The sequence below is a fragment of the Anomalospiza imberbis genome, chromosome 18 (genome assembly GCF_031753505.1).
Source record: "Anomalospiza imberbis isolate Cuckoo-Finch-1a 21T00152 chromosome 18, ASM3175350v1, whole genome shotgun sequence".
Taxonomy (NCBI): domain Eukaryota; kingdom Metazoa; phylum Chordata; class Aves; order Passeriformes; family Viduidae; genus Anomalospiza; species Anomalospiza imberbis.
In genome coordinates, this window is record NC_089698.1 from 439291 (window position 1) to 674438 (window position 235148).

General features: G+C 47.3%; 4 protein-coding genes across 7 annotated transcripts; 2 read left to right on the top strand and 2 right to left on the bottom strand.

The window, feature by feature from the left end:
* Nucleotides 1-8233: 8233 nt before the first annotated feature.
* RAN (RAN, member RAS oncogene family) lies at nt 8234-12611 on the bottom strand. Its single transcript, XM_068208325.1, has 7 exons — nt 12506-12611; nt 11747-11789; nt 10803-10887; nt 10584-10709; nt 9454-9641; nt 8771-8941; nt 8234-8670 (listed from the first exon to the last, which is right to left on the bottom strand). The coding sequence occupies exons 2-7, from the start codon at nt 11780-11782 to the stop codon at nt 8626-8628; spliced, it is 651 nt and encodes a 216-aa protein (XP_068064426.1). The 5' UTR covers nt 11783-11789; nt 12506-12611; the 3' UTR covers nt 8234-8625.
* A 3859-nt stretch (nt 12612-16470) lies between these two features.
* On the top strand, nt 16471-32947 carry STX2 (syntaxin 2). 3 transcript variants are annotated; one of them, XM_068208335.1, is made up of 11 exons: nt 16471-16567; nt 22717-22788; nt 23281-23380; nt 24679-24753; nt 25154-25227; nt 25843-25951; nt 26672-26745; nt 26849-26986; nt 28342-28452; nt 29504-29564; nt 30868-32947. In XM_068208335.1, the coding sequence occupies exons 1-11, from the start codon at nt 16538-16540 to the stop codon at nt 31020-31022; spliced, it is 999 nt and encodes a 332-aa protein (XP_068064436.1). In that variant the 5' UTR covers nt 16471-16537; the 3' UTR covers nt 31023-32947. The 3 variants fall into 3 exon arrangements, with proteins under 3 accessions (XP_068064436.1, XP_068064434.1, XP_068064435.1); XM_068208333.1 differs by having other exon boundaries at nt 29504-29631; nt 30868-30984; XM_068208334.1 differs by lacking the exon at nt 29504-29564.
* A 16840-nt stretch (nt 32948-49787) lies between these two features.
* On the top strand, nt 49788-154549 carry RIMBP2 (RIMS binding protein 2). 2 transcript variants are annotated; one of them, XM_068208328.1, is made up of 23 exons: nt 71086-71212; nt 73329-73470; nt 110684-110802; nt 114512-114616; nt 118311-118361; nt 122701-122905; nt 129385-129536; nt 131893-131969; nt 132773-132882; nt 133301-134107; nt 136010-136161; nt 136472-136933; nt 138555-138698; nt 139770-139928; nt 142258-142680; nt 143461-143742; nt 145388-145505; nt 146221-146405; nt 147925-148093; nt 148991-149097; nt 150022-150093; nt 150528-150662; nt 153032-154549. In XM_068208328.1, the coding sequence occupies exons 4-23, from the start codon at nt 114515-114517 to the stop codon at nt 153221-153223; spliced, it is 4104 nt and encodes a 1367-aa protein (XP_068064429.1). In that variant the 5' UTR covers nt 71086-71212; nt 73329-73470; nt 110684-110802; nt 114512-114514; the 3' UTR covers nt 153224-154549. The 2 variants fall into 2 exon arrangements, with proteins under 2 accessions (XP_068064428.1, XP_068064429.1); XM_068208327.1 differs by lacking the exons at nt 71086-71212; nt 142258-142680; nt 143461-143742 and adding an exon at nt 49788-49835.
* Nucleotides 154550-155881: 1332 nt separating this feature from the next.
* On the bottom strand, nt 155882-180244 carry PIWIL1 (piwi like RNA-mediated gene silencing 1). Its single transcript, XM_068209252.1, has 22 exons — nt 180140-180244; nt 179739-179885; nt 168945-169190; nt 167545-167704; nt 167125-167250; nt 166535-166749; nt 165331-165452; nt 164654-164734; nt 163945-164142; nt 163485-163596; nt 162485-162602; nt 161735-161852; nt 161469-161583; nt 160876-161063; nt 160286-160358; nt 159758-159958; nt 159553-159656; nt 158995-159065; nt 158312-158465; nt 157369-157494; nt 156781-156928; nt 155882-156115 (listed from the first exon to the last, which is right to left on the bottom strand). The coding sequence occupies exons 1-22, from the start codon at nt 180242-180244 to the stop codon at nt 155999-156001; spliced, it is 3045 nt and encodes a 1014-aa protein (XP_068065353.1). The 3' UTR covers nt 155882-155998.
* Between the last annotated feature and the right edge of the window lie 54904 nt (nt 180245-235148).

The window sequence follows — 235148 nt, forward strand, 5'->3', positions numbered from 1 at the left end:
CTCTGGCCAGGCTGTTTCTCTGTCAGTAACAGGCATTGTCACGCAGTGATTACAGCTGATAGATCAGCACACATCCACTTACATTTTCCTGCAAACTTCTCCGGTAATGGACATCCCAGCTAAGTACTTGTGGAAGGGATTTTATTTAATTCCCTTCCACAAATCACCCCACAGCTGTGTAAACTCATTCATCTGTCCTGTGCTCCAGGGAGCTGTTCAGATGTACACGGGTGCAATTTGGTTAGATTTGCACTTTAAAAAATCGTTTGCCAGCTGCCTCACCTTCCAGGAGACTGAAGAATGTTTCTTTCTCCTTTTCCTTGATGTGTTACAATCAAACCACGGCAATGGGTGATACTAATGGGCCAGCCACGGGAGATTCACTTGGGATGCACCACTGGAGCCCCCTGGCTCCGGAGAAGAGCAGGAAAACAAAAACCTCACTTAAAGTCACAATGTTTTTGCTCTAAAAAAAGCGCAAAATTTGATTCTTTAAAATATTATTGCCATATTGATCTGCATGTAGGGGATGGGGATGAGTCAGAAAAGGCTGAATTGTGCTTTTCCTTAAGGTTTCCAGCACACGAGTTATGTTTTCCTGTGGGAAGTGCTTCTAAACCTACAAAGAACTGTGGAAGTGCTGAAAAAACCCTCAGAGGCAGCAGGAATTGAGGCTTTACAGTTCTCACCTGCACAACACGCTCTGAAACGCCAGCTAAATACCCTCTGAACACCCACAGCACCTTCCGAAACACCCTCAATACCCCCTGAACACCCACAACACCCTAAATACCCCCTGAACACCCACAGCACCTTCCAAAACACCCTAAATACCCTCTGAACACCCACAGCACCCTAAATACCCCCTGAACACCCACAGCACCTTCCAAAACACCCTAAATACCCTCTGAACACCCACAGCACCTTCCAAAACACCCTAAATACCCTCTGAACACCCACAGCACCTTCCAAAACACCCTCAATACCCCCTGAACACCCACAGCACCTTCCAAAACACCCTAAATACCTTCTGAATATCCACAACACCCTAAATACCCTCTGAACACCCACAACACCCTAAATACCTTCTGAACACCCACAGCACTTCCAAAACACCCTCAATACCCCCTGAACACCCACAACACCTTCCAAAACACCCTAAATACCCTCTGAACACCCACAGCACCCTAAATACCTTCTGAACACCCATAGCACCTTCCAAAACACCCTCAATACCCCCTGAACACCCACAACACCTTCCAAAACACCCTCAATACCCCCTGAACACCCACAACACCCTAAATACCTTCTGAACACCCATAGCACCTTCCAAAACACCCTAAATACCCTCTAAATGCCCACAACACCCTCCAAAATCCCCTAAATACCCTCCAAAATCCCCTAACAGAGGGCATTGAAGGCCACTGCACAGCTCCACCCCCCCCAGGACAGATCAAGCCATTAACGGTGTTTTGATCAAGCAATTAACGATGTTTTGGTCAAATTGTAATTAACAATGCTTTGGTCAGGCTCCTCAGCCCGTGGAGCACGCCCAGGAGAGCATCACATGAAATCTTCTTTGAGCTGACAGCGCTGGGAAGGACAAACTGAGCAGTTCAGAGTGGAGAAAGAGAAAACAAACACAAACCCTGGAGTTAACGAGGCCAACGCTATCATGGAAAAATATTTTTCTAATTAAGAATATGAGAAGTTGCTGGTCGATGCCAGAAAACAAAATACAGCGTTTTGGCAAAGAAATCCAGGCCTAATCAAGTGAAAATGCTTTTATTGTGCAAGATATGTAATATTAAGCTGATTTTATATATATATATATATATATATATATATATATATATATATATTCTTTATGAAAACATTAAAGCACTGATGATTCAAAGACCAATTAAGCAGGTAGAGAAAACCATACAATAAATTATATGTTTAAAGTTTCCCTAAATGAGGTCCCAGTTCCTAACAGAGTTATTGGACTAGCCCTTTTATTGTCTGTTTTCTGTTCATTGGACTTTTTTTGCATCTTGATAGAGCCTTGAATATCTGACTCCATGTGCTGAAAAAAACATTAGATTTTTGCTAAGTGGTTTAGGATTTTGTGCCAATCTCAAAGATTTAATTTAATAAAATCTTTGATTATCTGAGCCTTAATGTCAAGCTTAACTAAAATTGGATAATTGTAAAAATAAAATATTTTACAAATCCTTTTTTTATGTGATTAAGCCAAATCCTTTTTGCCAGAAGCCCCTGTCTGTAACTAGGCATATTCTGGGGCCATTCAGGTAGTCAGATCTTCTTAATTACACAAATACTAAAATAATAACATTTATAATATTGCATGATAATGATGAATAATCCCTAAACCACGATAAATGTTGCCTCTAGGATTTGTGCCAGCTTTTCTCTTGCAGCTTTACAGATTTGCCTCTTGCTCTTCGGGGTGGAAGCAGCTCCAGGAAGGTTTCGGTGCCTGCTTTGTGCAGAGCTCAGAGCGCACCAGGAGAAGGCAGCAGCCACTGGAAATGACTTCCCAGCAGGAACAGCTGAGCTTCCCACAGACACTCACACCGAGCACTCCTCATCCTCTGGGACACGACAGTGCTGCTTTGGAGTTTCCTGCCTCAGCTCTAGGTGGCAAAAGCAATGAGAGGCTGGGGACAGGACTCAGAGAGCTGCCTGGAGAGCTGGCAGAGGCTCCCACATCTACACTCCTACTGAAGAGTCATCAAATCTGAAATGCAGCTCATTAACTAATTTAAAGGCATGGAAACTGAGCTCCAGAACAAGTCACACAGTTCCAGGTGCTGAGTCCTGGCTCCTGGGCCAGCACTTTCACCAAAGGCAGCACAGATTCTCCTCCCTGAGCTCTCTGAGCCCCTGGGGCTCCTCCTGGTTTGACCCTCACTCTGCTGCAGTGCTTCCTAATCTGAATAATCACCCACATCTGTCGGCTGGAACAGTCATCCCAAAGATCCTAAAATCACAAGACACACCCTGGAATCATGGAACTGCCTAAAACCATATTTTCAAAACAACACATGAAAGGGAGAAAAAACCCATTTGTATCTGCCATTGTTCTTCATGCACACCGCAGGAAAGTAAACTGGAATAAAATCAACCATTCAAAATGTGATTTTGACTATGAAAATGCATATGATATGGAGATCAAAGAAATCCCCCTTTCTTTTTCTAGAGGATTTGTCAATCTCTCAATGATTTTCATAGGCTCCTTAGAGAAATGTCATTTTAGATGTCATTGCAGCTAGAGATGACTGATGCAACCTGATTCATTTCCCTTTTAATTAGTTAGAAATTCTGATTTTTCAAGAGATTGTTTCCCTTCTGGGGTCTAAGACTTTTTTAGCATATGCAAAGTCAGCTGGGATGAAGGCCAGGAGATGGAAACAGCAAGGAATATCCAGCACATCAATCTGTAGAGTTAAATATGGGAGAAACAGTTCTGTGGGCAGGCCAGTTCCTGTGGAAATGGCATTACAAAACTCAGCATGTCAGATTTGCAACAGCCAGGGATATATGCCATGTATTTAGGAGTAGGATTTTTTGCTCAGAGAGAATAAAATTATTAATCCTCTGCTAGTAGTCAACCACTAGGAGCCACTATCCCCTCCACAGATGGCAATTAAAATACAAGTAAGCCTGGAAAGCGTGATGAACGAAAGCAGATGGCATTGTTTTCTCCACAATTAATATCTGCTGTGTTTTGCTGAAGCTGCCAGGCCAGCACAGCTCTCAGGCACGAGTGCACAGGTCAGAGGCTCAAAGGGCACTGGCAAAACTCAGCTCAGCTGAAAGAATCCCAAACCTGGCTACAGGAAGATGCTTTTCCCGGGCTGAAAGCCTTTCAAAGTGTGACACACAACATCCTATGTGCCAAAATCATATTCATCTCTCACCTGCTACTCAAGGTCCCCGCTGTTTTTAAGGCTAGCAGAGAAAACCATCGCAGAGCTGCTCTTCCAGCTTCAGAGCTGAGGCTCTGTGAGGAGGAGCACCGTTCTCCCCTCTGCACATCTCCTTTGGCAAACAGGAACCATGATGCTCGGGACCCCAGTCCTCCCAGCTTTCTGTTCATTTTGCTACTCCCAGCAAAACTTCACTGCAGGATCACCCCATGAGTGCCAGGACAGAACTGTGCTAGCTTTGGCCATTGCACGTTCCTCAACTCATGTTTTTGGTAACATCAGCTGATCAGCACGTAATGGATGACTTTTTCCCCAGGTGAAGCTATACTTTAGCTCAATGTCAGTTATCAATGTGTTGGCTGTCTTCCTGCAATAAGTTCTGATTTTAACAGCTCTCCAAGAGAAATGTGATGAGCTGTGGGACAGGTGATGGTGTGCTTTGCTATGCTTTGCTGTGCTAACACTATTAGGATGAAGAAATCCACTGGCAGTGCTTGGTCTGGGTGCGTTTCACGCTTCTGGCAGATTTCACCTGTAGAAATGTAAAAAATCAAGGTAGAAATGTAAAAATCAATGTAAAAATCAATGTAGCAATGTAAAAATCAAGGCAGAAATGTACAAGTCAAGGCAGAAATGTACAAGTCAAGGCAGAAATGTAAAAATCGAGGCAGAAATGTACAAGTCAAGGCAGGAATGTAAAAATCAATGTAGCAATGTAAAAATCAAGATAGAAATGTACAAGTCAAGGCAGCAATGTAAAAATCAAGGTAGAAATGTAACAATCAAGGCAGCAATGTAAAAATCAATGTAGCAATGTAAAAATCAAGGCAGAAATGTAAAAATCAAGGCAGAAATGTACAAATCAAGGCAGAAATGTAAAAATCAAGGCAGAAATGTAACAATCAAGGCAGAAATGTACAAATCAAGGCAGAAATGTACAAATCAAGGCGGAAATGTACCAATCAAGGCAGAAATGTACAAATCAAGGCAGAAATGTACAAATCAAGGCAGAAATGTACAAATCAAGGCAGAAATGTACAAATCAGGGCAGAAATGTAACAATCAAGGCAGAAATGTACAAATCAAGGCAGAAATGTACAAATCAAGGCAGAAATGTAACAATCAAGGCAGAAATGTACAAATCAAGGCAGAAATTTAACAATCAAGGCAGAAATTTAACAATCAAGGCAGAAATGTAAAAATCAAGGCAGAAATGTAACAATCAAGGCAGAAATGTAACAATCAATGTAGAAATGTAAAAATCAAGGCAGAAATATTAAAATCAAGGCAGAAATGTAAAAATCAAGGCAGCAATGTACAAATCAAGGCAGAAATGTACAAATCAAGGCAGAAATGTAAAAATCAAGGCAGAAATGTAAAAATCAAGGCAGAAATGTACAAATCAAGGCAGAAATGTACAAATCAAGGCGGAAATTTAACAATCAAGGCAGAAATTTAACAATCAAGGCAGAAATCCATTTCAAAGGGACCGAGAGCCGCTGGGCGGGCGGCGGCCGCCACCGCGTGGCCGAAATAGGAACTGCAGCGGGGTCGGGGGCAGCGGGTCGGAACGGCCCAAAACGACCCGGAACCGGCCCAAAACCGGCCCCAAAGGACCCGGAACCGGCCCAAAACGACCCGGAACCGGCCCAAAACCGGCCCCAAAGCACCTGGAACCGGCCCAAAACGACCCGGAACCGGCCCAAAACCGGCCCGAAACGGACCCAAAACGGCCCAGAACCGGCCCGGTACAGCCCAAAGTCGGCTCGGAACGGCCCAGAACCGGCCCAAAATGGCCCAGAACCGGCCCAAAACGGCTCGGAACGGACCCAAAACGGCCCAGAACCGGCCCGGTACAGCCCAAAGTCGGCTCGGAACGGCCCAGAACCGGCCCAAAACGGCTCGGAACCACGCGAGGCCGGCCCGTCCGCTGGGACCAGCCCGCCTGCTGCAGCGGGAGCTCGGTCCAGCCCGGAACGGCCCCGTCTGCGCGGAGGGTCGCAGTTCTGCGGTGCCGCCCGCTCTCCTCGCCGAGGGAATGCCGCAGCTCCATCAGAGCTCGGCGAGCCAGGAACTGCTCGCCGCTGTCTGAGCCTGGCAGAACCTGCGGGTGACCTGTCCCACACAGTTCTTCCACACGTGAACTTGGCAGAATGCTCATTTGCTGTAGCCTGAAATAAGTTTTATACCTAGACCTCAACTTAGGTGTTCAAATAAAACAAGATCTCCAGTACCAATAATAAAAATACCAGATCCAGATTCAAAAGACAGTGAACAATGCCAAAATGTGCAGATTCCTTGTTAATTATGACCCACCTTTTAATTTATAAATGCAACAAAACTCTCCGGGCTTGAGCTCTTTCCCTAAAACCTGCCCAGAGAACCCACTCCTAGACCCAGAAATATTTTTTTTTTTTTTTATGCTGTAATCCATTGAAAGTCTGACAGGAAAATTAACCTTTGTATTCTCAGTCTAAACAAAACACACAGTGCTCCCCCTCTGGTACTACTTTTGAAAGCCACCAAGATAGAAAAAAGCCATCAGTAAGTTACCTTTGGTTTTGTGTAGTGGCAAGTTTATAGAGCAGGAGCAACAGGCATTATTGTCACTGCTGGGAAATCAGACTGGAACAGACTCTCCACTAGAAAATCTTTACTTGACTGAATAGGGCAAGATCTTTTCTCTAAACCCAGGTAGTGAAAACTTCCTTAGCATGATTGTAGATAAGGAACTTGAACTGAGCACTCTGCACGGGCATTTGAGGCTACCCACATTATTTAAAATCAAGTTTTAACAAGGACTAAACGTAAGAAATGCTGCAAGGGGGCTTTACTCCACTCCCAAAACACTGCCAATGAAGGCACTGCTTTACAGCAGGAGCCCGGGAGATGCATGGAGATCAGAGCAGAGCTCCCAGGGTGGAGCAGTGTTCCAGCAGCAGCAGCACACCAGGGACAGGCCCTGCCAGGCAGGTGAGCTGTGACAGGACACCACTGACAGCCGTGAGCCCACACAAACCCAGCCCAGCGCTGCTGCTGCTTCTTCTCCAGGTGTGCACAAGTGTTCCACGCTGCGTCTGGGCAGCTGATTCCAGCAGTGAGAGCTTGCAGGCACAAAAGCCACCATCCCACACCTAGCACAGCAGCAAAGCTGTTGCAGCAGGAGTTAGCAACCTACAGGCAAAAGCCCACAAGTGAGAGCAGGATTATGCAGCAAGAGTCAATGAAACATTAAGTTTGTCCCTCTGCAAACACCAAGAGTACATCCCTCATTTTCATCCAGGAGCTTCAAGTCTTAAACACTTCTGAGTAGCCAAAAACCCCAACCCCCAAGAATTTCCAAAATGAACTAAAAAATGACTCCTTTACAGCAATGTTGCACAATAACAATCCAATTTTTGCTACCAGGCAGCAAAAGTTGAATATTGACGTAATTCATGTACACAAACATGCAAGTTAAAAGGAATAAATGAAATGCTCCACTTTATTAAGAAACCAAAAATACAAAAACTGAAGAGTTTGAGACTTCATGTACTCAAAACACTACTGAAAAAAAATCCTAAACTTAAGTTTTGCTTACTAGCAGTACTAATATTGACCAAGATTCATCTCTACAAGGTAGTGTTAAAAGTTGACATTTTCCACCATTTGTGCTGTAATAAGCCAGTTTCAAATTAAGAACTTGGTGCAGTTACAGTAAAATCTATATGTTTCAATCACTGTGGCTCCAGCTAACATAGCACTGGGAAGGCAAGAGCATTTTAGCTCAAACCACGGTTGTTTTCTGGTCAGTGAATGTGAAGATGCTTAGAATTGGTTTAACCAGCTATAGCTCTACTGCTGTTCCATGCAAAGACACAGCTGAAGTCAGCTCACAGGCCTGGATGCCATTTGCTTCTGGCTGCTAAAAACAGAGCTGAGGGTACCTGTGGTGTCAGTGAGGAGCTGGGACTGCACGGAACTGCAGCACGTGCAGGCAGACCTGCAGGCTGTGCTCTGCTCCCTGCAGCACCAGCATTCCCCTCTGCTGGGAACACTCCTCCAGCCACAGCCCTGCTCACTGCTGCAGCTCTGCCTGGCTCTTCAGCTTGCCTCACATGCCTCAGTTCTGCCAGCCAACAAGAAAGGACAGGGTAACTGTTAGCTCTGAATTAGCAAGAGAGCTTAATATGAGAAGCAGGAAGGGAAACAGAATGAGAAATGCAGTAGTAGACAATCAAGTATGACCCTCAAATGAAGAACAGAAGACACTTTGAACAATTTTCCTAACAATGCATGAAAGTTCACTTGCTTGGAGATACTTGAAATACAACTTTATTACCTAAACAAAAGAATGGGAATGACAGAAACAAGATTTTCCACTTAACACGCTGATGTGACTGCAGCAGTCTTATATTTGAAACTCAAAAGGGGAAGTAATTGCAGTCCAAAAAACAGCTAAATATGCAGGTCCAAAATATGAAGTTTTTTTTGTTTGTTTTTTTTTTTTTGGTTTTTTTTTCATTTTGTTTTGTTTTTTTAAACTGCCACATTCACTCTCCGAAGCCCATTCATCTCTTTCAGCATCCCAAAGATTAAGCACATGTTCTGTTCAGCTAGATAATAAAGTGGCAAACACGCTGCATCACCGACATCACAGGACAGTTGCCTATAAAACTAGACTTCTGACGCTGGGCTCCAGCTTCATCCCTCACAGGTCATCATCTTCATCTGGCAGTGCAGTGGTCTGAGCAATCTGCAACAAAGGAAGTCACGCTTCAGAACTGTTCTTGAGCTGTTTGTGCCCTTGGGTGTGATACCAGGCAGCCGTTTCCCCCTGTGCCCCTGCCACTGACCTGTAAGTCTTGCTCATACTGTGCTGCCAGTGCTGGGTCCATAACAACTTCAGGAGGTGCAAGCGCAGGCATGGCAACAAACTCCAAGTTGGGATCTCCAATTAGCTTCCTAGCAAGCCACAGGAAAGGCTTCTCAAAGTTGTAGTTACTCTTAGCTGAAATGTCATAATACTGAAAAAAGCAAATATTAGACATTATTTTAAAAACCCTCTAATATTTAGAGCATATAAGGATTAACACAATCAACTCTTTTACTTTTTTTTGATTACATGGCTTTTGTTTCCATATTCATAAGCAGCTATGATTTATGTGTCTAGAAACAAACAGTTTCAGGCAGAAACTATTGACTGAAAGGTTATCAAATCTCATCAAGGACAGAACTTTCAGGAGGCAACAGTGCACATACGTTTCTCCTGTGACGTGACGTACTCTAGTCCCAGTCCTGTCACGGGATGAGATTCTGAGCAGTCACAGCCACGGGTTCTTTAAGAACTTAGCACAGCTTCTGCTCCAGGCCAGTGATGATCATCCTTAACATCATCACCTCCCCCTCCCCTGAATTCTGGTGGGAAGAGCCAACAGATGTGAGGCTGCCTATAGTGACAGAGGCTGAGCACCCAGTTCAGCATCTGAAGCCCAGCTGCACTCAGAAGACAAAACCAACTGGATTCCTCCTGACTTACCTGGAGATTCTTCTTCCTATGGAACACAATGGATTTTGCCTTGACTTTTCTGTCCTTAATATCCACTTTGTTGCCACACAACACTATGGGGATATTTTCACATACTCGTACCAGATCTCTATGCCAATTGGGTACATTCTTGTAAGTAACTCTTGATGTTACATCAAACATGATGATGGCACACTGAGCTGCAAGAGAAGCAAAGTCAAGTTACACCAGGTGTAACCACTTGCTTACAACACGGGATGGAGAAGAGGAACGCAGAGATATCCCACGTTAGGGTTAAGCATCTGCATTAACTTCTCCCTCTCAGCATCGCGGTTGTGACAGCTGCTGTTCTGTTAACAAGGCCAGTGCAGGAGTCCACAGCACCTGGCCCATGGCTGAGTCACCTCACACCTGTGCTGCCCATATCAGAACAGCTGCTTTTACTGGTTCAGCTCTGTCACTGAGGAACATGGCATTGCACCATATACAAGACTATGGAAGCCACGAGGATTTACCCAAATACCTGGCAGAATCAGTTAACACCTATTTAATTCATCTCAGACATGCTAATAAGGCTCAAAGGTAGGCTGAGAGCCTGTGGTCCACATCTCAGGATGCCCTTGTGCAGAGGGGTTTCTCAAGGAACTCAAGAATACTTGTCAAGAATAAGATCCACTAAAGATATGCAGGTGAGTGAAGCAGCACGGGACAGATGTCTGCCACGCAGAAGTAAGGAACACTGCACGTTTTCAGAAACACACACTCTGGCACGAAGGGGTCCAACTTCCTCGTGGTATTGACAATGTTGAGTTTCTGTGTTCCAAGGCCTTGCCTGAGCACAGCAGCACAGACAGAAATCTGCACTTGGTGAAGCACACGTTTTCACCCCTTAACACCAAGTGCTGCCAGTGGTACCTGCTCATTCCATTACTACCAAAGCCCACAGGAACACCCTGAAACACAACCGTACCATGTTCCCACGTTGTCTGGCCAAGGACATTATCCTCTCTACATAACAGTTTGAGGAGTTCTACACCGGCTCACCACTGCAGCCACACTGACAGCTTCCAGCAGGGCCAGCATGACCAGAATGAATGACTGAGCTCTAAGAGGTACAGAACTGTCCCCACCACAAATCTTACCTTGGATATAGTAGCCATCACGCAGGCCACCAAACTTCTCCTGGCCAGCTGTGTCCCATACATTAAATTTAATAGGGCCTCTGTTAGTATGGAACACCAGAGGATGAACTTCAACACCCAGTGTTGCTAGGGAAATAACAAAAAGCAGTGCATTTAGCAAGTCACAGATTGTACTTCCATTTGTAAGATACTGGAGCTCAAGTGTTTCTTCAGACATACCTACATACTTCTTTTCAAATTCACCAGTCAAGTGACGCTTTACAAATGTTGTTTTGCCAGTGCCACCATCACCAACCAGAACGAGCTGAGGACAGAGAAAGGAAAAGAGTCAGAGCAATACATTTTGGGACATTTATCAGTCATTCCAGCACAGACACTATTCATTACTACGAAGAGCTTAGTTCCTACAGGGTGCTGTAAACAAAAGGCAGAAATCCCCATGAAGCAGCTCCCTGACCTGGGAACCAATCTGTTAAGCCCACCCATCCTGCTGTAACTCTGGTCAGTCTTATCCAGTCCTTCTAGGTAAGAACTGCATTGCTCTGTGAATATGGTTCTATTAAGCTACTGCAAGAGACTGAATGAAGAATGTTTAGGGCTTTTAACCTGAATGTGACCAGATTTCAAGTGGAAATTATCAAAACATGCACTGGAGAAACCCATTGTTACCTTACAATTAAAAAACCCACCAAGATTTACAGCATGAGCTGAAATACGCTAGCCAAGAATTGAAGGAAACACAAGTAACAACCTTCAAGAAAGACTCTTCAGAACTTCTGGCTGTTAAGATAACAAAAACCACCACTAACCCACCAGCCACTCAAAACACCAGAAAATTCTCTTCTGAAACATTTGAACAATTAGCACATAACAGAAAGCAGGCTACTCTAATTCACTCTGAGCAGCTTCAGTTCTTAAATTTAAAAATAATTCTGTAGGCAAAAATTCATTAAGATCTATGAGACTAAACTGCAGATAAAATAAATGACACAGTTCAATAGACTCTTTTTGTGTAATTAGTATGCAAAACACTTCATTAATGGAATACCAGCACTTCGAAACCAAACCCACCATCCACGTAGGCACTCGAGAGTCACTCGTGCTACTTTTCGAGCGAAGAGGGGGGAAAACCCGCCAAGCCCAGCTGCGAAGCACTGCCTTACCTTAAACTGCACTTGGGGCTCTCCTTGGGCGGCCATGCTGTGTCTGCGGGGGAAATGGCAGCGTGAGAGCGCGCCGAGCGCGGGGAGCGGCCCGCCGGAAGGGGCCGTCTGCAGCTCCGGGCGCGCTCGGGCCCAGCCGGGGCAGGCGGCGCCTCCCGCCCGCGTGCGGCGGCACCGCGCGCGGCAATGGCGGCGGCGCCTCCGCCCGCCCCCGGCCCCCCGCGCCCGGCGGGCCCCGCCGCCGCGCCGAGGCCGGCCCCGGCTCCGCTCCCGATCCGCCCAGAACCGGCATCCCGCGGCTCAACGGGAGCGGCTGCCCGATCGAGAGAGGCCGCGGCGAGCCCCGCGGAGCTCCCGAGCGGGGTCCGCCCCGGCCGGGCCTCCCCGCGCCGCGGGCCGGGCGCGCTCCGCGCCATGAGCCACCATGACTGAGCAGCGCCGCCTCCCCCCGGCTCGGGCCGCGGGAGCCCCGCTCGCTGCTCCTCTCAACGCACCCGCCCTTTCACCGCGGACGGAGACGCGCACGGCCCCGGCCCTTCCACCGCCCCGCTCGCGGGGGCGAAAAACCGCCACGCGCCTGGGCTCCCGCAGCCGCAACGCTCCCTCAGGCGCAGCCTCCCGCCGCCCAGCCCAGCCGAGCCGAGCCGCGAGCTAACGGCGACCGCCGCCCCCGCCGGTGGCGCTTTCCAGAGCGGCCACGCGTGCCCCGATGGCGGCGGGGCGCGGGGAGCCGAGCCCGGGCCGGTACCGGGCCCGTACCTCTGCCGAGGCTCTCCCGCTCCTCGCTCCGTGCCGGGCGCAGGGAAAATGGCGGAAGCGCCGTTCAAATGCCCGGACGGCGACGCCGCGCGGCCGCGGAGGGGGCGGGGCCGCGCGTCACGTGGTGAGCGGCGCGCGGGAGGCGGCGGGAGGCGGGGCAGGGCCGCGGCCATGAGGGAGGACACGGCACCGGGCACGGCACCGGGCACCGCGGGCACGGGGCACCGGGCACGGCACCGGGCACGGTACCGGGCACCGCGGGCACGGGGCACCGGACATGGCACCGGGCACAGCGGGCACAGGGCACGGCACCGGACACAGCGGGCACCAGGCACGGCACCGGACATGGCACCGGGCACAGCGGGCACCGGGCACCAGGCACGGCTCCAGACATAGCACCGGGCACTGAGCATGTCACCGGGCACTGGGCACGGCCCCGGGCACCGCGGGCACGGCGCACCGGGCACGGCACCGGACATGGCACCGGGCACCAGGCACGGCTCCAGACATAGCACCGGGCACTGAGCATGGCACCGGGCACCGGGCACCAGACACGGCACCGGGCACAGCGGGCACTGGGCACAGCACCGGGCACGGGGCACCAGGCACGGCCCCGTGAGGCCAGCCGGCCAGAACGTCCGCCCAGCACGGCCTCCCAAACCGCATGGCAGCGGCACACGCTCGTCAGCACCTGGGGGTGGTGGCTCCATCAGCCCGCTGGGCATCCTCTCCCAGTGCCCGCGCAGCGGAAAAGCCTTCCCAGGTCCCTAGCCCGAGCGTGGCCTTGAGGCCCGCTCCTCTGGTGGCCTCGCTGCAGGCACGGCAGGAAGCGCGGGCCGCAGCTCCCGGAGCCCTGCGGCCAGGGGGCTGAGGGGAGCAGGAGGCGCCCCCTGAGCCTGCTCAGCTCCCTCCAAGGACGCGCTTCCCACTCCTCTCGTGGCCTCGCTGGCCTTGCTGGGCACATCCAGCACCTCCACCGGTGGCCCTGGTACCGCGAGGGGCTGGCACTGACCGCAGCGCTCGGCGCTGTCCCGGTGGCCGGTGGTCACCGGGCAGCCCGGCGCTGGGCAGCCCTGCGGCAGGAGCAGCCCTCGGCGGCGTGGCAGCTGCGGTCACTCCCGAGCTGTCCTGCTGTGGGTGGCACGGCCGCTGTGCCCGCTGTGCCTCCCTGCCGCATCCGTAAAATCCCGTGAGATGCTGTCAGCTGGTGATGCTCGCTCCGCAGACAGAGTGGAAAAAAGGCACGTAGTCGGTTAGAAAAGCTGTTCGGCTGCCTCCGGTGTGGTTTAATAAAGAGGCGTTTACAGCAGGAGGGTTTAATTGAACAGCTCTCAGGTACGATGGGCTGTGGCCAAAGGGGCTTTCCTTCAATGTGCCTCACAACTGTGATTTTCCATTCTTCACACAAACCGACCTGCATTCCCTAGAGTGCAGTCATGAAAGCAAAACTTGTTTTATAAGCAAAACTTGCATTTAGAATAGTTCTCCAAGATCTCAAAACTCTGTCCAAACATCAGTGAAAAAAAGTTGTTTGAAAGCTGACTTTCGAAGAATGTAAAAGTTTTGCATGTGTCTATAAATACCAAGTTCATGGGTTTGCTCTGATTTCTAAGGCCTCTGGTATTTTTTTTTTAATCCAGCATACTTAAATTACTTTTATTATCTTTGTTGCTGTCCCCATAATCTAGAATAAATAAATTACACGTTTTTACATATATCTCAATGAATGGAATTGACAAGGAAAGTATTTCATGGCAGCTGATATATACAAATGTAGTTTATTTCTTGTTAACTTCCTCCGACATAAACACAAAAAATACACAAAGCTTTACAAGAGTAGCTGGCATGTGCTGTAATTTTTGCTTATTTGATAGTGTAATGCCAATCCAAACGTTGCGTGAGATTTCCTTGGGAAAATCACTGGCACGCTGAATTTGCCTTCCCTTTTTGAGATGTTGGGTTTGTGTGGTTTTTTGCATTTTTGCTGAGCGCCTCTAGGTGTCAGGATTAATTATTTTTTCAGAACACGCAACTCATCTTTTATTTTTCTCAGTACAATGCTATCCTGGTAAAACCCTTATGAATTCCACCACTCCTTCTGACAAACAGGAACGTGTTTATAAACAGGAGGCCATAAAGCCACATCAGTGGAGTTTGGCAGTTTTAACAAATATAAACACGGGGGAAAAGCAATCTGTGTATATAGCACTCACTGTGCTTTAGTTATTTCTTAATATTGTAACGAAATTATCAGTGAACTACTTTTCCCCTGCAAGCTATCAAGCACTTTAATTTGGAATAATTAAAAATTCCATTATCATAGCATTTGAGCTCCTGGCAAACACTTATTTCATTGTTAAAAAGATAAATTGCCATGTGGAATCTAGTTTTTAGCATCTGTTTTATCAGGATGTATAATTAAGCGTTCAGTTCAGAGGATGCACAAAACATCTGCTCCAGATAACCCCATTCAGCAAAGGCACCAAAACACTTCAGCAGTGTTAGATCACTGCCTAAAAGATTAGAGTAGGTGACATCCGTAGGTAATCAGCAGAATAATTACTTTCAAAAGGCCTTTACGCTTCCTGTATCTTAACTTGTGAACAAACTCAGCAAGTCTGGCACGGGTAAACTACAAAACAAAGGCAGCAGGTACAAAGCTGAGGGCGGTATAAAGGGCACTGCCTTCCACAGTCCGTGAGTGCTCTGCCCTACAAACTCTCAGGCCTTTCACACAAGCCTGTACCACTAAAAAATAACCGCACCACACCTTTTTACAACAGCTCTCATGCAATCTCCCACAATCGAGTTACGATTCCTAGTGGGATGGGAATTCCCTGGTGCGCACCGCAGCTCTCGCGCCCCGGGGATTTCTCTGCGAGCGCCCCTCGCACATTCCCAGAACCCCCGAAGCCCTGGGGATGGAAGGCGACCATCCGCCCCACCCGCCCGGCCAAGGCAGGGCCACCTGCCGCAGGTGACACAGGGCCGGCTCCAGCCGGGCTCTGGAGGTGACCGCAACGGTGCCGCACGGGCCGTGCCGCACCGCCCGCCCGCTGTGCCCGTTCCACCGTGCCCATTCCGCGCCCGCTGTGCCCGTTCCACCGTGCCCATTCCGCGCCCGCTGAGCCCGTTCCACCGTGCCCATTCCGCGCCCGCTGTGCCCGTTCCACCGTGCCCATTCCGCGCCCGCTGTGCCCGTTCCGCGGGGCCGGACTGCCTGCCATGCCCGTTCCCCGTTCTCCGTGCCCGCTCCCCGTTCTCCGTGCCTGCTCCCCGTTCGCCGTGCCCGCTCCCCGTTCTCCGGGCCCGCTCCCCGTTCCCCGTGCCCGCTCCCCGTTCCCCGGGCCCGCTCCCCGTTCTCCGTGTCCGGTGCCCGCTCCCCGTTCCCCGTGCCCGCTCCCCGTTCTCCGTTCCCCGTGCCCGCTCCCCGTTCCCCGGGCCCGCTCCCCGTTCCCCGCTCCCCGTTCCCCGGGCCCGCTCCCCGTTCCCCGGGCCCGCTCCCCGTTCCCCGCTCCCCGTTCTCCGGGCCCGCTCCCCGTTCTCCGTGCCCGGTGCCCGCTCCCCGTTCCCCGGGCCCGCTCCCCGTTCCCCGTGCCCGCTCCCCGTTCCCCGGGCCCGCTCCCCGTTCTCCGTTCCCCGGGCCCGCTCCCCGTTCCCCGTGCCCGGTGCCCGCTCCCCGTGCCCGGTGCCCGCTCCCCGTTCTCCGTTCCCCGGGCCCGCTCCCCGTTCCCCGTGCCCGGTGCCCGCTCCCCGTTCTCCGTTCCCCGGGCCCGCTCCCCGTTCCCCGTGCCCGGTGCCCGCTCCCCGTTCTCCGTTCCCCGGGCCCGCTCCCCGTTCCCCGTGCCCGGTGCCCGCTCCCCGTTCTCCGTTCCCCGGGCCCGCTCCCCTGTCGCCGCGCCCTCACGTCACGGCGCCGGGCGGGGCCGCGGGCCCGGGCCGCGCGTGCGCGGTCGGCGGTCGGCGGTCGGCGGTCGGCGGGCGGGCCCCGCGGAAGCAGCGCGGAGGGCGGCGGGCAGCGGCGCCGCCGGGATGAAGGACCGGCTGGCCGACCTGGCGGAGGTGCGGCGCGGGCGCGGGGCTCTGAGGGAGCGGGCGGGGGGGCGGGATCGCGGCAGGGCCGCTGCCGAGCGCCGGCGGGCCCCGCTGCCGCCGGGCTCCCCCGGGATCGCCGGGGCCGCGGCAGCGCAGTGCCGCCCTCCGCGGAGTCTCCAGCGCGCCGTGCTCCGCTTCTCCCTGGGCGCTGCCGAATTGCGCTGAATTCCGCCGGTAATGCCGAGCCGAGCCGAGCCGCCCGGGCTGTGGCGGTGGGTTTGTCCGCCCGGCAGCTCTTGGGCTGTGGTGCGGCAGGAAAGCGCTCTGCGAGCCTTGTTTTCCGCGTGGTTACAAAATGGTAGCTGCCTCTGTTTATACGCGCTTTTCCTTTCCCTTACTTGTGCTTTGGAAACAGTATCCTAAAAAAGAAGGGAGAGTCTGGGGACAGGCACCATCAGTCTGTCTGCAACAGGATATGGCTTGGGTAAAATAAAAGGATATTTGGTTTTTTTTTGTTTTAGGATTGTTTTTGTTTTTTTCCTGAAAAGAAATGGAAATGGAGAGCACACAGGAGTTCCTGTGATAGTTCCAGGACTCCACATATGTGTAGCAGTTGGGCTGTGTTGAGCTGCATTCAGGTCTGGGGCTCTTTCATCTTCTGGGTCATAAAATACATTTTGGAAGCTCTATCTCTAATGATGGAATTACCAGTCTCTCTGTCTTCCTCTCTGAAAGGATGAATAGGTATTGGAAAGTGTTTAGGATTATTAAATTACAGTTTCTCTACCAGGAATCATGTTTTGGAGTCATGCCAAAAAACCAGTGTCATTTCTTTCAGGCACAGTTATTTCCTTTCCCTGTTTCTAAACATGTCCAGGTTGTGGGAACACGTGCCAGATTTCTGTGCTGGTGCACGCTTCCCAGATAGAGGAAGCAACCAGTGGTGATCCAAATTGGCTTTACAGTTCTATACCCGCAGACTTCATCCCGTTCTGTGTTTCTGTAAATGGAAGAAACCAATTCCACACCCTGCCACACCCCCCATTGACAGGGTTAAAAGTGTTTAATGCAGCTGAACAGAGGAATTTTTGAGCCAGCTTTAGTATTTGACATCTGAAAACATTACTGCAGTTTAAATATGTATCGGCCGGTATTGCTGAAGTGCTTAGAATGTTCATCAATATGGTTTTTACTGCCTGTAGAATTAATAAGCAGCTTAGAGACTTAAAAATTTTCTTCTAATGAAGAAAATATTTAAACATGAAATGCAGGTAAAAGTTACTGAAGATCTAGTCTATGTTTTATCAGTTAGAAGTGTGTGTAGTTGAGCTGAAGTTTTGTAAAGTTGCATATCCAAGGGAGGTGAATATTCCCATTTCCACGGGCAGCTCAATTAAGTAGCAGCTTCCATCTTACACCTTTATCTGAAATACCAAAGATATAATGATTTTGTGAAAGGGTTTTCCTTTCACAGACTCAGTGCTTTGAGCAGAGATGTTTGACATGTGGATGAGAGGCTCTCAAAAGGAATAGCGAATTTGAAGAAATAATGTGTTAACACTTGTTTGCCTATTTTCCAAAGTTTTTAGGTTTATTCATGTAGTTTCATTGTATTGCATTTGGCTAAATCATTGAGAGTAGAGCACAGACACTGTGGTTTTCAAACAGGCCTAGGCCTGCTAAGTCTTCAGAAATAACTACACCGTGCCTCTTTCCCTTAACATTCAGGTTTCACTGTTTCCTTTGGTCACAGCTCCCCTCTCAGTTCCCTCCAGCCCCCCAGAACCTCAGTGGTACTCAAGGAGTCCAAAAGATCCCTGGCTGCAGTGGCCTGTGTTAGCTGAGCACACCATTGCCTTCAGCAGGAATGTTCATTTCCTCTCCTCATTGTGTCTTCCTGCATTTCACTGGGCAGCAGGCAAAATATTTTGTTGTTAGTTTTTCCTAGATCATCGTAAAGAGGAGGGAGAAATGCTGCCTATCAGTATTTGTGGTTCATTAACAAATTAACAGAACTGTCAGATACTTCTGTTAATACTCTATGTTTAGGCTGTTAAACGGTTGTGGAGAAAGAAGTGGTTGATGACATGCAGGTTTATATAGCCTTCAGATAATGCTGCTTCCTCTTGTTTTCTTAGCTCGAAGAAGTTGTGTAAAGTGTGTACTTTTTGAGAAGACAGCAACTATAATTGTATTTGTTCAGCTTTAGGGGGTTATTTTAATGTCCTTTCTAAATTAATCTAAGCAGGCCCAAATGAACTTCTTTAAGCTGTTTGAATTGTCTTTTAATACAATTAATGGGACAACTGAGCAAATCCCAAACTGGTTTGAGTTATTTTGAGCACAAATAAGTGTATGATTAAAAGGTTCTCTGATCCAATATGCTGTTTTCAAGCGGTGGTTTATAGAAGGTGTTTAGGGAAGAAGAAGATGAGTAGTATGTAGCTATGATTGCAGGATGTGCTCCCAGCCTTCAGTGGTTTGCTGTTCACAGATACAAGTCCATCTGAAGTGGCTCTAAAAGAGCTGTACAACCCATGTTCAGCTGACTTCAGGTATTACGAACAAATGGCCTTTTAAAGGTCTGGTAATAAAACTTATTCATACTTTCTTTTTGTTGTTCTGTCATTTCAGAAGAAGGTTAGAGGTAAACCTCTGCTCAGGCAGTGTACTGGTTTGGATCTCAGGTTTGGGGTGCATTGTCCACATGGCTCCAAAATTTCCCCCTTGTGACATGCTGAAGTGGATGCAGACCTGTCTGCTGGAATCCATTTTTCATGCTTGATAGGTGAATCACTTAAAATACTGGATTTTTATATTTATTTACTCATGAGTGTTAACGAAGATCTGTTACATGTAAAGTTTGAAAAAATGAGTAGTACATAGCAATCTACAAGTTCATATTTGACTGCAGCTTTTTTTAAGCAAGGACCTGTAACTCGAACAGAACTGCACTGATTTTTTTCTAAACACTTTCTTGGCCAGCCACTCAGTGCCCCCAGAGCTGTTTAGGAGCAGGTGAAAAGCCACAGTCACAGAGGTTAGAATTGTTAGAGCTGGGTGGTAGAACGAGGAAACAAGCTCAAAGTGGGGTTTTGCAGCAGGAGGAAAACACGGCTGTTGTTTTGGCCTGAGCCGGGCTGTGACGTGAGGCTTTGCTGAGGATGAGCAGTGTGCCCTCTGTGCCCTGGCAGTGTGGGGTGGTTTACTGGGGCTTGCACAGCACTGCAGCACTGCTGCTGAAGGCGGCAGCGTTAATGATTCACCTGCCCCAGCTGCTCAGCTCTCCCTGGTCCTCTGCAAGCCCTCCTTGGCTGCTGGGATGCAGAAGGGTTTCTGGACACTGGGATGCTGTGGGGAGGGGCTGTAACTCTCTGTAAGGTACTCCTGGGGGCTGATTCCCCAGGAGGATGGTCAGCTGGGATCCTTGGAGCCTGCCACTGGAGTGCACGTGATCTGTACTGAGAAACAGCTAACCTTGAATGGAATTTCAAGGGCAAGTAATAGTCACGTTTTTCAGTCAAAAGCTGTTTCCAGTTGCAAAGGTCAGTAATTACGAAGAGATCTCCAGCCTGAGTTATTTCTGCAGTTCTGTAAGGTAGTGGAAGTGACAGAAGCTTCATAAACCGTCAGGCTAGCTTCTGCTTGGAGCTGAGAAATGACATTGTGAGAATTTCTGTAGTTTAACCCTGCTGGCAGCGAGAGCAGCACACGGCTGCCCTGGTGGGATGGGGCAGAATTCCAGAAGTGAGAAAACTCATGGATTGAGAATAAAGGCAGTTTAACTGCTAAAGCAAAAGCTGCACACAAGCAAAGCAGGAAAAGGAATTCCTTCCTACTTCCAGTGGGCAGGCAGGGGTCTGCAGGAAAGCAGAGCTGTCACACGTAACAGTGGCTTGGGAGGACAGAATGCCTGAACACTAAGGGTGCCCCCTTCCTTCCTGCTTCAGCTTCTTGCACTGAGCATAATGCCATGTGGTCTGCAATGTCCCTTGGGTCACCTGGGGACTGCTGCTCCCATCTGTGCCCCCAGCCCTCTTGGAGGGGAGCAGAAAAGCAGAAAAAATATTGCCTCTGTGGGTCTATAACTGAAACATCCCTGTGTCATCAGCCCTGCTCCACACAAATCCCAAACACAGCCCATGCCAGCTGCTGTCCCAGCCACAGCAGCACAAACCCCTGATGGGGCTGGGTGTATTTTATAGTCTCTGAATGTTTATGGAGCTGTGTGTCCCAGACTTTGAGTCCCAAGGTCAAGGTATGAGCTGCAAACAGACTTTATTAGATTGCTCTTGGCATTGACGTGAAATTTTTTATCGGCTTTTTGTGATACTGCTTGTGCTGGGGAGGTGAAGTCCAGGGAGAGCAATGTGTTTCTGCTAAACTCTGATAATCAAAGTGAATTCTTGGTCAGTTGTGTGCTTGTCAAAAGAGGCATGAGAGCACATCAGTTGAAGAGAGTTAGCAAATGAGCTGTATTTTAGGTAAGAGATGATTTAAGAATACAGAGAGCAGAGTTTACAAACTTCTCAGGTGTCTCAAGTGCTGATGACTGAGGTAGGCTGTCCATAAATCCCTGAACAAATTGATCTGTCAGTGGTATCATTGCAACCAAGCAGGACAGTGGAATACACATGGCACAGGCTGTGGGCTGGGGAGTCATGGTCAGCTGCCTCCCAGCTGAGCATCTCCAGACAGATTTCTGAGTCACACTTCTGTCTTTCATTCATTTAGGATTCACTCAGGTGTTACATGTTTTACTAAAACCTGATCAAACTAAAAGCAGGCATTCTGAATGCCTTAGTAGATGGCATTTTCATTATTGTTAGTTCAAATAGCTAAATATACAATGCAGTTATGAGCAAGCAGAAAAATTATCCTTTACTCAGTAAATATAAACAGAAGGTGTTCTTTTGCATAGATAATGAAATTTTATGTCTTTAAAATGTAGCTCCTTCTTAAATATTAATTTACAGCTTGTGGCTTTGTAGCAGTGCAGTCTTGGGAATAGTAAAGTTGTGGGTGACTTCCTTGGGGCACAGAGTTCCTCCCTTATTTGTGTTAAGCAAGGCTGTTAATTGATGGCAATCTGTAAGGGCAGATAATTTGAGTTCTAGCGTTATCTCCCCAAAATGAGTGACTTATCAAGTCCTCAGTGGCAGCCAGCACTGGGTGGTTGGTCCAGGAGGGCAGTGGCATCTCCGTTCCTGTATTTCTCCTGGGGCATCTTTGTTTCCCCTGAGCACAAAACCCAGATGGTTTCTGCCCCACCCCAGGGCTTTATGCATTCATTCCCTGAGTTTGCAGGAGAGGAACTGGCACCAAGTCTGTAACTTCTCCCTGAAGGTGTGGGCACTCCTAGATTTTTTTAATTGACTGTAACTTCTTTATAAGATAATAACAGCATTTGACACTGAATTAAATTGCAGAATTGTCATGCAAACAATGTATCTCACGTAATTTAAGAAAACCATAACTAAACTTCTTGGCTAATAGGATCAGAGGTTAGGAGCGAAAGTGGGTGTTAGAAGATCAGATGGCCTTGTAAGAAAAGAAAGGTGTCTTGGAATGAAAATCCCTTCATTACAATTATCTCGTAGTTTGTTTTTTCTCACAGCTAACCTGCTGACTGTATGTTAAGGGTAATATTTTGTTCTACTGCACATCAAGCAGCCTGTGCTCCACGGAGGGAATGAAAGAAGACAGGCTTGAACTCTTTCCCTGCTGTGGTGCCTGTTAATCGTGTCTTTTCCGTGAGCGAACCTGAGGCTGGGAGGTGTGCCTGGGCAATGTGCTGGGCGTGTGCCCCGGGGCTGTGGCAGAGCCCTGGCTCTACCAGCCATGTAAAAATGTATTTCTGGTTCAGTGCAGGCTGGCTGGGGCTGCCCTGCTGCGGGGTGGCAGCAGCTGGGCACGGGTTTGTGCTGGCTGCCAGGGCTGCTGGCCCTGGGACACCACGGGCTCCCAGCACCCGGTCCCTGCTCTGGGAGCCACTCGCTGCTGTGGCCCCTCTGCTTGTTTGTTTTCAGATTACAGCCCTCAGAAAGGGAAACCTTCCCTGGCTTTCGGGCTGTTGGTGGGAATGTGCGTGCTGTGCAGTGTGGCAGGAGTTTGAGTTTCTTCAGAACAGCGTCCTGGGGTCGATGTCACAGATCTGTGTCTGTTGTCTTTTACAGTACAAGGGAAACGAAGATGGGGAGACAGTTATCATCGAAAAAGACCACTTCATGGATGACTTTTTCCAACAGGTAAAGTTACAGTTTTCACCATGGATTTTCACCACTGTTCCTCTCTCTCTGTGCTTTTTCATTTCAGTAATGAAGTTTAACATTTCATCTACACATCCTCCCCAGTATGGTTAGTAATTGTATGCCAAAACAAATGTTGGTAATGCTTTATTCGTTTATTTCAGGGTATTTCCTGTGTTTATTCCAGAGAAATGTTTTTAATTCCCTGTCAATAAGAAATTTGCTAATAAAATTTTAGAATAGTTGTTTATTAGTAATATTAACACTTATGCTTTTGGCCATTCAGAATATGTTTGCTATTACCAATACCGTGTTTTAGTTTAAAAAAATAATTACAGACTGTTTAAGTGTTGACATTTCTGCTGGGATTTCTTTCTGTGCTACTTACAGATGAAATACTTTGGGTTTTAGTAGCAGGGTTTTTTTGTTTTTCAAAAAATATTGGCCCTAAATTATTCTAATGTCTTCTTTGCCATATTTCTCTTCCTCTAGGTTGAGGAAATACGAAATAACATAGCAAAAATAGCACAAAATGTGGAAGAAGTGAAGAAGCAGCACAGCATTATCCTGTCAGCACCAAATCCTGAAGGAAGTGAGTAATAATTTTTAAGATGCCATGTAAGTGTGGCTAGATATTCTGAAATACTGTTTATTTTAGCTGTTCATAGGAATAGAACTTCAGATGTTCAGAATGCAAAATGTAACACTAAGTAAACATTTTCATTTTTATATTGAATTAATACTTTCATTTGGGGTTTTTTTGACCTTTTTTAAGTCTCAGTTGAAAAAATGTGTGTTCAGAATATTTCTTGCATCATCCAAACCTTTCCTAGACCAAAACTCAGTTTAATATGGGTTTTTTCTTCAGAAGCAGAGAGGTTACTTGCATTTCTTCTAATTTGTGAAAACGTTGAAGTTGTCAGCTGAAGCTTGTACTGTCAGGTCTTCTCTTTATCCCTCAGTGGGGCCAGGGTCCTGTGTGGCACCAGAGCCAGCTGCTGCTGCAGTACTTCCATGTGGAGCCCTATTTTTAGAGGCTTCACCCCGAAGCTGGAGGTGCAGTTGTGCTTTCCCAGCACAGAGCTGGGAAGTTCAGGGACCTTGCCCAGAGCCGTGGTCCCGTCCCCGTTCCCAGCCCTTGCTGGCTCCAGGCATGTCTGTGCTCCTGGGCAGGGCTCAGAGAAAAGGGAACAGAAGATGCTGAGGTATTTTTTGTCTGAATGTTGCAACGCTGGCTTACCATTTGTCTTGTGACTTCATCTCGTTGGTGGAAACTGAACTTGGGCTGTTATTTTATCCTGTCGCCCATTTTCCTTGGTGTGTGTTTGTGTTCCTACAGCTGTTTTTGCAGGCTGCGTTTTCAGTGAATCTCAGGTTTAACCAGGGCTCATCTGAGTGTTTCAGCGGCAGCACCTGTGAGCAGTGTGTGTTCTTGGGGATGTGCAGAGCTCCCCATGAAGCCCTCGGGATGTCCCAGGTGGTGCCTGGCACAGACATGTCAGTGAGAGTTAAAGCAGTGCACACCTGGTACACAGCAATGCAGAAGAGGGGAGATGAATCTGTGGTTTCACCTGCACTTACAACTCAGGGGCATTTAACTTTTGACCACCAAATTAACATTACCCTGAAAGTGTTAACAAAACTGTTTGTCACCTGGTTTAGTTGAAGATTTGGTAATAATAACATATCCCAGGTGTAAGCCTGTAATAAGAAGCAAGCACCTGTTGGTTGCTGTTATAAAAATGGTATTTAAAGTACTTGGGAGGATAACAAACTTCAACTCTACATAGTTGTACTGAATTAAATTCTGAGATTACAAGGTAGATTCGTAGACTCTTGCTGACTTACTGTAATCAATCATTAATGGTTTAAAAAATATTTTTTTTAAAGGAACAAAGGAAGAACTTGAAGAACTAAATGAGGAAATCAAGAAGATTGCTAATAAAATTCGGGCCAGGTTAAAGGGTAAGTTGCGAGGACAAGTAAAACTCATTGCTTTCAGAAATAACCTAGAAAATGACAATGCAAATTAATTCATCCGTATAGAAATGTCTTCTGCAACTGAAGTGCTTTTTGGGGAGATGATATTTTGGACTTTAACTGCAAAATGACCCCTTTTGAAATTTTTCCAGTGTAATAGACAGTAGTGTGAATCTGTTAAGAGTATGATTGAAGCAGTTACTGTGTTTAAAGATCTCTACCAATTATCCAAACTACTTAAAAATTTTACTTGGATATGCCACCCCTCTCCCCTGAAATGTTACACATGTCTCTGGGGAATGTGTACCTTTAAAAAGTAATAATAATATTTACAAAGTAATTGAGCTGTCAAATAACTGACTCTGTACTCTTGTCTTGTTCTCAGCTATTGAGCAGAGCTTTGATCAGGGTGAAAATGCTAATCGGACATCAGTGGACCTCAGGATCAGAAAAACACAGGTAGGATCCCTTCAGCTTAAAGAAAACCAGTGGGTTTTCTGGAGAATGAGTTGAACTGTTCTGAGCTCACTTCAGAGCTCCTGTGGGGCTCTGTTGGGCTGCAAGTGCCACTGTGAGCTGTTGTGCAGAGCTGCTGCTGTATGACAGAAATGGCCCTGGCTAACACCCTTCTCTGTCCCTCTCTGTCCCTGCTGTCCCTCCCTGGTGCCCTTGTCCCCGTGTCTGTCCCACTCTGACACCCCTGTCCCCCTGTCTGTCCCTGCTGTCCCTCTCTGGTGCCCCTGTCCCCATGTCTGTCCCACTCTGACACCCCTGTCCCCCTGTCTGTCCCTGCTGTCCCTCCCTGGTGCCCCTTGTCCCCATGTCTGTCCCTCCCTGATGTCCCTGTCCCCCTGTCTGTCCCTGCTGTCCCTCCCTGGTACCCCTTGTCCCCGTGTCTGTCCCACTCTGACACCCCTGTCCCCCTGTCTGTCCCTGCTGTCCCTCCCTGGTGCCCCTTGTCCCCATGTCTGTCCCTCCCTGATGTCCCTGTCTGTCCCTGCTGTCCCTCTCTGTCCCTGTCTGTCCCTGCTGCCCCTCCCCGTGCCCCTGTCCCCCTGTCTGTCCCTCACCCAGCACTCGGTGCTGGCACACAAGTTTGTGGAGGTGATGACGGAGTACAACGAGACGCAGACGCTGTTCCGGGAGCGCAGCAAGGGCCGCATCCAGAGGCAGCTGGAGATCAGTGAGTGACCCCAGTGTGCTCCTGAAGCACACCAGTTATTTGTTTAGTGCCTCCCTTGTTCCTTTTCCATTAATGTACAAAGCATCAGAGGTCTTGGACAGCATCTCAGAGGGTGTGAGAGAAAATAAACAATTTTACTGCACAGCACAAACTCCGTGATATTACTCTTTTTAGAACAGCTGTAAAGAAAAGAGAGAAAACTCAATAATTTCCTTTAGATTGAAAATTATTAAAGAAATTATCTTCCTCCTTTGCTTCATTTACTTTCAATGTTGCAGCTTTAAATGAGGCATCAAGAAAAGCTGCATTCTGAAACAGCAAGTGTTATTAAAAGCCATTCCAAAATTAACATGCCTAACAGGATAACAGCTCTTTTTATGTGGTCCCATTTTTGTCTACAAGGACACTTCATCTGGCATAAAATCAGTGCTGCTGTTACATGTGCTTTAATCATTTGTTGACTGACTCACATATGACTTACCTCCAATTCATTATTAGGAGCATTTGGAAAGGTTCCTGACTTTACTTTGAAGTACAGTATCTACCTTGGAAGGTGTCTGAAAAGCACCTAAAATTAGTCCTTTGTTCAATGTGCTCTATAGAAGTGAATATATACATTGCTGAAACAGGGAAACTGGCAAATTACAAGAAAATTTTGCTTTTTGTATGCTTCTCAAATTTGTCATTAGCCTCTCATGCTGATTGTTGTTTTTATCCTAGCTGGAAAGACCACCACTGATGAGGAGCTGGAAGAAATGTTAGAGAGTGGTAATCCTTCCATTTTCACTTCTGATGTATGTATTTCTGGGCCAGTTAAGTCTCCTCCCTTCTGCTGCCCCTGTCCTTTCCGGGGGTGCTGGCACTCACGTGTCCCTGTCCCTTTCCACTGTCCCCAAGATCATTTCAGACTCCCAGATAACCAGGCAGGCCCTGAACGAGATCGAGTCCCGCCACAAGGACATCATGAAGCTGGAGTCCAGCATTCGGGAGCTGCACGAGATGTTCATGGACATGGCAATGTTTGTGGAGACTCAGGTACATGGCCTGCTCAAACATTCATGGCATGGGGCTTTTCCTCACTCTTCCCCTTGGCAATGTGCAGAAGCAGTTGAATATATTCAGATAGTGCAGCTTTAGTGACTCTGGACTGTGATTAGAACATATGGAAATGAATCACTGGAGGTTCCTTGTTTTGTTGTGGACAATTTGACTATCTCAATGTCCCTATGCTTTCAATAACTGACCACAGACTTGCCTTCCAGTCAGTATAGTTAATATTTTCTTCAATATGATTAATTGCAATATGCTGGAGCATCTTTGGGCATATTTAAGTAAGAAAAACTATCTCGTGGAACATTGTTTATTCCCTGGGGATTTTGGATTCTCAGCCTCAGTGGAATAACAGGTGTGTCAGCAAGGCTGTGTGCACCTTGCACTTCATGCAGAAGTGCAATTCTGTGTTCACCAGCATGGATGTAAAGGGCTTGACAAGTCCTTCAAGTCATCTCTTATATTCATAAGCTTTGTCTTGACATGTACATAAATCTGTTCTATTTTTAGTCTTTAAATCAATTATCCAACAAAAGTATTTTTAACCTTGATCTTAAAATGGTTTGACTTCTGCAGGAAAGTGAAAAGAAATAGTGTTAGAAACTTGCCTGAAAAGCAAGTTAGAGCAACTTGCCTTTTTTTTGTAATTGGGTTTTGTTCTAGAAGTCCTTTGTTGCTTTGATATTAAATATACAGCCAGGAGAAATTGGTAGCAGGTTTCTTTTGAATTACACACGAACAGAAGTTACTTGTGCATCATTTTGTAATGCTTTGCTGTTTACTGCTGCTGATTATTTCTTCTGATGGACAGAGACACAGGTAACAGACTTACTGTCATTTTTCACCAATCCTCCATTTCATTGCCAAATGCCATTCCTCGTAATCAATTTGAATTTGTCATGCATTGACATCCTGATCCCTGAGCTCTGAGGAGCTGACGTGTGTGTACTCCCTAGACACTGCAGAAGCTGGTGTGGAGGTGGGGAATGTCCTGTCCCCCTTCAGACTCACCAGGGGTTGCTGATCCCAGTGTGTCGCTCAGCTGTGGCTGCTAAAACGTCCCTCCACACAAGGGATGTTTGCAGGTGCTCAGTTCTTGCTCCTGCACAAGGAGAAACTCATGCCCTGCTCATGAACATTCCTTGTTTGGTCACAACTGGGAACCCTTGCTTCTCATTCCCTTTTTCCTTCACATGCCAGAGCAGAAAAAATGTCATCCCCAGTATGTGCATCACTGACTCGGGAATGTTCTTGCTGTTCTAGAGCCTTCCTTTTAGATTCATTAAACAAAGATCCATGCATTCCAGTAATGTGGTTTTCCTTCCAAATTTCGTTTTAAGGGTGAAATGATCAACAACATAGAAAAGAACGTGATGAATGCGACAGATTACGTGGAACATGCAAAGGAAGAGACAAAAAAGGCAGTTAAATATCAAAGCAAAGCACGCAGGGTATGTTGTCTTTCTGTGATTGTGCTAGGCAGCATTTTAGTTTAGCACAGCAACATTTCCAATGTGAATTACTTTGCTGTAGTTAATATTGAAAAATTGTAATACCAGTAGGGGACAGACCCTTCTTGGACTGTGAGAACAGATCAGCACTTCATGCACAGCTAAGGGTGTGTTCACAGTTTTCCACTCAGAGCTGCCATTACAGAGTGTAAAAAGCCCAAAAGAAGAATTAATGTATTATTCCAGTGGATAAATTCCCATCTTTTTCTTATCAGATTTCACAATAACTTAAGTTATTCAGATCCCAAACAACCTTAAAAGTTTTCAGCTGTTGATCACAAATGAACTTACCTGAATTTAAAGCTATAAAATCTGTTTGCTAGCAGAAAAAATAAAAGTGCTTTTGCTATATAGGCTTATTTTTTTTTTTTTAATCTACTTTGATTTTTAGTTTTACAGATAAATTAGGGGGATCTTCCCTCTGGAAGGGTTGTGGCATTGTGCCATGACACTGAATTTGTGGAGGACTTGAGTTCAAAGAATGTTCTGGCACTTTCCAGGGCACTTGTTTTGTTTCAGTATCTTTCTTCCCATCAGACACCAGATAATATATTCTGATATCAGACTACTAAGTAGTTTATTTTTACATTCCAATTTCCCCTTTTGATGTGCTGTGCAATTGGGTGAGGCTTGCTATGGTGAGCTGGATTTGAGGGAATAATTCATTTTCTCTATAGAGATCTCCACAGAGATAACACCCCTGATCCCTTATAAAAGATCTTTTCAGAAGTGTTCAGGGAGCTCACTTAATGTGCATGTTAATGGTGCTTATATCATCTCTGATAACTGTAGAGGCATTAATCCCATGAGTTTACCTGTTTAAAAATGTTAATTCTTACATTTGCAAGATTATACAGATAAATTTATCTCGATTTAAGAACACAGGAGGATTTAATAAAAGTGCTTGTGGATCTAAAACCTGCTTGAAAATTTGAGCATAAATGCTAGTGTTAATGTGCTTAATATTTACAATACCTTGTTTTTTTGACAGAAAATGGTGATAATAATCATTGTGTCAGTGGTGTTGATTGCCATAGTAGCTCTAATAATTGGTTTGTCTGTGGGTATTCGGTGATGCTTGGATAACCTCAGCATGCATGGTTTCCTGCCACTGTGGCAGTAAGTAACTAATCAACTAATTTGGCTCTTGTTTTCTCTGTCTTCTTCTGTCCCTTCATATCTGTCCAGTGCCCTGGTGGCCCTGCTCTCGTTTTCCCTGCAGGACCTGTGGCAGGTCCTGGCTGTGATGATGTGGGCATGCACGGTGACCCTGCTGGGGACCTGCCCAGGGCACCCAGGGCAGGAGGTGGCAGCCAGCAGCCCAGGGCTGGCTCCCAGCTCTTGCAATTGTTGTTTTTGTGCTGAAAGTTCACATCAGCAAACAATATGGAATACTAAGTGCACCTGGGACTTTATCCAGTGGGGGTTTCTGTGGTTTTGAGTAGAGTTTTTTAAAAAGTAGATGTCTGCAGCCATGAAGTGGGCTATTATGGCTTGGAGAACATCTTCAAAACTGTTTCTTCATGCTAGACTAAACGAAAGTGGGACGTAACAGTGTGTTTAGGACATGAGATTGCTCTCAGTGCTCACGTTTTTGCTGTAGTGAAGTGCCATTTCTTGTCCAGGTAGTGCTTACCAGGCTGGGTAGGCAGGTCACTGCTCTGGGTCCAGCAGAAATGCAGCTGTCAGCATGCAGAGTCTCTAAGCTGCACACAGAGCACCACGAGCAGGTGCCAGTTCAGACAGCTCCTCAGAAATTCACATTTCTGTACTAACCCTCTTTTAACATCAAGTTTGTGTTCTGGGGTTGGAGATTCTTCTCAGCTCTGGTTTGTGGGCAGGGGGCAGAATTCTCTGTCATTCCCTGCAGTCAGAAATACCTGACCCAGAGTCACACCTTGATGCATTTACCCAGAAACATCTCTCCTTTTTTAACCCCTGCAGCTCCTCTGAGCTGTTGCCTGCACAGTGTTTTTATGACCTTCTGGTGAATTCCACTCAGGGTGCAGCTGTAAAGGTTTGAGCAGGCTGCAGATATTTATCCAAGGAGGGTGGCAGTGAGCAGTTACTCAGAGTTGACCTGCATCTGTTCCTAATGATGTTTACAGAAGTTGGGCATGAGTAATAACCAGTATTCTGTAAAGGAAAATAGAGAAATGCTGCACAGATGGCTCTGCCTTGTGACTCTGGTTACATGTGTGTTAGAAGCAGGAAATCATAGCAGTGATTACTCCTTAGGAAGAAAATCCCAGCACTCAACCTGGGTGTCAGTCTTGCTGTGGCGCTGAATATATTGAAACAATTCTGTCTCTGACAAAGTATTTCAGTCTTAACTTTTTTCTCTTTTCCCTGCAGAAATTGATGTTCATAATAATATGTGTAACTGTATTGCTTCTGATACTTGGAATTATCCTAGCAACAACTCTGTCCTAGCAAGCACATTCCAAGAGTTACCACCCTTCAGGAACTCCAGAACATCTTCAGGAAAACCAAACCTTTTCCACAGATGATGCCTTACACTTTCCCACCATGATGACCTGACACTAATGGTTAAAAATGAAAGCAAAATCACTCTTAATGTTTACTCATGAATGAAGATCAGAATGTATTAGGGTGTGTATGGATTTTACATCATAAACTAGACATTTGTGAGACTGAAACTTGGTTTTGAACTAAGGTAACTTAGGGTTTTTTCACATCTCAGTGTTACAGTTGAAGTAGGGAGTTCAGAGACTATTGAGTTTTGAGTATTTGGCTTTTTTCCCTATTGCTAACCTAACTCTAATCATGACTTTAAGTACCTTGCCAGTGCTGCCTTTGTTAGCACTCTTGTGAATATTTTTATGAGATGTAGCTTTGTGTTTAAGTGTATTCATTATTTAGTCACCTTAACCTATTTAAACTTTATGCTTTTTCTCCAACAAGTGCTAAAATATTTCATCCTGAAAAGACTACTCCTTTAACTGCCTAGTGCATTACACTTGAGAAGAAAAATGAAAAAAATAAGTTTTTTTACATTTGCCAGTTTTTTTTATTTTTTCTGTCAAGGTTAATTGCTTTAAGTACTTCCTTCATGGTTAAGAAAAAGTTAGTTGCAACATTTCTGGTAAAAGCACACAGCTCTGAAATGCTGAATTTGCACCTGAGCAGGTAATTTTACAAGTAGTTCTTGTGCACAGAAACTCATGGATCAGTTTGGCCTTACTGCTTATATGAATATGACAAAAATGACTTTATAAAGCCAAATCAAGTTTTCTTGTTCTGGAGTTTGCTAATGTTGATGTATGAATATAGCACATGGGGATGAACTCCCCCCGGAGAGTCTGAAACCTAATACAAACTAAGACACTGATTTGTTATGAAATCTGTGTGGCTATAACATGGATGAAGTGTTTTGGTGTACACATGCCTGTTGTAGTGCCAGCTTGCACCACTTGAAAGCTTCAGAGAATTCAAATGTACCCAAATAATTGCGTTTAATGTTACAGGTTATTTTTGTATTTTTGTGTGTAAAATATTTGTAACTTGGGTTTGTGACTCCTCGTTGTTTAAGCATATCCATGTAGATATGTAGATATATTTACACTCTAAGAGAAGTAGAGGAGAGGATAATTTGTGCCTTTTTAAACACAGTCTAAAACTATGCTCATCGATGTTTTCAGATATTCAGCTCTCACATTGACTGCAGTAACTCAGTCCTACAAGTTTAGAATCCTTAAACTTAGGTTTTGTTGGAAGTGTCTGAGATCAAAGTTACTCAGTAAGTGAGAATTCAGACTTCATAAAATTGAGCAAAGTTTACAGTTTCTGTTGTATGTATGAATATTCCTGCTTTGCTGTCCAGGTATACTGTGAATATGCTGGAGCTATTCAGATGTCAAACATGTTTAAAAAAGAAAACAAATACTGTAGTTATTATTATTATTATTGGTCTCTTTGCAAGTCAGCCATAAAGAAGTCGCTTGAAAAATTCGGCTTCAATGATGAACAAATTTCTTTTACCTCTGAGTCCAGAATGCTCACTGATGTTTGTGAGGAAGTTTACATGCAAAGCAAGGAAGGATTGGTTGCCTTAATGCTCATTGTAGGTAAATATATTTTATTCTGTAGTTTTCTAGATTTTTATCAGTAAATATTATTTATACAGATATGCAAATTCGATGGGGAAAGAAATCACTCCTGCTGTTTACCAGCTGGTTATGTAAACTGACCCTCCAAGTCCTGTCATGTTGAATATTTTCCTCTGTAATGCAGTAATCTGCCCATCAAGACCAGAAATTTGAATAGGCTACTCCACAGTTTTTACTTCTTGTTGAACAGCTGCCTCAATGTGTTTGTTTTAAAGCAAAACAGACCTTTTCACATGAACCTCTTTGTTTGGAGGTTGGAGGGGAGTAAATCTCTAACCTATGCACTAATAAACTCATCCAGCGAGTCTGCTGTGTCTGCTTTGTGTCCCTGTGGCTCCTGGGAACGTTCCAGGAGGTGTCTGAACGAGGCTGATGGGGTTTTGCACTGGCTTACATCAAACACAGGGTAAGGTGGCATCTTTCCTGCAACTTTTTACCAAAAAAAGGCATAGAGATAATTATGAAGAAAACAATGGAATATATTAATTTTAGCTGTGCCCACGGGTGAGATTTTTAGAGAAGTGTCGAGGTAAGAAACCCCAAGGTTGCATTGAGTGAGTGCTCTCTTGATACAGAAATCATTTGTGACAGCTCCTGGAACAGCCTGACAGCGGTGAGGGTTTGAGATTGAATACCAAAGCACTTAGGAAATGGCCAGTTAATGACTCCATGTCACTGAGAACACAGGGAATGTGTTCCACAGCTGCTCTTACAAAGTCCAGGGTGACCAGAGTGCTCGGATGGTTTAAATGTGCAGGTGTCTGCTGCCAAACCTGGGCAGGAATGGACTCAGCAGAGTCAGCTAAAGCTGCTGCTCTGCCTCAGTGCTGCCTCTGCTGTGTCGTGTAAAACACAGCAGAGTTTCAGGCAAAGCAGGGTTTGTTTGTTTATAAAGCACCACGTGAGTTTTGATGAATAGAAGCCTGATAAAAATGGGGAGACAAAGGGAAAGGGGGGAGCTGCTGCCCGTGAGGAAGGATGCTTTTCTTTAAAAAAATCACATCCTTCAAACTAAAAGTAGTGCTTAGTGTTGCTTTGAGAGCACAGCTTGGATGTGGGGTTTGTTCCGGGTTGTGCTGGAGGGTGGTTGGGCTGTGAATTTAAAACCAGGGTTACAGAGTGTTAAATTTGAGGTGATGTGTTCACGGGGCTCGGATGGCACGTCTGAAAATAGCCCTGGCACCTCTGGAAGTAGCCCTGGCACCTCTGGAAGTTGCCCTGGCAGCAGCCTGGCACCGTGCAGGGCAGCGGGGCTGGGCTCTGCTGTTTCCCGGTGCCTCCTGCAGCTCTGGAGCTCTGCTGAGCCTGGCAGTGAAGAGAGCCCCTGAGAAGCACTTGCAGCTGTGTTCTGGGGAGCAGAGGTACTTGTGGAATAAAGGTTTTTACAAAGGGAAATACATGGAAATGGTAAGTACTGACAAAATCGTGGTTTTTATGGGCTGAGGAACGTGGCTGCCTTGGCATTTCATCCATTTTGCTGCAAATAGGGGAAAGAAGGATTTCAGTGTTCGGGGGTAAATAGTTCCTAGAAAATTGGTAAGTGATGATGCAAATAGCTACCAGGAGTAGCACTAAGCAGGAAGAAGACCATGATTATTCTGCATACAAATTGATATTTACTGTGTCCCTCCTTCTGAGAGACTGTGACTCTTGGTTGGGTCAGGCTGTGCCAGTTGATAGTAAATGGAGCTGGGCTACATTAAACTGAGTTTAAGGTACTCAGCTGACGTGAGACAGTGTGCCTGGGCAGAGCTGCTGTTCCTGCAGCAGCTCACCCTTTCATGTGGGGTTTGCAGGGGCAAATTCGACATGTATTTGACAAGGTGATTTGGTTAGTATTGCACAAAACTCTTCTGTACTTGAAGGGTTTTTATGTTTTTGAGTCTTGCATAACCCTCAGCAGCATTTCTGCCATCAGGGGAGTCTGTTGAAGTTTTATGCAGTTGTTTTCTTGATCTCAGTCAGCATTTCCCCCTGCAAAGGTTTCAGAGGTTTTCCAGCAGCATTTCCCACACAGCTCCAGGAGTTTGGCCACAGTGCAGGTGATGTGCATTGCCCAGAACGTGGCTTGGCAGGTTGGCTCTTTCAGTCCCTGATCCAAGCCAGGCTGCTGGGCAGGAGGGGAGCTGGCCCTTAAAAGCATGGCTGGACTCTGCTTTTAATTTATTTTGGGGTTTTATATTGAGACAGTGGAAAACAAAGCCTTTGACTGCTGGCAGTGGGGCAGACAAAGCCATTTCATCCAGAGTTCCCTCTCAGCTGTGTGCACTCCATGCTGCACATTTCACTGGGATGGGAAGGCTCTCAGAAAACACAATTCATTCTAATTGTGTTCTTCCAGGCCTTTCCTGGGATTTCTGAGTTAAGCACAGCTACCAATCTGGACCTGAGTCTAGGGAAAAGCTCTGAGATCTGAAGTGTGTTTAGTGAGAGCAATTAAGCTCCAGTCCCCTCTGCAACATCAGCTGAGAGCTTGGCAGAAATCTCAGTGCTGCCAGCTCAGCCCTGGGCTCAACGAGCTCTGTCACACAGGGGCTTCGGGGGGCTCTGGGGACCCTTGGGACAGGTCCTTGGGCAGTTTTGTGTCACATGGGGAGTTTGGGATGGTTTGGGGCAGGTCCTTGGCAGCCTTGCTGGGAGCACAGCAGCACTGCTGGTGATCCCACTGACTCCGAGAGCCATCCCACTGACTCCCAGAGCCATCCCACTGACTCCCAGAGCCATCCCACTGACTCCCAGAGCGATCCCACTGACTCCCAGAGCCATCCCACTGACTCCCAGAGCCATCCCCATGACTCCCAGAGTGATCCCACTGACTCCCAGGGCCTGGGAAGGGCAGCCCCAGCCCCAAACATCCTCAGGGGCTCTGCTGGCAGGGCTGGCTGCTCCCACCGAGAGCTGCAGAATGAGAGGAGTTGAAATCCCAAGGAGAAAAACCTGGAATTTGCAGCTAATATTGTAGGACCTTTGACATGTGCTAAACCCCAAATCATCACCGTACTACTAGAGTATTTTTATAAAAAAATACCATAAAAGCATAACACAAACAGCAAAGAAACCCAAAACACACAGACACACAAAGGATTCATTTTCACAGAAGGTGTCAGTTCTCTCCAGGCGTTTGGTGGCTGCTGAGCTCCTTTTGACAATTTCAGTCATCACCTTTGTGCGGATTAATTCCCCTCTGAGAGTTTCAAACTCCGCTGATTTTTCCTGCTGTGCCTGTTCCATCCCAGGGTTGGGTGGTTGCTGACTGCAGTTACTCTTTTCCCCCTTGCTACTTAATTTCTTTAATGAACTTCTGGTGAAGGCCATTTAAACTCCCCCGGCTGGCAAGGCTCAGCCTCGTGCGGTGCTCCAGATCGACTTGGGGCCTGACAGGAAAACATTTGTCACTTTTTTGTGCTATTCCTTTGATTTCTGGCAGTAGTGACAGAATGTTGTTACAAAAAGATATTTTTCCAAATGCAGACATTCTCTTAGGAGCCACCTAATTGTGGGGCTTGGATTCTCTGCCCATTTCTTACCTTGCCCCGGGTTTCCTTTTGTTTAGGCTCTGGCTTTTAGGGATGTCGTTTCTTTTGATGCTGAATCTGCTCCGTGGTGTTTTAGTGAAGGGAAGGGCAGGGTGTGGGCTACTGGAGAGGGCCAGTCGCCCTGGCAAGGATTGATCCTGGCTCTGCACGCTGCTGCCAGCCAGCTCGAGCTGGGCAAACAGAGCTGCAAGCAAGGGAGCCTGGCTGCAGCAGCCAGCAGGCTGAAGGGAGGAATACACACATTAAAAAATCCCAACAAACTGCTTATAACTGTCTGAAAAGCTGCAAAAAACCCATTTCAAAACATCCTGGGTTTGAATCAGTTAGTACAAGCACACACTGCGTTCCCAGCTCACATGCTTGCTCTGCTTTTGATTTTCCCTTTAGGCAATTTATTCAGAGAAGAGTTAGTGGGTAGAATCTCAGAGGAGAATAAAAGCCAGTGTTTTGAGAACTAATGAAGTAATTATCTAAAGCATTATTTACAATGATTATTTAGAAGATAATGAGACCCTTTAATTGTGTTTGTTCTGCATAGCTAGCCGTTCAATAATTCAGGGTGTTGCCATACAATTTTCTCTATGTTTACTTTGCACATTTTTTTGTTTAGGAAAATGTCACATTTTTGTGCTGTGTGTAAAGCTCAAATCTGGGCATTGTCTGTCACATGAAAATCACATCCTCACCTCGGCTGGAGCAGGGGCTTTTGGGCTCAGGCTTCTGCAGGGTGATGTGGGACAGGAGAAATGAGGGGCGGAATGAAGCTGACCTGTTAAAGGCTGCTCTGGCTTTATTCCTATAAAGGCACCACTGGAATATTTCCATCCATTCATTACTCCACTGATGTTCCTGTCAGCAGTTCTCTCACTGGAGCTGAAGCTTGACTTGCAGTTTATTTTCATTTTGGGAGCTGTGATGGGGATGTTTCAAATGTGAGGTTTTTTAAAAGAGCTCATTTGTGTAAGGGAAATTCAGAGCATCATTAACAATTCAGTAGCTCATAAAAATTCCACTGCATCTGTGAACGGGCTGCTAAAATAAACAATTCTACTTAAGCACATGGTTAGCAGTGCCCAAGGAGTGGAGGCTGCCTGGGGAGAGGCATCTTCTGCGAGCTCTCTCCTGCAGCAGGGGGTGAGGATGGTCAGAAATCACTGAGGGACACCTCAGAGGGCTGCGGGCTGCCAGCTTCTGCCCAGCCAGGCTGGCTGGTTATTCAGAGACAAATCAGCTCCCCCAGGGATCTCCCAGTGACCCCAAGAGCTGCTGCAGGGGAGGCTGATCCCCTCCTCACCTCCTGTTCCTCTGGGGCAAGCAGCACGTGGAGGAGAACGTCTTTATTTTACTGGAGTCTCTTTAAAATGTGTAACCTAGGACCCTTCTGGAGAGTCATAACAGTTAAAAGTTCCAAAGGCTTATTAAGCAATGCAGTGTTAGCTTTCACGTGGCTGCTATGCAAAAACTCCTGAAAGAAATGCATTTAAATGGTGAGCCTACAATTAATTATGAATAAAGTGAGATTCTGAAATACCTGCACAAGTACAAATGAGCTGCTTCAGTTCAGAAATCCCAGTCAGCATCTCCAAAGCTTAGGGGTGAGAGCCAGGAGGAAAGGAAAGGAAAGGAAAGGAAAGGAAAGGAAAGGAAAGGAAAGGAAAGGAAAGGAAAGGAAAGGAAAGGAAAGGAAAGGAAAGGAAAGGAAAGGAAAGGAAAGGAAAGGAAAGGAAAGGAAAGGAAAGGAAAGGAAAGGAAAGGAAAGGAAAGGGAAAGGGAATGGGAAAATCCCAACACTGTGCCTGCCACCTTGGAGCTGTGGCTCGTGGAATGGGCAGGCTCACTCTGTTAAAGGTCAGAAGTGCCAGAAGGCAGCTCAGGCTCTCTCCAGGGGTGAAATGCTCCCAGCCCCTTTCCCTCTGCTGCAGAAGAAGGCTCTCAGTCCCACTGTGGATCGTGGCGGTTCTGTGCTGGAGCCCCCAAGGCAAATCAACCACTTTCAGAGGTGGATGAGCCCTTGACTAGAGAGCAAGAGGAGCACAAGGTGCTGAGTAACCATTCCCAACCCAGGGCAGACCAGAATGTGGCTGAAAACTTGCCTGGGCTTTTCTTCTGAAGGGGTCGAGTTATAGGCAACAATTTTAAATAAGCATTTGAAAAACCTTACCACGTGGAGGAACTCTTCATGGCCTCGTCAATAAAATGCTTTGCGGTGCAGGATATGCCTCTGGCACGCAAAACACTTCATTAAATCCCCAAGTGCTGGGGTTTGGTGGGGAGCTGGAAAGGTGGAGGTGCTTTGTGGAACAGAAAATGTGGCCAACAAGCACAATCAGAATGCAGCCACTCGTGAGCCCAGGTCAGGAGCTCCTCACAGCTCCTCTGGCTGCAGACTGGAGTGTTTGGGTCAGGCTGCAATCACAGTGCCAATTCTCTCACCCACGGGTCACTTTGGGTGTCCTGGTGACTCTGAACTGGGCTGCAGATGCAGTTTTTGGAAGCCAGAGAGATGTCTATCCCCACAACAAATAATCCACAGTAAGGATTTGCTTTAGTGTTTGTGTCTCTCTCCTGGCTTTCCCACGGGGCTTGCCTGGCCTGTCTTTATCTTCCCCACATCTGACATCACCATTTGTGGGGAACTGATGTTACTGTCCCAGTGCAAACATTCCAAACATCCATTGGTACAAATAATTGCAGCTCCTTTTCATGTCCCCACATTAGAACCAGTCCCTGCCTGCTGAGCTGCCCACCAAGTGCTGCACTGCTTTTAAATAAATTAATTTGCATGTGTGGAAGGGCACATTTAGACTACTCCTACAACACAGAGCTATTTCTCACACATATTTACACAGTTCCTCAATAGCCACTGATGGCAGGATTTAAAAAGGTTCACCTAAAATTAGGTTCAGAACCACTCTAGGAACCACAGCAAGCGTGCACAGTGGGTTTTCCAAGTGCTCACCAGAGAGAAGGGCACGTGTGCCATGGAGAGCTGCCAGCTGGGGGGCTGGGGGGAATTTTGGGGTACAGGAATCCTGCCCTGCTCCCATCCAGCCCGAGGTCACCCCTGTCTGCCAGGACAGCCTGGGAGAGCTCTGCCCAGGCCCAGGGCTGACAGCTGGGCACACTTGTGCTCCCTTGGCTTCGAAACTATTTATAGATAGATTTTGTCAGAGTTCCCATTTTTACAGTTCCCCCTAATGGGTTTTTGGGCATGGTTTTCCTTCCAATATGAGGCAAATAAAACCATGGAACAAACCAGTCTTAGAAACAAAACACAAACTCACAGGACAATAACATTCAGCAAGTGTTGACATGTATTTTTAATCACAGCTAATATATTTGGTTTTCTAATCCCTAAAATAACAGAAATTACTATAAACTTCAGGCAAGATTGAAGAGAAGAAAGGCAAAATCTCTGTTGCCCTGCAATCCAGCTGGGTTCACAAATCCACACTAGAGCTGGGTTTAGATTCCATATCTGCTTTCTGTGTTTTGCCTCCTCAAAGCTGGTTCATTGCTAAGGCAAGCATGTGCTGAGCAGGGTGACTCAGACCTGTGGGCCAGGATGCTTTTCTTGGGTTTCCACCGAGCATTCTTTTCATCCTACACAGATATAAATAAGTGTCCCTGCTGACTTCCCTTCCATTTATACTAGAAAAGTGAATGTGGCATTATTTTAATTACATTAAAACCTCTTTTCTGTGCTTGAAGGGGAGCTGTTTCATTAACATCTGGTGTAACCTTAGAAGTTCTGTTCTCACACCCTGGCACCCACAGTGCCACAACACAGAGCAGTAATGCACAGGAGAAAAAGAAAAGCTGAACTGAATTGCTGTAAATGATCATAATTGGATAATTCTGAGATCTGACTAGAGAAAAGAACAAACTCCAGACTTCCTTTTCCAAAGAGACCTCCTTGCTTGGTACTGCAGGGTTCACCTTCCCTCAGACACGAGATCCACACTCAGATGGGACTGAACACCCCGTCCTGCTGGCCAAGCAGAGCCAGCCTGACTCACCAGCAAGAGAGGAGATGAAAATAAGGGTGGTGGTGCTTGGAAAAAAGAGATCTCACTCTCTGTTTACCCTGTGGGAGCGGTCTTGGTTACACAAGATTAAATGTTATGTAAAGTGAAAGAGCAGCTGCTTTGCAGTGCCTGCAGCCAGCAGCAGCGAGGGGCAGGGGCAGCTCACAGAGCAGCTTCTGCAGCATCCCTGGGCCAGGAGAGGCACCAGCCCTGGGCCAGGAGAGGGGAGGGGGACCAGCCCTGCTGAGCATCCCCGGGCCAGGAGAGGGACCAGCCCTGCTGAGTGTCCCTGAGCCAGGAGAGAGGGACCAGCCCTGCTGAGTGTCCCTGGGCCAGGAGAGAGGGACCAGCCCTGCTCGGTGTCCCTGGGCCAGGAGAGAGGGACCAGCCCTGCTGAGCATCCCTGGGCCAGGAGAGGCACCAGCCCTGGGCCAGGAGAGAGGGACCAGCCCTGCTGAGCATCCCCGGGCCAGGAGAGGGACCAGCCCTGCTGAGCATCCCTGGGCCACGAGAGAGGGACCAGCCCTGCTGAGCATCCCTGGGCCAGGAGAGGGACCAGCCCTGCTGAGTGTCCCTGGGCCAGGAGAGAAGGGACCAGCCCTGCTGAGTGTCCCTGGGCCAGGAGAGAGGGACCAGCCCTGCTGGAGGAGAGGGCCGAGCTGCCCTGGCCGAGCTGCCCTGGTGCTGTGAGCCAGCTGCCCATGTGCTCTGGCATGTTTATTTGGGTTTGTACCTTCTGGCAGGCAAGGCTGGCTTGCACTGACTGTACAGGCTGTAACACTGACGTGATTTACCAATATCTCCACATTTAAAGAGGAACCAATGCTAGAATGTTTGTCCCACTTAGGGCAGCACTGGCTGCTCCCTCTGCACCCTGTGCTGGTCCCTGGGGAGCAGCAGAGGAGCAAAGGGCTCTCCCTGTGAGCTGCAGGAGTGCCCCCGTGGCTGAGCAGCCTGTGCCACCCCCATGCCACCCCTGTGCCATCCCTGTGCCACTGACACCCTGCTGCTCTGCCCACCCTCCAAATTCCCAGTGGGAATTCCTCCCGGGGCTGACCAGGACACAAACCACGTGCAAGGACTGAATTGCTCCTGATGATGCCACCAGCCCCTGGGGCTGCAGGGCTGTCCCCTCCCGTCCCCTCCTCACCCCACAGCGAGCACTGCCAGGCCAGGAGGGCAGCAGGGGCTGAGTTCTGCCCTGCCCTGCCTGGTGCCACCTCTCACCTGTGCCAGGAGCTCCCCGGGGCTGCACGGTGACAAACAAAGTGATTTCAGACCAGCAGCATCACTGAGACCTTCCCGGTCTGTTCTGAAGGATTTTAATCGGCTGTTGATTAATTTTGTGCCACAGTCCAGAGAGGGCAACAAGAAAGCAAAACAAACATCTGGAAAGTCTCCACGCTGCAGAGCTGAGGCCAGCAGCAAAGAGAAGAGCAGCTCGGTAAATATTGAGAAGAGCAAGGTGAGTGTTCCACGCTCCAAAGTTTCCAGAGCTTCCCTGCCAGGGGCTGAGACACCTCTTGTGGCACGGGCACCGTGCAGAGGTGAGGAACACTCTGCACCCTGCCCAGCGCAGGGCACACGGGGTGACCTCGGGTTTGCCTTCCCTGGTATCTCTGGTTCGTTTCATGGTCCAGCACAAATTACAAATTAATTACACAAATTACAAGTAACGCTTTGCAGTTTTAGGAGTTATGTTGTGAATGTTAACCAGTAACAGGACTATCCCATTATGACTTTTCTTCTTTACTCTTCTAATTTTCTAATTGGAGTTTTTACTGCTTGTATTGTAAGACAGCTAATTTAAAATATTGGCCAATTTCAAATGATCCCCCCAAAAAAAAAAAAAAAAAAATTAGATGCTGATGTTAAATGCCTTTTGTGATGATTCTGGAGTATTTGTCTGCACGTGTGGCTTGTGTGAGAGGGGGATCAACTTCTTTCCAAAACCCCTTGAGCTGAGGCTGGCACGGAAGAAGGAGCAGTGAGGACAGCCCCAGGATGCCCTGGAGATGGAGGCACAGCCCCATTTGCCTGCAGAGAAACTGATTTTCCAGTGACATTGGGGCGCCTCAGTGAAAGGCAGCTTCACCTGATGTCTGCTGATTCATCTTTTCTGTTCACTAATGGATCCACTCTCCAGAGCTCTCAGTGCTTCTCCCCTCGGTAGATACAAACATGATAAGAAATGCTTTAAAAAAATCAATAAACACTTAAGTGTTTGGCAACTCTCAGGATTTTACTGGGTCATTTACTCAACAGTTTAATGCCTAATAGAAGAAACTCACCAGTTAAACATTCATCTGCAGATTTAGCAGATATAACACAACTCAGGTTGGTTCTGCTCCTCTGACTCTTCATTCACACCAAAATCAGTTGTTCCCTTGCACAGAACCGTGCTGATGGATGTGCCTGAGGCAGGAGCAGCCTGTGGGGATCTGCCAAATTCCAGCTTGGGGCAGAAGCTTCTGTCACTGAAAATTCAGAGGCTTTCTTGCTTTAGAGATGCCGAGTCAGTGTGAGGTGGGGCAGTGGCACAGCTGCGCCTTGCTCACCTTAGGGAGCCCTCCCTGGGCAGGGCAGGGCTGGGCTGAGCTGAGCTGGGCTGAGCTGAGCTGAGCTGGGCTGGGCTGAGCTGGGCTGGGCTGAGCTGAGCTGGGCTGAGCTGGGCTGAGCTGGACTGGGCTGGGCTGGGCTGGAGCACACAGAACATCCCAGCACGGGTGGCCGGGATGGGGCTGGAGCACACAGAACATCCCAGCACGGGTGGCCGGGATGGGGCTGGAGCACACAGAACATCCCAGCACGGGTGGCCGGGATGGGGCTGGAGCACACAGAACATCCCAGCACGGGTGGCCGGGATGGAGCTGGAGCACACAGAACATCCCAGCACACGTGGCCGGGATGGGGCTGGAGCACACAGAACATCCCAGCACGGGTGGCCGGGATGGAGCTGGAGCACACAGAACATCCCAGCACACGTGGCCGGGATGGGGCTGGAGCACACAGAACATCCCAGCACGGGCGGCCCGGACGGGCCCGGTATCCCTGGGCAGATCCCGAAGGCAGGAATGGGATGGACGCAGTGCCCGGTGCCGGGACGGGTTCCAGCCGATCCCCGGGCAGGCACAGCCGAGCCCTCGGTGCCCAGGAAAGGGCAGGACCTGCCCAGAGGGAAGGAGAACGGAAGGAAACGGCCCTGGAGCCCCGGGTGCGGACAGGGGGCAGAGAGCCCCGGGCAGCCCAGCCCCGGAGGAGAAGCGAGAGCAGCGGGAGGAAGGAGGGGAAAGGAAGGAAAGGAAGGAGTGAGGAGAGAGGTCCAGCCCGGCAAAGGGCTGCGAGAAAGCGCTGCTTTGATTTTTGCCTGTTTCTCCCTGCCCACACCCACCCGAACTGGCCAGGAGCGATTTCCCCGAGCCACGGAGCACGGAAAGGATTGTCCCGGGTGGCCCTGAGCCGGGGCTCGCCCGCTGCTGAGCCCAGAGCTTCCCCAGCTTCGGGCTCGGCACGGATCGGCTCCGAACGGATCGGCTCCGAACGGGCCGCGGGCAGGCACGGATCGGCTCGGCACGGATCGGTTCCGATTGAACAGCAGGATCGGCACGGATCGGCTCGGCACGGATCGGCTCCGAACGGGCCGCGGGCAGGCACGGAGCGGTTCGGCACGGATCGGCTCCGGTTGAACAGCAGGATCGGCACGGATCGGTTCGGCACGGATCGGCTCCGGTTGAACAGCAGGATCGGCACGGATCGGTTCGGCACGGATCGGCTCCGAAACGGCCGCGGGCAGGCACGGATCGGCTCGGCACGGATCGGCTCCGGTTGAACAGCAGGATCGGCACGGATCGGTTCGGCACGGATCGGTTCTGGTTGAACAGCGGGCTCGGCACGGATCGGTTCGGCACGGATCGGTTCTGGTTGAACAGCAGGATCGGCACGGATCGGTTCGGCACGGATCGGTTCTGGTTGAACAGCAGGATCGGTTCGGCACGGATCGGTTCCGATTGAACAGCAGGATCGGCACGGATCGGCTCGGCACGGATCGGCTCCGGTTGAACAGCAGGATCGGCACGGATCGGTTCGGCACGGATCGGCTCCGGTTGAACAGCAGGATCGGCACGGATCGGTTCGGCACGGATCGGTTCTGGTTGAACAGCAGGATCGGTTCGGCACGGATCGGTTCCGATTGAACAGCAGGATCGGCACGGATCGGCTCGGCACGGATCGGCTCCGGTTGAACAGCAGGATCGGCACGGATCGGTTCGGCACGGATCGGCTCCGGTTGAACAGCAGGATCGGCACGGATCGGTTCGGCACGGATCGGTTCTGGCTGAACAGCGGGCTCGGCACGGATCGGTTCGGCACGGATCGGTTCTGGCTGAACAGCAGGATCGGCACGGATCGGCTCGGCACGGATCGGTTCGGCACGGATCGGCTCCGAGGGCAGGCGCGGGAGCAGCAGCGCTCGGTTGCCATCCAGTGGCAAATGCATCGGTGTCCCCAGAGCCACCGAGCGTGGCTGGCTGGGCTCGCTGAGGGGAGAGGAAAGGGAAAGGATAAAGAAATTGTCTACTTTTCATTTCTTTGTGTTATCCCTATCTCTTTACCTGTGATTGATCAGGCAAGATTGTCTCTTATTCACTTACAGCTTGAATGAAATGTCTGAGGAAGAAAACTTTCAAATAAAACATGCTATGATTTTTGAAAGTATTTGAATTAAATTCTTTCCCTCAGACAAAGCTTTAGCAAGAATGACATGAAAAATGTATTTTCTCCTTACCAGGCTGTCAACCCTTCATCTTCATTGACACAGTCATCCAATAACACTGCTGTCATCCCAAAAACAATCACCAGAACGCTGCCTCCACAGCAGAAAATGCACTTTGTCAATGTTAAGTCTCAACATCTGCAAAATAGCAGCAAACAATCCAAAAGCATAAAAGATCTGGAGATCCAACTGCTGCAAGGGGAGCGTGAAGAGCTCCAAAATCAGCTGGGATGCCGGAGGGTAGGTAAAAATCCAGTTCTAGTCTTGATATCAAACTGTGCTGGTAAACAGTTACAGTGAAAATAGTTTATTGATAGGTGAGTTAAACCCAAAATATTTATCTGTCAATTTTTCATTCAAACAGATAATTTACACAACATTTAATACCAATAAGCTATCCTGTGTGGAGGAGAGTTTGGGTCTGAATCCGCAACACTTCTGGTTTAGACTGGAGACTTCCACTGAAGATGTGACCTGGTACTTTGCAGTACTCTGTGCCATTCCTGTACTTGTGTTTCTGCCCCAACATCAAACTCTCCTTGGCATTGTCTTGCACTGATTTTGTGCCCTGCCAGCAGCACCTCTGAGCCCTCTGCACCGATGCAAACCCTGCGGGAGGAATAACTTCAGTTCCCAGAGGGCCCGGCTCGTGTCCCACCTCCCTGGGCTGGACCAGCAGCCAGAGGAGCTCCCTGAGCTCTGGGGCAGCAGGTGCTGCTGGCAGAGACTGGGCTAGACACACAGTGACTGCAGCAATGCAGCTCCTGCTGCAGCAGAGACTGCTCTGGGGCAGGGATCACTGGGCTGGGCACACAGTGACTGCAGCAATGCAGCTCCTGCTGCAGCAGAGACTGCTCTGGGGCAGGGATCACTGGGTTAGACACACAGTGACTGCAGCAATGCAGCTCCTGCTGCAGCAGAGACTGCTCTGGGGCAGGGATCCCTGGGTTGGGCACACAGTGACTGCAGCAATGCAGCTCCTGCTGCAGCAGAGACTGCTCTGGGGCAGGGATCACTGGGTTGGGCACACAGTGACTGCAGCAATGCAGCTCCTGCTGCAGCAGAGACTGCTCTGGGGCAGGGATCCCTGGGCTGGGCACACAGTGACTGCAGCAATGCAGCTCCTGCTGCAGCAGAGACTGCTCTGGGGCAGGGATCCCTGGGTTGGGCACACAGTGACTGCAGCAATGCAGCTCCTGCTGCAGCAGAGACTGCTCTGGGGCAGGGATCCCTGGGTTGGGCACACAGTGACTGCAGCAATGCAGCTCCTGCTGCAGCAGAGACTGCTCTGGGGCAGGGATCACTGGGTTGGGCACACAGTGACTGCAGCAATGCAGCTCCTGCTGCAGCAGAGACTGCTTTGGGGCAGGGATCACTGGGTTGGGCACACAGTGACTGCAGCAATGCAGCTCCTGCTGCAGCAGAGACTGCTCTGGGGCAGGGATCACTGGGTTGGGCACACAGTGACTGCAGCAATGCAGCTCCTGCTGCAGCAGAGGGGGCCAAGCCCTGCTCAGGCAGAGACTCCTGTGACATCCCCGCGTCACTGTCACCCTGAGTGTGGCAGGAGAGCCGTGCAGGCTCCCCGTGCTGCAGGAGGGGCACACGGAGCAGCTGCTGGGACAGTGCCAGCAGGAGCTGCTGAGGCTGCAGGGACAGCTCTCCTCCATCCCTGGGCAGGGCCTGGCAGCAGCACAGGTGAGCTCCTCCGGTGGCTTTTCATTCCAAACTTCACCATTTGTTTATTGAAACAACACCCTGCAGGACTGGCTGTTCATCCTGAGGGGAGGAAAACCCAGCTCTTAATGTAATTGTTTCATGCTCATGGAAAGAACATGAAATTCATTATAGCCTGTGAAAAGTGTCATGGTTAAAATGGTATTTCATAGAGCCCTTATCTACAGAAAGATGTCTTTTTTTCTCCCTCCCTATCCAAAGAGTGTCTGTCAGAAGGGAGGGTCATTCCTTGGGGATTCTTATCCTGGGGAATTCCATGGCACACAGAGCTGTAGTTCGCTTTCTTCTCTCAGCAAAACTGTTCTATATGATATGTATATTCTCACATGCCAGTAGTCATCAACAGCACAACTGCAGCCAGGAAAAATTATTATCAAGCTATACACTTAATGCTGGTATTTGGCCACACAAACTACCATAATAATAATAATAATAATAATAATAATAATAATATGTTTATGATAATAAATCCTAACATCTTACAGTTCCAGTAAAATGTCAGTTCTCATCTGCTGTGGCATAACAAGTTGCATATGTCAAATTTTTATGACTCAAATTGCTAAACATGTTCTTGAGATAAAGAATATGTTTTAAAACCTTCATAGCAGTGAGTCTGTACTGGTAGTTTTAAAAACTACTTGCTATTTTACTTTCAGAATGACTTAATCAAATTTATTCATATAATTTTGCATATTTTAAGAAGGAGGTTTTCAGAAAGTTTATGATAATTTACATCTTTTATCCATGTATGTACCCCCACACTCCCCCTCTCCCCCCGTGCAGATATTAATGTTTTGTTTGTACAAATGCACACAAAGGAACAGCCACCTTCCTCCAGTCTCCAGCCTGGGCAAGCCAGATCTCCAAAACGTGCCAGCTGGAATGTTCTGGTGCTGCTCACGTCACGAGCTGCAGCTCTGTGCTGGTGCTGGAGCACAGTGTGCTCAGGGCTGATACAGTCAGGGGAACATTTCAGTTTGAGGCTTCCATGTGGCTCAGCTGAAGGGGAAACTCTGACTAGCCAAAATTAGACTGAAAAAAAAAAAAAAAAAGCCATTTATGCCACAAAGTGGTTACAAAAGTAAGAGTGCCTTGCCTGATGATCAGAGCCGTAATCTAATCTGGGAATGAACATATGAACCTGGCTAGGAACAGCTTTTCCCTCAGAAAATGCCAGAGTTTCGTTGTTCCTGCTGCAGTCATGAGCGATCTCAGGGAAGGTCATTTGGGGCTGAGATTTGCACAACAGAGGGGTATTGGGGACCTTATTTTTAGATTTTGGACTTCTCATTCAGAAAATTCTAGTCTTTCTAGATGGTGCCAGTGCAGATCTTCAGGGAAGAAAGCACAGATTGTCTGCAAACCTTCTCCTCATCTGTTCTTGCAATATCACGTCCCCAGGGCTCAGAAATGGGTGTTTCATTCATACAGTGAGGGACAGGTTTCCCAGCAGCAGCCAGTGGCTTCGCAGGTCACACTGTGACCACACTGTGATTTAATCCCCAGCCTCTGAGGAGAAATGTGCTACATGCAAGTGGGAGTAGTGGTTCTGGGAGCTTTGGGGGCTCAAACAGACGGATGGCTGGGAGCTGCTGCACCCAGAAATCCAGACAAGGCCAGCTGGGAGAGACTCCCCAGCTGCTCAGTAAACATCAGGGGCTCACACTGAGCGTGAACTGGAAATCCAGATGACACAAAACTTGAGAGAGAGATCATCTGAGAAATCCCCCTTCCATGGCTCCTAATTCCTTCCAGAGAAGCATCAGGTGCTGGCAGTTCCTGGAGAGCAGGGTACTCCCCATGCACTTCAACGTCAGAAGGAACCATGAGGCTTGAGGGGAAATCTGCCTTCTTTCATTAATGCCAAACTTTCCCCAAAACTCTCCTGCTCTTCCTCGTTACGTCTGTGGGTAAAACCATGGGAGGAAGGCTGGTATGCGAAAAAGAATTGTAGGAAAGACATTATTGAATTGAGGGATGTATTTCTCTAGATACTTTAGCAGAATTCAATAAAATAGTGCCTTGAGAATGCAATAATTCCTTCCCCTGTAAAATACTAAAAGGAAAATACAGAAATACCACTCAATATAATTCAGATGTTTTCTTGATAATTTAACCTTCATCAGCCTGGGGAATTCAATTATGTTGTAGTGAATGCACTCCCAGCGTGATCAGATTCTGTCACTCGGATCATCTCTGCTCAGGAGAAACTAGGAGCAAAAAACAATGAGAAAACGACTGAAGCTGGGTCTCTAAAATTTAATTTATTGAAAATCTTTCCCTGTATCCCCTTACAGCGTCTCCCTCTGCCTGCTGGGGAGATGGCGTTGCACCTTAGGAGTTTTGTGGGAATGCGTTGCCCCCAGTTTGCTCGGGAAGAGGAGCGGCAGAACGCTTGGGATGCTCCAGGTAATCTGCCTTAATTCCCCTCCGCATCGGCGCTCCTGCGCCTTCATTGGGCAGGCCGGGCGGCGGAAAAAAAAACCTGCGGCTCGCATTTACAGTTCATTGGTTCGTGCCAGTAGGCCACAGCTGACCTCGCGAGCAGATCCTGCGCTAGCGCAGCCCGCAGAACCGCGGCTCTGCCCGCAGCCGCTCCCCGCGCCCCTCGGGCGGCGCATCCGCGGGGCCCGGGCCATGTGAGCGGCCGCGGGCTCCGGGAAAGCCATCTTGGGCGGCTGCGAGCGCCTCATAGGCTCACGGGCGGCCGTGCACGGCGATGATGCTCGCTCGGCTCCCCGCCTGCCCGCCCGCTCCGCGCCCGTGAAGCGCCGGCACCGAGCGCCGCCGGAGCTGCGGCTGCGGCCGGCCCCGCTCCGCTCCGACCGCCGACCCCCGGAGCTGCTGCCGACCCCCGGAGCTGCTGCCGACCCCCGGAGCTCCTGCCCGGCCCCGGAGCTGCTGCCGACCCCCGGAGCTGCTGCCGACCCCCGGAGCTCCTGCCCGGCCCCGGAGCTGCTGCCGGCCCCGCTCCGCTCCGACCCCCGAGCCGCGGCTCCTGCCGGCCCCCGGAGCTGCTGCCCACAGCCGAGCTGCGGCTGCTGCCGGCCCCGCTCCGCTCCTCTCCGCTCCTCTCCGCTCCCGCATGAGCCCGCTCGCCCCCGGCACCGCCTGAGCGCAGGTACGCGGGGATCGCTCCCTGGGAGCCGCCGGGGCTGCTCCGCGCTTGCGGGGCCGCAGGGGATGGGGAAGGGGATGGGGATGGATGCGTGTGCGGGGGGAAGAGTCCCTTTCCGGCGCCGGTAACTCTCATCGCAGGCAGGCAAACTTTATTATTCTGCAGCAATTCGGTGATGCCCTTCACTGCATCTTCCCTTCTAGGTGCTGCTCTGAATAATAAAATGTGCATCGTGCACGAGCACTAGGTAAAGGGATTAAACTCTTGCTAGATTATTCCATCCTCCCTCCGACTGATGTTTAATCTGATGTCATTTCCCAGTCGCTTTTAGGGTTTCCAATAAAATAAAAGCCATTTTGGCAGGTTTGATGGCTGTATTTCTGTTCCGTGTTGGTGTCTGTGGGCAAAGTTGGTGGTGGCAGTGGCTGTGGCTGTCACTGCCCCCAGCCCCAGGCATGGTGCATCTCCTCAGAATGTGTTTGCTTTGCAAATGTGGATTGTCGTGTCACGGCAAAGTCATCACCGGCTGCTCCTCCACGCAGCCACTGCCCGTGCAAATACGTGGCATTTGTCTGGCATCTAAAGCTGAATCAGACCAATTGCCAGTAAATTCCTCATCCTTTTTTCACCGAACGGCGAGGTTTGCAGACAGATACAGACAGACACATGGACACTAGATAGCAGGACTGGGGGATGTGTGTTCTGCAGACGATCACGTAGAACAGAATAATGACATTTATGACTGCAAATTCCCATAAACACCAGTGAATTAGCACGTAGCAGTATGCTGTGCTCAGTGTTCCGGGGGTACTGCAGGGTTTTTATTAACCTCTCCTCCGAACTGGCCATTGCTGGCGGTGCTGGGCACGGGGGTGTGTCTTTCCCAGAGTGATGTGATGGTCGACATTACAGCTGTACATGGGCTTCGTGCAGTTGTGGCTGAGGAGAATCTCAGTGCACATTAAAGCTTCGGGTTTGGTTTTTTAAGCTACTGCTGCCAGGTTTTTTAGTGGTAAAACACTGCCTGGGCTGTTTTGTCCAGGGCAGGTAGTGATGCAGGGTTTGTATACAAAATAACTCAGCAGAATAACTTATTAGTGAGTCTTGAATCTGCATCTGGTAAATAGAGAGCCTGCTTCTTAAGGGATTGTATATATTTTGAAGAAATACCTGAATTCAAATGCACTGATTGTAACATTTAGAATTGCACCAATTATTCTGTGACAGGGGAAGAATACCATGATTGTTATCATCCAAATAAAAATAAGGACTATTGCTTGGCAAGACAGAAGAGCTGCCTTAACAAAACAGCATGAAATACTGAAACACAGACCAAACAGTAGAGGGGAAGATACAGCATCCCCATAAAGCCAATATGATAAAAAATAGCAGTATATGGCACTGATGTGAAAGTTGCTGTAGTCACTTCGTATTTTGGCATTTTTGATCGGGAGGTGTTGCATTTTTATTAGAGGAGGGCTTTCAAGTCTGCCCAGCTGACAAATGAAGAAGGTAATTCAGATCAAATATTACAGATGTCAGCCAGGACTCGCCACTGTAGGCAGCCTTTGAAACACATTTGTGCTACTTCTAGTACCTTAAAGGAGTTTGGGGGTTTTTTAGGTGCCTCTTTGTTGTTCCTTTTTACCTGATGGTCCTGGTCAGTGGCTTTGTGCAGACTGTTTTCTTTTAAAAAGGAAAAAGACCGACTCTAAATGAAACCAGCCAAGTGGCCATGCTGTCTGCAGGCTGGAGAGCAGCTCTGATTTTCCCTGCTTACATACCTGAATGGGTTCCAGCTGCTAAAATACAGCATGACTGCATGCTAGAGGCAGTGAACAGAGGGGCTCTGCTATTACATCCAACTTGATATATTTGCCTCTACCTGGTGCACCTTTTGGAGACAGGCAGCATGTTGAAATTTCTAGAATTAAAACCAAGTTACAGCTCTAAAACAGCACGTGGGTTTTAGGGGTAGGAAAAGTGAGGTGGAACAAAATATGGGGCAGGGCAGTGCCACAGATTTCTGCATGAAAATGGTCTGAATAGCTGCTAAATACTGCTGTAGCTAACTGACAGCTGCAAGCTCAGAAACCTGAAGCATCTCTCTGTAGATGTGACCAGCCCCATAGCTGTACAAAGCATGGATGTACTTGTGCATCTGCCCAGACTGTACAGGTGTGTCTCTGGTTTAGGTACGTGTTAGGTGTGCACGCACCCGTGTGTGTGACCACTGCCCTTTGCAGAGCTGTGTGATACTGAGCCTTAAATCAATATTCCAGCACAACAGTGTTCTTTTTACAAAACTCTGAACCTCTCTGGGCTGCCACAAGAGAAATGAGAAGCCTGTCATCACTGATAATTAACGTCCTCGGGTGTAAGGGGGGGTTCTTTTTCGTGTGTCCAGTGCCCCACCACAGATCAAAATTAAATATCCAAAACCACACTGACTTTGCTCTGTAATGAGAAAGCAGTTGGTCATGTCCTGTCCTTTCAATATTCATGTTGAATGAAGCATGGTTTGACAGTCAAGGCTGTTTGTCATTTCACTGAAACTGTTTCAGGCCCGCATCACTGCTACGAAATATGTCACACCAGCTGAAATATCTGTTAGTCACGACTTTTTTCCCGGGACTTATTTTTGGGTTATTATTCAGCAAAAGGTTCTGACTAAACTGGAATTTTGTGTAAATCCTTTGTTTGCCCCTCTCATAGCCTGTATATCCTATTCTGATCGAATGTCAACCTGTGTAGATGCCAATTCCTCTCTGGTGTTTGGAAAGTCTCTCTGTGCATAGGAGCAAGGAACTGAAATCTGCTTCAGATTTTCTGGAAAACACCTGGTGCCAGTGGTGATTACCTGTCTGACTGTTGATGTTCTGTGTAAGATGCCTGTCCAGCACAGATGAGGATTGTCACCGAGTGCTGCTGACAGCAGCATTTCCTCTGTTAGAACAGCATTTGCTGTTAGAATTGACAAATATATCCCAATATCATGAATAAAAAATAGAACTGGAGTGTAGCCAAAGCACTGGGAAAATGCAGCTTCTCCCAGACAAGGTGCCACGAGGCCAGTTTGTGCTCAGTGGTGGAGAAGAGAGCTCCTGCCAGGCTCTGGGCAGGGGCAGGGGTGCCCTGGCCCTGCAGCAGCTGGGGACTGCAGCTTGAGAGAGCACTGAGGTTTCTCTGCACCCATCCTGGTAAATGGTGTGTGTTCATCCTGTAAATGGTGACTGTAAAGCCACCCGTGGCTGGGATTTTGGTGAGGAGATAAGAGCGGTCCAAAGGCTCGTGGCTCCACACTTCGGCTCGTGCTCGTGGTCAGGAAACAAGAGTGGGGCTTCCAGCTCTGCCACAGGTTCTGTGAATGGCCCTGAGCAAAGCATTTAGCATCTCCTGGGCTCTGTTATCTTTCTGTAAATGGGAATAATAATGAAGTCTTTCCACTACATTCTATTTGTTTTATCTGCTTCGGAAATGAGATTTTCAGACCAAATACTGTTTTCTCCATCAGGATACTGAACCCAACAGAGGCTTCTAGATGCTACTTATAAATCACTTGACAGCCTGCATTGTGTGTTGCTGATCTATAGGAAATGTTGCTGAGTGCCAGAAGAATTTGAATTTGTTCTGGGGTTTCAGGAATAGCATTTGATTAGCTAAATTCTCTGTTGTGCTGGTGGGCATGTCCAGGTGGGAGTGGAGAGCCTCATCCCCTGCTGGTGACTGTGGTTTGGTACAAACATTTACAGTGCAGGTGTCAGGACAGGGGGAATGGGATGGGGAGGGGGTTTGTTTTTTAAAAAATATGTAATTGTCATAAAGTTTTCTGTTTTCTGCTGCACACAGGCTGGGTTTCTAGAGCAGCAGGGATTGCTGTGCCCAGTGCTGGCTGATCAGCAGCAGTGCAGGCTGTTCCTGTGAACAGGCAAGAGGAAGGCACTGAGAAAATAACAGCACGGCACAGATTCTCTTCCCTGCTCTCATCTCAGGACAATTAGAAACCCTTTTCCAGTTTTCCTTTAGGGATCATCCTGCAGCCAGCCCCTCTTCCTCAAGGCTGGATGTGAACACGGCAAGCTGGTGGGCAGCCATCATATGCACCCCTTTCCTTCCATGCTCCACCTCCCCTAGAACTAGACTGATTATTTTTCTTTCACTGAGGAGCACAAATCATTTTTACAGACATCCTCATCAAGTTTTTACACTGGATGTGTGATGGAAAAATTACAATTATACCCCCTCTTGCCACCTGTGAAAGGAAAATAGGCCTTTCTTGAAGCAGATTACTTGTTTAGGGTTGGCTTAGAAATATACAAAATCAAGGCTAAATTCCCCAAGAATAGGGAATTTATTCTGTGACTTTACCTTTTCAACTCCTGCTGAATATTTCTGTACCTCCTTCTTAGAGAGCTGGAAAAATGCTCTTTGTTACTCCAGTATGGAATGCCATGGTGCCTTTTTGGTGTGGGAAGTGCAGTGAGGGCCCTGCCCCTCTCACTGAGAGTGTTCTCTGGTGTTAATCAGCCAGGACTCGTACAGATCTGTGCCAGCCACAGCCAGAGAGGGGCACAGCACAGAGTCCCTGGGCGTGGGCTGGGGCTGGGCGCTGGCTGGAGATGGCTGGAGCTGGGATAGGGTTAGGGTTAGGGTTAGGGTTAGGGTTAGGGTTAGGGTTAGGGTTAGGGTTAGGGTTAGGGAGCTGCTGGAGCTCAGATTCAGGGCAGGAAGCTCTCAGCTGTCACAGTGACCAGCACTACAGGGCTGGCTCTGGCCCCTGTGCCCTGCATTTCCCTGCTCTGTGGCACTCGCAGTTCCCCCTCCTGGTAAAGTCTGACTTTCTGTTCTCCCCACCTCCCTGCCCCCAGTCCTGCACATAGTTTAGAACCTCAGGAATATTCCCTGCCAGCTCCAGCAGTGTATTCCTTGCCCTCTCTCTTGTTTACTGCTTGCTAATTAAATTTTGTAGGTGGCAGTTTGAAATCTTAGTGGGACATGTCATGTGACTGCTAATGCTCTGCAGATCTCTATTACATAACCTTTAAGTAGTTTGGGAAAATGTGCTTGTGTCATACTGGGCCTGACATAAGGCTCTGTCTGAAGCCAACGGCCTGATCAGGTTTTTTATGTAGGATGACTGCAGAAATCTTGTGGATGGTTTGTTCTGGCACAAGATTTGTGCCCTCGGCTGTCAGGTCAATTGTCTTCCCTGGCGGAGACGCTTCGCAGTCGGCTCTGTCTGCCTTCCCTGCAGGGCAGAGCAGGCAGGGCTCGGATTTCAACACTGGCACGCCAGGCAGAGATCGAATAAATGCTAAATGCAGGATGCTCGGGGCCCTTCTGCCTTCCTGAGAGCTTTGCTCATCCCAGTTCTGAAGTGCAAACCCAGGAACCCTCTCAGCTTGTCCCCCCACCCCTTCACCTCCCCCAGATCTTAATTGGGCCCTGGTGCTTTCTGCAGAATGAAAACGTGAATCAATACAGGTTTAAAAAATGCTGCGTAGGGACGATCAATTTTTAATGCTGGGTAATTCATTAGGTTCTGGTTTGCTAAAGGAGCACTTTGTAAATGGCAGCAACGTGTCCACTCACAGAGTAAGAGCTCTTCCTCCTTCCTCCAGGCCAGAACCATCTCCTGGTCACACTTCACACACAGTCCCACACTCTTGGTGCCTAAAACATCCCTATACACCCCTATACATCATCCCGATACATCCCTATAATCTCTATGCATCCCTATACACTCTTATACACCCTTATACATCATCCCTATACATCCCTATACATCATCTTTATACACCCTTATACATCATTTTTACACACCCTTATACATCATCTTTATACATCCCTACACATCCTTCTCCACTGTCCAGTGCAGCTTAAGCGCTCCATGGATGGACCAGCCTGGGCCCTGAAGGAAATAAGTCTCATTTTGGTTTCCTGGCCAGGGTGTGGCCTTGGGGGCTGAGTCCTGTCTGTGAGTTTTGTCTGTCTGTGGCTCTGATCGTGCTCTCTGATAAACCACGGGGCATCTTCTGCCTCACTTTCTTTACCTGCTGGGAAGGCTCCGTGGCAGTGAGCTGCTGTGGCCTTGCAGTGAAAGTTGTAATGAGTCAGGAGGGAGAACTGGATGAAATTCTGGGTGATAAGACAGAGGGCAGCTGGGAGAAGGCTGGTGCATCGTGTCACACCAGTGCCACAGCTCTGGTGGCTCCAGTGAACCTCAGCCTCACTCCTGCAGGGGTGGGAGCTCCAGCTTTTCCTCAGAGTTCCACAAGATCACATTTCTCGTGCAGCTGGAGTGAAGCAGCCCTGCTCAGTGACTCTGGATATTGATCCCAGCTGTCCCATGCAAGTGAGAGTTTTGCCACCCTGGATATTGGTAGTTATCAGAAACCCCAAACCTTGTGCTCAGCTTGCATCCTAACTTCCCTCTTGAAAAATGTCTGTTTGATTTCTGCAAACACTGCTACAAGGAAATGAAGTGTATAAAGCTTCAAGCTGCTGATATTTTTGTAACATAATGATAAAAATGTTGTAAATACGCAATTTTTTCTTGTCTTAGAATAAGACAGAACAATTTAGAGCACAGAACAAGAAAGGAAGGCAGGCTGCCCACGGTGGTGAGAGCTGAAAGAGCGAAGCAGTGAGTGAGGCCATGAACTGCTGACCCCACTGGTGTGCCACCCTGCAGTCTGTGGGGCTCAGGTGGTGCCAGGGATTCCCTGTGGGAGAACTGCTCTGGGCAGAGAGCAGCCCTGAGAGCACAGTGTTTGTGTCCTGGCCATAAACACAGGGCACGTTCCATTGGCCACGGGTCCAGTGCTGCCACAACACGTGTGTGACCCGGTGTAGGGATGTTCCCCCTGCTGACGAGTAAACCAGTTCCCCTTTGTGTCCTTACAAAGGAAAAAAGCCCAGAAGGTTCTCTCCTCAAGTTGGTTAAAAGACACCTCTCAGGGCCTTGGAGACTTCACCTCAAACTTAAGGATAGCTAATTGGACAGGAGCCAAAAAGTCCCGCCTAAGCATTCACTAGAAAACAAGAGAACAAAAGAGTTAATTGCTTTTGTGAAGTGTTTTAGCAGGAGCAAGAACCTCTTACCCTGGCTTGGTTTTTCTCTGTAAAGAGCTTTTTTATTTTGCCTTTTATTAAACCTTTTTTGTTTCCAACACTGTCACAGGAGCCATCCTGCTCCTTTATGCCACCTGAGGTAGCTGAGCTATCAAGGGTGTGATGTTCGTCTATGAGAGCCTGTAAGCCCAGGCTCGAATAGGTAAAACAACCCTGGAGGTGGCACTGGGCAGCGGGGCACTCCCTGGTGCTCTGCAGAGCTCCAGCCCAGGCACTGGGCACGGCAGAGGATGCTGAGGAAAACCCTCTCCTTCCTCCCTGCCCACCCCTGACCCCTCTCAGACGAGCTCCTTCCCCTCCCTCGCCCCACTGTGCTTTGTGTAACTAAAACTTAGGCATGTAGAAAACGACCAGAACATGTAGTCAAGGCGCGCTGTTGATTTTTTAGTATCACTTTATTGAATAGCATTTAAGGGCCATGCTGCTGTTGAGAAGGATGTTTTCTCACTCTCATTTGCTGTAACCAAGTAACAGGAAATCTTCCTTAGTGCAGCTGGGTTATGCACTGGAACGTGTGGATGGCACTGGCTGTAGGCAGTTGGAAATTATTGTTTGAAAGAAGGTCTTTTACACCAGTAAGGGTGTCTGGGTAAAGTATCCACGTGCCATGGTGTTCTCTTTGAGGTTTTACCAGCCTAGTTTGCCCACTTCAGCTCTGTGTGCTTTCTTAGAAGTTAGATCAGATCCTGTAGGATTTCTCAGGCCACTGAAAGAGGAAGGAAGAACTGGAGAGGCTTAAAAAACACCCAGTGAGAAGGTGGAGTGGAAAACAAAGAATTAAAAGGTAGCGCCTGTTTATTTTCCATGTGTGTACAGGGATTCTACTGTTCTGTGTCTGGACTTGCTTCTTAAAATAATTTGGTAAATGTGAGTTCAGAAGTGCTCTTCGTTAAATACTGGTGAGTTTTACTAACTGGTTTTACTAATTCCTTGTCTTTGTCCTCAGTAATACATCACAATTTAGTTTTTGACAAGCTTGTCATTTGTGGACTACTCACAAGTAAGCAAAAAGGGACTGTCCTTGACATCACATTGCCTTGGGGGTAAAAATGAGATTTTGTTTGTGGTGTGTAACAATTGCCAAGAGAACAGAATTTTCATAGCAATCGTAGCTGTTAGAAAAATGCAGATTTGAGGCAAGTAGCACTATTTATTTTTTGTTCTCTGCAACATTCATTAAAAGCATAATTGCTAGCATTAACTAGGCAGAATAATGCATGCCTGTGAGCTGCAGTGCTTTTAAAGGTCCATGGCATTCCTACTATCAGAATTTCTAATTTATTGGAATAATTTCAGGGCTGAAATGGGTTTCTTTCATAATGGGTGGGTGCGATGTATCTTATTCAGAGCCGTGGTAAATCCCCTCTTGTGCACGAGTCCCACTGCTGCAATCCAGTACGGGTGTGCGTGGGAAAAATGCAGCTGGGTTTTCATGCTTCCATCTAACCTGCTCTAGGGATGAAGCCCCACAGGAATGTTCAGCTATCACTATCCATCATTGTTGGATTGATAATACACCACTATTGCATAAATAATAAAACCAGCAAGTAAATACTTCAGGGGAAATATTGCAAAATCCCGCTCTGTGTCTCTGAAAATGACCAGGCCTGTTTGGAAGGGCAGGAGAGAGGGGTGAGAAACAAGCCCCATTATTTCCATCATCAATAATTAAAACCATTTACAAAGAGTGTGGAATTCTTAAAACACATCTTAAAGCTCTGGTTTTTTGAGTCAGTGTAGGATTTGTGCTCAGGAAGGATGGGTTGGAACTGGAACAAGCCAGAAGAAAGGGCTGTGTGAATAAACCAGGAATTTGGGGAGCTTATGTTATGAAACACTAAAAGAGCTTACTCTTTGTTGTCTAATAGTGACAAAATGACAAGGTAGGTCTGATTTCATCACTAATGCTGACTCAGGCTCAGACTTAGTGCTGAGTGCTCCAGGTCAGACACCCAGAGCTTGCCAAGACAATGGAGGTGTTCAGAAATGCCAAAAGCTGCTCATCTCTGGTGTAGCTTTTCCACAGCATCTGTGTGGCTGAGCTTTAACCCAGCTTTAGTTTAACCTTGTCTAAGTGCTTCCTGGGCTTGTTCTCTGTCTGAACTCAGTAATTCTCAATGAACCATTGCTCCAAGTGCTACATGAATGTTCTTTATGTGAAAAAGCCCTTTTTACTTTTGCAGTCTTTACATGGTGCCTCTGGTACTTTTCTCAGTGTGACTGAATATTTTTCAGTTCAGACTTCCTAACTAAAAGCTCTGTCTGCTCTGGAAGCCCAAGGTTTCTCCTAATCTCTCACTTCCATAATATTTGTGAATAGTTCTGCTATTCATTTTTACGTTTTTCCCAGAAGGGTTCTTGGGAAAAGCAGAATTTTATTTTGAATTGTTATTGCCATGGGGCCAAATACATTGGGTTATTACTTGTGCTGTCTCAAGAATACCTGCTCAGTCCCTCACTCATGTGCTTCAGGTGGAATGTTAGTATCAGAGACTCCATTTTTCTCCATAAAGATAGAGCAGGAAGTCATGCTAACAAATGGGTACATTTGGGGTGAGCTCCCCCTGTCGAAGATGTGCATTTTGCCGTTATTTTGTATTCTTTTAGCTCAGCACTTGTTACCTGGCCTGGGGATGGACGGTGGGCTCCTGCTGCCTGCCCAGTCTCAGCCTGCAGGAGCTTTCAGAGCGGCTCTGCTGCAGCCCCCTGGAGATCCCAAGCACACACAAAGCAGGCTTGCTTGTTTTCCTAGCCACGGAGCTGTGTTGTTTCTGTGTGTTTGTCTGCAGGCAGTGCTCTTTGATCCCCTGGGGTTCAGTGGATTCCTCCTCGGGAGGGGAAGGGAGTGTGCAGGCACAGTCCGGAGCTGCTGCTGGCCCCTGGCTCTCTCTGGGCAGGGCTGTTGGAATGCAGAGGCAGCAGTTTGCCTTTTGCCAGCACAGGGTGAATGGTTAACAAGTGTTAAATGCTCTAAAGAAGCAGTGATGGCATTATTCCATTCATGCATTGCTTTATGTTCCATGGATTCATATGATGCACTTCGCCTTTCATCTTGGGATTTCAAAGTCCTTACAGACATTAATTAACAAAGTCTTAGTGCACATCTCCTAGGTAAGAAGGATTATTATCCCCATTTTGTTCAGGAGGGCACAGAATTTCACCAAATTTCTGCCACGAGTCAATGGCAGAGCTGGGAACCCAACCTGGCTGTGCTGCACCGCACAGCTCTGCTCCCGAGTACCCTCACCAGGAGATGTGTGGGCTTCTGCGCAATGCACATGGAACAGGTTCAGTCATTTCCTGCTGCATAAATTAAAAATAAATGAGCAACCAAAACCGAAAAAATCCAGCAGTTGTATACCGGCAGTGAAGGGATGAAAGAACATTTTGGGAAGAGGACACCAACACTTTGAGTGCTGTAAGAGGTGGGGCTGCTCCCTGCAGGAAGGTGTGTGCCTGCTCACTTTGCACACCCTCCTCTCATCCCCTGTCTGGGTACAGGGGAGGCAAAGTCAAGGCTCAGGGCTGGCAGGGAGCTGCTCCTGCTGCAGAAAAGCCAAGTGCATTTGTTCCTGTTGCTGCAGGAGGCATTGGCTGGGGCTGCCTCAGATTTATTGGGGAAACATCGTGGCTGTGACACCTTGCTAAAAACTCTCCCTCTGTGCTGCCAGCAAACATTATGCCTGTTATCCAAAAGTGAAAATATTCTTATTTGTGTGTTACATAACAGGATTCACTCCCTCCCCATCCTTACTTGGTAATTTGTTTGTAAGACAGACTTGGGATTTTGTGCAGCCCAGTCTGAGCACTTGGGGTGGACTTGACCTGAAGATTTCTGGTCTCACCTATTCCTCTCTGGTTATAAATCATTGCTGATGATTTATTCTCTGAATCTGGATAGTACAGGTGAATGCTTTTGATCTTAAGGTCTTCAAACTATAATTTCTGGGGATGTTTTGACTGGGATCTGAGTTTTGCAGACCTGTGATGATGGGTGATGGAGAGAAATGTTAGATCTGCTGCAACCACCTTAAAAATAAAGAAAAACTTTTTTGTTCAGCTGAGAGGGAATTCTCCTGGTCCTAAAAATCCTGCTGAGAATCAAGAGGTTGCTGGAGGTTTCTAAGGAATGGTTCCTTCAGAGAAAATCAGGCCAGGGTTTGCCTTTTTTTTTTTTTCCTAGGGTTTAGAAGAGAAAGTGTATTTAAAGACATCCATTCTCTTCCTACATGAACAGTGGCTTGAATTTAGCATGCTGTCTGCTCTGGAAGTTTATTAATGTAATCACTCATCTGCAGATAGTTAAAACACTGAAGGAATCAGGCTGGCAGGGAGCCGAATCACGGTGCAAAACCAAGCCACACCACAGCAACATTAACCTTTCCCGCTTGGAGCTCTCTCAGCTTCCCTCCAGTGTGCTTATCTAAGCTTGCCAGCAGAATATGCAAGGTAGAGACTTTCAGGAGATGTGGTGGTGTGGGGTTTTCTGGTTTGTGTTCAGCTGGAAGGATGAATTCCAATGTTTGTGCTAACAGCTTTCCTGCAGAGCTGCTCTGGAGCGTGCCTGGTTTGCTGGGTGGGAGGTGAGAGTGGAGGGTCAGGGTGAAGGTGGGACTCTGCTCTGTGGAGTCCTGGAACCAGAGGATCCTTTGGGCTGGAAATAGCTCCAGGGCAGTTGTGTACAGCCTCTGACCCATCACCCCTCTGTGTGTTCTCCTTCTCCTGGCAGGGAGAGGCAGTGCAGGGCTTGGGAACCCCGTGACAGGACAGCTCAGCACAGCCTGCCCCAGCAGAACCTGCCCAAACTGGGCTCCAGCTCAGCAGAACCTGCCCAAACTGGGCTCCAGCTCAGCAGAACCTGCCCCAAACTGGGCTCCAGCTCAGCAGAACCTGCCCAAACTGGGCTCCAGCTCAGCAGAACCTGCCCAAACTGGGCTCCAGCTCAGCAGAACCTGCCCCAAACTGGGCTCCAGCTCAGCAGAACTTGCCCTAAACGAGGCTCCAGCTCAGCAGAACCTGTCCATTACCTTGATGAAGACACCTTCTCATCCATTTTAGCATATTTGAAGGCATCATTTAAATGCTACTCCAGTGCTTGCACCAGTAGTTAGAAATACAAGATTCTGTGTGAGGGAGGGAGAGATAAAGCAAAAAAGTGTTTTCTAGAAAAGTTTTTAGATCAATTGAAGTTAGAGTTTAAGTTTGTGGAGCTCAGTCAGTCCAGAATGCTTTGCACAGATGTGTATGAACAACTTATACTGGCAGTGATAAAGAGGTAAGATATCCAGGAGAAACAGAATTTAGTTATAAGGAAAAAGCTTCAAGGAATCTTCAAAGTAACCACATTCCTTAAAAGATGGAAAGCCGGAAATTGCAATGAATCTAACTTTCATTAAGTGGATCAAAGGGGAAGATGGATGTGACTTGCATATCATCAATTCCAGCCTTTTGCTGGTACAGGATGCAGATGGAGGCTGGAGAAAAAGAAAATCCTTTAACTAATCTTCATATCACTTAATAGGAAAGTCAAAGTAAATTGATTCTCACTTCCTGGGCTAAATTCTGGACCTGTGATGATACAGTTATTTAACTTGCCTTTGTTCAAAGAGCTCCCCTGGAGAAGGGCAAGTGGCAGCAGCAATTCCAGGCACAGCTCCTCATGGGATGAAGGTGCAAGCACAGGTGTGTGGGCTCCAGTGAACTTTAAATGAGAAAAGCAAGGGGAAAGTCAAGGGAAACTTGCTGTGAGGCTGGCCAGAAAGGGGCAGGTTTAGCACCATCACAGGAACCATGAGGAATGACTAATGCCCAGGCAGTTATAACTTACAGAAATCTGATGGAGAAAGAAAGCTTTCTATTTTTAGTACCTGTCTTACAGTGGATATAAATGACACCTTACAGTGCCCATTTCTTCAGTGGGTGACAGAGGGCCCAGACAGCTCGAGTGTAGCTGTTCATACACTTCTAATGATAAACAAAATAATCCCATGAAGATTTATATTTTCGATTTTGTATAATAAATGGACTAATTTTTAATTATGAACATCTTTAATCTCAGTAAGAGGAGTACATGCTGAAAAATGTTTGATGCTAATAAAATGTTGATGCATCATTTGTAATTTCCAGATAGATGATCCCAAACTCTTACTCCCTGAAGAAAGCTGTGATTTTTATACTGAGGGGTGGCCTGGATGTGAAGAGTCAAGGGCAGCGTGGACACAGCTCTGCCTGGTTTATCTCGGTCTGGTTCATCTCCACAGGCTGAGCCTGTCCTCTGATGAGCCCATTAGTGCCTGCCAGGCTGCCAGACTCCTCGCCTGGAGAGCCAAAGCTGTGACTGCAGGGTTTTGGAAGGCAGGGGCAGGCCTGCAGGGCTCAGGTGCCCGTGCTGCAGGGCTGCTCTGCCTGCTCATGCTTTTGGCTGCCTGTGCAGGCACGGATCCAGCAGGGCTTGTGGCAGAGGCTGGCACTGGGAAGAAAAAATGCTCTCTCTCTGCAGGTCCCATTCTGTTCTGGCAGATCCATTTGAACTTGGTTGTGAGATCATTCATAATGATCAGCAGAGCCCTGATGGCTGCTGATGGAGTCAGAGAAACAGTTCTGCTGTTTGCACGGAATTGCTCCAAGGCTGCCCTGGGACAGGGAGCAGAAATCCCGGGCTGTGCAAGACAGGCTCAAGATGCTGTTTGCCTCGTGAGGGGTGGCTCGGTTTTTGCCAAAATGATGCTTTTGCTGCTGCCAGAACGGGGAAGTCAAAGCGGGCTGGTTTGGCTATTGAGAGATAGCAGCTGCTATCAGATGAGTTCTGGCTTCACTTTGGCTTTCAGATTTCTTCACAGAGACGAATCTTCAGCTCTTGTCCTGTTGTTTATGTCAGAGGCAGTCAGACATTTTCCTGACTGTCATTTTCGCATAAAAAGCCACCTCAAATCCTTTTTAAAGGATTTACATTTTATGTCGATAATACTTAGGGCTTAAAGGCCTGATTCTCCTTAGACTTGTGGTAGTATCACTGTGGGATAATTCCAGTGAGAAATATATTAGTTACATGTGTGAAATGAAAGAAGAACCGGTCTGGCTGATCTATTTACATAAAAATCAACAGCCCCATGGAAAAGATAGGTGTTATGTTTGCCAGTGTGGAGCTCCTGCAGGGCGATACAGTGGCTTGTTCACACGAGTGGCTAAAAGCTGAGGTACAAAAGCTTTGCTGAATGGGGCTGCAGCTGTGGCAGCTTTGTCACGGGGACATCCTGTGCACTTCTATGGAGCCTGAATGGGAAGTCTGTGTCAATAAGAGATGATGTGAATTTTACTGTTGACAGGAGTATTCTAGAAGATTCAACATGAACGGAGATCTGGTGTTCACTAAGAGTCCTTTCCCTAGCCAGGAGGTTTATGCAGGTTTGAGCTGGGGGTCAATGCAAAGCTTCCTTGCAGTCTGTGCAGAATGGCTCTGTGCACACCAAGCACAGGGGGGATTTCTTACCCCACTTTTCCAGGACACAGAAGGTGTCAATATTTGCAGCATGAATAAAATGGAGGTGTCAGCCAGTCTTATGCTCAATAACCTTTTTCTAATTTGTAAATGAGGTAAATTATTTGATACTTATACTTTATGGAAGAAATACTCAGTAGTATGGGCATGTCTCTTGCCTCTTAGCTTATCCTTGTAAGTTTTATATCAGAGTGTTAAAGAGTAATAAACAAAGCAATTATTGCATCTAGACAGCCAGATTTGTGTTTTTCCCAAGAATCAGACTTCTTGCTCTGGCCACAGGATTTGTTGGCATGTTCTGTGATACTCTGCTTTTTGAGACTTACAGCTAGAAGTGGTTTTTAGATTAACACAGCAACATGAGTCATTTGCATCACAGCTTCCTGCCCAGAAGGCACCAAAGTTGCTTTGAATTTATGACAAAAACTTTGACAGCAGACTCTCACTTTGAGTTTGGGATAGATTTCTGCAGATAGGTGTTTAACTAAATAAATTCAGAGCAATTTGGCACAGCAGCTAAAAATATGGGAACCCTCAAGACTGCAGTGCTTTGGAGAATTGGTGTCAGCTGCAGCAAGAGGCATGATGAAAATCAGAATGACTGAGAAGTGTTTAAACCAAAAGGGCAGGCCAGTGTGATACTGAGTGCATAGAGGAGGAGAATTAGGGGCAGAATATGAGAAGTGAGAAGAGGCTTTTGCAAGCAGGAGTTTGCTCAGCACAGCTCCCACCAAAACTGGGTTTTGTGAAGAGTTCCATTGATGGAGGAAGGGTTTGTGTGCCAAGGAGGTTACACAGGGTCTGCTTCAAAGAGAGGGAGCACAGAGCCATGGTGACCTTAGGTGGAAAAAGTGTGGAAAAGTAGTTTAATAGTTTATAGTTAATATAATTTCTATTATATATATATATATATAAGGTTAATAGTACATAGTTAATATATTGTTAATATAGTTGCTGAAGATTTTATTGTTCAAATTTAAAGAAGAAAAAAAAAGCCCAGTCCTTAGCTGATTTTTGAAGGAAATAGTTCACTTTGCTACATATTTCACTTACCAAATCAAAGTAAATAATACTTTTTCTGCAGTGTTTTCCATTGGTTGGTGTGAGCATTTTATTGCTTATCAGGGCTTTTTTCTTGTCAGCTGTCTGCATTCATTTTATCATTCTGGTGATGCAGGCTCTGGATGTTTCTGTTCCAGGGCTGGGATTGCATGCCTGGACAGCCTCCAGTTCTGCCCATTGTTCTTTCTTACTTTGAGCTGCAAGTGACAAGTGAGCTCTAATTTTAAAATTTATTTATTAAAAAATCAAATCAACAATCTTCCCATTGACAATCAAGATCACCATTTACCCAAAGCTAGATCTGTATAATCAGCCACAAGCCAAACTCTGCATTTTCAGTAGTGTTTCCTCTTTGCTGTCGTGGTGGGAATTGTTCAGTCTGGCTAATACTGGAAGGAAGTTTGAACAGAGATACAAGGAATTTTTTGTCTGGTGACAAACACATCTGACTCATCTATTCTTGATCCTATGAAAGAGCTGTCAGCCACCAGGGTAGCTTCACTGGCAGCCCAAACGAGTGGGGGAAGCAGGATTATTAAAGGCAGCAACCTTCCACAGCCAGGCCAGGAAATGTGACAGTGTCTGCGTTTCAGGCTAGAGATTTGTGTCCATCACCAGAGCTCGGGTTCAGAAGGAAGAAGGGTTTTTATTTTAGCTGAAATCAACAGGTTTGAGTTGCCACAAGCTCGGGAAGTCCAGGCCACTCCTCTGCCCCCAGCTGTCACTGAGCTCTTTCGTGGTGGTGACTGTCCTGCCCATCATCATTGCATGGCCAGCACGGAGATAAAATTCAGGAACAGCCCCTTGAACAGAACAGTGAGGAGTGTGGTTGGCAGGTTCCTGCTAACCCAGAGTCCCAGGGAGCACAGACATCGGTCTGTCTGTCTGTCTGTCCCCTTCCAGGACACCTCTCCTTCCATGTGGCTCTGCCCAAGGAGCCGTGAGGGCTCCCTTCAGCAGGGCAGAGCTGGTGAAAGTCTGGAGCACTGAGATCTCAGTGCACCGAGTCTGGAGCACTGAGTTCTGTGAGTCTGGAGCACTGAGTTCTGTGAGTTTGAAACACCGAGTTTTTTGAGTCTGGAACACTCAGTTCTGTGAGCTGTGAGTCTGGAACACCGAGTTTTGTGAGTTTGAAACACCGAGTTTTGGTGAAGGTTTTGCAGCTGAAGGTTCAGTGTGGACATGCTCTGAATGGATGCTCCAGCCAGGAACCTGACAGGGCAATCTTTAAATGCTCCACAGCCCCCAAACTGAAACTGAGCAGGAAAATGGATGCTCAGACCAGCCTGGGGTTTGCAGCTGCCCAGAGGCACAGCTGGCAGCCATGGGTGTGGGAATGTGAGGAACGTGATAGAGGATCCTTTTAAAAACACCCAAATCATTCAGAGTGAAACCCCACTGGCATGACCCATTGTCCTACAGTTTGATACCCTGCTTGCCTGCAGTCTGAAATGTATTCAGAGAGCTGACAGAAAGCCCTGTGCAACTCCACCAGGTGTCATCAGTGGAGTATTTTGGGATGTTGCCTTGTCTAACCAATGAGAATGTTTTGTTATATGCTTCTAAAAATTATTTAACAAGAAGTTGTGAATCTTTTTTTGGAGCCCACTTTCCATTTTCCAATGGCATCTTGCTTTCAAAACTTCAATATCGTGGGATCATTAGGTAGGGACCCTGCAGATAGTTATCCTTTCTGGAAAGCCAAATATTCTTTCTCTTCAGATGGTTCAGAAGAATTCCTATCAATCTCACTGTGTCTGTTTTTGATAGAGTTCAGATTTTATTTATCTTTAATTGCTTCCCTTTGAAGCCTCCAGGCTGTTGCAAGACAGCTCTTTGCGCGTTTTTCTCTCAGCATATGACCTCACCTGTGTGCATTTGCCGTGCTGCCCCTTGGCTGCTGTGCTTTGCAGAGCCTCATTCTGAGCAGCTCTGGGCTGGGGCTGCCTGTGCCTGAAGGGAATTTCCTAAGTGGCCAAAAGGGGAACATTCCCCGTGTGTGAAGAGCACGTCTGGGCTTGGAGGGAGCACAGGTGAAGGATGCAGAGTGGACCATTGGTATTATCTGGGGATTGTGTAGGAAGAATTGGCTGGGAAATCTCTGAGCCTTCCTGTGGTGCCGAACAGAATAACTCGAACAGAAACCTCAATAAACTGGGTATCAAACTACAGGGAGAAGTATAAATTTAGGTTAATTAAAGGCACTAAAATCAGGCAGGAAGATTATGTAGCAAGAACCCTTAATCTGCTGGGAGGGGGCTCTGTTGCTGATGGCAAGCCCAGTTCAGAGATCAGCAGGGGCTGAACATCTTTGTTTGCTCTCCTTCCTTGGATGTCTGTGCAGCTGCTTCTCCTCCTTTGTTTATTTCATTACAAATATTCATAAAAATGAAACACGTTTCCATGTACTGCCTGTGGTCCTCATTTGGAACCACTTTTTTCATCAGTTTCCAGTGGCTGGTGAGGTCTGAATTTCTCTCCTGTGTCTGTCCCATAACAGACCCCAAAGTAAAAGGCTTTAGGACACTGCCTGGTGTGTCTGGATTCATAAATTACTAAAATTACTGGTTAGTGCTCCTTTCCTTCACCTGAACTTTCCTTTGGTGGAATGTCTCCCATGTCATGAATATTTTCAGTTTCCACTTCTGTGCATACAGAGCTCTCAACCTGCAATTACAGCTCTCCCTTATAAATATTTAAATGGCAGCTCAGCTTTCAGACAGAGTGCAGCAGTGACAAAGATCAAGCTTTCTGACCTTTTGTTAATTTGCTCAGTGAAATAGGATTCCCATGGTCTCATTTTTTGTATTTAAGAGAAGAAATTTGCATACAGAGAGGGTGTTGGCTTTTCTCATTTTTGTTGCTAATTTCCTTTTGGTACATTTGTTCTAGTAGATCTCAAATAAAAACGTCACTATACTGAATAGTTTTATCAGTTATGCATGAGAATATGAAAGATAGAATTGAAGAAAAAACCACTTGGGATCTTTATCAGGAATTGATAAGAAACTTTTTTACCATAGTGGAAAAAAATGAGCAAAAAAAGCAAAAGTAGAAATGTGTCTATAGCAATGGAGAAACTTGTTATCCCACACTGCACTGGAAAGAAATGCAAACTGTTTATGATAATAGTGGAGAGAGAAGCTGGAAAATCCCAATTATTGCTTTGGAAATGAAATTATCTATTCTGGAAAATACAGCACCTGCAGACCTCCAGAAACTGAACTGACAGAAGACTAAACAATGAAGTGTGTCAATGTAATCACAGATCCACTGGATTTTCAGGAACTGCAAAATGAAAATTGTCTCATGGTTTTGTAAACCTTAGCTTAAAAATGTGGGTTTCTTTGTATTTGTTATGAGCTTGTTGTGCATTTTTCAAAGGAAGGAATGCTTGCAGTTCCTGGAGCAGAGGCTGGGGTCAGCCAAATCCTGGGAAAGCTCTGGTGCTGGCCCTATAGTTTTGTTAGCTGCTCTTTGTTTCTTATTTTATATGCAACCATACATGAATGGACATAGCTATAAAGTTGATTAAAGAAGGGACTTAATTAAGGGTTGTAATTAAACCAGTGGAGGAAATTACAATGGATTTGAAAATTCAGAATGAGCCTGTGTGATGTAAAGGCTGATGGTGTTGAGGCAGTAATCTGTATGAAATAATTGATTCTGTAGCCATTACTCTTTTCTAATGAGATTAAGGACGAGGTGGCACGATTTTGCTAATTAATTTGGTTTGTGACTTTGAAATGTGATGTAATGGGATGAAACTGGCGATTGTTTAACACACCAAGAAGCTCTCAAATTGGAAGACAAATATCATCAAAGTAATTCCATGTTCTCAGCTGTAACAGGGCTGGGGATAATATTTGACTTAACTGAGACATCAAACCCACATCCTGCAGGGTCCAGCCCCAGCGTGGAGAGATTCCAGGACAGGGCTCCTCCAGCTGCCTTTTATCTTTGCGTGGGGGCTCCAGGAGAGCTGCTGTGGGCAAATCCTGCCCGGGAGCCTGTGGAGGTCTGAGATCTGCAGCATTTTCTGTGCTCTGGCTGCTGCGTGGTGTCATTTCCCTTGTCTGAATCTCTGCCACATTTTCCTGCCCACAGTGCAGGTGATGGCTTTGTAGGATCTTTAACCTAAAAAATCATCAGTGCTCCTAATCCAAGGCTCATCTTATTGTTACCTGCTTACACTTAATAGAGAGTAATAAATTGTAATAAATTAATTATGGACAGTAAATAAAAGATTGGTTAGTATCTGTATTGAATAAGTCTCTGCACACACCCACACAGTGCAGAGCTGCACAAGTACTGCACATTGTAATATTGCTGATTATTTCACTAATACTGAATATTTATACTGTGATAGAGGCAAAAGGAAAAAGACATGTTAAAAGCAGAGGTAGGTCAGGAAAATCCTTTCAATTTAAGAGGAAAGATTGAAATGTGTTTTGTGCAGGATTTATAGAAGTATCTTACATTAGAAGCTCAACGTTTAAGCATTGCTTCAGTGGAGTGGTAACTTGCAGTTGTTGGCATTTTGCCTTCCATGTTGAATGTTGCTGTCCTCTGCAGCCTGGCTGCTGGTGCTGTGATCACCAGGCATTCCTCATGTGCAATCTGGTACCAAAGACAACTGCTGAGTTATTTCTAATGTACAGTTAGAGATCATACAGATAAGACAGTGACAGCATCTTTCAAATGACTGTTAAATGTTAAAAACAAACTGTGAGTGTGACCTGCCAGGGACTTGGCTCCTCCAGGCTTGGCTGTGCAGCTCATGTCCCACAGAGCTGAGCCCAGAGCCCAGCAGGAGCAGCAGCCTGCCTCTCCAGCTCCTGGCAGGGATTTTCCTAGAAAGGCTTGTCAGTTCTTCAGCAAACTCTGCTGGCCTGTGTGTGCTGCAGCAGCAGTCTCTGGGAAGGGTCAGCTCCTCCTGCTGCTCCTGTCACCTGAGACTTTCCCCAGGGAAAGCCCTGGCAGGGTTATAATCATAAGGTTATGGCTCTGACAGGAATTTACCTGCATTTATAGACACTGCAGGCACCAGAGCTGGACCTTTGTGAAACATTTCCCGTTTCTGTAGGGAACTCTTGATCTTTTATACTCAGAGAGCCCTAAGGGAAGGCTGGAATTCCGCAGGAATGGTAATAACTCTTTACAAAACAACACTTTGACTGCAGGTCCTGTGCTGGAAGGCCAAGCTGCAGCTGTGGACTTGCATTTTGAAGGCCCGTGCCCATCAAGCATCCCAGTGGCCACTGACACAATCCTTGCACCAACACCCCCATGGTGTGGCTGTGCTTGGCTGCATTTGTCTGTCTGTCAGAAATGATGCCACATCTCCAAACCGAGCGAGGCTGACTTGCACTGCACGAAGTGACTCCTCAGAATAGATCTTTCCCAGCAAAGGCTGTGTCACAGAGCTCTTTAGCAGCCAGCCTGCACCTCGGTGAGTCACCAGACAGGTTCCAGGAGGATTGAATTACGATCCTGTGCAGCTGGCAGAGGCAGCCCTGGTTCTGCTCAGGAAAGTCATGAATTATGAAAGCTGTGAGCTGCAGGCCCCAGCCCAGCAGGTGTGGGAGGATGCATCCCTTCCCAAGCGATTTCCCCTGTCCCACCAGCACAGCCTTGGTGCTGGCATCGCAGTTAGATTTGTGCTGATGAAGACACCAAACATTATGTAAGTAAAGGCCTTTAAAACTAGATGGCAACGTGGGGGAAGGGTGGAAGTATCTGTCATTAACTCTGTGCAATCTGTTAGACTGCAGCCTCTGGTATTTAGCTCGTGCACACGCATGCAATTCATATGCCTTGCCACTCCGTGTGTGGAGGGACGCCATCCAAAGGTATTTTTAGAATTCCATTCCAGGGAAGAAATAAAGTCTTTGGAAGAACTGATTCATGCTTCTCATCCCCTCTTCTGTTCCATTTTGGGTTTTAGCACAACACAGAGGGTGTTGTGCTGTCCTTGTGTAGCAACCAGGGTGATGGATCTGAAGTTCAGCAGGTGATGGGGATTAACTGGGCAGGGGAGGAAGGTCTGTGACCCTCTGTGCTCCTGGCTGGACAGTCCTGAGCTTCCCTGGGTACCAGAGCAGGGGGAATTCTGAGGAGGGCACTTGGACACCTTTGGCACAGCCATGGGGCATTTCCTTGGCTCGGGGGAGGCACAGAGATGTTTGTGTGCAGAGGAGGAGAGGTGGGAGCTGCTGCCCCGATGGTTTTCAGCAGAGAGGACGGGATCCCAATGGTTTCTGCAGAGAGGACAGGATCCCCAATGGTTTCTGCAGAGAGGACAGGATCCCAAATGGTTTCTGCAGAGAGGACAGGATCTCCAGTGGTTTCTGCAGAGAGGACAGGTTCCAGGTGTTGAGTGCTGGTGGAAGGGAGTTATTGCTGTGTCTGAATTCCCTCCCACCCCTCAGTGCAGCTGAAATGAAAACATCTCTGCAAAGCTGGGGGCTCACCAGAATTTTATTTACTGAGCTCCATCAGCAGACCTTTCTACTCAGTTTATTTTCTAGTTAGTGAACTGCAGCCCAAATCAAACATTATGGAAAGGTGCCTAACTGCTTCAGAGCCCTAGCTACAACACAATTTATTTCCAAAACTGCTCTTCCAGTAGCTCAAAAGACTTTGCACTTGGTTACTCTGACCTGAATCTTGCAAAATGAGGGAAGTGAGGAGAGAACATATGGTTCAGAGGTGTGAAGACTCAGTGGAAAAGTGAGGGCCCAGCAAAAGCCCTCACAGAAATCAACTGCAAAGGTCCCTCTGTTTTGAAGAAACTTTCCCCCTTGTTCTTGTGTTTCCTGAGGAAGCAGCTTCCAATGCTGCAGGTGGCATTGGAATGGGTCGGCTTGGTGTGAGGAAGGACAGAAGGACGTCACTGCATCTTCTCTGGGGCTTCTCTGAGCTGTCACCAGCTGGGATCTGAGCCAGACCCTGATCTGGGATCAGGGCTTTACCTGGGGGAGTGTCCCCATGGCTGGGATTGCATCTCCCTCAATGGCCCGTGGTCTCCACTGAGTCATTTCCAAATGGTGTTTGATTGCTAGCCAGAACAAAAAATGCTTAGCAGAGAATTAAGTGGATTTGAACTATCCCAAGGTGAGGATCCCCCCAGTTTTCTCAGAAACACATGGACTTCAAAAGAAATTGGCATGAAAATGTAGTGCATTTGAGGGGGTTGTTCCCAAACCTTTCTGAAAAGGAATTTGAGAATGTTGTCTTCACTCATTCCATCCAAAAAGGTTTGAAATACCAAATTTAAAGATCCCTTTTAAGCTAAGGAGTACTGTGAGTTGGGTGGGTGAGACAGCAAAAACCCTCCAGGATTTCTAATGGTGCCTTCTATTAACCTTTGCTGGAAATTTGTTGTTAATATAAAGAGAGATTCTGGCAAACTTGCAGACTGCAATGATAAATATTGCACAGAATTTCTGCTTCATTCTATGTCCCTACATTTCTTAGAGAAGATATCGAGACTGAATTTTTTCATTTGCCCTGTGAAATTATTTTCTTTCAGTGTACCAGTGATGACACCATTTAAGGCTTATTTTGGAGTTTTTTGCTGGACTTCAGTCTTGCTGCCTGCCATGACAAAAATGTTTATTCAGCAAGGCTGAATTTATTAATTTAGATTGGCTTTTGTTATATGTAATGGATAATTAACCATCACTTTCCTGCAACTTTTGGGGGCACATGAGGTGAAGCCCACTGTGTAGTGGGAAGAGCAAGTGCAAAAGCAGCTGTAACAAACTGGCCACTGACTTGTTTTCTTTTATCCTGCACAGTTTGGAAATGATCCATCATGCCTGCAGCCTACAACTTCACAGAAAATATTTGATCAGAGCTGGTTTATAGAAGAGACACAGGTTTCCAAGTCTCATGTCACCACCTTAGATCCAAAGCCTCATCCCTGGCAGCTCTTGGTAAGTCCTGGCTTTGTTTTCAGTGTTTTGTGGCAGCTGCTGCATTTGAAGAGAAGTTTTATTTTGCAGTGCAGGCTGCTGCTTTGGCTTGGTTGTGGGTTTTGTTTGCTGCTTTGGCTTGGCTGTGTATTGTAAATGCAGGTGAGCCCAGTGGGAAGAAATGCTGATGTGTGACTCCAGCTCAGAGGCTGAATTATTTCTTTATTATAACTATGCTATAATACATTAATATACTATTTACAGGAGATACTAAACTACAAACCTGCTTTTCTAACTCCCATATCTAACTCCTCACAACTGGTGCCCCTCTCTGAGAGTGCAGCCACAGGTGGGCTGGATTGGCCATCAGCTCAAACAATCCTCACCAGAATCCAACCAAGCAATCACCCCAGGTAAACAATTCTCCAAACACATTCCACATGGGAAAACAATGGACAGAAATAGAAATTGTTTTCTCTTTCTTCTCTCTGTGCTCCTCTATGAAAAATCCTGAGAGAGAGAAGAATGTGCCTGCCAGAGTTGTGGGTTTTGTCTGCATGTGCACAGCTTCAGGGGTTTGGAGCTTTTGGGAGGGTTTAACTGCACCCTCCTCAAATGCACTCTGCTCCGATTTCCTGAGCTGCTGCACAACCATGGCAGGACTGACATTAACCACTCCTGTGTGCTTGTGATGCAGCCCAAGCCTGAAATGAGGATGTAAAGGCCAAGAACGTGACATAAATAATTCCAGTGCTGAGTTCTGGGTGCATGAATAACAAGTGCAGGGTCCTGGGCACAACCTGTGGCCCTGACAGCACATCCCAGTCTGGTTTGGGGCATCCATCCTGACACTCGACTCTGAATGGCAGCAGATGTTTTCTGGGTGCATTTCTGTGTCTTTGCACATGCTCTGATTTTCAGGCACTTTTTGAATTTAGAGAAGAAACTTCTAGAAGGCTTGGTCAGTTAGCTGGTTCCCATCTCCTGGTGCTGAGTTATGGGATGTAGTTCATATATCACCTTTGATCTTCAAAGCACTTTGCCACCAGTAGCTAACAGAATAATTTAAAGAAATTTCATTTTAAAATACCATTTTTAAACCTTGTGTTCTCCCTATTCTTCTTTGTACCTCGCTGAACTGAAAGTAAAGGCTTAAAGCTTTGCTTTAAGATCCTGATGTTTGAAGCTTGAGGTTCTAAATTTGGTGCTGGATTTATCCATTTGAAGGATATGAGTTTGATTGCATCAGAAGTAATTATATTTAATATGACAAGAGAAAAGTGCATAAATGTGATATTTTGAACGGCTGTTAATGCCTTCTTTGCATCTCTTCTTCTGAAAAGAATAATTACATAGCAGTGATGTGAACTGAATGCTAGGGTCTGGTGAAAGGCATTTCTGGTGAAAAGAGTGGAGTCAATCTTTTCCTGTTGTGTCAGATTTCCCTCAGCAGGACGCCTTTGGGAAGGAGGGGGCTGTTTGCAGACCCAGACCCAGCTCCCTTACAGAAACCCACCTGGGGCAAACCTGGAGCTTGTACAACTTTCCATTTCTAGTGGTATTTCCTAGATCAGCTTTTACCTGTGCAAATGCAGAATTCTATTTGGAGTTTATTGATACAGTGCCAGCATAATAAAAGCTTTTCTTAGCTGCAGGCTATGGAGGAAACTTCCATCAAAAATAGATCTTAATGGGGTTTTTAAAAGCTTTTTTTTTTCCTAATCATGTTTCAAGCAGGTCATTACATTCCTGAATGAGTAGAAGCAGGAAAGGATATTTAAAGGCCCAAACAATGAGACATGTCCAGTGTAAGACTGGGTTAAATTAGCAGCCATGAAAGCAGGCTGACCTTTCTTCTTCCCCCCAGAACACAATATTCTCACTGCCACTGGTTAAAAAGGTTGCTGACTCGAAATTGCCCTTGGAATAAAGACACTCCTAGTGCCACATCCCTCTGGTGTGGCTGCAGGGCAGGGGCACGAGGACAAGGGCACAGGGGGCAGAGCAGGAGGCTCTGCTGCAGCCTGGGCCCTGCAGAGGGGTCACAGCCCCCCGGGCAGGGGCACCTGGGGGTGACACTGTGGCACTGGGACATCCTGGGGGTGACACTGTGGCACTGGGACATCCGGGGGGTCACTGCCACCCTGGGGCACCCTCAGGGCTCCGAGCAGCCCCAGGAGCTGGGGCTGGGGCAGGGACAGGAGCAGGAGCTGGGGCTGGGACAGGAGCAGGAGCTGGGGCTGGGACAGGAGCAGGAGCTGGGGCTGGGGCTGGGACAGGAGCAGGAGCTGGGGCTGGGACAGGAGCAGGAGCTGGGGCTGGGACAGGAGCAGGAGCTGGGGCTGGGACAGGAGCTGGAGCTGGGGCTGGGACAGGAGCAGGAGCTGGGGCTGGGACAGGAGCAGGAGCTGGGGCTGGGACAGGGACAGGAGCTGGGGCTGGGACAGGAGCAGGAGCTGGGGCTGGGACAGGAGCTGGAGCTGGAGCTGGGGCAGGGACAGGAGCAGGAGCTGGGGCTGGGACAGGAGCAGGAGCTGGGGCTGGGACAGGAGCAGGAGCTGGGGCTGGGGCTGGGACAGGAGCTGGAGCTGGGGCTGGGACAGGAGCAGGAGCTGGGGCTGGGGCTGGGGCTGGGACAGGAGCAGGAGCTGGGGCTGGGACAGGAGCAGGAGCTGGGGCTGGGACAGGAGCAGGAGCTGGGGCTGGGACAGGAGCAGGAGCTGGAGCTGGGGCTGGGACAGGAGCTGGAGCTGGGGCTGGGACAGGAGCAGGAGCTGGAGCTGGGGCTGGGACAGGAGCTGGAGCTGGGGCTGGGACAGGAGCAGGAGCTGGGGCTGGGACAGGAGCAGGAGCTGGGGCTGGGGCAGGGACAGGAGCAGGAGCTGGGGCTGGGACAGGAGCTGGAGCTGGGGCTGGGACAGGAGCAGGAGCTGGGGCTGGGGCTGGGGCTGGGACAGGAGCAGGAGCTGGGGCTGGGACAGGAGCAGGAGCTGGGGCTGGGACAGGAGCAGGAGCTGGGGCTGGGACAGGAGCAGGAGCTGGGGCTGGGGCAGGGACAGGAGCAGGAGCTGGGGCTGGGACAGGAGCTGGAGCTGGGGCTGGGACAGGAGCAGGAGCTGGGGCTGGGGCTGGGGCTGGGACAGGAGCAGGAGCTGGGGCTGGGACAGGAGCAGGAGCTGGGGCTGGGACAGGAGCAGGAGCTGGGGCTGGGACAGGAGCAGGAGCTGGGGCTGGGACAGGAGCAGGAGCTGGGGCTGGGACAGGAGCAGGAGCTGGGGCTGGGGCTGGGACAGGAGCAGGAGCTGGGGCTGGGACAGGAGCAGGAGCTGGGGCAGGGACAGGAGCAGGAGCTGGGGCAGGGACAGGAGCAGGAGCAGGAGCTGGGGCTGGGACGCAGCAGCCTGGCTTGCCCCGTGCACTCCTGCCCTGCACGGCTCTGGAATGAGCAGGCTCCGCACTCCTCGGGTCTCAGGTGTGCAGGGTGATGGCTCCTGGTAGCCCTGCTGCGGGACAGTTGTTCAGCTCTGGGCCTGCTGCTGACCCCTCGTGCACAGGACGCCTTCCAGCTGTGCAGCGGCTCACGCTGCAAACTGGGCTTGGGGCGTGTGGCTCGGGGTTTGAGACACCCCAAATTGACCCAGGGTGGCTGAGGAGCCTGAGCAGAGCCTGAGCAGACCGACAGCACCAAGGGCACGCCGAGCTCTGCTCCGTGCCAGGCGCGGGCCAAAGGAGCCAGCTCATACCTGAGGCGGGCGAGGGCAGACTCAGGACTGGAGCACAGGTTCCCTGAGGCCCAGGCAGTGCTTTCAGTGGGTTTTATTCTCTGTCCTTTGGACACATCTGACCAACAGGAGCCAGCAACTCGGTCAGGGCCTCTGCTCCCTTCAGTCAGGCACTTCTGCACGTGGAATCTGAGCTGGGATTCCAGCTCAGAGACAGTTCATGTGCTTTTTCACATCCTGGCTGTGTGTTGGTGGACGCAGTCTGTATTTTCGTGGCCCTCACCACCCGGTGTTGTGCTGAGTGCTCTCTGGAAGGCTCCATCTGCATTAGCCAGGCTTATCTGTTCTCTCTCTCCTAAATGGAATGTCTGTTGCCGCAGCCCCAGCTTCCCTCCAAACTGCCTCATCAAGTTAATGCCTGTATGAGACAGGAAGGCTGGGGGATCTCAGTGTGTTATCAGTTACTGCAAAGCAAAAGGCAAAGTGATTTATTACTCCATTTTTCTGAAACACATGATAAGATTAACGTTTTGGCTTATACTTTTTCCTGCCCTAATTACATTTGTCTCTTGTTCAATCATCTTCAAGACAAAATAGTATGTCTGAGGAGAGAATGTGATTTAATTAACTTTTTTCCTAATGAATCAGACTGCAGAATCTTTCAAGGCTTCTTGTCCAGTACAGTGGTTGGAGGCAAAGTATTCAGGTGATACTGAAAAATGTAAATCTTAAACCCCATACAAAACCCCCTAGGACCAGTGGTGTTGCTGCTGAATTCAGAGGTGCATTATGGGACAGGTTTCTACTTTGGCTTGAGACTTAATTTACAAATTATTTAGGGGACTGCTTGGCTCCTTTTCACAGGATGCATGGGGACTTAGATTTTACTTTCAAACAATGATTACACCAAACCCAGGTGAGCAAAATGCTGGGGAATATCAAAGCTTTCTGCAGTGGGAGCAGTTGTAACACCTCTGTTCTTCACTGGCTCCTGCTCAGGTCCAGAGCTGTCTCTGGCTGTGCTGAGGCTTTCAGAAAATAAATTCTGATTTTTGTGAAGCTGGGCTTTATATTATGAGACAACTGATTCTTCAGCTTCTGGCTGTTTTCCCATTCTTGAACTGGAGTGAGTCCCTTAATGCGTTTCTAAGGCGTTTTAAGCAGCCTTCACAAGGCTGGAGACTGCATTCACTGCTCTGACAAACAGAGGGGCAGAGCAATCCCTGTTCTCTTAAAGCTGGTGATCTGGAACCAGGAGGCTCTGCAGTGCATTTCTAAACACCTGCAAGTCCCTTTGACAGGATTAGAGTTCATTTTTCTTCCCCGTGGGCCAAGTCCTGGTTAGTGGCACTGCAGGCAGCAGGGCTGAGTGGTGCAGGCACAAACAGCCTTGTCTGGGTGGATAATCAGGGCTGGGGTTCATTAACATTCGGTTAATGTTCTCTGACAGCAGGTGAGTGCAGTGGTCCTTGTTTGGACAAACTCCTCTCTGTGTCCTGGAGAATCATCCTGTTCTGATGATTAGATCTGCAGCAAGAACACTGCTCAAAGACACCAGACTTGCTTTTCACTGTCTAAAAACCACCAGAAGTGTTGGATCAGAACTTGTAAATGGAGTTTGTACACTCTGTGCAGCACTTTGTAAAGTCAGCACAGCTGGGAGAAGGATATTTTAAATGAAATCCCTCTCTGGATATGGATATTAGGGGCTGTGATGAGCCCGTGGCTTGGTGATGTACATCAGAGATAAATGGTGTGCTGGGGAAAAGCATATTGGTTGTCAAAAAGATGTTTAAAACTGTATTTGTGAGCTGTCCCTTTTTATCAAATACAGCCAGCAAATCTGAGACGTGTGAACAGGAGCACTGGTGTGTGTTGATGTTCACAAATTGCTGTCCCATCCTCTGCTGAGCACTCATGCATGTTTTATACCTGCGTCTCTGTCTGGGGATCTCAGCACAGATTCCAAATGCAGGAGGCGCTTTACTGACAAATGCTGGGCTAAAATAAACCAAAATAAAGTCCTTCTGTGAAGGGTTTAAAGATGACAAGGTAAGTCATGCAGAATGCTGGTGTTTAGGTAGAAGTAACTGCACAGCTACAAATGCCTGTCCCAGAATTTTTAATTCTTACGGTAAATTAAGCTGACATGGAAATGGAAAGTACCACATTTCTCAGTGTTGTCCTTCAGCACCTCCCTTGCAGCTCAGAGCATTTGCTGTGTGTCAGGAAATGGAATTGACAGTGAGAAAGTTCCTGGCACTGTGGTGAGGGTGGAGTCTGGGAGTCAGACAGGAGCAGGCACTAAAGGCAGAGGAACTCCTGCTCCTCTGTTTTAATAGTTTGGAGGTTACATCTCTGATCCGGAGAGGCAGTTGTCATCCTGCCCTCCAAACCCAGCATTTTTTAATTGGTCAAAATGGAGTGTGGGAAGCTGTAAGTGCCTTCAGACCCCTGGAGATGCTCGGTGCTCAGCCAGGCATGCTGTGGAGCGTGTGTGGAAGTGGAGCAGAATTCCAGTTATTTCACACTGTAAGGAACGGGGACCAGCCATTCCCAGGGCTGGGCTGCAGGCACTTTGATCAGCTCTGGGTTGATCAGCACTTGGGATGCTCTCCCCTGCTCCTCCCTTGTGCTCACAGCTGTCTGTGAGGGACCTGCATTGCTTGTGCAGAAATCCTGGGGTTTTGTGTTTGAAGGAAAGTTGTCTCCAAGGTCCAACGGTGGTGAGATCTCATTGTGGATCTCATTGAAACCTCCTCCAAAGTGGCTGCACTGGTTCGTTTTTCCCTTTTCATAAAGGTAATAGTTTCAGACCCTTTCAGACCTTTCACCTGAGAGGCAGTGGGTGGAGCAGGGGAAGGAGTCGTGCTCAGCACAGCAAGGAGATAATGAGCTACACAAATAATTAGCAACACATTTTAAAGATATGCTTATATAGAGCCAGAAGGATCTTGGCTTGAGTTCTCAAAGACGTATCTGAGACTACTCACTTCAGCAAGGCAAACAGAATTTAGCTCTTGCTCTGTGTGGAATTCAGAATCCAGAAAATGTGAGATGCAGTCCCAGAGGAACAGGATGTGACACACGTTGAGACCACTCGTGAGCATATTTTGAAACTCCCTGGTTCCTCCAGCAGCAGATGACATGTTTTGTGTAGTTGCCATGAAGATTTGCAGGTCATTTCTGACAGGTAAAATTCCAGAATCAAAGGGGCACAGGCACCTTGCCCTGGAGAGAAAAGGAGTGCAAACTCTTCAGATATTCTGCTGTAACATTTCAGTTAATAGAAGATAAAATGCAATTCTAGACCTAACCAACATCTGCACGGATAACTGGAAGATGCATTTTAATGGGCTTTGATCTTTTGCAGAAACCCAGGATAATATTATTGATGAAATGTTACCAGCTAAGTGAAGAGGTGTGCAGCTGGATATCTGCTAGGATGGGGATGAGCCCTTCTCCATCTGTGAGCTGAGGGCAGGCAGGACTCACCTGCCCGTGGCAGGAAGGTGTCTGAGGAGGGTGCTGGGCTCCCAGCTGGCACTGCACAGCAAAACCCTCCCAGTTTTTGCTTGTGCTGTGGTTTTGTGCCACATGACTGAGCCTTGTGCCTCTCTTTGCAGTATTCTGGCTGAGTTACTTTGGTCACTTTAGAATCCTGTGCTCTTACTTGTTTATTTATGTCAATGCTAGCAAATTCTCCTCTAATTGCTGACTTATTTGTGTGTCATTAAGAAATGGTCTTCATTCCTTAAATTGTAGTTTATTTTTGCAGGTGAGGTGTTAACAGTGCTTCAGCAGCTCCCCAGGCCTTGTCTCTCAGAGGTGACACTGTCTGCTGCGCACTCTGGGTGCATGAGCAAAGCTCACAATAAGATTTTTCTGCTATCTTGATCAGGCTGCCAATTAAAAATACCAATTTTCAGTAGTGATAGAAAGGGAGAGCTGTGTACCTCTGGCTTGGGCATTTTGTCCTTATCCCTGCACATGCTGCAGAGAGCATCTCGTTCCTGTGGGGCTCCCTGGAGAAGAGAGGCAGCCCCTCCACCTGAGTGCTCATCAGATGGAGCCCTGAGGTGCCAGGGGTGCGTGCTGCTGGCTGAGCCGTCCTGGGCAGAGCCCAGCCCACCAAGGCATTGCTGTCTCTCACTGCTTCCCTGCTACTGAAAACAAGAAACAAGGCCAAGGAGCTGAGCAGGCAGGGCCAGACTGTGGCTCAGAGATGTGAGCTGTGAGTGTTGTTGGTTTTAGTTTTCCTCTCGGGGATTTAAGGGGAGATGCTCTGGAGGGAAGCTGAGCTACTGCCCTGCCAGTGTCTTGTTTTCCTTGTGGATTATCAGGGAACTCCAATCTGGTTCCTTCCATCAGCACTGAGCCACTTTCTAAAGAAAGCCAGTGCATGTGATCATCAAAAGCAGTTCCATTTCTAAAACACTGTGGCAATTTGGCTCAGACAGCAGGAAGGAAGACCAGTATGTATTAAAAGGTTGTTGAGTGTGGAAATAGTGGAATATATAAACCTGGCAATAAAATCTGCACATGGCTGTCACTGTATAGAGTGTGCATACCTGCTGGCACTGTCAATTGTGCTCCTTTCACCTGGCCTGTCTGTGGTGAGCGCACATCAGCACAGACACCAGGGTCCAAAGAAACAGTGATTAGCATATTTGAAACTTTCCTGCACTGACTGCTTAAATACATTTGCATTAATAGAAGGATGAGACCTACTTCATGATGTTCTGTGCATGACAAAAGCTAAAAATAGTTCTATTAGAACTTTGGCTGCAGCTCTGCTAAATTTTAGCAGTTTGGGGGGAAGGAAAGCACTTTTGAAAGGTTATAATTAATGAGTTATGTGTTGTTGGGTTTTTTCCTTAAGTATACCAAAATAACATGAAGAAATTGGGACAAGCATGCTTTTTATGTGCCTTGGCATTTCGAGGGTTGCAGCCTGGCTTCCCACTTGAGATGGGGGTGGCTTTGCTGATGCCTGCTCCCAACAGCTCACCCTGGGCAGGAATCCAGGGAAATGGAAGGATGATTGCACAGGAGAAGGATTCTGTTCTGAAAGCACAAAGTGAAGAACTGAGCCTAGCACTGCCTGGTGCTGAAAGGAATCCAGCACGGAGTAACTTCATGTGAGAGAGTATAAGTTGTGTTTAAATAGCTTAAAAATTTAGATGAATGTCCAGAAAAAGCTGAGGTTTGAAAGCACCCAGTTTCCTGTTGTGATGGGATTAAAAAAAAAAAAAAAAACAAAAAAAAACAAACAAACAAACAAAAAAACCCCACACTTCCCCCGTGGCTATAGAGCACCCATGGAACCCTGGGCGTGCTGAGGAGGAGGAGGAGGAGCCCAGGCTGCTGTGAGTGAACACTTGACTGCCCCTGGAGCTGGGATGTGCACAGTGACTTTTTAGGAGTGCTAGCTGCATTGAGCGCTGCTTGGTGTGAGAAACGGGAGCTTGAAAAGCAGTTTTTGAGCTGCAGTTTGAGATGGGCTGCTGTGACTCTGGAGGTGTCAGAGGGGCAGGGAGGTGATCACCAGGAGCTGCAACAGCTGGATCCAGCAGCGCTGTCCTGCCACCTCACCTGGCTATCCTGCCACTTCACCTGGCCATCCCTGCCACCTCACCTGGCCGTCCTGCCACCTCACCTGGCCATCCTGTCACCTCACCTGGCCATCCTGTCACCTCACCTGGCCATCCTGCCACCTCACCTGGCCATCCCTGCCACCTCACCTGGCAGTCCTGCCACCTCACCTGGCCATCCCTGCCACCTCACCTGGCCGTCCTGCCACCTCACCTGGCTATCCTGCCACTTCACCTGGCCGTCCCTGCCACCTCACCTGGCCATCCTGCCACCTCACCTGGCTGTCCTGCCACCTCACCTGGCCGTCCCTGCCACCTCACCTGGCCGTCCCTGCCACCTCACCTGGCTGTCCTGCCACCTCACCTGGCAGTCCTGCCACCTCACCTGGCTGTCCCTGCCACCTCACCTGGCCATCCTACCACCTCACCTGGCAGTCCTGCCACCTCACCTGGCCATCCCTGCCACCTCACCTGGCTGTCCCTACCACCTCACCTGGCCGTCCCTGCCACCTTCGGGTGAGCCCAGCCCCTGCACTGGGGTGACACAGGGAATGTGTCACCTGTGAAAGAGATCTTTAGAGCACTTCTGTGCGTGACCATTCTGCTTGTCTCATGGAACACCCCCTAACTTGTTTAGATGCTGAAGAGTTTAACAATTACCTTCTCAGCCAGTTTTGGGGGGGAAGGAAAGGGAGCAGCTCTCAGTGTTGAAAAAGGGAGTTTGGAGGTACTGGTGGTTTTGTGCCAGATGGGATTTAAATTTCCCTGGTTGGCAGAATGGAGGCATCAGGATGATTCATGGTCTTAGCAGGGAAAAAGCAGTGCAATATAAAGGGAAGCTGCTGTGATGGTGTGGTCTTCAAAGCACTTGGAGGAGTTCTCACCAGGGTATTCTGACAACCAATGATAATTTGCAGAGACTTTGTTTGGAGTATTTCAGCCCAGCTAAATACCCCATGTGAGAAGCTTATTCATATTTTTGAAAGGCTGGAGCCTCCGAAACCATTAAAATCTGGCTTTGAAAGCTCAAGAGACCAGTTTTGATACCCTTATTTCTGGCATGACATTTTCTATTTCAGCACTTAGGCTGTTACTATTCTATCAGTTGGCTTCTAGGAGAAAACGTGGACTGATTTGATTTTTAAAGGTAATCAAGATCTTTTAAATTTCAAAACTTTCCCAATCAGAAGGCTTAGTTCATAGCTGATTTTATCTCAGCTGTGGTGTCAAAGTTTTCCTCTCTATTTCCCTCCTCAGCTACTGTAGAAGGAGCTCTGTGTACTGCCCACAGTGGGGACAGCTCTGAATTCAGCCAAAAGAAGCATTTCTGTGCTAAAACCCTTTGTCCTCTTTTATGAGCAGTTTTCTCTATTTGCACAGTGATTTATAGGACAGGGGAGAGTGTCTGACACAAAGCCTGCCCTGGTCTGCTGGGCTGCAGCTCTGCTGGGAGCCTGAGCTCGCCAGAGGCAGCTCCTGGTCATGGAGAGGTGTGGCAGACCCATTCTTCTCTCTCTCAGGATTTTTCACAGAGGAGCACAGAGAGAAGAAAGAGAAAACAATTTCTATTTCTGCTCCTTGTTTTTCCCACGTGGAATGTGTTTGGAGAATTGTTTACCTGGGGTGATTGCCTGGTTGGATTCTGGTGAGGATTGTTTGAGCTGATGGCCAATCCAACCCACCTGTGGCTGGGCTCTCAGAGAGGGGCACGAGTTGTAAGGAGTTAGATATGGCAGTTAGAACAAGTAGGTTTGTAGTTTTAGTATCTCCTGTAAATGGTATATTAATGTATTATAGCATAGTTCTAATAAAGAAATCATTCAGCCTCTGAGCTGGAGTCACACATCAGCATTTCCTCCCACTGGGCTCACCTGCATTTACAATAGAGAGGCTCTGCTTTTCTGCCTGAGCTGTGCATCCCGAGCAGCTCCTGACCCAGGCTCTGCTTTGCTGCCTGAGCTGTGCATCCCGAGCAGCTCCTGACCCAGGCTCTGCTTTGCTGCCTGAGCTGTGCATCCCGAGCAGCTCCTGACCCAGGCTCTGCTTTGCTGCCTGAGCTGTGCATCCTGACCCTGCCTGACTGCAGCAGCTCTGGGGCAGCTCAGGCTCCAGAGCTCCTGACCAATTTCACAGCAAACTCGATTAAGCTGTTAAATTGCAGATCACTCCTGACAGTAAATTAATTCTTAATCCAAGTCCTATTCTGCACTACATCAGGAGGCTTTTGCCAGGAGGCCAGTGGCTTGAAAATGGGTAATTAAATTCTGCTGTAAATACATTTTTATCCTCTCTTCTGCTTGCAGGAGCTGGCAAACAAGCATGAGCCATTAATTAATACCTGTAATTTGGTTTAGTTGGAATAAGCCCTGCTCCTGTTAGATTCTGAAATGTAAACCAAGGTTGTGAAGTTGGGAGTAAGTAAAAGATAAAGACTGACCAAAATGTATTCACAAGAGAATCTGTTCCTACTTTTCTCTGTAAAAATCTTGTGTCATTTGCAAATTTGGAAATAGTTTGATCTGAAGTCAATGTAGAAAATTTTTTTAAAAGCCCTAAATATAAGAAAAGTAACAATAATGATAAGATGTATTCTGGGCATTTTTCATTCATGTAATTAATCTCTTATGATCCAACTTTACAGCTTCAGCAGTTAATTTTGGCAGATTGATCATGTCCTGTTGAGATGGAGCTGTGAATTTGTTGTCACCTGAGGTTTTCATTGTTTGCATTTGGAGCAGGAAGTGTTGGTTGCAGTTTGCTTCTGAAGGGTCAGAATGAAACTCAAACCTGGTTTGCTTATTCTCCAGCCACAGTTCCGAACCAAAGTCAGTTTTCCCATCTTTCTTTCATATTTTTTCCATTTCCTTGAGGACCAGAGCGTTTGACAGTTGTGAGTCTGGCTCCTTTTTAAGGCTAAATGCTGCTAATTCCATTAAAGACAGAAGCAAGCGTCTCTGTGTTATTTGCCTGTGCAGAATAGTTCCTGGTGCCTTCAGCACTCAGAGATATTTCCAGCTCTGCAAACTCTCTGAGTCTTCCACAGGGAGCCTGACCTTCCTTTCACATGCTGTAAATCACACACAGGTAATACTGGGTAGCTTTGAAGTCCACACTCTGAGATTTGTTGCTTTGCTTTCCAACGTTATTAAAAATGTATCTGTGACTCCAGCTGAGACGCTTTGTCATTTCGAGGGCAATGTAAATGTTAATAATTAAAGGCAATTAAAAAGAGTGTTAAAAGTCATGTAATTTTTACAGGCTGGCTGACTGACAGCTGTCTCCTGGATTTGCTGTAGTTCCCAATGGTTGGACAGGGGGGACACGGGACACAAACCCCTGCCCACGCCAGGCCAGCTGCCTCCTCTCTCCTCTCTCCTCTCTCCTCTCCTTGTTGCAGGGTATTTCTCTTCCAGCTCTCAGGGCAGCTGGGCTTTTCCTCCAGAGAAGGAATTCTCTCTCACACGGGGAAGGGCTGGGAGTGCTCTGAGCAGTCTGCCTGCCTTTCCTCGTGCCCCTGCCCTGCTGTGTGCCACGGAAATTCTGCTTCTCTGCCTGCAGTGGAAGCAGGGCCAGCCCCAGAGCAGGAGAGCAGGAGAGACAACGGGAGAACGGGGTGAATCAATGCCTGACCTCGGCAGTCATCTGCAGGGAACTGCAATTCCTGTGTTTCTCCTTGGCAGATAGCTGAGGGGGAAAAATCTACTTTTGCACAGCATCACCAATACAGAACATTACTGTGAGTTTTTCCCACCCCATTTCCCTTTGCTGCTGTATCAGTAGGAGGGATTTGGAGGCCTTTTGGGCTTTTTGACTTCAATTTTGGACTTAAATTTCAGTTCTATTTCTCAGATTCTAGCGCTGTGAGAGCATTTTCTCGTCACACGAGGCAATTTAGATTGACAGATGAGCTGGGCCATACCCTGTGCAAGATCCCAACTATTCAGATTCTGGAAATAATTTCCCTGAAATAGGACTGCAAGATCTCAACTATTCAGATTCTAGAAATAATTTCCCTGAAATAGGACTGCAAGATCTCAACTATTCAGATTCTGGAAATAATTTCCCTGAAATAGGACTGTGTCCTTATCTATGAAATGAAGAAGGCTGCACTCCTCCCATGTAGCAGCATTTTTAGCACATTACCATATAATTAATTTTAAAACCAAGACAACCCCTCGAGTGTGAGTGGGAAATCTCTACCTTTGAGGGGAGGTAACACCATATTTAGTAACCTGGAAAGAATAGGCAGGGAGGCACTGTGAAATCTGTGTTAAAGCATGTTTAAGTAGCTGAGCTCCGTGGGGTTTCTGCAGCATGTGCTAAATTAGAAATTTTACCTGAAGTTATAGGGAGTGAAGCCCTTTTCCCTCAGGCCAATCACAACCATTTGAAGCCACTCAGGACTTTAATCCTGTCTTGGATGGTGCACAGCAAAGGCATCCATGCTTCAGCCCATGAAGTGGTTTTGGGCTGAAGTTCCTCTCACAGAAAGCACAGATTTGGAAATGTCACATTTTTCTGTGAATTCTTGTCAGAAGGAGGAGTTAGAGCAAAAAAGAAAAAAATTCAAAAAGGTGTTTAGTCACTGAAATTGGCAATGTATTTAGTGAAATTTGCTGATGTTTGAGTCCAGTGCCAGATTTGATTTGCAGATTCAGATTTAGACACTTGTAATTGATTTAAAGTAAGAGATGCACAGTGGTCAATACTGAAGTATGAGGATGGCTTTGAAGAAAAGCAGAAGTTTTTTCAAATTTTTATTTTGGGAAAATTGAAAATAACTCTTTCCGCTTGAATAGTAATTGAAAGGATATTTTGAGTTGTCTGAACATGTATTTAAGGGGCTTCATTTTTCTTGTGTATTGCAAAAAGCAAACCTGATTTTTGGGAGCCCTCTGTTCATGGATACGTGGTTCAAAAGGTAAATTTATGGAAAAGGAAAAAGCTCCACAGTTCCAAAGTGCTGGTGAAATAAGAAGCTCCAGAAGCCCTGTAATGACGTGCCCGTGGTCATTTCCAAGGCCAAGTTGCCAGCTAAGTGTGATCTGTGCCTCACGAGGAGTCCTCTGGGCTGCTGCTGATTTCTCCACCTGGTTTCCATCCGCCACGTCCTTCTCCAAACCTGGTGTGCCCAGAGCACCTGTGGGGCAGGAGGAGGCCAGGAGTGCAGGCAGCAGCTGCAGGTTCTGCTGCAGGTTCTGCTGCAGGCTCTGCTGCAGGTTCTCCTGCAGCTGTGCAGGGCTGGGGTCCCCCAGCAGCAGCTGCAGGTTCTGGTGCAGGTTCTGCTGCAGCTGTGCAGGGCTGGGGTCCCCCAGCAGCAGCTGCAGGTTCTGGTGCAGGTTCTGCTGCAGCTGTGCAGGGCTGGGGTCCCCCAGCAGCAGCTGCAGGTTCTGGTGCAGGTTCTGGTGCAGGTTCTCCTGCAGCTGTGCAGGGCTGGGGTCCCCCAGCAGCAGCTGCAGGTTCTGGTGCAGGTTCTGCTGCAGCAGCAGGCCCTGCAGGGCAGCAGCCTGGCCAGGGCAGGGGCTCAGCCCTGCTGGGTGGGAGGCACAGACAGGAATTCCCAGCGCGTGCAGCGGGGCTGCGCTCCAAGGGTGCCTGGGAGCAAACAGTGCTCGGGCTCTTTCCAGTTGCAAACATCCAGAATAAAGGCAGGATGGTTATTTCTGCCAGCCAACAACAGCTTTAATATTCTTCTTTCCCATTTTCTTCCCCCACAATTCCTGTTTTGAATCCTTTCTTCAGAATATGGCAATAAAAGAGTCTCAAGCAGGTTTGATTCAAGTGACATTAATGTCTCCCACCCTGTAAAAGCCTCTTCTGGCTCCTAAGCAGGCTGAAAAATCAGAGCCCGGGTCGAGCTGTTAGAACACACGCAGAGATCTGTGAGGAAATATTACCCTTCCTCCCAGACTGCAAAAGCACAGAGAGGAATAACGACAAAAGCTGTTGCTGAACAAAACAGATTATTTTTAGCAGGCTGTTCTCTCAGCTCACCCAGGAGCAGAGGGAAGCTGCTGTGTGCCCCTGGAGCTGCCTGTCACTGTGTGGGGTAGCCCAGGCTGGGAACGAAGCTCTTCCAGAGCAACAGGAAAATCCCCCATTCCTCCTATACTGTCTGTTCTTTTGGAGAGCTGCTGATTAAAACCAGTGAAATTTAGGTCACTTAATGTACCTTTCTTCACAGCTTTGGAAATGGTCACTGCTGTGTTACACCAGTGTACCAGCACTGGCGTCTTTGCTCATGTAGTTGAAAATGTGAGGGATTTTGTAGCATACGGAATTTGGGAGTTTGGACCATGTTTTAAAGGCAACCTCTCTTTTGCTTAGTCTTCAAAAACCCATCAGCATCCTCTAGAAGTTTAGAATACAGGGGGTTTTGAAGATTGTTGAGATTCTCGTGCTGAGGATGCAGATGAAGTTCCATGTTAAAAATGCCAAGAGCAAGGGTGGACGTTTCCCTCTTTCCCTCAGGACTGAGCTCCTGTGTGGTGTCACTTGTGGGCTCCCATGCAGTGCCACAATTCTGCAGCAGAAAGCAGAAAAACAGAGCTCTAATGCCCCAGAAATTGGTTATCAGATCCCAGGCTGCCGGGGGTGACTGAGAGCAATGGGGAGCCTTCAAGCTGTGCACTAAAACCTCCTGGGAGCTCCGTGATGTACCTTGGCCTGCTGGCAAGACAGGAATTTATCCAGAATTTGGCTGAGAATCTGCCTCAGTGCCAGGTTTGCCCACGGAAGGCTGTGCTTTGAGCCAGAGCAGGGTTCTCAGGGATGGAGGCGTGCAGTGGGTCTGAGGCAGGGTTTGCTGCCCCTGCTCTCAGAACCACTCCCTGCAGATCCTGGCATCTCCATCCCCTGTGCTGCCCCTCAAACGCCTTGTGTGGGTGAGAGCTTCCTTTTGTGGTTATTTATCCTGAGCAAAGCAAAGTTTCTTACTCTGTTATTCTTCCCCTCTCTCCCTTTGTTTTAGGATTAATTTCAGTCAGGTGAGATTACAGTCATCCCCCAAAACTGAGGGAGAAAAGAAGTGATTGGCTTAATGTGGTAGGAAGTTTTAGGTGGTTACTAATGACCCAATTAAAGATCTTATCTTTTCAGGATTTACTCTTTGTAGGGGACTGGGGTTAATCCAGATGAATGATGCTCAAATGGTCCTTAGGTAGATCCCAATATCAAAACTTTCTTGTACAGTTTCAGGAAACTCAGATGCTCAAAACTAAAAAAAAAAAAAAAAACCAACAAACCCAACCCAGAAGTCCCAAGCTCCAGAAGCCTAGCAGAGCCCAGGCTGGAATGGTCTCTGCAGTTGTAGTATGTTCTTTTATCGCAGAACGTTCCTGTCTGCAGGCAGCCCCATCCCTCCCAGCAGTGGCAGGAGCTGGAAGTCCAAGGCTTTGCAGGCTGTTGTGTTCCCGTGGCTTTGGGCTGCTGGCACACCCTGCTCCTCTGTCAGGAGATGAATTCTGAAAACACTGAGCACTGAAGCCAAGTGCTCACTTTCAGTTTTACAGGAATAATCTGATTTTCAAACGGAGAAAAAGAGAATGATTCAGAGGAAGGGATCTGGGGGAATCTGCCAAGTTAGTGGCCAGAAGTTTGAGTGTGCTGAGTGAGTTCTACTTTCTGTTCCCTACCAAAACCTGTGCAAAAAGGGAATTGTTTGGCAAATGAGATCAGCTGCATGTATTTTCTGGGCTGCTAACTCCAGACACTCAGCTGAAGCAGAGGTGTAATCATATCTTGTATTTATCTGTGCCATCTGTGAACTCCCTGGCACACAATTACTGTGCATTGTGGGTCCTATTTTCAAGTGTTCTATGATTGTTTGGTAATGCTCAGATTGCCATTGGCCATGACCTGAAATCCATTCAGTTAAACAAAAAACCAAACAAATAGACAAAAAAACCCCAAAAACCCAAACCAAAACAACAACAACAACAAAAGTAGAGTTCTACAAAGCCGTGATTTGTGGTATTTCGTAGTTCTGTAGTAATCTTATTTAAATGAATGTGGATTCATGACAAGCAGAAGAAATCAAAGAGATTTTTGATAGATGCTTTTCATGCCCTTGATGCTTTTGTGTGGCAGGGTTTGCCCCAGCTTAGGAGATCAGATTTTCTGTGTGGAGTGACACGGGCAGTGATCCCCTGCCGTGTCTGAGGTCTGAGCACAGAGCAAGGCTCCTCCAGAGAGTGGGAACGTGCCTGTTGTGCCACGGGGTGATCATCACAGCGGATGGGCACCCCTGTAGAGCACAGTGAGTTTCTATCTGCAGTGGCTGTGTCCTGCCTGGGGCCAGCAGGGATGGGAGGAGCTGGGGGCCCGCACTGGGAACAGGACTGAAAGTCTTCTCCTTCCCCCAGCCAGCAGAATTCAGAGGGGACGAGGCTCTCATGGAGCCTCAGGGAGCACAGCCTCTGGTCTCTATTTTGTCTCTGATTCCCATTCACACACTGGTCTGTGCAACTTCACCCTGCTTTCCCCTTGATTCTTTTTGAGCACTGACAAAAATTCACGGCAAGTTTGGTCTCCGGGATTTTTGGTTTGCCCTTTTCTCCCCTGTCAGGATTGGTGCCGAGTTTGAAGAGCTGTGAAATCACAGTTGAAATGTGGGACGTGTCTAGCGCTGAATTTTTAATTCAGAAGTAATTCATGGAGTATCAGAGCTGTGTGAGGCTCAGACCTGTGTGAGGTGAGTGCCTGCAGGGCATGGCTGGTGCTTGCTCAAAGCAGGGATGGTCCCAGTTATCAGGCTGGGGATTTGGCAGTGGTTTGGAACCCGCGTTGTGGCAGCAAACTGTTCTGTTGCCAGCTTGTTTGCTTGGCTCGTCCCTCCAGCCCCTTTCAGGTTTTAGAAGCTGGGAATTCAGTCCGCTGAAATTCCTGGAATCAAAGCCTTGGTGCTCCCAAGATCCAGGCTGGCAAGGAACTGCTCTAGGGCAGCAGTGGCAGGCAGAGTGTATCTGAAACTAGAGCCTTTCCTTCCTTTCATTTGCACAAAGGAGTTCGAAATGTCAGCTTTCTGTTCAGGATTCTAATAAAACCACAACTGGGGGAGTCAGAATCCACAAAAAGAAATATTACACAAGAGAATGGAGTGGTTTCATTTGCCAAGCACTTTGTAAGTATGTATTGGATGACATCTGAGCACTGCTGTTGTTATTTGGATTGTGTTGTGAAACAGCCAGGAAACAGAAAACAGCAACAATGGAATTGCACAGCTTCATTTTTCCAAAGGTTTAGAGCTTGTGTCACTGAAGGCTGAATTGGTGTTTAAAATGAGGACTTGCCTAGAGGAAATTATTTTTTTAGTGTACGTTTCACTGGACAGCAAAGCAATTACTTCCTAAATTTAGAAATTATTCTCTACTACATCGTAGCAGGATTAGACAAGTTTTGGCATTTGAGCAACTTCCAACACACATTTTGCACATAAGAAGAAATAATGCCATTTGACAATGCGGCAGAGAGGAAATGTTCAGAACTGGGATTTGTTCCCAGGCTGTCGGGGGAGCAGGACAGGGATTTCCATGGATTTCCATGGCAGAGCTGAGGGCTGCCGCACTCAGTGTCCATCCCTGCCCGGCACTGGGGCCCCCTGGGAGCCTCAGGGACCGCTGCTCTGCATTCCCCCGGGTGGCTCGGCCAGCAGGAGCAGACTGAGCTGGGGGGACAGCTAACTCCAGTCCAAAGGAAGAGTAAAGGGAGGGTAACTCCTTTGGTAATGATGTGCTTCGAGCCCATTTAGGGCAGCACCGACACCGAGTCATGCTGAATTGTGCTGAGAGCAGTAAAGAAAAGGCTCAGGTTCTGAGCTTCTGAACTTCTGAGCCCGGCAGAAGCTCGAAAGGTGCTGGCAGGGAGTTCCATTTCTCTGGGCAAGGCCAGCATCCCCTGGGCGCTGGGGCGCAGTGCTTGAGGCTCCCCAGCCAGCAGCAGTTCCCCGCTGCGCAGGGCTGGAAGGGAATCCGAGCTGGAAGAAGTGCAGTCAACGAGCATCCCTGGCTGCTGCCTTCTCGGCAGAAAATAAAGGAGGGAGGGAGCAGGGATTCTCCAGCCTTACAGGGCAGTGAGAGCTGTAACTCAGCACTTCTCCCTTGTAGCTCCATCTCACTGCACTTCCCCTTCTTTAAACCACCCTGAGGCTGGATATGTTTTCTCCTGACTCCTTTTCTGCTTCGTGAGGAGCTTCACAGGTCTGTTAAGCAGAACTAACTTTGCATAGCTGCATGAAATCTGAAATGCCCAAGTGAAAGAAATGGATTAAGCAGATAATCTCCCATCATACTTCAAACAATTTGAAGCATAGGGCTTTAAACAGCGATAATTTTATATGGAGAATATTTTTTTTAAACAGGAGGTTATATTCATGACATAGCACCAATAAGTAATAATTTTCTTTTCTTAAAAGAATTTCAGAGCACTTGAAAACTGTAGAAGAATGGATTTACCTGTAGGTTTGTCCATGAAGAAAAGAATTTATTATACATCTATTTCAAATTAATTATACTGATTTATTTCTAGTTATTCTGTCTATTCTCCCCCATTTGCTGGCATTATTTGTGACAGGAGGAAATATGTGAGGACTTTGTGTCTCCTGCCACAGGCTGGATGTAGTGCTGTAAAGGGGAAGCAGAAGGGAAAATAAATTATCTTTTGTTTAATTATCACTTTTGACCTCCACAAGTTGTTCCAGAGTAAATCTTTTCTTTGAGAATTGGCTAAAAATAGACAGGAAGAATAGTCCTCTGAACTGCGATAAGTATTATCATCAGAAATCAATCTTAGAAATAATTTCCACAATTAAATGTAGCGTAAATTGAAGGAGAAGAAAATGCGATTAAATCAGGCATGGGGGAGAAAGCCTGTAACAACTTTTCTGTAGAATTCAATTTAGTGTTAATTTGCTGGGAGCTTAGAAAATAGAACAACAGCAAGCCCCTAATGGAGGGAAAGGATGGCTAATGAGGGACAAGCAGATTCAGGAGAGAATCAAATCCCTCTCACTGCTGCTGTGGTGAAGGAGAAATTCAGCACACTGACAGCAGATGTGCACACTGACAGCAGATGTGGCAGATGTGCACACTGACAGCAGATGTGACAGATGTGCACACTGACAGCAGATGTGCACACTGACAGCAGATGTGGCAGATGTGCACACTGACAGCAGATGTGGCAGATGTGCACACTGACAGCAGGTTTGGCAGATGTGCACACTGACAGCAGATGTGGCAGATTTGCACACTGACAGCAGATGTGCACACTGACAGCAGATGTGGCAGATGTGCACACTGACAGCAGGTTTGGCAGATGTGCACACTGACAGCAGATGTGCACACTGACAGCAGATGTGGCAGATGTGCACACTGACAGCAGGTTTGGCAGATGTGCACACTGACAGAAGGTTTGGCAGATTTGCACACTGACAGCAGATGTGCACACTGACAGCAGGTTTGGCGCAGCAGGAGCTGTCCATGAGTGCAGGAATGCAGGCTCAGCAAGGGCAGCCCCCCCAGCTGCAGGGCTCTGGGTTCTGTGCTGGGAAGTGCTTTCAGAGCTTGGGCTCCTGGCAGAGTGATTTTGGGAACACAGAGCTGGGTTTGGTGCTACAGGCAGTGGGAATGCTTTGGGTAGCAGTCCTGGAACTCAGTATTCTGCATTGGGGTATTTATGAGAAATACCAATCTTCTCTGTGCTGTTTTGCCTGTTTCAGAACAGAGGTTTTGTCACTGGGACAGAGCAGGGCATCTGACCCCTGCCACCTCAGTGTGCCTGGGAATCTCTTCTTCTGCAGCCAGGAGTCATTCTTCAGCAGATAGCTGGGAAAAAGAATCAATGATATGAAATTTATGTTCTAGAAAACTTCATAAATGTGCAGCCATCTGGGGCTATCTTTAACTCTTGCTTTCATCCCTTCTTTTGCTGATAGCTGCATCAGGGAGATTCGGGGATACTCAGTTTCATTTCAGTGTTGGGCTGGGGAGATTTCATCTCCGTCTCCAGAGGAGAAGAGTTTGGAATAATTTCTTTGGATCCCTCCACTCCCAGCCCCTTCAGATGCACACAGACCTATTGTCAGATTATTTTTCCTGAGGTTCTCTGATAGCCATCATATGAACACATAATTCAGTGATTTCTTCATGTGCCTAGAGATGCTGCCTAATTGCAAAATCTTTATTTGTAATGGGAGATAAACTGATACTCCCCTTTGATTAACCTTCTCTCTCAGCCCACTGCAAATCAAAAGCATCACTTAAATTCGTTATCTGTTAATTTTTAACCCAAACTAATTCTTTTTGCTTTGTTAAAACTAATTAGTTTGCTTGAGGACTGAAGATCTCTCAGCATTCCTTGGAACAAATAAATACATCATGAGAAAACATAAGCAAAAACTGAAAATGAGTTTAATAGGAATAGAACATATATGTTAATGAAACTGATAATAGGTACAAATATAGTTGATAGTATCTGGACTCAAGTGTCTGAAGTGCTGGAAAATTTTTGTGTAGTTTAAAAACCTTCTCCAAGGTTTTGTTTTGCATAGAGAATTACAATTACCTTGTGAGAGATCCATGTCTTTCTTCATGAATAGATTTCCACCATGGGTTTTGTTTTAACTGATGAGTTGGGAGAGTTCAGAAATGGTGCTGATATTGTTGGTGCCTGGCTCAGGAGGTTGCCATACAAAGATGACACATGAGGCTTATTTTAATCAAGTACAGTCTTTTTTGTTCAGTTCTGATAAGCAGCAATTTGAAATAGAGAATATAAGAGATTCTTTATGCTTGGTGTTTTTCAGTGTTCCTTTCTTTTTCTTTTTTCCTCTCCTCACAGCCTTTCCTGAGAGCTTCCAGAGCTTTACATTTACAGCTGCCTCAACAATTGATTTTTATGAAATGAAAAAATTGAAAATGACGAGGCCTAAAGCTAAATATTATTAGCATGGGGATGATTTTTTGTGACCTCAGTTGTGCAGGAGAAATGTTCAGCATTTAACTTTGTGGGGTGCTGTAGTCCAGCAGCAGTTAATCCCTTACACTGCCCCACAGTTTTCAGACACCTCCCTGAGTGGGGCTGTTGTCGCTGTCCACAGCTGTTGGTTGGGTTTGGGGTTTATTTCTGCTTCATTTGTTTTTCAGTCAGTTCACAGACCAAGGGTGCTTTGCACCATTATTCCTCCCCTTTCCTTGCCTCTCCTTGAGCACAGTTACTGCTGCCCAGCTGGTGTTTGTGCAGAAATGGGCTCTGTGCAATCAGCAGACCCTTCCTGCTTGCTTGCCCTAATGGCCTTCAGACTCAGGGCTGGTCCTTTGTATTTGAAATAGAAAACTTTGGTAAACATCAGGAAATGTAAGGCTCTGTACGTCTTTCCTCAAAAGAACATGCAGGGAAAGCACTGGTCCAAAGCACTTTGCTTTGCTCATAAATTTGTTCAGTGTTTCTGTGTACCACCTTAGCTTAGCAGATGGAAAATGGATTGTGCAGTCTCACTTGAAGGCTGTAATATTATCTGTTCTGAAAACAGAATTTTTGGAGCATGAAGATCTGTTTTTTAATGATGCTTCTGGCACCTAATCCTTAAAATTATTCAGCATATTTTTCTCGTGTCTGTCTTGAAATGAAAAATTATCTTCTGTTTTCAAGTCACTTATAACTTCTAAAAATTGGGCTTAACTTTTCAGAGGGATTTCCAAACTTATGCAATATATTTATATAGGTTTCTGCCTAATAAAATTACTCTGAGACAGCTGAATAATTACTGATGTCACCAGATTTCACACGAGGGTTTTTAACATTTGCATCTCTACGTTTCTTGCTAAAAAAATCTTCCAATCTTTGGAAAAAACACGAAGCTTTTTGAGCTGTGGTTGATGTTATGCTTAGGTTCAGTACATTTTCATCCTTTTTTAGTGCCACAAGACTGAATTTTTCACCTGCTGGGGCATGATGTTACCATGACAACAGCTGATCTTGTTCGCTGCTCTGTGCTCTTTGTGCATGGCAAGAAGGAAAAGCTTTTTGAGAGACGTTTGCGAAAGCCAATCTGACTAATTGCAGTGAAGGGATCAGCAAAACAGACCAAGAAATGGCTCCCTCCCTTTCCAGAGGGGCAATAAATGTCTGCTGTGGGGAGCAGCACGAGCCTGCTGACAGATGGATGAGAGCTGGAGAGGCTGGGCTGGGCTGGGCTGGGCTGGGCTGGGCTGGGATGAGCTGAGTTGAGCTGAGTTGGGCTGGGCTGAGCTGGGATGGGCTGGGATGAGCTGAGTTGGGCTGGGCTGGGCTGAGCTGGGATGGGCTGAACTGGTATGGGCTGGGCTGAGCTGGGCTGAACTGGTATGGGCTGGGCTGAACTGGTATGGGCTGGGCTGAGCTGGGCTGAACTGGTATGGGCTGGGCTGAGCTGGGCTGATCTGATCTGGGGGAGCAGAGAGGGACCCTGGCTCAGGGGAACCCTCGGACATCCCCAGCTCCCAGGGCTGCTCTCCCTGCTTTAGGGGAGCACAGACTGATCCAGGCTCAGGGAGAGCTGCAGGTGACCTTTGGGGACATCCCCAGCTCCCAGGGCTGCTCTCCCTGCTTTAGGGGAGCACAGACTGATCCAGGCTCAGGAGGAGCTGCAGGTGACCTTTGGGGACATCCCCAGCTCCCAGGGCTGCTCTCCCTGCTTTAGGGGAGCACAGACTGATCCAGGCTCAGGGGGAGCTGCAGGTGACCTTTGGGGACATCCCCAGCTCCCAGGGCTGCTCATCCGTGCCCTGCCCTTGCCCGCTGCCCAGCAGATGGAAACCCCAGTGCTCTGCAGGTGACTGGCCACAGGGTGCTCCTGCTACAGCCTGGCCCTGGCGAGCTCTGCAGTTGATCAGAACGATTTTGTTGGTGTTTTCCAGCTGGTGATTTTCGTTTGTTCTGCCACTAGAGAGATTGGAGCAAGTGGAGAATGTGGGTGAGAAGTTTCTCATGAGTTATCTCCAGGTGTGAGGGGAAGTTCCTGCATGTGCAGGAGCCACTAAAACCACACTCTCCATTCAAATGATTTTAAAATACTTGGCATAATATTTGGTTTGACCTACAGAACTGAATTAGACCTTTAGCTCATCCTTTGGGCTCAAGGTAAAAAAAAACATTTCCTACCAATTGGAGCTGTGAAACACAAGCTGTGTAGGATGGTGGTAAGATCAAAAGAAAATACTTGTTCAGGGGACATTAGGGAATATCCCCTTCAGACCGTGCCAGCCTCACACCAGCCTGCAAAAGGAGTTAATGTTTAAGCCCACAGTGTGGCCTCTGTGCCCTTCCACAAGAGCAGGGACGTTGTTCATTCCTTTCTCCCTTAGCAGTGGGTAATTCTTCTTTCCCTTGGGTATAATTTGTCCCTGAAGGAGTAGGACTATGCCATGGTAAAGGAGAATTAGACCCTCTGTATTTCAGATACACCGATTATTTTAATGTGCTGAGAAGTGAGTGTGAAAACAATTGAAAGGAAAGCCCCTGAAGAAATGCTGATTTTGCCTCAGCCCACAAATGCAATTGATTAACTTTGTAGAACGACTCCTCCTTCAGCCACGAAGGTGTAGAGTCCAAAGGCAATGTCTTGAGGAGAACTTGCATATTTGGTGCTTCATGGCAAATTGCTGCAGCTGGAATGGCTGCTGGTATTTATCCCTGTGTGGATGCTGCCATAAAACCACTGCACCTGGATATAGCTGAAGTTATCTCTTCACCCATTTTCATTTTTTAAAGAGTTGAGAGGCTCCTGCCATGTCTATACTGTGTGCCGCAGGCGCGGCAAAATTAGATGGACAAGTGAAGAAACTGAAAAGATAGAGAAGTGAAGAACAGGTGAAGAGAAGAAAGTGAAGTGAAAGGAGGTGAAGAGGGTAAGGCAGAGGCTGCGAGGAGCAGCTCTGAGCGCTGGCCCTGCTCTGACCGTGGTTCCATGCGATCCCAAAGAGGGAAGCTCACGAGGCTGGGGTGGCTCTGGGGCTCCACTGGCCCTGGTGGAGGCAGTGCTCCAGGGGAACGGCCGGGAGTCCAGTGAAGCCAGCTGGGCGTGCAAGGCGTCCTCAGGGTTTTGTCGGAGGGAAAAGCAGCAGCGAGGAGGAATTGTTTGTGTTTCCTCCCCAAGAAGCAATTGTTTGTGTTTGTTTCCTCCCCAGGATCTGCTCCCAGCTGTGCTGCCAGGACACTGGTGGTTTCCAAGGCCAAGAAACTGCTGCAGTTCCTGTGTCCCCTTTTTAGCAGTGCTTTTTAAGAAGTGCTATTTTTATGTGGTGCTTCTTATGCTAAATTCAGCCTACTGATTAGAGGGGTAAAGCTGCATTTGTTTTCCTTTGTTAGAACAGAGTATAATTTGCATGGAAAAGTTCCTATTTTTAAAACAAAGCAAATCCAATTGTGATTTTATTTAAGATGCAAGCATTTCTGAGTAGCTCTTCCTTTACCTTAAGAGTGGTAGTGGAAAACACTCATGTCTGTTAGTGTCTCTGTAGGAATTCATTAGTTTTTAAGTGTGAACATCAGAAAATGTCCAACTACTTTCCTGTGCTACTTGCTAACATGTGCTTCACCATGGCAGTTGAGAGGAAGGCTCAAATGGAAGTAGTAAAACACCTGAAAAAAGTAAGACTATCTTGTTTGTTTATTTTTTGTTGTATGTAATCGTTTTCCATAAAATGTAATTTATTCTAAGTGCTGCCTTCTGGCTGTGGGAGCTGGTGCCTGTGGCAGGCAGTGCTGCTCAGATCTGTCCCTGTCCTGGGACGGGAAGGGGACAGATGTCGGAGCCCAGCACATCCCTCTGGCTGCCCTGGCTGGCTCCAGACCCTGGCAGGGGGCTCGGAGACCTTGGCACCAAGTCAAAAACACCTGTGGCTTCCATTTTAGCCTGTAAAAAAAGCTATCAATTTTGTATGAGGAATTACAAGTCACAGAGGTTTTAATAGTGTGATATTTAAACTGACACAGGGTGGAAAGGTGGAGTTTTAGAAGTTTTAAATAGGGTTCAAGAGAGTACAAGGTAGAAGAATTTGAGCGTGTCCTAGACTTCTTCTCCTTTGTCTTGTCCTCCATATCTTAGTGTGATAGTAGCACTTTTCTATTAGTTTAGAGATTCACAGTCTAACATAGATGTCAAAAATTTGTAAAAAAATTGTAAACATAGGCACGTAATTTTAAGTATATAAGGTGGGAGCCGCCCAAAGCTCAAGAGCAGGTGGCCATGGCTTCCTTACTAACCAGAACTCAGCAAGTCAGAAAAAAAAAAATGTTTAGATAAGAAAAAATAAACAACCTTAAAAGCACAATCAGAAACATTCCAAACTCCTTCTTTAGCTGCATCAAACTAAAGAAACAAAGACTCTTTACAGTCTCTCGGGGTCACCCAAACCATCAAAACCCCGAGAGAAATCAACAGACACTCAGCACCCTCTGTCCCCCCTCTGTCGTGCCGCTGTGCACCCAGCAGGGTCGGACCCGGGGCGGGTGGCACAGCCTGGGCACTGCAGCAGCTCCTGGGATCCATTTCTGCTGCCTGGCCCAGGTTCCTCCCTGCCCTGCTCTGTCCTTGCTGGGCACAGCTGTGCAGGGCAGGCTGGGCTGTTCTGTGCAGGGCAGATGGCAGAGCTGGGCTCAGCAGGGCTTTAGAGCAGGTTTTGTACAGGCTGTGCCCCAGTCCCGCTCTGTGGCCACGGGAGGTTCTCCAGTTCTGCTGCTGGGGGTGAGTCAGCTTTGCCTTACAAATCCAGCTCTTGGAAGAAGTGAGAAATGAACTGGAGGTGGTGAGCCTGACCTCTGAAGTGAGTCATTTACAGGGCCAAAATACAGCAGAAAAGATCACGATTCTTAACTCTGTTTTTACGTACCTGCAGCCTGCAGGTTTTCCCTTTGCTCCTGGATGAATTCTATCCATGCATCATCCAAACCCAGAGCTACCACGGGGGATTGGAATCACAGTGCTCCAGCGCAGCCCTCCCAGGTTACTGGCAGCAGGAATTCTCAAAGAAAAAGAGCTGCAAATAAACGAATTGTGTACAAGATTTTTAAAACAAAAATAATTGATGGATGAGCAAACTAGCACACAGGGCAACAGATGCCTTTCTCCAGGCAATGCAGAACCTTGTTACCCAGGCAGTGGTGTCAGATTGTATTAAATCTACCAAAGCCATCCTCCTACTGGGAATTTTTTAGTCAGTCCTCACATCCAAAGGAGAATTTTTACTTTTGCTCTGTTCCAAGCACACATTTGTGCCTTCATTTCTGCACTTTCAAAGATGCAACCTATATATGAGGTAATGCTATTTGCTTTTAGTGTCTCTCATATTTAATTTTTCACAGCTGTTTCTTTATGAATTGTCTCATGCCCTGTGAAGTATGTGCTGATGTGTGAACCTTTAAATCTCTGCAGGGCTCTGGCACCCCCAAAAACCAACACTGTTGGTGTACATTTGGGAGGGCTGTCAATTTTCTGATGGGGTTTGCTCTTCAGATTCTGGAAAGATCATCCTGAGTGTTTTCTTAGCTCAAAATGCCTCTCTGAGCTGGGAGTGCCTGAAGCATTCCTTGCATCCAGCAGGAAATACCCCTGCTGAATGGAATTCTGTCTGACGTGCTCAAGACACTGCAGATTCTTTTTGCAAATGATGCTGCATGGCTGAGGTGTCAGCACGTGTGATAAATGTAATTATGGGTTATGCTTCTTGTGGTGAACTTGGTGAAAAAGCTTCAGCAGGGGAAATGCAAGCTCTGTGCAAGTTCTGCCTCTATCCATTAGCAAAAGTTCGGGGTTGGTTTGTTCTGTAGATTTGTTTGCTGATGCTGATCTGTGAGAGTACTCCCAGGGTTTTTTTCTGGGGGGAAATGAAATTGTTCTACAAGCACCTTCTATGGCTTATTTTCTTATACTTAATTTTCCACATTCTGTAAAATTTTTCGATTCATGCAAGACTAGTAATTAGATTGCTTCAAGCCCTTGATTTATTATTTTTTTTTAAGTGAGCATTGTGTAGCAACATCATGAGAAAGGGGGTGCCAGACTGTGCAGCTCACCTTTGAAACCCAGTGCCAAGCCTCTGAAGCTCTTTGGGAAGCATGCGGTACTGTTTCCTTTGCACTTGCACTTTAGTCTGCTCAGTTTGGCCAGCATTTGCCTTTATCCTGTCCTGGACCCAGTGACTTGATGAAGTGTCCTGTGGGAGCCCAGCACATCCCTCTGGCTGCCCTGGCTGTCTCCAGACCCTGGCAGGGGCTCGGGGACCTTGGCACAAAGTCAAAAACACCTGTGGCTTCAATTCTAGCCCTTGGGAAAAGCTGACAACTCTGTGTGAGGAATTACAGGCCACAGGGGTTTGAGTAGTGTGGTAGGTGAATTGACACAGGGTGGAAAAGTAGAATTTTGGGGTTTTTAGAATGGGGTTCAGTGGTACAAGATGGAGGGATTTGGGCGTGTCCTGACCTTCTTCTCCTTCTCCTTGCCCTCCATGTCTTGGTGTGATGGCGACACTTTTCTATGGGTTTAAGGTAGAGACACGCTGTCTAACACAGATTATAGATATTGGTAATAAATTGTAAAAATACACACGTAGTTTTGAGTACATAATGTGGGAACCACCCAAGGCTCAAGGCAGACTGCCATGGCTTCTGTACTGGACGGACCTCGGTGGGTCAGAGAGAGAATGTTGTAGATAAGAGAAGAATAAACAACCTGGAGAACGCGATCCGAAGCATTCCAGACTCCTTCTTTGGCTGCACGGGCTGGGAAGCAAAGACTCTTCACGATCTCAGGGTCAGCCCAGCACTGGAACCCCAAGACATGGCCAGCGTAGTGTGCACTCTGCCTGTCTCTGTGAGCAGCTGCAGAGCTTGGTTTGCACAGGTGAGCTGGCAGCCTCAGCTGCCTGCAGGGAGGTGCTGCTGCTCAGGCACAATTGCATTGTCAGAATTGTTCTGTGCAGTGAGCAAATGAGGAGAGGGGGCACCACGGAGAAAAAGGACAAAACTCTTACGACATTTGTATTAAGAAGTCAAAAGCTATTTCCATAAAAGCCAGGAAGGATGAGGGGAGAGTGTGTGGTAATGCTTTCCACAGGTTTGTTTTTCGAACTGCTACTGCTTTATTGCCAAGAAGTTTGACAGTCTCCATCATGCCAGGCTCCAGAATGAGCTGTGAAATCCCACAGAATTTCCTCTCAGGGGCAGGCAATAACAGAGAGGTGCCTGTCTGCATGTCCCCATCAGAATTTAGGAGAGTTACTAAACCGGGAGTGGGGAAGGCAGGAGTGGAGAATCCCTGGCACTCACAGGAGGGCTGGAGGCAAGCAGAACCCCCAGGCAGGTGCCAGCACGTCCCTAAGTTGGTACCAGCACCCCAGGCAGATGCCAGCAGGGCTGGTGGCTGCCCCGTGTGTTTGCTGACCTCTTCCTCTGTTGATGTGGAGGTTCTGCGTGGAGCTGGCAGTGTGAGAGCTCGAGGGAGAAGTGTTGCCCTGCTGCTGATGCACTCACACACTGGTGCTGGCTGCCAAGCACAGGAGAGAAGATGGGAAAATGCTCTGTGTATTTGATCACCAGGAAGAGAAGCCACCGTGAGCAGGGAGATGGTGTTGTCAGAAGGCTTCTGTCCCTCGGAGAATGTGCTGGAAGCTTCAAAGCTTTTCCAGGATGCCCACAGCTCACATTGCTAGTGATGCTCTGTGCTGTGGGATATCCCTGTGCCCACTTTGGGTCAGCTGGCATGGCCATGCTCCCTCCCAGGTTCCTGGGCACCTCCTCGCTGGCAGAGCTTGGGAAAGTGGAAATTCTTTGGTTTAGAGAAAGCAGTGCTTAGTAACAGCTCAAACATCAGCGTGTCCTCATCTTTGTTCTCATCCTAAACCCAAAACACTGTCCCACCTATTGAGAAGCAAACTGAGTCTCTGCAGGACATTACAGGACTTCAAATCTCCTTTTTGCTACTTGCTGGCTTCTGTCTGTGTAGTTCTTAGGCTTGAAGTTGTCCAGTAATCCCTGGTACTGTTTCAGGTGATTCTTCATCTTGATGGATTCAGCTGGGATGGGGAGCACAGGTGAGCTTTATCCTGGCTCATGAGAAAGGATGCTGAGAGAAATTGCCACTGTGATGAGCAGAGGTGTAAGGGGAAAAAAATAGGCTTATAAAGAAGGGCCAAGGAACAGTCATTGCCCTAGCTGTATTCAAAACCATGAGAAAATGTATTTTCCTTGGGTGGGACAGAGTGTGTTCTCTCTCCTAAACTGTTTTGCTCTCTGCAGAATTTAAGCAGGGGGTGAAAGTTGCTGGCCTAACCTTCCATCAATTACCCCTCTCCTTGCACCTCCTCACCCCTCCCTTTCTGCTCAATTCCTTTTAATACCACTATGAAAGCCTGGTAAGCCATTATTGCTCGTTCCCTTGGTAGCCAGCTGAGCAGTATTGATTTGTAGAATTGCACATGGATCCCTTAAAGCCAGAGTCAGGTTGCCAAAGCCTGCAGTGTCAGGGTCCCAGAGCAGGCAGGGCCCATGTGAGGGGCAGAGCAGAGACCCCAGGGCACACAAACCCCACCCGTGGCTTTTAATGTTCACTAGGACACAACTATTTATTGCATCCCCAGGAGCTGCTCTGAGCAGCTCCTTGTTATCATGAAATTATTTACTGATTTAATTTGCACCTTTGAGAATACAATGTGAGCTCAGAGACTCTTCTGCTTTCAGAAGTGCCTGGCACCTCACAACTGGCAACTTGCATCAGGAATTGAATTCAAGATAAAGCCTCCAACAGCTGCCTTTGGGAGCTTGTGCAAAAACAAAACAGTCACAAGTGTCAGAGGATGCTGCTGGCTTTTCCTGAGCTCCATCTATTTTGATTTGAGTGACCTGATAAAGCATTTCCACCCTGCTAGTTTGACCTTTGGCTGTATATTTGAATTTTATTTACTGTTCTTTTTTTTCCAGCTCACGTTGCTGTCTAAATACATAAAAATGCATTCCTGAGGCTGCAGTTAAGACCTTGATCTTTAAGCACAGGTTCCTCACCTTTGAGTGCCTGCATTTCTGACTTGCCTGTCACTGCAAGACAGAGATGCTCTACCCAGGCTCTGAGTGTTTGAATTAGATGTGGCTATTGCTCATATTAGAAAGAAATATGCATTAGAAGTAAGGTGGAGTGTGTGAATATGAAAGTGTGTACATGAGTGTACATTCCAGTTGTTGGCTCTTGCCCTCAGAATGCCTTCTGGACACCTATAGTAAAAACGTGGTGAGCCTGGCTCAGGGCAGAAATGATGGTGTCTGCTGCAGATCAGAAGGCTGAAGGATAGATTATTAAACTACACTATATCACATTAATATACTATTTAAAGAGATGCTGTACTATTGTACACACTGACTGCTTACTCACCTCTCTAACTCACTCAAACCCGTGACTCTGCTGAGAGCCCGAGCCACAGCTGGGTCCCACTGGTCACTGACCCCAAACAACCTTCACCAGGATCCAGCCCAGCCACCACTGCAGGTGAACAATCTCCACACCACATTCCACATGGGGAGAACAAAGGGGCAGAGGGAAAGATTGTTTTCTCTTCTTCTCTCTGTGCTTCTCCTGAGAGACAGAATCGTGTCCCTCTGTCCGGAGAATGTAAGTGCCACAGGAGACCTGCATTGCTGTGTTCTCTGGGAGCTGAGTCTCTCTCCTCCCAGCTCTGGGTGAGGTGAGGCAGCCACGTGTGAGCTCTTTATTACCTCCCAGGGAGATTTTTATTATTATTTTGGCAGGCACCAGGCCTCTGAAGCCAGGTTGTCTCTCTTTGCTTGCACATCTTTAACCAGATCATCCGCTGAAAACATGGGGGTTTATGGCAGAGCTGCCTGGAACTGCAAATTGATCTGGTGCTTCTGCACCTCATATTGCTCTTACCAGTTCGTTAATAGCAAATAATGCCAAAGCACAGCTTCCTCAGGCACCTGCTGGGCTGGGCTGTGCTGGGGCCAAGGCTGTGACACGTTTGTTTCTGTTGCAGGAGGAGCAGCTGAAGGATGCTGTGCAGGAGAAGAACTGCCTGAGCCTGCAGCATGCCAGCGTGTGCCCCCGAGCAGTGCAGCATGGCCAGGTAACACACAGCTGCTGCCCCAGGTGTGCCCTGCTGCCCCAGGTGTGCCCTGCTGCCCCAGGTGTGCCCAGGTGTGCCCTGTTGTCTACAGATGTGCCCTGCTGCCCCAGCTGTGCCCTGCTGTCTTGGGTGTGCCCTGCTGTCCCCAGGTATGCCCAGCTGTGCCAGGTGTGCCCTGATGCCCCAGGTGTGCCCTGCAGTCCCCAGCTGCCCCAGGTGTCCCCAGGCACAGTGTGGCCGCTGGGAGCTGGGAGCAGCTGGCCACTGGGAACGGCTGGCCCTGGGCAGGCGTGGGCACTGCTGGGCTCCCCGGGCACGGGGTGAGTGGCTCCCCGGGCACGGGGTGAGTGGCTCCCTGGGCATGGGGTGAGTGGCTCCCCGGGCACGGGGTGAGTGGCTCCCCGGGCACAGGGTGAGTGGCTCCCCGGGCACGGGGTGAGTGGCTCCCCGGGCACAGGGTGAGTGGCTCCCTGGGCATGGGGTGAGTGGCTCCCCGGGCACGGGGTGAGTGGCTCCCCGGGCACGGGGTGAGCGGCTCCCCGGGCAGTGCCCTCAGCAGAGCTCAGGGCTGGCTCCGTGTTTGGCTGCATTTTGTGTGCAGCCCCTGGTGTGGGAGCAGAGCTGGCGTTTCCTGCTGCTGACGATGGGAATTGGTTTTGTGTAAAAAGGCAGAGTTTTGGCTCTTTGTGATAGGAGGCAGCCGTGTGTATCACTGTGTCACTGAAATTCATTCATCCATCTGCCTACCAATTTCTCCCTTTCCTAGTGTGTTCTCTTTACTGTTCTTTACACATCACCTTTGGTCTTTACCTCACGAGGCACATAAAGTCTCACTTGGGCAAGTTTATATTCTAGCTGACACACAATAATGTGCATCATTAATGCCGTGAAGGCTCAGTCCTCTGGTGACACTAAAAACGTGAGTCCTCTGACCATCAGCAAGTGCACAACTGACATGGCTGACAATGCTTTATTATTGGTAATGTTTGTCTTGAGGAAAGACAAGCACTGGGAAAGTCTACTAAAACCAGTTTAAGATACAGAGGTCAGCACTGGTCACATTAGCCACTAAGTCAGAAATAGCATTCCCTCTTACTGTTGTAATGTCAGGATTTATCGTGCTGTGGGCACTTGTTTCTTCACATCTATTAAATACTGTGAAAGGCACAGAGCAGAAATTCTGGGTGCTTGCACTGCTGATCTCATACAGAAGCCTCAGTACAACCAGAAGCTCGTTATGAGAGTGCTGTCTGACCTGTAACAAATTTAACAATATGTAATCCTAGTCATGTACCCTGGATGTTAACAAACCTTTTGTTTCCCCCCTTGCATGAGAGATTTTCTGAGGTTTTTACCCCTCGCACAGAGGCTGAGGATAGGTTGTGCAGTTTAGATTGCATTTTATTGTTCAGAATGTGTGAAACTCTGCAGCTTTGGATGTGGAGGTTAGAGCAGAATTCTGACAGAGTTAGGGCTCAGCCCTGAAGGGGAAAACCTGCCTAAATTAATTTATTCTTTTTCACCCTTGAGAGCTGGCCTGAAAAACAGGCCAACTTCATCCAAGCAAATGGGGCTGGAGGAGAGTTTGTGAATTGTGAATTGTGGATTGTGTTTGTGAAGGTGACACAGCCTCTGCTCATTCTGCACCAGGTGCTGGCTGAAAGGTGGCTCTGGGAGGGAGTGGCTGTGGGGCTGGCTGCTCCGAGCCCACCACACACAGCTGAAATTGCACCTGCCTCTGGTGGGTCTGGTGCTCTGCTAAGGGAATCAAAATCCTGTCCAGGAGTGGAGAGCTGTGGGAAGGGTCTGTGTCCTGGGGCATGCGCTGGGCTCTGGCTGGTGTCCATCCCAGTACAAACCAGCCAGTGCTCCGGTGGGAGAGCCCAGCAGGCACTCTGCCTTCAGAGCGTGTTTCCAGCACCCCAGAGCGTCCCCAGGGTGCTTCCAGGGGTGTTCCTGAGCAGGGCCACCTGTGGCAGGAGCTGGCAGAAAGGGCTGTGCTGGGCGACCAGGCTGAGGGAGCTTCTCAGCAAGAACACGAGCTGCTGGCTCCTGGGGATGGGTTTTGGGAGCTGCAGCTTCCTGGGGATGGATTTCAGGAGCTGCTGGCTCCTGGGGATGGATTTCAGGAGGAAAACCTCTGTTTTCAGTGTCCTGGAAGCCGAGGGCCTTTCACAGAACCCTGGCCCTCAGACTGACTCAAAGGAGGGCACAGTTAGCGAGTGTGAAGATACAGGATGCAAAACAAATTGGTTGATGAGTTGAGCAGAGCAGCATCACAGATCAAAATGTTCCTGTTTCTGTCATGAAGTCAGGGCTGTTTCTGATGCGCTCGATTTGGGTCAGCTGCTTTTGCCACTGGGAACATTGATGTTTTGATATGTTCCATGAGTGATTCAAGTTCATGTATATCCCATATGCTCTTAGGCAGCCTGCTTGGAGGGACCACTGAAGTCACATTTAAGAACAAATGTTGTCTAAAAGAGAAAAAGGAAATGATAGTCTCATCAAGCTATATGATGCCATCTGGGTTACGAAAATGTGGGTATCACAGCATTCCATGTAATACATGATCTCCAGAGGAGGAAGTCCTGGTGACAATATCCTGCAGAAATATTAAAATATATCAGTGTTTCTGGAAGTAACAACAGTAATTATCAGAAGGAGATTGGTAGATTTGGTTCTGTTCTTTCCAGTACTGAAAATCAAAACCTTGTTCAAGAGCTGATCTGCCAGAAGAGAAAGTAGAGGAATTATCAGAGTCATTGGTGTGCTCCTGAGCTTTGACCAAAGGCATGATGGGATCCTAAATGAAAGATCCTGAGATGTGAAATACCTGCAGTTCTACCTGTCTCTAATCCATCTCTTTCCAAAATTCCATCAGCAGCCTGGTAAGAGCTGTTTGTTCTGAGAGCCCCTTCCCTGCCAGCAGGGAGAAGCTCAGAGCAGAAGGGAACCCTGCTCCCTTGCTCCCAAAAATATTCAGAATATGACAGCTAGTGAGCTGCAGAAAAACTTCTTTCCAGAGGTGGTCATGGGATGAGTTGTTTTGGAGACAGGGAAATCTAAAGTCTGACAAAAACAACCTCTTCTTGGAACTTGTTCAAAGTATTGTACTTCATTAATCCCAAGGAAATGAGCTGAGAATCCCAGACAAGAAGAGGATTGCATCACTGATCCTGATACCCCTCTGTTTCCTTTTTCCACCCCGTTATTCCTCAGCAATATCCACTGACTGGTCTGAGCAATGCAATGCAATATGAAGGATGCAGGAGTTGATAGATTCTGAAAATCCATTGTTTAATAGTTTTCTTTGTCATAAAGAACTGAGAGGAAGGGAAAAGCAAAATCCGTGCAAAGAAAAAAAATCCTGAGGTTGACAATAATTGCATCAGTTCTTGTGGAAAATATGTTTTGTTCCCTTTTCCTCTCTTTTTTTCTAGTCCACTGCACTCCAAAGAGCCCTTCTGCAGGGCTGAGTGCAAGGGCTGGCTGCGACCATTTAGATTGTTTGGTCCATGGCAAAATTTGCAAGTTAACAAACTGCAGCCCGAAGGCAAAAAGGAGGCTGAATCAGCTTCCAAAACATTGCATTAGAAAACGGCAAACAAAAAACTAAAAAACAAACCCCAAACCAAACAAACAAAACCAAAACCAACCAAACACAAACAAACAAAAAACCCCAGTAATTACATTGGGAAGGGGAAGGAACGTGTCAGTGCCTGGAGTGGAGCCAGCCCCAGTGAAAGCTGAGCCCTGGGCTGGACCCTGCCAGTGCTGCAGCTCCAGGGGAAATCAGGTGCTGCTCACCAGAAATGTTCCTGCCGCCTCACCTGCTGCAAACTGCAGAAAAGTGGCAATGTATATGAAAATAATACTCGGGATTTTTTACCTGGGCGTTTATTCCTGCTTGATTTTTTTCTTCATGTAAAAGATGCAGTTTCTGGTATGATCCAAGCTGTAATAATCCTGTTATGCATCAATACAGATCTCAAACTCATAGAGTGATCAGGGCTAAGAAATCAAATTTTCAGCTGATCTGAATTAAAGAAAGAACTTTTCTCTGGCAGGCTAAAGTAATTCAATGTATTTTCTTGTTTTCTGTGTCTGTTTATGAAGCAGTCACTGTCAATGATGATTCACAAAATCCTGTATAAAAAGACTTGATCCTACTGACCTGGTTAAATAGGACCAAATGAATTAAATCATAAAACAAATGTTATGAGTATCTGATCCTTTAAATATCTCCTGTATAGAAATGTTTTAGGGGAGAGCAAGGGGTTTATTGCAGAAGAATACTGATTTTTGAATTGCAGGTACACTGATTTCAAGTGTTAACACAGGCTGATCATGTGTATTTGAGTTTATTCTGAAGTCAGTTTACACTTAAAAGAGTCCAGAAGAAATGCAAATTTCAGTTTTATTAAATAAATATATATATAAGAGAGATGTCTGCCTCTTTGCATAGCACACCCATCTCTGAGGCCCCTGAGATGCAGAGAATTTAGAAATGTTTTGATTGTCATTCATTCTGTGCATGATAGAGTGTATTTGTTTGAATTTACATGACTTATGCATAGCTGCAGTTTGGTTGCCAGACTGCAGTCCCTGCTGAGAGAAAATGTTCTGTGTGTACGAGACAGGCACAGCTTCCTCAGTCAGCATTCTCCTCTGAGGTTCTGTGCTTTTTCCCAGTTTCCTCTCTTCCTTTCTTCACTTTAACGTGCAGAGGTATTTGTGTCGGGTGTGGTTTTGCCTGCGTTCACTGCAGTTTGGGCAATAACCCAAACAATTATTTTTTTTTTATTTTTCCTAGGTAGAACCAGACTATGACCATCTTCGAGAAACCCTTCTCAGAGTGACCCAAGAACGAGATTTGGCTGTGAGGGGAAAACACCAGCTCCAAGCCAAGCTGGAGAACTTAGAGCAGGTCCTAAAGGTGTGTATGCATCCCAAATCCCATCAGTCCAGCCCCTCCCCTGCTCCCCCGTGGTTCCTGATGCTCGGCCAGGGGGGCACTGCAAACCTGGGCACTGTGCCCCTCTCAGCTCACATCAGGGCTGTGCAATGAGAGCACCAGGCTCTGACAGGGGTCTCAAACCAGCACAGAGGCACTCAGAGACTTTATCTGGCACTTTATAGGCACTTGCATGTACCTTGCACTGTACAGTTATTTAAGTCAAAATGAGAAAGAGAGGATGAGAGCAGGAACAAACTGCCCAGATATGTAACTTCAGAGAGCTGTGTCTGCCACTCCAACTGGCTGCAAAATATTGCTGTGGCCTTTACATTCTGTACCTCTCACTGTTCTGCTTAAGAACGTCTTCAAAAATTTTCCTTCACTGAAACCAAAGTTCTCTGGTGGACACAGAGATCCTGGCTTTTCGTGTCCAGAGCTTTTCTCCCCTGAGCAGAGCCCTTGTGAGCTGGCAGAGCACCTTGAGGCCCTACAGCTCCTTTCTAGCACTAAGCCATGCCCAAGAGATGCAGCTCCTGGTGCATTTTGTGCGTGTCCTCATATGCTCGGCAAGTCAGTAGTTTGGGAAAATGGCTTGCAGCTTTCCAGCCATGGCAGAAAAGCTTTGAGAAATATTTAGCCTGGTTTCCCTGTCTGCAAAGCAGTTCCGCTTGTCTTTTGAGAAATTCAGGATCTATCAGCAAAGCACGAAAGGGAAGATGGAGAAGTGCTGAATTGGCTGCTTCTGCAAGCGTTGGCAGCGCCTGTGCTGTGGAGGGCCCTGATTTCCTGACGTGTGCAGGCAGTTCCTTCACTCCGTGCTGCTGCTCACCCAGCTGCCAGCACAGCTGCAGGGCTGTGATGAGAGCTCTGGGGCTGGACCTGCCCCTGGTGCAGCCCTGCTGTGAGCTCTGCCCTGCACCCAGGGCTGGGCTCTGGGGCCCTGTGCCTCTGTCCTGGCGCCAGCCCTGCTCCTCTGGGGCTGTGCTGTCCCTGCCCTGGTGGGGATGGGGCTCCTCCTGCAGCTGCAGCTGCAGCCAGGCTGGGCTGGGCTGCCAAACCCACGCAGGGCAAACAGAGCCACTGCTGCGGGCTCTTCGGTGCTCTTCCAGCAGCACTTGGCACCCCCAGCTCTCTCCAGAGTTTGAAAGAAAGCTGATAAATGCAGGATGTGCCCTGTTCCTTCTCTGCTGCACAGCAGGACTCGTGCCTTTGCCCCACTGACCCAGGGTGAGTTCTGCACACTCTCTGGAGCACAGAGCTTTATCTGACAACTGCCTTGAGCTGGGGAGTCCCTGCTGTATGTTTTCTATGCTCTTTTAGCTGTGGGTTTCCCTTCTGGTGCTGGAACAGCACTATTAGGAGCTCTGGAAAGGGTGCAAGAGGGAAGTGCAGATTTAATAGATTCTGAAAATCCATTGTTTAATAGTTTTCATTGTCATAAAGAACTGAGAGGAAGGGAAAAGCAAAATCTGTGCACAGAAAAAAAAATCCTGAGGTTGACAATAACTGCATCGGTTCTTGTGGAAAATATGATTTGTTCCCTCTTCCTCTCTTTGCTTACACATTTTTTACACTTTAGGAAGTTCAAAGCTAGAAATGCTCTGTAGTAGCTTGTGTAAAATCGCAAGAGCTCAACAGTGTCAAAATATGTTGTACCAGATCTGATCCTAAATCTTGACAGAGTGAAATGAGAGGTTTTTTTCCTGATAATTTAAATCATGAGGAAGACTGGTTGGTAAAATGGGTGATGTTCATTCAGATGTGATGAGAATCAGAGCCATTCTTCTTGGTCATTATAAAATTCTGAGAACAGACATTCCCCATGAACTTTCGTACAGCGTGCAGTGCAGAAATACCTACAGGCAAACATCAAACCCTCCCAACGCTCCTAGAAAACAAGCCATAACTGAGGGTGAAAACTTACAAAGTGGGAAATGTTGTTGTTTATAATCAAACAAAAAGTGAATAAATCCCTGGCTGTCCCTCTGTGCTGTGGGTAATGTGCAGCAGGTAATAACTGCTCATTACAGGTTAGAAGTGTGCTTGATTAAATTCTCTCTCGTAGACAATAAGAGATGTTTTGAGCTGTTCTTGTCCATTTTCTCCATGCATTTGTTTTCCCAAGTGCTGGTTTCTAGCAGGTTTGTGTGTAATAACTCTGTGCTGCAGATAAGGCATTGTGCCTCTGCTCTGAGACTATTATGGGAATCGTATGTAATTTGGAAAATAAAAATCTTTAATACCAGGTTCACCAGGGAAGAGATCAGAATCTAGAAAGAGATCTTTCTTAACTCCCATTTATTGTGAGGGTGTTTGAAAGTTACAATGATGCTGGGGAGTAATATTAACCTGTAATGAAAAAGATTTCTATCTGCAAAGGGGGTCTTGCCACTGTGCAGCTTGTGCTCTTCCCAGGAACCTTCCTCATATTGCTTTGAGTCATTAGCATCAAACACACTTTAGAAGCTGTCTGTGAGTTCTGCGTAGTCCCTTTGGTCCAAACCCACCTGTGCTGGTTCACTTCTGTCTCATTTTCTGTGGATAATAGGCAGAGATCAGCAAAGGTAAGCTGTTACTTCTGGGTCACCATTTGCAAAACAAATCACAGCAGCATATCCTACATAAAGGGGCACTTGGGGAATTGGCAAGGTAATTTTTATCCAGGCTTTATTTTGTCAGCAAAATGCTCCCCAAGAACGTGTGCCTGCTGGGTGGAATGGCTCCTGCTCACCTGTGCACCCTGGCAGGGTCACAGCCTGGGTCCTGGCAGGGTCACAGCCTGGGTCCTGGGCAGGGTCACAGCCTGGGTCCTGGGCAGGGTCACACCTTGGATCCTGGCAGGGTCACACCTTGGATCCTGGCAGGGTCACAGCCTGGGTCCTGGGCAGGGTCACAGCCTGGGTCCTGGGCAGGGTCACAGCCTGGGTCCTGGCAGGGTCACAGCCTGGGTCCTGGGCAGGGTCACAGCCTGGGTCCTGGCAGGGTCACAGCCTGGGTCCTGGCAGGGTCACAGCCTGGGTCTTGGCAGGGTCACAGCCTGGGTCCTGGCAGGGTCACAGCCTGGGTCCTGGCAGGGTCACAGCCTGGGTCTTGGCAGGGTCACTGCCTGGGTCCTGGCAGGGTCACAGCCTGGGTCCTGGCAGGGTCACAGCCTGGGTCCTGGGCAGGGTCACAGCCTGGGTCCTGGGCAGGGTCACAGCCTGGGTCCTGGCAGGGTCACAGCCTGGGTCCTGGCAGGGTCACAGCCTGGGTCCTGGGCAGGGTCACACCTTGGATCCTGGCAGGGTCACAGCCTGGGTCCTGGCAGGGTCACAGCCTGGGTCCTGGCAGGGGCTGATGTCCAAGTGCCTGAGTTACCTTTGGCTGAAGCCCTGACCAAACTCAAACCTCCCTGGTTTCCCTCCTGCCTCGCAGGGATGCCAGGCAGGTTCCTCTGGGGGGAACAGAGCGTCCCTGGCTGTGTGGCTCATGTGGCTGCAGCTGGATTGTCCCAGTGCCTGACAGTTCTCCTTCTCCTTCTCCTTCTCCTTCTCCTTCTCCTTCTCCTTCTCCTTCTCCTTCTCCTTCTCCTTCTCCTTCTCCTTCTCCTTCTCCTTCTCCTTCTCCTTCTCCTTCTCCTTCTCCTTCTCCTTCTCCTTCTCCTTCTCCTTCTCCTTCTCCTTCTCCTTCTCCTTCTCTCCCTGCACAGCACATGCGAGAGGCTGCGGAGCGGCGGCAACAGCTGGAGCTGGAGCATGAGCAAGCCTTGGCTGTCCTCAACGCCAAACAGCAGGAGATCGAGCTGCTGCAGAAGGTGTGTGGGGACTGGGACAGGCAGGGGCAGGGACTGGGACAGGGACAGGATGGGGACAGACAGGGACAGGCAGGAGATCGAGCTGCTGCAGAAGCTGCGTGGGGACGGGGACAGGGCAGGGACAGGGACAGACAGGGACAGAGACAGGCAGGTGGGACCACGGGCTGCAGGGACAGAGGAACTCGGTGGGATGCCCTGGACTGAAGGAATTCCCAGGCAGCTCCCCGCTGGACCCTGCCCTGGAGGTTGCAGGGCGCTGCGCTGCACTGGAGCAGGCGGCTGCTGCCTGTGCTGCAGGGCTGATAAATGCTCCTGAAACCTGACCCACTGTGCCCCAGCTCTCCTGCTCCCCAGCTGGGATAGGAGTGGCACAGTCTCATGGATTTCCTTTGCATTTCCACTGCTTCCCGCCCTGTTTGGCTTGGTAAGACTTGTGCATTTCTTGAGTGTCACAAAGGAATCCAATCTTAATTTCCTGACGCTCAGAATCCGAGGTCTCTACCATCTCCAGCGTGCTGTTAACATTCTCACTGACACATCCATGCTTGGTAGAATTTCTTTGGCCTCCTCTTCCAGACATGAAATTCTTGCTACCTTTCTCCAGTAAATTAGGAAACAGAAAGTCTTGTCAGGGTACTGACACATCACAGTTGATCTTCCTTTTCAAGAATGTGTCACGTTTGTGTGGCAAGGGTTTGGTGTCCAGCCAGCATCAGCCCACCACAGAAACTGAACAGTTGCTTCAACACCTCACTTCCAAGGTCATTCTCTAATTCACAAATCACTTCAAGCCTTTTTTTTTTTTTCACCCTGCAATTTCTCAGTATTCATTACAATACAAAAACCATGGGGTTGAGTTTCAGTTTTGCCAAAGTCACTTCAGCTGCAATTGTCTCAGGGCTAATGTTGATTTTTCCAATTGCTGGACTAGATTAAAACACAGGAATAATGCTGCTAATGATAATTTGGTAGAGAATTGGCATGGAGGGACCTTCCCAGCAGAATAAAAGATGTATCAATATAGTTGCTTGAAATAGAATGCTGTAGTTGACCAAATGAAATCTTCCAGTTAATTTTCTTTTAGTCTTTCTCAATAAGTGTACTTAGGCACGCTGCAAAATGCCATGTCTAGTTATATTCAGCTGTTATTATTAGAACTGCCTCATAAATTTTGGGCTTAAATTTCCTGGCAAAGGAAAGAAATCAAAGCAAATCAAAGAAATACAGCATTTCTTGCTAATTTTTTACATTCTTCTAATAAATCCTCCTTTGGGCTGGCAGCAGGAGGCAAATCTGTGTGCTCCTTTTTCTGCAGCCCCTGTGCTGAGCTGCAGTGACAGGTACTGGGCACAGCCCAGGGTGGATTTGGTGTTTCACCCAGTGCAACAAGCTCAGCAGATAAATATTTTAAATAAATCTGCTATCTAAGGAGCTATAACACATCACTGCCAGCTTTAACAGGAGCTGCTGGCTCACATTTCATCCAGAGCTGGCTTCCCAATGGACCCAGTAGGTGTGTGTTAAATTCTTTCTCCCCTTTAGTTTTTTTTACTGGAGTCATCTTTACTTGAAGAAGTATTTCCAAAGGGAGGTAGGAAGTCTGGGCAGTGACAGGATGGCATTCACAGCACACCCTGGTACCTTGTAAAGGGCTGGTGAACCACCAAACTGGGCACTTCAGAGCAGAGCCAGTCCCTGCTACAGCCCCTTGCCTTTGCTGTCACGTTCTGAATGGAAATAAGAGTTTATTCTCTTTTTAATACATGCACAGGCTGATCAGATTTCTCAGCCTAGAAGAACACAATATTCCATCAAGGTTCTGTGCTGATGGGGACTCAGCCTTTTTCTTTGAGAAAACCTTAATACAAGGCAGTTTGATGTTCAGCAGAGATAACTATTGATGCAGGTTCTGCCATCATTTACCAGAGCTCAGGCTCTGGGGGTTTTTATTAAACGTGTCCTGATGGGTGGCTCCAGGCTCTGTTAGCTGCTGGCACGTGTTTGCTGTACATCCTCAGCCAGGGCTACTGCTGGGCTACTGCAGAGATGGGGCTGTGCTGCAGGGCTGGGGGCTCTGCCACCCCCAGGCAGGGCAGGGCAGGGCAGGGGGCTGTGGGCTTGGGGCTGTGGGTTTGGGCTTTTGCATTTGGGGCTGTGGGTTTGAGTCTGTGGGCTTGGGGCTGTGGGTTTGGGCTTTTGCATTTGGGTCTGTGGGTTTGGGCTTTTGCATTTGGGGTTGTGGGTTTGGGTCTGTGGATTTGGGTCTGTGGGTTTGGCTCTGTGGGTTTGGGTCTGTGGAGTTGGGTCTGTGGGTTTGGGGCTGTGGGTTTGGGGCTGTGGGTTTGGTTTTGTGGATTTGAGTCTGTGGGTTTGGTTTTGTGGATTTGAATCTGTGGGTTTGGGTCTGTGGGTTTGGGTCTGTGGGTTTGGGTCTGTGGATTTGGTCTGTGGGTTTGAGTCTGTGGGTTTGGGGCTGTGATTTTGGTCTGTGGGTTTGGGGCTGTGGTTTTGGTCTGTGGTTTTGGTCTGTGGTTTTGGGTTTGTGGATTTGGGCTGTGGATTTGGGCTGTGGATTTGGGCTGTGGATTTGGTCTGTGGTTTTGGGTTTGTGGATTTGGGCTGTGGATTTGGGCTGTGGATTTGGGCTGTGGTTTGGGTCTGTGGTTTTGGATTTGTGGATTTGGGCTGTGGATTTGGTCTGTGGTTTTGGGTTTGTGGATTTGGGCTGTGGATTTGGTCTGTGGTTTTGGGTTTGTGGATTTGGGCTGTGGATTTGGGTCTGTGGATTTGGTGCTGACTTTATGACCTGACCCAGGTCCCACTGAAGGATTAGGGCAGCCCTGAGCCATGGAGTTAAACAGAGCTGCACCCGTGCCCATGCTGGGATGTGTGGCACATGAAATTAGTCTGTGGGGTGTTGTCCTCCGCTAAACAGGAGGGTTCATGACTTTTGTCTGGTGAGGAATGTGCAGAATGAACAGTGGTTAACAAGATTTCTGCTTATCTTGGGCTAGCTTCAATGAAGGAGACAGTGAAAACGTAAATAGAAATAAAATGAAGATAACTCAAAGTTACTGAGTGCTATTTATTTGGTTTTAAGGTTTAGACTTTTCCCAACCAAAATTTGGTAAATAATGAATAAAAGTGAATAAAAGACACTTTACTGCCCTTATTTATTATCTCTTTTTGTCTTTAACTCATCTGATTGGACCTAAAATGTTGCTCTGCTCTTTAAACAGCCAGTCTTGTGGTTGCCTTTTTTGTGAGCTGTTTATTTTGGTGATAGATCCTGTTGCTTCATTAAAAGAATGAGCTTAATTTTTGTGCTGCTTTCTCCCAGCTGCTCTGGGAGGTTCCTGCACCACCAGCCCGGCAATGTGCACAACAAACTGCATTTCAGTTGGAATTTGGGGGGCTCCAGGGAGGGCTGGGAGCTGATGCTGCAGCGTGGTGAGCGTGCTCGTGCTGGTCCAGCACAGCAGCCCTGCTCTGAAGCCTCGCTGAGATCCAGCCTCCCAAAATAAACATTTATTCCCAGGCTGGGAGTGCCGGAGCAGAGCTGGCACAGCCACCCCTGCTGGATGGGAGCTCTGGGTTTGTGTGCTGGGAGCAGATTGTATGTGGCATGACGAATTAATTTGCCTTCTTCCTCCTTTTCCCTCTTTTTCCCTTTTTCCTTTTCCACAAAAACAAGGCTCAGGTTGAAGCTAAGAAGGAGCATGAAGGAGCAGTTCAGTTGCTAGAGGTAAGATCCTCTGGGTTCCCTCGGCTTTTTCAGGTCCCTTCTGAACAGGAGCATTTGCAGTATCACCACTTGTCAGCATTGCAAGGAAAATGTAGGCAAATGGGGTTTTTTCCTCTTCTGATATAATCGCATCCTTTAAGATTTATAATTCAGTTAGGAGGGCATTAGGCTGAGCTGTTGGAAGTGATGTATGTTTCTCTTTTGGTACCTTTTTTTTGTAAAATACTATTAAAGGGAGTGATTAATGATGAGAGTTTTGATTTATTAGGCTGGAAATACTGCAGCAAATGCCATGGGTTCCTAATTAAATACTGTCTAATTAAATACTGTCTAAACATAAAGCAACATGTCAAAGAAGCAGAAACTGTAAACCTAATGAAAGAATTCAAAAACCTTCAAAGGGTGTGCTGGAAAGAGAACACTTCATTTTTCATTTTTCTGCCTGAGGAAAAGGCATTAAATGGTTTTGTTAAAGTATATATCCTAAAGAACGTGCAAAAATATGATAGCTAATAGCAAGTCAGTATTTCATTTAGAAACCTGCTTTTATCTAAGGGTAATTTCCAGTCTTTTTACCTTCCCACAGTATTTCTAGAGGTACTTGCTGGCCATGCCTCGGTGAAAGGTGGATTTTTCCTGGTGCATTGATCAACTTTAGAAAGAAATAAATTAAAGCATTTGTTTATTATTACCTATAAAAGTTAATGTTCCCACAGAGTTTTTTACTCATAGGCTTTCATTAGCATCATATATATAAAGTTTGTTTTAGCTTCCAGACTGTAAGCTGAAGTTATTATTTAATACCTGGTGGAAGGTATATGACACAGGAAAACAGAAACAAGACACACAAGAGATTATTTACCCCCCTCAAGCTGAGCACAATTCTTATTTAGCTGATTTGTCTGCAGCCTCTGATTCGCAGAGATTTCCAAAGCTTTTGCTTTTTATTGCCACAAGCACATTTATTTTTTAGCATTTTATTTGGTGTGCCTTTTGCCGTTTCAGATCAGCAGCAGTGTTGATTGCTATAGTGTTGTTTGTGTTGGTGCATGTTTTTACACGTGTAGCTGTTCTAAGAGACTGCTGTGAAATGTAAAAAAAATGATTCAAAACTGTTTTTATTTCTTTGTTTATTTCACATCTCTTTGTTTACTGTGTCTTGTTTGGGATTTGTTGCTTTGCACTTCACTCAGAACACCCTGGACAGCATGCAGGTATTTTAGGGCATAAATTCTCCTTTCCCTGTCCTGAATCCTGCACTTCTCCCTTGAAAACAAGTCCCAGAGCCCTGCCTCCCCCTGCATGGGATGCGTGCTAGAACCATTGCTATGCAAGCATGCTTTGCATTTATTGGCCTAATACCAAACCATCCGAATCAGGAAACTTCTTCTACAAGAAATGAATCCTGGTGTGGTTGAACGAGAACTTGGGTCCTGGTTTCCAGAGTCAGTTCCTCACAAGCATGCCCAGTAGGAATGGTTTGGTGGTTTCCTCAAGGCTGTAACTTTCTGACTGTGGATTTTGTCTGAATTCAGACTGCTCCTTTGCTAACGCAGAGACTGTTTGATGTGATATTTGCACCTGAGGCTGCTCTGAGCTGCCCAGTGAAAGCCACGGCTGCTCTGTAAGCAGTGGGGCTGTGAGATGACATCTGCACAGCAGAACGTGCTAATTACTGCTCTGAATTCAGACCTGCCCACCTGGAAAGCTGCTTCTCCCCTCACCTGTCCTGTGTGCACAGTCTGTCTGTGATGGGTGGGCTCTGCTTCACTTCCCATCCCTGGAGCTGCTTGAATTTCAGCAGCAGCGCCCGGGGCTGTGTGAGGAGCTGGGCAGTGCCAGTGGCAGACATTCAGTCTGCTCTGAGCAGGAAAGCCTCATCTCCAGCCCCTGAGCACAGCTCCAGCTCCAGGGAGATCTGGGACACCCCTGTGCCAGCCTGCTCAGGACAGGCTCAGTGGCAGGGACCATGGCACGGGGGGAAACCCCACAATTCTGAGCCTGTGAGCACAGATTAAATGGCAGGGACCATGGCACGGGGGGAAAACCCACAATTCTGAGCCTGTGAGCACAGATTAAATGGCAGGGACCATGGCACGGGGTAAAAACCCACAATTCTGAGCCTGTGAGCCCAGATTAAATGGCAGGGACCATGGCACAGGGTAAAAACCCACAATTCTGAGCCTGTGAGCCCAGATTAAATGGCAGGGACCATGGCACGGGGGGAAAACCCACAATTCTGAGCCTGTGAGCACAGATTAAATGGCAGGGACCATGGCACGGGGTAAAAACCCACAATTCTGAGCCTGTGAGCCTGTCTTGCTCTGCAGGGTCAGACCCGAATTTGTGGATTTTCTGCAGTGAGGTGAGGCTGGCTGGCTGACAACAAAGCCCATGCCAGGAGTCAAGGAGCAGGGATGAGCATGCGGATGCCTCCTGGTGGCTCCATCGTGGCCCTCATGGCAAATTTTCTTTATAAAGTGCCAGCTTCGTGCTCACTTCCAACTCACACCCCTACTAAAAATACAGCAGTAAAGGCATTTTTCTTCCAGACTTCCTACTGTCATGAGAGAACTTGAAATCTCTGCATGCTCAGAAGACAAGGCATTTGCTGCAATACAAATAATATCTAAGATATTAAGTAATGCTTTTTCAAAAATACTTTAAAGGCAGCCTTAGCTTCCTGTTGAGGTCTGGATTGTGATGCTTTTATTTTTTATTTTGGGCTAGAGTTTCCATTAGTGCTTGTGGAAAGGTCAGTAATATTCTTAGAGAGTTGAATGGCTCATCCTTAAGCTTTCCATTGGAAAGTGAGAACCAAATAACCCAGTTTTCTTCTTTGTTTGCCTAATGTCCTTTTGAAACTGCATAGATGCCATTTTCATGCAGCAAATTAACAAGTAGCAAAGTCTGACATTTCATTTGCTCAAAACCACAGCAAAAAAATGAAAGAAAAAACCCCGAGCATTTCGTGCTTGTGTAAAACTCCCACAATGTCTGATTCTTGGTGTTCTTCCTTTCATAATCAATCAGATGGATGCCCTGAGACTTCTTTTGCAGAAATAAATTAATCTGTGTGCTATGAATGCAAGGAAAATATATCTTTAAAATTCACTCTACCTTTAGAAAAGTATTTGTTACAAGAAAAGGAGCAAACAGTGCCACCTTGTATATTGTATTTGGATTTTTGGGTTCTTCTGGGTACTGTAAGCATTTTCCTTCAGCTAGGATCTTTTTATAGGTGGTATGTAATACGTGTTGTTTTCTTGATATATAAAATGTAACAGTTTTTCTTACACGAACAGGGAATGTTTTTTTCCTTTAAAAAAAAAACAAAGCTCTTAGTTCAGTTGAATGAATTTATTTGCTATCCAGACTTCCTTTGTTAGTACAGCTGCTCACCTAAGCACAAGAGGGGTTTTTAATGAAGGAAGGTGATGTTTGCTCACCATAAAGCACCAGCCTGGGATACATTATTATAGCTTTAATTTAGCTGGTCCAGTGAACGTGCAGATTTGGATAAAAGGGGTTTCATGCTGTAGTGTCTTCACTACTCTTTAGGTGTTTGGAGTCAAAGCTGAGAAAGCCCAGAGCTCCCCGTGCCCTTTGTCTCTGCTGGCAGCCAGGGAACGTGTCTGACACCCCCCCATCACACCAGAAATTCATCATTCATCCCGTGTAGGCAGATTCACAACACAACCTTCTCTTTTAGGTTCTGTTTTGTTAAAGCCTGATGCCTCAACATCCAAGCAAAACTGTTATGTTTTGGTAATTCTCCAGGCTTACAAGAGCCCCTTCTTGGCTGGTGCCTGGAGCACCTCTGTGTGCTTTGGCTTTACGGCGAGCAGCATCGTTCTTAAGGGCAGTTCAGCCAGTGGCTGGGCCCAAATCCTGCAGGAGTCACTGGGGATTTTCTTGTTCTTGTGGGGTTTTAATACACCGACGTTAATGTAGCAGTTTAGGGGCTTCAACTTAACCTCAGAGATGCACCTGCCTCCTAGAGAGGCCGGGACAGCACCCAGAGCCGACGTTCAGGTGTGCGAAGGAGTCGCAGCCCTGCAGGATCTCCCTGCAGGTGTTCTGGGCAGCGATTTCTTTAGCGCTGCCAGAGTACAGGATGAGGGGTTTCCCCTCGGAAGGCGGTGGGGAAAGCAGGAATGCCCTCGGTGGGACAGGGCTGCCCGCGGGTCGCGTTCCGAGCGCGGGGGAGGTTCGGAGGGAGGCCGGGGGCTGTCCATCCCAGATGCCGTGTCTGTCCATCCCGAATGCCGTGTCTGTCCTGGCTCCCTGGCCCCAGGAGCCGGCCAGCTGCCGTGTCTCATGCCGTGCTGTGCTGCAGGCCAAGGTGCGGGAGCTGGAGGAGAAATGCCGGACGCAGAGCGAGCAGTTTAACCTGCTGTCGCGGGAGCTGGAGCGGTTCCGGCAGCAGGCGGGCAAGATCGACCTCCTGAGCGGCACCTCCCTGGCAGCCCCGGGGCTCCCCGGGCCCCCCGGGAAATCCCTGGCCCAGCTGATGAACGGGATAGCCACCTCCATAGGCAAAGGTAAGGGGCAGCAGGGCTGCCGCCCGCTGCCAGGCTGTGATGGGCAAAGGGAGCGCAGAGCCCTGGCTCGGTCTGGGGTCACCTTCACCCTGCAGAGCATCCCTGTACCTCCTCTGAGCCCCTTCCAGTTTCAGCTGGGCGCTGCTGTTGGTGCCTTCAGTTTGAGCTCTCATCTTTTCCAGACTCTGCACTGCATTGGTGTGTGGCTCTGAACTCCATATAAAGTGTCAGCAGTTCTCAGGCACACAGAACAATCCTTTTCCAGCCCCAGAACCAAGGACACTGCTGCAGCTTCAGCCCAAAAAGTGTAAAACAACAGGGAATGGAGGAGAGCAGTCTGGGAGGATGGGACTGCACAACCTGGAGTTGTGATTGGACAATTAACCCAAATAATATATTGAAATGGAGCAAAAAATAATATATAATGCATAGAAATGGACCAAAACTTACAAAAGTGTGAAAACTCGTGACATGCCATCCAGCTTGGGTGGAGCCACAGCTGGGCTCTTGTGCTGCCCAAGGTGCATCCTTTGAGGCCCTTCAATAAATCCCTACTTTATTCCTGTAACTGTCCAGCCTCTGTTCCAGGGAGCCTCTCCAGGCATCACTGCAAGCAAAATTCTCTTAATTGTTGTTGAGTGTAGTGGTAAGAAACCTGTTCAGAGTTAAAATTGCCTATTCTTCATGTGAAAATGTGCCTGTCTGCATGTCCAGGCTTTGTTGGAAACCCTCCCCTGTCCCAGGGACAGGAGCAGGTCTGTTCTCTTGTTAGAGGAGGAGTTAATGGGGAAAGAAAGCACAGAGACCCCACACACTGCATTGGCCATTACATAGAAAAACCATTTAAACAGACCTGGGTAGAAAATGGGGAAACTGAATGGAGTATTTTGAGAGACATCAAAATGGCTTGGGCTCAGTTTCTTTTGTGCAACGGAAATTATGCACTTCTCCATAAAAGTTTGAAAGTAAAACTTTTCAAAAAGCAAAAAATAGTCTCAAGAGAAATGGAGAACATAAAGTAATTTTAAAAATATATATATATCTGTATTGATGTTCTTACACTACAGTCAACAGTGTGTGTTTATCCAAGATCTGTGCTGCACTTTCACCGGGTCATCTCCTGCTGCCAGAGGCAACGGCTCTCCAAGTGCAGAGCTTTGTAAACGATCCATTATTCATAGGAAAATGACAAAGCTCGAGGCAAGAGGTTACCTGAGGACACTTAAAAACAGCTTCCATGTCAATCACATGCTGGATTGTGTGTTATTCCATGTAAATCACAGGTCAGATTGTGTGTTATTCCATGTGGATCACAGGTTAAATTGTGTGTTATTCCATGTGGGTCACAGGTTAAATTGTGTGTTATTCCATGTGGATCACAGGTTAAATTGTGTGTTATTCCATGTGAATCACAGGTTAAATTGTGTTATTCCATGTGAATCACACGTTAGATTGTGTGTTATTCCATGTGAATCACACACTGGATTATGTGTTATTCCACGTGGATCACAGGTTAAATTGTGTGTTATTCCATGTGAATCACAGGTTAGATTGTGTTATTCCATGTGAATCATGTTAGATTTTGTGTTATTCCATGTGAATCCCGTGTTAGATTGTGTGTTATCCCATGTGAGGAGTGTGATCAGCATCACCCAGGCTGGATCACTTCAATTGCCCTGCAAAGAAACAGTTGTCAGGTCACTCTCATTACTTACAAATTCCCCCAAGTCGTTTGGAAATAAGTTAAAAAGGAACAGGAAAAGTTAAATGGTCTTGCTTTTTTTTCCTAAGCTAGTAGAGAAGCTCTGATGCCCAGGGGCCAGGAGATCAGAAGTGACTTCCCTGCTGCTGCAGACGAGCAGTTACTGTCAGAGGAGGGTGCTGAGCTCGATGTGATGCCAGGGCAGGGGCAGCTGAGGTGACATCCCTGTGTCACTGCAGCCCTGGCTCTGAGCTGTGTGTAGGAGCGACGGTGGGTCGGGCAGAGACAAGAGATCTCTGAAGTCAGGTTTTGGAACTTGTGTTTATTGCAAAGGGCGTGGGTGCAGGACCCTGCTGAGAGCTGCCAGCTGCAGCTCGGAGCAAGTCTGAAAGAGAGACCCCAAAGAGAGACCTGAAAGAGCTAGAGAGACCCCAAAGAGCAGGAGAGAGGAAGTTCCCATTACAATCCATAAACCTTCTTCTGTGCTGAATATTCTAATTTTCACTAACCAATCCAGTACAAGATACAAATCCTATAGCATTACATACGGCCTATGAGAATCATGACATTACCATTTTGTGTTACATTTTAAACCCTAAAAACTACTCTTTGGACCCCTTCTGCCAAGCTGGTAGGGTCTGCTCTGCCCCTTGGAGCTGTCTGCAAGCAGAGGGTGTTGTTTCATCAAAAGGGGATTGCCTTCAGCCAGCCCTACCATTGTTTTCCAGTTGTTCAGTAACCAAGGCTTGGTGTCTCAAAGCTTGCTTTCATTTAAATCTCGCTTACAGTTTCCATATTCTCAAAATCTTTTGCCAGGCAATCATATTTATAAGGCTTTCCTTTTTCATCTTCCCCAACATCTGTGTGCCTGGGCTTCCTGAGCAGGGCTGGGGCTGCTGGCCACGCTCTGTGCTGCCCTCAGGGGATATTAAAGGCACTAATGGAGAATCCCCAAGGCATTTCCTGATAGACACAAGGATTTAGTAGAAATTTCCTAAATACCAACAGCAGCAGCTCCTCATGTCTCTAAGGACTGGACTCTCAAAGCAACAATTAATTTAAAAGGAAAGGTAATTAGGTATTGGACTGTCCTTTAGGCAGAAGTGAAGGTCCAGCCTGTGTCACTGTGATTGATTTAATGAAAAATGAAAATCAGCTGAACATCTTTTAGGTACTCAGTCAAACTCTCCAAGCTAATTTATACTTATGCTAATGGAAAAACCTTTTTAAAAACTTCAAAACGTGCCAAACTGAAATCTCCCCAGTAACCCTTGAGTGAAACCACAGCAGCCACAGCCAGGTCTGCACCCAGGACATTTAAGGGCCTTCCTCTCTGAGCCTTTCTCAAAACCTATTGATTTTTGTGGGACTTGGAATTCAGGGCCTGCAGCACTTGTGTCCAAACAACAGAAGTGCTTGGACAACATTGATCCTCAGAGTGACTGCACTGATGACAATAAAGTCGTGTTTGAGCCAGTGGGCAGGATTTCTAATTACTGAAATCAGCCCTCTCTCTAGAATGATGGTGGAGTACAGCAAGTTCTTCAAACCAGAAGTGTAATTATTTTTATTATGTGTGAGGAAGAAAGAACACAAGAGGGAACACAGGGAGGCTTTCAAAGCAAAGCAAATGATGGAAATGAGATCAGTTTATGGCCAGCTGCTTTGCCTTAATTGGTGATGTTTGAATGGATCAGGAAAGGAAATAAACCTAGCCAGGATGGATTACAGCATAAAAAGTTCACTTTAAACCTACAATAATGTCTCAATCAGATATAGAAGCCTTAAGATTTATTATTCATCAGTTAAAAGGCTCATTTAAATGGTCCTTCTAGATGATTTAGGTAGTCCATATGGAATCAGCAATTGCAATAAATAAAATGGAGAGTCTAATTGCCATGCAAGTATGGACAGATTTAATTCCCCTGAAACATTTAAATTAGATATGGTGCTCTTCCTTTTTCCTTGATAGGGTGTTCTTCAGACTTCATGAACAAATAGTTGTCAGTCAGGAAAATAAAGGCCATTTTAAGCATATATAGATTTAAAAAGACTTCACTGACAAAATTCCTGTGGCTTTTTAGGATTTTTCTCTGGTATTTAAAGGAAAAGAAAAAGGCATTTCTAGATGCTGCTGTGTGTTCTTATGAGCTGACCTCTTGTATATTTTCTTTTTAACTCTGTTTTTTTTTTTTTTCTAGAGGGGAAATATAAAAGGAAAGGTGTTTTACTGGAATTTTTGTTTGTTTGTTTGTTTGTTTGCTTGTTTTCTTTTCTGTAGGTTTCCAGTTAACAAGCTTTAAACCAGTCTGCAGATCTGATTCCTCCTCATTCTGCTGCTCAAGCCCAGGGCCCTCAGTGTAATTGCCTTGGATGGATGAGAGAGCCAGGTTTAATCAGTTGCTTTTTTTGGAGGCAAACTTAGGTCAGTTTTGAATGCAGCCTTTTTCTTGTACGGCTGTGTTGCCAAGCTGCAGGAGCAGAAATCCTCTGCAGGAGGGAGCAGGAGGTCCCAGATACTCAGGAGGAATGTGCGTCCTGCACTCTGAATCTCAGTTTTGGTTTGGTTTTTTTGTTTTGCAGAGGCATTACTGGATGATGCTTGTGTTTATTTTTCAGTCCAGCTGTGGCTCTACATAGGTGGAACCACCTGAGTTTACATAGAATATTTGTCTCATAACCTTTTTAAAAGGCTCCTCTGCAGAACACACAGGAGCTCACTGCTGAAGTTGTTTGATGGGGCACATTTCTGCCACAAAGATCTGTTCTTCCCTCTTGCTGTTGGATATTCAGGGCCTCTGCTGGGCAGGGAGGTGTGTGCGTGGAGTTATCAGCACTAATTGTTGAAATCAGCCCTTTGGCAATAACGATGGTGGAGTACAGCAGGCTCTTCACAGCAGAGGTGTGATCATCTGGGGCCAGAGATGTGCCCGGGCCATCCTGCAGTCACAGCCACCACACACCTTTCTCTCCTGTGTGTTAAGGACTCAGGGTAAATTTTATGTACCTTATTTTCCAAGTGAAAAACACAAGACAGGCCCATATCTTCCAGCATCTTGATATTCCTGGAGTTCCTGATAATGTGTGTTCCTGTGCTGGTTATTGTCCTGTATGGATGCAGAGCAAGGGCTGCATTGCCCCAGAACCTTCCTCCACATTCTGTACCTAGTGCCAGTGATTTGAAAACAAAGCCTGGAGAATGCAGGAGGTCTGAGACCAACCAGAGGCTTCCTTTGAATGAATAATCACAGTTGGCCCAATTATTTATAGCTTGGCACTGGCAGGCGGAGATGGCAAACACATTAACAGCAAACAGAAGGAGCAAAATTGGCTAAAGGTTCCTGAATGGGGAGCACTTCTCTGTTATAGATGTGCAAAAGGTTCCAAGAATAAAAAATGTGCCCTTTCCCAGCCTGGGGATTGCTCTAAGTGGGGCTGGTTGTAATTAATCTTTTGTGTGGTGAGCTGTATATTTCCCCGCTGTCAATGTGCTGAAGCTGGCCTGCTGTAAATTACAGTGATGCAGAGAAAATTAATCATATTGGACTAATGAGCACACCAGAAACCCTCTGATGGTATTCTTGGAGCTTTTTCTCCTCTGCAGTGAGTACAAAGAGGTTCCTCTGACAATTCCTGGTGACCTGGACTGGGAATCTTGAAATTCAGTAGCAAAACGTTGCTGACCAGACTTCTGGCAGAACAGGAGAGGAAATGCTGAACCTACACATATTCAGGGGCTGAAAAATGAGAGCACCGGCTCATTATGTTGATGAGAGGCAGAATGCATTCTGCACATCTGAATGTGTCAGCAGCAGCTCGCTGTGCTCCACTGCAGCTCCTGCTCTGCTGCAGGTAAAATCCAGCTCCGTTTGCAATTCCTGCTTTGGGGACCAAACCAACAGTGAAAGGGAAAATGTACACGTGGCTTTTACCAGCTTTGTTAGTCTCTCTTGCAGCCTGGACCACGCTGTTCTTGTCTCACCTCTGGTTTTCACCTGAGTCAGGAGGAGAGAACAGCGTTCAGCCTCTCGTGAGGCTACTCATTGTGCAGAGTAATCTCTCTTTTCCTTTCTTCTAAACTCTTTTTAAAAAGCACAGTAAAAATACTCCAGGAGGATTTTTGGAGATTTTTCCTTTTGCACAGTCTGAGTTTCCATGTTTTAGAAACTGGAGGGATAGCCCTGGGATCAAATTAATGTGGTTTAGTGCTGGTGTCAGTGAGGACCTCCTTGGAAATACAAGGCAGGTGCTCCTGGCTCTTCCTGCCTGCCAAAAGTCAAACAACTTCATTGCAAAATGAATATCCTGCCAACTGCATCATTAGCATTCCAGTCTCTTTTTTAGAACACAAATGTATGACTTGCTTCTGACTTCCAGATTATGACAGAGTCCCCAGAAGGAATGCAGGCTCCAGCAGCAGCTCTGCAGTGCCAGGTGTGTTACACAGCGTGGCTCACAGCTTCCCCACACACACCCGGGGGCTCAGGACAAAGGTGGATTCTTTTCACTGGGGGAAACTCTACCTTGGAGTTCTTTGAATGAAAATGCCTTCACTTTCTGCCTGTAACTTCTGTCATGTTTTGTTACATGTTGTTGGCTTGAGCAATTTACCAAAGTCTGGCAGGCTGAGCTATGTCCATGCTCTGCAGCCTACCCACCACAGCCTTCTTCTTGAAAGGCTTCTGACAGGAGAGGACAGTAACCTTCTGCTGGGTAGTGGCAGTGTTTGTGCTTGGGAGCCATTCCTGACCCTCGTGTGTGCTCTGTTCACTGCCAGGTCATGAAAGCCCTTCTGGAAGTCGCTGTGTGATCTCAGAGTTTATCCGACCCCTTCAGATATCTGGAGACAAACCAGAACAACTGTCTGTCAAACCCACGTTCCTGTCCAAGTCAAGATCTGGTACCCCAAGATGCAGATTTGATTCAGACGTGAGTCTTCTTCAATTTTTTACTGAAAAAGTGATTTGGGGCTGAGGCTCCTCTGCTCCAGCAGGCAGTTGCAGGTTGATCTACCTGCTTTTAAAAAGTCAAGACATGAATGTTCTCATTTTCTGAGGCAACTTGGGAACATGATCAGTGGGAATTTAAGTGACATTTTCAAAGGAGCTGCAGCTGATGTCCCAGTTACACGGGATGAAAATCAGCTGTGTGAGGAACTGGAGCTTCTCTGAAGATCTCAGTGCTGCACACAGAGCGTGTCTGGGTGAGGGGCACAGCAGCATTTCTGCTCTGGGGCAGGGCTGTGGCAGGCAGGTGTGGCAGAGCTGTGTTCCAGAGGGGGGGACTGCAGCAGCCTGGGCAGAGCAGCAGGAGCTCCGTGCCTGCCCCAGGACGCTGGCACAGAAAATGCTTGGGTCATTTTGCAGGACTCGCTCTCTGCCTGGCTGCTGTGCTGTGTGACCCTTCCCCTGCAGCAGGGCAGGCACCACCTGCTCACAGCCCCCCCAGCTTCTCCCAAGGGATTCTGAGCCTGGAAAATGGGAGTGAAATTGCAGGATGCTGTCACTAAAGTAACTCAGCTCCACATTTTGTAGTCAGTCATGCTTTTGAAGGGTTCTGTTCCTCCTTCCTTGGGAAGCTTTTCTGCTTTTCATTGGAATTCCAGTAGAAATCCAATGGGAAGCTCAGAAGAATTGTTCAAAGTTGGTTTTTTAATATTTAGGACAAATATTAAATATAAAAACTGCGTAGAACAAATCTTGGAAACTCTGTGGAAGGGTATTATTTTCTATTAAATACCCTGGTTTATATGGGCAGATAGCCATGAGGAAATGATCTTCAGATTTTACCCCTCATTTCAGGAAATCCCTTTCCTAATCTTTACAGGAGTAAATAAGTTGCAAGTGCGTGCATATTTTCTATCTATGTTATATTAATTGATATGAAAATGTGAAAGTTGATGGAATCAAAATGTTTCTAAATGGATCAAAAGCCTGAGGGCATTCCACAAAATACTGGATTCTTGTAGAGTGGGAATTCCATGGGCATATCTGAGGATTATCCAGAGGAAATATTTGTGTATATTTGTGTAGCAGCATTATTGAAAATTGGAAACATTAACTGCTCTTTGAAGAGGCCACAGAAAAAGCAGCTTGGCAAGGAGACTTAGGGAAGCAGAACTAACAGCAAGGAACAGGAGAAGCAAACGTCAAATTTAATTCCCCTTTTCTATTACTTTTGAGCTATCTCTCACTGAGGATGTCAAGCCCTCTTTTGCAGAACTGTGTGTTTTGTGCCTTCTAGAGTGTAATTATGTGATACACTCTTACATTATGCAAGCTCACAGAAATTCAGCTCCATTCCTCTTTAGAGACACCCGGACCCAAAGGAGGGTGTATGAATAAAATCTAAAAAATGAAACATAACGCGGGGTAGTCTGAAATCAATCAGTCAGTCAATCAGTCAATCAATCAGTGATACTCTGGCAGAGCAGTGTGTGCTGGGCTAAACCACCCTCAGGAGTCAATTCAGAGGAAAAGGGACTTCACTGAGAATTTTCCTGGTGTGCTCTTGGCAGGGACTGGTTTAGACCTGGCAGCTGCAGTTCAGGGTTCACTCTGTCTAGGTTGTAAAATTTTGCTCAGTTTTTGGACAGTTTATTGTATTTGATCCCACTGTTAACCCAGCATTCTACCTTAATTAAAGTTTTCTCAAGTTCAGGCAAAAAGTTGGTCATTTTTTCTGAAATGGCTCACAGCAGACTGTACAATGAGTGGAGGGAGGTTCATCCCTCACTTTAAAACCACTACTAGCTCAAAGCACAGCTGAAATTACTGTTTTACTAGTGAGAGACCTCGTGCAGAGCTAAAACAGGCAGAGTCTGTGTTGATTCAACACCACAATTAAATCTCCAGGTTTTGTAGACCAGATTTGTAATTGAATAAACGTGTGGCTTTGCAGGATTGAATTAAATGTGATGTGAAATTCAGAGTAAAATATGTTATTTCCTTCAGGCAGTGGAAAGGATGGCGTTCAAGAGATGCTGATGCTGTGGATTGGGTTGGGTTGGATGGGATTGGATTGGCAAGGAGTATGTTTTGTGTGATACTCGTGGTTTCCAGGTGTTTGGAGGTTGACACTTGCACCAGTTCTAAACTCAGCATTTGTTTTAAGTGCTGAGGCACTGGATTCTGCCCTTCTAAGTAAAATTAACCAGTTGTGCTCCATGTTAAAATTTAATTATTTTTTCCTTGATATTGTGTGTTCACTGATTCATGTCACCTGTCAGGAAAACTGTTCATTCTTCTGTTTTTGTAATCACATTTTTTTTCTCCCTCCCCCACAGATGGATAATGATCAGAATTCCAATACCTCAAAGCAGAGATATTCTGGGAAAGTCCATCTTTGCATTGCCCGTTATAGGTAAAGCACCCATCTGGTTACAGCCATCACACACAGCTGTAATATTCAACATCAGGTTTGGCTCCACTTCATTCCTGCACTGAATTATTACAAGGAAAGAATGTTCTGGAGGGCCTGTGCCGTTTGCACTGGCTGCAGAGCAGTGCCTGTCCATGTGCCCAAGCTGGCAGAGGGAGCTGAGCTCTCCCACCCCCCTGCATTCCTGTCCTCCAGTGTCTAAATCAGATTAAATGGGTACCTCCTGCTCCAGAGAGGAGGTCTCAGTCTGTTCTTTTCAATTACTTCTTCAAGCAAGAGAATATTTGAAGTCCATCACTGCTTTGCACATTAAAATTTTAGGCATGAAGGACTGTCATGATAAAAATTTCAGTGGCTAACAGTTTCTTTCAGGATGGATATAGATTTAAGTGCTTTCTAAGTCCTTTTTGTCTCTCAGTAGCTTCTCTTAGATGTAGCTTACTGTTTTTGTCTTCTTTTACCTTGCCTCTGTAGAAGTTTCATGAACTTGTATAAAGGGAACATAAGATTGAATACAGCAGCTGGAAAAGACCCCCACAACTGAGTTTGCTTTAATTGATTCTAAAAAATAAAGACAGTTTTGGCCAGTGTTTTTCAAGAGCCCTAAGTGAGCAGTGTCTAAGTAAATGCTGCAGGAAAGGACGTGGGTTTAGGGGCAGAGGAACCTCACAGGCACAGACTGACCCGGGTGTCTCAGAAGGGATGCAAAGACACTGCCCAGGGAAATTGCCCTCCGTGGAGCTGCAGCCCCTCTCCTGAGCAGCACTCTGCCTGTCCCCCCACAGCTACAACCCCTTCGATGGACCAAACGAGAACCCAGAGGCGGAGCTCCCTCTCACGGCAGGAAAGTACCTTTATGTGTACGGAGACATGGACGAGGATGGCTTCTATGAAGGTATTTTTTATTTAATCCGTGAATTCATGCTAATTCATGCAGATTGAAATCAGCTCGTCTGTCAAAGACGCTCAAAACTCTTTCCTTTGTCTGCTCCTAAATCGGTTGCTAAATTTAGCTTTATCATCGTGGTGTTAATTAAAAGAGTTTCTGCACCAGCAAAGCCGCTCCTTGCAGGCAGAGCTAATTATAAAAGATTTTATAGTGTCAGCTTTTCCTACTGGCAAGATTTAAGTTGACAAAAAAGCTTACTGGCAGTTCTGGTATTTCCCTTAATAAGCCTTTATGTTCCCAAGTTGGGGATGTTTTTTATTGCTTTCGCTCATCTCTCTCCCCTTATCTTGTCCACTCTCGAGGCACTGCCATGGACGAGGAATTCCCCTTCAGGGGTTTTAATGGCATTGCTCTTTCTCTGCAGGAGAGCTGCTGGATGGACAGAGAGGGCTCGTCCCTTCCAACTTTGTGGATTTTGTTCAGGACAACGAGGCGCGTCTGTCGAGCGCGCTGAGCAGCGAGCAGGACCAGAACTTCCTCAACCGCTCGGGCCCTCCTCTGGAAGGAGAGCTGGAGATCAGCCCCCCGAGCCACATCGACTCCGGCGTGGTCAGCAACGGCGCAGGGACCCTGGACGTCAACATCGACGAGATTGGAGAAGACATTGTGCCTTATCCTAGAAAAATCACCCTTATCAAACAACTAGCCAAAAGTGTCATTGTGGGCTGGGAGCCACCGGTGGTGCCGCCCGGCTGGGGAACCGTCAGCAGCTACAACGTCCTGGTGGACAAGGAGGTCAGGATGAACATAGCCCTGGGCAGCAGGACGAAAGCTCTGATAGAAAAGCTCAACACCTCCACCTGCACGTACCGGATATCCATCCAGAGCATCACCAACAAGGGCAACTCCGACGAGCTGCAGTGTACCTTGCTGGTGGGCAAGGACGTCATCGTCGCCCCCTCCAACCTCCGCGTGGACAACATAACCCAGATTTCTGCTGAGCTGTCCTGGCTCCCTACAAACAGTAATTACAGTCATGTCATCTTCCTGAACGAGGAGGAATTTGACATTGTCAAGGCTGCTAGCTACAAGTACCATTTTTTTAATTTGAAGCCCAATATGGCCTACAAGGTGAAGGTCATGGCAAAGCCCCACCAGATGCCCTGGCAGCTTCCCTTGGAACAGCGAGAAAAAAAGGAAGCCTTTGTGGAATTTTCTACATTGCCAGCAGGTTTGATATTTTCCTCCCTACCCCAAAACTCTTCAGTTAAATTTCTCTGAAAATACCAGATAAAATACTTTAACCCACACAGCGTTTAGGGAATGTAAGTGCATTTTGGTTGTGACGGTGCAATCAACTTCATTGTACAATTTGAATTTGTAAAGTCAACAGATTCATTGTGTTTGGAAAGTCTGAGGTTTTTCCCCACTTGGCTTTTACATGAGGAGTGCTGGTAAGTGTTGTCAGCCATTCGCCATGATTCAAGACCATTGAAGCAGTGCTGAAAACTAGAGCAGAAATAAGGTAGTGAATTGGCCAAGCACTTCCCATGCTGAATCCCCTCTAGCTGTGAAGTCTGCTGAGCAATGCAGAGCTGCTCTCTGCTGAGGAGCTGAGGTGCAGTGAAGCCTCAGCTTTTGGAGCCAGAGCTCCCAGAATCTTCCCCACTGCTTTGTTCCACTGGGAGCACTTCTAGAGACACAAGCCAACTTTCCACTGTTGTGTAGACAAAACAAAATAGCAGCTGTTGATGTGGTTAGAGGCTGATGCCTGGTTTCAGAGTCATTGGAGCAAAGGAAAAGGATGAATTCAGAGTCAGTGATGGGAGTTACCATCATAGAGTGTCATGCAATTGAACTCATCTTCATTCATCAAATGGAATTGCTCACGTAAAAACAGAAGTGTTTCTCTTTTGGGCACTCAGATCTAAAAATAGAAATAAGTACAGGATCAGGACCAATGGGGCTGCTGCAGTATTTGGAGCTAATTTATGTAGAAAACCCCATGAGGAGCAAAGTGTAGCAGAATTCCAAAACAAACATTTATGCTGATGACCAAGACCATGGAAAATCATCAGGAATAATTTCCCATTTGATGATGGGAGGAAACAGGAACCATGCTGAGCCTCGGGCGTTGCAGTTTGTTAAACCTATCTCTGCACAGCCTGTGAAGGTCGAGACAGACACCCTGGGGATTGCTTCATTGTGGGAGAATGACAGGAAGGTGACTTCTCCTGCAGGAGCAGATTAATGTCATTGTCATTGGTGAGATGCTGGGTTAGACCAGATGCATTCTTCCTTGTAAGCTGAGCAGCCTTGCTGAATTGGGAGTGCTGGCTGTCAATAAAATAGGATGACCAGGAAAGCTGAAATTCAATCCTGAACCAAAATCTCTCTTGGCCAAGAATAGTATAAGGTCAATTTGCATACTCTGAACTTGCAAGATAAAAATACTTCATAGATGCAGGGATGGCGTGAGCAAAACCTTCCTGTTGTGCCTGTCCTCAACATGACCATGATTTCGTTTCCATATCCACTAGAGGACAAAATTCAGTGGCAGCAAACCAGTGAAATGCACTGGCGGTTTGCCAGTGGTCTGGTGTGATATTTGCACACGTATCAAGCGCAGCTGAAGTGTTTGTAGCCTTTTTGGTAGATGAAGAGGATCTGGCTGTGTTTAGTTCGCTGGGAGAAGCAATCTCACAGCAGCCAGGTCTTGTTCTGCTCTGCAGAGATGGCTGCAGCCCAGCCCTGCTTCTGACACGCTTTAGCAGCAGCCTCTGCTGAGGGTTTGCTGGTTAAATTAACACAACAGGATGCTTGAAAAATTTATGAACTAATAATCTCTGTGATATTTTTTCTTTGGCTTTCTGGCCAAAGTAGAGCTATTTATAGCAGGGTAATGCCTTTTAATTAAGGAGGTATGTGGTGTGCTGTTACACTAACACACTGTAAATGCCTTAGGAGGTTACTGGGTGTGTTTTTTGATTCAGTGCAGAGGAAGGACCGTGGGCCCAGCTGTGCTTTATTCAGTTGGTGGAAAATGTTGCAGTTGCAGCCTGCAGCCCGCGCTGTACCTCAGCCCACTGCTCCTGGTCCGAGGCTCCAGAGTGACCGCTCCCATCTCTCTTAGGTCCTCCAGCTCCACCTCAGGACGTGTCTGTCCGGGCGGGGCCCACGCCAGGGACAGTGCAGGTGTCCTGGAAGCCCCCGGCTCTGTCGGCGACGGGGACGTCCCACGGTGCCAGCGTCACGGGTTACGGTGTCTATGCCAAAGGGCAGCGGGTGAGTCCCCTCCTGCCACCCTCTGCTGGAGCTCCAGCTGGCAGGGACGGCTGGCACGGCCCTGCAGGGGCTCCTTAGCTGCAGGTGGAGCCTGTCCTGTGTTTGGGCGTAACCTGCTCCTTTCTAGGAGCCCTTTTGGCCAGAGGGGCTGGAGGGGCGAAGGCCAAGCTGGTGTGAGGGGCAGCCCTGGCGGGGAGCCCACGCCGTGCTGGCAGCAGCTCGCTCTGAGGCGGCCGAGGGCTGTGCCCCAGTGGGCCGAGGGGAGGCCAGCAGGTGGCTGGGTGCTCACAGGTGGCTTCTGTGCCCGCAGGTGGCCGAGGTGACGTTCCCAGCAGCAGAGGGCACGCCGGTGGAGCTGCTGCGGCTGCGCGGCCTGGACGCCCGGGAGGTGACGGTGCGGACGCTCTCTGCACAGGGCGAGTCCGTGGACTCTCCTCTTGCTGCCATTCCATCTGACCTCCTGGTGCCTCCAACCCCTCACCCCAGAACTGCTCCCAAATCTAAGCCATTAGCAAGTGCCGGAGCCCCAGAAACCAAAGAAGAGCACCTAGGCCCACATTTGAAAAGGGATGAGTCGTGGGAGCAGACTCGTTCGGTGTCCCCTGTCCACGGACACATGCTGGAGCCACCCAGCTTCCACGGCCCACTCCAGGGCAGGAGGTCTCCATCCCCCAACAGGATCCTGCCCCAGCCCCAAGGCACTCCAGTCCCCAACACCGTCGCAAAAGCCATGGCAAGAGAAGCTGCACAAAGAGTGGCAGAGAGCAACAGGGTAAAGGCAAACTCCTTCCCAGGGCTTTTTTGGGCTGGTCTGTTCACTGTGACACTTGCCATTGAAGATTGTTCCCCGTGTGCTTCAGGGAGCGGGTAATCTTTCCTAAGCTCTGAAGATCCATAGCTTGAGAAGCGGAGTGCTGAAATTCTGGGCTGATAAAGCCCTCCTGTGTCCGCTGTCGTGGATCCACAGGAAATTTTGCACATTTGTCCTTCTCAGTGCTGCCTGTTCACACACATTTGCAGCTGTTTTTCACTCCAGCTCCTCCTGGAGCTGCCAGCAGTGTTGCTGCCCAAGGCCACCCCTGGTTTGGGACCACCATGACCCATGGCTGCTGCACTGACTCAGATCTTTGCCAGTTGATTTAAATCCCACATTTGGGGCTCTGGGGTCTGCAGCTGATGTGGATGCATCCTGACAACGTGCTGTGGGTTTTCCACACAAATATGCAATATTTAAATACTCCCAGTGCCCTGGGCAGTTCCTTTCTCATCACAAGCTGCTCACAACTGTCTGTAACTTCTTGCAAGCTGAGGTGTCACTTATTCCATAGATTTTCTTGGTGCTTCATCTGGCAGTCATCAGTTATGTCCAGTTTTTAGTCTCCCATTGTATCTCCAAAATAACTGCATTAATTTTGACAGTTCACACATGACTTAACAGCCCCAGCGTATTGACTGTTCCTGTTTTGGGATGCATTTGATACAGTGGGTAAATCGAACCAGCTTTTGAGAACCTGAATAACTCTGAATCAATAAGGTCTGATAAATACATATGTATGCATCTGTATCTATCTTCCTTTTGTTTAAAAATAAGACTGGAATGTAATAGAGGGAGAAAAGGCGATTGGTTTCTTTGGCCCCATGAGGTGAAAGTGGATTTAAGAACCATAGAGGGAAAGAGAACAGAAATACTTTTTCTGGTTTGGAAAATTGCTGACATAACCTGTGCTCTGAACCACGTTTATTACATTAGTTTAAGTGACGCTTGAAATGTTTTATTCAGGAATGTGGACAGAAGTTTATAGACAAATTAATTCTAAATTAAATCAAATCCTGCCAGGGATATTTGTCATGTTTAGTCCCCTGTGGTGTGAATTCTTCACTCATGGTAAGTGCTGCAGAAGGAGCTGTGTGCCTGCCCCTGCTTCTCGGTGGCTGCTGGGCACTGTCACCAGAGCCAGCAGGAATTGCTGAGGCCAAGAGGCTCCTCAGAGCACAGCAAGAGCCCACAGCCTCCTTCTGGGGCTTTTTGTGTATTGAGGTCACAAATGCTGTTGTGGCTTGATCATCCACTACCTCTGCCAAGGGGAAAGGAGTGTCTTTGCTGGCAGCCTCTGACTGCAGAATACTGAGAATTTTGATAAGTGGCACAGGGAGGAGAGCTGGCAGCTCATCTGATAAGCACATAGAATCAGGTAATTGTTTAAGAGTGAGGGTAATAAAACAGGCAAGAACTTCTTGAAAAGCTCCTCAAAGGTTCCAGCCAGGGGGAACTAACAGTGCTTTAAACCATGAGAACATTTAAATGTTGCATGCTTGAGTCTTTGTATTTGCATTTGTGTCCCTGGGTGCAGGGGCAGTGTCCCTCACAGCTCCTGGCTTTGTTGCTTCCCCAGATGGAGAGGAGGAGCGTTTTCAGCGAGAGGAGCAGCGCGGCCCCATACTCGGACGAGGAGGAGGATGGCTACGACTCCCCCAAGGTCAAGCGAAGGGGAGCCTCGGTTGATGATTTCCTGAAAGAGTCGGAGCTTGGAAAGCAAGTGAGTAGCCTGGCTTTGTTGTTGTAGCAGGTGCTCAGCAGGAGCCAGGTGTTTTCTGGAGCCCAGCTCTGTCAGGTCACTCTGAGGGCTCTGGCTGTGCTGGTGACACAGGCTGTGACACAGGTGACTCAAATCGTGACACAGGCTGTGACACAGGTGGCACAGGTGAGGCTGAGCCGTGGGCAGGGATGCTCCTGGTCCTGGGGCCTGGCCCTGTCCCTGTGCTTGGCACAGGGATTTCCTGGGCATCCTCCCTTCCAGCAGCCCCAGGCACTGGAAACTGAAAGCATGAAGATGGCAAAGAATATAGAAAATGTGACTGGACTGTCCTGTTTGTGCTCTGGGCCTTTTCTGTGTGAGGAGTCACTGCTGCATGTGAGAGCCTGCTCATGAGTGGGAAGGATTGCTGTGTGCCCTAAGGGCATCACCTGTAACCTAACAGCCCAATGACAGCAAACAAGCATGGTGTAGGATTGGCTCCAAGGAATAGAAAGATGCTGGCAGAAGAATTTTGGACAACTGTGCAGCTTTTAGTCTGATCCCACTGAAAACAAATATTAAATAATTTATTTCAAGAGAGATGTAAATTCTAGAAAAGAGATGGATTTTAGTCCAAGACTTGACTTCCTGTGTTGAAGGTCCACAATGGTGATAATATGCTGCAAGAATTAAAAGCTGATCACTTTTAAATTATAATGTGATGTAACAAACAGCTGCAAAGAACAGATGATATGTGAATTATCCTAAGGCTTTTACAATTTGGTCAGCAAGTCCATTGATGCATGAAGGATCTCTTTAATAAGGGGAATTTAATCAAGACTAAAACTAGATTTGGTGCTGTGAAAGGAGATATTCTTTATTATATCACCTGGGATTGAGACTGGATTTCTTGAATTACGATCATAAATGGGCAGAACAGAACAGAATTTCCGCGTGACATGTCCAGCAGAGCAGAGGCCAGCCCGGTGATGTAAGTCCCTGCGGCTCCTCGTGCTGTTCCAGCCCAGAAGATGGCCAGGTCAGGCAGGATTAGCAGCTTTAGCAGTGAGATTTCTGCTGTCCTTCTCTCAGGCTCACTACTGCCTGGGGGATGAGTACCACACGGAGAGCAGCCGTGGCTCGGACCTGTCGGACATCCTGGAGGAGGATGAGGAGGAGCTCTACTCAGAGATGCAGCTGGAGGAGGGCGGCCGGCGGCGCCTGAGCCTCACCTCGCACGGCGCGCTCAAGGTGAGGGCTCGGGCACCCAGGTGGGTGCTGCCTCCAGGGCTTCCTTCAGCCACCCCGAGGGCCTGCAGGCATTACAGCTCACTGTGTGCTAGGGAACTAGAACTGGGCTACTTTAATGCATCTGTTACCTGGTTGGGTTTCACTGTTTGACATAAACTTTTAACTAATGGACTTTTCCTATATGTGATTGTTGCACTTGCAGTTTCTGTTCTGCATCTGGGGACCTTCCCCTGTCTCTGTGAAGATATACTGCAAGTGCTACCCCAAAAAAATGAGTTGTTTCTGAGCAAGATTTGTAAAAACTTATAAAACAACTTATGTTTTTCCTGTCTGAGTGATTTGTCCGTGTACCCAGTGCTAGTCCCATACCTTCCACAGGCTTCAAGTGTTCCTGTAAGGAAGGGAGTTGTTTCAGCTTTGTTTGATCAGAGCTTTGTCAGAACTCCTTGTGCTCTGAATTTTAGGGAATCACCAGAGAGAGTAGGAAATATGTTCCAGAAATAATGCTTTAATACAGGAATATTCATCAAGAAAGAAAATTCAGTGCAACAACTAAAGCATATGCAGAACACTAAACACACCCAATACTGAATATATATTTGCCATATTATATTTGTACTTGTAAATTGTATTTGCTTCTTTATGTGTGCAGTAATTATACAAACTGTGTTTTCTTAGAAAGCACAAGCCCACAGATTTACTTTTTCTCCAGTAGATTGTTACTCAACTAAAATCAGTACTATTTTGTCATGCATACAAGAATTCTGACCATTCTTATGACTGCTTTTATGTGCTGTAAATTCAGTTTATTCTGATACTCTCTGCAGTGAGACAGGTACTTTTTCAAAAGAAGAAATTGCCAGTGTTTGTATTACTGCACCAACATGAAGGGTGAAACCAAAATCCTTCTGCGTGCTCATTGTATCCCCTTCCCCTGGGAAAGAAGAATAATCCCCAGACTTCTTGTTTTTTATGCATCAGAAGGTGTATTTACTTCTTGGATTTAAATTAGTATTACCAGTGTTGATAGTGAGAAAGTTCCAGAGCCTTAACTGGCATAGGAAATAGTTTTTAACCTGCTAAGGTTTGCAGGCTTCTCTTGATGCAGTTCATGCTTACTGATCTTTTATCCACTTCTGTGGCACTTTATCTCAAGTTTCACAGGTGTTACACACATTTTAAAAACAAAGGAAAATAGGCGAAACAGTCTAAAGTAATTTAGAAAGTTCCCTCTGCCTGTAAGGGGACAACGTCCAAACAGCAGCTAAGTTTAGCATGCTCGGAGGGAGATGCTGCTGATCTCCAGGAGGATCTGTCGTTATTTTTGGGGGCTGTTGAGCCCAGAGGTGCCCCTGACCCGGGCACTAGGCACAAGGAGAGATGGTCTCCGATGCAGAACCAATAATCCTGGAGTCAGAGCCAGCATCTCCTGCCCTGTGCTCCCTTCCCTCTTCCAGAGCCCAGCCAAGGCACTCCCAGGGTTCCGTGTCAGACCAGCCTGTGGTTTGTGGAAATGGAATAGGAAAATTGTTAAATGTATCTGGCATGTCCAGAATGCTTGTTTTACCCAGGCTGGGATAATTTTTACCTGCTTCTGGCACAAACAGACTTTTACTTCTGCTCATAGGTTGATTTTCAAGCACTGGTTTTATGAAGCAAGTACAAAATCATGATGAGAGATTTGATGACAGTGCAGAGCAAGTGACATCAGAGAGCAGCCTGTGTCCCAGGGGACTTTTCCTGGAAGCCAAGCTTTAAAAATGGTGCAGGTTTTTTAGACTTTTGGAAAGGAAACCAGAACTTCTTTAATGATGGCTGTGGAATAACTCTCCTCTGACAGGAGACTGAAGATATTTACTACATATATGGGAAGCTTTAAGAGATGCAAAGCAAGCAAGCTTGCTAGGGCAGAGCTGTCATTCTCAGATATGGATTCTGGTTACAAAGAAAATCAGATGACAGTTTGGCATGGGGCAAGGAAGGAGTGTTAGTGCCATTCTCATCCACCATGCTGGAGCCTGTATGTGGCTTTCATTACTCCGTTTCAAATGCATGAGTTTATTCTTGTTAAGAGCATCACTCTGTTGTTTGTACTGACCTCTCATGTTGTACCTGGCACCCAGCAACTTCTTAATCACGTCTTTATTTTTCACAGATCCTCATTCAAAGCATGACATCCTTTTCATAATATAAGCTGCATGTCTTATGTTTGCCATTGCTCTAAAACTAATTCTGTCTTTATTTTTCTTTTCTCCCTTTTCCCTCCCATTTTATTTTTGTCACACACTCTTTGTTCCCTGTCTGGTTTTTAACATTACATGCTCTTAAGGAGTACGATAAGAATAAGACCACTGAAGCCACTTTTTTGGAACAGCCTGGCTTTCCCCAGCAGACACACCACAGTAAAAGGCTTTTCAGTATTCCAGAAGTGGCTGAAGAGGACGGTGAATACTCTGAACTGCTGTACAAGCAGGGTTTAGGTATGCCCTATAAAAAGAGCCCCAGAGTAGCTAGAGGCCCTAGAGCTCGCAGGCCCTGCAATCAAGAGCAGCAGCACAGCCCCCGGTACCCGGCCAAGCCCAGGGCGGTGCCGGGGCTGGAGGAGCTCGCCCCGGACGAGCGAGGATGCAAAGCCCGGCAGTCCCTGTCCCGCAGCCCCGACAGCGGGCTGGACTGCGGCAGCGAGGAGGAGGAGCCCCGGCACGGCGGCAGAGCCCAGTGGGGCAGCGATGAAGAGCAGTCCTGGTTCGGTGTCAGACACACGAGGGGCAGTGAGGAAGAGGAGCACCGGCACGGTGTCAGAGCCCAGCGGGGCAGCCATGGAGAGGAGTCCTGGCACGGCGTCAGACACACGAGGGGCAGTGAGGAAGAGGAGTCCTGGCACAGTGTCCGAGCCCAAAGGGGCAGCGATGAAGAGTTTCAGCACAGTTTCAGACACAGGAGTGGCAGTGAGGAAGAGCGGGCCCGGCTCGGTTTCAGACACAGGAGTGGCAGTGAGGAAGAGGAGCCCCGGCGCGGTTTCAGACACAGGAGTGGCAGTGAGGAAGAGGAGCCCCGGCTCGGTGTCAGACACACGAGGGGCAGTGAGGGAGAGGAGCCCCGGCGCGGTGTCAGACACACGAGGGGCAGTGAGGAAGAGGAGCCCCGGCTCGGTGTCAGACACACGAGGGGCAGTGAGGAAGAGGAGCCCCGGCGCGGTGTCCGAGCCCAGCGGGGCGGTGAGGAAGAGGAGCCCCGGCGCGGTGTCCGAGCCCAGCGGGGCGGTGAGGAAGAGGAGCCCCGGCGCGGTGTCAGACACAGGAGTGGCGGTGAGGAAGAGGAGCCCCGGCGCGGTGTCAGAGCCCAAAGGGGCAGTGATGAAGAGCGGGCCCGGCTCGGTGTCAGACACAGGAGTGGCAGTGAGGAAGAGGAGCCCCGGTTCGGTGTCAGACACAGGAGTGGCAGTGAGGAAGAGGAGCCCCGGCGCGGTGTCAGAGCCCAGCGGGGCGGTGAGGAAGAGGAGCCCCGGCGCGGTGTCCGAGCCCAGCAGGAGCCAGAGCCCTGTCCCTGCCGGAGGGGCCCGCGGCCGCTGCTGGCCCGCAGGAGGACGCTGACCCGGCAGAGCAGCATCGAGGAGGATTTCGGGGAGCTGGCAGCCCTCGCGGAGGCCGGGCCCGGCTGCGGGAGGCGGCCGGAGGCTCCGCGGGGCCGCAGCGCCGATCGTTCGGCTAACCAAGAGCTGCAGGGGGGCTGGAAGAGCGACCCCAAACCTGCTGACTCTAGGGCAGCTGCTGTCCTTGCAAAGCCATCCCACAGAGATGCAGAAGACTCTCTGGTGTGTGAAGTATCTTCCTTCTAACATCTGCTTGCCAAATCAGTCTGTTTTCTTTATTCTTTATATTTTTTCTTCTTTTTTTTTTTCCTTCTTTTTTTTTTCCAAATTGATTTTTAAAGTCTGTCCTTTGGACCCATCTGCTACATTTTCCCCCCATGTTTTTTTCTCCCCCATTCATGTTGGTTTATTACTCTGCATTTTCATTTATGGTCCTCTTTTGTGTCATGATAAAATCAGATTAATTTGCTTTGCAATGATTTTCCCCCCAGACAAATTACAATGATGGCTGCTTTTATTAAAGGACAACTGAATCTAAATTTTAATTAAGGGTTAGCTGAACTATAATTTTTCCAAAAGATTGCTTTTCTTTATTTTGCCCATTTGAATGTTGCAAAAAAAAAAAAAAAAAAAAAAAAAAAAAAAAAAAAAAAGCTGCATTCTTAACTGGAGAAATGTTTCATCCATTTTTTTTTTATTATTGTCAAGGAATTCATTTCATCGTGTTGTTTTTATCCATCTCATTCCCAGAATTTTCAGGATATGCTCTTTATCATGGAACATCTCAAGACAAGAATCAAGATTCTCCCTCAGTGTGATAGTGACCCAGATTTGTGGAGTCACAGCTTCATCATTTTCATTTTCTGCCTTATCTCTGCACTGTCACCACGCTGCGTCCTTGTTAGACCATCTCCTCTTGCCTTTGAAGTTGCAGACTGCATCTCTGCAGGAGAATGCAGGCACAGAGCTGCTTCCAAGGGGAGCCCAGGGCCATTCACATCTGCCAGGGATGCTCTGCACGACCTTGCCTGTTTGCACTTCTGTCCAGTAATGTCCAGAGGAGCCTCCAGGCGTGAGGGACGCACCCCAGAGACCAGAGCCAGTTCTGTACCTCTGCCTGCAGCACCCCAGGGTGCAGAGCCCCTTCTGGCGCGTTCCACACGAGAGCAGAGGTCAGCTGCTGCTCCTGGAGCCTCCCAGCTCAGGCTGGAATGAGCCCTGCCATCCTCCCAGCACCAGTGGTGACCCGGCTGTGCCAATGCCAGTGACTGCAGGAGAAGCTCTGGAGAGCTGGCCCAGCCTGCAGCACGGCCCCCAGGCAGCAGCGCGTGCTGCGCAGAGCCAGCTGTGCCCAGATGGAGCCTGCAGCCCTCCTGCGCTGCCCTCACCCCGCAGGCCCTGCCAGAGGCCAGCTAGGACCAGAGCCCGGGGCCACGAGGACTGCCCGGGCTCCCTGCTGCACGGGAGGGACCTCCAGAGCTGGGACTGCCCGCTGTGCCCTGCCCTGCCCTGCACAGCTCTCAGCCTGCCCGTGCCACTCTTCAGGACACTCAAACGCCACCTTAGCCGCAACAACAAAGGCAAAAGAATATTTCCAAAATTATTCTTTTCTTTTCTTTTTGTTCTGATGTGTGACTGCTGGTTTACAAAGCTCTGCCATAAATCAGGGAACCATTTTTTTTTCTTTTGCAGGTTTGCCAGGCAGCAGTGCTCACTTTTCAGCTAACCTTTCAGTTAAAAACTAAGTTTAGTTGCCTTTAGAGCTTATGCTTCCAATTGTGATTGACCTGATTAATGTCCAGCTGTGTAACCACGATGTTGCCATGCATGGAACTGACAACCCTGTTTTTCTGTTGTTGTTTTTTAGCTTTTAGGTAACCCAGCCTCTGCAGGACGGCCTGACAGGGTGGAGCATGCAGGGCGAAGGTCCTCCCATGGCAGTGCAGTGCCACAAAGGTCTCGGCCCCTGTTGGTCCCTTCCATTGGTTAGTTGGACAGATCCGTGCATTCCTGTTCTTTGCAGCCTCAGAGTTGGGAAGGAAATCCTTAAAAACGAGCAGCAGACTTGTCTGGAGGCAGGCTGCTCCTGGTTTGAAGGGGGTGAAATGGGCTGCTGACAGCTCTGCTGAAATGAGAGTGCTGGGGCTTCCCAGGGCCGTGAGTCAGCAGTCATGGCACTGCTGGGAGCCTTTTCATTCCCTTTAGTGGCTGTTGAGATTGTTTAAGCTTGCTTAAGCTTAGGTACACTGGATCTCACCTCAGAGGAAATCTGCTGGCAGGTTACTTCATGGTCAGAGAAATCAGTGTGGCCGTCCAGGCATCCATCCAGCCATGCATCCTGCCTTTCATCACCCATCATTTTGTGTTCACTTGCCATTCTCTTGACTAGTTTTTTCATTAATTCATGGCAAACTCTTGCAAACCTAACAAAAATGGCTTTCCTACGTGAGCTGTGCAAATGTCAGTCTGGTACAGGAAATCAGCCCAACTTCCAGTGCAGGTTTTATAAGCTTTTTTTTTTAAATAGCAACTTGCTAAAAAAAAAAAACCAAAAAAATCCTCCAAGCTTTATGGGACATGCAGTGAGGTTTGGGGTTTTTTTCACTGAAATGCCAATCATGTTTCAAATATTAACTGGGAGACTTAGATGATGAGGCCAACTTGTGTTACTGATTGTTATTTTCTGAATTTGCTTCACAGACGGCTACGGTGGTCACGACCATCTTTCTCCAGACATTTATGAGGAATCTGAAACAGATCCTGGCACAGAAGATCTCTCTACTCGAATATTTGTTGCACTTTTTGACTACGATCCACTGACGATGTCCCCAAACCCGGATGCTGCAGAGGAGGAGCTGCCGTTTAAGGAAGGACAGATCATCAAGGTGAGGTCTGAAACCAAAGGAAACAATGACACTTTTACAAACAGGCTCTCCTTTGTGCTCTGGGGGAAAGCTGCCTGTGTGGTCAGAATCCAGGGGCTTTTCCTTCAGAGGTTCAGCCTGTAAGTCTCACCGGACCTGGCAATTAATATCTAGTGCTAATAGCTTAAAAATAATCACAAAATGGGCAAAAATCTCGGAGTTGCTGTAGATAGTTAGGGCCAGTCTGTGTTAAAGATTTAGGTTAAGCCCAGAATTGTGACTCTGAAGCTCCCTATGTCCATTGCCACAAACCCTGCAGGAAGAACTGCTTCAGAGAGGATCTTTGCTGCACAGGAACCCCAGAAGTGCGGTGTTGTACCGAACCAGAGCTGCTGCGTTTTCTAGATGCTGAGCTCTCCTAGCGAGGGCACACTTCAGATGAATTCAAGCCCTAAACCGGGTGTGTCTGCTGCCTTTCCTGACGGTTTGGTGTGAAACACCACGGCTGCCCTGCCAAGGCGCAGGCGGGCAGGGCTGGGGCAGGGCTGGGGCTGGGCTGGGGCAGGGCTGGGGCAGGGCTGGGGCAGGGCTGGGGCTGGGCTGGGGCAGCTGGGCTCTGTCCGGGTGTGCAGCTCCCTCCAGCCCGGCTGCCCTCCCCCGTGGCATTCCCTCAGCCCCTGCTGTGCCCGGGAAGCAGCAGGCTCTGCTGTGCCGGCAGCAGCAGGGAGTGCTCCTGCTGCAGCCTGGGCTGCTCTGCTGGCCACCACAGGGCAGGAGCAGCAGCTGCTGCCAGCCCAGGGCAATTGGGCTTTCGGGGTGATCTGGAACAGGACCCAGAAAAATACCCAGTCCTTAGGACATCACCCATTTCAGAGATTAAATGGTAATTAGAACTGTTAAAATGCTGACTGCCTTCCACTGTGTTGGGCTGGGTCCTAACACAAATGTCTGCGCCTAACTCACAGTCTTTGTGCTGTTACCTCACATGTTAAGTGGTTTATGCCAAAGAAAAAGAACTTTAAGAGTTGAGTTTATTTTTCTCTGGAAGGACGTGCATTTCATTCAGGGTTTTTTAATATATTAAGTCAAGTTTTTAAATTAAATCAAAAGACAATAGCAGAGCTTAAGTACATTGTGTATGAAATAAGCATTTTTGATCACATAAAATTGTTTGAATCATAATAATATTTTGGCACAATTTTGCAAATGTTTCATTTTTAATATAGTGCCATAATAATTCCATAAACATCAAGTAAACATCTGGCTCAGCATAACAAGAAACTGATCGCTTTTAGTGTACTTTTTTGTCCCTTTCACTGACAAAAAAAAAAAAGTCCAAATTCTGCTTATGTATCTGAAGTCACAATTCAAATAAATATAACAATTCCAGTTTTATAACCCAAGTCAGAGAGGTCCAAAATTAATATAATTCCACATCTAAACCACAGTTTTCGTCTATGCTTTAGTAACCCTTAGCCTGCACTGAGGTTCCTAAATGCTAAAGCCTTTTTGACCAATATTATCTTTGATTGAATATCAGGTTTATGGGGACAAAGATGCTGATGGATTTTACCGTGGAGAAACCTGTGCAAGAGTTGGCCTTATCCCATGTAATATGGTCTCTGAGATACAAGCAGATGATGAAGAGATGATGGATCAGCTCCTTAAACAAGGTTTCCTTCCTTTGAACACTCCAATTGAGAAAATCGGTAAGGGAAAATACAGGCTTCACTCTCTTGGGTCTCTTAGCTTGGCTGCCTCCACTTTACCTCTTGTTTTTGTGCAGATGCATCTACATTTTGCAGTCATTTACTGCCCCAGGGGATACATTCTGTGTCAGTGTCTGGATGACATTATACAACTAATATTTAATCTTGGTGGTAGCATTTGCTGCAGATGGGGACCTGCAGCTTCACCACTCCACTTGTTGCTTTCTTTTCTGATTAAAAAAAAAAAAAAAGTGGGTTTTGTGTCCTGAAATATTTCTGGGCACAGAACACAGTCCCTGATCTGTGGGGCCTGCTGTGCACAGTGAGCTGAGGATTCTGTGCCTCAGAACAGAGGGAGCCAGAGCCCTGTCAGTCACTGCTGGGGAGCCGTGCGTGGCTGCCCACCCTCTGCCTGTGTTGGTGTGGCCACTGTGGCTTTCACCTGTGCCACAGCACTGCCCAAACTGCTCCTGCTCGCATGGAGGAGGCTCTGAGCAGCAGCTGCAGCAGGGCTGTGCTTCAGCAGGAGCTGCAGTACCAATGACTGCAGTAATTTAGCAGTAACTGCAGTACCAATAACTGCAGTAATTTTAGCAGTAACTGCAGTTAATTTTAGCAGTAACTGCAGTAATTTTAGCAGTAACCCCAGTGCCTTTAGCAGTAACTGCAGTACCAATAACTGCAGTAATTTTAGCAGTAACTGCAGTTAATTTTAGCAGTAACTGCAGTAATTTTAGCAGTAACCCCAGTGCCTTTAGCAGTAACTGCAGTACCAATAACTGCAGTAATTTTAGCAGTAACTGCAGTTAATTTTAGCAGTAACTGCAGTAATTTTAGCAGTAACCCCAGTGCCTTTAGCAGTAACTCTCTCTCCTTGCCTTGCTGCCCCGGCCGGAGCAGAGCGCGGCCGGCGCGGTGGCCGGCAGCAGCCGCTGACCACCCGGAGGATGGTGGCCCTCTATGACTACGACCCCAGGGAGAGCTCCCCTAACGTGGACGTGGAGGTAGGGGCAGAGCTGAGCCCGTGGGGCTGGGGCTGGGGGCACCCTGGGGGCACAGAACCTGGGAGCTTCCTCAGCCATCCTTTAAAACGTTGTTTGGTTTTGTTTTTAACTGGTCAATTGTAGAAGACTCTGGAATTTTTTAAAGGAGAAATGGAATTTTGAAATACGTGGGACTTGGTGCTTTAAAACACAGCCTGGGTTGTTTTCTGCTTCTTATTGAACCAAATCTTTTTCTAAATTATGGTGTTTCAAAGTAGTTTGGCCAACAAATCAAATAAATTGTGCTGATGTATTGCAAAGATTTTGTTTGTTCCCTCTCCCATGACCACAGGAAATTAAACATAATTTAAAAGCCCCGCCCTAATTACATTTAAGCCGCAGACAATTAAAAGAGGCCAGTGCACTGTGTGCTGATGAGAGTGGAGCTGCCCATTGTGAAGGTTTTGCTGAAGAGAATCCAGGACAGCAGGAACGTTGTGCCTCAGGGTTTGGGCTGGATGATGTCCAGAGGTGCCTCGCAGCCCTGAGCAGCTCCTTGAGCTCTTCTGCACCTCAGTGCTGGCACTCACACAGTACAGGGCTGAGCATGTCCCACCCCTGAGCTGTTCCCCCTCCACCAGGATGGATTTAGGGGCCCTTGGAAGCTGCAGTTCAAAGCTTGTGCAGGTTCTTCAAGGCCCGAATGTGTCGGCTGTTGGTCACAGGGAGCCCTGTGGGTGTCCACGTGCCTGGACAGGGGCCAGGCTAGTGAGCTCAGGAAAAAACCCCAAGGGAAAAAACAAGAGGTTTGGCTCTCAAAGATCAATTTGGTTTCACCAGTGTCTTAACATGAAGGAATGGGGAGAAATCTGAATGGATTCCCCATTGATAAAGAAAAGGCTGAGCTTTGCCTAAGAGCTGCCTGTCCCTGTTCCTTCCCTGCAGGCCGAGCTGACGTTCTGCACTGGGGACATCATCACTGTCTTTGGTGAGATCGATGAAGATGGATTTTACTATGTAAGTTGGGTCTGCTGGCTCACCCCAAACTGCTCCCAGCTTCACCAGCTACCAAACACCAGCCTGGGGAGGGGATGTGGAATTGTGTGAGCTCTCAGTGTCCCCAGGGACCTCAGATGGGAATTTCCTCTTCCTCGCCAGCCTTGAAATAGGCAAAAAGGAGTGATAAAGTACTGGAATTGGTGATAAAGGGTGATAAAGTTCTGGAATGGCTGCCCGGGGAGGTGGTGGAGTCACCATCCCTGGATGGGTTTAAAAAAAGCCTGGATGTGGCACTGGGTGCCAGGGTTGAGTTGAGGTGTTGGGGCTGGGATGGACTCGATGATCTTGGAGGTCTCTTCCAACCCAGTGATTCTGTGAAAAATAGGTCCCTGCCCCCTTGGGAATAAATGTGGTGAGATGAAAGCACTCACCGAGCCTGCCTCTGCTCACAGGGAGAGCTCAATGGACAGAAGGGGCTGGTTCCTTCCAACTTCCTCGAAGAAGTGCCTGACGATGTTGAAGTCTTTCTCTCCGACGCTCCCTCGCGCTATGCCCATGACACGCCCATGAGATCCAAGGCAAAAAGGGTAAGCAACCCACTAAGAAACACTTGAATTTTCATTTTCCATTTCATTCTGTCTCATGTATAATTTAGACATTACCTTTAACATTACGTTTAAATTCATTTGCCCATTTAAAATTATCTTTCAAATATATAAAATAAAACATGAGGGAAAATGACTTTAGCCTTCGCTAGCTCGTTACATTTGTAAATGGAGAAACTAAATTGACTGTTTGATTGCAGTCATTGCAGTACCGTCCTTCATAACCTGAGCTTAAGCAGCCCTTTCCTGGCCATAGTTATTTCTCAAAGCTTCTAAATTGCTCTTTCTAAAAAAGTTCTTGTGCACAAAAGACTGGTACCAGTGTTCCTCTAAATACAAACTGTAACTGCAGCTGATGGACTGACAGTGGTCATCTCTTAATCCTTACAACTTCCTGTTCCAACTGGCGTTAATTAATTGCTCAGAGACTTCTCTTTCATGAAAGAATTAACCATGTTTAGAGTATCTCATTTTTGGTTTTGTTTCATCACTGCAATACTTTTATATATTATATATTTTATATATATTTTTATTTCTTTGCTCATCTGCTTGGAAACAGAAGAAGAGTGTTCATTTCACACCTTAATAAGGCAATGTAGCCTTCACGTAAGTGAGCAACTGAAGATACCAATAGAGATTTCAATTAAAGCTACCTGGCTATCTAATGCAAGTCTTGAAACTTAATTGTGGGGGAAAAGAAAAGAAATATGTCTCCAAACCCCTTGGCCACAGAAGAACAGGCTGTATGCCTTTGCTGTACCTAGTCAAGGCCACTCCTTTCTTGGGAGATAAATCCTTTAAAACAGGAACCCTGTGAAATCGATCGGGCCTCCCTTTACGAAGGTCAGCGTTTGGAACATATTTCTTCCCGAGCTCAGTGTTTATGTTTACATAGAGAGGAGAGTTTGATGTCTAACTACCCTACAAACAAAGCTGCATATTGCATTGCTAGCCAAGCTGGGATGTAAAGATTCCAAGCTCCTGTGTCAAGAGAAAAGCACAACAGCTGCAGCCCTTGCAGAACCAGCAGCGAGCTGGCACGGACGGTAGTTTACAAGGGGATAGTTGGTTCTGAAACTCACTACACTCAAACACAGCTACTTAAATTGTCTGCCTTAAAATGTCTTTTCCACAATCGATTATACCCCAGTTTGCCTAAGACCAACTATTCAACACTTCTGAAACAAATCCCTCCCTCTGGTACAATTTACTCGGATTTTCCTAGCGAGCGTACATTTGCAATATTAGCAACTGTTTGGTTTACCAATGCAATAAGAGTCTGACCTGAAACATGCAGCTCACTGAATGAATGCATTAGACTCGATATCTGGTATCTTCAGGTGTACGTTGGGGTGCTTTACCAAGTTGTTTTGGTTTGGTTTCTTTTTTTTGGTTTTGTTTTTTTTTTTTTCATTAGAATTAGACCTTGATTTAAAATCAAAGTAGGCTTGAAGCCCCTTTGCTTAACTCACTGTTGCAAAACAAGCCAGTAAACTGCTGATGTTTTAACTTGAACTACAAGCTAGCAGGCCTCCCTACAGCATGGATTATACTACGAAAATATCATCTTAATTGATAGTAACCATTTTGCCAGCTGGGCACTGTAGTTAGGATAGGCTGAGTATATGTAATGTTAGCATTTTCATCCAAGTGCTTTTGATGACTGAAAAAAAAAAAGCTGTTCAAAATATTTAGGAATGCTGTCATCTAACAACCTCATAGCTGCAGCATACACATCAAGCACTCAGGGCCTTTAAGCTTTCTTTGATTGCAATTAAGGTTCATTTTAGCTTTTTCTTTTTCCTTTTTTTTTAAGCCAGTGTGCCATCTTCTCTAATCTGTACATAAAGTTTGCTAGCCAATTTTAAAGAAAAGGCATTTAAAGGACATTAAAAAGTAAGTGATCATGTAGCATTTTAAGTAATTTCTTCTGAAAAGAGTTTGGCTTCTATAGATTGCTAATCTGTAGTAATTAACATATTTATTTTTCTTAAATCTATAGCTGAAAGTATCCCTCTCCATTTTAGTACTATCAGAGTACTGAAATGAAATACCAAAGCCAGTTTTGCGGCTTTTGTGGCCAGAATTCTGGCAAAGCAAGTGTATCCAACTTATCCTTTAAAAAGGTATAACCAAAACAGGGCTTTATTGGTGGGTTTTCTATTTCTATTTTTTTTCTCTAAATTGATGTATTTTCCATAAGCCCACGCAGTATTTTAAGCCAGAGAGAAGAAAGAAACCAGCCCTTTTGTTTAAGTGGGTAATGGGAGAAGTGATGTTACCAAGTTTCTTGCTGCTGACGGCTTTGAAGCTTTCAAAGATTGAATAAATGATAACAATGTACCTACTAGGTTCCTCCTGAGAATACAGGTACACCCCGGAGAGCACCATCCCCCACAGTTCATCTCCATTCCGGGTCACCTCCGTCACCTGTGATGGGCTCTGGTAGTCCCGGGAGAGGCAGGGATATGGCCTCGAAAAAGAAAAAGGGGCTGCTTTCCAAAGGCAAGAAACTGCTGAAAAAGCTTGGTGCAGTGAAATGAGTCATGTGCTCCTGGACAACTTGTAAAGCTTCCAGTCTGTGTACTTTTTTTTTTTTTAAGTCAAAACTAGGGCTTTCATGACTATGCAGTACTTTACCAGACCTTTGCATTTTTGACATCAACAGAATCATGCCAATTGCTTAATCAAAACAGCAAGAAAAAAGGGAAATGGATTTATTGTTGCAAAAACATTTTTTAAAAAGTCAAAAAAAAAAAAAAAAAAAAAAAAAAAGTTGTGGGATTAAGACCGGAAGAACATGGTTTTATTTGAAGTCATCTCAACACCTGCAACTCCATTGGAAAAATGTCAGCCTTTAGCCTCCTTTAACCATGAGTGGGGGGAGAAAACTCTCTTCACTGATGGCTAGTTCAGAGATCACCCCACTGTATCCAGTCATTAACAAAAATGGTCTTGAAACTCCTAGTTAAATCAGCCTTGATGTTTGCCTTATTAATGCACAATGATTTGTACTGTCTAATAAATATGCAGCGTATCCTTTGTATGTACTGTGTATTCAGCTGTCTCCATCCTCCCTCCTCCATGTAATTCCAGATGAATACTGTTACTGACCCCATCCATGTCTGGTAACTCCTGGGAGTGTGGAAGTGCTGTGCTAAACGCTTTTCAGTTTTTGCTCCCCCAGTAAACACCAAAACCTTGTGCTGGTTTGTCATCCTCACTGCCCTGGGACCAGGCAGTGTAAGTTACTCAGAACCTCAGCCCGTTTCAACCCTCCAACCTCCAGTTCTGGGGTTCCTGCATCCCTGTTCTAAGCTACTGGGGAAAAACCAACTCCACACCAAAACCCCTTTTTACTCCCCGTTTTTTCCCCTGTGGAGGTTCAGTCCTAGGTTAAAAGGCATTTTCATACTGCTGCTGTCAGGTTGAGGCTCAAGTCCATCTACAGTGCAAGGACAAACTGGGTTACAGCCACAGCCCCACGGGGCTGCTCCAGGCTCTAATCAAATCACAACTGCAACATTGGCATATCACAAAAAACAATCCCACACACTGATGGCAGTCATTGGCTGTTACTATTTTGTAATTCTTGTCCATTTGTAAATTGTTTTTACTGTTTATACATACTTTTCAGACTGCCTTTCTTTTTGTAATTTACGGAAGGTTTATAAATGAATGATCAAAGCTTCCCCATTGTGTCTTCAGATAACAATGTAAATTACTGTAAAATACTGTGTGCTAGATTATAACATTTAATTAAAGAAAATACCTGGCCTACATTTGTGGTAAAGTACTGTGTGGGTGTGTGCATGTGTACAATCGTTGTGTATTATATTTTATATAAATAAATAATTTGATATTTTGTAGAGTGCAGTATGTTTCATCAATCCACTGTGTCAGCCGCTGGCTTCTTGTGTCAGCCTTTTTTCAGAACTGTCCATGGCCGCTGAAGCTTACTGCAGAATAAAGAAAGGCTCCTCTGTCTGCACGACTGCAGGAGCTTCCCAGAGGTGCAACAGGGTTGCAAAGTTACTCCAGCAATTGTCCCATCTGTGCCCAAAGCCCAGTGGTGAAGTATAAAATACACAGAACAGGCTCAAACGGGCAAGGATTACAGCAACAACTTTATTTAAATCTCACAAAGAAAAGCAACAAGGTTCACAACAAGGTGGTTAAGAAAACCAGCACTAATCTGAATTTCTCCATGTGTGGTAGTTTGACAGTGCTACTGTCAAACTGTCAAAAATCTGAAATCAACCTCCATCCCCACAGCTGCTGTTCGTTTCACAAAATGGGCTGCACAACAGTGCCCAATGAAACCTCGGACATGAACAAACCAGGGCTGCTTCCCACTGCTTGGAGCTACAAAACCAAAGCCCCCAGGCCTGGCAGTGCACTGGTAGTCGCTGATGGAAATGGCATTTCTCAGTGAAGGCCTGTGTGAAGCAGGACCAGCCCAGCAGTTCAGCTCCTCTCAGGGCTGAACGTGCAGCTGTCCCCAGCCCTCTCCTCCCGCCTGGCAGTGACCCTGGAGTTACAGACAAAGCAGCAGCACAGCCCCAGGCCAGTCCCTGTCCCCCACGGCTGCTGCAGCAGCACAGGCTCAGCCCAAGCCCTCACTGCTGTGGGGAGGCCTCTGCAGCAGCTGAGCCACGGGGTGCAGCTGGCACACACGGCACTGCCCCCAGCTGAGCCAGCCCCTCACTCCCCTCTGCTCCCTCGGCAGCACCAGAGTTTGTGCTTGGTTTGCAAATCCCTCACAAGGAACTCTTAAAAACCCTTCCAAGGTTCTGCATCGCTGTCCAGCCTTCAAACAAAGCCCTGGTAACCAAGAGCATCTGGTCACCCCCTCTTACGGTATGACACAGTTCAGGAGGCAAATTTGGCCCTCATTTTAACCAACAAAACAAGGAATCAACAATACTGAAGCATTTTGAAAATTAGAAGGGTAAGTACTAGCTGGAAGAGTTTGGATTCTGGTCTGCATAACTCTTATCTCCCATGCAAGAAGTCATTCTGTGTAAGACTTCTCAAAATAAGAACAACCACTAAACTTTTGGGAAGAATCAGAGAAAAACTTTAGTAAATAAGTATCAAAAATCATAAAAAATTGTGTAGTTATTCTAGCAAGCAGACACCTGTTCAAAATGCAAATCTCAAGCTTTTCCTTGGTACAATGAAAATAAAATAAATTCCACAACTGCACATATCCTGTGCACGTCTCTCACGAAAAACCAAAACTAAACCAAAAGCCCAGACAATTCGACATTCCCTAGAAAGGATCTACTCTCTTGTGTTTGGCTGGTAGCTCAGCTTCAAAGGTAGTACAGTCTGTCTGAAAGCATCAGGTTTGGCTCTCTGTGAATACTCTGACCCACAAGGAAAGCCAATTTATGAGCATACTGGCAAGGAGCAGGTACTCTGATAATACCCTGCAGAAAGGGGAAAAAAGAAAAAGGTAATATAAATAAGCATGCAGTCACTGTAACAAAGACCCCTGGAGCTCTGAAGTCTGCATACCTGTAAAATTTGTGTTCCCTGTTGTTTATGCTGATTTGTGAAAATAACTTTACATACACCCAACACAACAGAAGAACAGATGCAAAAAACCCCAAACTTCCCAACTCCAGTGCCCTCCTGACACCTCTTGCACAGGTTTGCATTCAGTGCTGGGCCTTGCAGAAGGTGGGACACGGGCTCAGTGGTGTCTGTTATTTCTGGCTGCTCAAGTGACACAGCTGAAGCACACCTCAGGCACGAGGAGCTGGGAGTGTGCTGAGCTGGGTGTGCAGCACAGGCCTCGAGGCACATGCAGCAACACAGTTCCACCTCCACATACAGGAGTGGATACTTCTGCAGGCAAGAAATTATTTCAATTTTGCTTCTGACACAGAATTTGGGAACAATGCTCACAACAAGTACCTGCTAGGGAGAATACAGATTGCTGTAATCTTCAGAGAGATCAGGTAACTACAAACCACGCAGTCCTCAAACCGCTCTAGGTGCCGAGGCATCCTTGCAGCTTTCTGGAGCTGCAGGGTGTCTCAAGGCTGCCTGCTCTGCCCAGATGCAGGCTGTCCCTGCAGGGAGCACTCACCGACCAGTTGTAGTACATGTGGCACAGCTTGTAGGTGAGGCGCTGCACGTGGTCGGGTTTCAGCTGGCTGGTGTCGTAGACGACGTTGTAGTGCGTGGGCGCAACGCAGCCGTTCTTCACCATCTGGCTCACGATGAAGAAATCGTACCTGCCACAGGGAAAGCACACCCACCACGCTGTTACAGGAGGGGCTGTGTGCCTTGGGAAAATGCGAGTCCCCATCTGTTTGTTTGTTTTCTCAGAGTCACTTTATGCTTATGAGTAAACCCCAGAAGGATGCCTAGGCTCTGGCCACTAAAGCTTCCTCTGTGTCTGGCAGGAAGGAGACCTGGAGGAACGTGAATAATCTTATTTCATGGACCAGGTCCTGAGACCATAACAACCTTAACTACCTGTTCTATCCCATTTTCCTCCTGAAAACCACCCTGCACATGCACTTAGCTTACACTGCTCATTTTCTCCAGCCCCTGAGCCACAGAAGTGCGGGAAGTATTTTTACACTTGGCCCTACAGTCCCTGCACTGTTGGATGTATTTCCTTTCTGACCAGGCTGCTGGCAGGAGCAGTGTCACCTCAGCAGGAACTCACCACTCTGGTCTGGTCACCACCATGTCAACAACAGTCCCAGGGGGTGGGTTTTTGAGTCCTCCACCAATCTCTGCAAAGAACCTGGCACCCACTCGTTTCTTCACCACAATCACAGTGAGTCTTGGGCTAAAAGAAAGGAAAAGGGAAAAAACGGTACTCTCCTAGAAAACTGCACTAGGAGTATTTCAGGAGCAGATCTGCTGGAGCTCCAGGGCATTCATTTCACATCTAAGTCTTTACTGATTCAGATTAAGTAAGACATTGTTCACAATTTTAGATTTTTAGTTGAGGTACAACATTCACATTATTTTTCACCAATCCAACTTTAACTTCACGGAGAAGAAAATGGATCAAAAAGGGATCTTCTAAATAAAAACTGGATTTCTAATCTCTACCCCATTGTTTCCTATACAAAACACTGTGTCTTAACAGTATTTTTGGTAAAGCCATTAACAAAGCTAAACAGAAGAACTGAGCATTTCAATTGCTCTGCTTGCCTGTAGTGTAAGGAAATATTTTTATTTTTCAGAGCAGATTAAGTCACTGCAGTTGATGAGTTTCAAAGCAGAAAGCTGAAAATGTAAGTGACTGGACAACTTCCTTTAAGAAGTGGAAAGAAAAAAAATGGCCTTAGCAGAGACATAACAGTCAGGCTATGACCAACCAGCGGGGCAAAAGTAAGTTATCACATCCATCACGAATGCCCAAAGCGTGGATGTGCCCACATGTGTGGCAGTCATGTGGTGCACGTACTAAGAATTTTCCTATTGTATTACAAGTACCTGAAATCATGTAAATAATCATCAGAAAAGCAGTTATCTGAGCTCAGGTCAGACAATCAGCTTGGATGGAAAGACAACAGTCTTCATCCATAGCCTGTTTTGTATCCCAGTGTTTATTTCTCTGGCAGTGTAAAGAAGAGGGTTGGTAGAAAGAGATTTACCTGTAGTCAGTACCAATACTCTTCAAGCAATCCAGAAATTGAGGCACTTCATAATTAACCAAAGTGTTGAGCTGTCCATCTCCAACACCATCACGATACACAAAAATACGAGAGGGCAAACACTTATTCCATTTAGACCAGTTCCTCAGAGCAGCTTAAAAAACCAAGAGAAAATGCAATTAGTTGTAATGACAATTCATTCCAAAAGAAAAATGGATTTTTATTCCTAGAAAAACAGCAGTAAGTTGGAAAACTAAGGTCCTCAATCCTACACTAACCCGGTGAAATGGGTCAGCATCATGCTACACAAACATACCTGCAAGGAAGAGCTCTGGTTTGCCTGTGCACCCACAAACAGAAAGCACCCAAGGACACACCTGCTCTGCTGGCCTCTCTCATAGCAGGAGCTGTCCTCTTTGAAATCAGACTCCCTTAAAGCATTCTTGGAAGTGCATGGCTCAGTAGTTTTTAATTATTACAAAGGAATGTGGGAATCAGTGAAAGATTTACACAAGACACTATTCATTTTCAGCAATATTTACAACAGAATGTTTAATCTGTTGTTATCCAAGTGCAGGTTGGTAAAGCCTCCCCTCAGGGCAGCAGGAGAGGAGGGTTTTGAGGAAGCTGAATTGTCAGTTCTTAGATCTGGCCGCACAAGAGCAGAACTTTCCTTCCCTTACTTTGCAAGCAGGTTTTGATTCCATCCACAAGTTCCTGCCCACGACTCTGAACAATGCAGCGGGAGAACCACCTGTGAAGATCAAAATGAAAGAGGCCTTCAAAGCATTTCCCAGGCTTACTGGAACGAAGTTATTTTTAAAATGCCCATGACCACTTAGTCTTTAGGGGTGTTGTGGGTCAGAGCAGCCAAGGAAGAGCTGGGGTTCTATGAGAATATTCCCCCTGTGGTTGAAGTGCCGTAGCATGACTTAAAATTCTTCTCAACCAAGAAAAGCCTTTCACCCTAGTCAAAAGGGGAAAGACCCTGTCACCCTGATGCTCTCTATTCATCCCAGCCATGTCTCCACCACTTGACCCCTCTCTCAAGCAATGTGGGACAAGGCCACTCCTTCAAGGGATGCAGTGGGAAAAATTCACAATACATTTCCTATTAACCACTAGAGCAAACTAATTTAGAATTTTCTTGATGGACCACCACATTGAGGCTGTTCTTCAGTCCAAGGAAAGGTCATTTTTACCGTTTTGGGGGTTTTTTACCTTTGGCACTCTGATCTCACCGTGTGACTGTTTGATTCAGGCTGGCAACAAAGCCCGCGATCGACTGCTTCCCAGAGACGGTGTCATGGTAACAATCAATGCCCACAATCATCACCTGCTTCAGCTGCAAAGCAATCACACACAGCACGACCATGCTGCATACAGGCCTTGCTTTTTAAATCAAGCCTCATAAAGAGGAGTAACCATTTGTCAGAAAACACTTACGGGGATCTCAACACTCCAGAGTTCTCCGCCCATTTTGCAGTTCATTTGCAAGGCAATTTTTGTGGCTACAGTCATGATAGTCTGCGGTTTACTCAAAGTGCGAGCCAGCACACACTGGCTGGGGATGGGGCACTCTGTACACAGGTATTTCTTGATGGCATCGTATTTATCCTTCCGGGAACTAGACAAGATACAGACTACCTTTGAAGAAAAAAGAATCTCTGTAAGAAGCTGCATTCTCAGAGTTATACAGCACTTAAGAGTTTTTCAGGAAAAACTTCTTATGCTCAAGGGAAATATTCAAATGTTCATAGTGAAAGAAAGAACTGCAAAGCGTCAGTGTCTGTACTTCAGAACCAAAGGCTCTTAGCCAGAAGGATACCCATGGTCAGTGTCAGGTTTGCACAGGAGGATTAGCAGGTACGTAGTGGACTCTCAGGAACCCAGAGTTGCATTTCTGAGAGCAAATCCCACTAAACACCAGTTACAGAGATAAACAGGATTTGAATTACAGATTCAAATACATACTATGTTTATGTCAGGGGTAACCCTTTGCTGTAAAACCCTTAAATATGCTTCTGTTCTGTCATCTACTTCAATCCTGAAAAGAAAGAGAGAAAATGTTTACAGAAAAAGAACAACTAACAGCTATTGAAACTTCAGCAAAAGCATAAAAGCTCACTACACATCAATAGTGTATGAAATGTCACATTTCCACCTATTAACAAACCACTTTCACACATCTGAAGATTAAAAGGAATCACCTCCAAACACAATGAAATTCAAAATTAAAGGCAAGTATTGGCACTCAAGGGAGGATCTTTGCAAGAAGAGATCAGAATCAGAATACATCCTATGTCAGCAGAAAATACTCCTTAGAGAAGGGTTTGCTCAATGACTGTCTGTCTGATACCTTAGTTTTGGCATATGAAAAGCTCTCAGAAATAAATGAGTAAGGAAATTCATTCACAAGAGAAAACGGAACCATCTGCATACTGAAAGCAACTTTGCTGTATTAAAAATCTCCCAGACACTGGTTGTGTGACGCACGACACCCTCCCCTCACGGAACAGCCTAAGATGGTGACGATTTTTCCTCAGCTTAGTGAGGACACTCACATGCTTGGCCTGTTCATGTGGATGCCCATGGACGGGGTGACCTTGAAGAGGCTCTGCAGCAGGGTGTTGGCCGCGTCGTAGTTGCGACGGGTGTAGATGAGCAGCCAGGTGTCCATGGGCACCGAGCGGATCAGGGGCACGCCGCGCGTCTCCTTGGTCCAGTCGGCGAACTGAGGGTTGTAATCGAACTGCAGAGCAAAGAGCTGGAGTCTGACAACCACCTCTGACTTAATTCACATCTCCACTGTCCACATGGGCCACCCTACCTGTGACTGAACACACACTGCCTGTGTGCTAGCTACCCAACTGAAATCATTTGTGGCTTTTCACCTGAAAGCCTTGGTACCTTTTCAATAGCTGGAAACGAGTGAGAAACATCTCTGCTGTCCTAGACTGCGTACCTGACCAGAAGCACTGTTCTGCAAGGACAACCCTATGTGATAGAGTCTGCAAGTCTTCTGCTTGGACAAAGACTTGTGTGTAACATTTTCACTCTTTATCCTTTATAAACCAAAAAGTACTATTTCCTTCCTTAAGAACTTGTTTCATCAGTGAGGCACCCAGAAGATTTTAGAAGTTGATTTATTATTTACCATGGCTCCTGACTGAAAGATCTTTTCTCCTTGAACAACTCTTCCTGTAAAGGACACTGGTTTATAATCAAAGCTTAAACCCCAGTTTCGGAGCTCCTTCTGAACGTTGTCATCTCTGTTTAAAAACAAGATTTGAATTAAAAACGTGAGAAATTTGTTCCTGCAGACTTTTTTAAAACCAGTAAGATTTCGGAAGTTTCGCTTGAGAAGTTTGTTATACGCATCTTTCATGAGACAGAAATAGAGAGGACAATGAGGTGCCATACTTTTGGATGTAGCTCAGAAGCCTCCCAAGCTCACGCTGCCTCTGCTCAGGTGGCAGCCGCGTGTGGATGGCCAAGTCTTTCATCATATTGAAATCGCTGCGCATCTTGTCCGTCAGTCCTGCCAACAGCAAAGCCTTTTCTGAGTCCAAGTTAAGATGAAGGACTATGAAAATTAAACTTGCAGCTCGTGCAGATTAGTGATTCATGTCCTGCAGACACAGGAAGTGGTGGCAGTAGTAGCCAAAGTTTTCAGTTACTTCCTGTACATACATCCCCATTGGCATAGAAAAAAAAATCCTGGGTTTTTGCACTTGAGAGGAAACCACACAAGGCACTGCAGCTCTTCAGTTCCATTTTCAAATCAAAACAAACAGTGCTGAGATGTTCAGATACTGCTAGTGCAAAGTGAGTATCTCAGAGCAAAACATGTATTTATGTATCTTATGAAATGATCATCAATTTCTAATAAATTGCTCTTTTTCAACAGAAGTTCTACCACCGAAACTCTCTACAAGATCTCAGAGTGCTGATGTTGAACACCATAGCTAAACACCATCCAACAACAAACCCCATCAAACTTTCCAGTCCCATTTAAATAGCCAATCTTTTAGCTACAAAATGTGTTCCTGAACTCACATTTATACAAACAAAACAGTTTTCCTGAACTCTGCAAAAGCTGCTGCCAGAATACCTCTTTCAGTAGGCATTATGGTTTGATAGATGCTTTGATATGGAAAAATACTACAGTACCTGTTAGGGAGCACAGCTCTGGAATCAGAGCCACAGATCCTTGTATGTTCCCTCTCTTCCTCTTCATCTGACTGATCAGGACAGGCTGCATCCAATCACTGATTTCTATGTTATATTGCTGTATCAGAAACACAGACTGCATGTTAATTTACTCATAACAAACATTATTATTTCTGAATAATATTGCTCACTTTGGAAAACAAGCATTGTTCCTAAAACAAGCAAAGCCAAAAGCAACTAGCAACCTTTTTTAATTAGCACATCTCAGAAGAACTGGTTTTGTCAGAAAAGGCAAAGCAGAGAAGCACTATTCTCTCAACTGATGCCATCAAACTACTGATGTGTAAGAGACAACAGAAACACAGCCTGTGCCTTGCTTGAGGCATTATCATCTGGGGTATCTAACTCAATACTGGGATGCTCCTTCCAGTTCAGCAATGGACAAAGTTCCTGCCCCACAGAGCAATTTAATTTAAGAAATCACAAGGATCAAACACGATTGCCAAGTGAAGTTTCTGAAATTTAACCTTCCCATAACCTTAAGTTCCATCCTGTTTCCACTGGAGCTGGTATGCATGAAGACCTGACAATTACAGTGGGAGGCCTCAGTGGTCAAGCTCTGACAGACACACTCAATGCAGAGGTGCTTTGGCTCTCCCAGCCTCAGTTCTGCACGCTGTGACAATGTATCTGTATTCCTCCCTCATTACCTGTCCCTGCTTCCACCTTCCCAAAGCTTCCTTTCTGAGCTTTCCCAAGAGCTCCTTGCTCATCCACGCAGCCCTCCTAGCCTTTCTGCCTGACCAACTACTCCCTGGGACGGACTACTCCCACCAAACCGTGCTGTGCAGGTTAGTTACTGATCTCAGATTACAGTGTCCTTTAAACAAAATTCTGTTTAAAATACTATCAACTACAAATCCATGCATCCTAAGTAAACCTGTAACAATGACTGAACATTCCAAGTTAAACCATAAAACACACGGTTAAATTTTCATACCTTTTTGTAGTAGTCCAAAAAGCTCATCTCAGAACCATCTGATTTTCTAAAGGTACTCTTTGGATTGTTATCCCAGTCGATGTCATCAATTCTGTACGTTCTGTTATTGTACCTACATAAATGTTTCATCACTTTTTATTTAAATCTTAACTCAAAAAAGAAATACACTGGGATGACAAAGTTACTGTCAGTACTCATGCAAGCTGGAAGTTTTGCTCCTTACAGAAGTAATAACTTCAAGTTTTCAACTGTAATAGACTCTCAATTCTACCACAAGCTGAACTGTAATAAAATCAAAGAAAACCAATGTGTACTTCCTGCTTTTGCAAATGCTGTCACCTTGATCAGTTTGCTAGCTTGACAATGACAGCACTTTCAGCCTTTCTGATGCTCTATTGCCTACTTCAGGACATGGAGTATAAAGAGCTCTCTAAGACAACAGAAGTCCAAGAAGACTTACTTTGTGAGAACAATTAAACCAATCAGCTCTTTAGCACAGGCGTCTCTGAATCTCTCCTCTCCAACCTGGGAGTGAAGGCTGTGCATAGTGTCCAGCACTGTCTCCCCACGGAGAACCTTATGGCTCACGTCTGCACACAGCATGATGTTCTCCTCATACTGCAGGATGGAACTTGTGAAGCCCAGCCACACCATCAGCCTGGCCAAAGAGAACACACAAAATCTTAGTGTGCTTTAGAGCATCTTTATTCTCACCCCTTATTCCTGCCCACTTTCACAGCCACCAGAGAGCAGTGATGGCACAATGAAGCCATTATCCAAACATAAACAAGCTCTTGAAGGTTAACAAAATCAAAAATATTTTACAGCTAGCTGTCTTAGTCAGGTAAGAAATCCATTTCATGCTATTAAGTATCTCACAGACAATGTGTAGGTATTCAGGACACTTTCAGAAGCTAAAGAGCAGCAGTTTATCCAGCAGGACACTGCCCAGTTCCTTCCTTCAGCCAGGCTGTACAGGTTAGATTAACTGCAGGGTGTGCACCACAGCCACACGATGGGACCCCAGCAAACTCAGGCCTACCAGCTTGTACAGCACGCCCAGGGCAGCCAGGAGGGCAACCAGGCACCCCGCAGGGATCAAGAACAGCCCTGACAGCCAGCAGCACTTGCCCCAGCACCCCTCTGAAAGCCAAGGCTTTCTGCCTAACCTGTGGTTAGGGATGCTGACTGGATCACTGGGGTTGTAATAATTACGTCCAATCTGCTGCAAATTCAGCATCTTCAAAAGCCTAAAAATAGAAAAATGGATGTTGTTTAGCATTATTACTATTATCAGCATCACATCACGCATGGTCCGGTCCCTATGCACAAACTCATTGTTCATCTGGCTACCTAAAATATGAACTTCCCATTAAACTCAATTTATAAAGGTCATGGACACTTATTAACAATCATCAGGTGAGAAGTTCACATCCAACTCCACCCTTCACCCACCAGCTGAAGGTAGCAGTCCAAAGAGGCTACGTCTCAGGTGAACCACACAGGCCAGGTACCAAGGTTAAGAGGAAAGACTACAGTCACAAAGAAGGAAATGGCCAGCTCAATGTCCTGCTCTGTTATTTGCTTTAAGAGGCAAACCCACACACACAAAGGAGGGTAGGGTGTTCCAACTGCCTAAAACAGCATGAACTCCTTTCACACTGACATGGCCCAGAAAACTGCATGCATTGCCAGATGTGGTTGGCCCCACAGTAACAGTAGCCAGAATGGTTTAAAATTTTACATTTATAATACTTATTTGTTGTAGCCTATTCCTCGGAATGGAAAAACTTACTCAGATATTTTTAGAGTAACTTTTTATAAAGACATAACTTGTACAGCAAACCTTCTAAAAATGATGTTGTAAAACTGCAGGCAAGTAGGTGAAGTGGGTGGCAACTCATTAGTGAGTGTGACTGTTATCTTCACATCCTCCCCGTTTCGAGTCCTACTGAACAGTTCAGTAACCTGAGAAAGCAAAATGAGGTTAACAAAACCACAGCAAACAGGGCTGTCTCTGGATTTTGCTCCAGTAATATCAAACTTAGCCATTTTTATTCTAAGCAATAATTCAAGACTAACTGAAATGTGGATTCCATCTCCCACTAGGACTGTAAACTACAACCTGAAAGACTCTGCTCATCAGGGTGAAGACAACTCAGGGGTAGAATGGGGCTAGCCCCAGAGCAGCTGAACTCGAGATGAAGGCAGGGACATCACTTACCTATTACCATGACAGGAAAAAGGCTCAGCTTGAGGAAATAAACTTAACATATTGCCAACTAATATATATTTAATTACTGATTCAGATACTGGGAAACAAAAAGATGATGACTGGCACACACAGGGAAAACTTCTTCCCTGCTCCCTTTTCCAAACTCAGCTTCACTCCAGACTCCTCTGGCCCCTCTGTGAACAGCACTGGTCACACCCAGTCCCTCCAGTAAAGCAAGGAGTGGCACAAGACACAGAGGGCAGGGATTACCACCAGTACAGAGGTGTTTTCCCCCTTTCCCTCTTTGTGCTCCTTTCTTCTCAGATTTTTCTTTGCTCTGCATTTTTTCCCTGCTTTTTAAATACACAGAGGTGCCAACAACTTTGCTGATGGGCTTGGCTTTAGCCTGTGATGGGTCCATTCTGAAGCTGGCTGGCAATGACTGTGTGCAACATGAGCTCCTTCCTATAGGAGCACCCTGACTCCTCCAGCTACCAAAACCTTGCCACATACACCCAACTCATCCACCCTTTCAATTCTGTGGGGTGTTAAAATACAGAAGGAATGAAAAGATGTAAGTACAAAGGAAACTAAAAGGAAAATACTGTCTGTACTATCACTTCTGTGCAGAGGATGATTCTAGCCTGCAGAAATTAAGCATTAGAACCAGAAGTTTATTACCAAATTGATCTGCACAAATTAGCTTATACTGATATATTCAATCCAACTAAACACTGCTTGTGGGACATCAATTCCCTAACTTCACCTAGCTAGCACGAAACAAGAATAAAATGCAAGTCATGATAAAAACTAAACCGGCATTCTCCTGCCGTACCTTGTTCTCGAGTTTCTTTGGCAGGAACAGTACTGACCCATCAAAGGCGTGGGTCTTGCCAATGGTCTCCTCGTGCTGGAAGAGCAGAGCCGAGCGCAGGCGCCGCGCCTCCATCTCGGGGCTGTAGCCAACATGGTACTGGTACAGAGCCCACTGCGGGCGCGACGTCAGCCGGAAGTGGTTGGTGGTCAGCTTTATCATTTTTCCTGAAATACCTGAAACAGTGGAAGCAAATGTGGTAACAGTTACAGACTGTTGCCACTTTACAGTCATTCCACAGCGCTGAGACATCTCTTTAAGCTATGCAGCCGGACAAAGATTAGAGGTCAGTGGTGTTCCTCATCTGTTCCAACCCCGCTCACTGTTATCAGACACTCATCCGCCCTCTGGAGCGTTCTGTAAAGCCTTCAGCTGCCAGGACAACTCTCCATGTTCCTCTTCAGGTACCAGCAACAACTTCTTATCTTTTCCTAACACACTCTAAAGATTTTTTTTTTACTTGGCTCTTTAGAGGAAACGAAGAGCAGAAATAAAGGAAATTATTTTTCATTTCCAATTGCTTATATGTCTGGAGTCTAATTTAAACATACCGGTTTTGGATTCTTGAACGTGCACCATGGCTTGCCGAGTGTTTACCCCAAGGTCATGGAAGTCTCTGCGACGTCCACCCCTATCTCTTAAAGACAAATCCTGGAGTCCTGAGGAAACCTGTAACCCTGTTGTTTAAAATTCAAGAATCACAATCAAATAATATATAATGTATACACTATCATTTATTAACAAATAAAAATATATAACACAATTAAATCTTGAAAGGCATTAAGACAAATTTAAGAGTCATCACAAAATGTTAAAGTTTCAGCTTTTGCTGCGTAGCAAACAATTTCCAAATCTTAGTAACAAATCTCATTTTGAAAAGAAAAAAAGACAAATGCAGTCTAAGGGATGCCTTAATCGTATTCTCCTCAAAAGGCGCTCTTGTGGACAGTGGATTTCCCAGCCTTTCTGACCTTCTGGCCTCCTCTCCTGCAGGGGGGTCTCGCAGCCGCGCAGGCGCCCATGGCCCCCAGGCTCTTCTGCCTGTGCCGGAGGAGCGTGGAACTGCTGGAGCTGCTGGGGCTGCTGCCGGCCGCGCAGCGGGCCGGGCGCGCCCTGCTGCACCTGCCACTGCTGGGAACAAACAGCCGCTTCAGCAGAGCGCTCACGAGGAGAGAACAGCCACGCACTCCAGAGCAAGAGCTGGGTACGCGCAAACCCCTTCTCCCCTACAGCAGAGTTACTGTTCCACACCTGAAACTCAAAATCACTGGAGCGTGGAAATGTTTAAAGTTAATATTCATTTAACTAATAGCTCATGCAAATCCCTTCTTTCTAAGCTCTAACTAAAATTTATAGACTTCTCATTTTCTACAGTCCCTCTGATACCTCAAGTAACTGACCAGTTATTCTATAAAAACGTCTCTTGCAATTTTAGTGTCTAGGGAATAAGTAGCATTAAAAAGTGTCATGGCTGGAAGAACAGCAACCTTATGCCACGAACAATCCCACAATTCAGAGTTTCATGTTACTGGTAACTTAGTAAAATACCCTTAATAAACAGAGCTATAATATATAGCTCTGTATAGTCTCTGGGTTTACCCAGCAGAATATATGCATACACACATAAAACATGTAACACATCTGCCTGATATTAAATTAGGAAGTAGGTGAGGCATGAATCTCAAATCCTGGCTGCACTCATTAAGAAGAAAACCAACTTACAGGTGCATCTCCTGCAGCAGGTGCCTGTCTGGGAGGTCTTCCTCTAGCTCTGGCTCTTCCAGTCATCTTCTAAAACAAGCAACCTACAGCATTAGTGTTCTATCTTCTCCTTCCCACCCTCATCCCAGTAAATATACGAGCAGCACCAGAGCGTTTGCCCTGCTTTAATTTCAGCTGGCTCAGCAGAACACAGCCATCCCTGCAGAATTCGCTGCTCGGGCATCTCCACAGTGACAGAGCCGCAGGGGGAGCGTGGGCAAGGCCCTTCAGTCAGATTCGCAGGGACTGGCACAGGCCGCCACAAAGCTGAAGCCGCTGAGTCAATCAGAGCGGAGAGCACGGCAGGACCTGCGGCCCCGCCGGGCGGAACCCAGGGCCTTCCCACGCTGCCCTCAGGCCTCACTGGAGGCTCGGCTCAGCCCGGTGCGTTGGCTTACAGCAGGAGCAGAGCTCGCTTCTCCGGAGCACGGGCCAGCGCCGCGGCCTGCCCATTCCCGCCCAGCCCTGCCCATCCTCTGCACTCACAGCCCCGGCCCGGCTTCCCTGCCCGCCTCGAGCCGCTCGTGGGGCCAAAATCCCCACCCAGAGCCGCACCCGGCCTCGGCCTTTCCTCCGCCACCCTGGGCCCGCGCGGGGACACTGCTCCTACCCGCGAGCAGGCAGACAGACAGACGGACGGACGGACGGACGGACGGACAGCCGCGCCCTCAGCGCTCAGCCCGCACGCACGCGACAGCGCGGCGAGGCGGGAAGCGCTCGCGGCGCCGATTGGCTGCCGAGCGCTGCCGGAGAGTGCCGAAGGGAGCCGAAGGGAGCCGAAGGGAGCCGAAGGGAGCCGAAGGGCGGTGCTTGCCCCGCCCACACGGGCACCGCCACTTGGGGCATCAGGCCGGGCCTGCACCGGGATAGCGGGATGAACCGGGATAGCGGGAATGAGCCGGGATAGCGGGATGAGCCGGGATAGCGGGATGAACCGGGATAGCGGGGATGAGCCGGGATAGCGGGGATGAGCCGGGATAGCGGGAATGAACCGGGATAGCGGGGATGAGCCGGGATAGCGGGGATGAGCCGGGATAGCGGGGATGAACCGGGATAGCGGGAATGAGCCGGGATAGCGGGGATGAGCCGGGATAGCGGGAATGAACCGGGATAGCGGGATGAACCGGGATAGCGGGGATGAGCCGGGATAGCGGGGATGAGCCGGGATAGCGGGATGAGCCGGGATAGCGGGAATGAACCGGGATAGCGGGGATGAGCCGGGATAGCGGGAATGAACCGGGATAGCGGGATGAACCGGGATAGCGGGAATGAACCGGGATAGCGGGATGAACCGGGATAGCGGGGATGAGTCGGGATAGCGGGGATGAACCGGGATAGCGGGGATGAGCCGGGATAGCGGGGATGAGCCGGGATAGCGGGGTTGAACCGGGATAGCGGGAATGAACCGGGAGAGCGGGGATGAGCCGGGATAGCGGGGATGAACCGGGATAGCGGGGATGAACCGGGATAGCGGGGATGAGCCGGGATAGCGGGATGAGCCGGGATAGCGGGGATGAGCCGGGATAGCGGGGATGAACCGGGATAGCGGGGATGAGCCGGGATAGCGGGATGAGCCGGGATAGCGGGGATGAGCCGGGATAGCGGGATGAGCCGGGATAGCGGGGATGAGCCGGGATAGCGGGGATGAACCGGGAGAGCGGGATGAACCGGGATAGCGGGGATGAGCCGGGATAGCGGGATGAGCCGGGATAGCGGGAATGAGCCGGGAGAGCGGGATGAGCCGGGAGAGCGGGGATGAGCCGGGGCTCCCCCGGCCCTGGGGCGCTGTACCGGGGGCGGCCCCGGGGTAGCCCCCGCTGCAGGGCGGCCCCGGGTGTCCCGGGCAGGAGCTCAGGAGAGCGGTGCCGCTAGGAGCGGCCACCCCTGTCCCGGTGCTGGGAAGGCACATTTCAGCTCAGATCCCTGTCCCGGTGCTGGGAAGGCACATTTCAGCTCAGATCCCTGTCCCGGTGCTCGGAAGGCACATTTCAGCTCAGATCCCTGTCCTGGCAGTGGCTGGGAAGGCACATTTCAGCTCAGATCCCTGTCCTGGCACTGGGAAGGCACATTTCAGCTCAGATCCCTGTCCGGTGCTGGGAAGGCACATTTCAGCTCAGATCCCTGTCCGGTGCTGGGAAGGCACATTTCAGCTCAGATCCCTGTCCCGGTGCTGCGAAGGCACATTTCAGCTCAGATCCCTGTCCCGGTGCTCGGAAGGCACATTTCAGCTCAGATCCCTGTCCTGGCAGTGGCTGGGAAGGCACATTTCAGCTCAGATCCCTGTCCCGGTGCTGGGAAGGCACATTTCAGCTCAGATCCCTGTCCCGGTGCTCGGAAGGCACATTTCAGCTCAGATCCCTGTCCTGGCAGTGGCTGGGAAGGCACATTTCAGCTCAGATCCCTGTCCTGGCACTGGGAAGGCACATTTCAGCTCAGATCCCTGTCCGGTGCTGGGAAGGCACATTTCAGCTCAGATCCCTGTCCCGGTGCTGCGAAGGCACATTTCAGCTCAGATCCCTGTCCTGGCACTGGGAAGGCACATTTCAGCTCAGATCCCTGTCCCGGCACTGGGAAGGCACATTTCAGCTCAGATCCCTGTCCCGGTGCTGGGAAGGCACATTTCAGCTCAGATCCCTGTCCTGGCACTGGGAAGGCACATTTCAGCTCAGATCCCTGTCCGGTGCTGGGAAGGCACATTTCAGCTCAGATCCCTGTCCCGGTGCTGGGAAGGCACATTTCAGCTCAGATCCCTGTCCCGGTGCTCGGAAGGCACATTTCAGCTCAGATCCCTGTCCTGGCAGTGGCTGGGAAGGCACATTTCAGCTCAGATCCCTGTCCTGGCACTGGGAAGGCACATTTCAGCTCAGATCCCTGTCCTGGCACTGGGAAGGCACATTTCAGCTCAGATCCCTGTCCCGGTGCTGCGAAGGCACATTTCAGCTCAGATCCCTGTCCTGGCACTGGGAAGGCACATTTCAGCTCAGATCCCTGTCCGGTGCTGGGAAGGCACATTTCAGCTCAGATCCCTGTCCCGGTGCTGGGAAGGCACATTTCAGCTCAGATCCCTGTCCTGGCACTGGGAAGGCACATTTCAGCTCAGATCCCTGTCCTGGCAGTGGCTGGGAAGGCACATTTCAGCTCAGATCCCTGTCCCGGTGCTCGGAAGGCACATTTCAGCTCAGATCCCTGTCCCGGTGCTGGGAAGGCACATTTCAGCTCAGATCCCTGTCCTGGCACTGGGAAGGCACATTTCAGCTCAGATCCCTGTCCTGGCACTGGGAAGGCACATTTCAGCTCAGATCCCTGTCCTGGCACTGGGAAGGCACATTTCAGCTCAGATCACCTGTCCGGTGCTGGGAATTTCTGGTGACATGTTCCCTGGTGAACATTCCAGCTCACCGGGAGGTGGAGCAGTCCAACAAGAAATGGAACCTGCGCTGCCGGCAAGGGCGGCTCGCTCGGCCCTGTCAGAGCCAGGCTGTGCTGCCCTGCGCTTCAGACACTCCAGCAGCTCCCAGAAACTCAGCTCAGCTTCTGGCAGCCCTGAGTTTCTTTCTGGGGATAGTATCTGTAGTTACCAAATGAATGCATTTTGGGAAATTTAAAATCAATCGGATACGGTACATGGAAAGCCGTTGATGCATTTAAAGTATTTTAAAGTGCTTCCAATTAATGCACGTAACTTGCTTGTGTTTAATGCTGTCTGTCTCACAGCAATAAAATAAATATCACTCCTTAGAAATTGTGGCTTTTTAATTGACTAATCAAACTGACATGGAACCATGAAACAATGAAACACAACCCCGACCATAAGATCTGTTAAAACACATTTTTACTTTGACTTTATTCAATGATAAAAGTAAGCATCACCTCTTCCTGCTGGCCGTGGAGCTGAGCGTGGTGCAAGCTGTCAGCAGGAGTGATGTGACACAGCCTGCTGCAGCATCAGCCGTCCAAACCCCCTGAGTGACCCTCCTGCCCAGGGGAACATTCTCCAGCAGACCAGCAGTCACACAGAGGGGAAAAGCTCCTTTTTCTGGGTGCTGAGGCTGACCCAATTGCCCTGGCTCTGACAGAGAACCATAACTTGCATTTTGGGCGTCACAACAGAACCAGAACGCCTTAGACTTGGGGGAAGCGGTCCGAAGTGGGAATTAACTCTCCAGCAAGCTTCTCCATGAAAAGCAGGATGTGTAGATGGCACCAGGGCTCACATGCACCATTTCTGTTTGCAAGTGTGCCTTTGCTCAAAGGTTAAATGGCCATGATGTGTGTGGAGACACTGACTTCAGGGGACGAGAGAGAAACTCCCTAATTAATAAATACCTTTGTGAAAGACCACTCTGGCCTTGTGAGGTCATTTACAATTTTTGAGGTACCTGCAGTGAACAAGGTTCCTTTTCCTTGTTCTCTGCTATTCCAGGCAGAAGTGGGTGACACTGTTGATGTTAATACTGAAATAATAGGAATGTCTCTTTTTTGTTTCATTTATATTGTCAGTCTGTCCTCAAAGCCAGTTTTCTTGTGCTTACTATGTCAACACAGCAACCCACTTGGGAAGCCAGATTCTCTTTCAGAAGTTAAAAAGCAGACCTTTCAAACTATGGAAGTGTGGATGTTGCAGCTTAAAGGCAGCTGAAGTACTTTTAGCATGTGATTTCCATTATTCACATATAAATCTGGATAAATATTTAACAAACTCAATGCATACACTTAGATGTGGCATGTTCAGTGCTTTTAAGAGCAGTGGTTACTCCTTGCTACGGGTTCTTCACCCACAGTGGCAACTTTTATTGTCTGTAGCCTGCAGAACTCTCCAGTAGGTCAGAGGTTTAAAGCTGCAGAAACACAATATGCAGATTTTTTTGGCTCAGCAGTATTTTAAGATAAACAGAATATAAAGATGTTGTCAAAGTCATTTGCGTTATGTAAATCATGAGAAAGCAGAATGTGTGTGTTGGAAAGAGTTATGTTTGTTTATTCATCTAAAATATCTGCCTGCTTAATGGTTTTTTTAATGCCAAATTCCTTACATTTCACTGCAGAACTTAATTACCTTCAGAAGGGAGTTGTTAAAGGTACTTAATCAGGCTGGCTACCTACAGCAATTCCTTATTAAAATGAAAATAAACATCAACAATAAGCACTCTAATTTTTATACGTGGGCTGTCAGACAGTTAATTAGTACTTAGTGAAAGACAGGTTCCAGTTTGGTTCGCAGTCTTTCAGACCTGCTTTTTTTAAACAATTCAATCCGGTTAAAACTGGCTGTGCAGGTGGCCTCAGAGGATTGTCATAGTCAGAGGGAATGTGGAAAAGGCAGCAGGTCCATCGTGTCCTTAGCCCAGGCTGGTTCACAGAAACACCAAGACAAACAAGGTTTGGAAGGTGGTAACTGTTTGCATTTCATTTTTTGTGTTGCCAAAACCCCTCCCAAACCGGACTTCAACACACCAGAATATCACATATGAATTTCTTTCTCCAGCTCTTTGGCGTGGACTCTGCTTTGATGTTTGCTGTGCCCGTGATGCAATTGTTTTTGCCTTCTGTCTCCTGTTGCTACAATGAGCCATTTCCCATCCATGTCATCTCCAAAGGGGAAAGGACCGCATGGAAACAGAACAAAGAACACAGAACAAAAGAAAATCAGGGATTTTTCCAAAGGCCCATTTGATGTACAAGTATAAACAGGAAAAAGATGCCTGAGGAGGTAGGAGGCAGGAACTGTACCAGCAGACAGCTGCGTGGTGAGCAGCACTTTGGGATCCTGAATGGCAAATAAATAAGAAACTCCAGTGCACACAGTGAGAAAAACACTCCACTGCCTTCAGTGTAATGTTTGAGTGTATTACAAATGCCTCACAATGAAGGCTGAGATCTTACCTTCGTGTATTTCTTGCAGCACCGTGACCAGGTATCACCAGCTCTCTCAGTCCTAACCCCAGAAAAAGCACCATCTCAAGACAGAAGAGTAAAACCCATTATTTGCTGTGCTGAAGCAAGAGGAAACAAGGAATCCTCCAGAACAGAAATGAGTAATTTGCATGCATGGCTAGGTTCTTAGAAGCCCAACGTGGTGCACCTGAATCTCATTAAATATTTATTAAGAAATTTTCTAATGGGAATTTCTCAGATAGGAGCATTGGAATTCATGTTCCTGTGGTAGGTATTAACTAGTTGTGAGTCTGGAGCACAGTGTTTACATTTTTAACTATTTTTTTTTTCCTAAAGAGAGGCAAAGTTTTAAAGACTATGTGGTATCTGAAATACTACCATGAGCTAACAGCCTTGCTTCTTCCCAGTGCAAGTTTTGAGTGCCACATTTCATTTCCTCTAACGAAGCTTGGGCTAGAGGAACCAATGTGCCTGCCCTGGCTGGAGTGCGGGGACAGACAAGACAGTATTTACATCCCAAAGCAGAAAGAAAAAGGCATGTGACAGAAAAGAGAAAAAATTGCCACTAAGGAGATATTACACAACTGCATAACAAATGTCATGGAAGTACTGTCTCTCAAGAAGAGGGAAAATAAAGGTTTAAAACTTTGTCATTCCCTGCTATATTAAAAATTCAGATTAGGCCTAGCTGACATTTATTTTGTGTGCAAATCCTGCGTGAAGTGAGCAAGAAGTGATTTGGCAAAAGTTCTCAATAAGAGCTGTATTAGATGGAGAGGTCACCTTATACAGACAGGAACAAGGCCTCCAGAAGTTAATGCTGTAATTAGATTTGTAAACCATGTTCAATAAATAATATTAAATTCTGTAAGGTGTGTATTCTCTAAGGTATCCTTTATTACCTATATTTTTAACTAGCAAGGGGAGATGGAGAGCTGGTGTATGGAGTATGATAGAATGGAAAATTGTTTTGATTCAGGTATTATACAGTAAAGTGGGAGTGTTTCAGGAGAGAGTCTAACAAGAATTCTCAAGTGCGGATAGATTGATTTCAGCTCATTTAGCAACCCAGTTAGATTTAATTGTCTTTTTATTGCTGTGAACATTCCTGAATTATGCAGAGAATTTGGGTTATGTGATTTAATGTTGGATTTAAAAAATGTCACAGCTTAACTTTCTTTAAAATAGTGTAGAACTTTGTTCACAGTCAACAAAGTTCATTATTTTTTTGTTCAAAGCCCAGCTGCAGGCCTGTAGCACTTCTCATAAATATCAGGAAGTACCCGAAGCCACAGTCAGGATTAAAGAGTTGATCTGAACCTTAGATCTCAGCTTTAAAGCTGTAATGTACAGTGAATTAGGTTTCATGGTAAAGGAAATGGTAATTGCTGAAGTATGTTTTTGTAAGTTGCAAAATCATTTTTGAAATGCTTTCATGGAAAGCTCTGTCAGCGCCACGCGTGAGAACGAGCGGCCAGGTGGCACGGAGGCTGTGACGGCACGGTGCTGGGGACACTGACAGGGCACAGCTTTGTGCTCAGACCCACAGCCACACCCAGAGGGAGCCTGAGCAAGGGCATCCACAGCCTCAGCATTCCCAGCCCTTCTTCTGGAAGATGGGTCAGGTTCTGACAAGCACACACCCATGACAACCAAGAGCACGAATCCAGCAGTGATATCCTGAGTTACAAAAGGCAGAGGGAATTCCTCAGGCTAGTAGTAAGTGTTAGAAAAAGCACTTTGCTGCTGGCTCCTGGAGTGTGGGGTGTGGGGCTGAGAAGGTGGAAGAGCTCAGCTCAGTCAGACACGTTTCTGCACGCTCTGTACACCTGGTTACCTGCCCCAGCCAAACCACACACCCTCTGCTCCCTTTCCAGAGCAGCTCATTTAATCTGAACATTTCACTGCACCAAGGCAACTGCTCTTGTATTTAGGAAGAAAATAAAATCCCAACACTTGGTGCTCCCTGACCTTTTCCAGAGGAATTTGCACTTGAACCTGTACTTCTTCCACCGTGGCCGAATTTACTCACGTCCTGCTGCTCCATTCACAAGGGATGCAGAGACAGTTCAATTCCTGAGACAGACAGACTGTTGTACTCCTGCAAACCTGGTATTCTGGGGTACTCGTGCAGCAGGTACAAGGTTACACTTCACAGAGCAGCTGCTGAGTGGGGAGCAGGCAGAGGTGCTGCTACCTGCAGCCTGCACAAGCAGAGACACTGTGTGCTGTCACAGTGCACAGTCTGTCCCAGGCTGCCTGTAAAGGCAGAGGGGTTTAGTTCAGGTACCTGTGAATTCCCTGCTACAGTGATACCAAAACAGGGGTGGACATTTAATTCTCTACAGACCCACCCTCAGTTCTGTGGGATTCCAGACTGATGGATGCTCTGAGATCCTGGCCAGCAGCTGTTGACTTTCTCTGAGGGTTAGTTGCTTTCAGAGACTTCACTGCAGTGAAGTGTCAAGGACATTTAAAAGTTCCTGATTTCTCCCTCCTATTTCCAAATATGAAGTCACATCTGTCATCTGAACTGAGTACCAAGCTGATGCTGGAACCTTCTGCTCAGGTGCTCTCTGTTCTGGAAGATGCCTCATTTCAAATGCACTGAACCTTTTGATTACAGATTTCCTCAGGTACTCCAAGTTATTCTTCTGTACATTTCCAGCACAAAAACTGTCTTGACAAAACTCCTCAGGTTCTTTGCACCAGAGGCTGCTTAGGAGTCAGAAAGTCTCTCCAAGCTGGATGGATGTGGTCTGTGGGTACATCCAGCACAATATGGGCAAGCTATGGAAAACCCCATAAGGAGACAGAGTGAGCAGGAATGAGTGGCAGCCAGAATAAGCTGTAGTCAGTCAGAAGTTAAAATATTTGCCTACTGGTAAGCAAGGTTTTGTATGCTCTCAAATTTAGCCTAAGCAAAAGGTACGTGGGCTACATGAATTATTCCAATAGGGGCAGTCTGATCTCAGCTATTGCTCATCTTGGACATCTTTTGAGTATGCAGTGCCTTATTTGCATGAATGGCTTGTGAACTGAATGCACAGTGAGTCCAGCCAAGAAATCAGCAAGCGGGAGAGGAGAGGGGCCGTGAGCATCAGCTCTGCCTTTGAAAAATCTGCACGCCTTGGATGATCAAAAAGGATGGACACCGCTGTTTGAAGACAAGAGCTGCAGGGCATTCACTTGAGAGAGGGTTCAAGTGGAGTCCAAGTGGATGACAGTCAGCTCTTGAAGCCCTGAAGAAGGGCAGGAAATCATTTTGAGAGTGGTGGCAGCAGGACTGGAGCCTCGTGCAGCCCCTGGCCGGAGCCGGTGCTGCTCTGCAGAGCCTCCCTGGCAGCGCCAGCCTGGATCCATCCAGGAATGGGATGGGGACACAGGGCTTCCAGCCCTGCAAGGTGTGAGGCTGGCCAGTCTGGGACTCCTCCTGAGTCCCACTGACTGTGCAGGGGAGCTCAGCCCAGCACCCAGCCATCCTCATTGCGCCGAGACCCTAAACTGGGGCACAAAGTCTGTGGTACTTGGTTAGTTTCTACTGCAGCTCTGAACTGCTGCAACTGGGTCTTTCTGTGGCAGCCAGAGCTGCAGGACCCTCTCTGGGATCACCTGGAAGCTCTGTGACCAGCTCTGGAGGGTGCTGGGAATGCACAAATCCCTCCCCCCAGCAGGGAGAGCACGGACAGTTTTGGCAGGAGTTGTGTACAGACAGGCAGTGCTCAGCTCCCAGGCGTGGGTCAGAAATGCCCACTGCATTCAGACTCCCGAGCTGCAGACCAGATGGGCGATGTTAAACTGTTCACTCTCTGGGACCCATGAACAAAATTGCACTGGAAAAAGCCACAGACACAGATGAAATTCCATTTTTCCTTTCTCCTTCACCCCGTGAGGGGGCTGGCTGGGCCGTTGCTTTTGGAGCAGAGGTTACCTGGATGCTCCCTGGGCAATCCAACCTGTCGCTGTTTTCCCAGAGCTCTTTCGGCAGGTTCATTTTGATGGCTGTACTGCCACTGCCTGTTCCATTCTAGCCTGAACAAATGCTAATGCTCTCTCTGGTTGAGGAGATGTATAGATGAAGGCAGATGCAATGTCTTTCTGTGACAAAGGGCCTGCCCAGTGTTTTTGGAAGCAGACAAGAAATAAGACATGTCACATTTCAGCCAAATAAAAAAATGCAAGTAGGGCATTAGTCCAACACTTTTGGATTGTGCATTTCAAAGTTTGCACCCAGTGGGTGGGGCAAAAATAAATCAGGGCCTCCTATAGTGAAAATGCATTTAGGATTCAAGCATCTGAAATGTGACCTTATCTCCTGCTCCCCGGGATTGTCAGCTGCCTCAGGGGTCATCTGATATACACCTCCTTTTCTCACTTCTGAGAATTTTTAGCTTGGAGTGTGTTTGAAAACACTTCAGAAAAAGGGTGGAAAACACAGAGTGCCTGCTTTGAAATACACTCCTTTGTTAAATTCCTTTCCCAAGGGTAAAGAGACTCTCAAACACCTGAGGGCAACAAATGACTCTATTCAGACCTCTCACAAATGACCTAATAAACTCCCAGAGGGTTACAATAGCTGATTTGTCATCATTTCTTGTCAGCTATTTATAGCATCAATGTAAATTGAAGCAAAGCAATAAATACCTGAGTTATTTTCTTTATTTTGAACATTCTTAAAAGCCCAAATGGTGCTTTACAATTTTAAACCTCCAATAATTAATTTTGCAATTGAGTTTAAATCTTTCTCACACATTTTATGTTGTGTTCAAGTTTGTGTTTGCTTACATGCAGAACATCTGTCACCTTTTCACTTGCTTCCCTTGGAATATTTGTCAGTGGATACTGACTTTAACAATTCTGTTTTGTTTAACTTCTAAATGTCAAATGCCTGATGGCCCATGTTACAAACGATCCTGCTGAATGGGTTTGCACATGGACTTCTGTGAGAAAGGGTGGTGGTCATGGTGGTGAAGATCCTGGTGAAAGTAACAGTAATGTCAAGGTGCAATAACTGCATTTTATTTAAAATCTGTTCCGGCCTGGATTCTGAGCCGTGCTGCCACCCTGGTGGGCGTGCTATCAGATACATTGAATATTTCTCCTCTCAAGCAGAGGATGTGCCTGGCTGCTCTGGCAGGGACTGAGGTGGGCAGAGCCCATCTGGAGGAGTCTGGCACCAGTGGCTTCACCGCTGTCCCCAGGGCTGGGTGGGCACAGCTTCTGGAGAGTGCGGGTGCCTGGGCACAGCTCAGGGACACCCCGAGGGCTCCTGGGGCTCTCTCTGGAGTCCCCTGTGCTGCGGCTCGTTTGCTCAGCCCCTCCCAGCTCCCGGCTGAGCTGGCCCCAGGGAATCCCAGCGCAGGGACATTCCGGGGCAGTGCCGGGACATTCCCCGGCTCTGCGGTGAGGGCTGCAGCCTGTGGTGCAGCACTCTCTGCAGGCTGTGTCCTCCCATCTCCTGGCACACCCTCTGCAGGGTGCTCTGACCCAGCGCTGCTGCCATCCCCACCTGCTCCGGGCTCCCGTGCTGGGCACAGCCTCCGGCCCTGCCTGCAGAGCCACCAGCCCCGTACTGGTTCCACTGGTCCCCAGACACAGTCATGGGTGTCAGCCCATGGATGTATTTAAATTCCTGTGCTTGTCGCATGCATTCCTCCTGGGAAAAGGAAGAAAGGCAGAATTCACACGAGGCTCTTCTGGCTGACACTCAGTGCTGCTGCGCTCTGTGGCAGACACAAAACTGAGAGGAGTAAGGAGGCACTGGGGGCTCTCTGAGGAAACATTCCTGTGCTCCAGACAAATTTCTGAGAGATTTAGGCACCTCAGTCCTCAACTTCAGGCTGCATAATTTCTTTAGCATTTGTCCAGACCCAAAACCATTCTTTGACCACTGAGTTTCCAGATGCTCACAGGTCTGTGCTGACAGAGGTGGTCGTGCAGCTGCACACAGCTGTCAGAGCCCTCTGGAATCAGGACCTGCAGGGAGCACCCAAGCGCCAGCTCCTGGAGGAGCATGCGGGTACACACCACGAGCCCTGAGCTTGGCACAGGGCGAAGTGTTTTAAAACACCACCTCTTTTACGTGCAGTGGTGTCATGGGGAGACAGCTCAGTCAGGAGGTAGAGGCTCAAAACCAAAAACTGAGGTGACAAAGAGAGAAAATGTATCATTAATTTGCATTCTGAAGGAAGAGGGAGCTGTGGGTGCCACGTGGGTGTAAAGAAGTTCTTGTTTTCAGAGTCTGCTTAGTGCTGTTCTGTGTCTTTTACTCCCACTAACCTCCTTGTAAGGAGATTAAAGATGTCCCAAAGGAGAAGTACAGTTCACTAGAAGTACCAAAGCAGATAAAGCTCTTTTTCAGAACTTTCAGGGATGGCAGAAGGAAATAAAAAATACAGTTCAGCTCATGGCAGCTGTTAATTTTAAGAAGGATTGGTGATTGTAAGCATTGCACCAAACCATCCTGTGCCTTAGTAAGAGTGAAGATTGTCACCCAGTCTCTGCTGACTAAAATCTAGGAGTTTGATCCAGACCAGCTATCTGTGTTCCATCAATGGGAACAGGACACACCATCAGTACAGGACATTCTTTTCCTGTGGAAGTATTGATGTGGATGGCCACATTCTGCAGGTGCTGGTTTCTTTCCATCAGCAACAGATTCTTCAAAACTAATCATCAAAGTTCGTGCCTGCTTTAGATGGGCAGAGGTAAGACAGTCGTTCTGCCCTTCTGGAGATGTGACAATTTCCATGTTCCAGGAGGGAGGGTTGCCTTTGGCATCTCCCTGGAGACGAAGAGGCACAGGGAAATGTGCCACTCACCCGTGTCTGGGCAAGCTCTTCACGGGCACTGGGACTCCTGCATCCACAGTGGCTCACGGCACTGGGAGAACCCAAGATTGCAGGAGCTCCTCTTTGGTGAGCTCAGAGGGCACAAAACGCGGCTACACTTCAGGCACACAAAACTGCATGCTATTTACTTTTGTTCTGCACAAGGACAACTCTTTTCACTGGTTCCGAGGCATCATCACAGAAGGCATGATGACTAACAGCACCCAATTATCACAAACAGGCACAGTAGCTAAGGCCAAGTAGCAGTTTTGTAAAAGTGTGCTCAGAGCTCGCTTAGACTCGGTGTTCCAAGAGCTGAGAGCGACCATGATAAAAGTTACTGAAATACTGCTAATACAGACACAGCCTGACGTCCTCTACCGCTCTGCTAACTGAATAAAGGCTAAACACAACACCAGTGAGAGCGAGGGGAAAAGGAACAGAGGAGATGCCATAATACGGCCACGATGCTAAAGCCGAGCGCCTGCCCAGGTCCCAGTTTACGTATTGGAATGATCTTTGCCTCGAACAAGGCTGGAAGCAGACAGACACGTGCTAAGTGCGGCCGGGAGCCCTCGGGAGGGCTTAGAGGTGACCTGGCGTTGTGCACGCTCAGGTAAGCCCTTCATGCGGGACAAGGAGCAGGGAAGGAGAAAAAATTCAAAAAAAAGAAACACCTTTGTGAAAAGGAGAAAAAGGCCCTGCGAAGAAGCAGAGCTGAGCCCCTCGGTGCCAGCGGGAGAGAGGCAGGTCCCCCCTGCCGGGGAGGCTGATGAATAATCCGCAGGGCTCAAGCTGAGCCCCGCGCTCCGAGCGGCTGGTATCCCACACGAACACTAATCAACCAGTATGAAACATCCATTTTAAACGCAAATGAGGGGGGCTTTTCAAAGGAGACCCAGCGAGGGGAGGGAGGGGGAGTTCAAAGCTCAAAATGGTTCTTTCTTTCTTTCTTTCTCTCTCTTTTTTTTTTTTTTTTTTTTTTCTCCTCCTAAAGAAGACAGAAATATGGTTGGTTATTATCTAAGTTATTGCTACAAAGAATTTTGAAATTAAAAGATAAGCTTTCAGAGGAAGCTCAGTAATTTTCATAAAGAAGGACTTAAAACAGATGTGCCCTCTTTAATCGGGGTGTGCTTGAAAAAATATAAATGCATTTTTAACATAGCAGGGGAAAAATCATATGGTTACACATTTGTCTCCTGGGCAAAAATAATTTTAGAAAAAAGTCTCTGTGCATTAAGTATCTTACAAATAGCCACCACTGGAATTTTCTTATCTAGCAAAAACTCGGGTGATTGATCAGTTAGTGTTTAGAAAACAGAAAAATATCTTGCCTTGTTTCGTCTTTTTTCCTCCTTTTTTTTTTTTCCCACAGTGCTTTTTTCTTAATTGTATAAACACTAAAGTGAATTAACTGCTTCACTAGGGTCAATACATGGCTGTTAATAAAACCCAAGAATTTACTGATTTAGTGATTGCCTTTCTTTTCAGTTAATTTATTAAATATAATTTCTATATCCAATAGAATGCCATGCCAGGACACCAACCCCTCATTCCAGGGATACCAACTCATCATTCCCATGGACACCAACCCCTCATTCCCCATGGGATCCCAACCCTTCATTCCAGGGACACCAACCCCTCATTCCCATGGGATCCCAACCCCTCATTCCCATGGGATCCCAACCCCTCATTCCCAGGATCCCAACCCTTCATTCCAGGGACACCAACTCCTCATTCCCCATGGGATCCCAACCCCTCATTCCCATGGGATCCCAACCCCTCATTCCCAGGACACCAACCCCTCATTCCCCATGGGATCCCAACCCTTTATTCCAGGGACACCAACCCCTCATTCCCATGGGATCCCAACCCCTCATTCCCAGGACACCAACCCCTCATTCCCCATGGGATCCCAACCCCTCATTCCAGGGACACCAACCCCTCATTCCAGGGACACCAACCCCTCATTCCCATGGGATCCCAACCCCTCATTCCCATGGGATCCCAACCCCTCATTCCCAGGACACCAACCCCTCATTCCCATGGGATCCCAACCCCTCATTCCAGGGACACCAACCCCTCATTCCCATGGGATCCCAACCCCTCATTCCCATGGGATCCCAACCCCTCATTCCCATGGGATCCCAACCCTTCATTCCAGGGACACCAACCCCTCATTCCAGGGACACCAACCCCTCATTCCCATGGGATCCCAACCCCTCATTCCCAGGACACCAACCCCTCATTCCCATGGGATCCCAACCCCTCATTCCAGGACTCCAGCCCCTCATTCCCAGGACACCCACCCCTTTTCCCTTCAGCAGGAAATCTCTCTGCCAGAGCAGCTTCTCCAGCAGGTGCTGAGCTGCTGCTGCTCCCTGGCCCTGCAGGAACAGCTGAGTCGGGGTGGGAAGGTTCTCCAGCCCCAGGAGAAAGGTTTTGCCCTTTGCAGCTTCAGAGGAGCCTGACGAGGGGGGCAGGATGGTGGAACACCTTTCCAACACAGATGAGGCACAAATGGCTGGTTTGTTTTCCTTTAGCAAACACAAACCAGAGCCTGGGTATGCTCCCAACCACCTTGCAGGTGACTTTTTCCATTTTTCTCTTGCTTTTTGGCAAGCTGCTAAACTTTTTTTTACTGGGTTGCTGCTGCAAATGTCTTACTGTGGTGGCTGGGAGCCACAGAGGTCCTCTTCCCATGGGGCTTCTTTCTGATTCCACGGATGGGGGAGCAAAAGGCAAGGCCCACTCACAGCTGGGAGGAAGGTCTGCTCCTCCTTATTTTGTATGAATAGAAATTCTTGCAGTCAAATCCATGCATTTAAAAGTGCAGTCACATAGGCTGAGATATTATTTTGCTGTGCACAGCTATGGCCTGAAACCTGATCCTGCAAATCTGAGGGCTGTAAATATGCCGTGGATTTTGAAGGGAGTTGTCTGGTTGTGAGGAATGTGGTCCTTCCATTACCAGTTATGTCAGCTGACAGCTGGACTCACAACTCAGTCACAGAACAATAAACCAGCACCTAATTATTAGAGGGAGTCAGGCACACAGGGAGACCTGCTTTGACATTTGCCCATTTATGACTTAAATATTATGGCTCTCCAGCAGCAGGAGACATAAAAAACACCTATTATCCAGTTTTCCTTTTGTATAAGCAAAATAATGTTCTTGATACACACTACAGCTCTTCTAATGAAAGAGTCACAGGAAATAAATTTGCTGAAGAAAAATGAGATGCCAAATGCAAATGTTTCTGTCTGTAGCACGCAGAAATCATGAGACTTGAGGTGAGTGTAGCCTCAAGAACTGCATTCATTTCTCTGAGAACATGAATATTTCGGTTTGGAATTCTTACTTGAATTTAATAGCAGCAGAGTTTTAGTATAAAAGCAATGTGAAGTTGCTTCTCCTGTATTCCAAGCCCATTTTCCAGGCTGAGTGATGACTCCTAATCTCTGCAGTAGCACTTCATGTGTTTACACAAACCCAGCTGCTGCCCACAAGTTGTGTGTGGATCATAAACTCCAGCTTCTTCTTGTCCCACATTAGAGCTCATTCATGAGCAGTAGCCCAAGAACGGACCCACATAAAACTCCTGAACATAAATAGCAGGTAGTTGACTGTGGTCACCTGTTGTAGATGTCGGCGAACCCAATGGGAAGAATGATGATGTCTGACTTATTTCAGAAGGCTGAATGATTTCTTTATTATAATTATGCTATGATACATTAATATACTATATAAAAGAGGATACTAAAAACTACATGCTACTCTCTCTAACTATCATATCTAACTCTCCTCACAACTCGTGACCCTGTTCTCCAGAGTCCAGACACAGGTGGATCCGATTGGCCATCAGGCCCAAACAATCCACTGTGATCCAACCAGGCATTCGCTCCAGGTAAACAATCTCCAAACACATTCCACAAGAGAAAAACAAGGAGCAGAAATAGAAACTGTTTTCTCTTTCACTTCTCTCTGTGCACCTTTATAAAAATCCTGAGAGAGAGAGAAATGTGCTTGCCACAGTCACCTTTGGGTAAGCCAGGCAAAGAGGGGACACTGAGTGCCCACAAATGGGCTCTTGGCACTTCTCAGCCCCCTGGTTCTCTGCCCTGGCTGCAGCTCCCTAAGTTCTATCCCTCCTCAATAATAAAACATGTAAATGCTTTGAGATTACGATAAGTGCAAAATCAGATTTTTTTTGTTTTCTTTTTGATTCAGGAGCCCTTCAGGTGGTTCTTTGAGCTTTACACAGTATTTCAGTGCACACCTTGCCTTGCTGCTGGAGTCCTGGGGCTCCATCAGTTACCTTAGAGTGGCTCACACTGAATGTAAATACAACTGAACACGAGCCACAGCTGAGCACAGGAACCTGCAGGAGCTGCAGTTACTGCTGTGCCTCCCTAGTAAGAATTGCAGTGAGGCATTTGGATTATTTCAGTTACACATCTCTCACACAAATGTCTCTTCCTGTACAGACAGGAATTTACTACAGCTTTGCCCTTGCAGCCCATTGCAATATTTCCTTTCTGCACTTCTGGAAAAAAAGGGCCAGTCTCACTTGCCATACTCCCAGGGGATGACTCCTGAGTCAGAAAGTGGAACAGCATTTGGGCCAAAATCCAACGTACTTCAAAATAATCTGCTCTTATTGCTGTACCTGTCAAATATCTTTGCAATTCTTTTAATCAAAAAATATTTTGGCTTCTTCAGCTTCATCAAAAGTTAATCCTATAATAGGACAACAGTCATTTAAAATTAAGAAAATATTAGTTACACGGAAGCCATAATTAACACCAGTCCTTGATGTTATAAAAGCTGTACACCATTTTTAAGATATAATTGATACCCACGATGATTTCTTCAATCTATGCACAGATTTTGCTAAATCTTTTAAACACTTTACATTTTTCTTTTTAGGGAACAGATCACCAGAGTGGAGGGATTTCTGCGGGTTAGATTACACATATTTTATGGTCAACTTCATTTCAAGCCCTATTATGCAGCATAGTCAATGTCTCTTGATTCTGTTTATGCAGTGGCTGGAGTTGATATGAGCTGTAAGTTCTGAAGTGCCATTGATTGCCTCCACACAACAATAGTCTGGTACTTGGATGTCCTACATTTGCAAAATAAATCAGCTCATTTCAGCTGTATTTGGGTCCCAGTCAGTGCAGTATTTGTAACGTTAGCATTTTTGATCTGTCATATCAGTTGTAAGAGAAAACAAGGATGAAATCTCCTTCATGATTTGCTTTTAAAACATAATTGATTTGTACAGCCAAGTGCATTAATCATGGTTGGTTACTTAATAGAAGTTTCAGATTTGTGAAGTACTTTTTGAAGTGAGTGTTACCCCCGTGTTTTCCTTAGGAATGATTATTTACAGCCAGGCTGCATGGGGCTACCAAAGCAGTGGGGTTTTTTCCTGAAGCTAGAGAGAAGTGGGTCAGCTGGGCTCTTGATTTCTGCAGCATCTGTCTGACATGCAGTCCCTGGAGAGCCCAAGTCAGATCACAACTTCCAGTTCTTACAGAAAGGGTTGCTTACACCGAGTATTTTGCAATATCTCTGCACATGAGCACGTCCTTTGGCATTTTACCTTTACACAAATGACGCCACTGTACAATCTTAGTTCAGGCAGAGAAAAAGTAGTTTCTTATTTTTTGTATTTCAGCACTCAAGGAGGACCTCCTGCTCCTGAATCCAGGCTCCTCTTTTCCCCTTGCTGACTGCATTGGAGATGTCCCTGCTTCTGTGGTCCTCACTCCTTTCCCAGAGGGAAAAGTCTCTCTTGGGCTGGGATTTAGCTGCAGAGAGGAAGTATGAACTGAAGGAACTAAGGAAAGGAATGGCAGCTTCATTTTAGTTGGATAAAAGGCTGAGACATACCTATCTCTCACATCAAGCAGAGATTAAACAGAAAGGCAACATGAAATAGGGATGAAATAATTTTTTACAGAGTGCTCTCTCAGCATAAAGGAATTTAGAGGAAATGATGTCTGTAGGATGCCATGGAACAGTGGCAGAGCTGTGCAGCTGTGGCAGAAGAAAAGCAGTGGTGGGTTCAGAGGAAGTTTTGGGGGTACACAGCCTGAGTGGAAACAGCCTTTGCTTGATTTGAAAAACCTGATGGGCTCATGCTCAGATTTCACAAACTCCTTCACGAGAAGATAAACTTTGTATTCAGAGAAAAAACTCTCAGAGGTTCAGTGAGGAGATACCCGGAGTGCTTTTCCTCAGGTTTTTTCCTCCCCACAGTTTCTGGTGGTCTGGGCAGAGCTGTGGCCCCGGGGCAGCGGGGAGAGGTGACAGCAGTGCCCTGCACCCCGGAGGGCTCCTCCCCGCTTGCCTTGCTCTGCAGCCGAGGAAATCCTCCCCGCTTTGGCTCGCAGCGCTGCGCAGCAAGCGCTGGAGTCGCCAGAGTGGTGGCCAAAGCCGTGCGGGCTGATCAGTGTGCTGAGGATCTGCAGCACTGGGGAGGGCAGGACAGCTCTGCAACATTATCAGCCTCAGCTCTCTGCCCAATATCGGACTCATCTGCTACTTAGAAATCCATTTCCATCTCTTGCATCGATATTAATTTTATCCAAGCAAACACAACTCACTCAACAAGCTTATAAACATGGGTAAGGATGATGATAATTTCCAAAAACATGCTTTTATTGCCGATTTTCCAAGACCTGGGTCCCCTAGTGCCAAAAACGTGCACTGCTGTGTGCCTGTGGCCCTGATGCTTTATGTATGAGAAGGTAATGGATTGTGCTTCTAAAAGGAAAAACGGGAACAATATTAAATTATTCTCCCAATTAATTAAAAGCATAACTATTAAAGGAACAACTAGATTGAGGATCTAGATTGTGTGAGAAGGAAAGTTGCCAATGTTGTGCGTGAGCTCTCCTCGGCTCAGGCTGGGATCCTCGCTGAGCAGCGCTGCTGCTGCCCTGGAACCTGTGCCAGGTTACAGCAATAACTGCAAGCCCCCAGGAGCCCAGCTCAGAAATTTTTGTATGTTCTCAGGAGACAAAGATGAGTGATCATCAAAGGCAGAGGAACACAGCATGACTGTCATAAGCCTGAAGTTACAACTTAGACATGCAATAGAAAATATCACTGGTACCTCTCCAGTGCATAGCCTGTAGTAATTAAAAACTTGATCCCTGCTGTTTTATCATCTCATTAGCAATGGGGGCACAAGACTTTTATCCTTGTTTGTCAGGAATCAAACATACCAGAGGAACTCTGATTATAAATTGATGAAAGTAAAGTTAAACTTTTAAATAAGAGCAGTTTCAGTTCACAATGTTTGAAAGCTGATTAAAGAGGTCTCATTTTAGTATAAAATAATAGCTAAGTCCAGTACAGACAGCAGAGGTCAGTGCTGGGAATAGGACGTGCAAGGGCATTTGGCACTGGAATTCACACTTGTAAACTGTACTGGGTGAGAAGTATTGATACAACAGGCTTGAAACTTGTGAAGAATTTTAACTCTTCAAGCATTTCACAAAGCTCAGGCTTGTGCCAGTTTCCCCTGCACAGAGTTCCTGGGCAGAAGGTGCTGATCCTGAGCCAGTGAGTGCAGTGCTGGTGTGTTCCTGTGTGTGACAAACTCTGTTAGAGCAGTGCTGGTGTGTTCCTGTGTGTGATAAACTCTGTTAGAGCAGTGCTGGTGTGTTCCTGTGTGTGATAAACTCTGTTAGAGCAGTGCTGGTGTGTTCCTGTGTGTGATAAACTCTGTTAGAGCAGTGCTGGTGTGTTCCTGTGTGTGACAAACTCTGTTAGAGCAGTGCTGGTGTGTTCCTGTGTGTGACAAACTCTGTTAGAGCAGTGCTGGTGTGTTCCTGTGTGTGATAAACTCTGTTAGAGCAGTGCTGGTGTGTTCCTGTGTGTGATAAACTCTGTTAGAGCAGTGCTGGTGTGTTCCTGTGTGTGACAAACTCTGTTAGAGCAGTGCTGGTGTGTTCCTGTGTGTGATAAACTCTGTTAGAGCAGTGCTGGTGTGTTCCTGTGTGTGATAAACTCTGTTAGAGCAGTGCTGGTGTGTTCCTGTGTGTGACAAACTCTGTTAGAGCAGTGCTGGTGTGTTCCTGTGTGTGACAAGCTCTGTTAGAGAAGTGCTGGTGTGTTCCTGTGTGTCATAAACTCTGTTAGAGCAGTGCTGGTGTGTTCCTGTGTGTGATAAACTCTGTTAGAGCAGTGCTGGTGTGTTCCTGTGTGTGATAAACTCTGTTAGAGCAGTGCTGGTGTGTTCCAGTGTGTGACAAACTCTGTTAGAGCAGTGCTGGTGTGCTCCTGTGTGTGATAAACTCTGTTAGAGCAGTGCTGGTGTGTTCCTGTCGGTGATAAACTCTGTTAGAGCAGTGCTGGTGTGTTCCTGTGTGTGACAAACTCTGTTAGAGCAGTGCTGGTGTGTTCCTGTCGGTGATAAACTCTGTTAGAGCAGTGCTGGTGTGTTCATGTGTGTGACAAACTCTGTTAGAGCAGTGCTGGTGTGTTCCTGTGTGTGACAAACTCTGTTAGAGCAGTGCTGGTGTGTTCCTGTGTGTGATAAACTCTGTTAGAGCAGTGCTGGTGTGTTCCTGTGTGTGATAAACTCTGTTAGAGCAGTGCTGGTGTGTTCCTGTGTGTGACAAACTCTGTTAGAGCAGTGCTGGTGTGTTCCTGTCGGTGATAAACTCTGTTAGAGCAGTGCTGGTGTGTTCCTGTGTGTGACAAACTCTGTTAGAGCAGTGCTGGTGTGTTCCTGTGTGTGACAAACTCTGTTAGAGCAGTGCTGGTGTGTTCCTGTGTGTGATAAACTCTGTTAGAGCAGTGCTGGTGTGTTCCTGTGTGTGACAAACTCTGTTAGAGCAGTGCTGGTGTGTTCCTGTGTGTGACAAACTCTGTTAGAGCAGTGCTGGTGTGTTCCTGTGTGTGACAAACTCTGTTAGAGCAGTGCTGGTGTGTTCCTGTGTGTGATAAACTCTGTTAGAGCAGTGCTGGTGTGTTCCTGTGTGTGACAAACTCTGTTAGAGCAGTGCTGGTGTGTTCCTGTGTGTCATAAACTCTGTTAGAGCAGTGCTGGTGTGTTCATGTGTGTGACAAACTCTGTTAGAGCAGTGCTGGTGTGTTCCTGTGTGTGACAAACTCTGTTAGAGCAGTGCTGGTGTGTTCCTGTGTGTGATAAACTCTGTTAGAGCAGTGCTGGTGTGTTCCTGTGTGTGACAAACTCTGTTAGAGCAGTGCTGGTGTGTTCCTGTCGGTGATAAACTCTGTTAGAGCTGCAGCAGTGTTGCCTTTCCTCACACACACTGCCAGCAACCTGCTCAGCATTTGTTTCAACCCCGCAGGGTTCTGGTGTAATTGAAAGCCTCCTGAAATCAGTGCAGAAGATCCTAGTTGGGTTTGAACCAGTTCCTTTAAGGAGAATTCTTCAAGTTGCTCCACCATGGCTCAGTGTTTTCAGAAATATTGTCACTTTATTGCATTTTAATGAATTCCTGACCTGAGCAGTGCCCAGCATTGAACTGGGCAGAGGCAAATTTGGTGGGAGAGGACTGACGGTAACATTCTTTTATTTCATTTGATACCATCTGAAATCACATTTTCCCCCCCTTTTTTCTCCCATGAATCTCTGTTTCTCCTTCCCTTTCTTCTTCTTCTTAAGATCTGTGCCTCTGCTGTCGGAGGTCTAACAGGGGAACGCATCTGAGCCACTGTGCTGATTTTATTAACAAGTTCTCTATCCCAGTGAAAAATCTGGACCTGTGTCTTTTCATACTGAGTAGGAAGCCACCCTTGATGTTGTGGGTCATTATAAGGAAGGATACCATTCATTATTTCAGAGCAATGGTGAATCAAAAGTAAAGAATCTGAATAATTTTTTCTTTCAGCCTGGCAAAAGACAGGTCCTTTAAGCCAAGAAGACTAATCAAGAACTCAAGGACTTTTTTCAAGTGTAAAAGGCAAGCAATGAGAAACAAAGCAGAAACGATGATACAGTAACTCATTATTTCACTGTGACTACTACATGAGCAATAAAGTTATCAGATCCAGCAGCATTCATTATGTCTGAGCAAATGATCCATCAAAGACAGAAGAGAGTTACATGTTGAACCAGCTTCTTTAACAGAAAATTGCATCTTTAAAATATTGTTTTCACAGCAGATAAGTGAGATGGTGACTTAAACAATCTCTCAGGAGCGTAAAAACTCAGACTTATTCCAAATGAAAAATAAAGACCTAGCTAGACAATTTTCTGTAAAGTTACAATGAAGGATTTCTTTTTCAAGATGGAAAAAATATACTTTAAATTTTGACCACTTAATTAAATTGAAATCAATCTAACAGAAAAGTGACAGAGGGAAATCTATTTCAGAACTGAGGAAAATTGACTTATTGAAGTCATTGTCACCATGCAAACTGTGCAGGCAAGAAGTTCGTGGGACTCCATGAAGAAACAGATAGTTCACTAAAAGTTTTGTGAAATCCTGATAGTTCTGGGTTTATTTTTTTGAATTGCAGTTTTTGAAGGGATGTGAAGCTTTCTACTTCAGGGCATAGCTCAGGCCCCAAGTGCTGTGGCTTGGGCAGAAGTCTCTGCCCCAGGCAGGTTACCCTGGGCTGGGAGCTGCAGCATTCCTTTCTCTTCCCACCAGCAGCTGCTCGCAGCCCTCTTGGGACAGATGGGGCGGCTCCAGCAGCAGCCTGGGAGTGTGGAATTCTGACTCTGCCTCTAAATGAAAGCAGAGCTCGGCAAGGGACAGCTTTGTGAGCACTGGGCTGTTCGTGCTGTGGAGGGATGTTTAGTGAGAGCTCTGCAGCCCCCAAATGGACAAACAAGAGGAAACATACTGCAGAAAAAAGAAAGCATTTACACGGATTCCTGCAAACACAGCCACAGTGTGCAGAACAGAACTGGTGCTTTAGCTGCTGAACAAAGATGAGGCAAATGCTGCTTGCTCCGAGATTTGGAATGTTGAGAGTTTCCCCCCAGGCTGCCCATACGAGATCCCACAGAGATCCTGCCCTGGCAGTGCCCAGATTCTATGGGCACAGAAGCTAAGGATGCTCCAAGCCCCTGCTTGGACTGCTGAGCCCTCCCTAAAACTCAGGGACTGATGAGCCTTCCTAAAACCCAGGGACTGATGAGCCTTCCTAAAACCCAGGGACTGCTGAGCCTCCCTAAAACTCAGGGACTGCTGAGCCCTCCCTAAAACCCAGGGACTGATGAGCCCTCCCTAAAACCCAGGGACTGCTGAGCCTTTCCTAAAACCCAGGGACTGCTGAGCCCTCCCTAAAACCCATGCCCTGCTGAGCCTTTCCTAAAACCCAGGGACTGCTGAGCCTCCCTAAAACTCAGGGACTGCTGAGCCCTCCCTAAAACTCAGGGACTGATGAGCCTTCCTAAAACTCAGGGACTGATGAGCCTTCCTAAAACCCAGGGACTGCTGAGACTCCCTAAATCCCATGCCCTGCTGAGCCCTCCCTAAAACTCAGGGACTGCTGAGCCCTCCCTAAAACCCAGGGACTGCTGAGCCCTCCCTAAAACCCAGGGACTGATGAGCCCTCCCTAAAACCCAGGGACTGATGAGCCCTCCCTAAAACCCAGGGACTGCTGAGCCCTCCCTAAAACCCAGGGACTGATGAGCCTCCCTAAAACCCATGCCCTGCTGAGCCTCCCATGGATGGCTTTCCAGGAGGATTGCTCCCAAAGTTGTTTTTCTCTTTCACTACCCAACAAGTGGTCCAGATTAAGGCTTGAGTGCTTCCTGCAAATATGGAATGCCTGCAAAAATAAAACACATCTTAAACAGGGTGAGGACTGGGTCAAGTCTATCTGCTGTCACAACTGTTTGAGCTGAGCAGAGTGTAGAACAAAGTCTGGAGGACAGATCTCTCTCTATAAACAAACTATAAACATTGTCACAGAGAAACTGAAGAAGTCTCTTAAAATCATATATGTACCAGCAACATATAAATCAGGCCTACCAGCTAGCAAGTAAAACAAATGCTATTATTACCTTTTATTTTCTTTTTTTGGCACTGCTATTATTTAAAATATGTCTCTTTCTTCTGAGATGAAGAGAAACACTTCATTCCCAGGCACAGAAGGAGAATTTCAGAGATAAATATGTTTCTGACTCACCCAAATCAAATCTGACCCTGTGGTTGAAGTTGATGATAAAAAAATGAAAAAAAAAAAAGAAAAAAGAAAGTAAAAGAAAACTGCTCCCCTTCTCTATAAGCGGAAAAGAAACTTCAGCAGAGATAGTGTAAGAAAGGAAAGCAAGATTGCTCACCCCTGACTGCCTCTTTTGGGATCTTATCATTAATAGGACATTTAACAGGCAGCTGTCTCAAGCTGAACCTGCCATTCCCCTCCTGAAAAGCCTTTTTGCTTCGCCAAGCTTAAACCCCTTCTTTTCAAGATAAACATTCCACAAAGTGAAGCATGAATTCAGTGAGAGTCACAGGGATGCAGCCAGACCAGAGATGACGCTGAAATCCTCCTGGCCAAGGGCTGGTCCCGGGGCCCCTGGAGCCAGCTGGGTGCTGCAGGTCCCTCTGCCAGGGAAGCTTGCTGACAAAACTCAGAATGAATTCCCTGCTGATGGCATTGGACAAACCCCGTGTCCAGGACGGACACCCAGGGCACGTTCTTGTTCCTGCAGGCCTGCTCAGGTTCTGGCAGAGACACTGCTGGAGAATTTGTTCCCTGTCCTGTCCAACTGGGAGCTCCACCAGAAAGTCTGAGAGATGGAGCAAATTCATTTTTCAGGGCAGGAACTCCTTTTGTTATGTAGGAGCCATTCCACCTGAGACAGATGCAGTTCACACAGCTGCCCAAATGGAATCATTGCATTTTGGATTGCTTGCATTAGTTGCCATTATTTATCACACACACAGAGGAACACATTAGAAGAAAATGATTTGGGTTGAACTCAGGCACTTAAAAACAAGAAAATGCCAGGAGTTGGGATGCTGGTGGAGCAGCATTAGCTTCCTGCTGTTATTATACATTATGGCAGAGTTTTTAATTACATAACTGCATTTTTTTTCCAGAGAAGCCAGGCTGCTCTCAGTGGTTCAGGGCCTCCCTGTATCTCCCGTGTTCCTCCCACTTCATGGACACCTCTGACAGGCTTTGAGACAGGATTATTCCTTCCCTGAAGGACCTTCCTGCAGCACTTATCACTAAAGCACTTACTCTAAACTCACAGCTCACATTTTCAGGCTCTGTGAAGACAAATAACAGCATTATTGCCACTTTGTTTGCCAGAATTTTTCTGATCCTTCATCTTAGTCCCAGAGATGACTGAAGCAGTTGGCAGAGATCACACATTTCAGGACAGACACAGTTTGGCAGAACTATGAGCAACTGAAAGGTGGCTCATGATAGGAGGCACTGGGCAACCTGCCTTGCCAACAGTGCAACTGCTCCATTTGCTGTTTTGTCAGGAAACGTGTGCTTCCTCTTGAAAAACACCCAAAAAGGATAATGGTCATGCCCTTTCCTCCTGCCCCAGAAATGCATGGACTAGCTCAGACAAATAAAATACATAGCTTATTAGAAGTCAGGGGGACTTTATCCATCACAGCAACAGTATAATAGACTTCTCCTGAAAAGGGTTTTAAAGGAGGAATTTAAGACATCTGTCATATTTGGCATATGCAGGAATGTACATACACCTTATGCAAACACTGGTGGATTACATGTGAATTTTGTGATGAATGTTGAATGTGGCCCAGAGGGAAGAGTTGGGAGAGATAATGGATAGAAGCATGACAGGGAGATGTTGGGCGAAGTACACTTTGGGGAATGTAGCCAAATTTATTTGCAGTTGTTATGCCTGATGTAAGAATAAAAAAACTTCCCAGGGACAAATGGGATATATCTGTTTTATTTGGTAATACGGATTGGAAAGGGCAGATCCAGTAGTGCTGCCTTAGGGGACTAAATGACAACGGATCAAATGAAACAGATACTTCCAATTACCCTGTGTTTGTACAGTTTGCATTTTAAAAATACCTGCTCCTTTTAGATGCACTGAATATTTCCCTAATAAAATTCTCAGCTGGTGCTTTCTGATAGCCAGGACAGGGAGAGCAGATGGCAGGACCTGGAGCCCTGCTGGAGGCAGCACCAGAGGCACTGCTGGGAAGGGCTGGGGCTGGGAGGGCTCCCCCGCAGCCCCTGCAACTTCTGCAGCACAGAACCCTACAGCCCCTGCAGCCCTGCAGCCCTGGCTGTTTGTGGCTCCGTGTGCCAGGGCTGCCGTCCCCGGGCCGGGCAGGGCCTCGGGGGGCTCTGCTCCCCAGGGCAGCCGGGCCCCGCAGCCCCACACCTGCTCCAGGAGGGTCTCACCTGCGCTGAGTCCAGCCCGGCTCACACAGCTCTGGCTCTGCTGCGGCTGCTCCCCTGCATGTGGGAAGGCTCCTTGGACTCTGTTGGACTCTGCCTACAACGAGTCACGCTGAGGCCTGAGGAGCTGAGGTGGTCCAACCCAAGGAATTGAGGTCTCCAACCCAAGGAATTAAGGAGCTGAAAGCCAAGGAACTGAAGTACTCCAGTCTGTGACATTCACATTCTCTGGACAGAGAGAAACAATTCCATCTCTCAGGTTTCTTGGAGAAGCACAGAGAGAAGAAGAGAAAACAATCTTTCCCTCTGCCCCTTTGTTCTCCCCATGTGGAATGTGGTGTGGAGATTGTTCACCTGCAGTGGTGGCTGGGTTGGATCCTGGTGAAGGTTGTTTGGGGTCAGTGACCAGTGGGACCCAGCTGTGGCTCGGGCTCTCAGCAGAGTCACGGGTGTGAGTTAGTTAGAGAGGTGAGTAAGCAGTCAGTGTGTACAATAGTACAGCATCTCTTTAAATAGTATATTAATGTGATATAGTGTAGTTTAATAATCAATCCTTCAGCCTTCTGATCTGAGCAGACACCATCATTTCTGCCCTGAGTCGGGGGTGCCCTTTTTTATTATAGCAACCCGAGGAATTGAGGTGCTCCAGCCCAAGGAATTGAGGTGCTCCAGCCCGAGGAATTGCTCCACTTGGCATGGCCATGCCTGCATTTCCTCCCTCTGCCCTTGAGGGACAAGGCTGGAGCTGTCCGTGTGATGGGCCCTGAGCTCGCTCCTTCTCTGCAAAGGCAGGGAAACCCAGGCAGCGCGTTCTGCCTGTGCCACACACACCCGAGCAGGGATTTGCAGGGCTGCACCGCCGAGCTCTCAGCACATCATCAGCCATGCCAGGCACCTCCTGCGCCCTGCCCGCTCCTCGCTGGTGCCCTCTGCCAGGCAGGGCAGCCGCAGCCTGCAGCTCACAGCGCGCACAAACCCCTGCACAAAGAGACCTGACCACAAAAAGATGGCACTCAGCAGCAGCTGGCTTTGTTTGCAATGCACACAATCTCCGGGGCTGGGAGGAATGGAAATGGAGCAGCAATAGTGCGGGGCAGCAGGTGAGGGACTTTGTGGCTTATGGGGGATCTATTACTTCTCTTGGGATGCATAAAGTCCATATTTCACCAGAGCTACTGCTGGTCCAAGCGCTCTGGCACACAGGGAAAGCAGTGATTTGTATCTGAGCTGAAAGCACAGAGCAAACAGGAGCAGTGTTACAGACTTCAACCCTCGTGCAGAGACTGAAACAATTTTTTGAGCAGCTTTAATATGTCTGAAAATTGACATATTACTGGTAGCAGCACAAAAGGCCCCCTCTTTCAATAGCTGTTCCTCAGCAATCAGTGTCCAACCCTTAATGTTTTCTTTTGTTGAAAAAAAAATCAGAAAAACTAAAATAAACCACAATCTGGTTCTGTGCCAACAATATTAACCAGCTTCTTTTAGAGCCTTTGAAGTTAGCAGGGGGCATCCAATCTTGTGGAGCAAGTAAAGAATGATACTTTAAGCGATTCCTTTTCATCCCTTTAACTTAATGAAAGATTAATAGCCTTGTTATTTTTGTTTCTGTTTTATTTTTATATTCGGGGAGGGGGGAGAATTTTTGGCACTTGTTGAAACTGAAATGTTGCCTATAATGATTTTATGGATCAGTGAAGCACTGAGTTGTTTGGGTGTTGGGTTTTTCCCCCCTGTCTGTGAATCCTGTTTAACAATGCAAGGCACAAACAAAGTTACGTACTGTAAGTTCAAAAAAATAGCCATGCATTTACTTTTGGAAGCAGGAGGAAGAAGGTGGAAGGAAGCTTTTGGACCTAAAAGAAAAAGTAGTGAGGGGGGGGCTTAGCAAATCTTTTCAGTCAAAGAGCTGTGGATTAGTTATAAAAATGTAATCCACTTCCTAGCTGAAGAAAGCAGCTTTATGTCGCTGCTGGCTGTGCAGATACAATGTGGGGTTTAGAACCACCCTTTTTTTATATGTTTCCAACCAGAGCCAACAAGGCAGCATTTCTGCCTTGCCGTCACCATTCAGGGTGCAGGAGATATTTTCTTTTATTTTCTCTTTCTGTTTTCATTGCATGTCCCTTTTGGGGACAGCAGGGCTCACAAATGCCTCCTAAAAATGCGATGGCAGCCATCTGTTCCCTCTGCTCCTGTTTCCCTGGTTTTATGCACTGTGTACTTCTGTGGTACCAGGTGAGCCACGTGGTGAGCTCGCGGGGCGCTGGGATATTGTGGGACCTGCAAGAGTTTCCTTTGGCCAGCTGAGGACCTGGCCAGGCACATCCCTGAGCCTGCTCAGCATCAAAAGTGGAAGTGCAGTTGCAATTTTTGGTGTTATAGCTCAGATTTTGATTTTGATTATGGGGAGGATGAATCTAATGAGGATCATGACAATTGAGAATAATAATAATAATAATAATAATAATAATAATAATAATAATAATGCTCTGAATAAAGCTATTATAACCACCACATACTGTATGGTTTATAACTTCGGATCCCTCTACACACAATAAGCCCAGGGCAGAGTGTGCATTTTCACTACAGCTTCAGCAAACCAGAAGAAGAAAAAGAATATGTATTTTTACTTTCATTTTATGAAAGCAAGGTCATTGGTGTTTCACCACCAGGGCTGAGGCAGATTTACCTTGAGTGCACCTTTACCATTACATATACATATATATATACACACACACACACACATATATATATACACACAAACACACATATATAAAATATAAATCATAGCCATAGCAGTATAGTATATAAATACTAATGATATATTAAATATATATTGACTATATTCAATAAATTACTCTCTCAGAGTCATACAGAGCTTGGTGAGAAAGCCAGAATCCTGTTCCAGATTTCTCATCTCCATAACCAGAATTTTATCCATTTATCCAGCATAAAGTTTCAGAATTTCACATTGCAGTTAATGAGATCCCTGCAGCACCTTGGAGCCAGCATTTACAACATTCCTGAATTTTTGGCGATCTGCTTTTCTCCAGATTTTCGGTGTAACCTCACACTAAATTTTGCACCTGATGCCCACTTTAATCCTGGAGGGGCCCACCTGGCAGCCCCGGGTGGCAGTGCCAGCCCCCTCCTGACACAGAGCCCTCTGACAGCAGAGCCTGACACACTTCACAAGTTGTCTTCATCAGAATTCAGAGGCAAGATGGTCCCAAAGTAGGGAATAAAACACATGACTGCTCTTGATAACTCGTCTGTTTCAAATGAGAAATCACAGTAGCGTAATGCTGTAAAAATTAGACAGAATTTTTCTGCTATTATACCAAACAGCCTGCTTAATAAATGGGTAATGAAAAAGAATAATTTATTACAGCTTGTGAATTTTGACAGTTCTAAAAAGATGTTCTTAGAGTTTCCCCAAAGGGAGAAGAAGAATGTTTCTTCCTTAACACACTGGCGTTAGATGTAATTTCTCTGTCTGTAGAATTTTGCTCCTGCCTGGTAGAAGGGATTAGATTTTTTTCTTACATCATAACCTATTTTAAGCAATTATAATCTATGGGTAATAAATCATTTTCATTCACCTCTCATGGGGAGAGAAAAGATGTGAGAAAGCGTTCTGGAGTTTTAATTTATATCAATGTTTGCATTACTATTAAATGAATTAAATGGCTTCTACAAGTGTTCTCTCATAGATCTGCAATAAATTATGGAGCATCTCAACCTAAGTCATTTAATTGTCTCTTTTACCAGCTTTTTGTTTTGTTTTGTTAATTTTTCAGCTGGGTAGCACAAACAGTTAGAGAACACACTGCAGAGCTCTGAGGACTCCTGGGCATTGCAATGTAGGACACAACTTCCCTCCCTGCAAGCACAGCCCGCTCCCTGGAGCTGCAGGATCTGCAGAGCCCCCAGGGGCACAGGAGCCCTGCAAGCTCTGACCCGGTGTGAGCCCTTCCCAGAGACCCTTCCTGAGAGGAAACAGCAGCCCTGCAAAGGGAGCTGCGCTTTCTCACCCACCGTTCAGTCCTACCTTGTCTTCTGGCAGCATGGCGTAATTATTATGGTGGGAGAAGTTTTAAATGGCAACAGAGAAGAACGAAATTAGTCAGTCTAAACATGTGAAGGCAGAGCTGGGGCAAAACGTACGTTAATGGGAATAAATATTTGGATTTATGTTCCACGCTTTCTTGTTTAGAAGGCTTTAGATGGAACCCTGAGAGGCATCCACAACCACGACTGCAAGCTCTGTAACAATGCTTGCTCCATGCCAGCCAGAATTTAGGGTTGCATTCAGTTTTCAATCATTACTTGTATAGAACCTAAATGTAAAAATGCTATCACAATAGTAAGGAAGACCTACACAAAATTTCCCAAGCTCAAAATGATGTTCAGACGTGCAGTTGGCACACGGACACAGCTGATTTAACAGATTTACCTGAGGAAAGCCTGGGCACAGCTTTAATCCACCACACAGCTGATAAAAGCAGCCAGAGGGTGCAAGGAGGAGCCACCCCCGCTGGCCTCCTGCCCCTTCAGGCCACAACCCCTCCCTGGTTTTTGGTCTCCCTCCAGCTTCTTCTGTTTTGCTGTCACTCTGAGGGGGATGGAAGGAGACGCAGGAATTTTAAGATAAGCCATAGGAGCACAGCATACCAGAGAAAACAGCGGCAGGAAGGACCTAAGGACAGGGCTCTGTAGCAAGTGACTGAATTAGGAGCAGCTGGTCCACATTCGGGCAAACTCGTGGAGCCCTCATCAGTGCTCTCCAAAATGCAATTCCATCCAGTGCTATTCCTCCAGTAGAGATTCTACCCCCAGAGCATCTGCAGACTTTGATTTGGAGCCAGGGAATTGCTTAACAGCTGGAAAATGTGAAAAGCTGAATGGGAGTTCAGTGTTATGTAATTTTCTTCTCTTCCTGAGTGGGGGAGCCAGGCACAGGACGAGGCAGTGCTGGGGGGTGACCCCTGCCTGGGGCAGGAGAGCACCTCGAGAGCTCTGTGCTGGCCACTTGTAGGTCTTGCCTGTGGCAGGAGGATCCAGGAAGAGGAAAAAGTGCAGCTCTTCATTTGCTTGTCCCTGGCACTGGCAGGAAAATTCTATGCTCTGCATCCTGTACTCTGTCCTGCTGCATACATTTCTGGCATGTGTCTGCAATTAGCACTAATTATGTATTCAAAGGAAGAGTAGGGATGTTCCTGTTTTTCTAGAGGGGGTGAAAATCATGTTTCTCTGAGCTTAGCTTTAATATCTCTGCATCCTCATTCTCTATTTCAAAAGCAAAGCTGATGCCATGAGGCACTGCAGGAATTTGGAAAATATGCTTTGCTTTTGAAACAGAAGCTTCAAATCCACTTTAAATCCCATATAAAAGTTAGTCCAAGAAAGTCAATGAATGGATCATGATCAAAGTCTCTTTATTGAATTTTCTAACAACTTCCAACAAAACATATTTTAAAAGGAACTGGCTGCATCAAGTGCTTTCCAGTAAGCTGAAATGATAACTCTCAGCTCAGGGTAGCTGAGAGAAGTGAGAGATGAAACATCAGTGCCTACATAGCATATGGGTTGTTTTCTGTCAGTTGCCTGATAGTTCTGAATTCCAAAATATTCTGTGGGAATTTTATCACTTTAACTTTCACCTGTTGAATTTTGCAGATCTGGGTACAGTGACAGAATATCAGTTCCATGCTGTTTTTTCAGGCCTTGTTAGCAGGAAAAAAAAATATTATTCCTGAAATTTTCCATGCAGAGAATTATCAGTCTAAACAGGTATCCAGTTCATGAAGGTCTTGTGGAGTTAAATGCATTTAGAGTCATAATTGTAGTTTCATGGGGTTTATTTATTTAGTAGGAGACTTGCATCTGGCTGATTATACTGAAATATCATTTTTGCCTTTCTATTGACAGGGGAAAGGTCACATTTCTGCATTTTGCAGACAGCTTTGATGCTGGGAGCAACAAGGCAAAGCCCTTTTATCTGCTGAGGGGATTTTGCTGCTCAGTAAAACTCAGGAAACAACCCCAAAACTGCTGTCACGACAGGGCACAGCTGCACTGCTAAAGGTACCAGAGCCCAGAGCAGCTCAGAGGGCAGAGCCAGGGTGACAGCAGCGCTGTGGGACAAGGGACATCCCTGTGCCAGGCCAGGACTGGGGTGTGCCAGGACTGACCTGGCTGTGGTGGCACAGCCTGCCTGGAGCCGTGCCCTGAAAGGCCCTCCCTCCTTGGGGACTGCCTGGGGACGTTCGCGCTCTCAGTGACACACAGCTGTGACCGAAGGGCTCTGGGGGTGTCCTGGGCTGGGCTCTGAGCACAAACACCAGCTGCTCTCCTGGCACAGAGCTGTGCCACCCTCAGGAACGTGTTTGTAGCGTTCCACAGGGCGCTCCTTGCGCTCACCACGAACAGCAAGGGTGCCAGAATCCAGCCTTTAATCTTCTGCTAACTGAGACATTGCTGAGGTGAATAATTTACCACGAGGACAGAAAGTTGAGCAGTGATAGAAGGAATTTGCTGAATTATGATTTCTCGTTCCTTTCTGCAAGTCTCTGCCAATAAAACTTCTAAGTGCTGAGTTAGACAAAGTTAGGTTGAGTTTATTGTTTCAAGCCTGTTGTGCCCACAGCATTTTCTGCATTCAAATCCCAGTCTAGGAATTGTGCGGCACAACAAATTTCACAATAAATATTCACAAAAGGATCCACCATTCACCACTATCTGTGAAAGTTTCCTTGTGTTTAAACCATGTCTGTGGCTTCCCAGGGAATTGAGAGCACTCCTCAGCTTCTACCAGGCACTTGACATTTCTTGGTGTTTACCAGCAGTGCCTCAGTTTCTCTGAGTGTTGCCTATTTCTGCCTATAGACATCCCAAACCCAATAATTCTACTTGTGACCTTCAGTATTGTGTTAAAAGGGAAGGTATTGTGGAAATCTGAAACGCTTATGGAAGATTCATGAGAGATTGGTGTCAGTGCACAAGCAGGAGAGCATGGCAGGGGACAGAGAAAAGAGAGAGGCAAAGAGAAAGACTGGGGGGCAGGAATGGTGCTCCCAGATAAATTCCACCCAGTATGGATATTCTTGACCACACTTCAAGCGAGTTTTAATTTGAGATTGTTTCAGCACTCGAATTTACATTCCATTTAATTTTCTGTTGTCCCTTGATTTATACCCTGTCCTGTGTACAACCATCCGTTCCTTGGTTTTAGGAACTGCAACAAAATGTGATATAAAAAATAATGTTTACTTTTAAACCCTTTTCCATGCAGCCTCTTTTCTTCTGTGTATTTTGTGTCAGCTTCAATAGCTGGGCGCCCTGCGTTTTCAGCTATCACCTCACAGCCCTGACCTGCGGCTTTCCCCACATTGTGTGTAACCACAGAGAGGGCTGTGATGTTAAACACAAAAGAGGAATAGGAGTGTTGTAAGGTCATACGCTTCTTGCATAAGGGATTTCAAAGGCAGCAATTGTTTAAAGGACTTGAAGATGACAGAAAATAATCTGTGTAATCCAACAATCAAAACCTGTATTCATTAGCAGAGGGAACTTTGTTGGGTGCCTCAGAAAATGGAAAGGTGAGTAGTCAAACTGAGAGCAGGTCTTTAATTTTCCACATTTCAAGGTGCAAAGAATAGGCTCTGTGTGTTTGGACTATTGTAGTTTTGACTTTCATATTTCTAAACCTCAGGATTTAGATCTGAATCTTGAAAGAGATTCAGACTTTGGCCAGTTCTCCTGTCCCCAGCTGAAACACAATGTGGAGTTTTTCTGAAATAATTGTGCAGCTCTGGCCATTCCTTCAATCAGGCATTTTCTGCACGAGCAGGAGCCTTTGAAGCGCGGAGCCGAGAGGACGGCGAGGCCAGAGGTGAAGGCTGTGCGGCAGAAGGGAGCGTTCCAGCCAGAGGACGGGAGGCTGCGGCAGCGGCTCCATTGATATTCAGGGCTTTGACCCGCTCACAGCGGCCGCGGCGCGGGCGACAGCGGCGTGTCCCGCGGCGTGCGGCGGGCACGGGGGCGGGCACGGGAACGGGCACGGGGGCGGGCACGGGGACGGGAACGGGGACGGGAACGGGAACGGGAACGGGAACGGGGGCGGGCACGGGAACGGGCACGGGGGCGGGCACGGGGACGGGAACGGGGACAGGGACGGGCACGGGAACGGGCACGGGAACGGGAACGGGGACAGGGACGGGCACGGGAACGGGCACGGGAACGGGCACGGGAACGGGAACGGGAACGGGCACGGGAACGGGCACGGGCACGGGCACGGGGACAGGGACGGGCACGGGAACGGGAACGGGAACGGGCACGGGAACGGGCACGGGAACGGGAACGGGCACGGGAACGGGCACGGGGGCGGGCACGGGAACGGGAACGGGAACGGGAACGGGCACGGGGACGGGAACGGGAACGGGAACGGGAACGGGAACGGGGGCGGGCACGGGAACGGGCACGGGGACGGGCACGGGGACGGGCACGGGGACGGGAACGGGAACGGGCACGGGGGCGGGCACGGGAACGGGCACGGGGACGGGAACGGGAACGGGAACGGGAACGGGAACGGGAACGGGCACGGGAACGGGCACGGGGGCGGGCACGGGGACGGGCACGGGGACGGGAACGGGAACGGGAACGGGAACGGGAACGGGCACGGGAACGGGCACGGGGGCGGGCACGGGGACGGGCACGGGGACGGGAACGGGAACGGGCACGGGGGCGGGCACGGGAACGGGCACGGGGACGGGAACGGGAACGGGCACGGGGGCGGGCACGGGAACGGGCACGGGGGCGGGCACGGGAACGGGCACGGGAACGGGGACGGGAACGGGCACGGGAACGGGAACGGGAACGGGAACGGGCACGGGGACATGGACGGGCACGGGAACGGGAACGGGCACGGGAACGGGCACGGGGACATGGACGGGCACGGGAACGGGAACGGGCACGGGAACGGGCACGGGGACATGGACGGGCACGGGAACGGGAACGGGCACGGGGAGAGGGACGGGCACGGGAACGGGCACGGGAACGGGAACGGGAACGGGGACAGGGACGGGCACGGGAACGGGCACGGGAACGGGAACGGGAACGGGCACGGGCACGGGCACGGGAACGGGCACGGGAACGGGAACGGGAACGGGCACGGGCACGGGCACGGGAACGGGGATGGGCACGGGAACGGGGACAGGGACGGGCATAGGCACGGGCACAGGGACGGGCACGAGCACAGAAACAGGCACCGGAACGGGAATGGGAACGGGCACAGGGACGGGCACGGGCACAGGTACAGGCACGGGAACGGGAATGGGAACGGGCACAGGGACGGGCACGGGCACAGAAACAGCCACCGGAACGGGAATGGGAACGGGCACAGGGACGGGCACGGGCACAGGTACAGGCACGGGAACGGGAATGGGAACGGGCACAGGGACGGGCACGGGCACAGGTACAGGCACGGGAACGGGAATGGGAACGGGCACAGGGACGGGCACGGACACAGAAACAGCCACCGGAACGGGAATGGGAACGGGCACAGGGACGGGCACGGGCACAGGTACAGGCACGGGGACGGGCACGGACACGGGAATGGGCAGGGGCACAGGAACGGGCACGGACCTGCCCTGCCACGGCTCCTGCCAGGTGCTCACCCGAGCTGCTGCTGGGGGCAAGGGGGGAAATGTCCCTCGTCCCTCCAGCATCACTCTCATAATAAGTCAGCAGCACATCTGCAGTGTGACGGGTGCTTTTTCAAAACGTGGTGCTGGGAAAGAGGAGATAAATTAATGGGGTATTCTGTGCTGGATTTTAAAGGGCATTTAGACTAAGGAAAGCAACTCCCTGCTGCTTTTTATTCCCTTTAAGATTAAAAAAAAATCCTCTTTTTCACTTTGAAAGTATTTTTTAAAAAAATAATCAAAGCAGCACCAACAATTTTTTGACACCCGAGAATACTTTTCCCTTGGTATACAGCACATTTATAACACAGCTCAGTTAGCCCTGCGGGTAAAATTTTGTGCTGGGGATCTGCAATTTTCCCAACACAAACCCAACAAGATTTAGTCCATACAGCGGCGAAGACAGCTGATGTTTAGCTAGGGAGGCAGGCTGGGCTCTCCTCCTCCACAAACTCTTCCCAAACCTCTGCTTTTGTCTCCTGCCATTTGCCAGTACCTTGGCAAGCACAGCAGAGCAGCCAGCCACCAGCAAAATGCACAGAGTGAAACGGTAAAATATTCTGTAACATGAGGCATAGATCAGTGAAGGGTTTAGATTCTGTTTGTTCTTGGGGTTGCTAAATGTGGACAGGTGGGGAACTTCATTACATCACCTCTTTCTCTGTTTTTGGCCAGAGCAGGACTGGCTTTAGGCTCTGGTCTGGCTTCTTTTTCATGAATTCAGACTGGTGAAGGCCTGTTGTTCCTGAAGAATAACAAGGATCCTTTGTCTCCAGGAGCTGGCCAGAGATGAAGCAGTGACTCAGGGAGCTGGTCAGTACTTTATCTGTGGACACAATCTGCACTTTTTAAACTTGCTTCTCAATAAATGTGTCAAAACTCCGGGCCAGAAAACTGTGCAGTGTCTTTTGCTTAACACATTCAAGAAGCAGACACAGACTGGAGACCCAAAGGACAGAGACATCACCTTTAATTTTACATGTGCTTATCCGAAGGCCGCTTCAGTCAGAAGGTGTTTGTGCAAGAGCAGCCTTTGGTGTGGCTGTAGTGGCAGGTGAGCTGTCACCTGGGCAGGAACCAGCCTCATCTCTAACCCAAATCCTGCTGCAAAGCTCCTGTAAAACCTCCTGCCAAGCAAACAGGAGCCAGTCACAGGTTCTCATTCCAAACAGAGACCTGAATGCTGCCAATGTTGACTTGAACCCTGAATTAAAATAAAGCAAGCCTTAAAAGCCACTCATTAATAATTCCTAAACATAAACCTGAGTGAAGCAATATGCTGAGCCAGCAAAGTGTGAGCTGCTGGCATGGCTGGTGTGGAGTGTTCAGCCCAGCCTGTGCAAGCACTTCCCTCCAGCAGATCCCAAACCCAGCCTCTCCATTCTGTGCCCACTCAGATCCCAAACCCAGCCTCTCCATTCCATTCTGACATCACTGCCATCACCTCTCCATGCCCACTCAGATCACAAACCCAGCCTCACCATGCCCATCCTGACATTCTATCACCTCTCCCCTTGCAGGGCACTGGCAGAGGGATGGCAGCCACAGGCACAGGGCTCTCAGCCTGGCAGCTGTGGGAGCTCTCACACAAACCACAGCCTTGCCCAATGGGGCATTTTGTTGCTTTACCCTGAGGTGAACTGCAGAGAGGTAATTCAGGAGCAGAAACACTCCCCATTTGTTTGAGTAGGGCTCTGGTGTGCCAAAGGCTATCTCCAGTCAGTTAGGTAACCCTGCTTCCCGAGAAACTAGAGCTGATCCAGTTCTTGACATCATTTTAAATGTCAACCCTAATTACAGATTTTGAGTAGTTTTAATAATACATATATATAATTATTATTTTAATAAACCCAAAGTTGACATTGTGGTCAGTATATAAGTTCTGGGTTTGTAAAAGCTGTATTCGATTTTCTTCTCTGCTCAAACCTTGTGTGTGACCCTGGTAGATCATTTCACACCACTCTGCCTCAGTGTCCCATTTATGTAATGGAGATAAAATTAGTTCCCTAACTCCTGGGGACACAGTGAACACGATGATCTATGCCTGTGACAGTCTATGTGTGACAAGTCCATGGAGATGAGCTGTCAGGATTCCACAGAGGGAGGGTTTATGCAAAACATAAGAAAACGAGGGACTTGGTCTCAAAGAGCGTTCATTTGAAATAAGAAATGGATACAGACAGATGGGAGAGTCCAGCTAAATAATGAAACAATATTAATCATTATGGCCAGTTATAATCTTCAAAAAGCAGAAGCCATATAGTTAAAAATGGAAGTTTTCAGCAGTGCAATGTAAGGCTGTACCATGAATATTTAAGATATGCCTCTTTCAAGAATGAAGGCCAGTGTGGGAGATGACAGAAAGGTGTTTGAAATTAAACAAACTGTTTGATTAGGTAAAGCTTAGATTTTTTTGTACATATGCAGAATAAGCAACTAGCACGACAGTGGGAGCCAGTGAACAGAGCCCATCAGGTAAATGTTGTTCATAATGCAGGGCTGTGTGCAGCTCTGCCCTTTTCCTCTCCCTAAAGCTCTGCCAGAGCTTTGTGGCAGAGCTGCTGTGGTGGCACTGCCCAGCACTGCTTGGCCAGTGGAAAGCTGAGGCAGGAGCCAAGTGCCAGAGGAGCAGCCACATCTTCCTCTCAGCTGCCCCTGTTTGACTTCCCCCTCCCAAGCTTGTACTGAATTTCTAGTGGTTTTCTTTAATTTCACATGTTGAAAAGACTGAGCGATCCTTTTCCTCAGATGGTCTTTCTAGAACCCCCAACAGAGTGTGAATAATTATTCCCACTCTGTTGGGGCTTTGATAAGGCTCTTATGGCTGCCTTTTGCTCAGCCTCTCAGCCTTTGTTCCTGCTAAAGTTATTCTCTTTCTTAGGGAATGAAAAAAGGTAAAAACTGTAACAAGATCAAGCAAAACTGCAATTTTAATAATAGTAGTAACAATTAAAATATTGACTTGGAAACTATAAATGCTTGGTCAAATCCCTCTGGTAAGTGCATAATCCCCACGTGTCTTCTTCCAGTTTCAAAGAGAGCACAATTTACAGAAAGAACTGGCCAGAAAGGAGTTGGAGAGGTGTCTGATCATGAGCTCTGCCCCTGGGTGGGAGCAGCAGGCTGGCCACCTCTTCCAGAGCGAATATAAGCTGGGACAGTTCATGGATGGCACAGGCTGGGCAGGTTCTGAGCCATGGAGTGAGTACTGAGAGAGCAGCTGTGGGTGACAGCAGCCCCGGTGCCACCCCTGGCTGCTGTGGGTGACAGCAGCCCCGGTGCCACCCCTGGCTGCTGTGGGTGACAGCAGCCCCGGTGCCACCCCTGGCTGCTGTGGGTGACAGCAGCCCCGGTGCCACCCCTCTCCGGTGGGTGACAGCAGCCCCGGTGCCACCCTTGGATGCTGTGGGTGACAGCAGCCCCGGTGCCACCCCTCTCCGGTGGGTGACAGCAGCCCCGGTGCCACCCTTGGATGCTGTGGGTGACAGCAGCCCCGGTGCCACCCCTGGCTGCTGTGGGTGACAGCAGCCCCGGTGCCACCCCTCTCCGGTGGGTGACAGCAGCCCCGGTGCCACCCTTGGATGCTGTGGGTGACAGCAGCCCCGGTGCCACCCCTGGCTGCTGTGGGTGACAGCAGCCCCGGTGCCACCCCTCTCCTGTGGGTGACAGCAGCCCCGGTGCCACCCTCCTGCCCGCACTGCAGCCCCGGTGCCCGGGTGTGCCCGCTCGCTCGCGGGACTCGCCCGCGGTTTATCCCAAACCCCAGCATCCCTTCCAGCACTGCTCTGCTCATCACCAGGGCAGGGACCCTTTGGCCCCCTGCCCTCCCAGCAGCCAGGCCGGTGAGCTCTGGCACCTGCGGGCAGCCAGGCTGGCGCAGGCGTGACCTGAGCGCACCACGGCCTCGGAGTGACACACGGTGCCCGCAGAGCGCGAGCAGGGCAGCCTCAGGAAGAGGCCGTCCCAGAGCTTTCCAGAGCTGGTGGTTGGGTGCTGCAAAGGGAACCCTACCTGCAGCCCGTGGGGTCCCACACACTGCAGGGCTGGGGAGCAGCAGGAGATCAAAGCAATGGTGCACACAGATATTGGCGTTTGGAGATTGGGAGATAAATAATTCATACATTGGAAATACAGTTGGGTTGGGGATATTACAGATTAATTCCATCTCACACTCTTTTTCCTCACTCCCACCACCCCCCCCCCCTTTTTTTTTTTTGCTAGTGGGAGACCTACTGCCCTTGTCCCTTTCTTCTGATTTCTGAATCTGCCACAGGCACTGTTAGAATTACAGCAGTGATAAGAAAATATCAGGCGTGGGATTTGAATTAATGCTTTTAGACAAATCTCCATTCCATCTCTAATTCTAATGCTAATTACATTTGCAGATCAAAGCCTGTTCGTTAAAGTTTTGCTTTTGAATACATGTAAAGATTTTACTTTTTTGTTTGATTTTTTTCTCCATTTTTGGAGAAATGCTTCTTCCAGTAGAGACCAGATGCTCCTGAAATATCCCTTTGGAACAGCACAGCTTTGGTGCTCTGTTTTCCTTTCCTTGAGTCTTTTGTCTGCACTGGGTGCAGCATTTTTCTGTTACTGTAGAGGCAATCCATCTTTCTGACTTATTTGGTTTCAGTTTAGGAAAAGCCAGTGATAACTTAATAAGTGAGTGCAAATAATCCCAAACATGTTTAACTGCATGCTCAGCATTGCCAACTGCAGGTATTCAAAATTTGGATCAGCTTCAATAAAATTATGAGATTACAGGGAAGAGATTTGAAATATATAGAGAGACAATTGAGTTATTTTTGTTTTCCCTCTGACTCTCAGATGTATATGATTTACACTTCCTATCTGCTTCTACAACTAGGAGGACTAGAAATTATTGCTGCTTTTTCTTTTTTTTTCTTTTTTTTTTTTTCCTTATGGGAAGCAGAACCTTTCTGACATGGGCTCCTTAAACTGGGATTTTCAGAAACAGAAACATAAATATCATGCAACTCTTGCTAAAACCATAAAAACTGCAAGACAGGCACGGGTCTCACTGCATCCAGTCCAAGCTTGGCGTGTCCATACACGTTCATAGGATCAGAGCCTATTTTACAAGTGTCAGCTAATGAAAGTCAGGGAAAGTCAGAATTTTTTAACTCCAAAACGTAAGTCTGAGATTTTTAACACCAGAGCCTCAGGGGTTGTAGCAAAAGAGTACGAGCTCATTTGGGGAGGAAATAAAAAGAAGGGAAAAGAGAATGGTGGGATTGAAGTGTGGAAAGAGGGGATTAGATGGTGAAAGGGGCTGCGGTGCATGCAGGAGGAAGCAGCAAGGGTTCAGAGGGTGAAAAAGCCAATTAGTGGAGTATAAATCTAAAAAAGCCAGTTTCTGAAATAAAGAGCTGCTAACTGAAGGCAGCTAAGGAGGGGATTAGTCCGGGAAGTGGCGGGGTGCAGTTTGGAAAAGCGGGGTTGCTGAAGGCGCTCGGGACGGGAAGCAGTCCGTGCCTTCCCCGAGCGCACCTGGCGTTCCAGCTGTGTGAGCGAGCTGCTCCCATCCTGGGGGCTGGGGAGCCGCTCTCCCACCCCAGGTGAGCTCCGGCTCTGGCCCCGGCGTTCCTGCAGGGAGCTGGCTCGGGAGCTGCTGCAGCCGCAGACGCCAGCACCGTGTGAGTCTCCCTGGCTGCAGCAGCAGGGAAAGCGCCGACAGGATGGTTTCCCGAGCCGGGACAGGGCTGCTCGGAGCCCCGAGCCTCACAGCTCGCAGCCTCGGACTGCAGAGGTCCCTGCTCAGCAGGGGCACCTCTCTGTTCCTTCCCCCAGACGCCTCCGAGCAGCTAAACCTCCTGCGCACACCGCAGTAACAGCCTCTTAAATGCTCATTGCCCCTCCAGAAAGCTTTGGGTTCCCACCACCGAGAATCTTCCCTTGGAGGTTTTTCTGCAGCGTGAATAACGTTGAGCACCTTGGTTCTGTGCCGTGGGACAGCCTGTGACTGCCTCCCTGCAGCTCGCTGCTCAGGCAGGGCTGTTATTCTTACACACACCTGTGCGAGGAAAGGAACAGTAACAAGCATTGCTTTCTCTTCACTTGATATGGTGCTTTTTTGGGCTGGGTTTTAGTTTGTTTTTTTCAACAGAAAAATCTGGAGGCAAAAAATCAAAAGATAATTAAATTCTACTCACAGGCATCCACATGTATTTGCAACCAAGTCGGTAATTTCCAATATTAGTCAATGCATGCAGAGACTTTTGGATATAAATTGGTATCCCTAAAGAAATCTTTTGCAGAAGACTGTGTATTTGGCAGGAAGCTTGAGATTACCTGGGTGTCTAAGTGCTATCAGAAAAAGCTGCTTCCAATACACAACTAGTTCTGCTAGAACTCAGTCCCCAGGAATTATAGTATTTATTTTTGAATAGCATTTGCTGCTCTCATCTATTCCCTAGAAGTTTATACACATAGACATAGATATCAAACTTGTAGCTATAGGGATTTCCCGCTGTCACAAGATTAATAGAAAATATCTAACTAGAAGAAATCCTCTTTCCTTTTGTCTTCTAAAATGCTGCAGGATGGAAGAAGACACATCAGGTAGATGCAGGCTGTCATACTAAAGCTGAGGGCTAGGAAGCATCTACATGCAGTTGGGAATACAGCTCCACATGGAAAAAATGAATAAAAAATGAAAACATTGAATTAACAGGCCAAGCTTTCAGCTGGGTAAATCAGCATTTCTCCCTTCTGCTCACTGGAACTGTGCCTATTTTTATCATCTGAGCATCTCAACAGTTATCTGGGCTTGCCAGCTCACTGTAGGGATAATCAGAGCTTTAGCCAATTAAATGTTCATTAGGGGCAAGACAGAAAGGAGACCAGGAGCCAAAAGCCGTCAGCACTTCTGCTCCTGTTGTTTTTTGCCAGGAAACATTCCCGTGCTGTGGAACACCTCATTGTGCATGGGTGAGCGAAGCCCACGGTGAGCACTGGGTTAGCTCTGCTGGCAGCTCCTTCATCTCAGAGCTTGGGCTTCCCTCCTGCTCACTGGTGTGGCAGCCTGCTTAGCATAGCGCACTTATCTCAGCACAGGAGCTCCTCACACTTATCACTGACCTGGCAGCAGCCAGAGATGTGACGTGGATACCTTCATGTGGAAAGCTGCTTCAAAGTGCCACGCTGTGATACCAAATCACACGGATACAAGACCCAACCTGCAGCCTACTCTACCATTAATCTGACAGTGAACACCTGGAAATCAGGAAAGGACAGGAGCAGTGAGTCCCCAGTGTAATTTCCCTAGGAGACTGTCATTTACCCTGGTGTACAGAAATAGCAAAAAGGCTCCCATTCCACGGATGTCTCATTTAAATCACAGTCAGTCCCAGCACCATCTGTCTCTCCACAGTCACCCTTGATTCATGCCCTGCATTAATGGGGGATTCCAGCCACAAGGAATATAAACCAGTCTGGGCACAAAGTGTCAGCAACCCCCAACATTCCCTCTTTGGTTGGATTTATCACTCGAGGGGAATCCCCACAATCCCATTTGCTCACTTGGGCATGCACAGGGTACAGGCTGCTCTTTCAGTGAGGGTAAGAGGGATCTCATCATCCTGAAGTAAAGCTCTTTCAAGAGGTGCAGCCAGAATGTGCTGGCTGGGCTGCAAAAAGGCTTAAGGAAAGCTGACTGAGAGTAGTAAGAGTTGATAACGCAAAGCAGAAAAAGGTAAGAACTGGACAAATGTTTTAAACACAACCCCCTTTTAAGGCTGGTGCTATTTTTTATCCATATAATGCCTGTTTGAGTGATTGGTTAGCTTCTCCCGTTGCTGTGGCTCTAAAGTTTGGGGTTTCCTTTACATAAAACCTTGTCTCCTGTGAGGATGGATATAGCAGGCTGCTCTTAACTCTGTGACACTTTATTTTAGTCATCACCCTTGGGGGGCATGGATCTCTTATTTACAATGTCTGTCCTAAAACATTTCTCACTTTCCTGGTTCAAAGATCTACCTCATGATTTTCAACTGTTTTGGAGGAGGAGAGGAAGATTGTTTTTGTGAGCATCATTTTTCTAAAGGCAGGAAGGAACTGAGCCAAAGGAAAAGGTATTGCAGCACTCTCAGAAGAGAGTGAACTGAGGACTGAAGAAGGAAACCTAAGATGGCATGTCAAGTCTTTAAGTCGTTAATTTCTGGTTTCCCAACTAATGCTGAAGAGCCATGGTCGGCGCATTTGGATCCAGTTCTGCAGTGTCCCGGGAGTGATGACACAGGGCTGTGGACCATTGCCATGGCAGTGGTGACCCCAGCCCCCAGCAGCAGCACCACAGGGAGGTGCAGGAGCAGGGACCGGCCCTGCTGCCCCACGGGGTGGGGTGCAGAACAGCCTCCTGCCAGATTTCAAGTTCTCACTCCAAAGAACAAAGTCTCTGGAGCGTTTCAAAGTAAACATGATCGGATTTCTTAGCACAGATCACAGCAGGGCTAATGCTGATCACTTTAATAATGGGTTGCAGAGCCAGCCCTGCCCATGGTGCCAGCCCTTGAACCCACAGGGTGAGTTGCATTCCTGCAAGCAGATCTGCAGCTCCCATCTGCACCTGTGCCTGCCACATCTATAGGCTGGTTTTTCCCTTTCAAATTGCAGTTTGCTTTCCCTTAACTTTGTAATCTGGCTCCAACTTCCCCGAGTGATATTTGCCCCCTCTCTCAATGGGGTCTGATTAGCTCGTGGCAGCTGTGACAGAGAAAACCTTTGTCTTTTAAAGTGTCCATCCTTTCTGCTTCGCTCATTTTCCGCTGGCAGTAATTTCCTGGCCCGCTCAAGCACCGCGGAAGTTGTAAGTGACATATGGCAGAGCCAATGCCATTCTTAGCTGAGGCACAGGCTCTGCACAGCGTCCAGGGGGGCTGCGCAAGAGTTTTCTCACTGGGGCAAGCACTGACCTAGGCGTTGTCAAAGCGCTCGCAGAGACAGGCCAGGTGACTCTCTGATCACCTATTAAACAAAAGTAATTATTTTAATGGACGGTGGTTTAAAGCACAGAGAAAAAAAGACTCCCTAATGAAGATTAAATAGCAGAATTCATATTAGAGGATTTCAATGTGGACTGAAGTTCACTAAGATGGAAAATGCTTACATGAAATATGCATGACAATTGAAGTTGCTCACAAGCAAGGACAATTTACTACTAACTTTCTGACTTTCAGCAGTTAAGAAACAGTTTAAATGTTTGGGTATTCAGGAAAAGTGGCAGTTTATAAAGTCTACAAAAACATGCCAAGGTGAAATTCACAGCTGTAAAATGTCTTTGCATCTCCTAAAATAAAGCTAGGCTGGTATATGCAGATTTGTCTGGGACTCTGCATAATCACCATCTTCTCTTTCAGCTGGGTTTGGAAAAAAAACCTGCAGCAGAATAAATACCAGTATATCTGCTGTAGATTTCCTGTATCTGTATTTCCATGACCCCTTTCAACTTGCTACTAATTCAAAATACTGTAAAATCCAGAATGAAGTCTAAGTACATTAGTTTATAACGTCACTGCAAAAGCACCGATTTCTGCAATATATAAAATACGTACTGACCTCTACTGTCTTCTAACCAAACTCCTATTTTCCTCATTGACCACTCTAATTCGTTGAGTTCAGTGCTGCAAATATGACAATCTCTCAACAGCCAAGCGCCTGATTGCCAAGCTAGCAATGCCACTTTGGACATTTTGAACCTGGACCTGACAGATCAGGTTTCATCTCAATCCCTGCCTTACTACAGGGGAAGTAAGAACATTATTTTCCAGGAGAAAAAGCTGCTGATGAGTGTGTGCATAGGGAAAGGCTGCTGAGCTTGCAGTGACCCCGGGAAGGGATGTTTGCAGCAGGCTGACAAGCCTGCAGAGCTCCCATTAGCACTGCAAGTTCTGCACATGTAGAGCAGGGAAACGGGCTCCAATTAATGTGTTTATAGAGGAAAATGCTGCTTCAGTGTGCTGTTCCCAGCTGAGCTGAGAGTGACTTCCCAAGATAAGACCCTGCTGTTCCTCAGCTCCCGAATCAGGTGAGTCAGACTGGGCGGTGGGAGTTCAGATGGCAGAGGGAATTTGCCGTGGTGAATTTGAAGTGCTTACGCTGCAGTCTTCAGTGCAGCCTTCCCCTGCTTTCTGGGGGCTTTGTTATTTACTGGAAATTTAACAAACCTTGCCCTCTGTTGATAAGGAGTTTCAGTGCTCAGCTTAGTCCAGCAATTTCCCCTGTGCCGCCCCAAGCTTTTCTAATGTCACGTTTATTATGGTGACTACAATATCTTTGTTTGTGCTCCCTCACACTGGCAGCAGTGCACGTTAATTCATCAGGCCTGACAGAATGTGAAATTACAACACAACAATAAGAATGCCGGCCCTGTTCTGGTGTATAATTAAAGCATGGTCATCCAGGGAAACTGGAGTTCCCTTTTGCAGGGAAGGCTTTTGTAATTCAGAGTAGCTAAACCCGGTAGTTATTCAGGCAGGGTAATTCTCTCTCCAGTATCTTCTCTTAGATAGGAATCTTGGGAAGGATCTCTGATGTGGGCATATAGGATGATCTGCATCTATTCCACCTCAGGCTCTGGTTTCACAAGCTTAACAAAACTGGATTGACTCCACAATGGATTAACAGACTTCTAGCAAAACCAGCTTGTGCTACAGGAAATGTGGGGCCATAACAGGTTCAGCTCGGTCCTGATCACATACGCTCATCAGAGGATTCACTGGTGCTTCCAGCAGGAACACGGTGCTGCACACTTTCTTCTGAGTGGAGCTTTTTGGGTTCTCCTCACCAAAACGGGTGAATTTACACTGTGCCGGCTTTAAGCTTCCTTTGGCTGCCCTCAGCAGCCAACAACAACACCAGAGAGGGTGGGATAGGGCCCTTCTTTCAGAATGACAGTGTGAGCTGGGGGTAAAGTGTTTGCAAGCAGCTCAGCTGCTAGCAAGGGTCTGTGCTTGTTTGTGAAATTCACTTCATGTGCACATGAGGCACAAAGGATGGATACTGCTGAAATTCCAACATCCACGGGGTACATTAAGGGCTTGTCTCAGCATGCTGCAAGAGAGGTAAAAGTCTGCAGGAGTTCTGTGCTGACGAGGAACTGAATGACTGATTAGAAATTACTACTATTTTATTCTCTTTTTTAGTAACAAAAGCTCAGGTTTGACCTGATGGCAACAGAATCCCTTTGTATAAGGACTCTGCTGCTCCCAGCCTGTCCACCACATTCTGGCCCTATTCTTGCAGGCTGTGTTTGCTGACCACACTTACTGCTCTGCACAAGCCCACACAAAGCTGTGGAGGCAAACGCAAGTGGCTGCATGAAGAATAGGTGCAATGCCACAAATCCTCCTTTGTGATGTGCCTGGAGACTAGGAAACAAACCTTACAAGGGCAAAATAGTCCTTCTGTTCCATTTTTCTTTTTTCTATCTCTGCGTTGCCTTTAATTGCACAGTCATCTGGCTAAGAGTTTACCTGGTCGGAATGCAGTGACTTTAATTCACACTGGTGGAGCACCAGGTTATAACAGTGAGCTTTCAAGGAGTAAAGAAAGGGGGGAAAATAGTTCATGGTGTATCATATATTTTAGAAAAACAGGAACTTCCAAGCTGTCAGAACTGTTCCCCTTTCATTGCTCTGACTCTTCAAATTTTTCCTCTTGCACCAAAATAGACTATTTGTTTATTACAGCAGGAACTAATATTTTCCCTGTAGCCAGTTAAAAGAAATACATCCTCTTTGTGGCTTTGAAAATCCCTACAGGATTATGAATGAATACTTCAAGAGTGTATTATAAATTCAGACATGTCTATTGGGCTTTCAAGTATCACAGCGGGAGCTTCTTACTGAGGCAACCTGAGGGTAAAGGCTTTCCCACCTTTCCAAAGTGACTCCTCCCACAAAATTTTCTTGGGCTGAAGTTAAAAAAAAAAACCACCACCCTACCTAGTTCAGCTTCTTAGAGCTACTTCATTCTAAGCAGAAGTGAATATAGATATAATTTAGTACAATCACATCCCCAGACATGGCTCTGGAGCCTGCTCGCTTTCCCTGCAGTACTGTGCACACTTTAATACAGCTTGTTGCTTGAAACCAATGCACTTTTCATTTTAAAGTCTAAGCAGGCTGGGCGAGGAGCTTGTTTTGCATGCCGTGCTGTCCTGGATGTGCTCTGAGCACCTGTCATTATCTCTCCCAAATTCTGCTGCAGCTCCCTTTGCCAACTGGCAGCTCACGGGGCTGTGGCAGGAGCACAAAGTGGGATTAGACACAGCCCATTTCTGCATCCCCTGCTGCGAGTGCTGAGCCAGCAACTTTGCCATGTTTTGATCAGATGCACTCAGCACTGACACATAAATCAGGGACACTGCTAAAGGGAGCGGGGAGGAATCAGCAACAAAGAGGCAAAATCAAGGGCAACTTGGAAGGGAAGAATGGGACTAAAGAGAGTTTTAAAAGCACATGGCTTTGAATCTATATGTACTTACTTCTAAGGGAGATGAGGGGTGTTGCTGCTTTCAAAAGAATTCACTTTTTTTCAGGCTTTTGAATGCACATCGCCCCCAGAAAAAACCTCCAGTGGGCTGAGCCTCCGAATGAACTGCGAGATGAAAATGAGTTTTAGCTGGAAACTGAAGGGCAGTTGTTAAGAAGTCCTGTCAGGCAGTCTTTGAAATTTAAGAAGCACCTGCAGCAACTGGTGTAGGTGGTACTTGTAACACTGTGCATGATGCTGACTTCGTGGCTCAGCAGATGTGCACGGGTGTAGCTCCTTCAGACAGAGAGCCAGAAAGGCTCAGAGACATAAAAACACCGTCCTTAGGGATGTCAGCTCAAAGGACAGGACATAATCAAGAAAAGGTCAAAGAGGATGGTGATCTTCCCAGGGTTTTACCTGATCTCTGAAATATCAGAGAAGAGAAGCTGGTGTGAAGGTGCTCCAGTATTGTAGCAGTGGAGAAAGATCTGGGATTGGCAGCCGTTCCTAGAACACACAGGAACAGAGCAAGGAGATGAGACTGCTGTGTCTGATCCTGCCTAGTGCCCCGGTGCGCACTCTAACACTTCACCAGCACCTTTGTGCAAGTGGCAGCCATCAAGGAAATCATCTTTCAAAGAAAGCTTTGGAGCACGAGGAATGAAGAAAACTTCCAGAGCAAGACATACTTGTTCCTGCATTATGCTGCCATTGGCCATGCTGCAATTCCAGCTAAATCTGAGGATCTGCAGAAATCTGTAGATGGTCTAGACTCTCACTTTAAAACATAAAAACCCCGGGGTGCAGAAAGGAAACGTGCGTATAAACACGTTTATACACACACACACTTCCAAATTCTTGCACATGTACTCAATTTTAAATATGTACAGAATTCTCTCAAGTCTCTTGAAGTACTAGTTAAATATTAAATAAATAATGTACACAGGCACTTTTGCAGGACAGTGGTCTGAGACACAGCCACTCCTCAAGCACTTCAGAGTACAATCAAGCACTTCTCAGTACAATCTGGGGCTCAGCTTTGAGAAGGTGTAAGACAGGAACCTGCAAATCAATGACATGAGTCTATGTGATTTAAAATCAGCACAACAAATGACAAGAAAACCCTACAATTTCATCCAAGCTTGACTAGAAGGTGAAAGTCTACTCTTAGTTATTCCATTTTGCAGTGAACGTCTTGGTCTGAGTCCAAGATTTCTACATTGCCATTGATAAAATTGAAGACCAGCTTTGTCTGATGCTCTCTGTCTGGCTTATTAAACCTGCTAATTTGTATTTATAACTATAAATATAGAGATCATAACCCAGGTCGAGCACTTTCTAAAATTCCCTGGTGTAGACTCACAGAGTACAATATAACCCCTAGTTTTAGTTGGCAGAAACAAGGATGGAAGCAATAAGATCTTAAGCACTTGAAAAAACAAGATTGTTATCTCGGTTTTTCAATGCTATTAGGAGAAAAGTAGCCAGCAATATGTAGGTCATCGTCAGTAGCTGCTTTGGGAGTCTGTGAACAATTTAAAGGAAGGAAGAGGTTTCCCTTTGTGGTTGAATAAGTTACTCTATATCCATGAAGGAGCTGTGTCTCACCCCAGAGGGAGCAGCATTATCAGCAAATGAATGAACAGGGCATTCTGTGTTATGCCAGGAGCACTGTCTTTGAAAACAAGGGAGACAAGGAAAGTGGATTCAGTGTGGCTTTTATTTTCCTGTCTGCCATTGTAACGGGGCTCCTCCATTAACTCATTCTTGTCAGGCTGAATTGAAAGTGACACTTAATAACTTAGCCAGCATCTGCTCCCACTCCTGCGGCAGCCGCGGGGCTCTGCAGCGCCTGTGGGCAGAGCTGCTGGGTGGGAGAGGTGGGAACCGGCCCTGCTGAAACACTCAGCACAGCTGGAGCCAAGCAAGGCAGCTCGGGGGCCAACCAGCTCCCCTTCAGCTCACCGGCAATCTCCCGTTCCTACCCGGAAAAATCCTGGTGAAAAATCTGCTGAATAGAAATATTCTGCTTCAGCTGAGTTCTCAAAGCTTCGTTCCTTACTGATAGCGCCCCACTCACTTCCCCAGGCTGCACGGGATTTCCCAGCAGAGCAGAGCTGGCTCTGAGCCGGATCAGACACGAATGCTGGTATTTTAGAGCCATGCACCGTGACTGATGCAGGTGTGCAGCAGCTGCAGCCTCTGCCAGGGAACCTCCACGCAGCCGTGCAGGGCGGCTGTGCCAGGCAGTGACCAGCTGGGCACTGGTGTCACACTGCCACCCTGGGCAGGGCTGGCAGCTCTGGATGCTCCTGGCCGATTCAGATTGGCACTCTGTGCTTTCTGTGTGACGCGTGGAGACATGCGACACGAGCTGGCATGCTCTCCTTGCACTCCTGTAGCCCAGAGCACACTCACTCCACCAGCCGCCCCCAGCTCTGCCTGGCTGAGCCGAGCTGAGCCGAGCTGAGCTCTGCCTGAGCTGTGCAAACAAACCTGGCACCACTCAGACATTTCCACCGGGGCTCTCCAGGGAGCCTCTCCGTGCTCAGGTGCCAGCACCAGCTTCGCAGCTGATCCCAGAGAGAGCCTGGGTTAGCTCCTTGTCTGCCCCTGCCTAAAGGGACCCGTCACAGCCTCAGCCCAGCGGGTCAGGCTCGGCGTGGTCACACCACCACACCTCTGTAGCACACGCTGCAGAGGCTGCTGCTGCCAGATCGGGTTTTGGACCGCCACCGGCGAGCAGGACAGCAGGTTTTGGTACTCACTTTGTTCCCTCTGTCAGGCAGGACAAACTCTGCCTTTCATCACCCCTGATCTCAGTGAACACTCCTGTCTGCAGCGCTGACGTGTCACAGCATTGCCACAGTGATGCTCTCACAAACCTTTTGGCTGAGGTTTTTCATGTTGTCCTGGTGCCATTTTTTGTGCTGTGGTTCATCCTCACCTGTGCCCTTTTCCGAGCGGAGTACAAGGAAGAAAACCCTCAAAAATGGGACATATTTTCCCAGTGATAATCCTGACTGTTTCGCTTTCCTTCCTTTTCTATCCCTCACCTTATTTCACTAGATTCTTTTGCAGTGGCCTAGATTTAACATCCTTTTACAGCTGATTCTTGTGGCTGCAAAGCCCTGCTAATATCACATTGTACTACTCAGAAAAAATTATTTAGGGCAGGGAGAGTCTTTTTGGTCTGTATTAGCACACAGATGTCTTGAGACAGAACTGAAACTCAGAGGTGCTGCTACAATGTGAATGGTAGCAGGAGATGAAACATATTTATATCCATACCCCTGTACAGAGAACAGGGAAGGTAAATGTATCTGGAATGAGAAGGGAAACTGTTTCTTTACTCTCTTTATTTCTGATCCATAATCACCCGACTCCCTTTTATTTTTTCAGACCTCACCTATTCCCTTACCTTCCCTTCTATAACCCCTTTCCTCAGCCTTTCTATACCCTTAAATTCTTGCTGCTAAGTTATTGGTGTATTTTTCACAGCTACTCACCGTAGCAGCAGGTACCAATGGTAATGATCCACTGAAACAATTCTTAAAATTACTCCCAAAAAACTCTGGTGCTCCAAAGCAGCCTAAAGAGGAAAATCCCCAAGCATGGCAGCACAAGGCCATGCATGCATCTGAATTTCTGTTCCACCAGCCACAAGTCCAGCAACAGAGGTTCCTGGTTTCCCTTGCAGCAGCCACTAATTTCTGTGTGTTCGTCACGGATCACCATCTGTGCCCTTCTGCTGATTCAGTGTTTGCATGGCTGTGCTCTCTACCAGACCTTGCAGCAATTTTGAAAGCAAAACCAATGAAAAACAAACCTTGCTTCTACTTTTTTTTTCCTCAGTTGCTATTTTTAAACCAGAAAATGTCACAGTTCTACTTTGGGACACAACCAAAATAAAGCAGTGATTCAGAGAAAAATAATAAAGGGGCCAAGAATAAGGGGTTGAGAATTTTTGCAATCTGTTCTAACAGGACACAGAACCACAGGGTAACAGTGTGTGGAGGCAAAAAAAAAAAAAAAAAAAAAAAAAAAAAAAAAAAAAAAAAAAAAAAAAAAAAAAAAAAAAAAAAAAACTTTGTTTGAAGAATTTGCAAGTGACTCAAGAGTTGCGGTTCCCTTCCCCTCAGTGCCTCAGTGCAGGGACTGTATCATCAAAGGGCTGTTTGCATGCACAGCATTCAACAAACGAGCTTGAGAGTCTCAGGAATTTAGATAGCATCCTCTTCTAGGGCTTTGAATGGGCCTGCTGGATGTGATACCGAGCTTTGTTCCCGGTAAGCTCAAGATCCCTTTCTCTGTTAAAGTGCGTGTGTGAGCCTGAGTGGCTGTGGCAGGATGGATGATCTCAGCTCCTTGAGAGGCTTCCATTGTATGGGCTACTCAGCCCTCACAGGCTGATTGCATTTATCCTGCGCTGACACAGGGAGCCCCCGTGCAGCACAAACAAACGCAGAATAAATAAGCACAAACAGTCATCATTCCGGGCCTGGGGAGTGTGGCAGGGGACCGCTGTGAAAATGCTGACCAGCAGCGCAGAGGGGTTGGAAAGAGGCGTTTGTCTGCACCAGTATCACTTCTCTGTGCTAAGGATTTTGGACAAAGGAACATTTAATCCCTAGAGCTCGTATATCTGAGCAGCATCTGATTTGTGCCTGAAGTGGGGTGGACAGGACGGGCGCTCAGCACTTTCAGAATATTTTCAAGGAGAGAATCATGCTGCCCCTGTTCCAGAGTGTGATCAGAAAACCTCAGATTAATCCCCCTGGGGACTCAGACTGTACCAGAGGGGGCCGGTCCTTAATCGCTTTCCAAGTTCTCTGCAGCGTTAAAGGAGAGAACCCTGTAAAGCTCAGCTCTCAGGAGGGTCCGTTCGCCTGTTCTCTCCCCGCCGCATGTGTGAAATACACGTTCGTGCGCGACAGCGAGGGCTTTCGGCAGGGATATCACACCCATAAGGTCCAGCATGGGTACCTTGCTGACTGTTACTGCAGGGATTTAGGAAACACATTAATCAAAGCCGTTTAAAGTGATGTTTGCCAGCAAGGATCAGAAGGCTGTTAAACACCCATCCAAGCGGGCACTTTGAGCCTCTGCCGTTTCCCGTGTGACTCCCCGAATTTCATTTCTCCGAAGCCCTGCAGGAGCAGCCGGAGGTGCCGCTCCTGTCCCGGGCAGCGGGAGCGGGCGGGGCTGACACCTCTGCACAGCTGGCCCACTGCCGGACCGGCTCCTGCTGGCAACTCCCCAGATGTGCAGCTGAGCCGAGGCTGCTCTGCCTCCCTGCACACGCTCCTGCACGAACACACGGCCCGCGAGCAGCTGGAACTGCCCCGTCTCCAGCAGAACTGCAGGAGCACAGAGCTCTCCCAGCAGTGAGGCTGAAGAGTTCACAACGCCCGGATTTCCTGGGTTCTTCTGATTTTAACTCAGAGGTTGAATCAGTGAGGTACCCTTGCATTAATAACCCCATTTTAACTGTAGGGGGAAAAAGAAATGAAGTCACATGTGCTAAGCCAGGCAGCAAAAGGAGCAGTTCTTACCTATAGGACTTGAGAAAGAGCTTGTTTCACTCAGAACCTTCCAGTGCACATCTGTGGCTCCACAAAGGCAGGAGAAGTTCCCTATGAATTGTCTTCTTGAATTGTTTTCTGCTCGTAGTAAATCAGTGGCTCTCCCTTACCTATGGAGCTCTTTATTCAGAGTGCTAATCCTGCCCCCTTGAAGGCTGCATTGACCACTCTCTGTCGCAAGTTTATGCCTTGATAAATAAAATGCACCTGACTGCTAGTGCAGATCTAGGTAAGTAAACAAAATATCTTTCTTCTGCTAAAGAGGTTTGACTGTGCAATCAAAAGTAATTCAGTACCTGTTTAGCCTCAGTGATGGCTAACAAAAGGCAGATTCCACGCCCTCATGGAAGAAAGATCAAAGGCTTTTTTGGTATTAATGAATGTTAAGCAAAAACCCCAAATATTTAATCAAGAGGGAACAAAACCTTAAGACTCAGGCAGCTGTGAGCATTTTTACAGGTTTTCATAGTTCATATCTGAATCATATCTAAGTGTTTGTTTCCATATACGTGAACAGGATTAAAGTCCCATGCAAAAGGTGGGATTTTCAAAGTGTTTTTAAAACTCACAGATTCAAATGGGGCCCAGGCTGGGACAATAGGGGAAGAGCTATTAGAGGCTGTCACTTCTGAAAAAGCATTTAATGTGTTGGAGTGTGGCCATGACTCAGAAACACAACGAATACTTTAGAGGGAGCCAAAAAGGAAAAGATGCACCTGACTGGTTTTGTAAGGCTGGGTACAAGTGATACAATAATTCTTTCACAACCAAAGGGCAGTCAGCTGATATCCTGAACCTGAAGATTTGATTGCCCAGCTTAAAAAACACAATGCAGTTGTCACACAATCACCCTAAACAATTATAATGATGCATTATTTGCACTGCAGCTGTGCTCATGAGCCTTGGTGATGGATCAGAACCACCCAGCAGTGACCCAGCACATACGAAACCCCAGGGGCTCTTTCCCCAGGGCCTTTATGGAAGATGATGGGCAGGAAAACCACATGAAACCTGGCCACTGATCCTGGGCCTCACAACAAGGAGCTATCAGGTGTTTACCTAATGCTGGTTTTGTACAGACAGCAGGGCAGAGGAGAGGTTTTCAGAGGATGACAGGGATTACAAAGCAATTACTTAGAGATGTCTCAGAGATGCTCCACCTGCTCACAGAGGTAATACAAACAAAGCCAAAGGGGCTTAGCTGAAAACTAACAATTAAGTGATAAAGGTGCCATCCCAAGGAGCAGTTGTGGCTATGACACCCAGCTGTGTGTGAAGGGAGTTGGGAACAGAATCCACCAAGAGCCTTGGGAGTGTTTGAGGTGGTGGAGAGGGGGCACCTTGCAAAGGGAGGACATGAGCACACGATGCCACAACACAATCCAGGCCAGAAATGGGGGGAAAATCCCTGCAGGAACATGCTGATGAGAAAACTGAGATAAGATGGCATTCACTGAGACAAGATGGCATTTGCTGGTGTGGGCACAAAGAGGTTCTACCTACCAAGACACAACATGAGGAATCTGCATTTCACCCATGACCCAGGGCAGAAAAGAAGGATTGTAGCTGTGCTCTGTGGACAGAAGGGGAAGCCGCCACATGCAACTTGGATGTGATGGTCCATGGAGGAAAAACAAGGCAGAAATAAAATTCAGGTTGTTCACCCAAAGGTTGGTAAGGATGAAAGAAAAAGAAGAAGCATCAAAGTTTCTAGGCAATCATCAGAAACCAGCGTGGAGATTTCAACTTGGATATGAGGGGACCTTCCTTTGTAAGAGCTAAAAAGAAAAAACAACTGAAGAATTAACGTTCTGGTTAAAGAAAGAATAAATGGAAAACGGAAGCTGGTGATGATTTCTGTTTCTGCTGCCCAGCCTTAGCAAACCAGAGCTGCCATCTTCTTGTCCATCACAAGACAATTATTTATGCTTACGCAAAATCATTAATTGTGAAAGAACCTTTCAGGTGCTGATGAGATCAAGTACCACAGGGCTATGACTGAAAGGACAGTCTTGCACTGAGGCTTTAATTACAGTGGTGATGCACCAAGTGGAGACAACCATCCTGCTCACCTCTCACAGCCCCAGCTGCATGGGGAGGACTGGCAGTTAAAAAAGCATTATTTATTTAACTGTGCAACTGGTGCATTTATTGTGGAAATCAGTGAGCCAGGGAAAAAAAAAGCAGAAGATTCTGTGCAATTTGTAAGTGTCTGCTTTCAAAATAAACCACATGAAAAATTCATTTAAATGTTTTGGAGTGAAATGTTCAGGTGATGAAAGTTGGGGAATCTCCTACAAAATCAATGAAGCTTTTCATCAGTTGAATATGCTTTAGTTACGTCTTTACTGTTCTCTTTTTTTTTCTCAATATAGTTGAAACCCAGTATTATTTATGTGGACTGCATAATGCCCCATTAATTGAGAAATCACCTAGCAGATGAAATATTAATGTAGATAAAACCAACAAAAAATTACCTGCTCGAAAAATCTTGTTTAACAAATACTTGTGTGAAGTGCTCAGCTTCTTAGAATATAGATGATGTTGAGAATTTTTATTATTCATTATTAAGAATGATGAAAAGAAGATATATTGCTCTCTTAATCCATCAAAGCCCCAAACGAATCTATGTTTTACAGAAAGGGAATAGAAAAACATAAGTTATATTCCCTAGAATGAGGTCAATGTTCATTCTTGAAGGCCCAGAAAATGCGCTTTGAAGCACATAATTATGGGTGGGAAATGATCTATAAAAGTGCAGAAGCAGAAGAAGTCTCACGGAAGACAGGACCTGTGCCAAGGTGTCAGCAGCACCTCAGGTGTCTGTGGGGTTGAACACTGAGTGCAGCGTTTTCAAGGAAAAGAAATACAAACATTCTCCCAGAAGCTCACATCTGGATTTGTAATTGCCCCAATTACCAACTAAATTACCTGCCTGCATATGTAATTAGGGAATCTTTGTACCTCACTTGCATTTTTGTGGTGCTGACAGCTTTCCTGGTGGTGCTCTGGACTTTCAGTGCAGTCAGGAAACCCAGCACAGAGGGCCTGGAGCCACAGAGCAGGGAAGGGAATTAGAGATTTCCACCTGGGAACTGCTCATGTGCAGGGACAGGGATTGCCAAGTTCACAGATACCACGGAGGAATCCTGAAGGTTTCTACTGTAGGACAGACCTTAGTGCTGACCCAGGTTCTACACCCTGCCCTGTTAAAGTCTGTATGATCTGAGTCTAAAGCCAACAGATTATATCTGCAAAAAACCTCCTTTTAATCCAAAGAGAAACAGATCAATTGTTTGGTTTCCTAGCAGTGAAATGATCAGTATTTGGTTGCAACAGTTGTCTCACAGGAGCTTTTCACTAGAAAAGAGTGCCAGAGTCACCAAAGCCAAGAAGGGCCCACAGAATTGCCACTCCCTACATTCCCAGACACTTCCCACTGCCACACAGGGAAGCTTCAGCCTGAGGGACACATCCCTGTCAGAGAGGGAATAGAAAAGATGAAGTCTGATCCGAGTCATTTGTGCCTCTCCCAGCCACTGTGTTTTAGATGGTTCCAACAAGTGTGTGTTGAACACACAGGAGGGGAAAGAAATTCTAAAATGCTGCTGGTTCAACCAGAGAAAATTCCTGCTCTCCTGACCCCAAATAAGGCAATCAGCCTAACTCTGGGTGTGGGAGCAAGACTCATCAGCCAGGCATGTGCATGGTTTTAATGCCTCTTGCCAAATCCATCCCCGAGCTGTGGCCAATCTCCAGTGCTTCAGAAGGAGATAGAACAGATTAGAAAGATGCAGGAAGAAGTTCTGGGCTTTCCACAGGATTTAGTTGTGATGAACTAGAGACCAAAAAACGGTAAAAAACAGAGTTCACCTTGTACACTCTGAAAATGACAGTATTTGCACTCCATTCTATCTTCAGAAAATGGAAGGACCAGAGGTTCTAGGCAAACTGCTGTCAGAGAGATGTGATGACATTTTGGTTTTGATAGGAGGGGAATTTCTTTTGTAAGAGTTAAGAATCCCACCCAAAACAGAAAAACAACAACAACAAAATACTCATGGGTTTAAAATAGTCAGTCCAAATGAAAAAGTAATAATAACCAAACAATGTGTTTTTCAGTGAGTTTTGATTACCCCAGAGGCAAAAAATGTAGTCAAATGTACATCAGAATGGAAACACCCTTTCTGTCTCTTACAGTTAGTGAGAATCCGTAGACCACGATGTTTGTTAAAAATAAACATTAAATGAAGAAGAGTTCAAGCAGCTTTTCAAGCCCATTGGGGAGGGCTGCAAATCCTAAACCACAAGTGAAAAACCCACCTCAAGGTCCCTTCCTAAGCCATGGTCTCTTCTGTACACTTACTGAACTTGTTTCATTTTACCTCTTCTTTAGCTTCAGGATGGAAAACACCCCCTGCTTCCAACACCCCCACTCAGCACAGCAGCCAGAGCAGCTGGCCCCAGGTTTCCTCACTGCAAACATGCCCAGCTCTTTTGGGTTTGCTCACCTTGTAGGATGCACTTGGGCCTGCCCTTTATCCTCCCTGCACGGTCAGCTGGTAACAGATCAGAGTATCGATTATAGCTGGTACTGATTAATTCAGTCATTATGTACACAGCAGTCATTACTGGGAGGAAAGGCAACAGAAGGTGGGAGGCTCTTTGAGCCACCACGGAAAGACAGCACAGAAGCAATGAGTGGGTGAAGGAAACCAAAGCTTGGGTGGAGCAGAAAGCGAGGGGAAGGGTGTGAGCTGAGATGATGGCGAAGCTGCAGGCAAGGGTGACACATCCTGTTCAGTTATTACAATGCTCTGATTACCCCCCATGACTGACATTCCTCCAGCCCTGCTGCCACGGGCGGGGGTGATGGCTGGAAAGGGGCATCGCTCCCCTCCTGCCCCTGTGCAATTCCATCTCAGCAATAGCTGGTAAATCCTGGAGATGAGACCCTATTCATCCTGAGCTGAGCTTCCTCTGGGTATTCTGTGCCCATGGACGTCCCTCTGTGGGAGCCAAAGCAAGACAGACACACTGGTTCTTGCAGTTACTCACATCACTGAGCCCCGTCTTTCTTGTCCGTACTGTGCTCACCAAGGGTGTGTGGCCTAATTCATAGGTGGAGCAGCTTAAAGGAAAAATAGAAGCATGGGCCATTTTTCCCTTTTTCTCACTGACAAAATTCCTAACTGACAGGAAAAGATGCTTTTCCAGTAGTTGCATCAACCCCATTTCTGGCTGGCACAGGCACTCTCAAAACATGGCAACCAATCACAGACTGTGCCAGGGTCACAAACAAAAAGAACTTAGTTTTTTAAAATAACCTCAAATAACCCACAGCAATTCACTAAAATAAACTGTGGTCACCTCATTTCCAACATGTTTTAAAGATTCCTACTTGGGGAGCAAGAGATAGAGTAGAATTTGTAATGTTGTCTTATAGTTAATTATTTACTTTACGAGAATGATTTACTGTGCTGATGGTATCAGCGGCCTCAAATCTCTTTTGTAGTTGTCTGATTTTTAGGAGCTGGGCAGAGCACAGACTTAAATTCCTAAGGGAGATTTCTTAGATAATCTGTGGAAAATGCTAGATTTTGGCAGATGAATCAAACTCCTCCAGCAAAAAGGTGTGACTGTAATGCAGAATCTCTGGACCATAGAGTAACTATACATTAGCAGAAGAAAGATCAACAAAGAAAAGTTGTCCTGTAACATCTAAAGCTGCAATAATGGTGCAATAATTGTTCCATGAAATGCTAAAGTGGGGGTGTATGTTGCAATCCTACTGTCACAGACAATATCTGTATTTTTTATTGCCCATGATTCTAAGTTTTGATTGCTCCCAAACCTCATCAGAGACCCTGTTTTATGAATTATTACAAAATAAGAAAATAAAATTCTGATTACCCACTGACATGTTGTATTTTATAAAACAGGAGAATTCCAAAAGTCACCAGGCATTCCCATATGTTAGACATCCCAAGCTCCAGTCTCTTCCAAGCACCTTCCATTCAACCTCCCCTCCAAAAGTCACATCCCTCCGAGGCTCTGCCTTAGACGTACCCCTCCATTTTAGACTGGTTATTCAAGGTTTTGCTCTCACCAACTTTATGAAGATGGAAGAGCCAGCACAGAGGTGAGATACAGTCTTGCCCTTATACAAAAAAAGCTGGTTCCTCTACCTGCACGAATCCAGGAAGATGTGGGAGCCCCACAAAATATCAGCTCGCTCCACAAGAGCCAGCAAGTCCAGTGGCTTCATGAATGTTCTGGCACTGGAGCACACAGATCCCATCAGTGAGCTCCAACTGGTTCCTGAGAGACAGGGACCTCTCCTGCTGTGTTCCCAAAGCACCTGTGGGAACCTGTGCTCCATGCAGGTCTGAGCTGCTGCTGCTGCTGTCCCTAAACCTGTGGTCTATGTGAAGCTGTGGTGCATCCAAAGCTGTGCTGAATCCAGAGCTGTGCTGTATCCAGAGCTGTGCTGTATCCAGAGCTGTGGTCTATCCAAAGCTGTGCTGTATCCAAAGCTGTGGTCTATCCAAAGCTGTGCTGTATCCTAAGCTGTGCTGTATCCAGAGCTGTGCTGTATCCAGAGCTGTGCTGTATCCCAAAGCTGTGCAGTATCCAAAGCTGTGCAGTATCCAGAGCTGTGCTGTATCCAGAGCTGTGGTCTATCCAAAGCTGTGCTGTATCCCAAAGCTGTGCTGAATCCAGAGCTGTGCTGAATCCAGAGCTGTGGTCTATCCAAAGCTGTGCTGTATCCCAAAGCTGTGCTGTATCCAGAGCTGTGGTCTATCCAAAGCTGTGCTGTATCCCAAAGCTGTGCTGTATCCAGAGCTGTGCTGTATCCAAAGCTGTGCTGTATCCAAAGCTGTTCTGTATCCAAAGCTGTGCTGTATCCCAAAGCTGTGCTGTATCCCAAAGCTGTGCTGAATCCAAAGCTGTGCTGTATCCAGAGCTGTGGTCTATCCAAAGCTGTGCTGTACCTACACCTTCCTGCCCCACCAGCTGGGAACGGTTCTCCCCACCCCAGTGCCTTTCAGGACACCACCTGTGACAGGCTGATACAGCTCTGGTGCCAATATTTGGGCTAACAAAGCCCATGGTTTGAGGGGATCAGATATTACACCAACAGGAGCCATATAAAGGTCTACGACAGCCGACTCAAACCCATGAAATTGTGGGCATTTATTTTAGTTACTGATCCGTGGATCTGTTCTGTTCTGCACTAGAGTGCCACAATATATTTGAAGGGATTACTCTACTGTCACTTTCCCTGTACTCAATTTCGTTTCCGTCAGAGGTCTGGGATACACCACTAACACATTAATCACTTGTCACTCATCCCACAGGAACACAGAAAACAAATAGAAATCAGCCATTCCTTTCCTAACACAAACAGCTCTAATTAATACGGGAATTTGTTTTGCTGGTTGGTTTTGTTGTCTTCAGACATTACTTCTGTAAATAATCAAAATGAAAAGTAGATCTTCCCTGTAAAAAGAAAAAAACAACCAAAAAACCAAAAGCCACCTGACTACACAGATTCTTGGAGTGCTGCTTGTACATTTAAAGCACAAATCCAAAATATTAAGCCTGCCTTGAAATATGATTTACTGTCTTGAAATATCAACGTGCTCAATATTCACATGGTGAGAGTTTTATGTATTGCCAGATCGTGATGATAGAAAAGGATACTTCATCATTTACATTTACAACACTACTCACAGACTACAACTATTTGAGTCCTGAGAGGTTTTGAGTAGATAAAATGAGAAAACAAGCCATGAAGCACTCACTGCAGTGGCCCAGGGTTACTGTGGAGCTCTGGTGTGAATTGTACACTTCTAGCATCAGTCACAAGCAGATCCTGCACTTGTTAAAATCAGCTGCAATGCTGGCGCTAGTGCTTCAAAAAGACTACTTTAGGGAAAAATAGAGAACAGTGGAGCCCCTGCAGCTCCGGTTTGGTTTTGGTCTGGTTTTTAAACATTGTGGAAGGAAGAGATCTCATTTACGGAAAAGTTGCCGTTTTGGTGTGTGTATGAACAAGAGGTTGAGCTCCAGAGCAGGCAGGTCCTCTCCGGTCAGTGCCAGAAACAATCGTACATTTCAAAGGAACCTCCGCAAGGCCAAGGGCTTTTTGTTATGTAAACGACCCCAACTTGTTTGTTTTTGTTGCTGTTTTTAAATGCCGAGTTGTAGGTATGTCTGTTGTGTTAAACACATCAAACAGGGAGGCAGAACTTCAGTGTCCTGCATCCCGAGTTGTGCTGGAGACACGGAGAGTTTGCTTAGGGCTGCATTTCAAACAGCAGCTCTCTGATGAGTCCCCAGCAGCAAAGGGCGGCCCCTTGCACGACAGGGACAGTAACAGGGGCTGCCAAACCGAGACAGCTTCTGCCTCAAGGATCGCTTCCAACTGCTCCCAAAACACAGACAAACCCAAGAACTGCCACTGCCACCACTGGTGTTTAAAGCCTCCACTGCTGCTGGGAGCCAGTCCGTGTGAAACCAAATTTGGAAGTTAAAACAAGAGTAAAGGACATGCCTTCTTCTGCCTTAAATTTGGTTTTATCATATCCTGCAAATGAAGGGTTTTGAGAGTTTTCAAAACTGATCAAAGAGCTGTGCAATACACCCCTTCACAATCCAGACTCTGTGGGCTCCAAGGGTGGAAATTTCAAAGAAATATGCAGAAGAACCTGTTGCCCCAGATAAGTTCATTAACAAAAGCAGTAATGGCTGGAATTTTGAATTTGATTATTCTTCAAACCTTCTCTTGCCACTGCATTGTGATTTGTTTCAAAAACCATACATTGGTAACTTCAATTTATCAAAAGTTGTCACACTGTAATACTCTTCTAATTGTGTAAGATAGTGTGCATAGAGCTAGATAATCAGATTCCACTGCAAATATTGATACAGTTACCCAGGATAACCAGGAAAGCATGGAATCAAAACCCTGAATGCCTTTCTGTATCTGTGAGGAGAGCAGGGGCTCAGAGCAGTGCAATGGAAACCAAGCACGTGGGCACCAGATTAGATTAATGTGCAAAAATGTGCATCTCTAGCCTTAGGACTTAAACACTGCCAACTCCCTTGAGGCGTTTTCTCCTTCCTCCTGACCTCTGGCTCTGTTCTCAGGTTCTTTAGCCTGTTTACTACCTGTGCTCAATTTTCCTTCTCCTGTCTATTCTGGAGGAGCTCACGGATTGCAAAGTTTCACCTCACTCCACGTAGACACACTCAGTCAGTGTTTACTTTCTTGTGAAATTCGCTATCAAAGACAATCCTACAGCATTCAGGATTCAGAAGTCTCTTTCCCACAGTTCTCCTTGTTAGATATGCAAAGGAGGTCCTTGAAGAGCTATTACAGAGTGTGAAAAGAAACATAAAATTTGGTGCACTCTTGATGTTCCTTCTCTCAGCACCGAGACTGAAACAAAGCACAAAACTGCTCCCTATAGCACAACAGCCTCTGTTTAGTCAGACACCACCCAAATGCTGAGCAGCAGCAGTTTGTGCTGTCCGTGGGTGATGTTGTGAGGAGCAGTCACTGCACTTGCAAAGTCTTATTTGTGTGTTTCAGTGAAGCTTTCAAGCATTTCAAGAGCTGCTCCAGACTAGCTGAGCTGAAAGTCAGCTGAAACACAGGCTCACCCTTCCTACTGGAATTAGCTGGATGATTCCTTGGTTGTGACAGGCCGAGACCTAATAAAACATATCTGCTGCTCTGTTCCATGCAGGGCTCAGCTCTGAATCTCTTCATATAAAGACCTAAAAGAGGCAGGGGAAGGAGCAAGCTAAGTTTTAGAGAGCCCCCCCAAAAACCCTGCCTGGAGCCAGCTTTAAGTTGTAGGAGAAGGTTTTTGTGTGTCCCTTCTTAGCCATGACCATGTTGGAAAGAGCCACTCTGTGCAAAGTACCCCCACCACCACCATAGGGAAGGTGTAAGGAAGAGCTAACCTGGGAGCTGAGTTGGGAATGAAAATCCAACCTCAGCACAAGTTCCATCAACTGCCTGCACCTGTGCCTGGAATTGCCTTGAAGACACACAATGGTCCTACTGCACCCTGCTCCCGGGGCTTGTATTATCCTGCAACTCAACTGCAAAATTGCTAACAGGGAAATCACTAAAAACACCTAGAAGGATTTGCAAGCACAAAATAATCTAAAGTGATACTGGATCTTCCAAATCCCACAATTCAGATTTATTTGGTGCTATGTTCTGTCCCTAAAATTACCTTTAGGGTTATCACCATGCCTATACTTGATTAAATAGCATTTTTTACCTGGTTTCACATTGAATCCATTCATTTAGCATAAAAAGTGAATGTAGATATGTAGCTTGGTTTTTATTCTCTACTAGTTGTCAATGAATAACTTATGAAAATGTTACTAACATATCTTATGTCAAACAAGAAACATTTATTGAAGAAACAAGGAGGCTGCATCAAGATTGTTTCAAAGGGATGAGAAGTCAAAGGAAACTATCATATTCTCATTGTTAAAATAGGGATCCTAAAGAACAAAAATGTTATTTAACGTAATTTAAAAAAATAAAAAAGATTACATGATTAAAACCACCCCCAACACCTACAGTACTTAAAGGTGTAAAACCTCAATAAAAATCTGTCCTTTAAAAATCCATTTACAAGACAAAATGTTGTCAATATGAAATAAAAATATTTTGACCACTAAATTCTTAAAAGGACGAAAAATGGCATAACTGACAGAGTATCAAAGGTCCAGATGTCAATACCATGATTCTAATGTTATCAAATTACTGTGGTGATCATGGGCCAGGTCTGGAATTTGTTTCTAGATCCATAAGGAGTCACAGTCTGTCTCCTTTGTGATGCAGTTGTCAGAGCAGCGTTGCTGTAGCTGGGAGCAGCTCAGGAGATGAGGAGCCAGGCTGAGGGCAGGTGGAAATTCCTGTCAGAGCAGCTGGCTATAGCTGGGGAAAACTCACCAGCTCTGAGGCACACAAAGCTCTCCTCAGGCTAAGAGCTTTGGAGTGAAAAGTGGGGGCTGTTTTCCCCATTTTATCAACTGGTCAAATGATCTTTGTCTCTTTCCTGTTTTTTATTTCACACAGACATTAGTCTCAGATAAAGGAACTATAAAATAACAAATATACAAGACAGAAGCAAACAATGCCTGTGTTCCACAAAAGAGCATTTTCAAGTTTAAGGCACCTGCTCAGAACTGGCAGACTCTTCTTGACAGTCTCCTGTGTTCATCAGCACCTTTGGTAGCCCAGAACTTTGAATCTCTGCTTCTTACAACAGTCTTTACCCAAAAAAAGAAAGATGAAACGCAAGTTTTGAAAACTCTTTTCGCTTCTGTGGAACAAGAAAAGCTCAAAGCAGTGGCAGGTCCCGGCCAGTAGCACAGAGAGCTGTGTGTGGGCAGATTAGAGACCGAAGGGAGGCATCACCGAGAGGAGGGGAAGGGGAGCCAGGCACATGCAGATGATGAAAGGCTGATCAGCACTGGAGGAGAGGGAAGGGGGACGGAGGTGGAACAGGGGCACAGCGTGGCTCCAGTGCAGACTGCAGCTCCTCCTTAGCTCCCGGGGATGCTGCCGGTCTGAGCCCCGAGGCAGAGGCAGCAGCAAAGAGGGGAACTGGCTGAAGAATCTCTGGGGAGCTGTCTCGCCAGCAGGAAATGCAGATTTGTTAATACTGAGCATTTTGCAAGAAATATGTGCTCGCAAAAAGCCAAAATATGCTAAAACAAAATGCAAAACTAAACATTCATTCCAACATTATCAACATCCAGTATTTCTGAATTTCATTTTGAAATGACAGGTGCTTTTGCAACATACTGGGCTTTGTCCATTCTAACACAGCAGCACATTTTGAAAACATAATTGAGATAGTTTTTTTCAGTGATATGTTTTCCTATATCGCAAATTTATGTCACAT

What these genes read in the sequence shown, in the direction of transcription:
- RAN (XM_068208325.1), bottom strand. Translation starts at nt 11,782, where the DNA reads ATGGCCGCCCAAGGAGAGCCCCAAGTGCAGTTTAAG. An exon ending in AGCCCCAAGTGCAGTTTAAG is followed by an intron (nt 10,888 to 11,746) that starts GTAAGGCAGTGC and finishes CTCTGTCCTCAG; the next exon opens with CTCGTTCTGGTTGGTGATGG. An exon ending in AGTATGAGCAAGACTTACAG is followed by an intron (nt 8,671 to 8,770) that starts GTCAGTGGCAGG and finishes CCTTTGTTGCAG; the next exon opens with ATTGCTCAGACCACTGCACT.
- STX2 (XM_068208335.1), top strand. Translation starts at nt 16,538, where the DNA reads ATGAAGGACCGGCTGGCCGACCTGGCGGAG. An exon ending in AATTCGGGCCAGGTTAAAGG is followed by an intron (nt 24,754 to 25,153) that starts GTAAGTTGCGAG and finishes TCTTGTTCTCAG; the next exon opens with CTATTGAGCAGAGCTTTGAT. An exon ending in CATAGTAGCTCTAATAATTG is followed by an intron (nt 29,565 to 30,867) that starts GTTTGTCTGTGG and finishes TTTTCCCTGCAG; the next exon opens with AAATTGATGTTCATAATAAT.
- RIMBP2 (XM_068208328.1), top strand. Translation starts at nt 114,515, where the DNA reads ATGCGAGAGGCTGCGGAGCGGCGGCAACAGCTGGAGCTGGAGCATGAG. An exon ending in CCTGTTGGTCCCTTCCATTG is followed by an intron (nt 145,506 to 146,220) that starts GTTAGTTGGACA and finishes TTTGCTTCACAG; the next exon opens with ACGGCTACGGTGGTCACGAC. An exon ending in CACTCCAATTGAGAAAATCG is followed by an intron (nt 148,094 to 148,990) that starts GTAAGGGAAAAT and finishes CCCCGGCCGGAG; the next exon opens with CAGAGCGCGGCCGGCGCGGT.
- PIWIL1 (XM_068209252.1), bottom strand. Translation starts at nt 180,244, where the DNA reads ATGCTCCTCCAGGAGCTGGCGCTTGGGTGCTCCCTGCAGGTCCTGATT. An exon ending in CGTTCAAGAATCCAAAACCG is followed by an intron (nt 166,750 to 167,124) that starts GTATGTTTAAAT and finishes CCACTGTTTCAG; the next exon opens with GTATTTCAGGAAAAATGATA. An exon ending in TACAACATCATTTTTAGAAG is followed by an intron (nt 164,735 to 165,330) that starts GTTTGCTGTACA and finishes TTCTATTTTTAG; the next exon opens with GCTTTTGAAGATGCTGAATT.